The sequence below is a fragment of the Crinia signifera genome, unplaced genomic scaffold (genome assembly GCF_055691185.1).
Source record: "Crinia signifera unplaced genomic scaffold, ASM5569118v1 HAP2_SCAFFOLD_103, whole genome shotgun sequence".
NCBI classification, from domain to species: Eukaryota; Metazoa; Chordata; class Amphibia; order Anura; family Myobatrachidae; genus Crinia; species Crinia signifera.
Window position 1 is genome coordinate 12,784 of NW_028141997.1, and position 288,358 is coordinate 301,141.

The window sequence follows — 288,358 nt, forward strand, 5'->3', positions numbered from 1 at the left end:
TCACCTACAGTATGCTGTATCTGTGCCCTGTTACCTGGTGTTACCTCTGTCCTCTGCTACCTACAGTATGCTGTATCTGTACCCTGTTACCTGGTGTTACCTCTGTCCTCTGCTGTCACCTACAGTATGCTGTATCTGTACCCTGTTACCTGGTGTTACCTCTGTCCTCTGCTGTCACCTACAGTATGCTGTATCTGTACCCTGTTACCTGGTGTTACCTCTGTCCTCTGCTGTCACCTACAGTATGCTGTATCTGTACCCTGTTACCTGGTGTTACCTCTGTCCTCTGCTGTCACCTACAGTATGCTGTACCTGTACCCTGTTACCTGGTGTTACCTCTGTCCTCTGCTGTCACCTACAGTATGCTGTATCTGTACCCTGTTACCTGGTGTTACCTCTGTCCTCTGCTACCTACAGTATGCTGTATCTGTACCCTGTTACCTGGTGTTACCTCTGTCCTCTGCTGTCACCTACAGTATGCTGTATCTGTACCCTGTTACCTGGTGTTACCTCTGTCCTCTGCTGTCACCTACAGTATGCTGTATCTGTACCCTGTTACCTGGTGTTACCTCTGTCCTCTGCTGTCACCTACAGTATGCTGTATCTGTACCCTGTTACCTGGTGTTACCTCTGTCCTCTGCTGTCACCTACAGTATGCTGTATCTGTACCCTGTTACCTCTGTCCTCTGCTGTCACCTACAGTATGCTGTATCTGTACCTGTACCATTACCTGGTGTTACCTCTGTCCTCTGCTGTCACCTACAGTATGCTGTATCTGTACCCTGTTACCTGGTGTTACCTCTGTCCTCTGCTGTCACCTACAGTATGCTGTATCTGTACCCTGTTACCTGGCGTTACCTCTGTCCTCTGCTGTCACCTACAGTATGCTGTATCTGTGCCCTGTTACCTGGTGTTACCTCTGTCCTCTGCTACCTACAGTATGCTGTATCTGTACCCTGTTACCTGGTGTTACCTCTGTCCTCTGCTGTCACCTACAGTATGCTGTATCTGTACCCTGTTACCTGGTGTTACCTGGTGTTACCTCTGTCCTCTGCTGTCACCTACAGTATGCTGTATCTGTGCCCTGTTACCTGGTGTTACCTCTGTCCTCTGCTACCTACAGTATGCTGTATCTGTACCCTGTGACCTGGTGTTACCTCTGTCCTCTGCTGTCACCTACAGTATGCTGTATCTGTACCCTGTTACCTGGTGTTACCTCTGTCCTCTGCTGTCACCTACAGTATGCTGTATCTGTACCTGTACCATTACCTGGTGTTACCTCTGTCCTCTGCTGTCACCTACAGTATGCTGTATCTGTACCCTGTTACCTGGTGTTACCTCTGTCCTCTGCTGTCACCTACAGTATGCTGTATCTGTACCCTGTTACCTGGTGTTACCTCTGTCCTCTGCTGTCACCTACAGTATGCTGTATCTGTACCCTGTTACCTGGTGTTACCTCTGTCCTCTGCTGTCACCTACAGTATGCTGTATCTGTACCTGTACCATTACCTGGTGTTACCTCTGTCCTCTGCTGTCACCTACAGTATGCTGTATCTGTACCCTGTTACCTGGTGTTACCTCTGTCCTCTGCTGTCACCTACAGTATACTGTATCTGTACCCTGTTACCTGGTGTTACCTCTGTCCTCTGCTGTCACCTACATTATGCTGTATCTGTACCCTGTTACCTGGTGTTACCTCTGTCCTCTGCTGTCACCTACAGTATACTGTATCTGTACCCTGTTACCTGGTGTTACCTCTGTCCTCTGCTGTCACCTACAGTATGCTGTATCTGTACCCTGTTACCTGGTGTTACCTCTGTCCTCTGCTGTCACCTACAGTATGCTGTATCTGTACCTGTACCATTACCTGGTGTTACCTCTGTCCTCTGCTGTCACCTACAGTATGCTGTATCTGTACCCTGTTTCCTGGTGTTACCTCTGTCCTCTGCTGTCACCTACAGTATGCTGTATCTGTGCCCTGTTACCTCTGTCCTCTGCTGTCACCTACAGTATGCTGTATCTGTACCCTGTTACCTGGTGTTACCTCTGTCCTCTGCTACCTACAGTATGCTGTATCTGTGCCCTGTTACCTGGTGTTACCTCTGTCCTCTGCTACCTACAGTATGCTGTATCTGTACCCTGTTACCTGGTGTTACCTCTGTCCTCTGCTGTCACCTACAGTATGCTGTATCTGTACCCTGTTACCTGGTGTTACCTCTGTCCTCTGCTGTCACCTACAGTATGCTGTATCTGTACCCTGTTACCTGGTGTTACCTCTGTCCCCTGCTGTCACCTACAGTATGCTGTATCTGTACCCTGTTACCTGGTGTTACCTCTGTCCTCTGCTGTCACCTACAGTATGCTGTATCTGTACCCTGTTACCTGGTGTTACCTCTGTCCTCTGCTGTCACCTACAGTATGCTGTATCTGTGCCCTGTTACCTGGTGTTACCTCTGTCCTCTGCTACCTACAGTATGCTGTATCTGTACCCTGTTACCTGGTGTTACCTCTGTCCTCTGCTGTCACCTACAGTATGCTGTATCTGTACCCTGTTACCTGGTGTTACCTCTGTCCTCTGCTGTCACCTACAGTATGCTGTATCTGTACCCTGTTACCTGGTGTTACCTCTGTCCTCTGCTGTCACCTACAGTATGCTGTATCTGTACCCTGTTACCTGGTGTTACCTCTGTCCTCTGCTGTCACCTACAGTATGCTGTACCTGTACCCTGTTACCTGGTGTTACCTCTGTCCTCTGCTGTCACCTACAGTATGCTGTATCTGTACCCTGTTACCTGGTGTTACCTCTGTCCTCTGCTACCTACAGTATGCTGTATCTGTACCCTGTTACCTGGTGTTACCTCTGTCCTCTGCTGTCACCTACAGTATGCTGTATCTGTACCCTGTTACCTGGTGTTACCTCTGTCCTCTGCTGTCACCTACAGTATGCTGTATCTGTACCCTGTTACCTGGTGTTACCTCTGTCCTCTGCTGTCACCTACAGTATGCTGTATCTGTACCCTGTTACCTGGTGTTACCTCTGTCCTCTGCTACCTACAGTATGCTGTATCTGTACCCTGTTACCTGGTGTTACCTCTGTCCTCTGCTGTCACCTACAGTATGCTGTATCTGTACCCTGTTACCTGGTGTTACCTCTGTCCTCTGCTGTCACCTACAGTATGCTGTATCTGTACCTGTACCATTACCTGGTGTTACCTCTGTCCTCTGCTGTCACCTACAGTATGCTGTATCTGTACCCTGTTACCTGGTGTTACCTCTGTCCTCTGCTGTCACCTACAGTATACTGTATCTGTACCCTGTTACCTGGTGTTACCTCTGTCCTCTGCTGTCACCTACATTATGCTGTATCTGTACCCTGTTACCTGGTGTTACCTCTGTCCTCTGCTGTCACCTACAGTATACTGTATCTGTACCCTGTTACCTGGTGTTACCTCTGTCCTCTGCTGTCACCTACAGTATGCTGTATCTGTACCCTGTTACCTGGTGTTACCTCTGTCCTCTGCTGTCACCTACAGTATGCTGTATCTGTACCTGTACCATTACCTGGTGTTACCTCTGTCCTCTGCTGTCACCTACAGTATGCTGTATCTGTACCCTGTTACCTGGTGTTACCTCTGTCCTCTGCTGTCACCTACAGTATGCTGTATCTGTGCCCTGTTACCTCTGTCCTCTGCTGTCACCTACAGTATGCTGTATCTGTACCCTGTTACCTGGTGTTACCTCTGTCCTCTGCTACCTACAGTATGCTGTATCTGTGCCCTGTTACCTGGTGTTACCTCTGTCCTCTGCTACCTACAGTATGCTGTATCTGTACCCTGTTACCTGGTGTTACCTCTGTCCTCTGCTGTCACCTACAGTATGCTGTATCTGTACCCTGTTACCTGGTGTTACCTCTGTCCTCTGCTGTCACCTACAGTATGCTGTATCTGTACCCTGTTACCTGGTGTTACCTCTGTCCCCTGCTGTCACCTACAGTATGCTGTATCTGTACCCTGTTACCTGGTGTTACCTCTGTCCTCTGCTGTCACCTACAGTATGCTGTATCTGTACCCTGTTACCTGGTGTTACCTCTGTCCTCTGCTGTCACCTACAGTATGCTGTATCTGTGCCCTGTTACCTGGTGTTACCTCTGTCCTCTGCTACCTACAGTATGCTGTATCTGTACCCTGTTACCTGGTGTTACCTCTGTCCTCTGCTGTCACCTACAGTATGCTGTATCTGTACCCTGTTACCTGGTGTTACCTCTGTCCTCTGCTGTCACCTACAGTATGCTGTATCTGTACCCTGTTACCTGGTGTTACCTCTGTCCTCTGCTGTCACCTACAGTATGCTGTATCTGTACCCTGTTACCTGGTGTTACCTCTGTCCTCTGCTGTCACCTACAGTATGCTGTACCTGTACCCTGTTACCTGGTGTTACCTCTGTCCTCTGCTGTCACCTACAGTATGCTGTATCTGTACCCTGTTACCTGGTGTTACCTCTGTCCTCTGCTACCTACAGTATGCTGTATCTGTACCCTGTTACCTGGTGTTACCTCTGTCCTCTGCTGTCACCTACAGTATGCTGTATCTGTACCCTGTTACCTGGTGTTACCTCTGTCCTCTGCTGTCACCTACAGTATGCTGTATCTGTACCCTGTTACCTGGTGTTACCTCTGTCCTCTGCTGTCACCTACAGTATGCTGTATCTGTACCCTGTTACCTGGTGTTACCTCTGTCCTCTGCTGTCACCTACAGTATGCTGTATCTGTGCCCTGTTACCTGGTGTTACCTCTGTCCTCTGCTGTCACCTACAGTATGCTGTATCTGTGCCCTGTTACCTGGTGTTACCTCTGTCCTCTGCTGTCACCTACAGTATGCTGTATCTGTACCCTGTTACCTGGTGTTACCTCTGTCCTCTGCTACCTACAGTATGCTGTATCTGTACCCTGTTACCTGGTGTTACCTCTGTCCTCTGCTGTCACCTACAGTATGCTGTATCTGTACCCTGTTACCTGGTGTTACCTCTGTCCTCTGCTGTCACCTACAGTATGCTGTATCTGTACCTGTACCATTACCTGGTGTTACCTCTGTCCTCTGCTGTCACCTACAGTATGCTGTATCTGTACTCTGTTACCTGGTGTTACCTCTGTCCTCTGCTGTCACCTACAGTATGCTGTATCTGTACCCTGTTACCTGGTGTTACCTCTGTCCTCTGCTGTCACCTACAGTATTCTGTATCTGTACCCTGTTACCTGGTGTTACCTCTGTCCTCTGCTGTCACCTACAGTATGCTGTATCTGTACCCTGTTACCTGGTGTTACCTCTGTCCTCTGCTGTCACCTACAGTATGCTGTATCTGTACCCTGTTACCTGGTGTTACCTCTGTCCTCTGCTGTCACCTACAGTATGCTGTATCTGTACCCTGTTACCTGGTGTTACCTCTGTCCTCTGCTGTCACCTACAGTATGCTGTATCTGTACCCTGTTACCTGGTGTTACCTCTGTCCTCTGCTGTCACCTACAGTATGCTGTATCTGTACCCTGTTACCTGGTGTTACCTCTGTCCTCTGCTGTCACCTACAGTATGCTGTATCTGTGCCCTGTTACCTGGTGTTACCTCTGTCCTCTGCTGTCACCTACAGTATGCTGTATCTGTGCCCTGTTACCTGGTGTTACCTCTGTCCTCTGCTGTCACCTACAGTATGCTGTATCTGTACCCTGTTACCTGGTGTTACCTCTGTCCTCTGCTACCTACAGTATGCTGTATCTGTACCCTGTTACCTGGTGTTACCTCTGTCCTCTGCTGTCACCTACAGTATGCTGTATCTGTACCCTGTTACCTGGTGTTACCTCTGTCCTCTGCTGTCACCTACAGTATGCTGTATCTGTACCTGTACCATTACCTGGTGTTACCTCTGTCCTCTGCTGTCACCTACAGTATGCTGTATCTGTACTCTGTTACCTGGTGTTACCTCTGTCCTCTGCTGTCACCTACAGTATGCTGTATCTGTACCCTGTTACCTGGTGTTACCTCTGTCCTCTGCTGTCACCTACAGTATTCTGTATCTGTACCCTGTTACCTGGTGTTACCTCTGTCCTCTGCTGTCACCTACAGTATGCTGTATCTGTACCCTGTTACCTGGTGTTACCTCTGTCCTCTGCTGTCACCTACAATATGCTGTATCTGTACCCTGTTACCTGGTGTTACCTCTGTCCTCTGCTGTCACCTACAGTATGCTGTATCTGTACCCTGTTACCTGGTGTTACCTCTGTCCTCTGCTGTCACCTACAGTATGCTGTATCTGTACCCTGTTACCTGGTGTTACCTCTGTCCTCTGCTGTCACCTACAGTATGCTGTATCTATACCCTGTTACCTGGTGTTACCTCTGTCCTCTGCTGTCACCTACAGTATGCTGTATCTGTACCCTGTTACCTGGTGTTACCTCTGTCCTCTGCTGTCACCTACAGTATGCTGTATCTGTGCCCTGTTACCTGGTGTTACCTCTGTCCTCTGCTGTCACCTACAGTATGCTGTATCTGTGCCCTGTTACCTGGTGTTACCTCTGTCCTCTGCTGTCACCTACAGTATGCTGTATCTGTACCCTGTTACCTGGTGTTACCTCTGTCCTCTTCTGTCACCTACAGTATGCTGTATCTGTACCCTGTTACCTGGTGTTACCTCTGTCCTCTACTGTCACCTACAGTATGCTGTATCTGTACCCTGTTACCTGGTGTTACCTCTGTCCTCTGCTGTCACCTACAGTATGCTGTACCTGTACCCTGTTACCTGGTGTTACCTCTGTCCTCTGCTGTCACCTACAGTATGCTGTATCTGTACCCTGTTACCTGGTGTTACCTCTGTCCTCTGCTGTCACCTACAGTATGCTGTATCTGTACCCTGTTACCTGGTGTTACCTCTGTCCTCTGCTGTCACCTACAGTATGCTGTATCTGTACCCTGTTACCTGGTGTTACCTCTGTCCTCTGCTTTCACCTACAGTATGCTGTATCTGTACCTGTACCATTACCTGGTGTTACCTCTGTCCTCTGCTGTCACCTACAGTATGCTGTATCTGTACCCTGTTACCTGGTGTTACCTCTGTCCTCTGCTGTCACCTACAGTATGCTGTATCTGTGCCCTGTTACCTGGTGTGACCTCTGTCCTCTGCTGTCACCTACAGTATGCTGTATCTGTACCCTGTTACCTGGTGTTACCTCTGTCCTCTGCTGTCACCTACAGTATGCTGTATCTGTACCCTGTTACCTGGTGTTACCTCTGTCCTCTGCTTTCACCTACAGTATGCTGTACCTGTACCCTGTTACCTGGTGTTACCTCTGTCCTCTGCTGTCACCTACAGTATGCTGTACCTGTACCCTGTTACCTGGTGTTACCTCTGTCCTCTGCTGTCACCTACAGTATGCTGTACCTGTACCATTACCTGGTGTTACCTCTGTCCTCTGCTGTCACCTACAGTATGCTGTATCTGTACCCTGTTACCTGGTGTTACCTCTGTCCTCTGCTGTCACCTACAGTATGCTGTATCTGTACCCTGTTACCTGGTGTTACCTCTGTCCTCTGCTGTCACCTACAGTATGCTGTATCTGTACTCTGTTACCTGGTGTTACCTCTGTCCTCTGCTGTCACCTACAGTATGCTGTATCTGTACCCTGTTACCTGGTGTTACTTCTGTCCTCTGCTGTCACCTACAGTATGCTGTATCTGTACCCTGTTACCTGGTGTTACCTCTGTCCTCTGCTGTCACCTACAGTATGCTGTATCTGTACCCTGTTACCTGGTGTTACCTCTGTCCTCTGCTGCTACCTACAGTATGCTGTATCTGTACCCTGTTACCTGGCGTTTCCTCTGTCCTCTACCTGTGTATTTTTACCTGTACTGTATCTTTCTGGTGTTACCTGTACTGAATCTGTGTGTTGTTACCTGTACTGTATATGTGTGTTGTTACCTGTACTGTACCTCTGTATTGTTACCTGTACTGTATATGTGTGTTGTTACCTGTACTGTACCTGTGTGTTGTCACCTGGAGTTACCTGTACTGTACCTGTGTATTGTTACCTGTAATGTACCTGTATATTGTTACCTGATGTTACCTGTACTGTACCTGTGTGTTGTTACCTGAACTGTATCTCTGTGTTGTCACCTGGTGTTACCTGAACTGTATCTCTGTGTTGTCACCTGGTGTTACATGTACTGTATCTGTGTATTGTTACCTGTGCTGTACCTGTGTGTTTTTACCTGTAGTGTCTCTTTGTATTGTTACCAGGATTTTAACTGTGTATTGTTACCCGGTGTTACCTGTACTGTGCCTGTGTATTGTTACCTGGCGTTACCTGTACTGTACCTGTTTATTTTTTACCTGGCATTACCTGTACAGTCTTTGTGTGTTGTTACCTGGTGTTACCTGTACTGGTATCTGTGTATTGTTACCTGTACTGTATCTGTTTGTTGTTACCTGTACTGTACCTGTGTATTGTTACCTGGTGTTATCTGTACTGTACCTGTGTGTTATTACCTGGTGTGTCCTGTACTGTTCCTGTGTATTGTTACCTGTACTCTACCTGTGTATTGTTACCTGTACTGTATATGTGTGTTGTTACCTGGTGTTACCTGTACTGTACCTGTGTGTTGTTACCTGGTGTTACCTGTATTGTTACCTGTATTATACCTGTGTGTTGTTACCTGTACTGTATATGTGTGTTGTTACCTGTACTGTACCTCTGTATTGTTACCTGGTGTTATCTGTACTGTACCTGTGTGTTGGTACCTGGTGTGTCCTGTACTGTTCCTGTGTATTGTTACCTGTACTCTACCTGTGTATTGTTACCTGTACTGTATATGTGTGTTGTTACCTGGTGTTACCTGTACTGTACCTGTGTGTTGTTACCTGTATTGTTACCTGTATTATACCTGTGTGTTGTTACCTGTACTGTATATGTGTGTTGTTACCTGTACTGTACCTCTGTATTGTTACCTGGTGTTGCCTGTACTGTACCTGTGTGTTGTTACCTGTACTGTACCTGTATATTGTTACCTGTAATGTACCTGTGTATTGTTACCTGGTGTTGCCTGTACTGTACCTGTGTGTTGTTACCTGGTGTTACCTGTACTTTACCTGTGTTGTTCCCTGGTGTTGTCTGTACTGTACCTGTGTGTTGTTACCTGGTGTTACCTGTATTGTTACCTGTTTTATACCTGTGTGTTGTTACCTGTACTGTATATGTATGTTGTTACCTGTACTGTACCTCTGTATTGTTACCTGGTGTTGCCTGTACTGTACCTGTGTGTTGTTACCTGTACTGTACCTGTATATTGTTACCTGTACTGTACCTGTGTATTGTTACCTGGTGTTACCTGTAATGTACCTGTGTGTTGTTACCTGGTGTTACCTGTATTGTTACCTGTATTATACCTGTGTGTTGTTACCTGTACTGTATATATGTGTTGTTACCTGTACTGTACCTCTGTATTGTTACCTGTACTGTACCTGTGTGTTGTTACCTGGTGTTACCTGTACTGTACCTGTATATTGTTACCTGTACTGTACCTGTGTATTGTTACCTGGTGTTACCTGTAATGTACCTGTGTATTGTTACCTGTAATGTACCTTTGTATTGTTACCTGGTGTTGCCTGTACTATACCTGTGTATTGTTACCTGGTGTTACCTGTACTGTACCTGTGTTGTTCCCTGGTGTTGTCTGTACTGTACCTGTGTGTTGTTACCTGTACATCTTTGTCCTAAGTATATGAAAGGATGTGGTTTCTTTGTTGGGGTTCGGTTCCATCGTGTTCATTGTGAATATATAAGAACTTGAGTGACATCTATCAGCCAGACTATGTGAATATGGGTGACGGGAGGTGACAGGGCCGCTGCTCACAGCTGGCATTAGGACACCTGCTGTCCTCTCTGGTCTGTATCGCCGAGGTGTCCTGTCCTAGACTGTGGATCACTCAGACAGCTCTCAGTCACATGAGGACACCACTAAATATATCTGCGCGACAGGAAATGCACCTAATTCTGACTTCCTGCACCAGCTGCCTCCTTCCTTTCTCCCTGCTGATAGTATTATCTACATGTGTGTAAGCAAAGCTAAAAGGCCAGCAACTGGGTAACACCATGCTACATTGCAGGTGGGGCAGATGTAACATGCAACTGGGTAACACCATGCTACATTGCAGTGTGGGGGGGGGGGTCATATGTAACATGCACCTGGGAACACCATGTTGCGCTGCCAGGGGGCAGATGTAACATGCACCTGGGAACACCATGCTGCGATGTAAGGAGGGGGGCAGAAATAACATGCACCTGGGTAACACCATACTGCGCTGTAGGGGGTAGATGTAATATGCACCTGGGTAACACCATACTACATTGCAGGGGGTGGCAGATGTAAATTGCACCTGGGAACAACATGCTGCATTGTAGGGGGTAGATGTAACATGCACCTGGGTAACACATGCTGCACTGTAGGGGTAGATGTAACATGCACCTGGGTAACACATGCTGCACTGTAGGGGGTAGATGTAACATGCACCTGGGTAACAGTATGCTGCACTGTAGGGGGGTTGCATGTATCCCACACATTTTAGAAAGCTTAATTGTTGCACTGCAATTTAGATTTCAGATTCTACCTGCCCCCCTGCATGTTACATCTGCCCCCCTGCAGTGCAGCATGGCACTGACCAGTTGCTGTATTTTTCGTTTTACATACAAACATAAATCAGGCCCATAATGCCGGCATATGTTAGCATTCAGAGCATGTCGACATGTTTCCTACCAACACTTTTTACGACCTCATAGTGGATGAGTTTTTAGTGTTCGATGTTTAACCCTGCAATACTGAGCAGCCAATGTTTCCTCAACATCGCTAGATTTCTCCCCCGACAACTTAAAAAACAGTAACACACACTGTCACTGTGTATGCTGCTGCTGAGGCGGGTGACAGAGTGAAAGACAGTCTGGTCAGCCAATCAGCAGCAGCACACAGGATAGCCCCACCCCTGCCTCACTGCAACTGGTGCTGTTAGTGAGTCACTGGTTGCTATGATGGCTGGCTCTGCAGCTATTGGTCACTAAGCAGTGACTGACAGCTTGTGTCAGGCAATCACTGTATGACAGACCCAGGCCAGCGGTGCCTATAAGTCTGGAGTGACATCATTGGCGAGGAGCTGAGAGAGAGGAAGGATTTGAGAGGTAACATACTACAGAGTGCGGGCCAGATGCACCAGCCAATCAGCTCCTGCCTGACATGTCACATGCTGTGTTTGAGAACTGTCAGGCAGGAGCTGATTGGCTGGTGGTTTATCACTCTCCATTTTATCGCGTGTGTGGTGATGATACAGACTTCAGTTGGAGAGGAGAAGAGAGAGCGAAGGGGGAACTACAGAGGAAGTGAGAACATCAAAGGTACGGGATAGGACGCTCCTACAGTTGTTTCAACGTACATTGGGGCAGATGTACTAAGCCTGGAGAAGAGATAAAGTGGAGACAAAGCACCAGCCAATGAACTGTGTTTGAAAATGACAGTTGGGAGCGGATTGGCTGGTGCGTTATCTCCTTTCACTTTATCTCTTCTCCGGGCCTAAGGGGTGTACACACGGAGCGACTTTTGCTAGTGAGCGATTTTGCCTATGGGCGATATTGACTATACTAGAATGACTGGCTGGTACTCATTGCAGATCGCCTAGTGATTATCTCCAGCAGCTGTGAATAGCAGACAGCCAGCGATCTAGCCAAAATATTCCTGCCTGGCAACTCTTTATTACTAGGCGATATTATAGGAGATTTGTCTAATAACCGTGACAGAGATCTTTACTAACCTTCTAAGCAATTTTGACTATGCAGTCAATCGCTTAGAAGGATCGCTCCGTGTGTACACCCCCTTAGTACATCTGCCAGAGTATGTTCATGACATAGATGTGACGGCAGATAAGAACCCCTTGGCCCATCTAGTCGGCCCCTCTATTAAACATGTTACCTCAAACCATTCTGTGTAAGGATATCACTATGCCTATCCCAAGCATGTTTACATTGTACTACTGTATTTGCCTCTACCACCTCTGATGGGAGGCTATTCCACTTATCTACTACTCTTTCTGTGAAGAATGTCTCCCACCTGTACCTTGTTATAACCCTTGGTGTATGTGACAGTGTCTATCATGTCCCCCCTTTCCCTTCTCTGCTCCAAAGTATACATATTAAGATCTTTCTTGGTACGTTTGTGATGTAGGCCATGCACCATTTTAGTTGCCCTTAAAAAAAAAAAGGGCAACTAATAGCAGATTGTGAGCCGCTGTGAGATGTAGCAGATTGTGAGCCGCTGTGACATGTAGCAGATTGTGAGCCGCTGTGACATGTAGCAGATTGTGAGCCGCTGTGACATGTAGCAGATTGTGAGCCGCTGTGACATGTAGCAGATTGTGAGCCGCTGTGACATGTAGCAGATTGTGAGCCGCTGTGACATGTAGCAGATTGTGAGCTGCTGTGACATGTAGCAGATTGTGAGGCGCTGTGACATGTAGCAGATTGTGAGGCGCTGTGACATGTAGCAGATTGTGAGGCGCTGTGACATGTAGCAGATTGTGAGGCGCTGTGACATGTAGCAGATTGTGAGCCGCTGTGAGATGTAGCAGATTGTGAGGCGCTGTGAGATGTAGCAGAATGTGAGCCGCTGTGACATGTAGCAGATTGTGAGCCGCTGTGACATGTAGCAGATTATGAGGCGCTGTGACATGTAGCAGATTGTGAGGCGCTGTGACATGTAGCAGATTGTGAGGCGCTGTGACATGTAGCAGATTGTGAGCCGCTGTGAGATGTAGCAGATTGTGAGGCGCTGTGAGATGTAGCAGATTGTGAGCCGCTGTGAGATGTAGCAGATTGTGAGCCGCTGTGACATGTAGCAGATTGTGAGCCGCTGTGACATGTAGCAGATTGTGAGCCGCTGTGACATGTAGCAGATTGTGAGCCGCTGTGACATGTAGCAGATTGTGAGCCGCTGTGACATGTAGCAGATTGTGAGCCGCTGTGACATGTAGCAGATTGTGAGGCGCTGTGACATGTAGCAGATTGTGAGGCGCTGTGACATGTAGCAGATTGTGAGGCGCTGTGACATGTAGCAGATTGTGAGGCGCTGTGACATGTAGCAGATTGTGAGGCGCTGTGACATGTAGCAGATTGTGAGCCGCTGTGAGATGTAGCAGATTGTGAGGCGCTGTGAGATGTAGCAGAATGTGAGCCGCTGTGACATGTAGCAGATTGTGAGCCGCTGTGACATGTAGCAGATTGTGAGCCGCTGTGACATGTAGCAGATTGTGAGCCGCTGTGACATATTGCAGAATGTGAGCCGCTGTGAGATGTAGCAGATTGTGAGCCGCTGTGACATATTGCAGAATGTGAGCCGCTGTGAGATGTAGCAGATTGTGAGCCGCTGTGACATGTAGCAGAATGTAAGCCGCTTTGACATGTAGCAGAATGTGAGCCGCTGTGAGATGTAGCAGATTGTGAGCCGCTGTGACATGTAGCAGATTGTGAGCCGCTGTGACATGTAGCAGATTGTGAGCCGCTGTGACATGTACCAAAATGTGAGCCGCTGTGACATGTAGCAGATTGTGAGGCGCTGTGAGATGTAGCAGATTGTGAGCCGCTGTGAGATGTAGCAGATTGTGAGCCGCTGTGAGATGTAGCAGATTGTGAGCCGCTGTGACATGTAGCAGATTGTGACCTCCTGTGAGTTGTTGCAATAAAGTGCAGTTAATGCTTCATGCTTTTTTTCCTTCCGTAACAAATTTTATTTACCACAAAACCTGAATGATATATCCAACTATATAGTCAAAATCGCATCGGTATCGCATGCAGATTGTATGCAGATCGCATGGGTTTTTCACCTTGCGCTCCCGCTGCACGCTCCCCGTGGCAGCACAAATAGCAGGCGTGCCAAGGCTGTATGTAGGGAGCAGGCGTGCCAAGGCTGTATGTAGGGAGCAGGCGTGCCAAGGCTGTATGTAGGGAGCAGGCGTGCCGAGGCTGTATATAGGGAGCGGGCGTGCCGAGGCTGTATGTAGGGAGCGGGCGTGCCGAGGCTGTATGTAGGGAGCAGGCGTGCCGAGGCTGTATATAGGGAGCGGGCGTGCCGAGGCTGTATGTAGGGAGCGGGCGTGCCGAGGCTGTATGTAGGGAGCGGGCGTGCCACGGCTGTATGTAGGGAGCGGGCGTGCCAAGGCTGTATGTAGAGAGCAGGCGTGCCGAGGCTGTACCTAGGGAGCAGGCGTGCCAAGGCTGTATGTAGGGAGCGGGCGTGCCAGTGGCACATGTGTGTGCGGATACCACGTCCGAGCTGTGCCTCCATGTTGTGCGGTAGCGGAGGTGCGAGGTTCCCCGCTCAGCGAGAGTCTTCTGGTTACTAAGTGTGAGGTTAGCAGGCTGACCGTAAGACTGTAATTATGATATTTTATTATTTGTAGTGAAAAATGTACACTTTAGTCAGTCTGTACCCTGTAGTCCTATGTATGTCTGTATTTCCCAGGACTTTATTCATGTAAGCATTATACCATTGAGACCATTTGCCCGTGGTTACGTCACTGCCTCCAGGTAATGTTCTTAGTAAACTGTGATGGTATCATGAATAAGGGATTTGTGACTATGAAGTTAATTATGGCAGTCTTCCCAAATGCGTATTACTTAAATATTGTAACTGTGTATGTGGAGACAAATGGTCCGGCTAGAAGCGACCAAATGCTTAGATTAGAATCTGTTCAGTTTGTGTATAGTTTTTGGTTCAGGGATCAAAGGACCTCTTTATAGGCTGTTTAGTAACAGAGACAACAGGTAGTGGCAGAGACATACACTTCCCCCCCAAATAACAAGAAGCTAAAGGCTGGATAACACCAGGGTCACTCTCCAGAGAAGAGATCTGTTTACATGAAGGTGTGAAATCCCTCACATACACAAGCTTCAAAGCCAGATGAAGGGAGTGAGTTAATCAGCCCCTGGACAGGTAATAGGAGACCCTGTTACATTCATGCAACTGCACCCAGCATAGGAAGGGTTAAGAATTCCTGAGGGAGGGGGAGAGGGGTGCCTTTGGGATGTAAGTTGGGGTTTTGCAGGAAGAGAGAAGAGAGAATTGATGGACTGTCCTGGACTAAGAGGTTATGCTCTGTCTAGGTATCGTGTGGACTTATATGCTATCACTGCTGTGTGGGCTAAGTGATAGTTTGCCCTGTGGAACTGATCTGGGACTGTGACTATACAAGGACTGTCTGTTTGGGCCTGCTACCTGAATATCTTTCTACTCTGCAATTTACCTTTGCCACTGTTTATTGTCTATTTGTGCGTGCTGTGGAAAATAAACCATTCTTCTGGTTTCATCTGCTCGGTGTCTGAGTGATTGAAGAATCCTGTATCTTCACATTTGGCGGCAGCAGTGGGATCATTCAGACACCAACCGTCGAGCACAGAAAGCACAGAGAACAGAGGATCAGACCATATGTAAGGAAACGGAAAATGCAATAAGGTGATGTTCAGCAAGTGAGCAGGTGTCAGTCCTGTGAAAGGGAAAATGTTTCCAAGGAAAGAAAATCGATGCCTCAAGACCCCTGTAGCAGAGGAGCTCAGGGATGGAGGTTCTTCAGTGTATCGGCAGGCTGGGAAGCCGGATCTGTTATTTATTGTCAGGAAAATGCAGTATATCTGGAAGTACTGGGAAGACGCTCAGCAGATGGTCAGCGGGTGGAGAGTATCCAGCATACAGGACAAAGTGTGTTACCTGGGGGATGCATTCCTGCACTGTAAAGGTGAGGCCACTTCTTGGAATCTGCTAGGAGAGCCAGAGTTTGTAGAATTTACAGAGGAAGTGATTGCTACAGTTACCCAGATGCTACAAAGAGGACAATATTCTGAGGCTGAAGGACAAGTCCAGAATAAATTGATGCCCCAGATAGAACCAGAGGAAAGGTCTAGAAGGGGGCTACTGCAATCTGGGCAGACAACCGAGGGGTCTGCCACAGAATTAATTGTTACCGCAAGAGAAGGGTCGTTGTCAGGGGGGCCCCTAACTGCCCTTGAAGAAATGAGTATGGAGGAGCTGATAGCAGAAGGTCAGCTGCGAGGTATACCCATCCGATCCTGCACTCGCGGGGAACTCCTTCAGCAGATCCTGCACGATCAGGGAGATCCTACAAATGCATTTGCTGATTATCGAGCCTGGATCCTCCATTTCGGTGCACAGTTGAGTGTGTGGGAACAATTGCAGTGTCTGGAGGAGTGCTTCGTGGTGGCAGAGGAAGAGGCGATTGATCGGGGGCTCCTGGATACCCCAGCATGGCAAGATCAGTGTCGCAGGGGGCGTGATGAAAGGCACCGTTTGCAATTGCTTCTCCCCCATCTTAGGGAGGAGCTGCACTACTGCTTCCCTTTTGCTGAGGTGGGAGATGCAGAGCTATTATCCTGCTGCCAGGGGATCTATGAGGACTGCGTCCAAGAAGAGATCGCCGTGGTTAGAGGAGTATCCGACAACATCCAGGCCACCAGCCCACCAGTCACAGATGACGTCGTGTTTCGGGCTGCCCAGCATACTCAGCTGGGGAAGGAGGCTATCGCGGAGAAGGAGGTGTGCGCAGAAGTAGCTGCAGGTGAGCATCTGGCTTTTAAGGGGACAGAGCTGACACAGCCTGTCCTGCAGCCACCAGCGGAATTGTTTGTGATGGAGGGTCCCTCCTCAGCCCTGGACATTGAGACCAAATGCTGGACTGAAATTTGCCATGCCCCTAGTTTGGGTTTGGGGGAGGAAGGACATGACGGGGTGGTGGAAGTGCCAGGGCCAGAGCCCCTATATTGGCCTGCTGTTTGGCCCCTGTTCCTTGGGCAAGAGGGGGAGGTGGAACGTGGTCCCTGCCCCATTGTGCCCGAGGCAAAAGTATTAGTAGGTTACAATGTTGCAGAGGGGGGGTACCCAGAATCCGAAGAAGAGGAATCGCTACATCCCTTGTTAGTTCCAATGTATGACTTAGACTGTAATCATGCCCTTGCTGGTTCTGCAAACCAGCCGCCTTTTACAAGATGGGTTTGGTATGATGTCACCCTGTGGGACTCCGGTGGTACATCCAAACCCCAGATTCTCGGCTCTGCATCCCGCTATTCCAGGTTGTTATTGGTTCCTGAGCAACTGGGCACAGTGACTAAAGATGTAGGGGGAGGAGTGTGAGGTTAGCAGGCTGACCGTAAGACTGTAATTATGATATTTTATTATTTGTAGTGAAAAATGTACACTTTAGTCAGTCTGTACCCTGTAGTCCTATGTATGTCTGTATTTCCCAGGACTTTATTCATGTAAGCATTATACCATTGAGACCATTTGCCCGTGGTTACGTCACTGCCTCCAGGTAATGTTCTTAGTAAACTGTGATGGTATCATGAATAAGGGATTTGTGACTATGAAGTTAATTATGGCAGTCTTCCCAAATGCGTATTACTTAAATATTGTAACTGTGTATGTGGAGACAAATGGTCCGGCTAGAAGCGACCAAATGCTTAGATTAGAATCTGTTCAGTTTGTGTATAGTTTTTGGTTCAGGGATCAAAGGACCTCTTTATAGGCTGTTTAGTAACAGAGACAACAGGTAGTGGCAGAGACATACACTTCCCCCCCAAATAACAAGAAGCTAAAGGCTGGATAACACCAGGGTCACTCTCCAGAGAAGAGATCTGTTTACATGAAGGTGTGAAATCCCTCACATACACAAGCTTCAAAGCCAGATGAAGGGAGTGAGTTAATCAGCCCCTGGACAGGTAATAGGAGACCCTGTTACATTCATGCAACTGCACCCAGCATAGGAAGGGTTAAGAATTCCTGAGGGAGGGGGAGAGGGGTGCCTTTGGGATGTAAGTTGGGGTTTTGCAGGAAGAGAGAAGAGAGAATTGATGGACTGTCCTGGACTAAGAGGTTATGCTCTGTCTAGGTATCGTGTGGACTTATATGCTATCACTGCTGTGTGGGCTAAGTGATAGTTTGCCCTGTGGAACTGATCTGGGACTGTGACTATACAAGGACTGTCTGTTTGGGCCTGCTACCTGAATATCTTTCTACTCTGCAATTTACCTTTGCCACTGTTTATTGTCTATTTGTGCGTGCTGTGGAAAATAAACCATTCTTCTGGTTTCATCTGCTCGGTGTCTGAGTGATTGAAGAATCCTGTATCTTCACACTAAGGGATTTCGTTACTCACATGGGATGTTGCTCTGGGCAACCAATTAGAATCTACTTATTATTTATTTAGCACCTTCTACAGGATAAACTAAAGTGAGGTACCGTTGTGGTATATGGTGCCTCATGCACAGCATACCTCGGGGAGCGGTGTGGTATATGGTGCCTCATGCACAGCATACCTCGGGGAGCGGTGTGGTATATGGTGCCTCATGCACAGCATGCCTCGGGGAGCGGTGTGGTATATGGTGCGTCATGCACAGCATGCCTCGGGGAGCAGTGAGGTACCGGTGTGGTATATAGTGCCTCGGGGAGCAGTGAGGTACCGGTGTGGTATATGGTGCCTCGGGGAGCAGTGAGGTACCAGTGTGGTATATGGTGCCTCATGGCAATACTGAGAAATGACCCTAGCGTGCTGGTTTCTGGGAATGACATACATGTTTGAGGTGTGTGGTTTCCGCTGTAGGTGCCTGGGCCCAGCGCGCACCTCAGCTGCGGCTTCCTGATCCCCTACACAGGGGGATGCAGGCACCGTGGCCTCACCACACAAGTCTGCCCGCTACCCCCGCTTCTCCAGTCTCAGGGTGACAGACTTCCTGTCCGGGCCGGGGCACACATGTGATACTGACAGTGATAGAGTGTCAGCTCTTTGTCCCCATTTGGGGGAACAGGTCATGCTTAGTAATAGTGACCCTGAGTGCTGAAGTTTTACATGTGGTAAACACAACAAGATCAGGTGCAAATAAATAATTACTGCTCTCTCCACAGCCACTGACTGTAGTGTATATATACTGTATCTCCTGTGCAATATCCATCGGTGTACCAGGAAATGTATTTATTTATTACCAGTTATTATATAGCGCAGGCATAGTCCGCAGCGCTGTACAGAGACTATTATTACCAGTTATTATATAGCGCACACATATTCCACAGCGCTGTACAGAGACTATTATTACCATTTATTATATAGCATACACATATTCCACAGCGCTGTACAGAGACTATTATTACCAGTTATTATATAACGCACACATATTCCGCAGCGCTGTACAGAGAATATTATTACCAGTTATTATACAGCACACACATATTCCACAGCGCTGTACATAGACTATTATTACCAGTTATTATATAGTGCACACATATATACCGCAGCGCTGTACAGAGAATATTACCAGTTATTATATAGCGCACACATATTCCACAGCGCTGTACAGAGATTATTATTACCAGTTATTTATATAGCGCACACATATTCCGCAGTGCTGTATAGAGACTATTATTACCAATTATTATATAGCGCACACATATTCCACAGCGCTGTACAGAGACTATTATTACCAGTTATTATATAGCATACACATATTCCACAGCGCTGTACAGAGACTAATATTACCAGTTATTATATAGCGCACACATATTCCACAGCGCTGTACAGAGATTATTATTACCAGTTATTATATGGCGTACACATATTCCGCAGCGCTGTACAGAGACTATTATTACCAGTTATTATATAGCGCACACATATTCCACAGCGCTGTACAGAGATTATTATTACCAGTTATTATATAGCACACACATATTCCGCAGCGCTGTACAGAGACTTATTACCAGTTATTATATAGCGCACACATATTCTGCAGCGCTGTACAGAGACTATTATTACCAGTTATTATATAGCGCACACATATTCCGCAGCGCTGTATAGAGATTATTACCAGTTATTTATATAGTGCACACATATTCTGCAGCGCTGTACAGAGAATATTATTACCAGTTATTTATATAGTGCACACATATTCCGCAGCGCTGTACAGAGACTATTATTACCAGTTATTATATAGCGCACACATATTCTGCAGCGCTGTACAGAGAATATTATTACCAGTTATTATATAGCGCACACATATTCTGCAGCGCTGTACAGAGAATATTATTACCAGTTATTATATAGTGCACACATATTCTGCAGCGCTGTACAGAGACTATTATTACCAGTTATTATATAGCGCACACATATTCCGCAGCGCTGTACAGAGACTATTATTACCAGTTATTATACAGCGCACACATATTCCGCAGCACTGTACAGAGACTATTACCAGTTATTATATAGCGCACACATATTCCGCAGCGCTGTACAGAGACTATTATTACCAGTTATTATATAGCGCACACATATTCCACAGTGCTGTACAGAGAATATTATTACCAGTTATTATATAGCGCACACATATTCCGCAGCGCTGTACAAAGAATATTATTATTACCAGTTATTTATATGCTGCACACATGTTCCGCAGCGCTGTACAGAGACTATTATTACCAGTTATTATATAGCGCACACATATTCCGCAGCGCTGTACAGAGACTATTATTACCAGTTATTATATATCGCACACATATTCCGCAGCTCTGTACAGAGATCATTATTACCAGTTATTATATAGCACACACATATTCCACAGCGCTCTACAGAGACTATTATCACCAGTTATTATATAGCGCACACATATTCCGCAGCAATGTACAGAGACTATTACCAGTTATTATATAGCGCACACATATTCCGCAGCGCTGTACAGAGACTATTATTACCAGTTATTATATAGCGCACACATATTCCACAGTGCTGTACAGAGAATATTATTACCAGTTATTATATAGCGCACACATATTCCGCAGCGCTGTACAAAGAATATTATTATTACCAGTTATTTATATGCTGCACACATATTCCGCAGCGCTGTACAGAGAATATTATTACCAGTTATTATACAGCGCACACATATTCCGCAGCGCTGTACAGAGACTATTATTACCAGTTATTATATAGCGCACACATATTCTGCAGCGCTGTACAGAGACTATTATTACCAGTTATTATATATCGCACACATATTCCGCAGCGCTGTACAGAGATCATTATTACCAGTTATTATATAGCACACACATATTCCACAGCGCTGTACAGAGAATATTATTACCAGTTATTTATATAGCGCACACATATTCCGCAGCGCTGTACAGAGACTATTATTACCAGTTATTAATATAGCGCACACATATTCCGCAGCGCTGTACAGAGACTATTATTACCAGTTATTATATAGCGCACACATATTCCGCAGCGCTGTACAGAGAATATTATTACCAGTTATTATATAGCGCACACATATTCCGCAGCGCTGTACAAAGAATATTATTATTACCAGTTATTTATATGCTGCACACATATTCCGCAGCGCTGTACAGAGACTATTATTACCAGTTATTATATAGCGCACACATATTCCGCAGCGCTGTACAGAGACTATTATTACCAGTTATTATATATCGCACACATATTCCGCAGCACTGTACAGAGATCATTATTACCAGTTATTATATAGCACACACATATTCCACAGCGCTGTACAGAGACTATTATCACCAGTTATTATATAGCGCACACATATTCCGCAGCAATGTACAGAGACTATTTTTACCAGTTATTATATAGCGCACACATATTCCGCAGCGCTGTACAGAGACTATTATTACCAGTTATTATATAGCGCACACATATTCCGCAGCGCTGTACAGAGAATATTATTACCAGTTATTTATATAGCGCACACATATTCCGCAGCGCTGTACAGAGACTATTATTACCAGTTATTAATATAGCGCACACATATTCCGCAGCGCTGTACAGAGACTATTATTACCAGTTATTATATAGCGCACACATATCCCGCAGCGCTGTACAGAGAATATTATTACCAGTTATTATATAGCGCACACATATTTCGTAGCACTGTACAGAGAATATTATTATCCTTTATTATATAGCGCACACATATTCCGCAGTGCTGTACAGAGACTATTACCAGTTATTTATATAGCACACACATATTCCGCAGCGCTGTACAGAGAATATTATTACCAGTTACTATATAGCAGCAGAGCTGCGGAGACACAGGGTATAATACACAGAGCAGAGACGCAGGGTATAATACACAGAGCAGAGCTGCAGAGACGCAGGGTATAATACACAGCGCAGAGCTGCAGAGACGCAGGGTATAATACACAGCGCAGAGCTGCAGAGACGCAGGGTATAATACACAGCGCAGAGCTGCAGAGACGCAGGGTATAATACACAGAGCAGAGACGCAGGGTATAATACACAGAGCAGAGACACAGGGTATAATACACAGAGCAGAGACGCAGGGTATAATACACAGCGCAGAGCTGCAGAGACGCAGGGTATAATACACAGAGCAGAGACGCAGGGTATAATACACAGAGCAGAGCTGCAGAGACGCAGGGTATAATACACAGAGCAGAGACGCAGGGTATAATACACAGAGCAGAGACGCAGGGTATAATACACAGAGCAGAGACGCAGGGTATAATACACAGCGCAGAGATGCAGGGTATAATACACACAGCAGAGACGCAGGGTATAATACACAGCGCAGAGACGCAGGGTATAATACACAGAGCAGAGACGCAGGGTATAATACACAGAGCAGAGACGCAGGGTATAATACACAGAGCAGAGACGCAGGGTATAATACACAGAGCAGAGACGCAGGGTATAATACACAGAGCAGAGACGCAGGGTATAATACACAGAGCAGAGACGCAGGGTATAATACACAGCGCAGAGCTGCAGAGACGCAGGGTATAATACACAGCGCAGGGCTGCAGAGACGCAGGGTATAATACACAGCGCAGGGCTGCAGAGACGCAGGGTATAATACACAGCGGAGAGACGCAGGGTATAATACACAGTGGAGAGACGCAGGGTATAATACACAGCGCAGAGACGCAGGGTATAATACACAGCGCAGAGACGCAGGGTATAATACACAGAGCAGAGACGCAGGGTATAATACACAGAGCAGAGACTCAGGGTATAATACACAGCGCAGAGACTCAGGGTATAATACACAGCGCAGAGACGCAGGGTATAATACACAGAGCAGAGACGCAGGGTATAATACACAGAGCAGAGACGCAGGGTATAATACACAGAGCGGAGATGCAGGGTATAATACACAGAGCAGAGACGCAGGATATAATACACAGCGCAGAGCTGCAGAGACCAGGGATAATACACAGAGCAGAGACGCAGGGTATAATACACAGAGCAGAGACGCAGGGTATAATACACAGCGCAGAGCTGCAGAGACGCAGGGTATAATACACAGCGCAGAGCTGCAGAGACACAGCGCAGAGCTGCAGAGACGCAGGGTATAAAACACAGAGCAGAGACACAGGGTATAATACACAGCGCAGAGACGCAGGGTATAAATCACAGCGCAGAGACACAGCGCAGAGCTGCAGAGACCAGGGATAATACACAGAGCTGCAGAGCCTCTTGCTCTGCCAGCGATGAGATAATACATGTGCAGCCTGCTGTGGAAATGACTGATTGTGAGACTGGTGACACACAGAGGAGGCCGCTAGTGAAAGTGTCCCAGACACACAGGAAGCAGGAGAAAGTGAACAGACGCAGAACACTGCACAGCACCGTTACCACGTGCATTGTACACAGAGCCCAGCACAGGCCATGGTGAGACTCATCCGCTTCTGTGAGACTCATCCGCTTCCTCACTGCAGACTGCGCAGGGACACCTACATCCATGTACTCATTAGGGACCTATGTACCAGTACAGTGTCTACCAGTCTGTATCGCAGGCCGATAAACAAATAGCTATTTATCAAGGTGGGAGAGTTCTTGGGGAAAGTGCCTTCCCGGGGTGACACATGTCGCCGTGTGATGGCGCTTATATCGTCAATACTGACTTCTGCCACAGACAGGTTGAAACAGCGATACATATAGTAAATAGGCCCCTTATTGAGATGGGTGACCAGCTTTGGTAAGGATCTAAGTGGCCGATTCAAACCATTTATATGCGGCAGGTAAATGCCTGCTCGGATAGTACAGCTGATGTCACATGACATCAGAGCCCGCCCCCTTTTCTGCGATCACTTTAGACTGACGTTTATTACCAAAGGGGATAAAAATCATTCAATGCTGTGCGCCCATCGGAGGATTTCTCTCCCGTTCGGCCGCATGTGAGGCGGTTTGTCAGGTAACATGCTAGCGAAGGGATTTGGGTGCCGGGGAGGGGCAGACGTTTGGGCAAGTATACGCAGCTTAGCAAACAGGTCTGAATCAGCTCCTAAATGTGGTCCTTTTCCTGTATCCGTGGTACCTGGTGCAGGGGCGCAGGACTCGGCCTCATTTAGTGGATGTGTGTGAGGACAGACCTGAACGTGGAAGTGGGGGAGCAGACAGTATGAGGTGTCAGTAGCACAGGCGGAGAGCAGACAGTAGGAGGTGTCAGTAGCACAGGCGGGGAGCAGACAGTAGGAGGTGTCAGTAGCACAGGCGGGGAGCAGACAGTAGGAGGTGTCAGTAGCACAGGCGGGGAGCAGACAGTAGGAGGTGTCAGTAGCACAGGCGGGGAGCAGACAGTAGGAGGTGTCAGTAACACAGGCGGGGGAGCAGACAGTAGGAGGTGTCAGTAACACAGGTGGGGGAGCAGACAGTAGGAGGTGTCAGTAGTACAGGCGGAGGAGCAGACAGTAGGAGGTGTCAGTAACACAGGCGGGGGAGCAGACAGCAGGAGGTGTCAGTAGCACAGGCGGGGAGCAGACAGCAGGAGGTGTCAGTAGCACAGGCGGGGGAGCAGACAGCAGGAGGTGTCAGTAGCACAGGCGGGGAGCAGACAGTAGGAGGTGTCGGTAACACAGGCGGGGGAGCAGACAGTAGGAGGTGTCAGTAACACAGGCGGGGGAGCAGACAGCAGGAGGTGTCGGTAGCACAGGCGGGGAGCAGACAGTAGGAGGTGTCAGTAGCACAGGCGGGGAGCAGACAGTAGGAGGTGTCAGTAACACAGGCGGGGAGCAGACTGTAGGAGGTGTCAGTAGCACAGGCGGGGAGCAGACAGTAGGAGGTGTCAGTAACACAGGCAGGAGAGCAGACCGTAGGAGGTGTCAGTAGCACAGGCGGGGAGCAGACAGTAGGAGGTGTCAGTAGCACAGGCGGGGAGCAGACAGTAGGAGGTGTCAGTAGCACAGGCGGGGAGCAGACAGTAGGAGGTGTCAGTAACACAGGCAGGAGAGCAGACAGTAGGAGGTGTCAGTAGCACAGACGGAGGAGCAGACAGTAGGAGGTGTCAGTAGCACAGGCGGGGAGCAGACAGTAGGAGGTGTCAGCAGCACAGGCGGGGAGCAGACAGTAGGAGGTGTCAGTAGCACAGGCGGGGAGCAGACAGTAGGAGGTGTCAGTAGCACAGGCAGGAGAGCAGACAGTAGGAGGTGTCAGTAGCACAGGCGGGGGAGCAGACAGTAGGAGGTGTCAGTAGCACAGGCGGGGAGCAGACAGTAGGAGGTGTCGGTAGCACAGGCGGGGAGCAGGCAGTAGGAGATGTCAGTAGCACAGGTGGGGGAGCAGACAGAAGGAGGTGTCAGTAGCACAGGCGGAGGAGCAGACAGTAGGAGGTATCGGTAGCACAGGCGGGGGAGCAGACAGTAGGAGGTGTCAGTAGTACAGGCAGGGAGCAGACAGTAGGAGGTGTCAGTAGCACAGGCGGGGGGGAGCAGACAGTAGGAGGTGTCAGTAGCACAGGCGGGGGGGAGCAGACAGTAGGAGGTGTCAGTAGCACAGGCGGGGGGGAGCAGACAGTAGGAGGTGTCAGTAGCACAGGCGGGGAGCAGACAGTAGGAGGTGTCAGTAGCACAGGCGGGGAGCAGACAGTAGGAGGTGTCAGTAGTACAGGCAGGGAGCAGACAGTAGGAGGTGTCAGTAGCACAGGTGGGGGGGAGCAGACAGTAGGAGGTGTCAGTAGCACAGGCGGGGGAGCAGACAGGAGGTTTCAGTAGCACAGGCGGGGAGCAGACAGTAGGAGGTGTCAGTAGCACAGGCGGGGGGAGCAGACAGTAGGAGGTGTCAGTAGCACAGGCGGGGGAGCAGACAGTAGGAGGTGTCAGTAGCACAGGCGGAGGAGCAGACAGTAGTAGGTGTCGGTAGCACAGGCGGGGGAGCAGACAGTAGGAGGTATCGGTAGCACAGGCGGGGGAGCAGACAGTAGGAGGTATCGGTAGCACAGGCGGGGGAGCAGACAGTAGGAGGTATCGGTAGCACAGGCGGGGGAGCAGACAGTAGGAGGTGTCAGTAGCACAGGCGGGGAGCAGACAGTAGGAGGTATCGGTAGCACAGGCGGGGAGCAGACAGTAAGAGGTATCGGTAACACAGGCGGGGGAGCAGACAGTAAGAGGTATCGGTAACACAGGCGGGGGAGCAGACAGTAGGAGGTGTCAGTAGCACAGGCGGGGGAGCAGACAGTAGGAGGTGTCAGTAACACAGGTGGGGGAGCAGACAGTAGGAGGTATCGGTAGCACAGGCGGGGAGCAGACAGTAGGAGGTGTCAGTAACACAGGCGGGGGAGCAGACAGTAGGAGGTATTGGTAGAGCAGACAGTAGGAGGTGTCAGTAGCACAGGCGGGGGAGCAGACAGTAGGAGGTGTCAGTAGCACAGGCGGGGGAGCAGACAGTAGGAGGTATCGGTAGCACAGGCGGGGAGCAGACAGTAGGAGGTATCGGTAGCACAAGCGGGGGAGCAGACAGTAGGAGGTGTCAGTAGCACAGGCGGGGGAGCAGACAGTAGGAGGTGTCAGTAGCACAGGCGGGGGAGCAGACAGTAGGAGGTATCGGTAGCACAGGCGGGGAGCAGACAGTAGGAGGTATCGGTAGCACAGGCGGGGGAGCAGACAGTAGGAGGTGTCAGTAGCACAGGCGGGGGAGCAGACATTAGGAGGTGTCAGTAGCACAGGCGGGGGAGCAGACAGTAGGAGGTGTCAGTAACACAGGTGGAGGAGCAGACAGTAGGAGGTGTCAGTAACACAGGTGGAGGAGCAGACAGTAGGAGGTATCGGTAGCACAGGCGGGGGAGCAGACAGTAGGAGGTGTCAGTAGCACAGGCGGGGGAGCAGACAGTAGGAGGTATCGGTAGCACAGGCGGGGAGCAGACAGTAGGAGGTGTCGGTAGCACAGGCGGGGAGCAGGCAGTAGGAGGTATCGGTTGCACAGGCGGGGGAGCAGACAGTAGGAGGTATCGGTTGCACAGGCGGGGGAGCAGACAGTAGGAGGTATCGGTAGCACAGGCGGGGGAGCAGACAGTAGGAGGTATCGGTAGCACAGGCGGGGGAGCAGACAGTTGGAGGTATCGGTAGCACAGGCGGGGGAGCAGACAGTAGGAGGTATCGGTAGCACAGGCGGGGGAGCAGACAGTAGGAGGTGTCAGTAACACAGGTGGAGGAGCAGACAGTAGGAGGTGTCAGTAACACAGGTGGAGGAGCAGACAGTAGGAGGTATCGGTAGCACAGGCGGGGGAGCAGACAGTAGGAGGTGTCAGTAGCACAGGCGGGGGAGCAGACAGTAGGAGGTATCGGTAGCACAGGCGGGGGAGCAGACAGTAGGAGGTATCGGTAGCACAGGCGGGGGAGCAGACAGTAGGAGGTATCGGTAGCACAGGCGGGGGAGCAGACAGTAGGAGGTATCGGTACCACAGGCGGGGGAGCAGACAGTAGGAGGTGTCAGTAACACAGGTGGAGGAGCAGACAGTAGGAGGTGTCAGTAACACAGGTGGAGGAGCAGACAGTAGGAGGTATCGGTAGCACAGGCGGGGGAGCAGACAGTAGGAGGTGTCAGTAGCACAGGCGGGGGAGCAGACAGTAGGAGGTATCGGTAGCACAGGCGGGGAGCAGACAGTAGGAGGTGTCGGTAGCACAGGCGGGGAGCAGGCAGTAGGAGGTATCGGTTGCACAGGCGGGGGAGCAGACAGTAGGAGGTATCGGTTGCACAGGCGGGGGAGCAGACAGTAGGAGGTATCGGTAGCACAGGCGGGGGAGCAGACAGTAGGAGGTATCGGTAGCACAGGCGGGGGAGCAGACAGTAGGAGGTATCGGTAGCACAGGCGGGGGAGCAGACAGTAGGAGGTATCGGTAGCACAGGCGGGGGAGCAGACAGTAGGAGGTATCGGTAGCACAGGCGGGGGAGCAGACAGTAGGAGGTGTCAGTAGCACAGGCGGGGGAGCAGACAGTAGGAGGTGTCAGTAGCACAGGCGGGGGAGCAGACAGTAGGAGGTATCGGTAGCACAGGCGGGGAGCAGACAGTAGGAGGTGTCGGTAGCACAGGCGGGGAGCAGGCAGTAGGAGGTATCGGTAGCACAGGCGGGGGAGCAGACAGTAGGAGGTGTCGGTAGCACAGGCGGGGAGCAGGCAGTAGGAGGTATCGGTTGCACAGGCGGGGGAGCAGACAGTAGGAGGTATCGGTAGCACAGGCGGGGGAGCAGACAGTAGGAGGTATCGGTAGCACAGGCGGGGGAGCAGACAGTAGGAGGTATCGGTAGCACAGGCGGGGGAGCAGACAGTAGGAGGTATCGGTAGCACAGGCGGGGGAGCAGACAGTAGGAGGTGTCAGTAGCACAGGCGGGGGAGCAGACAGTAGGAGGTGTCAGTAGCACAGGCGGGGGAGCAGACAGTAGGAGGTGTCAGTAACACAGGCAGGGTAGCAGACAGAAGGAGGTGTCAGTAGCACAGGCGGGGAGCAGACAGTAGGAGGTATCGGTAGCACAGGTGGGGGAGCAGACAGGAGGTGTCAGTAGCATAGGCGGGGAGCAGACAGTAGGAGGTATCGGTTGCACAGGCGGGGGTGCAGACAGTAGGAGGTATCGGTAGCACAGGCGGGGGAGCAGACAGTAGGAGGTGTCAGTAGCACAGGCGGGGTGCAGACAGTAGGAGGTATCGGTAGCACAGGCGGGGGTGCAGACAGTAGGAGGTATCGGTAGCACAGGCGGGGGAGCAGACAGGAGGTGTCAGTAGCATAGGCGGGGAGCAGACAGTAGGAGGTATCGGTTGCACAGGCGGGGGTGCAGACAGTAGGAGGTATCGGTAGCACAGGCGGGGGAGCAGACAGTAGGAGGTGTCAGTAGCACAGGCGGGGTGCAGACAGTAGGAGGTATCGGTAGCACAGGCGGGGGTGCAGACAGTAGGAGGTATCGGTAGCACAGGCGGGGGAGCAGACAGTATATATATATATGGGATTATATATGTCTGCCAGGTGTGTGCGCTCAGGTGACCTGCAGGAGGAAGGAAGACAAGGTGCGCTTATACGAGACAAGAATATCGCTTGTTGTTACACTTTATCTCTCTCCCCTGTAATGTGTAGGAGAGGGGCCATCTCCGGATCAGCGGATGGTGTAATAGATGTAGCCACCCTGGGGTGGGCAATAAGTGTCTCTCCAACTGCTGTGGGATTGCACGACCCAGCATGCCCTGCTATCAAGGTATGCTAAAACTGTAGCAGGGCATGCTGGGATGTGTGGTTCACCGGCATCTAGAGGACCACTTATTGGCCACCCATGATGGCTTCCATGGAGTCAGTCAGTGCCGGCTGTGAGACGTGGTCACCAGTGACCCCGCAGCGCTATCCTGTGCCCAGCCACACCCACCGTGCCAGGAGTTCAAGCCTCTGCTGCTGGTGTCAGCATGTCGATATTTTGCTTGTGTCAATCTCTTGTCAATGTCTACCATGTGCATGTCAACATATTGGTGTCAACCCATTGATTATGTAGATCAGGGATGGGACACATTTGGCCCTACAGTAAACTACGCAGGTGTGGTATAGGGGTCCGACAGTCGGGATCCCGACAGTCATTATCCCGACTGGCCGGACCCAGACAGCATGGTGAGCGCAACTAAGCCCCTTGCGAGATCGCTACGCTCGCCACGCTGCGGGCACGGTGGCTCGCTACGCACGCCACCTATTCTATTCTCCCTCTATGGGGGTCGTGGACCCCACGAGGGAAAATAGCAGGTGGCCGTCGGGAACCCGGCTGTCGGTGTTTTGACAGTCGGGATCCCGACGTCGGGTGAATGGCTGTCGGGATCCCGACTGTCGGGACCCCGTCCGGCACCCAACTACGCATCCCAGCATGCCCTGCTACAGTTTTAGCATGGACAAATAGCAAAACTGTAGCAGGGCATGCTGAGATGTGTAGTTCAACAACAGTGGGATGAAAGTTCCCCAGCAGCCGGATAGAGACGTCAGGGACCCACTGTTCCCCTGCAGCCTGTGTTACCTGTCCCGGTATCACCCCTCGCTGCACCTGTCCCGTCCCCTGCCAGGGATTGATGGAATTCTCCCTCTGGCCCAGGCGGAGGAGGTGACGGATACGTGAGGGACACGTGGATGAGCGCAGTGCTCAGGCATCTGGGATATACACAGATCTGGTTTCCTAGCACCTTCTGATTCTGGCCTTGATGTTGTTATATGTCAGTGAGGGGCTTATCTGCAAGCAGCAACGTCTTCACGGGCGGGGGAATCAGGCAACGAAAACCACATTGATACAAGGAAGTTTACATAAAATGTGTGTCCACCTTTTGGTGTCGACGTAGACCTTTCGAATCGCCCCCTCTTTGTCAATGTTGCGTCCTCTCTGTGGTCATTGTGCCTGCCTGCAGTGTTTTGGGAGGGGGGGATTGGGCCCTTATTGTGCAGGACTCTGGGGTACCCTCCTATGGCACAGTCTCCTCTACACACAATGTGCCCCCTTAGTGGCGTGTGAAGGTGGATTAATGCCGACACAAGGATATACGTTTGGTTTTAGGTCGTCGTTTCCTGGAGGCCCCGGGTCGGTACAGCAGAGACGGGGTTAACAGCTCTGTAAATCCATCAGTGCGGATTAGCTGTAAGGTGACATCACCGGTTACCAGTGTAACGTGTCATTATAGCCTAATCCCCCCTTAGCATGTTACATAAATCACTCTGCAACATTACTATCATTACAGGTGTCAGACGCCGGTAATCCTCCGCACCAGCCGGGGCCGCAGGCCTACAGCAGGGTCATAGACATGCCTGGAATATGGCTGCTACTTTATCTCTCGCCAGTGCATAATACAGAGGCCCCTATATCTTGGAGCCAGGACAGTTGTTAATGTGGTGCCAGTTACTGGTACGGTGTCCTTCCTGTGGCCCTTGGTGTCCTTCCTGTGGCCCTCGGGGCATCACAGTGCTATTAACACTTAACCTGCCCGGCACCAGTCTCCTGGGTAACTGAGGAAATGTTTGACCAGCTGGATTTATGCCCGTGGGTGTCTGTGGGGGAGGGGATCCCAGCTCCTGACAGTCGCCATTCCTCCATGGTTGTCAGAGAGACCAGATTTGGGTGGGCAGAAGAGGTAGCTCATGTTTGTAAGCATGTTACCTGTGGTACCTAGGATTACCACCTTGTCCCTTTCCGGACACATATTAATTACACAGGTTCTGTGGATGGTTGACTTCAAGACTCCATTTCACCTGGTTTTAATCAGCCACAGAACCTGTGTAATTAATATGTGTCCAGAATTAAAGGGATGAGGTGGTCACCCTAGTGGTACCGCCAGGCAGGTGTATGTAAGCATGTTACCTGTGGTACCGCTAGGCAGGTGTATTCAAGGATGTTACCTGTGGTACCGTTAGGCAGGTGTATGTAAGCATGTTACCTGTGGTACCGCTAGGCAGGTGTATGTAAGCATGTTACCTGTGGTACCGCTAGGCAGGTGTATGTAAGAATGTTACCTGTGGTACCGCTAGGCAGGTGTATGTAAGCATGTTACCTGTGGTACCGCTAGGCAGGTGTATGTAAGGATGTTACCTGTGGTACCGCCAGGCAGGTGTATGTAAGCATGTTACCTGTGGTACCGGTAGGCAGGTGTATGTAAGCATGTTACCTGTGGTACCGTTAGGCAGGTGTATGTAAGCATGTTACCTGTGGTACCGCTAGGCAGGTGTATGTAAGCATGTTACCTGTGGTACTGCCAGGCAGGTGTATGTAAGAATGTTACCTGTGGTACCGCTAGGCAGGTGTATGTAAGCATGTTACCTGTGGTACCGCTAGGCAGGTGTATGTAAGGATGTTACCTGTGGTACCGCCAGGCAGGTGTATGTAAGCATGTTACCTGTGGTACCGCTAGGCAGGTGTATGTAAGCATGTTACCTGTGGTACCGTTAGGCAGGTGTATGTAAGCATGTTACCTGTGGTACCGCTAGGCAGGTGTATGTAAGCATGTTACCTGTGGTACCGCTAGGCAGGTGTATGTAAGCATGTTACCTGTGGTACTGCCAGGCAGGTGTATGTAAGCATGTTACCTGTGGTACCGCTAGGCAGGTGTATGTAAGCATGTTACCTGTGGTACCGCTAGGCAGGTGTATGTAAGCATGTTACCTGTGGTACCGCTAGGCAGGTGTATGTAAGCATGTTACCTGTGGTACCGTTAGGCAGGTGTATGTAAGCATGTTACCTGTGGTACCGCCAGCAAGGTGTATGTAAGCATGTTGGCATGAATTGTGGATAGGATATCAGCAGTACAGGTAGATCTGACACCTGTCAATATAGATCTGACAGCTGCACAGGTAACTCTGACACATGTCTATATAGATCTGACAACTGTACAGGTAACTGACACCTGTGCATACAGATCTGACAACTGTACAGGTAGAGCTGACACCTGTCTATATAGATTTGACACCTGTACATGTAACGCTGACACCTGTCTATATAGATCTGACACCTGTATAGGTAACTCTGACACCTGTGCGTACAGGTAGAGCTGACACCTGTCTATATAGATCTGACACCTGTACAGGTAACTCTGACACCTGTCTTTATAGATCTGACACCTGTACTGGTAACTCTGACACCTGTGCATACAGATCTGACACCTGTACTGGTAACTCTGACACCTGTGCATACAGATCTGACACCTGTACAGGTAGAGCTGACACCTGTCTATATAGATCTGACACCTGTACAGGTAGAGCTGACACCTGTCTATATAGATCTGACACCTGTACAGGTAACTCTGACACCTGTCTATATAGATCTGACACCTGTACTGGTAACTCTGACACCTGTGCATACAGATCAGACACCTGTACAGGTAACTCTGACACCTGTCTATATAGATCTGACACCTGTACAGGTAACTCTGACACCTGTACAGGTAACTCTGACACCTGTGCATACAGATCAGACACCTGTACAGGTAACTATGACACCTGTCTATATAGATCTGACACCTGTACAGGTAACGGACACCTGTGCATACAGATCAGACACCTGTACAGGTGGAGCTGACACCTGTCTATATAGATCTGACACCTGTACAGGTAACTCTGACACCTGTCTATATAGATCTGACACCTGTACAGGTAACTCTGACACCTGTCTATATAGATCTGACACCTGTACAGGTAACTCTGACACCGGTGCATACAGATCAGACACCTGTACAGGTAACTCTAACACCGGTGCATACAGATCAGACACCTGTACAGGTAGATCATACAGGTAGGTATATGCCCATCACATGCAGAGCTGATAGTACCCCCCTCCCCGCGTGCCTTCCTATGGTCTGTGACCGCTGTGGTGACTCTGTTCTGTCTCCGTGCAGGTGGAAAGCGTCAGCGCATCCAAAGACATCGCCTCAGTCCCTAAGTGCCACTCGTCCTCGCACACCAGCCGCCCGGATCCCCTGCACAACGGAGAGGTTAAGGCAGCTCAGCTAAAGCCCGAGACGCCCACCCTGGAGAGGGTGAGCCCCGAACGTGCCCCCAGGGACCGGAAGAAGTGTGAGTACGCAGGAGATGGCCCCACGGGTGGGGAGGCCGTGCTGGAGAACGGCCGCTGTGTGCCGAGTGACGGGCCAGATTCTGAGGACACCGATGAGGCTGACGCCATGATGATCTCCACTCCCAAGAAGAGAGGCCGGAGAAGCCTGTCGGACAGTGCAGAGAAAAGTAAGTGTTACCAGTGGGGGGGGGGGGCGCATCAGATTCCCCCCCACACACACACACACACACACAGGCGTTCACCTGCAGTTCCACAGAATCTGGTGTGAATTTATTCTATATCGTCTTGTTACACTCTGTAGCTGGCCGGCACTGTACCCCCCCTCCCCCCCCCCCATTGCTGCGGGGCATAGATCATTGCGTTGACAAGCAGATGTTACCCGTAGATTAGGCAGCATTTCCTGTTGGCCTTCCTCAGGGCCCCGAGACGGCTTTCTAAGAACCAAGGCCTCATTTAGGCGTCCTGAGGAGGAAACTGCCAGCGCCCCCAATATAGACGGCTTCCTTATCACCGCACCTAGACGCTAGACCTCGGCGGTGGCACCGTTCTCAGTAGCTGATAATATCTGCAGACGTCCTGAGGAGGAAACCGCCAGCGCCCCCAATATAGACGGCTTCCTCATCACTGCACCTAGATGCTAGACCTCGGCGGTGGCACTGTTCTCAGTAGCTGATAATATCTGCAGACGTCCTGAGGAGGAAACCGCCAGAACCCCCAATATAGACGGCTTCCTCATCACTGCACCTAGATGCTAGACCTCGGCGGTGGCACCGTTCTCAGTAGCTGATAATATCTGCAGACGTTTTGTTATTGGAAAAGCACGACAAACAGAAAGTAGCAGCGTAGGGTACGGAATGCGGGAAGGAATAGGGGGCGGCAGCAGAGCGGGACAGCTGGGCGATACATAAAGCCAAGGTCGTCCCAACACAATAAGATTAGCGCCGGGTGGGGCGCGCACCGGCGCTGTAATTAGTGGAGCATCACATAGGTGGAGATTGCGCGGTTAGGTCTGAATGCTCCTCCTACATCAGTTCCGTGAATTCCTTTGAGCACTCATCCTAGTGACACTCGTGTCCTAGTAGCGGGCACACACGCTTAGCGTGAAGAAAACACTCAGATCCACATGGCTCATCTGTAAGTAACATCATTATCCTCCTGGTGACCTCTAAATTCTATTTGTCTCTTTAGATAAAGAAGAAGAAAAGGAAGACGAGGACTCGGGATCCCCAAAATCTGAGGTGAGGATCAACCCCCCATCATTCTGTTATAATACTATAGGCTACACTGCTGCTTATGCTCATATCTATGTCTTGTGGTCAGTCAGCGGCACCCCAAGTCTTCTGTTCCTTTCACTTATCCCCCGTAGTGCTAATGATACGGAGGGAGGTAGATCTGTGGCTGGTGTCTCCCCGGCTATCACCGGACGGTACCATCCTGCAGCTACAATGCTGAGAGATGGTGGTCCAATTATCTGCTCGTTTGGCACCAGCTTAGACCCAGCCACATGTGACCCTGTCCTTATGTCACCACGAGGGTAGTGTCCCAAAATTTGCACCACGTTTTTGTGAGATTATCTGACCGACCGTGGTCAGCACCCAAATGATTTTCCCTGTCCTGTTCCAGATCTGTGGCCTGAACATCCTCACATGTGGTTATATTTCAGTAGCGCCTATAAGGGCACTGGCCAATATATAAATGTGAGTGACCAGCAAGCCTGAGAGATTGGGACATTTCCAAATCAGGATTAAGGTTTAATAAATGATCCACGTGAGATATATAATCCATGCCAGATCCCAGTGATCGATAATCCATTCTAGATCCCAGTGATCTATAATCCATTCCAGATCCCAGTGATTTATTAGCCATTCCAAATCCACGTGAGATATAATCCATGCCAGATCCCAGTGATATATATTTCATGCCAGATCCCAGTGATATATATTTCATGCCAGATCCCAGTGATCTATAATCCATGCCAGATCCCAATGATATATAATCCATGCCAGATCCCAGTGATCTATAATCCATGCCAGATTCCAGTGATTTATAATCCATGCCAGATCCCAGTGATCTATAATCCATGCCAGATGCCAGTGATCTATAATCCATGCCAGATCCCAGTGATCTATAATCCATGCCAGATCCCAGTGATCTATAATCCATGCCAGATGCCAGTGATCTATAATCCATGCCAGATCCCAGTGATATATATTTCATGCCAGATCCCAGTGATATATATTTCATGCCAGATCCCAGTGATCTATAATCCATGCCAGATCCCAATGATATATAATCCATGCCAGATCCCAGTGATCTATAATCCATGCCAGATCCCAGTGATCTATAATCCATGCCAGATCCCAGTGATCTATAATCCATGCCAGATCCCAGTGATCTATAATCCATGCCAGATCCCAGTGATCTATAATCCATGCCAGATCCCAGTGATCTATAATCCATGCCAGATCCCAGTGATCTATAATCCATGCCAGATCCCAGTGATCTATAATCCATGCCAGATCCCAGTGATCTATAATCCATGCCAGATCCCAGTGATCTATAATCCATGCCAGATCCCAGTGATCTATAATCCATGCCAGATCCCAGTGATCTATAATCCATGCCAGATCCCAGTGATCTATAATCCATGCCAGATCCCAGTGATCTATAATCCATGCCAGATTCCAGTGATCTATAATCCATGCCAGATCCCAGTGATCTATAATCCATGCCAGATCCCAGTGATCTATAATCCATGCCAGATCCCAGTGATCTATAATCCATGCCAGATCCCAGTGATCTATAATCCATGCCAGATCCCAGTGATCTATAATCCATGCCAGATCCCAGTGATCTATAATCCATGCCAGATCCCAGTGATCTATAATCCATGCCAGATCCCAGTGATCTATAATCCATGCCAGATCCCAATGATCTATAATCCATGCCAGATTCCAGTGATCTATAATCCATGCCATATCCCAGTGATCTATAATCCATGCCAGATTCCAGTGATCTATAATCCATGCCAGATCCCGGGGATATATAATCTATGCCAGATCCCGGGGATATATAATCTGGTGTATCTGGTGGTATATAACCCAATCCAAATCCATGTGATATGTGATGTATGTTGTAACCTGGTGATATATAATCCATCCCGGATCAAATTTATATATAAATAACTGCATTATTTATTTTTAAGTTTCTTATGTAGTGCAGCATATATTTACATATTGTGTAAACTCTGTTTGACTCTGTATCACCAGGTGTCTTTTCTTTGTAACTTTTTCTGTTGAAATGTGTCTTATTTGCAAAGCAGAGCACATAGGATGCACAAGCAGCTTCCTTTAATTAAAATGATATGCATCATGCCTATATTCAGTGTGTGACTGCTGCTGTATCTGCATAAGAATTGAATCATTGCACTATTTTCTAGTAAAACACTGTAACATTCCAATTCTTATGCAGATACAGCAGCAGTTACACCCTGAATATAGGCATGCTGCATATAATTTTTATCAGAAGAAGCTGTTTGTGCATCAATCCCTCTGTTTTGCAACTAAGACACATTTTAAATTAAAAGATGCCTGGCACTATCAGTCGCACCAATGCATGGCGTGCCTAGAAGGGCTGTTAAATGCAAATGGGAGGTTAGATGTAAGTGGGGTAGTGCTTCAGATGGGGTAGCTGGCATCAGATGAGGTAGTGTGTCAGATGGTGAACTGGCATCAGACGGGGCGGGGAGTATGTCAGATGGGGGCTGGCATCAGACGGGGCGGTGAGTATGTCAGATGGGGCTGGCATCAGACAGGGGAGTGTGTCTATTGGGGAGCTTGCAACAGATGGGGGTCCTGGCATCAAATGGGGAGTGTGTCATATAGGGGCTGGCATCAGACGGATGAGCTTGTCAGATGGGTGGTTTGTTATCAGACAGGGGTGTGTGTCAGATGGGGGGCTTAGATCCGATGGGGAGGGGGGGCTGAATCAGGCGAGAGGAGTATGGCAGGTGAGGGGCTTGCATCAGATTGGGGGAATTTTTCAGATGGGGGGCTGGCATCTGACAGAGGTGTGTGTCAGATGAAGGGGCTGGCATCAGATGGGGGTTAGCATCACGTGGGGGGGGGGGAGTGTACCCAGTGGGTGAATGGTATCAGGTCGGGGGTACCTGGGGGAGTGTGGACCCCCCAATAAAGGGGTCTCCCCCTCCAGGGTACGCTTGGCCTGGACTGTGGGCACCGGGCTGATAGCAAATAAAGGGTTAAATAAGTGTAAAAAATAGATATTGGATTTTGTAGTAGAACTACAGGGGCCAGCAAGCCTCCCCCACATACTGGGACTTGGAGAACCACAAGTTCCAGCATGTGGGGCATTAATAAACCCACTGGGACTTTTAGTCTCTTTTCAGAACCAATAGCCGAATAACTGACCCACACACGGATTTAAATAAAGTTATAATACACCCTTCACAGATCCAGACTCGCCTATCTTGGTCAGGTAGGTCCGGCCCACTTCTCCATGTAGAATCCAAACCGGTTTCTGTGAGAAAAAAAATCCATCTGGTGCACATTGCGTCCTCTTCTTTCCATGTAGGCAGCCTCGGTTCATATGGACTGAAGGAAGCCCATTTATACACAATGCTGGGTCCCCAAATGACTCCTGTTACTTTAGAACCCGGCAGTCAATAAGGAAGCGCTACAGCAGCCTTGCTCCCTTGATTGGCTGAGGTCTAACCTGTCAGTCAAACAGAGCTCTGTTTCTATTTCGGACAGGGAGGGAATCCCAGCGCTGATTCACCGTTGGAGCTTTGTGGTTTCCAAAACCACAAAGGTTAATTAGGTCAGACCATTCACTTGACATTCACTTGACTAGCCTCAATGCTCATGCTACCTCATGTAGAAAGAGTCCCCCCGCTGTCTGTTTGTGCCTGGTGCTGGTTTCCAAAATATGGGGAACCCCCTACTCCTTTTGTCCCCCATATTTTGGGAACCATGACCGGACCAAGAGCCTAGTGCTTGTTATAAGAATACAGGGGAACCTAGTGTTCATTCTAGCACCTGCCATCTTTGAAAACCCATGCAGTTCCTCTTCCCTGCCTGGGGTTTCGCTGTCTGTTGTAGTGCTTCTAGCACAGTGTGGTCTGTATATCAGCACTGATATGCAAACCAGACCTGTACTAGAAACACCACAGCAGACAGTGACACCCCAGGCAGGGAAGAGGAACTGCATTAGTTTTCAAAGATGGCTGGTGCTAGAATGAACCCTATTTGATCCCTCCCCCCCCAGTATTTCAGCAACCAGGACTGGCTCAATGAACTGGTTATGCTCCTGGGGGGACCCGCACCGTTTTTTTTTTTTTATTATTTAATATTTTTTTTATACAGAGCAGTATCACATGGATTTGACTGATCTGACATGCGTCAGCCTTTCCTGATACAGTGTGCCCTCTACCTGCTGACGGCCACAGAGATATATAGTTACTAGTTAAAAGCCTGTCAAAATGATGTCTTAGTCCCTATCTGCTCCTACCTCCAACCTCTGTCCTCACCGCTCCCTCTCTCCATATCCAGCAAGTTTGAAACAATTCATTTTGCTTTCACTTTCTGATATGTAGTAATTTCGTCCGTCGAGTGGCCTCTAGTGGCCACTGGTGGGACTTCACCTCAAAGAGGGAGTCTGCACACAGGTCTCCTCCTCTCTAGAAGCGCCTCTGCATTAGACCCACCCCTAACTGAGCCTTCTGAAAATGTTGATATTTTGACAATAAACCAAGAATACTGACTGCTCACCATTAAAGAGAGTATTGCTTTTATACACTGGCGGATGGATGTTTTTATTAGGAGGGTTATTTTGATATATATAAACCTAGAGGAGGATTTTATATATTTTAGATACATATCATATGAAAATACTGGTGTGGTGGTTGGTGTCCGACGGCCGTTTCACCTACAACCAGACATCTGTCTCCTGTGGAGAACTGCCTGTGTTTAGGTGAAACGCTCGTCGGGCATCAGCAACCACACCAGTTCATATGATATGTATCTTATACCTCTTTGAGATCACAAAATGCAGGGTCGCACCGGGACTTTGAATCGGTTCAGTACTATATCGACCCTGTATTTTGCTCTCTCTGGACCCTTCAGTGACCCGGCAATATTGCCGGTTCGCTGACGTCATGTGCGGCAGAGTAGCAGACCTTCAACGGGGGCGGGGGAGAAGGCAGCGCTTGGATCTGGCGCTGCTCCAAGCACTGCCTCTTTCATCAGTGTGAACAGGAACTGGGTCGTTTGACCCGATGAACCCGTTCACACTGCAAAGCAACCCGGCAATGAACCGGTAAGGACCCCGCATTTTTACCGGTTCGTAATGAGGGGTTGCTGAACCCGGTAAGCCCTTTCAGATTGCACCTATTACTGGGTTGAAACGGCAACCAAGCGGCATGAACCTGGAAATTAGGTGTGATCTAAAAGGGGTATTAGGAAATTGAATGTAAGTGCCGGACATCCGCTTTCCATGTGGAGGAGGTGACTGTGTTTATTCATGATATTGCTCAATTGGCAGATATTCATATAATACACGGGTTTATGTGTCTGGCATCACCAGAAAATACCTATATTGTAGGATATTTGGATTAATACAGTGGAGCAATGACACAGCTGGAGATGCAGGGGTGTGATTCTGGTTATCCGCACTGTATTCCCCTGCGCAGACCTTTCTAAGGTTCCATCCTACCTTGGGAATCCTCAACTACATCCCGGCCCTTACTTCTCATTCCTGAGGTCATCATACAACATAGTGATATGTTCTGGGGACCATATATTGCAGAGCCTCATTGTGGTATACCATGCATAGACGTATTCTAGGGACTATTGTATATTGCAGAGCCTCATCGTGGTATACCATGCACAGCCGTATTCTGGGGACCACTGCATATTGCAGAGCCTAATTGTGGTGTAGGTTGCAGAGCCGTACTCTGGGCACTATTGTATATTGCAGAGCCTATTCATGGTATACCATGCAGAGCCATACTCTGGGGACCATTGTATATTTCAGAGCCTATTTGTAGTTTACCATGCAGAGCCGTATTCCTGGAACCATTGTATATTGCAGAGCCTCACTGTGGTATACCATGCAGAGCTGTACTGTGGGGACAATTGTATACTGCAGAGCCTCATTGTGGTATACCATGCAGAGCCGTATACTGGAACCATTATAGTTCTTAGCCCAATTATGGTATATCAGGCATAGGTTTATTTTAGGGACCACTGTATATTGAACCTAATCAGGGTATACCATGCAGAGCCGTATTCTGGGGACCACTTTGTATTGCAGAGCCCCACGGGTTTCTGTGCAGGAATGGACACTTTCTGTTACGTTAGCGGTGCTGCTTTAATAGAAAAAATGGTCTTTTGCTTCGCACAGCCCCTCTCACTGAGACACTGTCACATCGCACAGCCTCTCTCACGGAGACTCTGCCACACCACACAGCCTCTCTCACTGAGACTCCGCCACGTCGCACAGCTCCTCTCACTGAGACTCTTCCACACCACACAGTCTTTCTCACTGAGACTCTGCCACGTCGCACAGCTCCTCTCACTGAGACTCTGCCACGTCGTACAGCCCTCTCACCAAGACTCTGCTACATCACACAGCCTCTCTCACTGAGACTCCGCCACGTCGCACAGCTCCTCTCACTGAGACTCTTCCACACCACACAGTCTTTCTCACTGAGACTCTGACATGTCGTACAGCTCCTCTCACTGAGCCTCTGCCACACCACTCATCGTCTCTCACTGAGACTCTGCCATGTCGCACAGCTCCTCTCACTGAGACTCCGCCACGTCGCACAGCTCCTCTCACTGAGACTCTTCCACACCACACAGTCTTTCTCACTGAGACTCTGACATGTCGTACAGCTCCTCTCACTGAGCCTCTGCCACACCACTCATCGTCTCTCACTGAGACTCTGCCACGTCGCACAGCTCCTCTCACTGAGACTCTGCCACGTCGTACAGCCCTCTCACCAAGACTCTGCTACATCACACAGCCTCTCTCACTGAGACTCTGCCACGTCGCACAGCTCCTCTCACCAAGATTCTGCCACATCACACAGCCTCTCGCACTGAGACTCTGCCACATTGCACAGCCCTCTCAATGAGACTCTGTCACACCACACAGCCTCTCTCACGGAGACTCCACCGCACAGCTCCTCTCATTGAGACTCTGCCGCACCGCACAGCGGTGGACCATCCATGTGGAATATGATTAGCGATAGTAATCTGTGCCAAGTGCACCGGTAGTAGAGTGTGCCACCTTGCCTGGTGCAAGCCCACAAGGGTACACGTATGTAATAATTGTGCTCACGTATGATGAAACATAGAACATGACACCCACATTCTTCACAAATCTCGTGGGGACCTTTTTGTGTCAAAAAATTTCTTGTCGACCTTTTGAGCTTGCCGTCAATGCATGTCGACCATATTCTGTCGACCTAGTGATTGGATGTAATTCCTGTAGATCTTCTGGCATACGGTCATTAGGTCGACACACCAAAGGCCAACATGCATTGAGTGGACCACTATGGCTTATGTCAACACCTCAGATGTCGACCTAGCCATTGTCGACCATCAGGGGTTGACCTAATGCATGTTGACATTTGGTTGGTTGACCCAGTGACCCATACTTGACATTGTATATCGCACCCCCTATTAGCGTGTCTCACTCTGTGGATGGGACAGCCGGGAAGGGTATTGCTGCGTTCCCCAGGGGACATGACCGGAGCCTGGTGTTCCCGGATCTCTCGCTGAGCTGGGCTGCGCGTCTGGCTAGGGGGCAGGGTACTGCATGAGGAGGGTGATTGGGGTGCACGGATTGTCTCTGTGTTGTGTTATTGTGTGGTGCACGTTACCTCCACCCTGTTGCTTACACAGTCTTAACTACCGTTGAGCAGGGTTACCGAAGCCGATTACGTGGAGGGTTGGGCTGGGAGTCCGGTCTGCGTCAGAGGCCCGTGCCGAGGCTGCCTTTCCAGGCTGGGGACCCATATTACGTCAGCAAGAGGAAGAGAGATGAGTGGCTGGCCAGATGGAAGAAAGAGGTAAGAACATGGCCTAGATTTCCCTATAACTGTATTGTGTTTGTGCTGATGGAAGCCGCGGTGGCCAGGTCCCAGCAGAGCGTTACAGCCCTCATCTAGTAGACACATGCAGCCGCACATACTGGTCCATTCCCTACCTGCGTGTAATCTGGATGGGACACGTGAGTGTCATTATTATTGTGTCCCCAGATCTGGCATCATAGGACAATGAATTTATGGTGACCATAAGGTTGTGTAGATCCACCAGCCTGGCACCAGTCCAGCCCAAATGTCCTGACCCCCTAGTCATGTATTGGGTCATTGTGCTGGGATAACCTCCATATAGGTGTGTATGTGATGCCCCCCCTCTCTCTCTCTATATATATATATATATATATATATATATATTTATATATATATTATACAGCTGAGGTGTGCATGTGATGTCCTCTTTATATATTATACAGATGAGGTGTGTATGTGATGTCATATAGATATATTATACAGATGAGGTGTGTATGTGATGTCCTCTATATATATAATACAGATGAGGTGTGTATGTGATATCCTCTATATATATTATTATATTATACAGGTGAGGTGTGTATGTGATATCCTCTCTATATATTATACAGATGAGGTGTGTGTGTGATGTCTTATATATATATATTATACAGCTGAGGTGTGAATGCGATGCCCTCTCTCTCTCTATATATATATTATACAGGGGAGGTGTGTATGTGATGTCCTCTATATATATTATACAGATGAGGTGTGTGTGTGTGATGTCCTCTATATATATTATACAGGTGAGGTGTGTATGTGATATCCTCTATATATACTATACAGATGAGGTGTGTGTGTGATGTCCTATATATATATATATATATATATATTATACAGGGGAGGTGTGTATGTGATGTCCTCTATATATATTATACAGATGAGGTGTGCATGTGATGTCCTCTATATATATTATACAGGTGAGGCGTGTATGTGATATCCTCTATATATACTATACAGCTGAGGTGTGTATGTGATGTCTTATATATATATTATACAGCTGAGGTGTGTATGTGATGCCCTCTCTCTCTCTCTCTATATATATATATATATATATATATTATACAGGGGAGGTGTGTATGAGATGTCCTCTATATATTATACAGGTGAGGTGTGTATGTGATGTCCTCTATATATTATACAGGTGAGGTGTGTATGTGATGTCCTCTATATATATATATTATACAGCTGCGGTGTGTATGTGATGTCCTCTGTATATATTATACAGATGAGGTGTGTATGTGATGTCATATAGATATATTATACAGATGAGGTGTGTATGTGGTGTCCTCTGTATATATTATATAGATGAGGAGTGTATGTGATGTCCTCTGTATATATTATACAGATGAGGTGTGTATGTGATGTCATATATGTAATACATTATACAGATGAGGTGTATATGGGTTGCTCTATATATCTGTATAAGAACCGTGTGTGTGTGTCTATGCAGTGGGTGGGGTTATCGCTGCCACCACCAGACTCCTCCTACGTGGCGTCTGGAACCACGGTTACCTCAGACCTAAACGCTAGTACCTGAGTAGTACCTGCTGGAGTGTGTTTGCGGCGACACGCTGCTGACACACCCTGACTGGCATCGATTGGTTCCCCACTGGTCACGGACCAGATCTCTGCTGCGGTAGCAGGTAGAGCGGAACTCGGAGACGCTGGATGCTATACCCAGAACAGCTGGAGAATGGAATTATTGCAGTAATTCTGTTGGTCGCTAGATGAAAGCAGTTGTCTTGGGCAATAGATGGTTTATTTGCTCAAAGTAGAAGCTCTACAAGTAATGTTACAGCACTCAAATCAGGTAGATTGTACAATTAACTCAGGGCTGAGCCCTCCTTTTATGCTACTCCAACACACAGTACCACAAGGGGTAACCTCAGCTTGTTGGAAGCGTGCACAGTCTCTCCCTCCCCCCCCCAGCGCCTGGGTTCCTGGGCGCAGCCACTTCCCCATAGCCCCAGCGCGCGCTGGGGGTTAACCATTTATGCCACCCGCCGCAGCCTCTGACCTGGGCTGTGGCGCACCCACACCCTGCTGGTGCCCCCAGCGTGCCAGGGGTTAACGGCGGTGATTCGCCACGGCTGCAGCGTGGATGAGTCCCGGCTCCCCCTGGCGGCCGCCACACGCCAGGAGCCGGGGAATCCAGACTCCCCACGCTGGCCAACTCTCCCGGAGATGGGGTGCACATAGGGTGTCCGCAGCCGCCGGTGGAGGACCGGGGCCGCGGCGCCCACACACATAAATAAAACAGTAGGTCCTGTTTGAATTTTGGCGCCAAGCGCCCTTTGTCCTGCGGCCGGTGCTGAATGGGGTTAACCCTTTCAGTCCCGCGGACGCCATTGTCCGTGTGCCGAGGCCTCCGGCCACAGTATCATGTATATTATTGTATGTATATGGATCAGAGCCGTCCTCGGTGCCCAGTGTGCGCTGTATGTATATTAGCCTGCGCCGCCGTGCGGCCTGTGGATGATGTTACAGCCGCTCCCTCCCCGGGGTTGCTCTGCAGACGCCAGATGCCTTGTTGCCTGTCTCTGCCTCGCGTCTCCCCGTGGTTGGTAATTACATTTTGCTTCGGGTTTCATCATGTTCCACGACTTAACCCCTTCCTCCCCAGCGCTGCCAGCGACTGCGCTCTCTGTCACGGCTGGCTGAGGATGTCGGAGCCCAGTGGGGAATTTCCAGTGCAGAATGATATTGGTGAGGAAGACATTACTGGCGTCTCCATAGCAACCAGTCTTTATATAGAACTGTGCGCGCCGCGGCCTCATCCCTGCTGGATTATCTCAGGGCAAGGCCAGGTGATAGCTCTTTCATTGGCTGGAATTGTGTAATCCGTTGCCATGCATGGCAGCCATATTGGATCAGGGGTTATCACTGCAGAGTATATGTGTATTACGTCTCTGTGACGCAGGAACCCGTGTGGTGTCACATCTGCCTAATAACCATGCTGCCATGGGAACGGGCCTACCTCAGGACACTGCCACACACTCTGTACACTGTGCCTGTATGCCCCTGGATCCCAGCCCGGCCCATTGTCCTTACTCCATCACACATTACAGCTGGTGGTCTGCACTCGGCAGGGAGGGTCTCCTGGGGATACCGTCACTAGGTCTACAAGCATGAGGTCGACACCACTAGGTTGGCATGCAGGAAGGTTGACATGGGTGAGGTTGACGGGGTCATTAGATCGACAGTCAAAAGGTCGACATGGGGTTTTTCACCTTTTTTTTTTGAGCCGACATGTGCCGACAGGCGGTATTTCATGCCCTACCATCCACTAGGGCGTGGTGGCAGAATAAAATAGTGTGCCGAGCGCAGCGAGGAACTGAGCCTGAATCATGGCGAGTGCAGCGGTGGTACTTTTCATTGTTCATGTCGACTGTGTTGACATTCGGGTAAAAAAAGGTGAAAACCCCCACGTCGACCTTTTGACTGTCGACTTTGCCCATGTTGACCTAATGCTTGTGTCGACCTAAGCATCATGTCGACCGAACCCATGTCGGCTTCCGTCATGTCGACCTTCATGCATGTCTATCCAATGATCCATACCTGCTTGTAGCCGCCTACCTCAGATGTGTCTCTCACACTGCAAGATGGCGTCTGTGCGTCCTGCTCGGCCACGGAGGCCCAAGTCACACGTCTCCTCAGGAGCGGCTCTTGTGCTGCGGCTGGTGTAATACGTAGATAATATACAGGGTGTTATACGGAGATTATATACAGGGTGTTATACAGAGATTATATACAGGGTGTAATACGGAGATTATATACAGGGTGTAATACGGAGATTATATACAGGGTGTAATACGGAGATTATATACAGGGTGTAATACGTAGATAATATACAGGGTGTTATACGGAGATTATATACAGGGTGTTATACAGAGATTATATACAGGGTGTAATACGGAGATTATATACAGGGTGTAATACGTAGATTATATACAGGGTGTAATACGTAGATTATATACAGGGTGTAATACGGAGATTATATACAGGGTGTAATACGGAGATTATATACCCGGTGTTATACGGAGATTATATACCGGGTGTTATACGGAGATTATATACAGGGTGTAATACGGAGATTATATACCGGGTGTTATACGGAGGTTATATACAGGGTGTAATACGGAGATTATATACAGGGTGTAATACGGAGATTATATACCGGGTGTTATACGGAGGTTATATACAGGGTGTTATACGGAGATTATATACAGGGTGTTATACGGAGATTATATACAGGGTGTTATACGGAGATTATGTTATACGGAGATTATATACAGGGTGTTATACAAGATTATATACAGGGTGTTATACGGAGATTATGTTATACGGAGATTATATACAGGGTGTTATACGGAGATTATATACAGGGTGTTATACGGAGATTATATACCGGGTGTTATACGGAGATTATATACAGGGTGTTATACGGAGATTATGTTATACGGAGATTATATACAGGGTGTAATACAGATGATATATACTGGGTGTTATACGGAGATTATATACAGGGTGTAATACGGAGATTATATACAGGGTGTAATACGTAGATAATATACAGGGTGTTATACGGAGATTATATACAGGGTGTTATACAGAGATTATATACAGGGTGTAATACGGAGATTATATACCGGGTGTTATACGGAGATTATATACAGGGTGTTATACGGAGATTATATACAGGGTGTTATACGGAGATTATATACAGGGTGTAATACGGAGATTATATACAGGGTGTAATACGTAGATTATATACAGGGTGTAATACGGAGATTATATACAGGGTGTTATACGGAGATTATATACAGGGTGTAATATGGAGATTATATACCGGGTGTTATACGGAGATTATATACAGGGTGTAATACGGAGATTATATACAGGGTGTTATACGGAGATTATATACAGGGTGTAATACGGAGATTATATACAGGGTGTTATACGGAGATTATATACAGGGTGTTATACGGAGATTATATACAGGGTGTTATACAGAGATTATATACAGGGTGTAATACGGAGATTATATACAGGGTGTTATACGGAGATTATATACAGGGTGTTATACGGAGATTATATACAGGGTGTAATACGTAGATTATATACAGGGTGTAATACGTAGATTATATACAGGGTGTAATACGGAGATTATATACAGGGTGTTATACGGAGATTATATACCGGGTGTAATACGGAGATTATATACAGGGTGTTATACGGAGATTATATACAGGGTGTTATACGGAGATTATATACAGGGTGTTATACGGAGATTATATACAGGGTGTAATACGGAGATTATATACAGGGTGTTATACGGAGATTATATACAGGGTGTTATACGGAGATTATAAACAGGGTGTAATACGGAGATTATATACAGGGTGTAATACGGAGATTATATACAGGGTGTTATACGGAGATTATATACAGGGTGTAATACGGAGATTATATACAGGGTGTAATATGGAGATTATATACAGGGTGTTATACAGAGATTATATACAGGGTGTTATACGGAGATTATATACAGGGTGTAATACGGAGATTATATACAGGGTGTAATACGGAGATTATATACCGGGTGTTATACGGAGATTATATACAGGGTGTTATACAGAGATTATATACAGGGTGTTATACAGATGATATATACCTGGTGTTATACGGATGATATATACTGGGTGTTATACGGAGATTATATACAGGGTGTTATACGGAGATTATATACAGGGTGTTATACGGAGATTATATACCGGGTGTTATACGGAGATTATATACAGGGTGTTATACGGAGATTATATACAGGGTGTTATACGGAGATTATATACCGGGTGTTATACGGAGATTATATACTGGGTGTTATACGGAGATTATATACAGGGTGTTATACGGAGATTATATACAGGGTGTAATACGGAGATTATATACAGGGTGTTATAAAGAGATTATATACAGGGTGTAATACGGAGATTATATACAGGGTGTTATACGGAGATTATAAACAGGGTGTAATACGGATATTATATACAGGGTGTTATACGGAGATTATATACAGGGTGTAATACGGAGATTATATACAGGGTGTTATACGGAGATTATATACAGGGTGTAATACGGAGATTATATACAGGGTGTAATACGGAGATTATATACCGGGTGTTATACGGAGATTATATACTGGGTGTTATACGGAGATTATATACAGGGTGTTATACGGAGATTATATACAGGGTGTAATACGGAGATTATATACAGGGTGTTATAAAGAGATTATATACAGGGTGTAATACGGAGATTATATACAGGGTGTTATACGGAGATTATAAACAGGGTGTAATACGGATATTATATACAGGGTGTTATACGGAGATTATATACAGGGTGTAATACGGAGATTATATACAGGGTGTTATACGGAGATTATATACAGGGTGTTATACGGAGATTATATACAGGGTGTAATACGGAGGTTATATACAGGGTGTAATACGGAGATTATATACAGGGTTTAATACGGAGATTATATACAGGGTGTTATACGGAGATTATATACAGGGTGTAATACGGAGATTATATACAGGGTGTTATACGGATATTATATACAGGGTGTTATACGGAGATTATATACAGGGTGTTATACGGAGATTATATACAGGGTGTAATACGGAGATTATATACAGGGTGTAATACGGAGATTATATACAGGGTGTAATACGGAGATTATATACAGGGTGTAATACGGAGATTATATACAGGGTGTAATACAGAGATTATATACTGGGTGTTATACGGAGATTATATACAGGGTGTTATACGGAGATTATATACAGGGTGTAATACGGAGATTATATACAGGGTGTAATACGGAGATTATATACCGGGTGTTATACGGAGATTATATACAGGGTGTTATACGGAGATTATATACAGGGTGTTATACGGAGATTATATACAGGGTGTTATACGGAGATTATATACAGGGTGTAATACGGAGATTATATACAGGGTGTAATACGGAGATTATATACCGGGTGTTATACGGAGATTATATACAGGGTGTTATACGGAGATTATATACAGGGTGTAATACGGAGATTATATACAGGGTGTAATACGGAGATTATATACTGGGTGTTATACGGAGATTATATACAGGGTGTTATACGGAGATTATATACAGGGTGTAATACGGAGATTATATACAGGGTGTAATACGGAGATTATATACAGGGTGTAATACGGAGATTATATACAGGGTGTAATACGGAGATTATATACCCAGTGTTATACGGAGATTATATACCGGGTGTTATACGGAGATTATATACAGGGTGTAATACGGAGATTATATACCGGGTGTAATACGGAGATTATATACAGGGTGTTATACGGAGATTATATACAGGGTGTTATACGGAGATTATATACAGGGTGTTATACGGAGATTATGTTATACGTAGATTATATACAGGGTGTAATACGGAGATTATGTACAGGGTGTTATACGGAGATTATATACAGGGTGTAATACGGAGATTATATACAGGGTGTTATACGGAGATTATATACAGGGTGTTATACGGAGATTATATACAGGGTGTAATACGGAGATTATATACAGGGTGTAATACGGAGATTATATACAGGATGTTATACAGATGATATATACCGGGTGTTATACAGATGATATATACCTGGTGTTATACGGATGATATATACTGGGTGTTATACAGATGATATATACTGGGTGTTATACAGATGATATATACTGGGTGTTATACGGAGATTATATACAGGGTGTTATACGGAGATTATATACAGGGTGTTATACGGAGATTATATACAGGGTGTTATACGGAGATTATATACAGGGTGTTATACGGAGATTATATACAGGGTGTTATACGGAGATTATATACAGGGTGTTATACAGAGATTATATACAGGGTGTTATACGGAGATTATATACAGGGTGTAATACGGAGATTATATACAGGGTGTTATACGGATGATATATACTGGGTGTTATACGGAGATTATATACAGGGTGTTATACGGATGATATATACCGGGTGTTATACGGAGATTATATACAGGGTGTTATACGGAGATTATATACAGGGTGTAATACGGAGATTATATACCGGGTGTAATACGGAGATTATATACAGGGTGTTATACAGAGATTATATACAGGGTGTTATACGGAGATTATATACAGGGTGTTATACGGAGATTATGTTATACGGAGATTATATACAGGGTGTTATACAAGATTATATACAGGGTGTTATACGGAGATTATGTTATACGGAGATTATATACAGGGTGTTATACGGAGATTATATACAGGATGTTATACAGATGATATATACCGGGTGTTATACAGATGATATATACTGGGTGTTATACGGATGATATATACTGGGTGTTATACGGAGATTATATACAGGGTGTTATAAAGAGATTATATACAGGGTGTTATACGGAGATTATATACAGGGTGTTATACGGAGATTATATACAGGGTGTAATACGGAGATTATATACAGGGTGTTATACGGAGATTATATACAGGGTGTTATACGGAGATTATATACAGGGTGTAATACGGAGATTATGTACAGGGTGTTATACGGAGATTATATACAGGGTGTTATACGGAGATTATATACAGGGTGTTATACGGAGATTATATACAGGGTGTTATACGGAGATTATATACAGGGTGTTATACGGAGTTTATATACAGGGTGTAATACGGAGATTATATACAGGGTGTTATACGGAGATTATATACAGGGTGTTATACGGAGATTATATACAGGGTGTTATACGGAGATTATATACAGGGTGTTATACGGAGATTATATACTGGGTGTTATACGGAGATTATATACAGGGTGTAATACGGAGATTATATACAGGGTGTAATACGGAGATTATATACAGGGTGTTATACGGAGATTATATACAGGGTGTTATACGGAGATTATATACAGGGTGTTATACGGAGATTATATACAGGGTGTTATACGGAGATTATATACAGGGTGTTATACGGAGATTATATACAGGGTGTTATACGGAGATTATATACAGGGTGTTATACGGAGATTATATACAGGGTGTTATACGGAGATTATATACAGGGTGTAATACGGAGATTATATACAGGGTGTTATACGGAGATTATATACAGGGTGTTATACGGAGATTATATACAGGGTGTTATACGGAGATTATATACAGGGTGTTATACGGAGATTATATACAGGCTGTTATACGGAGATTATATACAGGGTGTTATACGGAGATTATATACAGGGTGTAATACGGAGATTATATACAGGGTGTTATACGGATGATATATACTGGGTGTTATACGGAGATTATATACAGGGTGTTATACGGATGATATATACCGGGTGTTATACGGAGATTATATACAGGGTGTTATACGGAGATTATATACAGGGTGTAATACGGAGATTATATACCGGGTGTAATACGGAGATTATATACAGGGTGTTATACGGAGATTATATACAGGGTGTAATACGGAGATTATATACTGGGTGTTATACAGATGATATATACTGGGTGTTATACAGATGATATATACTGGGTGTTATACAGATGATATATACCGGGTGTTATACGGATGATATATACTGGGTGTTATACAGATGATATATACCGGGTGTTATACAGATGATATATACTGGGTGTTATACAGATGATATATACTGGGTGTTATACAGATGATATATACCGGGTGTTATACAGATGATATATACCGGGTGTTATACAGATGATATATACCGGGTGTTATACAGATGATATATACTGGGTGTTATACAGATGATATATACTGGGTGTTATACAGATGATATATACCGGGTGTTATACAGATGATATATACTGGGTGTTATACAGATGATATATACCGGGTGTTATACAGATGATATATACTGGGTGTTATACAGATGATATATACTGGGTGTTATACAGATGATATATACTGGGTGTTATACAGATGATATATACCGGGTGTTATACAGATGATATATACCTGGTGTTATACAGATGATATATACCGGGTGTTATACAGATGATATATACCGGGTGTTATACAGATGATATATACTGGGTGTTATACAGATGATATATACCGGGTGTTATACAGATGATATATACCGGGTGTTATACAGATGATATATACCGGGTGTTATACAGATGATATATACTGGGTGTTATACAGATGATATATACTGTGTGTTATACGGATGATATATACTGGGTGTTATACAGATGATATATACTGGGTGTTATACAGATGATATATACCGGGTGTTATACAGATGATATATACCGGGTGTTATACAGATGATATATACCGGGTGTTATACAGATGATATATACTGGGTGTTATACAGATGATATATACTGGGTGTTATACAGATGATATATACCGGGCGTTATACAGATGATATATACCGGGTGTTATACAGATGATATATACTGGGTGTTATACGGATGATATATACCGGGTGTTATACGGATGATATATACTGGGTGTTATACAGATGATATATACAGGGTGTTATACAGATGATATATACTGGGTGTTATACAGATGATATATACTGTGTGTTATACAGATGATATATACTGGGTGTTATACGGATGATATATACCGGGTGTTATACGGATGATATATACTGTGTGTTATACGGATGATATATACTGTGTGTTATACGGATGATATATACTGGGTGTTATACAGATGATATATACTGGGTGTTATACAGATGATATATACTGTGTGTTATACGGATGATATATACTGGGTGTTATACAGATGATATATACTGGGTGTTATACAGATGATATATACCGGGTGTTATACAGATGATATATACCGGGTGTTATACAGATGATATATACCGGGTGTTATACAGATGATATATACTGGGTGTTATACAGATGATATATACTGGGCGTTATACAGATGATATATACCGGGCGTTATACAGATGATATATACCGGGTGTTATACAGATGATATATACTGGGTGTTATACGGATGATATATACCGGGTGTTATACGGATGATATATACTGGGTGTTATACAGATGATATATACAGGGTGTTATACAGATGATATATACTGGGTGTTATACAGATGATATATACTGTGTGTTATACAGATGATATATACCGGGTGTTATACGGATGATATATACCGGGTGTTATACGGATGATATATACTGTGTGTTATACGGATGATATATACTGTGTGTTATACGGATGATATATACTGGGTGTTATACAGATGATATATACTGGGTGTTATACAGATGATATATACTGGGTGTTATACGGATGATATATACTGGGTGTTATACGGATGATATATACCGGGTGTTATACAGATGATATATACCGGGTGTTATACAGATGATATATACCGGGTGTTATACAGATGATATATACCGGGTGTTATACAGATGATATATACCGGGTGTTATACAGATGATATATACCGGGTGTTATACAGATGATATATACCGGGTGTTATACAGATGATATATACCGGGTGTTATACAGATGATATATACCGGGTGTTATACAGATGATATATACCGGGTGTTATACAGATGATATATACCGGGTGTTATACAGATGATATATACTGGGTGTTATACAGATGATATATACCGGGTGTTATACGGATGATATATACCGGGTGTTATACGGATGATATATACCGGGTGTTATACGGATGATATATACCGGGTGTTATACAGATGATATATACCGGGTGTTATACAGATGATATATACCGGGTGTTATACGGATGATATATACCGGGTGTTATACGGATGATATATACCGGGTGTTATACGGATGATATATACTGGGTGTTATACAGATGATATATACCGGGTGTTATACAGATGATATATACTGGGTGTTATACGGATGATATATACCGGGTGTTATACGGATGATATATACCGGGTGTTATACGGATGATATATACTGGGTGTTATACAGATGATATATACTGGGTGTTATACAGATGATATATACCGGGTGTTATACAGATGATATATACCGGGTGTTATACAGATGATATATACCGGGTGTTATACAGATGATATATACTGGGTGTTATACAGATGATATATACTGGGTGTTATACAGATGATATATACCGGGTGTTATACAGATGATATATACCGGGTGTTATACAGATGATATATACTGGGTGTTATACAGATGATATATACTGGGTGTTATACAGATGATATATACAGGGTGTTATACAGATGATATATACTGGGTGTTATACAGATGATATATACTGGGTGTTATACGGATGATATATACTGGGTGTTATACAGATGATATATACTGGGTGTTATACAGATGATATATACAGGGTGTTATACAGATGATATATACTGGGTGTTATACAGATGATATATACTGGGTGTTATACAGATGATATATACTGGGTGTTATACAGATGATATATACCGGGTGTTATACGGATGATATATACCGGGTGTTATACGGATGATATATACCGGGTGTTATACAGATGATATATACCGGGTGTTATACGGATGATATATACCGGGTGTTATACAGATGATATATACCGGGTGTTATACAGATGATATATACCGGGTGTTATACAGATGATATATACTGGGTGTTATACAGATGATATATACTGGGTGTTATACAGATGATATATACCGGGTGTTATACAGATGATATATACTGGGTGTTATACAGATGATATATACTGGGTGTTATACAGATGATATATACAGGGTGTTATACAGATGATATATACTGGGTGTTATACAGATGATATATACTGGGTGTTATACAGATGATATATACCGGGTGTTATACAGATGATATATACCGGGTGTTATACAGATGATATATACCGGGTGTTATACAGATGATATATACCGGGTGTTATACGGATGATATATACCGGGTGTTATACGGATGATATATACCGGGTGTTATACGGATGATATATACTGGGTGTTATACGGATGATATATACAGGGTGTTATACGGATGATATATACTGGGTGTTATACAGATGATATATACTGTGTGTTATACAGATGATATATACTGGGTGTTATACGGATGATATATACCGGGTGTTATACGGATGATATATACTGTGTGTTATACGGATGATATATACTGTGTGTTATACGGATGATATATACTGGGTGTTATACAGATGATATATACTGGGTGTTATACAGATGATATATACTGGGTGTTATACAGATGATATATACTGGGTGTTATACGGATGATATATACTGGGTGTTATACAGATGATATATACCGGGTGTTATACAGATGATATATACCGGGTGTTATACAGATGATATATACTGGGTGTTATACAGATGATATATACCGGGTGTTATACAGATGATATATACCGGGTGTTATACAGATGATATATACTGGGTGTTATACAGATGATATATACCGGGTGTTATACAGATGATATATACCGGGTGTTATACAGATGATATATACTGGGTGTTATACAGATGATATATACCGGGTGTTATACGGATGATATATACCGGGTGTTATACGGATGATATATACTGGGTGTTATACAGATGATATATACTGGGTGTTATACAGATGATATATACTGGGTGTTATACAGATGATATATACCGGGTGTTATACAGATGATATATACCGGGTGTTATACAGATGATATATACTGGGTGTTATACAGATGATATATACCGGGTGTTATACAGATGATATATACCGGGTGTTATACGGATGATATATACTGGGTGTTATACAGATGATATATACCGGGTGTTATACAGATGATATATACTGGGTGTTATACAGATGATATATACTAGGTGTTATACAGATGATATATACTGGGTGTTATACAGATGATATATACTGGGTATACAGATGATATATACTGGGTGTTATACAGATGATATATACTGGGTGTTATACAGATGATATATACTGGGTATACAGATGATATATACTGGGTGTTATACAGATGATATATACCGGGTGTTATACAGATGATATATACTGGGTGTTATACAGATGATATATACCGGATGTTATACAGATGATATATACAGGGTGTTATACGGATGATATATACTGGGTGTTATACAGATGATATATACTGGGTGTTATACGGATGATATATACTGGGTATACAGATGATATATACTGGGTGTTATACAGATGATATATACTGGGTGTTATACAGATGATATATACTGGGTGTTATACGGATGATATATACTGGGTGTTATACGGATGATATATACTGGGTGTTATACGGATGATATATACTGGGTGTTATACGGATGATATATACTGGGTGTTATACAGATGATATATACTGGGTGTTATACAGATGATATATACTGGGTGTTATACAGATGATATATACTGGGTGTTATACAGATGATATATACCGGGTGTTATACAGATGATATATACCGGGTGTTATACAGATGATATATACCGGGTGTTATACAGATGATATATACCGGGTGTTATACAGATGATATATACCGGGTGTTATACAGATGATATATACCGGGTGTTATACAGATGATATATACTGGGTGTTATACAGATGATATATACCGGGTGTTATACAGATGATATATACTGGGTGTTATACAGATGATATATACCGGGTGTTATACAGATGATATATACCGGGTGTTATACAGATGATATATACCGGGTGTTATACAGATGATATATACCGGGTGTTATACAGATGATATATACCGGGTGTTATACAGATGATATATACTGGGTGTTATACAGATGATATATACTGGGTATACAGATGATAGGTTACAGACTATCGCTGGACGCCGTGTGAGTGCCGACACGTGCCGGCCTGCTGGCTGTTCTGTCCCTCTGCCTGTGGCGCTCATCATTGTGCCTTGGCGTGTGCGCAGTGCTACTGCGTAAATCCCGGGACTGTGCCCATCGGTGTAACCCACATACTAGGGCTCATAAATAGGTCTGCAGCCAACTAGTGTCCTGCGAAAGAGGGTACAGCGCATCCATAAATTATCCACGTGGTCACGCTGGAGAACATACAAACTCCACACAGACAGGCCTTGCTTTGCCGCCATTACAGTATTACATACTGTACCCACTTGTATCAATATAGGTATTCCCTAAAATGGTGCCCACCGCCCCGCTGGCTGTCCCCCAAGTGTCACTCACGAGTAGAACGTCTGTGTCCCCCCCAATGAAGAGGCAGAGGAATATACCATCTGCAGCCACATATCTGCCTGGGAATGGGAACTAAGTCATACTGCGCTGTTGTGCAATGGTAAACATTGGCCATTGACCGTAGGTTCACAACCTTCCAGCGCCCAGATAGGCAGAGAGTCAGCGCCGTCACCGCGGGTAGGAATTGATCATGTCGTTCCTTTTACTCATTTTGAAGTTCGACTTTTAATGTAAACGCTTCCAGCATCCCGGGATGAGCGACAGCATTCACACCTGTGCTAGTGAACATGTGGTCTGGTCCTCATGTGACTCTCCCAGGTGTCAGCTGCCGATTTGGGGCCTCAGTCCTGCTCCCACTAAGTGTATTCCTAATTGTAGTGCACCCCTGGATAGGATCCTTAGGGTCCTGGTGTCAGGTGTCATCAGGGGTCTCCCCTCCGCTTGTCACACCCCCCCCCCCCCCCCCCCCCCCCCCTGCCTGTACTGAGTGTGAGAGCCGGTCATCAGTCCTAATATAAGGCAGGGGAGCACAGTGATCACCTGCAGCAGAGTCCCCGCAGTGCACATTAAAGCCCAATGTCATGGTCACGTGACATTATTTGCATATAATTTGCATATTGAACGGGGCCTGCGTCTCACTATAATACAGAGCACCAGCCTCCATCTGTAGGACAGGTCACATGACATGAATATATGGGGCAGTACTCTGTAGCGCTCACTATGACTGTGCACATAACATGGATAGAGAAGCTGCGTGTATTGTATGTAACTAGAATTATTGGGGATCCTCACTATATCTGCCATAAGGGGATCAGTAATAATCTGGGGCACAGCAGCGTCCCCTATCCTCCACCACAGCGTTATCTGACAGGCAAGGATTCTCCCCTCTGCCCGGCAACAGCCTCTGATTGGTGGGTGGCAGGGGATGTGGAGGTGAGACAGGAATGGAGATGAGGCATCTCTGCATTTGCCACCCGTGCCAACGTTATAGATTCTGTATCCAGATGCCAACCCTGCATTATAGGTTCTACGTTATATAGTAGCTGGGCACAGATGCGTTACTTCTGCTGGTGTGTTTCTCACACGCTCCCTCTCCTACCTGCAGTATGTGTGTAATGTGCTTATATAGATCTATACAATCTCTGGAGGTCCGGCAGTACTCTCATATATATATAGTGCAGAGCCCTGGTCTGCTACCTGCAGTATGTGTATAATGTGCTTATATAGATCTATACAATCTCTGGAGGTCCGGCAGTACTCTCATATATATAGTGCAGAGCCCTGGTCTCCTACCTGCAGTATGTGTATAATGTGCTTATATAGATCTATACAATCTCTGGAGGTCCGGCAGTACTCTCATATATATAGTGCAGAGCCCTGGTCTCCTACCTGCAGTATGTGTGTAATGTGCTTATATAGATCTATACAATCTCTGGAGGTCCGGCAGTACTCTCATATATATATAGTGCAGAGCCCTGGTCTGCTACCTGCAGTATGTGTGTAATGTGCTTATATAGATCTATACAATCTCTGGAGGTCCGGCAGTACTCTCATATATATATATATAGTGCAGAGCCCTGGTCTCCTACCTGCAGTATGTGTATAATGTGCTTATATAGATCTATACAATCTCTGGAGGTCCGGCAGTACTCTCATATATATAGTGCAGAGCCCTGGTCTCCTACCTGCAGTATGTGTGTAATGTGCTTATATAGATCTATACAATCTCTGGAGGTCCGGCAGTACTCTCATATATATATAGTGCAGAGCCCTGGTCTGCTACCTGCAGTATGTGTGTAATGTGCTTATATAGATCTATACAATCTCTGGAGGTCCGGCAGTACTCTCATATATATATATATAGTGCAGAGCCCTGGTCTCCTACCTGCAGTATGTGTATAATGTGCTTATATAGATCTATACAATCTCTGGAGGTCCGGCAGTACTCTCATATATATATAGTGCAGAGCCCTGGTCTCCTACCTGCAGTATGTGTGTAATGTGCTTATATAGATCTATACAATCTCTGGAGGTCCGGCAGTACTCTCATATATATAGTGCAGAGCCCTGGTCTCCTACCTGCAGTATGTGTGTAATGTGCTTATATAGATCTATACAATCTCTGGAGGTCCGGCAGTACTCTCATATATATAGTGCAGAGCCCTGGTCTCCTACCTGCAGTATGTGTGTAATGTGCTTATATAGATCTATACAATCTCTGGAGGTCCGGCAGTACTCTCATATATATAGTGCAGAGCCCTGGTCTCCTACCTGCAGTATGTGTGTAATGTGCTTATATAGATCTATACAATCTCTGGAGGTCCGGCAGTACTCACATATATATAGTGCAGATCCCTGGTCTCCTACCTGCAGTATGTGTGTAATGTGCTTATATAGATCTATACAATCTCTGGAGGTCCGGCAGTACTCTCATATATATAGTGCAGAGCCCTGGTCTCCTACCTGCAGTATGTGTGTAATGTGCTTATATAGATCTATACAATCTCTGGAGGTCCGGCAGTACTCTCATATATATAGTGCAGAGCCCTGGTCTCCTACCTGCAGTATGTGTGTAATGTGCTTATATAGATCTATACAATCTCTGGAGGTCCGGCAGTACTCTCATATATATAGTGCAGAGCCCTGGTCTCCTACCTGCAGTATGTGTGTAATGTGCTTATATAGATCTATACAATCTCTGGAGGTCCGGCAGTACTCTCATATATATAGTGCAGAGCCCTGGTCTGCTACCTGCAGTATGTGTGTAATGTGCTTATATAGATCTATACAATCTCTGGAGGTCCGGCAGTACTCTCATATATATAGTGCAGAGCCCTGGTCTCCTACCTGCAGTATGTGTGTAATGTGCTTATATAGATCTATACAATCTCTGGAGGTCCGGCAGTACTCTCATATATATATATAGTGCAGAGCCCTGGTCTCCTACCTGCAGTATGTGTGTAATGTGCTTATATAGATCTATACAATCTCTGGAGGTCCGGCAGTACTCTCATATATATAGTGCAGAGCCCTGGTCTCCTACCTGCAGTATGTGTGTAATGTGCTTATATAGATCTATACAATCTCTGGAGGTCCGGCAGTACTCTCATATATATAGTGCAGAGCCCTGGTCTCCTACCTGCAGTATGTGTGTAATGTGCTTATATAGATCTATACAATCTCTGGAGGTCCGGCAGTACTGTCATATATATAGTGCAGAGCCCTGGTCTCCTACCTGCAGTATGTGTGTAATGTGCTTATATAGATCTATACAATCTCTGGAGGTCCGGCAGTACTCTCATATATATAGTGCAGAGCCCTGGTCTCCTACCTGCAGTTTGTGTGTAATGTGCTTATATAGATCTATAATATCTCTGGAGGTCCGGCAGTACTCTCATATATATAGTGCAGAGCCCTGGTCTGCTACCTGCAGTATGTGTATAATGTGCTTATATAGATCTATACAATCTCTGGAGGTCCGGCAGTACTCTCATATATATAGTGCAGAGCCCTGGTCTCCTACCTGCAGTATGTGTGTAATGTGCTTATATAGATCTATACAATCTCTGGAGGTCCGGCAGTACTCTCATATATATAGTGCAGAGCCCTGGTCTCCTACCTGCAGTATGTGTGTAATGTGCTTATATAGATCTATACAATCTCTGGAGGTCCGGCAGTACTCTCATATATATATAGTGCAGAGCCCTGGTCTCCTACCTGCAGTATGTGTGTAATGTGCTTATATAGATCTATACAATCTCTGGAGGTCCGGCAGTACTCTCATATATATAGTGCAGAGCCCTGGTCTCCTACCTGCAGTATGTGTGTAATGTGCTTATATAGATCTATACAATCTCTGGAGGTCCGGCAGTACTCTCATATATATATAGTGCAGAGCCCTGGTCTCCTACCTGCAGTATGTGTGTAATGTGCTTATATAGATCTATACAATCTCTGGAGGTCCGGCAGTACTCACATATATATATATATATATATAGTGCAGAACCCTGGTCTCCTACCTGCAGTATGTGTGTAATGTGCTTATATAGATCTATACAATCTCTGGAGGTCCGGCAGTACTCTCATATATATAGTGCAGAGCCCTGGTCTCCTACCTGCAGTATGTGTGTAATGTTCTTATATAGATCTAAACAATCTCTGGAGGTCCGGCAGTACTCTCATATATATATATAGTGCCAGAGCCCTGGTCTCCTACCTGCAGTATGTGTGTAATGTGCTTATATAGATCTATACAATCTCTGGAGGTCCGGCAGTACTCTCATATATATAGTGCAGAGCCCTGGTCTCCTACCTGCAGTATGTGTGTAATGTGCTTATATAGATCTATACAATCTCTGGAGGTCCGGCAGTACTCTCATATATATAGTGCAGAGCCCTGGTCTGCTACCTGCAGTATGTGTGTAATGTGCTTATATAGATCTATAATATCTCTGGAGGTGTGGCAGTACTCTCATATATATAGTGCAGAGCCCTGGTCTCCTACCTGCAGTATGTGTGTAATGTGCTTATATAGATCTATACAATCTCTGGAGGTCCGGCAGTACTCTCATATATATAGTGCAGAGCCCTGGTCTCCTACCTGCAGTATGTGTATAATGTGCTTATATAGATCTATACAATCTCTGGAGGTCCGGCAGTACTCTCATATATATATAGTGCAGAGCCCTGGTCTGCTACCTGCAGTATGTGTGTAATGTGCTTATATAGATCTATACAATCTCTGGAGGTCCGGCAGTACTCTCATATATATATATAGTGTAGAGCCCTGGTCTCCTACCTGCAGTATGTGTGTAATGTGCTTATATAGATCTATACAATCTCTGGAGGTCCGGCAGTACTCTCATATATATAGTGCAGAGCCCTGGTCTCCTACCTGCAGTATGTGTGTAATGTGCTTATATAGATCTATACAATCTCTGGAGGTCCGGCAGTACTCTCATATATATAGTGCAGAGCCCTGGTCTCCTACCTGCAGTATGTGTGTAATGTGCTTATATAGATCTATACAATCTCTGGAGGTCCGGCAGTACTCTGATATATATATAGTGCAGAGCCCTGGTCTGCTACCTGCAGTATGTGTGTAATGTGCTTATATAGATCTATACATCTCTGGAGGTCCGGCAGTACTCTCATATATATAGTGCAGAGCCCTGGTCTCCTACCTGCAGTATGTGTATAATGTGCTTATATAGATCTATACAATCTCTGGAGGTCCGGCAGTACTCTCATATATATATGTGCAGAGCCCTGGTCTCCTACCTGCAGTATGTGTGTAATGTGCTTATATAGATCTATACAATCTCTGGAGGTCCGGCAGTACTCTCATATATATATATAGTGCAGAGCCCTGGTCTCCTACCTGCAGTATGTGTATAATGTGCTTATATAGATCTATACAATCTCTGGAGGTCCGGCAGTACTCTCATATATATATAGTGCAGAGCCCTGGTCTCCTACCTGCAGTATGTGTGTAATGTGCTTATATAGATCTATACAATCTCTGGAGGTCCGGCAGTACTCTCATATATATATATAGTGCAGAGCCCTGGTCTCCTACCTGCAGTATGTGTGTAATGTGCTTATATAGATCTATACAATCTCTGGAGGTCCAGCAGTACTCTCATATATATAGTGCAGAGCCCTGGTCTCCTACCTGCAGTATGTGTGTAATGTGCTTATATCGATCTATACAATCTCTGGAGGTCCGGCAGTACTCTCATATATATAGTGCAGAGCCCTGGTCTCCTACCTGCAGTATGTGTATAATGTGCTTATATAGATCTATACAATCTCTGGAGGTCCGGCAGTACTCTCATATATATAGTGCAGAGCCTGGTCTCCTACCTGCAGTATGTGTGTAATGTGCTTATATAGATCTATACAATCTCTGGAGGGTCCGGCAGTACTGTCATATATATAGTGCAGAGCCCTGGTCTCCTACCTGCAGTATGTGTTAATGTGCTTATATAGATCTATACAATCTCTGGAGGTCCAGCAGTACTCTCATATATATATAGTGCAGAGCCCTGGTCTCCTACCTGCAGTATGTGTGTAATGTGCTTATATAGATCTATACAATCTCTGGAGGTCCGGCAGTACTCTCATATATATATAGTGCAGAGCCCTGGTCTGCTACCTGCAGTATGTGTGTAATGTGCTTATATAGATCTATACAATCTCTGGAGGTCCGGCAGTACTCTCATATATATAGTGCAGAGCCCTGGTCTCCTACCTGCAGTATGTGTATAATGTGCTTATATAGATCTATACAATCTCTGGAGGTCCGGCAGTACTCTCATATATATAGTGCAGAGCCCTGGTCTCCTACCTGCAGTATGTGTGTAATGTGCTTATATAGATCTATACAATCTTTGGAGGTCCGGCAGTACTCTCATATATATAGTGCAGAGCCCTGGTCTCCTACCTGCAGTATGTGTGTAATGTGCTTATATAGATCTATACAATCTCTGGCGGTCCGGCAGTACTCTCATATATATATAGTGCAGAGCCCTGGTCTGCACCTGCAGTATGTGTGTAATGTGCTTATATAGATCTATACAATCTCTGGAGGTCCGGCAGTACTCTCATATATATATATAGTGCAGAGCCCTGGTCTCCTACCTGCAGTATGTGTGTAATGTGCTTATATAGATCTATACAATCTCTGGAGGTCCAGCAGTACTCTCATATATATAGTGCAGAGCCCTGGTCTCCTACCTGCAGTATGTGTGTAATGTGCTTATATCGATCTATACAATCTCTGGAGGTCCGGCAGTACTCTCATATATATAGTGCAGAGCCCTGGTCTCCTACCTGCAGTATGTGTATAATGTGCTTATATAGATCTATACAATCTCTGGAGGTCCGGCAGTACTCTCATATATATAGTGCAGAGCCCTGGTCTCCTACCTGCAGTATGTGTGTAATGTGCTTATATAGATCTATACAATCTCTGGAGGTCCGGCAGTACTGTCATATATATAGTGCAGAGCCCTGGTCTCCTACCTGCAGTATGTGTGTAATGTGCTTATATAGATCTATACAATCTCTGGAGGTCCAGCAGTACTCTCATATATATAGTGCAGAGCCTGGTCTCCTACCTGCAGTATGTGTGTAATGTGCTTATATAGATCTATACAATCTCTGGAGGTCCGGCAAGTACTCTCATATATATATAGTGCAGAGCCCTGGTCTCCTACCTGCAGTATGTGTGTAATGTGCTTATATAGATCTATACAATCTCTGGAGGTCCGGCAGTACTCTCATATACATACCTCCCTACAGTCCCGATTTCAGCGGGACAGTCCCGATTATCAGGGCCTGTCCGCTGTCCCTCCCGCGGTCGGCAGTGTCCCACGGTGAGGGGGGGCTGTTGGGAGTCCCCCCTGTCGGCTGCTAAACAGCGGGGAATAAACGCTGTGCGCATGCGCACAGCGTCTATTCCCGCAGCCAGGGTGCTGGGGGCATGGCTAGAGGCTCACAGAGCCTCTGGGTCATGCCCCCATAGCGGCAAAATGGGGGCCATGCCCCCGAAATTAGGCCACACCCCCGAAATTTCCGGCGCGAAGGAGCTGCGTCCCGCATCCACTTTGACAAATTTGGGAGGTATGCATATATATATAGTGCAGTGCCCTGGTCTGCTACCTGCAGTATGTGTATAATGTGCTTATATAGATCTATACAATCTCTGGAGGTCCGGCAGTACTCTCATATATATAGTGCAGAGCCCTGGTCTCCTACCTGCAGTATGTGTATAATGTGCTTATATAGATCTATAATATCTCTGGAGGTCCGGCAGTACTCTCATATATATATAGTGCAGAGCCCTGGTCTGCTACCTGCAGTATGTGTATAATGTGCTTATATAGATCTATAATATCTCTGGAGGTCCGGCAGACTCACATATATATAGTGCAGAGCCCTGGTCTGCTACCTCCCCTGCGCTGTCTGTATAATGTGTTCCCTGTATACTGTATACATACAGTCAGGTCCATAAATATTGGGACAGCGACACAATTCTCATATGGCCTCTGTACACCACCACAGTGGACTTGAAATGAACCAAACAAGATGAGCTGTGACTGCAGACTTTCAGCATTAATTTGATGGTATTTATGCCCGGATCAGGTGACTGGTGCAGGAATTACAACGGTTTCTATATGCGCCTCCAACTTTTTAAGGACCAAAAGTAATAGGACAAACTAAATCCTAAATTAATCTTTCACTTTGTAATACTTTGTAATACTCTGCAGTCAGTTACAGCCTGAAGTCTGGAACACATAGACATCACCAGACGCTGGGTGTCATCCCTGGTGATGCTCTGCCAGGCCTCTACTGAAAGGTCTCCAGGTCCTGCTTGTTCTTGCGGCATTTTCCCTTCAGATTTTGTCTTTATCAAGTGAAATGCTCAATGGGATTCAGGTCAGGTGACTGACTCGGCCACTGCAGACCATTCCACCTATTTGCCTTAATAAACTCTTTGGTTGCTTTTGCTGTATGCGTTGGGTCATTGTCCATCTGCGCTGTAAAGCGTGATCCATCTGCGCTGTGAAGCGTTGTCCATCTGCGCTGTGAAGCCACCGTTCAATGAGCTCTGAAGCATATCGCTGAATATGAGCAGATACTATTGCCCGAAACACTTCAGCATTCATCCAGTTCCATTGGTAGCCATACATACCTACGCCATGACACTACCACCACCACGCATCACTGATGAGGTGGTAAATGTTGGATCATGAGCAGTTCCTTTCCTTCTCCATACTCCTCTCTTCCCATCATAATGGGTTACATCTTGTGGTGAGCCCTCTATATTCACTCTTGTGAAGGCCTCTCTTGATTGTGGACTTTGACACATACAGTATACACCTACCTCCTGGAGAGTGCTCTTGACCTGGCCAACTGTTGCGAAGAGTTTTTCTTTACCAGAGAAGTCATTCTTCTGTCATCACACAGTCGTTTCCCAAACTCTCCGGTGCGTTCTTTCTTTTTAAGAATGTTCCAAACACTTCTCTTGGCCACACCTAATGTATTTTCCATCTCTCTGATGGGTTTCTTTTGATCTTTCAGCCAATGACGGCTTCTCTGATAGTGGCAGCTCTTTGGATCTCATACTGTATTGAGAGTCGACAGCAAAAGATTCCAAATGCAAATCAACTCCAGACCTTGTACCTGCTTAATTAATGATGAAATAATGAGGGAATAGCCCGCACCTGTCCATGAAACGGCTTCTGAGTCCACCGTCCCATTACTTTTGGTCCCTTAAAAAGTGGGAGGCAAATATAGAAACCATTGTAATTCCTACACCGGTCACCTGATCTGGATGAAAATACCCTCATATTAAAGCTGAACGTCTGCAGTTACAGAACATCTTGTTTGGTTCATTTCAAACCCATTGTGTATAGGGCCCAAAAAATGAGAATTGTGTCAATGTCCCAATGTTTATGGACCTGACTGTGTGTGTGTGTGTGTGTGTGTATATATATATATATAGTACTCCAAGTAGGCGGCACTCACACAGGCTTTAGTAAAATAAGCCCTTTATTTGTCCGACAGTTTCGGGGTTCCCCCCTTCGTCAGGGACAGCAGCACACCAGTGCTCATACATACAAACATTTAAATACCCACCACAAGTACCCCCGCCCCCATAGCACAATAATTACGCACAAAGTACTCACCTGTCAAGGCGCCATGTCACACCACGTCGTTGCCGGAAGTCTCCTGAGCAACGGGTCAGGCTGTGTACACAGCGTCAGACAGATTCGTTGCAGCTTCCGCCAACCGAGTACTCGCACCCCGCCAACCAAAGGCGGAAGTGGTCACACATTGGCCGGGGAGCTGCACGCTGAGTCCTTAGTTGCGCTGCATAGCAACCATAGATAAACATTACAAGAAATAAAAACAGCGATTGCTATCAAAAAGGGGTTATAGCATGTGCCAATAGATAGTTGCTTACTTACTAAGTATAGTGCTAAATAGCACTGAGGGAATTAACCTCCTTTTGCCTTAGTGATAGCTATTTAGCTAAACGCTAAATTGCCCAATTTGATACAATATAGTAAAACTTGCAATACCATAATGCCAAAATGTCAAAATAATACATGCAAAACATTACAGCCTATAAGGGAATCTTTGAATAAAAAAAAAAACATTTTTTTGTACAAAAAAACATGAAAAACAAACATGACATACAAAACATATGGATTCATTCTGAAAAGAGACAACAAGTACAGATACATTGTCTATTAATGCATGACATTGATGGAAGACCACCAGACATACAAATGCTTCATACCGAACAAAATAGATCTGAATCTAGAAAAATATATCAACATTCAGAAAATAGGTGGAGCCAAAAAATCTGTCTCTGTCTACCAAGGAGACTAAGGATACTCATTTTATTGTAAATATACTTTATAGGTAACAATGGAGGCCAAGTGTTTCGTTAAGGCCGCCAGGGGACAGCGTGTTTAGGTGATAAATCCAGCGAGACTCTCGCTGCATAAGAATTTTATTCCTATTTTCCCCGCGTAAGGAGGGGGGTATGTGGTCAATAATCATGGACCTAATTTGGGCCACACTATGATTGTTTTGTAGGCAGTGTCTGGCCATAGGCTGGTCATTGTGCCCCTTGGTGAATGCTTGTGTGATGGCTGTCCTATGCAGGGGCATGCGTTCCTTGAATTGACGCTGGGTCTTCCCCACATAGGACAGCCCACAGGGACACGTGAGGAGGTATATAACGTAGGTGGAAGAACAGGTTAATGGAAAATTAATTGAGAAAAACTTTTCCAGTGGATACTATTGGCCACCACTGTTTGACCTTCTTGGTCGTGTATTTACTCTCAGGGCTAAATTTGTTTACCCATGGAATTAAAGGTTTAACACCTAGGGATTTAGGCTTGGTTTTCAGGGTTTGATCCCTTGACATATTCAAGACCTTGAGTTTAGAATCATTGACAAGTGCACGTGGGTACCCCCGTTCTATAAATTTGTCTGCCATTTTATTTAAGGCAGGCCATTTTACCTGTAAGGGATCAGATGTAATACGTCTAGCTCGCAGGAGCTGGGAATAAGGCAAACCTTTACGTAGGGGTAATGGATTGTGCACTGTCATGTCTTAAAATGGTGTTTCTATCTGTCTTTTTGGTATGTACGGCAGTGGTAATTCGCCCATTAGCGAGAGTAATGTCCACATCAAGAAATTGAACATTCTTGGAATCTATGGAAAAGGTCAGTTTAACGACATGGTCGGCTCTGTTATGTTTAGACAACAATTCAATCAATAATCTTTCTGTACCTGACCAGAAAATTAATAAGTCGTCTATATAACGATAATATAAACAGACCTGTTCCTTAAGGTGGCCCTGATGGAAAAAGAGATTCTGCTCTACTTCATACATAAAAGTATTGGCATACGCCGGGGCTACAGCGGACCCCATAGCCACGCCTGATTGCTGCAAAAAGAAAACACCGTCATGTAGAAAATAATTTCGAGTAAGGACCAACATAAGTAACTTAATGAAAAAATCCACTGGTGGACCACAATATTTAGGATTATTCGTAAGCAGACGTCTTACAGTCTCCACACCTGAATCATGTGGGCTACAGGTGTAGAGGCTGGAGACGTCCACCGTACACAAACAAGTAACTTTCAATATATCACTTGTCATTTCAAAATCCCTAAAGAGATTTAATAGGGATGTTGTGTCCTTCAAGTAAGATGGTAATGCTTGGACACATGGGTTCAAAAGGCTGTCCAGAAAGATGGAGACAGGTTGGTATAAGGAGCCCCTGGCCGAAATGATGACGCCTGTGTACACAGCCTGACCCGTTGCTCAGGAGACTTCCGGCAACGGCGTGGTGTGACATGGCGCCTTGACAGGTGAGTCCTCTGTGCGTAATTAATGTGCTATGGGGGCGGGGGTACTTGTGGTGGGTATTTAAATGTTTGTATGTATGAGCACTGGTGTGCTGCTGTCCCTGACGAAGGGGGGAACCCCGAAACTGTCGGACCAATAAAGGACTTATTTTACTAAAGCCTGTGTGAGTGCTGCCTACCTGTAGTACTGTGAAGTCGGATCTGGGATCTAACAAGGAAGGCACCTCCAGCAAGTATACATTACATCTATTATTGCTTCATTGCAGTGATCAGGAGTGCCGGGTCATCCCACTTGCTATATATATATATATATATATATATATATATATACAATCCTGTGGCGGCACTCCAAAGTGTAGTAAAAGGTAAGATAAGTTCCAATAAGCTGGTGCCCTCCGTGGAGACAGTAGTGCACTGTCTAATGTAGAATCCTGGGGGTGCGGCGGCACTCAGAATAGAAATAAGACGCGTAGGCAGAAGTTTACCAACGGTTTCGGAGCCTTGGCTCCTTTATCAAGGTCATAGAGAACAATTAACAGATAAAACAAACTCACCTATATAGCTCTGGGTTCCCGCCGTCTCTCCCGTCGGCGCCGCGCGCTGGAGTCGCCCACAAATGACGTCATCCCCGCTCTGACGCCGGGGGATCGACGGAGTAAGCCAGATCACCTGTGCAAAAAGCAAACGTGTATATGTTACCATAGTAACAGCAAGCCTGACGGCAAACAAATGTAATGACATAACGGCATATGCACACATTGTAGCGTATTTAAAAATGCAATGTGATGACTGTAACTGTCATCACCATAGATTCTCCCCACAGGGGCAGCGTAATGAACATTCATGTCAAAGTTACAAGATAACTGTGAAATCCATAGTGAACAAATAAAGATAATAAAAATAAAAAATAATAAATAAAAATAGTGTATATATGTATATGAAAAAACATATATACAAAAAATTATACAAAACAGTGAATGAATAAGGCATCTCAACATCATCAAATCAATCAAATCAGCAGTACTAGTAAAATGAATATTTATGTATGACAGACACTGTCATATCCTCATAAAAGGTACTTCGTGGGGTGGACACAGCACTCCAGACTCGTAGAATTTCAAAAGTACAAAGATTTATTGAAGATGGCAACGTTTCAATGCGGGTGCATTTTCGTCAGGCTCAATATACATACAAACATACACTGAATAAATACCTGCCCCCTCACGTGACACACCTTGATAAGGTATTTATTCAGTGTATGTTTGTATGTATATTGAGCCTGACGAAAATGCACCCGCATTGAAACGTTGCCATCTTCAATAAATCTTTGTACTTTTGAAATTCTACGAGTCTGGAGTGCTGTGTCCACCCCAAGAAGTACCTTTTATGAGGATATGACAGTGTCTGTCATACCTGTTAGACACCGGCACCCGACCAGCAACGCACAAGGGAAGCAGTGCCCGGCACATCAGAAGTCTATATATATATATATATATATATATATATATATATATGCATGTACTCAGAGAGGTAGGTGCACCTATATGTATGTACTCAGAGAGGTAGGTGCACCTATATGTATGTACTCAGAGAGGGGTAGGTGCACCTACATGTATGTACTCAGAGAGGGGTAGGTGCACCTATATGTATGTACTCAGAGAGGGGTAGGTGCACCTATGTAGAGTGTTTGTATGTATGTATGTATTCAGAGAGAGGTAGCTGCACCTATATGTATGTACTCAGAGAGAGGTAGGTGCACCTATGTAGTGTGTGTGTGAGTATGTATGTATGTATGTATGTATGTATGCATGCACCTATATGTATGTACTCAGGGATGGGTAGGTGCACCTATATGATGTGTGTGTATGTATGTGTGCAACTACCTATATGTATGTACTCAGGGAGGGGTAGGTACACCTATATGCTGTGTGTGTATGTATGTGTGCACCCACCTATATGTATGTACTCAGGGAGGGGTAGGTGCACCTATATTATGTGTGCACCTACCTATATGTATGTACTCAGAGAGGTAGGTGCACCTATATGCATGCACTCAGGGGTAGGTGCACCTGTATGTATGCACTCAGGGGTAGGTGCACCTATATGTATGTACTCAGGGGTAGGTGTACCTATATGTATACACTCAGGGGTAGGTGCACCTATATGTATGCACTCAGGGGTAGGTGTACCTATATGTATGCACTCAGGGGTAGGTGTACCTATATGTATACACTCAGGGGTAGGTGCACCTATATGTATGCACTCAGGGGTAGGTGTACCTATATGTATACACTCAGAGGTAGGTGCACCTACATGACGAGCCTGTCTCTCCCCAGCAGACACTGTATATGCAGACCGTGCTGGCTCCATTCCAGCGTGTGCGGCCCCCTCCTCTCTCTCCCCCCCCCCCCCCTCCCCTCCTCAGCCAACCACATAACACCACCAGGAACACGTGAGGTGCTGTTTTAGACAAAGAAAATCCTCAGTTCTTTCCCCCTTTGGCCCCCGAACCTATACACCCTCTCCCCCCTCCTTCCAATCCAGCTGCAATATCAGACAGAGGGTGAGGGGGGAGAGGAGGAGTGGGGGACGCTGGGGGGCGTGAGGACAGAACACCTGACTGCATCCTCATTGCCGAGCGGCACCAGGGTTTATGGGTATGTCCCTTAACCTTTTTCCATCAGGGGATGTAGATGTGGTGGTGTGGGGGGTTGTCTTCCTGCTGAGTGAGTGTGGTGGTGGTGGTGGTTTAGGGGTCTTCCTGCTGAGTGAGTGTGAGAGGAGACGGGGATACCAGAGCGAATGAGGACGCAGAGTGCTGAGTAAGATCTCTATTGGGGGTGGGGAGGATGGAGGCAGAAGGATGGAGCTGGCACCCTCCTCCAGGATGAGCCGCAGATGAGTGCCAGCGAAGGGGGATTCCGCGTGACGGCAGAACCGCACCGGGCCCCTCGGCACTGCCGGCAAGGTCGGGATATAGTGGATGTTATTGGTGTAGTTTGTTACGTGATTCAGCCAGCCGGGATCCCCGTGTATTGTCCTATATATTATTAGTGCTGGGATGCCCTTCTGTAACGTCACACGTATTACCTTTCTGCCGGAGACGTTCCGCGCTGTTCCTGTGTGTTACCTGCTGGAGGTGAGCATCTGTGCAGTCACAGTGACACCTGGCTACACCTGTACGTGTCATAATACAGAGATGTGGCGTCCCCGCAGCCTCAGCGTAACCCCAGCGTAACATGGAGTGTACCGGTGTATAGTCCTGGGGTAATACGGTAACAGCCGGAGCGCCTAGTCCTGGGGTAATACGGTAACAGCCGGAGCGCCTAGTCCTGGGGTAATACGGTAACAGGCTGAGCGCCTAGTCCTGGGGTAATACCATAACAGCCGGAGCGCCTAGTCCTGGTGTAATACGGTAACAGCCTGAGCGTAGTCCTGGGGTAATACGGTAACAGCCTGAGCGTATAGTCCTGGGGTAATACCGTAACAGCCTGAGCGTATAGTCCTGGGGTAATACCGTAACAGCCTGAGCGTATTGTCCTGGGGTAATACTGTAACAGCCTGAGCGTATAGTCCTGGGGTAATACCGTAACAGCCTGAGCGTATAGTCCTGGGGTAATACCGTAACAGCCTGAGCGTATAGTCCTGGGGTAATACCGTAACAGCCGGAGCGCCTAGTCCTGGGGTAATACAGTAACAGTCTGAGCGTATAGTCCTGGGGTAATACTGTAACAGCCTGAGCGTATAGTCCTGGGGTAATACTGTAACAGCCTGACCGTATAGTCCTGGGGTAATACCGTAACAGCCTGAGCGTATAGTCCTGGGGTAATACCGTAACAGCCTGAGCGTATAGTCCTGGGGTAATACCGTAACAGCCTGCGCGTATAGTCCTGGGGTAATACCGTAACAGGCTGAGCGCATAGTCCTGGGGTAATACTGTAACAGCCTGAGCGTATAGTCCTGGGGTAATACTGTAACAGCCAGAGCGCATATTCCTGGGGTAATACTGTAACAGCCTGAGCGTATAGTCCTGGGGTAATACTGTAACAGCCAGAGCGCATAGTCCTGGGGTAATATTGTAACAGCCTGAGCGTATAGTCCTGGGGTAATACTGTAACAGCCTGAGCGTATAGTCCTGGGGTAATACCGTAACAGCCTGAGCGTATAGTCCTGGGGTAATACCGTAACAGCCTGAGCGTATAGTCCTGGGGTAATACTGTAACAGCCTGAGCGCATAGTCCTGGGATAATACTGTAACAGCCTGAGCGCATAGTCCTGGGGTAATACTGTAACAGCCTGAGCGTATAGTCCTGGGGTAATACTGTAACAGCCTGAGCGTATAGTCCTGGGGTAATACCGTAACAGCCTGCGCGTATAGTCCTGGGGTAATACCGTAACAGGCTGAGCGTATAGTCCTGGGGTAATACTGTAACAGCCTGAGCGCATAGTCCTGGGGTAATACTGTAACAGCCTGAGCGTATAGTCCTGGGGTAATACTGTAACAGGCTGAGCGTATAGTCCTGGGGTAATACTGTAACAGCCTGAGCGTATAGTCCTGGGGTAATACCGTAACAGCCTGCGCGTATAGTCCTGGGGTAATACCGTAACAGGCTGAGCGTATAGTCCTGGGGTAATACCGTAACAGCCTGAGCGTATAGTCCTGGGGTAATACCGTAACAGCCTGAGCGTATAGTCCTGGGGTAATACCGTAACAGCCAGAGCGTATAGTCCTGGGGTAATACCGTAACAGCCTGCGCGTATAGTCCTGGGGTAATACCGTAACAGCCTGCGCGTATAGTCCTGGGGTAATACTGTAACAGCCTGAGCGTATAGTCCTGGGGTAATACCGTAACAGCCTGAGCGCATAGTCCTGGGGTAATACCGTAACACCCGTCCTTCTCCAACAAGCGTCCCACTTGTCCCTCCAACATCTAACCAGTCTTTTTGCAGCCAGCGTCCCACCCGTCCTTCTGCAGCCAGCGTCCCACCCGTCCTCCTGCAGCCAGCGTCCCACCCGTCCTCCTGCAGCCAGCGTCCCACCCGTCCTTCTGCAGCCAGCGTCCCAACCGTCCTTCTGCAGCCAGCGTCCTACCTGACCTGTTCCAGCCAGGGAGCCTCCCAACCATCACAAGCCAGAGTTCCACCCGTCCTTCTCCAGCCAGCATCCCAACCAACCTGCTCCAGCCAGCATCCTAACAATCCTGCTTCTGCCAGCATCCCATCTGATCAATTCCCACTCAACCTGCTCCAGCCAGCATCCCACTCAATCTCCTCTAACCAGCATCAATCCCAAACTGCTCCAGCCAGTGTCCCACCCATCCCCCAACCAGCCTCTCACCCATTCTCTACCCAGCATCCCGCCTGACCTGCTCCAGCCAGCATCCTGTTCGACCTGCTCCAGCCAGCATCCCGCCCGACCTGCTCCAGCCAGCATCCTGCCCACCCTGCTCTAATCAGCATCTAACCCAAACTGTTCCAGCCAGCGTCCCATTCGTCCTTCTCCAACTAGCCTCTCCACCTGCTTGAGTCAGCGTTCCAGCCCCTCTTTTCCAGCCAGCATCCTGCCCAAACTGCTTCTGCCAGCGTCCAGACTGTCCTGCTCCAGCCAGCATCCCACCACCCATTCGACTTGCTCCAGCTAGTTTCCTGTCCGTTCTTCTCCAGCCAACAGCCCAACTGTCCTCTATACAGCTTAGCCTGTTACACTTGACGCCACATACTGCTTAGCGTGTTACACTTGGCACCACATACAGCTCAGCCTGTTACACTTGGCACCACATACAGCTCAGCCTGTTACACTTTTCACCACATATGGCTTAGCCTGTTACATTCGGCACCAGATATGGCTTAGCCTGTTACACTTGGCACCACATATGGCTTAGCCTGTTACACTCTGCGTCGACTGTCCTGCTCCAGCAAGCATCCCACCACCTGCCCGACTTGCTCCAACTAGTATGCTGTCCGTTCATCTCCAGCCAACATTCCAACTGTCCTTCTCCCACCCTGTTACACTTTGCACCACATATGGCTCAGCCTGTTACACTTGGTACCAGTTACGGTTCAGCCTGTTCCACTTGGCACTACATACTGCTTAGCCTGTTCCACTTGGCACTACATACGGCTCAGCCTGTTACACTTTGCACCACATTCAGCTCAGCCTGTTACACTCGGCACCACATACGGCTCAGCATGTTACTTTTTGCACCACATTTGGCTCAGCTTGTTACACTTGGCTTCACATATGGCTCAGCCTGTTACTCTTAGCACCACATATGGCTTAACCTGTTACACTCGGCACCACATATGGCTTATTCTGTTACATTCGGCACCACATATGGCTTAACCTGTTGCACTCAGCACCATATATGGCTTAGCCTGTTACATTCAGCACCACATATGGCTTAACCTGTTACACTCAGCACCACATATGGCTTAACCTGTTACACTTGGCACCATATTCGGCTTAGCCTGTTACACTCAGCACCACATATGTGGCTTAGCCTGTTACATTCAGCACCACATATGGCTTAACCTGTTACACTCAGCACCACATATGGCTTAACCTGTTACACTTGGCACCATATTCGGCTTAGCCTGTTACACTCAGCACCACATATGTGGCTTAGCCTGTTATACTCGGCACTACATATGACTTAGCCTGTTACACTTGGCACCAAATATGGCTTAGCCTGTTACACTCGGCACCATATATGACTTAGCCTGTTACACTCGGCACCATATATGGCTTAGCCTGTTACACTCGGCACCACATATGACTTACCCTGTTACACTTGGCACCATATATGGCTTATTCTGTTACACTTGGCACCACATATGGCTTAGCCTGTTACACTTGGCACCATATACAGCTCAGCATGTTACCCTTGGCACCATATATACGGCTCAGTATACTTGTTTAGCTTTGAGTAAATTTCCCAAACAAACGTAATTTGCAGCTGGCTTGTTACACTTAGCATTCATAGAAATGTCTGAATTTTGTACTGTGTAAACAATCACAGAGGGTCTCTCCTGGTTCTATGTGTGTGTGTGTGTGTGTGTGTGTACTGTATATATAATCACAGAGGCTCTCTCCTGGTTCTATGTGTTTGTTACACTTGGCTTCACATATGGCTCAGCCTGTTACACTCAGCACCACATATGGCTTAACCTGTTACACTCAGCACCACATATGTGGCTTAGCCTGTTACACTCAGCACCACATATGGCTTAGCCTGTTACACTTGGCACCACATATGACTTAGCCTGTTACACTTGGCACCATATATGGCTTAGCCTGTTACACTTGGCACCACATATGACTTACCCTGTTACACTCGGCATCACATATGACTTAGCCTGTTACACTTGGCACCACATATGACTTAGCCTGTTACACTTGGCACCACATATGGCTTAGCCTGTTGCACTTGGCACCATATACAGCTCAGCATGTTACACTTGGCACCATATATACGGCTCAGTATACTTGTTTAGCTTTGAGTAAATTTCCCAAACAAACATAATTAGCATTCGTAGAAATGTCTGAATTGTGTACTGTGTATACAATCACAGAGGGTCTCTCCTGGTTCTATGTGTGTGTGTATGTATACTGTATATATAATCACAGAGGCTCTCTCCTGGTTCTATGTGTGTGTGTGTGTGTGTGTGTATGTATACTGTATATATAATCACAGAGGCTCTCTCCTGGGGCCTTATTCTGATCGGTGCGGCCCGATCAGAATATGCGGCCGCAACCGTGCAGGCGAATCCCCGCCTTCCATACGGATCGCCACCTGCCGTCCGTACGCGGATATGTGGCGATCCGCATGAAATTGGACGGGGATACACCTCCTCCGTCTTGGGAGCAGCCCCTGCATTCGATGGTCGCCGAACATCGAATGCAGGGCCGCACGCTCCACCAGGTCCCGCAACACAAGACCACACGGACACTTGTCCGTGTGAAATCATGTATGGGGGCGGGCAGCTGACATCCGGCGATGTCAGATGGCCGCTCCCTACACACGCGTCACGGCCTCATTACCATGCATACGCCCCGCGTTTGCATGGGAACGCCCATGAAACGCGGGGCGTATGCATAGGGTAATGAGGCTAAGTAGCCCCTCACGCCCCTCTACGCCCCCTGTGCGGCGTGTAAAGAATCCGTGCGGCGAAATCGCCTGCACATGCGCAGAGTGACCTCTGCACATGCGCAGACGATCAACATCGGCGGTCCGTCCGCATGCGGGAATATCCGCACCGATCAGAATAAGGCCCCTGGTTCTATGTGTGTGTGAGTGTACTGTATATATAATCACAGAGGGTCTCTCCTGGTTCTGTGTGTGTGTGTGTGTGTGTGTGTGTGTGTACTGTATATATAATCACAGAGGGTCTCTCCTGGTTCTATATGTGTGTGTGTGTGTGTGTACTGTATATATAATCACAGAGGGTCTCTCCTGGTTCTGTGTGTGTGTGTGTGTGTGTGTGTGTGTGTGTGTGTACTGTATATATAATCACAGAGGGTCTCTCCTGGTTCTATATGTGTGTGTGTGTGTGTGTACTGTATATATAATCACAGAGGGTCTCTCCTGGTTCTATATGTGTGTGTGTGTGTGTGTGTGCTGTATATATAATCACAGAGGGTCTCTCCTGGTTCTATGTGTGTGTGTGTGTGTGTGTGTGTGTGTGTGTACTGTATATATAATCACAGAGGGTCTCTCCTGGTTCTATGTGTGTGTGTGTGTGTGCTGTATATATAATCACAGAGGGTCTCTCCTGGTTCTATGTGTGTGTGTGTGTGTGTGTGTGTGTGTGTACTGTATATATAATCACAGAGGGTCTCTCCTGGTTCTATGTGTGTGTGTACTGTATATATAATTACAGAGGCTCTCTCCTGGTTCTATGTGTGTGTGTGTGTGTACTGTATATATAATTACAGAGGCTCTCTCCTGGTTCTATGTGTGTGTGTGTACTGTATATATAATCACAGAGGGTCTCTCCTGGTTCTATGTGTGTGTGTACTGTATATATAATTACAGAGGCTCTCTCCTGGTTCTATGTGTGTGTGTGTGTGTGTGTGTGTATACTGTATATATAATCACAGAGGGTCTCTCCTGGTTCTATGTGTGTGTGTACTGTGTATACAATCACAGAGGGTCTTTCCTGGTTCTATGTGTGTGTGTGTGTGTCTGTGTGTATACTGTATATATAATCACAGAGGCTCTCTCCTGGTTCTGTGTGTGTGTGTGTGTGCTGTATATATAATTACAGAGGGTCTCTACTGGTTCTATGTGTGTGTGTGTACTGTATATATAATCACAGAGGGTCTCTCCTGGTTCTATGTGTGTGTGTGTGTACAGTATATATAATCACAGAGGGTCTCTCCTGGTTCTATGTGTGTGTGTGTGTGTGTGTGTGCTGTATATATAATCACAGAGGGTCTCTCCTGGTTCTATGTGTGTGTGTGTGTGTGTGTGTGTGTGTGTGTGTGTGTGTGTACTATATATATAATCACAGAGGCTCTCTCCTGGTTCTATGTGTGTGTGTGTGTGTGTGTGTGTGTGTATACTGTATATATAATTACAGAGGCTCTCTCCTGGTTCTATGTGTGTGTGTGTGTGTGTGTGTGTGTGTACTGTATATATAATCACAGAGGCTCTCTCCTGGTTCTGTGTGTGTGTGTGTGTGTATACTGTATATATAATCACAGAGGGTCTCTCCTGGTTCTATGTGTGTGTGTACTGTGTATACAATCACAGAGGGTCTTTCCTGGTTCTATGTGTGTGTGTGTGTGTGTCTGTGTGTATACTGTATATATATTCACAGAGGCTCTCTCCTGGTTCTGTGTGTGTGTGCTGTATATATAATTACAGAGGGTCTCTACTGGTTCTATGTGTGTGTGTGTGTACTGTATATATAATCACAGAGGCTCTCTCTTGGTTCTGTGTGTGTGTGTGTGTGTGCTCTATATATAATTACAGAGGGTCTCTACTGGTTCTATGTGTGTGTGTGTGTGTACTGTATATATAATCACAGAGGATACTCTCCTGGTTGTATGTATGTGTGTGTGTGTGTGTGTGTGTGTGCTGTATATATAATCACAGAGGATTTCTCCTGGTTCTGTGTGTGTGTGTGTACTGTATATATAATCACAGAGGATTTCTCCTGGTTCTGTGTGTGTGCTGTATATATAATCACTCTCCTGGTTCTCTGTGTGTGTGTGTGTACTGTGTATATATATATATAATCACAGAGGGTCTCACCTGGTTCTATGGGCGTGTGCGTGTGTGTGTGTACTGTATATGTAATCACAGAGGGTCTCTCCTGGTTCTATATGTGTGTGTGTGTGTGTGTGCTGTATATATAATCACTCTCCTGGTTCTATGTGTGTGTGTACTGTATATATAATCACAGAGGCTCTCTCCTGGTTCTATGTGTGTGTGTGTGTGTGTACTTCAGCCTTTTATGACGTAACTATTCAATAATACAGAACATTATTTTGCAACATTTCAGTGTACAGAGTATATTACAGTGCAGTGCTGCAGTGTACGGAGCATGTTACAGCATGGTGTTGCAGTGTACGGAGTATATTACAGTGCGGTGCTCTATTGTACGGAGTATGTTACAGTGCGGTGTTGCAGTGTACGGAGTATATTACAGTGCGGTGTTGCAGTGTACGGAGTATATTACAGTGCAGTGCTCCATTGTACGGAGCATGTTACAGCATGGTGTTGCAGTGTACGGAGTATATTACAGTGCGGTGTTGCAGTGTACGGAGTATATTACAGTGCGGTGTTGCAGTGTACGGAGTATATTACAGTGCGGTGTTGCAGTGTACGGAGTATATTACAGTGCGGTGCTGCAGTGTACGGAGTATATTACAGTGCGGTGTTGCAGTGTACGGAGTATATTACAGTGCGGTGTTGCAGTGTACAGAGTATATTACAGTTCAGTGCTCCATTGTACGGAGTATGTTACAGTGCGGTGTTGCAGTGTACGGAGTATATTACAGTGCGGTGTTGCAGTGTACGGAGTATATTACAGTGCGGTGTTGCAGTGTACGGAGTATATTACAGTGCAGTGCTCCATTGTACGGAGCATGTTACAGCATGGTGTTGCAGTGTACGGAGTATATTACAGTGCGGTGTTGCAGTGTACGGAGTATATTACAGTGCGGTGTTGCAGTGTACGGAGTATATTACAGTGTGGTGTTGCAGTGTACGGAGTATATTACAGTGCAGTGCTGCAGTGTACAGAGTATATTACAGTGCGGTGCTGCAGTGTACGGAGTATATTACAGTGCAGTGCTCCATTGTACGGAGCATGTAACAGAATGGCGTTGCAGTGTACGGAGTATATTACAGTGCAGTGCTGCAGTGTACAGAGAATATTACAGTGCGGTGCTGCATTGTGCGGAGTATATTACAGTGCAGTGCTCCATTGTATGGAGCATGTTACAGCATGGCGTTGCAGTGTACGGAGTATATTACAGTGCGGTGTTGCAGTGTACGGAGTATATTACAGTGCTGCAGTGTACAGAGTATATTACAGTGCGGTGCTGCAGTGTACGGAGAATATTACAGTGCGGTGTTGCAGTGTACGGAGTATATTACAGTGCGGTGTTGCAGTGTACGGAGTATATTACAGTGCGGTGTTGCAGTGTACGGAGTATATTACAGTGCGGTGTTGCAGTGTACGGAGTATATTACAGTGCAGTGCTGCAGTGTACAGAGTATATTACAGTGCGGTGCTGCAGTGTACGGAGTATATTACAGTGCAGTGCTCCATTGTACGGAGGTTGTTACAGCATGGTGTTGCAGTGTACGGAGTATATTACAGTGCAGTGCTGCAGTGTACAGAGAATATTACAGTGCGGTGCTGCAGTGTGCGGAGTATATTACAGTGCAGTGCTCCATTGTACGGAGCATGTTACAGCATGGCGTTGCAGTGTACGGAGTATATTACAGTGCGGTGTTGCAGTGTACGGAGTATATTACAGTGCGGTGTTGCAGTGTACGGAGTATATTACAGTGCGGTGTTGCAGTGTATGGAGTATATTACAGTGCAGTGCTCCATTGTACGGAGCATGTTACAGCATGTCGTTGCAGTGTACGGAGTATATTACAGTACAGTGCTGCAGTGTACAGAGTATATTACAGTGCGGTGCTGCAGTGTACAGAGTATATTACAGTGCAGTGCTCCACTGTACGGAGCATGTTACAGCATGGTGTTGCAGTGTATAGAGTATGGGGGAGGGGGGTTCTTAGAATGCACACCTTATCTATATGAGGTGCTATCATACTGGGACTTGTAGTTCTGCAAAGAAAAAAACACATAGTGCAGATGCACACTCCACATTATTCATTAAAATTCAAGGTTATTTGTATATTAATTGGCCAATAAGTATTCGCCCACCAACCAGCTTCATGGTGACCTTGTTTGGATCAGGGGCGCAAAACCCCAAAAAAGCAAGCTAAAGCCAGGCACCCCAGGTTTCACAAATTAAAATCTAAAGTGTTAATAAGAAGGAAGTATATGGAGTATATTACAGTGTGGTATTGCAGTGTATGGAGTACATTACAGTGTGGCGTTGCAGTGTATCGAGTGTATTGCAGTGCCGCAGTGTACAGAGTATATTACATTGCAGTGTATGGAGTATATTACAGTCCGGTGCTGCAGTGTACGGTGTATATTATGGTGCAGTGCTGCAGTGTACAGAGTATATTACAGTGCGGTGCTGCAGTGTACTGTGCATATTACAGTGCTGCATTCCAGTGTATGGTGTATATTACAGTATGCGGTATACAGAGTATATTATGGTGCAGTCCAGTACTGCAGTGTACTATATTACATTGCAGTGTACGGAGTATAATATGGTGCAGTGCTGCAGTGTACGGAGTATATTACAGTGCTGCAGTGTACAGAGTATATTACATTGCAGTGTAAGGAGTATATAACAGTCCGGTGCCGCAGTGTACGGAGTATATTATGGTGCAGTGCTGCAGTGTACGGAGTATATTACAGTGCTGCATTCCAGTGTATGGAGTATATTACTGTATGGTGTCCAGTACTGCCGTTTACAGAGTATATTACATTGCAGTGTACTGAGTATATTACAGTCCGGTGCTGCAGTGTACGGAGTATAATATGGTGCAGTGCTGCAATGTACGGCGTATATTACAGTGCTGCATTCCAGTGCATGGTGTATATTACAGTATGGCGTTGCGGTCTGCAGAGTATATTATGGTGCAATATATTACAGTCCAGTACTGCAGTGTACGGAGTATATTACAGTGCTATGCTGCAGCTTAAGGAGTATATTATGGTGCAGTGCTGCAGTGTGTGGCATATATTACAGTGCGGTGATGCAGTGTACGGAGTATATTACAGTGCGGTGCTGTAGTGTATGGAATATATTATGGTGCAGTGCTGCAGTGTTCTATGTATATTATGGTGCGGTGTTGCAGTATACGGCGTATACAGCTTGTCCTTGCAGTGTACGGCGTATATTACAGTACTGTGTTGCAGTATACAGTGTATACAGCTTGGCTTTGCAGTGTATGGAGTATATTACAGCGCAGTGTTCCAGTGTACAGAGTATATTACAGAGCGTCGTTGTGGTGTATGGAGTATATTACAGTGTGGCGTTCCAGTGTACGGAGTATATTACAATGCTGCATTGTAGTGTACGGAGTATATTCCAGCGTGGCATGGCACTGTACAGAGTATATTACAGCACACTGCTGCAGTGTACAGAGTATATTACAGTTTGATGTTACAGTGTACGAAGTATATTATGGTGTTGTACTGCAGTGTACAGAGTATATTATGGTGCAGTGTATGGAGTAAATTACAGCACAGTGCAGCAGTGTATAGAGTATATTACAGTGTGGTGCTGCAGTGTACGGAGTATATTACAGTGCTGCATTCCAGTGTATGGAGTATATTACAGTATGGTGTTGCGGTCTACAGAGTATATTATGGTGCAGTATATTACAGTCCAGTACTGCAGTGTACAGAGTATATTACAGTGCGATGCTGCAGTGTACTGAGTATATTATGGTGCAGTGTATGGAGTATATTACAGTGCGGTAATGCAGTGTACGGAGTATATTACAGTGTGGTGCTGCAGTGTACGGAGTATATTATGGTGCAGTGTTGCAGTAAACGGCGTATACAGCTCGACCTTGCAGTATACGGAGTATATTACAGTACTGTGTTGCAGTATACGGCGTATACAGCTCGTCCTTGCAGTGTATGGAGTATATTACAGCGTAGTGTTCCAGTGTACAGAGTATATTACAAAGCGGCATTGTAGTGTACGGAGTATATTACAGCGCAGTGCTGCAGTGTACAGAGTAAATTACAGTGTGGTGTTGCAGTGTACGAAGTATATTATGGTGCTGTGCTGCAGTGTACGAGTATATTATGGTGCAGTGTATGGAGTAAATTACAGCACAGTGCAGCAGTGTATGGAGTATATTACAGTGCGGTGTTGCAGTGTACGAAGTATATCATGGTGCTATGCTGCAGTGTACATTACAGTGCAGTGTTCCAGTGTATGGACTGTATTGCGGTGCTGCAGAGTATGGAGTATATTATGGTGCAGTGTATGGAGTAAATTACAGCACAGTGCTGCAGTGTATGGAGTATATTACAGTGCGGTGCTGCAGTGTGTACTAAGTATAATATGGTGTGGTGCTGCAGTGTATGGAGTATATTATGGTGCAGTGATGCAGTGTACAGAGTATATTACAGTGTGGTGTTGCAGTGTACGAAGTATATTGTGGTGCTGTGCTGCAGTGTACATTACAGTGCAGTGTTCCAGTGTATGTAGTGTATTGCGGTGCTGCAGAGTATGGAGTATATTATGGTGTAAGGCGTAAATTACAGCACAGTGCTGCAGTGTACGGAGTATATTACAATGTGGTGTTGCAGTGTACGAAGTATATTATGGTGCAACAGTGTAGAGTATATTACAGTGCAGTGTTCCAGTGTATGGACTGTTTTGCGGTGCTGCAGTGTATGGAGTATATTATGGTGCAGTGTATGGAGTAAATTACAGTGTGGTGTTGCAGTGTACGAAATGTATTATGGTGCTGCAGTGTACTGAGTATATTATGGTGTGGTATTAGAGAGTATGGAGTATATTATGGTGTGGGGCTGCAGTGTATTTATTTATTACCAGTTTCTTATATAGAGCACACATATTCCACAGCGCTGTACAGAGACTATTATTACCTATATAGCGCACACATATTCCGCAGCACTGTACAGAGACTATTATTACCAGTTATTATATAGCGCACACATATTCCACAGCGCTGTACAGAGACTATTATTACCTATATAGCGCACACATATTCCGCAGCGCTGTACAGAGACTATTATTACCAGTTATTATATAGCACACACATATTCCGCAGCGCTGTACAGAGAATATTATTACCAGTTATTATATAGCGCACACATATTCCGCAGCGCTGTACAGAGACTATTATTACTAGTTATTATATAGCGCACACATATTCCGCAGCGCTGTACAGAGATTATTATTACCAGTTATTATATAGCGCACACATATTCCGCAGCGCTGTACAGAGACTATTATTACCAGTTATTATATAGCGCACACATATTCCACAGCGCTGTACAGAGACTATTATTACCAGTTATTATATAGCACACACATATTCCACAGCGCTGTACAGAGACTATTATTACCAGTTATTTATATAGCGCACACATATTCCACAGCGCTGTACAGAGACTATTATTACCAGTTATTATATAGCACACACATATTCCACAGCGCTGTACAGAGAATATTATTACCAGTTATTATATAGTGCACACATATTCCGCAGCGCTGTACAGAGAATATTATTACCAGTTATTATATAGCGCACACATATTCCACAGCGCTGTATAGAGAATATTATTACCAGTTATTATATAGCACACACATATTCCCGCAGCGATGTACAGAGACTATTATTACCAGTTATTATATAGCGCACACATATTCCACAGCGCTGTACAGAGATTATTATTACCAGTTATTATATATCGCACACATATTCCGCAGCGCTGTACAGAGAATATTATTACCAGTTATTATATAGCGCACACATATTCCGCAGCACTGTACAGAGACTATTATTACCAGTTATTATATAGCGCACACATATTCCACAGCACTGTACAGAGACTATTATTACCAGTTATTATATAGCACACACATATTCCACAGCGCTGTACAGAGACTATTATTACCAGTTATTATATAGCACACACATATTCCGCAGCGCTGTACAGAGACTATTATTACCAGTTATTATATAGTGCACACATATTCCGCAGCGCTGTACAGAGATTATTATTACCAGTTATTATATAGCGCACACATATTCTGCAGCGCTGTACAGAGACTATTATTACCAGTTATTATATAGCACACACATATTCCACAGCGCTGTACAGAGACTATTATTACCAGTTATTATATAACGCACACATATTCCACAGCGCTGTACAGAGACTATTATTACCAGTTATTATATAGTGCACACATATTCCACAGCGCTGTACAGAGAATATTATTACCAGTTATTTATATAGCGCACACATATTCCACAGCGCTGTACAGAGACTATTATTACCAGTTATTATATAGCACACACATATTCCACAGCGCTGTACAGAGACTATTATTACCAGTTATTATATAGAGCACACATATTCCGCAGCGCTGTACAGAGAATATTATTACCAGTTATTATATAGCGCACACATATTCCGCAGCGCTGTAGAGAGTATATTATTACCAGTTATTATATAGCGCATACATATTCCGCAGCGCTGTACAGAGACTATTATTACCAGTTATTATATAGCGCACACATATTCCACAGCGCTGTACAGAGACTATTATTACCAGTTATTTATATAGCGCACACATATTCCACAGCACTGTACAGAAACTATTATTACCAGTTATTTATATAGCGCACACATATTCCACAGCACTGTACAGAGACTATTATTACCAGTTATTTATATAGCGCACACATATTCCACAGCGCTGTACAGAGACTATTATTACCAGTTATTATATAGCACACACATATTCCACAGCGCTGTACAGAGACTATTATTACCAGTTATTTATATAGCGCACACATATTCCATAGCACTGTACAGAGACTATTATTACCAGTTATTATATAGCACACACATATTCCGCAGCGCTGTACAGAGACTATTATTACCAGGTATTATATAGCGCACACATATTCCACAGTGCTGTACAGAGAATATTATTACCAGTTATTATATAGTGCACACATATTCCGCAGCGCTGTACAGAGACTATTATTACCAATTATTATACAGCGCACACATATTCCGCAGCGCAGCACAGGGACTATTATTACCAGTTATTATATAGCGCATACATATTCCTCAGCGCTGTACAGAGAGTATTATAACCAGTTATTATATAGCGCACACATATTCTGCAGCGCTGTACAGAGACTATAATTACCAGTTATTATATAGTGCACACATATTCCACAGCGCTGTACAGAGACTATCATTACCAGTTATTATATAGTGCACACATATTCCACAGCGCTGTACAGAGAATATTATTACCAGTTATTTATATAGCGCACACATATTCCACAGCGCTGTACAGAGATTATTATTACCAGTTATTTATATAGCGCACACATATTCCGCAGCGCTGTACAGGGAATATTATTACCAGCTATTATATAGCGCACACATATTCCGCAGCGCTGTACAGAGATTATTATTACCAATTATTTATATAGCGCACACATATTCCACAGCGCTGTACAGAGACTATTATTACCAGTTATTATATAGCGCACACATATTCCGCAGCGCTGTACAGAGACTATTATTACCAGTTATTATACAGCGCACACATATTCCACAGCGCTGTACAGAGACTTTTATTACCATTTATTATATAGCGCACACATATTCCTCAGCGCTGTACAGAGAGTATTATTACCAGTTATTATATAGCGCACACATATTCCTCAGCGCTGCACAGAGAATATTATTACCAGTTATTATATAGCGCACACATATTCCGCAGCGCTGTAGAGACTATTATTACCAGTTATTATATAGCGCACACATATTCCGCAGCGCTGTACAGAGACTATTATTACCAATTATTTATATAGCGCACACATATTCCACAGCGCTGTACAGAGACTATTATTACCAGTTATTATATAGCGCACACATATTCCGCAGCGCTGTACAGAGACTATTATTACCAGTTATTATACAGCGCACACATATTCCACAGCGCTGTACAGAGACTATTATTACCAGTTATTATATAGCGCACACATATTCCTCAGCGCTGTACAGAGAGTATTATTACCAGTTATTATATAGCGCACACATATTCTGCAGCGCTGTACAGAGACTATAATTACCAGTTATTATATAGTGCACACATATTCCGCAGCGCTGTACAGAGACTATTATTACCAATTATTTATATAGCGCACACATATTCCACAGCGCTGTACAGAGACTATTATTACCAGTTATTATATAGAGCACACATATTCCGCAGCGCTGTACAGAGACTATTATTACCAGTTATTATACAGCGCACACATATTCCACAGCGCTGTACAGAGACTATTATTACCAGTTATTATATAGCGCACCCATATTCCTCAGCGCTGTACAGAGAGTATTATTACCAGTTATTATATAGCGCACACATATTCTGCAGCGCTGTACAGAGACTATAATTACCAGTTATTATATAGTGCACACATATTCCACAGCGCTGTACAGAGACTATTATTACCAGTTATTTATATAGCGCACACATATTCCTCAGCGCTGTACAGAGACTATAATTACCAGTTATTATATAGTGCACACATATTCCACAGCGCTGTACAGAGACTATTATTACCAGTTATTTATATAGCGCACACATATTCCTCAGCGCTGTACAGAGACTATTATTACCAGTTATTATATAGCGTACACATGTTCCGCAGCGCTGTACAGAGAATATTTGAACACTCACATCAGTCCCTGCCCCAGTGAAGCTTACAATCTATATTCCCTATAAAAATAGTGGTGAAAGCTGCTTAATCAAACTAGTAATTTTCCCCAGGTGCTGCAAGCGAGGGGATTTAACCAAAGGGCATTAGTAATAAGATTTGAAAAGCCAACATAATAGAGGGTCATTCAGAGATCTTAGTTACATATATTTTGCAGAAGATATGATAAGCTCCCGGGCCTCAAGGCTTCTCTGATACCGGAAGTCCTACACTGCATGATAACAGCACCCATTCTGGGCCATATAATTGTCTACTGTAAAGGCCCCCATACATTAGGCCGACTTGTCCTAGGCAGCTCCCCGGGAGGCTCACATACAATTTGGCACTTGATGTGCCATTTTTTACATGGGATAAATCGTATGCGATTTATCCCATGTAAAAAAAAACCCGGGGAGCTGCAGGGCGGTGAGGAGTAGTGGGGGCGGGCGGCGGCGGCGGTGGTGGTGGGGGCGGGCGGTGGTGGTGGGGGCGGGCAGCGGTGGTGGGGGCGGGCGGCGGGTGCGGTGAGCGCTGCTGACCTGGCCGGGCAGTATACTTACACATAGCAGCAGCGGGGACGGGCAGCGCAGTGGCGGCTATTATATTTTTAAAATACTTGTCAAATGACTGGCCACTCTCTGATTGGCTGAGAGCTCTCCAGCCAATCAGAGAGCGGCCGGTCATTTGACAAGTATTTTAAAAATATAATAGCCGCCACTGCGCTGCCCGTCCCCGCTGCTGCTATGTGTAAGTACACTGCCCGGCCAGGTCAGCAGCGCTCACCGCACCCGCCGCCCGCCCCCACCACCGCCCGGCCAGGTCAGTCAGCAGCACTCGCCGGTGCTCAGGGACCCACTGCTCCCCCGGTGTCTGCATGCATATGCCTGTCAGGTGGCAGGCATATGCATACAGGGAGGTCGGACGTGATCGTATGTACAGACCGTCCGACCTCCCTGATCCGGTCCGATGCGCACGGGACCGCGCATCGGATCGGATCAGATATCACACACCTACGAATTTGGGCCGATTTCACCCGATTATCGGCACAAAGTGCCGAAATCGGATGAAATCGTCCCAAAATCGCATAGTGTATGGGGGCCTTAAGGCTACATGATAACAGCACTTACCAATATATCTTAAGGCCCCCATACACTAGGGCGACTTGTCCTTAGGACAAGTCGCCCCCGACTTCCCCCTGAGCTTCCCCGGCTGCTCCCCGGGGGAGCTTGATTAGATTGGCACTTGATGTGCCATTTTTTACATGTGATAAATCGTCTCGATTTATCACATGTAAAAAACCCGGGGAGCAGGGGGGGGGGGGGGGGGCTGCTGGTGGGAGCAGGGGGGCTGGGGAAGCTGCGGGGGACACAGACGCTGCGGGGGACACAGGCGGCATAGAGCCGGGCAGAGGGAGCCGGGAGCTGTCAGTGCTAGAAAAAAAAGCCTACTGTATACAATGAATGGGCAGCCTGTGATTGGCTGAGCGCTCTCTCAGCCAATTGCTGACTGGCTGAGAGAGCGCTCAGCCAATCACAGGCCGCCCATTCATTGTATGGGCTTTTTTTTTTTATTCAGTGCTGACAGCTCGCGGCTCCCCCCGCCCGGCTCTATGCCGCCTGTGTCCCTCGCAGCGTCCCCAGCCCCCCCTGCTCCCTCCACCGCCGCACCACCCCACTAGGTCCCAAGTCGGGTGGTCGGACGTGCAGCAGGTCCGACCACCCGACGCAGATCCGATGCGCACGGGACCGCGCATCGGATCTGAGGGGACATCAAAACTAGCCGATTTTGGTCCGATTTAGGCCAGATCCGACTGATCTGGCCTAAATCTGACCAAAATCGGCTAGTGTATGGGGGCCTTAAGTTGAGAGCCAGCCTATCAGGAGTTACCCCTAAATCCTCTTTGTGGCACTACAGGAACCAGCATGCCCTCCAAATGCAGGTCCCAACACATGCCTCTTGCATATAAAAACAGTGGTGAAAGCTGCTCAATCACACTAGTAATGCTCCCCAGGTGCTGCAAGGGAGGGGAATTTAACCCCCAGCACACCAAAGGGCATTAGTTATAAGATTTGCAAAAACCAACATAATAGTGGGTCATTCAATAGAGGGTACACACACACAGACATTCTAGGGTTAATTTGTTGGGAGCCAATTAACCTACCAGTAGGGTTACCACCTTTTCCCTTTAATTCCGGACACATATTAATTACACAGGTTCTGTGGCTTGCTGACTTCAAGACTCCATTTCACCTGATTTTAAACTTCCACAGAACCTGTGTAATTAATATGTGTCCGGAATTTTTTAGATTGTGGGAGGAAACCGGAGTATCCAGAGGAAACCCACGCAAGCACGGGGAGAATATACAAACTCTGCACAGTTAGAGCCATGGTGGGGATAGAACCCATGACCTCAGTGCTGTGAGGCAGTAATGCTAACCATTACACCGTCCGTACTGCTCCGTATATATATATATATATAACACATGGTGGGGATAGAACCCATGACCTCAGTGCTGCAGTGTTTGGAGCATGTTACGGTGCAGTGCTGGAGTGTACAGAGTATATTACAGTGCTGCAGTGTATGAAGTATATTACTGTGCAGTGCTGCAGTGTTTGGAGCATGTTACGGTGCAGTGCTGGAGTGTACAGAGTATATTACAGTGCTGCAGCGTATGGAGTATATTACTGCGCAGTGCTGCAGTGTTTGGAGCATGTTACGGTGCAGTGCTGGATTGTATAGAGTATATTACAGTGCTGCAGTGTATGGAGTATATTACTGCGCAGTGCTGCAGTGTGCGGAGAATTTGTGGTACATCATTTACATGAATGTAGGTGTGTAGTGTGGTGACTAAACACTAAATTCCCCAATAATAAGACACAACATCCAACACATCTGTGCACTGCTCTAGTGTGTCACAGTTGTGTGTCGTCATACTGTGGTTGTGTGTGTACTTTGTATTATTATTATTATTATTATTGTGTGCTGGTATGTGTTGCTGTGTGCTGCCAGTATGTGTACACACTACACAGTGCATAAAGCCTGTGGTTACTGAGCTGCCTGGGACAGGACTCTCAACCTCCCCAGCCAGCTGGGAGCAGTAGTCCTACATACACAGTGTGGTAATGGTTACATGTGTGAGTGAGCTGACATGTAATTGCAAGCTCTTCTGTCTAGCAGCTATGCCATGACCTCCCCGGGCCTGGGCCAGTTACCTCTCTGTCACCCTGCCAGGGAACCGGTGTGAATCAAAAGGACAGAACAATGGTCGCCCCTCTCTGAGGGGTCTGATCCAGAGGCCAAGAACCTGATGGCGAAAACAATTACTCAGCTTTGGAAAACAGCTTAGATCCCCAGTCCCCCCCCCCCTCCCCGTATCCCAGGCGCAGTGATGGAGAATCCCAGTGTCGGCCCCCAGTGCCTCCCAGTATCCCAGGCGCAGTGATGTAGAATCCCAGTGTTGGCCCCAGTGCCTCCCTGTATCCCAGGCGCAGTGATGTAGAATCCCAGTGTTGGCCCCCAGTGCCTCCCAGTATCCCAGATGCAGTGATGTAGAATCCCAGTGTTGGCCCCCGGTGCCTCCCCCTCCCAGTATCCCAGGCGCAGTGATGTAGAATCCCAGTGTTGGCCCCCGTTGCCCCACTCCCAGTATCCCAGGCGCAGTGATTTAGAATCCCAGTGTCAGCCCCTCCCAGTATCCCAGGCGCAGTGATGTAGAATCCCAGTGTCGGCCCCCGTTGTTCCCCCTCCCAGTATCCCAGGCGCAGTGATGTAGAATCCCAGTGTCGGCCCCCGTTGTTCCCCCTCCCAGTATCCCAGGCGCAGTGATGTAGAATCCCAGTGTTGGCCCCCAGTGCCTCCCAGTATGACAGGCGCAGGGATGTAGAATCCCAGTGTCAGCCCCTGATATGCCCTCCCAGTATCCCAGGCGCAGTGATGTAGAATCCCAGTGTTGGCCCCCAGTGCCTCCCAGTATGACAGGCGCAGTGATGTAGAATCCCAGTGTCAGCCCCTTATATGCCCCTCCCAGTATCCCAGATGCAGTGATGTAGAATCCCAGTGTCAGCACCTGGTGCACCCATCCCAGGCGCAGTGATGTAGAATCCCAGTGTTGGCCCCCGTTGCCCCACTCCCAGTATCCCAGGCGCAGTGATTTAGAATCCCAGTGTTGGCCCCTCCCAGTATCCCAGGCGCAGTGATGTAGAATCCCAGTGTTGGCCCCCAGTGCCTCCCAGTATGACAGGCGCAGTGATGTAGAATCCCAGTGTTGGCCCCCGTTGCCCCACTCCCAGTATCCCAGGCGCAGTGATTTAGAATCCCAGTGTCAGCCCCTCCCAGTATCCCAGGCGCAGTGATGTAGAATCCCAGTGTCAGCCCCCGTTGTTCCCCCTCCCAGTATCCCAGGCGCAGTGATGTAGAATCCCAGTGTCGGCCCCCGTTGTTCCCCCTCCCAGTATCCCAGGCGCAGTGATGTAGAATCCCAGTGTTGGCCCCCAGTGCCTCCCAGTATGACAGGCGCAGGGATGTAGAATCCCAGTGTCAGCCCCTGATATGCCCTCCCAGTATCCCAGGCGCAGTGATGTAGAATCCCGGTGTTGGCCCCCAGTGCCTCCCAGTATGACAGGCGCAGTGATGTAGAATCCCAGTGTCAGCCCCTGATATGCCCCTCCCAGTATCCCAGATGCAGTGATGTAGAATCCCAGTGTCAGCACCTGGTGCACCCATCCCAGTATCCCAGGCGCAGTGATGTAGAATCCCAGTGTTGGCCCCCGTTGCCCCACTCCCAGTATCCCAGGCGCAGTGATTTAGAATCCCAGTGTTGGCCCCTCCCAGTATCCCAGGCGCAGTGATGTAGAATCCCAGTGTTGGCCCCCAGTGCCTCCCAGTATGACAGGCGCAGTGATGTAGAATCCCAGTGTTGGCCCCCGTTGCCCCACTCCCAGTATCCCAGGCGCAGTGATTTAGAATCCCAGTGTCAGCCCCTCCCAGTATCCCAGGCGCAGTGATGTAGAATCCCAGTGTCAGCCCCCGTTGTTCCCCCTCCCAGTATCCCAGGCGCAGTGATGTAGAATCCCAGTGTTGGCCCCCAGTGCCTCCCAGTATGACAGGCGCAGTGATGTAGAATCCCAGTGTCAGCCCCTGATATGCCCCTCCCAGTATCCCAGATGCAGTGATGTAGAATCCCAGTGTCAGCACCTGGTGCACCCATCCCAGTATCCCAGGCGCAGTGATGTAGAATCTCAGTGTCGGCCCTATTGTCCCCCCTCCCAGTATCCCAGGCGCAGTGCTGTAGAATCCCAGTGTTGGCACCCGGTGCCCCCCTCCCAGTATCCCAGACGCAGTGATGTAGAATCTCAGTGTTGGCCCCCAGTGCCTCCCAGTATCCCAGGCGTAGTGATGTAGAATCTGTGTCAGGCCCGTTGTCCCCCCTCCCAGTATCCCAGACGCAGTGATGTAGAATCTCAGTGTAGGCCCTGTTGTTCCCCCTCCCCGTATCCCAGGCGCAGTGATGTAGAATCCCAGTGTTGGCCCCCGTTGCTTCCCCCTCCCAGTATCCCAGGCGCAGTGATGTAGAATCCCAGGGTCAGCCCCTGATGTGCCCCTCCCAGTATCCCAGGCGCAATGATGTAGAATCCCAGGGTCAGCCCCTGATGTGCCCTCCCAGTATCCCAGGCGCAATGATGTAGAATCCCAGTGTCAGCCCCTGATGTGCCCCTCCCAGTATCCCAGACGCAGTGCTGTAGAATCCAAGTATTGGCCCCTGGTGCCCCTCCTCCCCGTATCCCAGATGCAGTGATGTAGAATCCCAGTGTCAGCCCCTGATGCTCCCCCCTCCCGGTATCTCAGACACAGTGGTAACACAGTGACGGGTTTCACCACAGGCTGGTAAGACAGTGACGGGTCTCACCACAGGCTGGTAAGACAGTGATGGTCTCACCGCAGGCTGGTAAGACAGTGACGGGTCTCACCGCAGGCTGGTAAGACAGTGACGGGTCTCACTGCAGGCTGGTAACACAGTGACGGGTCTCACCACAGGCACCAGGGTCATCACAGGCTAGTAACAAAGTGATGGGTCTCACCTCCAGGCACCAGGGTCACCACAGGCTAGTAACACAGTGACAGGTCTCACCAAAGGCTGGTAACACAGTGACGGGTCTCACCGCAGGCTGGTAACAGAGTGACGGATCTCACCGCAGGCTGGTAACACAGTAATGGTCTCACCTCAGGCTGGTAACACAGTGACGGGTCTCACCTCAGGCTGGTAACACAGTGACGGGTCTCACCGCAGGCTGGTAACACAGTGACGGGTCTCACCGCAGGCTGGTAACACAGTAACGGGTCTCACCGCAGGCTACTAACACAGTGACGAGTCTCACCGCAGGCTGGTAACACAGTAACGGGTCTCACCGCAGGCACCAGGGTCATCACAGGCTAGTAACAAAGTGATGGGTCTCACCTCCAGGCACCAGGGTCACCACAGGCTAGTAACACAGTGACAGGTCTCACCAAAGGCTGGTAACACAGTGACGGGTCTCACCGCAGGCTGGTAACAGAGTGACGGATCTCACCGCAGGCTGGTAACACAGTAATGGTCTCACCTCAGGCTGGTAACACAGTGACGGGTCTCACCTCAGGCTGGTAACACAGTGACGGGTCTCACCGCAGGCTGGTAACACAGTGACGGGTCTCACCGCAGGCTGGTAACACAGTAACGGGTCTCACCGCAGGCTACTAACACAGTGACGAGTCTCACCGCAGGCTGGTAACACAGTAACGGGTCTCACCGCAGGGTGGTAACACAGTGACGGGTCTCACCGCAGGCTGGTAACACAGTAACGGGTCTCACCGCAGGCTGGTAACACAGTAACGGGTCTCACCGCAGGCTGGTAACACAGTGACGGGTCTCACCGCAGGCTGGTAACAGAGTAAAGGGTCTCACTGAAGGCTGGTAACACAGTGACGGGTCTCACCGCAGGCTGGTAACACAGTAACGGGTCTCACCGCAGGCTGGTAACACAGTGACGGGTCTCACCGCAGGCTGGTAACACAGTAACGGGTCTCACCGCAGGCTGGTATCACAGTAACGGGTCTCACCGCAGGCTGGTAGCACAGTGACGGGTCTCACCGCAGGCTGGTAACACAGTGACGGGTCTCACCGCAGGCTGGTAACACAGTGACGGGTCTCACCGCAGGCTGGTAACACAGTGACGGGTCTCATCGCAGGCTGGTAACACAGTGACGGGTCTCATCCCCATCTGACGGCAGTGGGCGCTGATACAGACTGAGGGATCCCTGGAGATGGGTTGGTGTTATGCACACAGTGGGTCAGTATGTGTCCTGTAGTGACTGGGATTATGGGTACGGCAGAGTGACTAGCATACGTGCGAAGATATTAATAGTGTAGGGTGTCATTGTTAATGTGTATATTAACAGGGGAGGAGTCACTTTCCCCGTTCTTCCTATGTAAAGTAACAGGGGAATGGTTCGGCTGCTGCAGGGCACACACTGTGAGTTCTGTCACCCTGTATTGGCTGTGATATCTGTGCTCCGCCCACAGGGGAGGAGTCACTTCCCCGGTTCTTCCTATGTAAAGTAACAGGGGAAAGGTTCGGTGGTCGGCTGCTGCAGGGCACACACTGTGAATTCTGTCATCATTTATTGGCTGTGATATCTGTGCTCCGCCCAGGGGGAGGAGTCACTTTCCCGGTTCTTCCTATGTAAAGTAAAAAGGGAAATGTTCGGCGGTCGGCTGCTGCAGGGCACACACTGTGAGTTCTGTCACTGTGTATTGGCTGTGATATCTGTGCTCCGCCCAGGGGGAGGAGTCACTTTCCCGGTTCTTCCTATGTAAAGTAACAGGCGAAAGGTTCGGCGGTCGGCTGCTGCAGGGCACACACTGTGAGTTCTGTCACCATTTATTGGCTGTGATATCTGTGCTCCGCCCAGGGGGAGTAGTCACTTTCCCAATTCTTCCTATGTAAAGTAAAAAGGGAAATGTTCGGCGGTCGGCTGCTGCAGGGCACACACTGTGAGTTCTGTCACTGTGTATTGGCTGTGATATCTGTGCTCCGCCCACAGAGGGAGGAGTCACTTTCCCGGTTCTTCCTATGTAAAGTAACAGGGGAAAGGTTCGGCGGTCGGCTGCTGCAGGGCACACACTGTGAGTTCTGTCACTGTGTATTGGCTGTGATATCCGTGCTCCGCCCAGGGGGAGGAGTCACTTTCCCGGTTCTTCCTATGTAAAGTAACAGGGGAAAGGTTCGGTGGTCGGCTGCTGCAGGGCACACACTGAGTTCTGTCACCATTTATTGGCTGTCATATCTGTGCTCCGCCCACAGGGGGAGGAGTCACTTTCCCGGTTCTTCCTATGTAAAGTAACAGGGAAAGGTTCGGTGGTCGGCTGCTGCAGGGCACACACTGTGAGTTCTGTCACCATTTATTGGCTGTGATATCTGTACTCCGCCCAGGGAGAGGAGTCACTTTCCCAGTTCTTCCTATGTAAAGTAAAAAGGGAAATGTTCGGCGGTCGGCTGCTGCAGGGCACACACTGTGAGTTCTGTCACTGTGTATTGGCTGTGATATCTGTGCTCCGCCCACAGAGGGAGGAGTCACTTTCCCGGTTCTTCCTATGTAAAGTAACAGGGGAAAGGTTCGGCGGTCGACTGCTGCAGGGCACACACTGTGAGTTCTGTCACTGTGTATTGGCTGTGATATCTGTGCTCCGCCCACAGAGGGAGGAGTCACTTTCCCGGTTCTTCCTATGTAAAGTAACAGGGGAAAGGTTCGGCGGTCGGCTGCTGCAGGGCACACACTGTGAGTTCTGTCACCGTGTATTGGCTGTGATATCTGTGCTCCGCCCAGGGGGAGGAGTCACTTTCCCGCTTCTTCCTATGTAAAGTAACAGGGGAAAGGTTCGGTGGTCGGCTGCTGCAGGGCACACACTGTGAGTTCTGTCACTGTATGCAATACTATATGTATTGTATAGCTTCCCTTCTGGACTTGTAACTTGGTGGGACTGCTTTGCTATTACTGGTGCCTTTCCTTGTGTTTCCCTCCTATATCCCTATAGATTGTAAGCTTGCAGCAGGGCCCTCCTACCTCAAGTCTGTCTGTTGTTACCCAGTTTTATCACTACTATTGTAAAGCGCAACGGAATCTGCTGCGTTATATAAGACACTGTAACAGAATCTGCTGCGCTATATAAGACACTGTAACGGAATCTGCTGCGCTATATAAGACACTGTAACGGAATCTGCTGCACTATATAAGACGCTGTAACGGAATCTGCTGCACTATATAAGACGCTGTAACGGAATATGCTGCGCTATATAAGACGCTGTAACGGAATCTGCTGCGCTATATAAGACACTGTAATGCAATCTGCTGCGCTATATAATACACTGTAACGGAATCTGCTGCGCTAGATAAGACGCTGTAACGGAATCTGCTGCGCTATGTAAGACGCTGTAACGGAATCTGCTGCGCTATGTAAGACACTAACGGAATCTGCTGCGCTATATAAGACACTGTAACGGAATCTGCTGCGCTATATAAGACACTGTAACGGAATCTGCTGCTCTATATAAGACACTGTAACGGAATATGCTGCGCTATATAAGACACTAACGGAATCTGCTGCGCTATATAAGACACTGTAACGGAATCTGCTGCTCTATATAAGACACTGTAACGGAATCTGCTGCGCTATATAAGACACTGTAACGGAATCTGCTGCGCTATATAAGACACTGTAACGGAATCTGCTGCGCTATATAAGACACTAACGGAATCTGCTGCGCTATATAAGACGCTGTAACGCAATCTGCTGCGCTATATAAGACACTGTAACGGAATCTGCTGCGCTATATAAGACACTGTAACGGAATCTGCTGCGCTATATAAGACACTGTAACGGAATCTGCTGCGCTATATAAGTAACTGTAACGGAATCTGCTGCGCTATATAAGACACTAACGGAATCTGCTGCGCTATATAAGACACTGTAACGGAATCTGCTGCGCTATATAAGACGCTGTAACGGGATCTGCTGCGCTATATAGGACGCTGTAACGGAATCTGCTGCGCTACATAGGTCACTGTAACGGAATCTGCTGCGCTATATAAGACACTGTAACGGAATCTGCTGCGCTTTATAAGACGCTGTAACGGGATCTGCTGCGCTATATAAGACTCTGTACCGGGATCTGCTGCGCTACATAAGACGCTGTAACAGAATCTGCTGCGCTACATAAGACACTGTAACGGAATCCACTGCGCTATATAAGACACTGTAATGGAATCTGCTGCGCTATATAAGACACTGTAACGGAATCTGCTGCGCTATATAAGACACTGTAACGGAATATGCTGCGCTATATAAGACGCTGTAACGGAATCTGGTGCGCTATATAAGACACTGGAACGGAACCTGCTGCGCTATATAAGACGCTGAAACGGAATATGCTGCGCTATATAAGACGCTGTAACAGAATCTGCTGCGCTATGTAAGACGCTGTAACGGAATCTGTTGCGCTATGTAAGACACTAACGGAATCTGCTGCGCTATATAAGACACTGTAACGGAATCTGCTGCGCTATATAAGACACTAACGGAATCTGCTGTGCTTTATAAGACACTGTAACGGAATCTGCTGCGCTATATAAGACGCTGTAACGGAATCTGCTGAACTATATAAGACACTGTAACGGAATCTGCTCCTCTATATAAGACACTGTAACGGAATCTGCTGCGCTATATAAGACACTGTAACGGAATCTGCTGCGCTATATAAGACACTGTAACGGAATCTGCTGCGCTATATAAGACGCTGTAACGGAATCTGCTGCGCTATATACGACACTGTAAATAACAGAGGGGGTTTGCAGGTGCACTGTGCACTCATTACTGGTAACATATAATCTTTTTATATTTCATTTCTGAGGTTGTTGGCATTCATGTGCCCACAGATATGGTACCTGCCCACCACGTTAAGGTCACCTCTTTAGAGCAGGTCCCTGGCAGTATGGGGTTCATATCTGGTGTCACCGTGAGTTCTGTCACTGTGTATTGGCTGTGATATCTGTGCTCCGCCCAGCGGGAGGAGTCACTTCCCCAGTCCTTTCTATGTGAAGCAACAGGGGGGACTTCTGTGTTGGCTGCTGCGTACATGGCCCATTGCCAAGATATCAAATCAGATGGAGGCGCTGGACGATCCGGCATGTCCACTCACCTCAGTCCTTGTACATCTGGCTGCACGGATATTAGTCACGGAAGGAGGTTGTTATGGCAAACGCCGATACACTGCTGCGTGCGACTCTGAGTAAGCCCCTGACCAGCGCACATTACACCAGAGAATTGTGGAATAACCAGGCTCCAGGCTCTAAGAGACGGTCTTGGTTTAAAAATTGAGGGGTTAAATGCATTGGGGTTCTTCTTTATTTCTAAAACCAGCACCACGCTCAAGGGCCAGTCCTGGTTCCCAATATACGGGGGACAAAATTAGCAGGTGTCCCCCGTATTTTGAGAACCAGCACCGGGGCTAAACAGCCAACATGGTAATGCCACAGCTGGGGGAAACTATCTTCGTTCCCCCGGCCAAAGCATTATCCCCCTGACTGTTCAGCCCAGGCAGGGACCCCCTAATAAAGGGTCACCCCCTCTCTAGAATATCCCCTGCCTGGGCTGAAGCCCTGGGCTGTCCCCGGTGCCCCAGGGTGATGGGCACCGGGCTGATTGTATTGTTTAAAAAGTAGATCTAAAACTATTGTGTTTCGTTGTCGAACTACAAGCCTGCCCAAATGCAGGGACTTGGAGAACCACAAGTTCAAGCATGCAGGGCATTAAAGGGCCCGCTGGTAATTGTAGCTCAACATCAAAACACACACATAGAGAAATAAAACTTTCATCCATACTACAGTCATTCCTACTCACCTATGTATTCCATTGTTCACCAGTTCCCTTCTCCAGTACAAACCCAATCGGTACCTGTGGAAGGAAATAATACTTCCCTCGGCCTCCGGCGAAGATCACGTCCTCTACGATCCGTAGCAGCAGCCATGTGGTATATAAAAAAAACAACAAACACTGTTCCCCTGGGTGATTGGCGCGGCCCTAGCCAATCAGGAGCAGCCTCCGGGGAAACTCAGCTCCTGATTGGCTGGGGGCGCACCAATGTGTACAAAGAAAGCACTAGCTAGGCAACTTACGTATCCAGCTGCTGTGAAACTATAAGTACCAGACTGGCCTAGCAGGAGGAAGCCTCCCACCCCAGGCTGTGTATTGGGGTATCAGTGACCTGGGGATAGCAGGAGGAAGCCCCCCACCCCAGGCTGTGTATTGAGGTAGCAGGAGGAAGCCTCCCACCCCAGGCTGTGTATTGGGGTATCAGTGACCTGGGGATAGCAGGAGGAAGCCCCCCACCCCAGGCTGTGTATTGGGGTAGCAGGAGGAAGCCTCCCACCCCAGGCTGTGTATTGGGGTAGCAGGAGGAAGCCCCCCACCCCAGGCTGTGTATTGGAGTAGCAGGAGGAAGCCCCCACCCCAGGCTGTGTATTGGGGTAGCAGGAGGAAGCCTCCCACCCCAGGCTGTGTATTGGGGTAGCAGGAGGAAGCCCCCACCCCAGGCTGTGTATTGGGGTAGCAGGAGGAAGCCCCCACCTCAGGCTGTGTGTATTGGGGTAGCAGGAGGAAGCCCCCACCTCAGGCTGTGTATTGGGATAGCAGGAGGAAGCCCCCACCCCAATCTGTGTATTGGGGTAGCAGGAGGAAGCCCCCCACCCCAGGCTGTGTATTGGGGTATCAGTGAGCTGGGGGTAGCAGGAGGAAGCCCCCACCCCAGGCTGTGTATTGGGGTATCAGTGGGGTGTGGGTAGCAGGAGGAAGCCCCCTTCCCAGGCTGTGTATTGGGGAAGCAGGAGGAAGCCCCCCACCCCAGGCTGTGTATTGGGGTATCAGTGAGCTGTGGGTAGCAGGAGGAAGCCCCCCACCCCAAGCTGTGTATTGGGGTAGCAGGAGGAAGCCCCCCACCCCAGGCTGTGTATTGGGGTAGCAGGAGGAAGCCCCCACCCCAATCTGTGTATTGGGGTAGCAGGAGGAAGCCCCCACCCCAATCTGTGTATTGGGGTAGCAGGAGGAAGCCCCCACCCCAATCTGTGTATTGGGTAGCAGGAGGAAGCGCCCACCTCAGGCTGTGTATTGGGGTATCAGTGAGCTGGGGGTAGCAGGAGGAAGCCCCCCACCTCAGGCTGTGTATTGGGGTAGCAGGAGGAAGCCCCACCCCAGGCTGTGTATTGAGGTAGCAGGAGGAAGCCCCACCCCAGGCTGTGTATTGGGGTATCAGTGGGGTGTGGGTAGCAGGAGGAAGCCCCCACCTCAGGCTGTGTATTGGGGTAGCAGGAGGATGCCCCCACCCCAGGCTGTGTAGTGTGGTAGCTGGAGGAACACCCCACCTCAGGCTGTGTATTGGGGTATCAGTGGGGTGTGGGTAGCAGGAGGATGCCCCCACCCCAGGCTGTGTATTGGGGTATCAGTGGGGTGTGGGTAGCAGGAGGATGCCCCCACCTCAGGCTGTGTAGTGTGGTAGCTGGAGGATGCCCCCACCCCAGGCTGTGTATTGGGGTATCAGTGGGGTGTGGGTAGCAGGAGGATGCCCCCACCTCAGGCTGTGTAGTGTGGTAGCTGGAGGAACACCCCACCTCAGGCTGTGTATTGGGGTAGCTGGAGGAAGCCCCACCCCAGGCTGTGTATTGGGGTAGCTGGAGGAAGCCCCACCCCAGGCTGTGTAGTGTGGTAGCTGGAGGAACACCCCACCTCAGGCTAGGGATGGCCATCAACGATTATAAATCATCAATGGTTTATGGCCGATGTCGAATAGTTTTGCCATCAATGTGGGAGAACCATTTTTACTTTTTCCCCAAGGTGTCGGGACACAGAGCATAGCTCCGCCCCTGGCACCCACAAAGCCTCACCCTCGATTTTAATTGGTCTACATCGATGGTCATCCATTGAATATTTATAGACTATCGATGGTCAGTTGCACTTTTGCCATCGATGGCAAAGGCAACGATGGCCATCCCTACCTCAATGAGCTGGGGGAAGCAGGAGGAAGCCCCCCACCTCAGGCTGTGTGTATTGGGTAGCAGGAGTAAGCTCCCCACCTCAGGCTGTGTGTATTGGGGTAGCAGGAGGAAGCCCCCCACCTCAGGCTGTGTATTGGGGTATCAGTGAGCTGGGGTAGCAGGAGGAAGCCCCCCACCTCAGGCTGTGTGTATTGGGGTAGCAGGAGGAAGCCCCCCACCTCAGGCTGTGTATTGGGGTATCAGTGAGCTGGGGTAGCAGGAGGAAGCCCCCCACCCCAGGCTGTGTATTGGGGTAGCAGGAGGAAGCCCCCCCACCTCAGGCTGTGTGTATTGGGGTAGCAGGAGGAAGCCCCCACCTCAGGCTGTGTGTATTGGGGTAGCAGGAGGAAGCCCCCACCTCAGGCTGTGTGTATTGGGGTAGCAGGAGGAAGCCCCCCACCCCAGGTTGTGTATTGGGGTAGCAGGAGGAAGCCCCCCCACCTCAGGCTGTGTGTATTGGGGTAGCAGGAGGAAGCCCCCACCTCAGGCTGTGTGTATTGGGGTAGCAGGAGGAAGCCCCCCACCCCAGGTTGTGTATTGGGGTAGCAGGAGGAAGCCCCCCCCACCTCAGGCTGTGTGTATTGGGGTAGCAGGAGGAAGCCCCCACCTCAGGCTGTGTGTATTGGGGTAGCAGGAGGAAGCCCCCACCTCAGGCTGTGTATTGGGGTATCAGTGAGCTGGGGATAGCAGGAGGAAGTCCCACCTCAGGCTGTGTGTATTGGGGTAGCAGGAGGATGGCCCCACCCCAGGCTATGTATTGGGGTAGCTGGAGTAAGCCCCCCACCCCAGGCTGTGTATTTGGGTATCAGTGGGGTGTGGGTAGCAGGAGGAAGCCCCCCACATCAGGCTGTGTGTATTTGGGTAGCAGGAGGAAGCCCCCCACCCCAGGCTGTGTATTGGGGTATCAGTGAGCTGGGGGTAGCAGGAGGATGGCCCCACCCCAGGCTGTGTATTGGGGTATCAGTGGGGTGTGGGTAGCAGGAGGAAGCCCCCCACCTCAAGCTGTGTGTATTGGGGTATCAGGAGGAAGCCCCCCACCCACCTCAGGCTGTGTATTGGGGTAGCAGGAGGAAGCCCCCCACCTCAGGCTGTGTGTATTGGGGTAGCAGGAGGAAGCCCCCCACCTCAGGCTGTGTGTATTGGGGTAGCAGGAGGAAGCCCCCCACCCTAGGCTGTGTATTGGGGTAGCAGGAGGAAGCCCCCCACCTCAGGCTGTGTATTGGGGTAGCAGGAGGAAGCCCCCCACCTCAGGCTGTGTATTGGGGTAGCAGGAGTAAGCCCCCCACCCCAGGCTGTGTATTGGGGTAGCAGGAGGAAGCCCCCCACCTCAGGCTGTGTGTATTGGGGTATCAGTGAGCTGGGGGTAGCAGGAGGATGGCCCCACCCCAGGCTGTGTATTGGGGTATCAGTGGGGTGTGGGTAGCAGGAGGAAGCCCCCCACCTCAGGCTGTGTGTATTGGGGTATCAGGAGGAAGCCCCCCACCTCAGGCTGTGTGTATTGGGGTAGCAGGAGGAAGCCCCCCACCCCAGGCTGTGTATTGGGGTATCAGTGAGCTGGGGGTAGCAGGAGGATGGCCCCACCCCAGGCTGTGTATTGGGGTATCAGTGGGGTGTGGGTAGCAGGAGGAAGCCCCCCACCTCAGGCTGTGTGTATTGGGGTATCAGGAGGAAGCCCCCCATCCACCTCAGGCTGTGTGTATTGGGGTAGCAGGAGGAAGCCCCCCACCTCAGGCTGTGTGTATTGGGGTATCAGGAGGAAGCCCCCCATCCACCTCAGGCTGTGTGTATTGGGGTAGCAGGAGGAAGCCCCCCACCTCAGGCTGTGTGTATTGGGGTATCAGGAGGAAGCCCCCCACCTCAGGCTGTGTGTATTGGGGTAGCAGGAGGAAGCCCCCCACCCCAGGCTGTGTATTGGGGTATCAGTGAGCTGGGGGTAGCAGGAGGATGGCCCCACCCCAGGCTGTGTATTGGGGTATCAGTGGGGTGTGGGTAGCAGGAGGAAGCCCCCCACCTCAGGCTGTGTGTATTGGGGTAGCAGGAGGAAGCCCCCGACCCCAGGCTGTGTGTATTGGGGTAGCAGGAGGAAGCCCCCCACCCCAGGCCGCCGCTGCATAGTCAGTCACGGGGGAAGTGGTGCTGCTGGATACAATGTATCAGGGGGCCCGGGCGCCGCTGATTGGCTGGAAGTTGCAGGGCCGGGAGGAGGAGAGGGAGGACCCGGGAGTGGGGGCCCCCGAGCACACACCAGCACAACACGGCCGGGGCACCATGAGGAAGCATCGGTGCAGGGGCAGAGCGGACCAGGTGCAGTATCCCGGACCCCAGCCATCATGTCACCTGGGCAGGGTGGGGCTGCATGTGGGGGCGGCCACCTGGGGCAACTGTCTATGGACACTCAGGGGCCCTGGCTGTATGCTGGGGCCCGTTCTGCCCCTGAGAGCGGGAGACTCGTGTCGTGTGTTCTGCACTGACACTTCCATCTTGCAGCCACCAGGGGGCGCCCACCGGGGTCTGACCGCTGCATGTTCTCTATTCCCGGCTGGTGTCAGCCTGGTGACCCGGCAGCCCCCCACCCAGTGTATACGGAACTAATGCAGGGGCACAGGACTGTATATAGGACTAATGCAGGGACACAGGACTAATGCAGGGACACAGGACTGTATATAGGACTAATGCAGGGACACAGGACTAATGCAGGGACACCGGACTGTATATAGGACTCATGCAGGGACACAGGACTGTATACGGGACTAATGCAGGGACACAGGACTGTATATAGGACTAATGCAGGGACACAGGACTAATGCAGGGACACCGGACTGTATATAGGACTAATGCAGGGACACCGGACTGTATATAGGACTAATGCAGGGACACAGGACTGTATATAGGACTAATGCAGGGACACATGACTGTATACGGGACTAATGCAGGGACACAGAACTGTATATAGGACTAATACAGGGATACAGGACTGTATACGGGACTAATGCAGGGACACAGGACTGTATACGGGACTAATGCAGGGACACAGGACTAATGTAGGGACACAGGACTGTATATAGGACTAATGCAGGGACACCGGACTGTATATAGGACTAATGCAGGGACACAGGACTAATGCAGGGACACAGGACTGTATATAGGACTAATGCAGGGACACAGGACTGTATATAGGACTAATGCAGGGACACAGGACTGTATATGGGACTAATGCAGGGACACAGGACTGTATATAGGACTAATGCAGGGACACAGGACTGTATATAGGACTAATGCAGGGACACAGGACTAATGCAGGGACACCGGACTGTATATAGGACTCATGCAGGGACACAGGACTGTATACGGGACTAATGCAGGGACACAGGACTGTATATAGGACTAATGCAGGGACACAGGACTAATGCAGGGACACCGGACTGTATATAGGACTAATGCAGGGACACCGGACTGTATATAGGACTAATGCAGGGACACAGGACTGTATATAGGACTAATGCAGGGACACATGACTGTATACGGGACTAATGCAGGGACACAGAACTGTATATAGGACTAATACAGGGATACAGGACTGTATACGGGACTAATGCAGGGACACAGGACTGTATACGGGACTAATGCAGGGACACAGGACTAATGTAGGGACACAGGACTGTATATAGGACTAATGCAGGGACACCGGACTGTATATAGGACTAATGCAGGGACACAGGACTGTATATAGGACTAATGCAGGGACACAGGACTGTATATAGGACTAATGCAGGGACACAGGACTGTATACGGGACTAATGCAGGGACACAGGACTGTATATAGGACTAATGCAGGGACACAGGACTGTATATAGGACTAACGCAGGGACACAGGACTGTATATAGGACTAATGCAGGGACACATGACTGTATACGGGACTAATGCAGGGACACAGAACTGTATATAGGACTAATACAGGGATACAGGACTGTATACGGGACTAATGCAGGGACACAGGACTGTATACGGGACTAATGCAGGGACACAGGACTGTATATAGGACTAATGCAGAAACACAGGACTGTATATGGGACTAATGCAGGGACACAGGACTGTATATAGGACTAATGCAGGAATACAGGACTGTATATAGGACTAATGCAGGGACACAGTACTGTATATAGGACTAATGCAGGGACACAGTACTGTATATAGGACTAATGCAGGGACACAGGACTGTATATAGGACTAATGCAGGAATACAGGACTGTATATAGGACTAATGCAGGGACACAGGACTGTATATAGGACTAATGCAGGGACACAGGACTGTATATAGGACTAATGCAGGAATACAGGACTGTATATAGGACTAATGCAGGGACACAGGACTGTATATAGGACTAATGCTGGGACACCAGGGCTGTGTATAGGACTTATGCCGGGACACCAGTGCTTTATAAATAGCACTGCTACAGGGACACCAGGACTTTATATTGGTCTGGTGGGAGGCACTCACAGTGCACTATTAGGACTGGATGAGACGTGTGCACTATTAGGACTGGATGAGACGCGTGCACTATTAGGACTGGATGAGACACGTGCACAATTAGGACTGGATGAGAGGTGCACTATTAGGACTGGATGAGACGTGTGCACAGTGCACTATTAGGACTGGATGAGACGTGTGCACTATTAGGACTGGATGAGAGGTGCACAGTGCACTATTAGGACTGGATGAGAGGTGTGCACAGTGCACTATTAGGACTGGATGAGACGTGTGCACTATTAGGGCTGGATGAGAGGTGCACAGTGCACTATTAGGACTGGATGAGACGTGTGCACTATTAGGACTGGATGAGACGTGTGCACTATTAGGACTGGATGAGACGCGTGCACTATTAGGACTGGATGAGACACGTGCACAATTAGGACTGGATGAGACCAGTGCACAGTGCACTATTAGGACTGTATGAGAGGTGCACTATTAGGACTGGATGAGAGGTGCACAGTGCACTATTAGGACTGGATGAGAGGTGCACAGTGCACTATTAGGACTGGATGAGAGGTGTGCACAGTGCACTATTAGGACTGGATGAGAGGTGCACAATTAGGACTGTATGAGAGGTGCACAATTAGGACTGGATGAGAGGTGCACAGTGCACTATTAAGGGCCGTACACACGTTTGGATTTTTGGCCATTTTCGATTCGATTTTGCTTATAGGAGCAAAATCAGATCGAATCCTGTAAGAAATCGTTTCGGTTTGTTGTTCCTTTCGATCTAAATTCGATTCGATGCGCGCTCCCGTTTTCGCCAAATCGAACAAAAAAATCCTCTATGCAGCCAAGGAAATCTCGAAAGGGATCTAGTAAATCGACTGTGTACAATGTACCATGAATGTATATCAAATTCTATATCGAATTCGATGTCTAATGCAAAAGTAGAGATCTAATGCCAAATCGAATGGAAAGATCTAATGCCAGATCTAATAGAAAATCGAATCTAACATCAAATCAAAAGCAAATCGATGTGTGTGTACTGGGCTTAAGGACTGGATGAGAGGTGCACAGTGCACTATTAGGACTGGATGAGATGTGCACAGTGCACTATTAGGACTGGATGAGAGGTGCACAATTAGGACTGGATGAGAGGTGCACAGTGCACTATTAGGACTGGATGAGAGGTGTGCACAGTGCACTATTAGGACTGGATGAGATGTGCACAGTGCACTATTAGGACTGGATGAGATGTGCACAGTGCACTATTAGGACTGGATGAGAGGTGCACAATTAGGACTGGATGAGAGGTGCACAGTGCACTATTAGGACTGGATGAGAGGTGTGCACAGTGCACTATTAGGACTGGATGAGAGGTGCACAATTAGGACTGGATGAGAGGTGCACAGTGCACTATTAGGACTGGATGAGAGGTGTGCACAGTGCACTATTAGGACTGGATGAGACGTGTGCACAGTGCACTATTAGGACTGGATGAGAGGTGCACAATTAGGACTGGATGAGAGGTGCACAATTAGGACTGGATGAGTGGTGCACAGTGCACTATTAGTGCACACGTCTCATCCAGTCCTAATAGTGCACTGTGCACCTCTCATCCAGTCCTAATTGTGCACCTCTCATCCAGTCCTAATAGTGCACTGTGCACACCTCTCATCCAGTCCTAATAGTGCATTGTGCACCTCTCATCCAGTCCTAATAGTGCACTGTGCACCTCTCATCCAGTCCTAATAGTGCACCTCTCATACAGTCCTAATAGTGCACCTCTCATACAGTCCTAATAGTGCACTGTGCACCTCTCATCCAGTCCTAATTGTGCACCTCTCATACAGTCCTAATAGTGCACTGTGCACGCGTCTCATCCAGTCCTAATTGTGCACACGTCTCATCCAGTCCTATTAGGACTGGATGAGATGTGCACAGTCACTATTAGGACTGGATGAGAGGTGCACAGTGCACTATTAGGACTGGATGAGATGTGCACAGTGCACTATTAGGGCTGGATGAGATGTGCACTATTAGGACTGGATGAGAGGTGCACAGTGCACTATTAGGACTGGATGAGATGTGCACTATTAGGACTGTATGAGAGGTGCACTATTAGGACTGGATGAGAGGTGCACAGTGCACTATTAGGGCTGGATGAGATGTGCACTATTAGGACGGGATGAGATGTGCACAGTGCACTATTAGGACGGGATGAGATGTGCACAGTGCACTATTAGGACTGGATGAGATGTGCACAGTGCACTGTTAGGACTAGATGACAGGTGCACAGTGCACTATTAGGACTGGATGAGTGGTGCACAGTCACTATTAGGACTGGATGAGACGTGTGCACAGTGCACTATTAGGACTGGATGAGATATGCACAGTGCACTATTAGGACTGGATGAGATGTGCACAGTGCACTGTTAGGACTAGATGACAGGTGCACAGTGCACTATTAGGACTGGATGAGTGGTGCACAGTCACTATTAGGAGTGGATGAGACGTGTGCACAGTGCACTGTTAGGATTGGATGAGAGGTGCACAGTGCACTATTAGGACTAGATCAGAGGTGTGCACTGTTAGGACTGGGTCAACACTGCCAAATGGTTGACACAAGTTTATGGTTGCCATAGGCAATGTCAACATGAGTTTTTGATGATATTTGGTGTCCATTTAATCGTAAGTCAACATGGACAACGTATAAGTGTATCTAGAGGTGTTATACACAGGCACTGTTGATGTCACTGTGTACTGGTACCAGTGATGTCACTGAGGTGTTATACACAGGCACTGGTGATGTCACTGTATACTGGCTCCGGTGCTGTTACTAGCGGTGTTATACACAGGCACTGTTGATGTCACTGTATACTGGCTCCGGTGATGTCACTAGCGGTGTTGTACATAGGCACTGGTGATGTCACTGTGTACTGGCTCCGGTGATGTCACTAGCAGGGTTGTACATAGGCACTGAGGATGTCATTGTGTACTGGCTCTGGTGCTGTTACTAGAGGTGTTGTACACAGGCACTGGTGATGTCACTGTATACTGGCTCCGGTGATGTCACTAGCGGTGTTGTACATAGGCACTGGTGATGTCACTGTGTACTGGCTCCGGTGATGTCACTAGCGGGGTTGTACATAGGCACTGAGGATGTCATTGTGTACTGGCTCCGGTGATGTTACTAGAGGTGTTATACACAGGCACTGGTGATGTCACTGTGTACTGGCTCCGGTGATGTCACTAGCGGGGTTGTGCATAGGCACTGAGGATGTCATGGTGTACTGGCTCCGGTGATGTTACTAGAGGTGTTATACACAGGCACTGGTGATGTCACTGTATACTGGCTCCGGTGCTGTTACTAGCGGTGTTATACACAGGCACTGTTGATGTCACTGTATACTGGCTCCGGTGATGTCACTAGCGGTGTTGTACATAGGCACTGGTGATGTCACTGTGTACTGGCTCCGGTGATGTCACTAGCAGGGTTGTACATAGGCACTCAGGATGTCATTGTGTACTGGCTCTGGTGCTGTTACTAGAGGTGTTGTACACAGGCACTGGTGATGTCACTGTGTACTGGTACCAGTGATGTCACTGAAGTGTTATACACAGGCACTGGTGATGTCACTGTGTACTGGCTCCAGTGATGTCACTAGCGGGGTTGTACATAGGCACTGAGGATGTCATTGTGTACTGGCTCCGGTGATGTTACTAGAGGTGTTATACACAGGCACTGGTTATGTCACTGTATACTGGCTCCGGTGCTGTTACTAGCGGTGTTATACACAGGCACTTTGTACTGTTACTGGCAATGTTGTGACCACACTCCCCTCCTGATTTGACGTAAATGTTTTGTCTCCTGATAGGCTGAAAAAAAGCAGCAGCTGGTTGCGGTGATAAACGCCATGGAAGAGACGGTGTCACAGGAACCCCAGAAAGAAGAGGAGACCACTCCGCCTGCATCTCAGCAACCCACTGACCCTGCCTCACCTACTGTGGCCACCACTCCTGAGCCTGTGGTGGCAGATACCGTGGACAAGAGCGCCTCGAAGCCAGCGGAGGATGAAGCAGAGTATGAGGTGCGGAGAGCCGGGGCACAGTAATTGCTTTCGCTCTCTCACCCTGTGACACAAGTGTCTGACCCTTCTGTATTACACCTAGGACGGCCGTGGCTTTGGCATTGGGGAGCTGGTTTGGGGCAAGCTACGTGGGTTCTCCTGGTGGCCTGGTCGCATCGTCTCATGGTGGATGACCGGAAGGAGCCGGGCAGCAGAAGGGACGCGATGGGTGATGTGGTTTGGAGACGGCAAGTTTTCTGTGGTAAGTTGACACTAGAGTGTTGAAGGCCATGTCTGGAGCGGTTTCTGGTCATGTTACTCTATAATACCGTACGTGGTCTCTCTTCCTTGTCAGGTCTGCGTGGAGAAGCTGATGTCACTGAGTTCCTTTTCCAACACTTTCCACCAGGCAACGTACAGTAAACAGCCCATGTACAGGAAAGCCATCTACGAGGTCCTACAGGTGAGAAGACGCCTCCCACCGTGGTATGGCCGGAGCCACGAGCTTGGGTCTCCTGAGATGCCCCGTAGAACCTAGTAGATGATTTCTCAGGCTTATGCCTAGGTCTTTAATGACCATAATGGGAGCCAAGCCTTCGAAGATGATAGAGAAGGTGCATGCCACGCGGGATTACAGGCGGACCTGGTCCTCTACTACCACCCGTGTCTTGTGTTTTCTATAGGTGGCCAGCACCCGAGCCAGAAAAGTTTTCCCATCATGCCCTGAGAACGATGAAACGGATACTTCCAAATCTATAGACCTCCAGAACAAGCAGATGATCGAGTGGGCCTTGGGCGGATTCCAGCCATCGGGTCCCAAGGCCCTGGACCCCCCTGAAGGTGAGAGAAAGTTCCAAGTGGTGAGGGTGGGTGGGCAGGTGACACACGGTAACCATTGTGTCTTGGGAACCTTGGAACTTCATTTTGTTAGAGGAGATTGCTGTTTTTGCAGCCTTGTTGGTGGAGACCGGCCACTTCAGTAGACCCATCTTCTTATGGTGGTTCTAGAGGTACATGCACCCCCATTTGGCCTCTGCATGATCTGAGGTACTTTGAGAAATTTTTTTAAATTAACATGGAGCTCCCCAGAACACACCGGGTTGTAGAGGCCGCACCGTGCCACTGCTTCACCCAATTGCCAGCAGTACTCACTTAGTAAATAATAAAATCCACAGTGCACTATCATTTATAAATCTGTGGTTACCGGCGGTGTCACATCAACTCCAGAGTTCAGACCAGACCACACTATGGGAACGTGCAGCTGCAGAGCCCCCTAGTGTTTGATGTTCAGTGCTGCAGGACTCTCAGACGTGAATTATTCCATTACCTTCCATGACAGTCCCGGTGTATTGTGAGAGCTCTAATCCACACGGCCTAGTTGCAGTAAAATGCTGGGCCCTGTGCTTGCGTAATGATGAACGTGTTGCTCTTTGCTTATGTATCTCTATAGAGGAACGCAACCCGTACAAAGAGGTTTACACAGAAATTTGGGTAGAACCGGAAGCTGCTGCTTACGCCCCGCCCCCTCCTGCCAAGAAACCCAGAAAAAGCACAGAAAAGCCCAAGGTGAAGGAGATCATTGACGAGCGCACGCGAGGTACGTCCCACTGGCACTCACTACGGAGACCCTCGTATTGCATGCATACAAGAGAAACCCGGCAAACCTTGCTGTTACAGGCAGGATCGGCCCACGGGGCCACCCAACACCACCGCCAAGGGCCACATCATTGTGGACATAACTGTGTATAGTGTTACTGAGCTAAATATAGTGGAAGAGGGAGTCACAAGTGTGAGATCCACGTTTGTGGGCTGTGCGGGCAAGTGAGATTCTTTGATGGCACTTTTTGTGTCTGTATTTTAACCTTGGTGTTTGGGGCTTCTCCCTCTTCTATCACTCCGGACCGGTGGAGACTGGGACTTCTTCGATTGGTTTGGCCATCTGCCTAATAGTAGACGTGCTCAGTGCCATTGGTGGATTCATTCTGGTGGGTGGTACATCTGTGATAAAGTGGGTTATCCCGCCCTTGTCTGTTGCGTTAATTAATAGCTTGGGTTGAACGCACCCACCTGAGATGACCGCGTGCCCGTCTAGCAAGTCCCATTTACTAAGGTCACGCAATGCATTCTAGATGCAGCAGGTGCAGAAAAGGGCAGATGTGCAATCTCATGACAACTTGTTGGTAAGAAGATCCATCAGCTGCTTCTCCTGTGTTTGAAGCGGACATCCTTGAGATGCCGCTGAGCATCCCCCACCTTGCTCCCTCGCTGTACTGTGATTGGCAGTCGGAGTGCTTGTGTTAAGACCACCAATACTGGTGTCCTCTGCGCAGCACTGTGAGCGAGGGATGGCTAGGCTGCAGAGCAGGTGCCGGCTGGTGTCCTCTGCGCAGCACTGTGAGCGAGGGATGGCTAGGCTGCAGAGCAGGTGCCGGCTGGTGTCCTCTGCGCAGCACTGTGAGCGAGGGATGGCTAGGCTGCAGAGCAGGTGCCGGCTGGTGTCCTCTGCGCAGCACTGTGAGCGAGGGATGGCTAGGCTGCAGAGCAGGTGCCGGCTGGTGTCCTCTGCGCAGCACTGTGAGCGAGGGATGGCTAGGCTGCAGAGCAGGTGCCGGCTGGTGTCCTCTGCACAGCACTGTGAGCGAGGGATGGCTAGGCTGCAGAGCAGGCGCCGGCTGGTGTCCTCTGCGCAGCACTGTGAGCGAGGGATGGCTAGGCTGCAGAGCAGGCTGGTGTCCTCTGCGCAGCACTGTGAGCGAGGGATGGCTAGGCTGCAGAGCAGGTGCCGGCTGGTGTCCTCTGTGCAGCACTGTGAGCGGGGGTTGGTTAGGCTGCAGAGCAGGCGCCGGCTGGTGTCCTCTGCGCAGCACTGTGAGCGAGGGATGGCTAGGCTGCAGAGCAGGCGCCTGCTGGTGTCCTCTGCGCAGCACTGTGAGCGAGGGATGGCTAGGCTGCAGAGCAGGTGCCGGCTGGTGTCCTCTGCGCAGCACTGTGAGCGAGGGATGGCTAGGCTGCGGAGCAGGTGCCGGCTGGTGTCCTCTGCGCAGCACTGTGAGCGAGGGATGGCTAGGCTGCAGAGCAGGCTGGTGTCCTCTGCGCAGCACTGTGAGCGAGGGATGGCTAGGCTGCAGAGCAGGTGCCGGCTGGTGTCCTCTGCGCAGCACTGTGAGCGGGGGATGGCTAGGCTGCAGAGCAGGTGCCGGCTGGTGTCCTCTGCGCAGCACTGTGAGCGGGGGATGGCTAGGCTGCAGAGCAGGCGCCGGCTGGTGTCCTCTGCGCAGCACTGTGAGCGAGGGATGGCTAGGCTGCAGAGCAGGCGCCGGCTGGTGTCCTCTGCGCAGCATGTGAGCGAGGGATGGCTAGGCTGCAGAGCAGGCGCCGGCTGGTGTCCTCTGCGCAGCACTGTGAGCGGGGGATGGCTAGGCTGCAGAGCAGGCGCCGGCTGGTGTCCTCTGCGCAGCACTGTGAGCGAGGGATGGCTAGGCTGCAGAGCAGGCGCCGGCTGGTGTCCTCTGCGCAGCACTGTGAGCGAGGGATGGCTAGGCTGCAGAGCAGGCGCCGGCTGGTGTCCTCTGCGCAGCACTGTGAGCGAGGGATGGCTAGGCTGCAGAGCAGGTGCCGGCTGGTGTCCTCTGCGCAGCACTGTGAGCGAGGGATGGCTAGGCTGCAGAGCAGGCGCCGGCTGGTGTCCTCTGCGCAGCACTGTGAGCGAGGGATGGCTAGGCTGCAGAGCAGGCGCCGGCTGGTGTCCTCTGCGCAGCACTGTGAGCGAGGGATGGCTAGGCTGCAGAGCAGGCGCCGGCTGGTGTCCTCTGCGCAGCACTGTGAGCGAGGGATGGCTAGGCTGCAGAGCAGGCGCCGGCTGGTGTCCTCTGCGCAGCACTGTGAGCGGGGGATGGCTAGGCTGCAGAGCAGGCGCCGGCTGGTGTCCTCTGCGCAGCACTGTGAGCGGGGGATGGCTAGGCTGCAGAGCAGGCGCCGGCTGGTGTCCTCTGCGCAGCACTGTGAGCGGGGGATGGCTAGGCTGCAGAGCAGGCGCCGGCTGGTGTCCTCTGCGCAGCACTGTGAGCGAGGGATGGCTAGGCTGCAGAGCAGGCGCCGGCTGGTGTCCTCTGCGCAGCACTGTGAGCGAGGGATGGCTAGGCTGCAGAGCAGGCGCCGGCTGGTGTCCGCTGCGCAGCACTGTGAGCGAGGGATGGCTAGGCTGCAGAGCAGGCGCCGGCTGGTGTCCTCTGCGCAGCACTGTGAGCGGGGGATGGCTAGGCTGCAGAGCAGGTGCCGGCTGGTGTCCTCTGCGCAGCACTGTGAGCGAGGGATGGCTAGGCTGCAGAGCAGGTGCCGGCTGGTGTCCTCTGCGCAGCACTGTGAGCGAGGGATGGCTAGGCTGCGGAGCAGGTGCCGGCTGGTGTCCTCTGCGCAGCACTGTGAGCGAGGGATGGCTAGGCTGCGGAGCAGGCGCCGGCTGGTGTCCTCTGCGCAGCACTGTGAGCGAGGGATGGCTAGGCTGCAGAGTAGGGGCCGGCTGGTGTCCTTTGCGCAGCACTGTGAGCGAGGGATGGCTAGGCTGCAGAGCAGGCGCTGGCTGGTGTCCTCTGCGCAGCACTGTGAGCGGGGGATGGCTAGGCTGCAGAGCAGGCGCCGGCTGGTGTCCTCTGCGCAGCACTGTGAGCGAGGGATGGCTAGGCTGCAGAGCAGGTGCCGGCTGGTGTCCTCTGCGCAGCACTGTGAGCGGGGGATGGCTAGGCTGCGGAGCAGGCGCCGGCTGGTGGATCTAACAGAACGATTGCGGCACAGCAGGGTAAGTGTCTTATTCTCATTCCTTGTGTCTTGGCAGAGAGGCTGGTGTATGAAGTAAGACAGAAGTGTCGGAGCATTGAAGGTGAGTGTCCCCCATGACGTCGGATGACTGTGGTTTGCATGATCTGCTGTCACAGGTTACACAATAGACAGTGACACAATTGTGCGGGTGTGTCATGACGCCGTGCTCCGTGGGGAAATGTGATCACATCCCTGCACCCCGATAGTGAACCCCAATAGTATGAGACCTACCTGACAAGGATACTTGGATGTTTGGTGGGTAGTCCTATAATATTGGCCTTTAATCTGATGTATTATTATTGTAGTGGCTGTAGGCTGCCCCTGATCTCTCGGTTCCATGTCGTCTCACACCCCTACTTTGTATACTGCTGTGAAATATCATCAGTTATTGAATATGTTTCCCCATATTATTCAGTTTTATTATATGAAATAAGAGAAACCTTTCCAGCATCATCACCAAACATAGAATACGGTCAGGGAGCTGACTGTTATTAACCCCTCTATACCCAGCGAAAACACGCAGAACATACAAACATCCCATTCTGGTAATAGTATGTGATTACGCACTTGCTGAATGCTGAGACCAGGGTTACATGTGTTTCTCTGCTCATTTCCAGATATTTGCATCTCATGCGGCAGTCTAAATGTTTCCCTGGAACACCCCCTGTTTAATGGGGGAATGTGCCAAAACTGCAAGGTAATGTCATGATAATTTCACTTAATGATAGAGCTTGTTATACAGGGGTAGGAGAGGCTCTGATGTGTGGTGTAAGATGTTAGTAAGGATAGAGCTTGTTATACAGGGGTAGGAGAGGCTCTGCTGTGTGGTGGAAGATGTTAGTAAGGAATAGAACTTGTTATACAGGGGTAGGAGAAGCTCTGATGTGTGGTGGAAGATGTTAGTAAGGATAGAGCTTGTTATACAGGGGGAGGAGAAGCTCTGCTGTGTGGTGGAAGATGTTAGTAAGGAATAGAACTTGTTATACAGGGGGAGGAGAAGCTCTGATGTGTGGTGGAAGATGTTAGCAAGGATAGAGCTTGTCATACAGGGGCAGGAGAAGCTCTGATGTGTGGTGGAAGATGTTAGTAAGGATAGAGCTTGTTATACAGGGGTAGGAGAGGCTCTGCTGTGTGGTGGAAGATGTTAGTAAAGATAGAGCTTGTTATACAGGGGGAGGAGAAGCTCTGCTGTGTGGTGGAAGATGTTAGTAAAGATAGAGCTTGTTATACAGGGGGAGGAGAAGCTCTGATGTGTGGTGGAAGATGTTAGTAAGGATAGAGCTTGTTATACAGGGGGAGGAGAAGCTCTGATGTGTGGTGTAAGATGTTAGTAAGGATAGAGCTTGTTATACAGGGGGAGGAGAAGCTCTGCTGTGTGGTGTAAGATGTTAGTAAAGATAGAGCTTGTCATACAGGGGGAGGAGAATCTCTGATGTGTGGTGGAAGATGTTAGTAAGGATAGAGCTTGTTATACAGGTGGAGGAGAGGCTCTGCTGTGTGGTGGAAGATGTTAGTAAGGATAGAGCTTGTCATACAGGGGTAGGAGATGCTCTGATGTGTGGTGGTAGATGTTTGTAAGGATAGAGCTTGTCATACAGGGGGAGGAGAAGCTCTGATGTGAGGTGGAAGTTGTTAGTAAGGATAGAGCTTGTTATACAGGGGTAGGAGAGGCTCTGATGTGTGGTGGAAGATGTTAGTAAGGATAGAGTTTGTCATACAGGGGGAGGAGAAGCTCTGATGTGTGGTGGAAGATGTTAGTAAAGATAGAGCTTGTTATACAGGGGTAGGAGAGGCTCTGATGTGTGGTGTAAGATGTTAGTAAGGATAGAGCTTGTTATACAGGGGTAGGAGAGGCTCTGCTGTGTGGTGGAAGATGTTAGTAAAGATAGAGCTTGTTATACAGGGGTAGGAGAAGCTCTGATGTGTGGTGGAAGATGTTAGTAAGGATAGAGCTTGTTATACAGGGGTAGGAGAGGCTCTGCTGTGTGGTGGAAGATGTTAGTAAAGATAGAGCTTGTTATACAGGGGGAGGAGAAGCTCTGCTGTGTGGTGGAAGATGTTAGTAAAGATAGAGCTTGTTATACAGGGGTAGGAGAGGCTCTGCTGTGTGGTGGAAGATGTTAGTAAAGATAGAGCTTGTTATACAGGGGGAGGAGAAGCTCTGCTGTGTGGTGTAAGATGTTAGTAAAGATAGAGCTTGTTATACAGGGGGAGGAGAAGCTCTGCTGTGTGGTGGAAGATGTTAGTAAAGATAGAGCTTGTTATACAGGGGTAGGAGAGGCTCTGATGTGTGGTGTAAGATGTTAGTAAGGATAGAGCTTGTTATACAGGGGTAGGAGAGGCTCTGCTGTGTGGTGGAAGATGTTAGTAAAGATAGAGCTTGTTATACAGGGGTAGGAGAAGCTCTGATGTGTGGTGGAAGATGTTAGTAAGGATAGAGCTTGTTATACAGGGGTAGGAGAGGCTCTGCTGTGTGGTGGAAGATGTTAGTAAAGATAGAGCTTGTTATACAGGGGGAGGAGAAGCTCTGCTGTGTGGTGGAAGATGTTAGTAAAGATAGAGCTTGTTATACAGGGGTAGGAGAGGCTCTGATGTGTGGTGTAAGATGTTAGTAAGGATAGAGCTTGTTATACAGGGGTAGGAGAGGCTCTGCTGTGTGGTGGAAGATGTTAGTAAAGATAGAGCTTGTTATACAGGGGTAGGAGAAGCTCTGATGTGTGGTGGAAGATGTTAGTAAGGATAGAGCTTGTTATACAGGGGTAGGAGATGCTCTGATGTGTGGTGGTAGATGTTAGTAAGGATAGAGCTTGTCATACAGGGGGAGGAGAAGCTCTGATGTGAGGTGGAAGTTGTTAATACGGACAGAGCTTCTTATACAGGGGGAGGAGAAGCTCTGATGTGTGGTGGAAGATGTTAGTAAGGATAGAGCTTGTTATACAGGGGTAGGAGAAGCTCTGATGTGTGGTGGAAGATGTTAGTAAGGATAGAGCTTGTTATACAGGGGGAGGAAGCTCTGGTGTGTGTAGGAAGTTGTTAGTAAGGATAGTGCTTGTTATACGGTGGGAGGAGAAGCTGTGATGTGAGGAGGGAGCTTTTAGTAAAGATAGAATTTTCCGTACATTGTAGACATATATAAATCAGTGTGCGGACTAATACTGATCTTTACACTGTGATCTCTTGGTTGGTGGGAAATAGTAATTCCTCTGGTGTGCAAATGTCCAGCATCTGGTGCTGTTATTGGGATTTCTGCTGACTCTTCTTCCACAGAACTGCTTCCTAGAGTGTGCATACCAGTACGATGATGACGGATACCAGTCCTACTGCACCATCTGCTGTGGAGGACGGGAGGTGCTAATGTGTGGCAACAATAACTGCTGCAGGTGAGGCTAGGGTTCTGTGTGCCTTCTTCAGCTCTGTTCTCTGTGCTGACCCTAGAGAGCAGGGACTAGTTCCGTCTGGCGATATAGAGCAGGGACTGGTTCCGTCTGACCATAGAGAACAGGGACTGGTTCCGTCTGACCCTAGAGAGCAGGGACTGGTTCCGTCTGACCCTAGAGAGCAGGGACTGGTTCCGTCCGACCATAGAGATCTGGGTCTGGTTTCGTCCAACCATAGAGAACAGGGACTGGTTCCGTCTGACCATAGAGAGCAGGGACTGGTTCCGTCTGACCATAGAGATCTGGGTGTGGTTCAGTTCCACCATAGAGAGGAGGGACTGGTTATTTCTGCCCCTAGAAAGCAGGGACCGGTTCCGACTGCCCTTAGAGAGCAGGGACTAGTTCCGTCTGTCGATAAAGAGCAGGGGCTGGTTACATCTGGCCATAGAGTGCAGGGACTGGTTCCGTCTAACCATAGAGAGCAGGGTTTGGTTTTTTCCGACTATAGAGAGCAGGGACTGGTTCCGTCTGACCCTAGAGAGCAGGGACTGGTTTTGTCTAACCCTAGAGAGCAGGCACTGGTTCCATCCGACCATAGAGAACAGGGACTGGTTCCGTCTAACCATAGAGAGCAGGGACTGGTTCCGTCTGACCATATAGATCAGGGTCTGGTTCCGTTCGACCATAGAGAGCAGAGACTGGTTCTTTCTGCCCCTAGAGAGCAGGGACCGGTTCCGACTGCCCTTAGAGAGCAGGGACTGGTTCCGTCTGCCCCTAGAGAGCAGGGACTGGTTCCGACTGCCTTTAGAGAGCAGGGACTGGTTCCGTCTGCCCCTAGAGAGCAGGGACTGGTCCAACTTCTCCTAGAAAACAGGGACTGGTTCTGACCGACCCTAAAGAGCAGAGACCGGTTCCGTCTTCCCTAGAGAGTAGGGACTGTCTCTGTCTGCCCCTAGAGAGCAGGGACTGTTTCTGCCCCTAGAAAGCAGTGACTGGTTCCTTCTGCCCCTAGAGAGCAGGAACCGGTTCCATCTGCCCCTAGAGAGCAGGAACCGGTTCCATCTGCCCCTAGAGAGCAGGAACCGTTTTCGTCCGACCCTACAGAGCAGTGGCTGGTTCCCTCTGACCCTGGAGAGCAGGGACTGATTCCATCCGACCCTAGAGAGCAGGGACTGGTTCCGTCCAAACCTGGAGAGCAGGGACTGGTTCCCTCTGACCATAGAAAGCCGGACTGGTTCCTTCTGCCCTAGAGAGCAGGGACTGGTTCCATCTAACCATAGAGAGCAGGTTCTGTTTCCGTCCGACCATAGAGAACAGCTACTGGTTCCGTCTGACTCTAGAGAGCGGGGACTAGTTCAGTCCGACCCCAGAGAGCGGGGACTGGTTCTGTTTGACCATAGAGAGCGGGGACTGGTTCTGCCCGACCCCAGAGAGCGGGGACTGGTTCTGTTCGACCATAGAGAGCGGGGACTGGTTCTGTCCGACCATAGAGAGCAGGGACTGGTTCTGTCCGAACATAGAGAGCAGGGACTGGTTCCGTGGGACCATAGAGAGCAGGGACTGGTTCTGTCGGACCATAGAGAGCAGGTGCTGGTACCGCCTCTCCATAGAGAGCAGGGACTGGTTCCGTCTGACCATAGAGAGCAGGGACTGGTTCCGTCTGACCATAGAGAGCAGGGACTGGTTCCGTCTGATCATAGAGAGCAGGGACTGGTTCCGTCTGACCATAGAGAGCAGGGACTGGTTCCGTCTGACCATAGAGAGCAGGGACTGGTTCCCTCTGACCATAGAGAGCAGGGACTGGTTCCCTCTGACCATAGAGAGCAGGGACTGGTTCAGGGACTGGTTCCATCTGACCATAGAGAGCTGGACTGGTTCTGTCTGCCCCTAGAGAGAAGGAATTAGTTCCTGTTATCACCATCAGCACTGACCACAGGGGATATCACCATCAGGACTGACCACAGGGGATATCACCATCAGGACTGACCACAGGGGATATCACCATCAGGACTGACCACAGGGGATATCACCATCAGGACTGACCACAGGGGATATCACCATCAGGACTGACCACAGGGGATATCACCATCAGGACTGACCCCAGGGGATATCACTATTTGGACACAGTGGGTCTCGTGCCTAGAGTAATCCCTGTGTCTCCGGCATGTTTCCAGGTGTTTCTGTGTGGAATGTGTGGACTTGTTGGTGGGACCAGGTGCGGCTCAGGCAGCTATTAAAGAAGACCCCTGGAACTGCTACATGTGTGGGCACAAGGGCATCTACGGGTTACTGCGGAGGCGAGATGACTGGCCCTCCCGCCTGCAGCTCTTCTTCGCCAATAACCATGACCAAGAATTTGTGAGTACCCTTCATGTGATATATGCCTATATGCTGGACATTACATTGTATCATATGATGGCGCTCTGCTGCACAGTCATATGTGCTGCCTCTATGCTGGACATTACATTGTATCCTGTGGTGGCGCTCTGCTGCAAAGTCATATCCGCTGCCTATATGCTGGACATTACATTGTATCACATGATGGCGCTCTGCTGCGCAGTCATATCCGCTGGCTATATGCTGGACATTACATTGTATCCTATGGTGGTGCTGTGCTGCGCAGTCATATCCGCTGCCTATATGCTGGACATTACATTGTATCATATGATGGCGCTCTGCTGCGCAGTCATATCCGCTGCCTATATGCTGGACATTACATTGTATCCTGTGGTGGCGCTGTGCTGCGCAGTCATATCCGCTGCCTATATGCTGGACATTACATTGTATCATATGATGGCGCTCTGCTGCGCAGTCATATCTGCTGCCTATATGCTGGACATTACATTGTATCCTGTGGTGGCGCTGTGCTGCGAAGTCATATCCGCTGCCTATATGCTGGACATTACATTGTATCCTGTGGTGGCGCTGTGCTGCGCAGTCATATCCGCTGCCTATATGCTGGACATTACATTGTATCATATGATGGCGCTCTGCTGCGAAGTCATATCCGCTGCCTATATGCTGGACATTACATTGTATCTTGTGATGGCGCTGTGCTGCGCAGTCATATCCGCTGCCTATATGCTGGACATTACATTGTATCATGTGATGGCGCTGTGCTGCGCAGTCATATCCGCTGCCTATATGCTGGACATTACATTGTATCATGTGATGGCACTGTGCTGCGCAGTCATATCTGCTGCCTATATGCTGGACATTACATTTTATCCTGTGGTGGAGCTCTTCTGGGCAGTCATATCCGCTGCCTATATGCTGGACATTACATTGTATCCTGTGGTGGCGCTGTGCTGCGCAGTCATATCCGCTGGCTATATGCTGGACATTACATTGTATCACATGATGGCGCTCTGCTGCGAAGTCATATCCTCTGTCTATATGCTGGATATTACAGTGTATCCTATGATGGCGCTGTGCTGCGCAGTCTGACCCGATGCCTGTATGCTGAACATTACATTGTATCCTGTGGTGGCGCTGTGCTGCATAGTCATATCCGCTGCCTGTATGCTGGACATTACATTGTATCCTGTGGTGGCGCTGTGCTGCACAGTCAGATCCGCTGCCTGTATGCTGGACATTACATTGTATCCTATGTTCTGGGTTTGGCGTCCCTTATTTTTTCATTTTCTTTCTTTATAGGAGCCACCAAAGTTTTATCCGCCTACTATAGCTGAAAAGCGGAAGCCTATCCGAGTACTGTCTTTGTTTGATGGCATTGCAACAGGTGAGCTGGCATTGCTGGGCCAGGTGAGCTGGCATTGGGGCAGGTGAGCTGGCATTGGGGCAGGTGAGCTGGCATTGGGGCAGGTGAGCTGGCATTGCTGCGGCAGGTGAGCTGCCATTGGGAAAGCAGGTGAGCTGGCATTGGGAAAGCAGGTGAGCCGGCATTGCTGGGGCAGGTGAGCCGGCATTGGGAAAGCAGGTGAGCCGGCATTGCTGGGGCAGGCGAGCCGGCATTGCTGGGGCAGGCGAGCCGGCATTGCTGGGGCAGGCGAGCCGGCATTGCTGGGGCAGGCGAGCCGGCATTGCTGGGGCACGCGAGCCGGCATTGCTGGGGCACGCGAGCCGGCATTGCTGGGGCACGCGAGCCGGCATTGCTGGGGCAGTCGAGCCGGCATTGCTGGGGCAGTCGAGCCGGCATTGCTGGGGCAGGCGAGCCGGCATTGCTGGTGCAGGCGAGCCGGCATTGCTGGGGCAGTCGAGCCGGCATTGCTGGGGCAGGCGAGCCGGCATTGCTGGGGCAGGCGAGCCGGCATTGCTGGGCCAGGTGAGCCGGCATTGCTGGGCCAGGTGAGCCGGCATTGCTGGGCCAGGTGAGCCGGCATTGCTGGGGCAGGCGAGCCGGCATTGCTGGGGCAGGTGAGCTGGCATTGCTGGGGCAGGTGAGCCGGCATTGCTGGGCCAGGTTAGCCGGCATTGCTGGGGCAGGCGAGCTGGCATTGCTGGGGCAGGCGAGCCGGCATTGCTGGGGCAGGTGAGCTGGCATTGCTGGGGCAGGTGAGCCGGCATTGCTGGGCCAGGTTAGCCGGCATTGCTGGGGCAGGCGAGCCGGCATTGCTGGGGCAGGTGAGCTGGCATTGCTGGGCCAGGTGAGCTGGCATTGAGAAAGCAGGTGTGCCAGGCTTGCATCCTGTTGTCGTCTGCACTTGTATTCAGGATCTCCCTTCAGCCTACTGTGCGTGGATTATCTGTAAGGCAGCTTTGTCTTCTCCATCCAGGTCTATTGGTGCTAAAGGATCTTGGGATCCAGGTAGACCGGTACATTGCCTCTGAGGTGTGTGAAGACTCCATCACTGTGGGAATGGTGCGACATCAGGGCAAGATAATGTATGTTGGAGATGTGCGCAACATCACCCGCAAACATGTAAGTTATAACAGTGGCTGGCTGTGATGTACTGGGGGAGGCGGGGGGGGCTATATATGATGTAGAAGGGAGGACAGGATGTAATATTCATGGGGAGGGGGCTGGTTATGATATTCTGGGGGAGGGGGGCTGACTGTGATGTACTGGGGTGGGGTGTCTGGCTGTTATGTACTGTGGGGGGTGTCTGGCTGTGATGTAGAGGGGGGGCTGGCTATGATGTACTGGGGGAGCAGGGCTGACTGTGAAGTACAGGGGTGGGGGGGTCTGACTGATGTACTGGGGGAGGGTGGGCTGTATGTGATATTTAAGGGGAGGAGGCTGGTTATGATATTCTGGTGGAGGGGGACTGGCTGTGATGTACTGGGGGGGGGTGTCTGGCTGAGATGTAGGGGGGGGGCTGGCTATGATGTACTGGGGGAGCAGGGCTGATTGATGTACTGGGGGGGGGTATGGCTGTGATGTAGTACATCATAGCTGGCTATGATGTACTGGGGAGCAGGGCTGACTGTGATGTACTGGGGGGGGGGGGTGTCTGGCTGTGATGTAGAGGGGGGGGCTGGCTATTATGTACTGGGGGAGCAGGGCTGCCTGTGATGTACTGGGGGGGTTTCTGGCTTTGATGTAGAGGGGGGGTCTGGCTATTATGTACTGGGGGAGCAGGGCTGCCTGTGATGTACTGGGGGGGGGGGGGGTGTCTGGCTGTGATGTAGAGGGGGGGCTGGCTATGATGTACTGGGGGAGCAGGGCTGACTGATGTACTGGGGGGGTGTCTGGCTGTGATGTAGAGGGTGGGAGCTGGCTATGATGTACTGGGGGAGCAGAGCTGACTGATGTACTGGGGGGGGTGCTGGCTATGATGTACTGGGGGAGCAGGGCTGACTGATGTACTGGGGGGTGTCTGGCTGTGATGTAGAGGGGGGGGGCTCGCTATGATGTACTGGGGGAGCAGGGCTGTCTGTGATGTACTGGGGGGGTGTCTGGCTGTGATGTAGAGGGGGGGCTGGCTATTATGTACTGGGGGAGCAGAGCTGCCTGTGATGTAATGGGGGGGTGTCTGGCTGTGATGTAGAGGGGGGGGGGGCTGGTTATGATGTACTGGGGGAGCAGGGCTGACTGTGATGTACTGGGGGGGGAGGTGTCTGGCTGTGATGTAGAGGGGGGGGGGGCTGGCTATTATGTACTGGGGGAGCAGGGCTGCCTGTGATGTACTGGGGGGGGGGTGTCTGGCTGTGATGTAGAGGGGGGGTGCTGGCTATGATGTACTGGGGGAGCAGGGCTGTCTGTGATGTACTGGGGGGTGTCTGACTTTGTTGTAGAGGGGGATGGCTGGCTATGATGTACTGGGGGAGCAGGGCTGACTGTGATGTACTGGGGGGGGGGTCTGACTGTGATATACCCGGGGCTGTGATGTGCAGGAGGAGGCTTGTCCTGTGGCCCTAGTTAGTGTTGCAGTTGCTCATGTACTGCCGGACAGGGGTATTAATGTCTTCTCTATTTCATCTTCCCACAGATTCACGAGTGGGGCCCCTTTGACCTAGTGATTGGGGGAAGTCCGTGCAATGATCTTTCCATCGTGAACCCAGCCCGGAAAGGTCTCTTTGGTACGTGGTTCCGTCAGCGTCTGGTTTCCCAGGCTCTTACACAGACGCCATAGAACCATAATCATTTATTTTTTACTTTGAAATTCCATAGTAAAACTGTTTGTATTAATTTACACAGACTGTTGTTGAGAACCTTAAATGTCTGCGATAGATTATACTCCTCCTGCCGCTATAATGTACTTACCCCTGGGCACTGGGCACCAGCAGCTTCTGTATCTCCTCCCCTGGAGAACGCAGTGTCCTGGATTGAGGAACGTATGAGATAACTCCAGGACACAGTCCATCCACGTCCAGGAGGCAACAGTCTGCCTGTCCACTGTCAGCTGCTGGCCTTCCATTGTATGTACTGTGTGCTCTCTCCAGGACTAACATCCTCCTTACCTGACATCTGGAAGCTGCTGCGTAAGAGACCGATGCCCTTGGAGAGGACCCAGTGTATGCTGGCACCCCGATGAACCAGGGCACATATTCTGCTGGAAACTGACCTTAGTACAACAAAGGTCCTCTGCATATAGAGCTTTACCTTCTAATGGACTTTTCCATGATTAGAGGACAACCTCATGATGGACCTCTCAATTTAGAGGTTTACATCATAATGGACATGTCCATATATATAGAGGACTACCTCGTGATGGACCTCTCCATATCTAGAGGGCTACATTGTGATGGACCTATCCATATCTAGAGGGCTATCTCAAGATGTCTCTTTCAATTTAGAGGACTACCTCGGGATGGACCTCTCCATATTTAGAGGGGTATTTCATGATGGGCTTCATCACCATATTTGGAAGGCTACCTCGTGATGAACCCCCTCATCTTTAAAGGGTTACCTTGTCTTAGGCTGCTACCTCAAGATGGCGCTCTCCATGTTTAGAGGGCTACCTCATGGTTGACATCTCCATATTGAGTGGGCTAGTTCTTGATTGGCCTCTCCATTTATTTCTTCTAGAGGGCACAGGCCGGCTCTTTTTCGAGTTCTACCGTTTGCTCCATGAAGCTCGACCAAAGCAAGGTGATGACCGGCCGTTTTTCTGGCTGTTTGAGAATGTGGTGGCCATGGGCGTTAGTGATAAAAGGGACATATCTCGTTTCCTAGAGGTAAGGAAACTACCGCTGAGGAGCAATTAAGGTTTGGAGCTTAAAGACAGACCGAAATTCACTTGGAAGAGTTTGGCCAACCGTATTTGTTCTATAATAAGGGCAAGAAAAGGAGATACACATGACAATGCCCAGATGATAAGCGCCTAGGGGGTTCTGTAGATGTATTTTGCACTTGGGGGCCTATTTATCTTTGGTTGCAGCGGAATACCTAACATATAAAATTCCTCTGTGTCATGTATGTATTGATTTAATAGTTATTAATGTAGTAGTCACACCTGCGCACCCGTTAAGGATATTCCGCCTGTCCACTGGTGACCACAGTGGTGGACGCTCACAGAGAGGCCTCCCCGTGCTCCAATCTTTCCATTGGATTTAGGGTGAAGATGGTGACAGTTGTTGGGGGTCAAGCAAGCGAAATAAGTTGTAACAATTTTTGTGGATTTTCCAGATGTTTCACCAGTATTTAATCCAATTTAGAATTTCCATAAAAAAAAAAAAAAAAATGTGCAGAAACACACCGATTCAGCGAAACCTGTGTGTTCTTGCCGTCCCAGCACCGAAATTGTATACCACCCATTATATCTTGTTTTCCAGTCAAACCCGGTGATGATCGACGCCAGGGAGGTGTCTGCAGCGCACAGAGCCCGCTACTTCTGGGGTAACCTTCCCGGTATGAACAGGTTGGTGACAGCATGGTGAGGAGGACTGGCGTTAGGGTCCACATACATGAGAGGACTGTGCTGTCATGTCATTTGCTATAGGTTGCTTGTCAATCATCTAGCTGTTATCACTTCGGAGATGGGCTATCAGGCGGTAGAGGTAATGAAGGGGTTACGTTGCCATGGGTTACTAGAGAAATAGTGGTTAGACCAGATTAGTGTCCCTGGTTACACCATACATGAGGCTTATTGCACAACCCTCATGCTGGGACTGTACGGGTGACGCAGGGACAAGTTCCCCCACCATGTGATGAATCTCCTGCTCACAAAGGACTTGGTATGGCCTGGTGCAGTAGTGTCCTGGCACAAACATAACAGGCTGCGGTGCCTTTGACTGCCAACATCTCTGTGACAGATGAGCAGAATATCCGCTAAAAACACCAGCGTTGCTCACATTTGTTATATAAATTCAAATAAAAAATGTTATGTAATAAAGGATTCTATTTCCTATGTAAGGTGACATTACAGATCATTATGGTGAATAAAAATGTTTGCTGGGCAATTTTCACACCTATTTGACAAATTCACTTGGCGCTCAAATGGTTAATACAAAATCGACCCGCATGGCGCTGTAAGTCTGTATGACTGCGACTGCTCCGGGCGGTTACATGTGCGCCGCCCAGTCGCTTCTCTTACATGCACTGTGGAACGCGCTCGCTTCCAGCATCTGCGTTCCACTCCCTATGGGGGAGACGGCAGCCGTTGGTTTGATAACTGGGTTTGGAGGCCAGAAGGCTGTCGGGATGTATACATGGGCTATGGCGCATTCTGGTTGACTCGCTCGGATGCAAATTCGCGCCATTGCGTGTCCACCAGAACCCGCCCTGCAAATGGCAGGCAGTCCCCCCCCCCCATTTGCGCACCGCCCACATCTGCACGGCCTGTGGATGGATGTTTTACATAAACATCCATTCACAGGCCGGTGGGAAACTCCCTCATCTTTTGATGGTCGCCAACCATCGATAGATGTGGTGTGTGCATATATAAAGTGTCTCTCAGGAAATGGGCAGGTAGCCTTTCCGCGGCGCCCGCGTCACCGGGCGATTTCCATGGGAACGCCCGCATTTTCATGGGAAACGCTGGGCGTTTCCATGGGCGGGTACCCCAGCCCGCTGCCCCCGCCCACAATGTTGGGTGCATGCACCCCGGCGAACACTCTGTCTGGACCCGTGCAAATGCACACCCATGGCCGAACAGACCTGAATAAGGACCTATGTACGATGTGTGCACCACTGTTATCTACCATATGGATTTGTCAGCTTTGTCACTCATTGCCGTCGGCAGCTAAACCTTCTGTGACGCCTGAGGGGGAGATGTATGAAGCAGTGATAAGGGAGGAGAAGTGATAAAGTTCCTGGTACTTTATCACCGGCCAATCAGATCCTGATGGCTAAGTGACAGGCTGGGTTAATAAAGGGACAGTCAGGAGCTGATTGGCCGGTGATATAGCACCAATCAGCTCCTGACTGTCCCTTTATTAACCCAGCCTGTCACTTAGCCGTCAGGATCTGATTGGCCGGTAATAAAGTACCAGGAACTTTATCACTTTTCCTCCCTTATCACTGCTTCATACGTCTCCCCCTGAGATCTCCCGGTGTAGGAGTACTGACTGTGTCCACGCTTCGCTGCTTCTAATTGGTCCTTTGTTTCTGTGTCTCAGGCCTCTGGCGTCCACAGTTAATGACAGGCTGGACTTACAGGACTGCCTGGAACACGGCCGGATAGCCAAGGTGAGGAGGGTTCTTATTAGGTTATTGTAAGGGGGCTTCATGTACCTGTACAGTGTATCCCGCCATAGCTCTCATAATCAGTGCTATAAGATCGTGTTATTATGAAGTTATAGCAATGGATGCAGCCATTGGTCATGCTGATTTCAGATGCTTCTGCTGTCAAGCCCCTCCCTATTTTTTAAGCTCCGCCCTTTCCTGTCAAGTGCCAGTAACCCCGGCAAAAGCTCGCACTACGCTTACTGTGTCTGACAACGTTGTATGTAGTAGTCTCACCGGTTACATATATGAAGTGCCGCTTGCAGTCAGAAAACTAATTGGTCGCTGTTGTTGTGCTGTATCGCAGCTCCTTTGCAGTGCGCCAATCACCTGCTTCCGTTGAGGCAGCCATTTTGTGGTATTAAGCAGCCATTTTGTATTACTTCGGACTTGCGATGTAGTAGGAGTTAGATGAATTTTTTTTATGACCGCTGCCAATAACCAAAGCTAAGAGGCGCGAGGTACGAGGCTAGCCTGTATTGTTGGTAAAGCCACAACATGGCTGCCTCTGTGTGTGGAGACGCGCACTGCAAAGGACGGGTCTATGTGGAATATGTCTCTGCTAAATGAATGTAATAAACCTGAATATTCTGTCCTCATTATAAGTCCTGGCAGAGAGACAGGGCCGCTCCGTATGTGACACTGGCACAGGAGAGATGCCAGTCATTAGCAGAGTGTACCCAACCAATGCAGAATGCTACAGGCCCCTCACCCCCCGCTGTCCATGCCGTCACCTCGTATCATGTGCACAGTGCCCGCCATCATCTATTACACCCTGATACTGGGTGCTGGCGGCAGAATGCTACAGGCCCCTCACCCCCCTGCTGTCCATGCCGACACCACCTCGTATCATGTGCACAGTGCCCGCCATCATCTTGTCCACCCTGATACTGGGTGCTGGCGGCAGAATGCTACAGGCCCCTCACCCCCGCTGTCCATGCCGTCACCAACCCGTATCATGTGCACAGTGCCGCCATCATCTAGTCCACCCTGATACTGGGTGCTGGCGGCAGAATGCTACAGTCCCCTCACCCCCCGCTGTCCATGCCGTCACCCCGTATCATGTGCACAGTGCCCACCATCATCTTGTCCACCCTGATACTGGGTGCTGGCGGCAGAATGCTACAGTCCCCTCACCCCCCGCTGTCCATGCCGTCACCCCGTATCATGTGCACAGTGCCCGCCATCATCTAGTCCACCCTGATACTGGGTGCTGGCGGCAGAATGCTACAGGCCCCTCACCCCCCGCTGTCCATGCCGTCACCCCGTATCATGTGCACAGTGCCCACCATCATCTTGTCCACCCTGATACTGGGTGCTGGCGGCAGAATGCTACAGTCCCCTCACCCCCCGCTGTCCATGCCGTCACCCCGTATCATGTGCACAGTGCCCGCCATCATCTTGTCCACCCTGATACTGGGTGCTGGCGGCAGAATGCTACAGTCCCCTCACCCCCCCGCTGTCCATGCCGTCACCCCGTATCATGTGCACAGTGCCCGCCATCATCTTGTCCACCCTGATACTGGGTGCTGGCGGCAGAATGCTACAGGCCCCTCACCCCCGCTGTCCATGCCGTCACCACCCCGTATCATGTGCACAGTGCCGCCATCATCTAGTCCACCCTGATACTGGGTGCTGGCGGCAGAATGCTACAGGCCCCTCACCCCCCGCTGTCCATGCCGTCACCCCGTATCATGTGCACAGTGCCACCATCATCTTGTCCACCCTGATACTGGGTGCTGGCGGCAGAATGCTACAGGCCCCTCACCCCCGCTGTCCATGCCGTCACCACCCCGTATCATGTGCACAGTGCCGCCATCATCTAGTCCACCCTGATACTGGGTGCTGGTGGCAGAATGCTACAGGCCCCTCACCCCCGCTGTCCATGCCGTCACCACCCCGTATCATGTGCACAGTGCCGCCATCATCTAGTCCACCCTGATACTGGGTGCTGGTGGCAGAATGCTACAGGCCCCTCACCCCCCGCTGTCCATGCCGTCACCCCGTATCATGTGCACAGAGCCCGCCATCATCTTGTCCACCCTGATACTGGGTGCTGGCGGCAGAATGCTACAGGCCCCTCACCCCCGCTGTCCATGCCGTCACCCCGTATCATGTGCACAGTGCCGCCATCATCTAGTCCACCCTGATACTGGGTGCTGGCGGCAGAATGCTACAGGCCCCTCACCCCCCGCTGTCCATGCCGTCACCCCGTATCATGTGCACAGTGCCGCCATCATCTTGTCCACCCTGATACTGGGTGCTGGCGGCAGAATGCTACAGGCCCCTCACCCCCCGCTGTCCATGCCGTCACCACCCCGTATCATGTGCACAGTGCCGCCATCATCTTGTCCACCCTGATACTGGGTGCTGGCGGCAGAATGCTACAGGCCCCTCACCCCCCGCTGTCCATGCCGTCACCACCCCGTATCATGTGCACAGTGCCGCCATCATCTTGTCCACCCTGATACTGGGTGCTGGCGGCAGAATCCTACAGGCCCCTCACCCCCCGCTGTCCATGCCGTCACCCCGTATCATGTGCACAGTGCCGCCATCATCTAGTCCACCCTGATACTGGGTGCTGGCGGCAGAATGCTACAGGCCCCTCACCCCCCGCTGTCCATGCCGTCACCCCGTATCATGTGCACAGTGCCGCCATCATCTAGTCCACCCTGATACTGGGTGCTGGCGGCAGAATGCTACAGGCCCCTCACCCCCCGCTGTCCATGCCGTCACCCCGTATCATGTGCACAGTGCCGCCATCATCTTGTCCACCCTGATACTGGGTGCTGGCGGCAGAATGCTACAGGCCCCTCACCCCCCGCTGTCCATGCCGTCACCACCCCGTATCATGTGCACAGTGCCGCCATCATCTTGTCCACCCTGATACTGGGTGCTGGCGGCAGAATCCTACAGGCCCCTCACCCCCCGCTGTCCATGCCGTCACCCCGTATCATGTGCACAGTGCCGCCATCATCTTGTCCACCCTGATACTGGGTGCTGGCGGCAGAATGCTACAGGCCCCTCACCCCCCCGCTGTCCATGCCGTCACCAACCCGTATCATGTGCACAGTGCCGCCATCATCTAGTCCACCCTGATACTGGGTGCTGGCGGCAGAATGCTACAGGCCCCTCACCCCCGCTGTCCATGCCGTCACCAACCCGTATCATGTGCACAGTGCCACCATCATCTTGTCCACCCTGATACTGGGTGCTGGCGGCAGAATGCTACAGGCTCCTCACCCCTGCTGTCCATGCTGTCACCCCGTATCATGTGCACAGTGCCCGCCATCATCTTGTCCACCCTGATACTGGGTGCTGGCGGCAGAATGCTACAGGCCCCTCACCCCCCGCTGTCCATGCCGTCACCACCCCGTATCATGTGCACAGTGCCCGCCATCATCTTGTCCACCCTGATACTGGGTGCTGGCGGCAGAATGCTACAGGCCCCTCACCCCCCGCTGTCCATGCCGTCACCACCCCGTATCATGTGCTCCCCCTATAATCTGGTCGCCCCTTCTATTGGGCACTGGTAGCAGAATGCCCGCGCCCTGCACTGTCACACTCTGCCAGCTGATGTACCAGGGGATATTGGGTCTATTACATTCCTTTGGATAGAAATCACATGGACGCGGCATCAATGTGATGGACGACTGGTCCCTGAATTGTCATCACAGTTATAAAACTGTCTTCTCCAGTTTAGCAAAGTCCGAACCATCACCACTAGGTCTAACTCCATCAAACAGGGCAAGGACCAGCATTTCCCCGTCTTCATGAATGAGAAGGAGGACATCCTGTGGTGCACGGAGATGGAGCGGTGAGTAAACTGGGGTGGGGGATTTGGGGGGCCACTTACTGTCCCCAGACTGTGCTGTGACAAATGCACCATGACCCCATTACATATACATGATATAACGTTCTGCTATGTCCGGTACACAAGAGGGAATAGTGTAATAGTGTATTGTTACTGCATATACAGCAGCCGTACAATCCGGATACAGGACCGTAATAATATACAGCGTCCGTACAATCCGGATACAGGACCGTAATAATATACAGCATCCATACAATCCGGATACAGGACCGTAATAATATACAGCATCCGCACAATCCAGATACAGGACCGTAATAATATACATCGTCCGTACAATCCAGATACAGGACCGTAATAATATACAGCATCCGTACAATCCGGATACAGGACCGTAATAATATACAGCGTCCGTACAATCTGGATACAGGACCGTAATAATATACAGCATCCATACAATCCAGATACAGGACCATAATAATATACAGCGTCTGTACAATCCGGATACACAACCGTATTAATATACAGTGTCCGGATAAAAAAACGTAATAATATACAGCATCCATACAATCCAGATACAGGACCGTAATAATATACAGCATCCATACAATCCAGATACAGGACCGTAATAATATACAGCGTCCGTACAATCTGGATACAGGTCCGTAATAATATACAGCATCCATACAATCCAGATACAGGACCATAATAATATACAGCATCTGTACAATCCGGATACACAACCGTAATAATATACAGCGTCCGAATACAAAACCGTAATAATATACAGCATCCATACAATCCAGATACAGGACCGTAATAATATACTGCGTCCGTACAATCTGGATACAGGACCGTAATAATATACAGCATCCATACAATCCAGATACAGGACCGTAATAATATACTGCGTCCGTACAATCCAGATACAGGACCGTATTAATATACAGCCTCCGTACAATCCAGATACAGGACCGTAATAATATACTGCGTCCGTACAATCTGGATACAGGACCGTAATAATATACAGCGTCCATACAATCCAGATACAGGACCGTAATAATATACAGCGTCCGAATACAAAACCGTAATAATATACAGCATCCATACAATCCAGATACAGGACCGTAATAATATACTGCGTCCGTACAATCTGGATACAGGACCGTAATAATATACAGCCTCCGTACAATCCAGATACAGGACCGTAATAATATACAGTGTCCATAGAATCCGGATTCAGGACCGTAATAATATACAGCGTCCGTACAATCCGGATACAGGACCGTAATAATATACAGCGTCCGTACAATCCGGATACAGGACTGTAACGTAACATACTATCGCTGCAATGCTGATGACATTAAGGGTTTATTATAAAATAGTCATAAGAGTCCCGATAGTGATTCTAATATTATTATTCTTTAAGTCTCTTATAGAGCGCAGACAATTCCGTTGCGCATTAAGCTGGGTACACATTACACGATGATCTGAACGATGTGGCCGCTCCCGTCAGATTGGGATTTTAGAACTGCTCCCATGAGTGCTTCATCGTGTCTTCCATTTGATTGTGCGTGGAGCTAGTGGCGCCATGCTGACTATTCTGGCATGGCCGGGTCACGTCGTTCAGGCGATCCATGCACGCTAAGTGTGTACATATAGGATCCTCATTGCCCGCGATATTGTCAGCTAATGTTTATACAGTTTTACAATTGGAGACAACAGTAATGAAACAAATGTGGGTAGTTACAGATGGACATAGAGGAAGGAGGGCCCTGCTCGCAGGCTTACACTCTATAGGGGAATAGGCACTGATACACAAGGGCAGGTGGTATCTATGGTATACTGGTCACCAGAGGCTCTTGGTGGGCTGTATGATATAGTGACTTAGCTATGTTGTTCTGGGGTCAGGAGGATGGGAACATTACAGACAGTGATGGATAGAATAATACAATAAGGGGGCATTCAATCCCGCCCGCTATTTCCACCAGGGGAAATAGCGCCCGCCGCCTCTTCAATGATACCGCTTCCGATGGGTGGAGAAGGTGCATTAACGGCGACTTTCAGTGTTTTTGAGGGTCTCCGCTAATGAAGGTGGACGTCGGCCATGTTCCTGTAAGTCATTTATTCTTTGCCATTGCAGAATGAGTTCCTGTTTATGTAACCAGTCAGATACGGGGGACACGAGGCCGTAGTGAATGATTTAAAGCGTTTCCTAATCTGAATTCTGGCTGTGTCTTCTTTGCAGGGTGTTCGGATTCCCAGTCCACTACACAGACGTCTCCAACATGAGCCGCTTGGCCCGGCAGAGGCTTCTGGGAAGATCCTGGAGCGTGCCGGTCATCCGCCACCTCTTCGCCCCCCTAAAGGAGTATTTTGCCTGTGTTTAAGTCATGAGGCAAAAGGGACCTGAGGCCGATCGCCCCAACTTTCCAGCTCCCCAGAGCCTGCGGCGCCTCACTGCTCCTCTCACTTCCACAAGTAGAAGAATATTCAGTAGGAAAATACAAAAACCTGGTGGAAGTGAACCCGCTGCGCCTAGGAGCCTGGTGGGACATGAGAGGACCGAGCAGACCCTTCTTCGTAATTCTCCTTCCATGTTACACTCTCCTTTGCATATGTCTATGTCTCGTTTTATGTTTTTTAAGTTTTTACCTTGACGTTTTATAGAGGGAGGTGTTGGGACCTTTTAGTCCCCTCCCGGCCCGGGTTTTAGTAAACTATAAGTCAATGAGTCTTTAGAGAGGTTCATCCTGGGGGTGGGGGGCGACGTCTTCGCAGGATGTTCTCTCAGGTTTTACATTGTTAGTCCAGTTTTGAGACGGCGTTCCCCTGTTGCTGAAAGGCTCAGTCCCTGGATAGTTTTATGGGTCTTTTAATCTGCTCCCCTGCTGGGGGGCGGGTGAGAATTTGGGGTTTAGGTTAAGCAACAAGAGAGTGTGAGGTGGCCTACGGGCGGACGTAGCCACACAAGGGAGGAGATGCAGTCCGTACGTCTCCTGTTGCAGCACATGAGGCCCAGGACTGCTAAGTCGTGCGATTTCAGGGGTGGCTGCCCCAGAGTGCCGCTTAGTGGTCCGTTATACCGGTATGGGGGGGTCCGTATGTCTCTTGTATTGTTCAGTTTAAGTCACCATTAGGTTATTTGACAAACAGCATTTCTGGTGTGATCATGCAGCAGGATTCATGTTCCTTGTTAAGAAAAAAGGTGGCAAAAATATACAATTTTAGATATTTTTTTTTTATATATAAATAATGTGTTTTTTTTTTTTTTTACAGTGTTTCTGGTGCCTCGTGCAAGAGGCTGGTATATAGCAGCTCAGACAAACAGCTCTGACCTCTACCACTGTTTACAGATATATACTGTATGTGTAATACCTCTGCAGGTGTGAGCACAGCCTGTCTGTGGCATGGCCCCTCACAGAGCCCAGTCCGGTGGCGCCGGTAGGCCCGCAGAGACGTGTGCCGATTTTGGGGTCCTTATTACGGTGCTTAATCTTTTCACTTCTTTATCATGTGATCTTCCTCAATATACGTCTCTGCAGCTGGGGTGTGCCACTGCGACTGGTGGGGGGGCAAGCCGACCATGCTCCGTTGTGTGGGTGTGTGTATATATGTGCGTATACATACAGTACGTAGATATACACCCACACGCCTACGGATAGAGCCATCCTCATCTAGCCCTTTAATAGGATTATGCTGTATTGTTCTATGTATTGTATTGCAGCTGAGAACAATCGGCCTTGGCTCCCCATGGCTCTCCCGAGGAGGCCGGCTGGGGAGGGCTCCATCTGTATATCATACTGGTTTTGTCCATAAGTCCATATTGGACCTCGTTGCCATTATCATGATTTAGGCATTTTCCCTCACAACCCCTACGAGGGGGTCGCTGGGGGGGGTCTGCCAGTCACTGTATGAGCATGGGGCTTCCATCGTAGACACGTGGTATGTGCACACACTTGTAGCGGTAATATAAACAACTCTACTGGTACTACTTACTACTACTGTACAATTTCCTCACGTGGTGCTTTCCAACAGAGGGATGACTAAAAACATCAGCTCCCACGGTGCCTTACTGAAATGCTGTGCCACCCTCCAGCAACAGGGAAAACGTGGCACTTCCTGGACATGTGATCATGGTGCTCGCCACATGGCCCGGTGCTTCTTTCTTAGATTTGTGCCTAAGTTACAGATATCACAGGGGCATCATGGCACGACCACGTGCCAGACCAGAACGGTGATCTGTCCCAAACCGACCAGCGGTACAGGGGCTGAGTGCTAGAACCGATTTTCCCTATCAAGGTGCATAATCCCATCCACGCTCTAGAACCTTATAGTGCCTTACTGCACTGTGGGTGGTTGTTTTCTCCTTACTGCACTGTGTGTGGGCAGTTTTCTTCTCCTTACTGCACTGTGTGTGGGTGGTTGTCTTCTCCTTACTGCACTGTGTGTGGGTGGTTGTTTTCTCCTTACTGCACTGTGTGTGGGCGGTTGTCTTCTCCTTACTGCACTGTGTGTGGGCGGTTGTCTTCTCCTTACTGCACTGTGTGTGGGCGGTTGTCTTCTCCTTACTGCACTGTGTGTGGGCGGTTGTCTTCTCCTTACTGCACTGTGGGTGGGCGGTTGTCTTCTCCTTACTTCACTGTGGGTGGGTGGTTGTCTTCTCCTTACTGCACTGTGTGTGGGCGGTTGTCTTCTCCTTACTGCACTGTGTGTGGGCGGTTGTCTTCTCCTTACTGCACTGTGTGTGAGTGGTTGTCTTCTCCTTACTGCACTGTGTGTGTGGGTGGTTGTCTTCTTCTCTGGCCTCGTGAACCCACCTCCCCATTAGAATAAACGGAATATGGAAAGGCATACATATGTAAGAACTGGACATGGAGGGACAGAGCTATAAGGATGATGGCGATCCTTAGACATCTACTTCCACCAGATGAAACCACTCTTAGTAGTGGTGGGTGCCTAACGCAGAAATGTAGTCCTCCATGAGCCACTTCTATAGGTCCTAGTTAATGACTGGTGCTATCCCCCAGTGCGGTATGCTAGCACCTACACCCAGTGGAGGCTGCCATGTTTAGGAACCAGTCTCAGGCTCGTGAGCCAATGAGAAGCTTTGATACATGAATGTTGCTTCCACTTTGTGTAGGTGACCGGGACGCCATAGCCATTGTCTCTGAACAGATCCATGCTCTCTATACGGTGCCTTATTGCCAACATGCTTACGTATAACTGGCACCACCATTCCTAATGGTAATTTTCTATCTGAAGCAGGGGGTTCCAGACATGGCCTAGTCAGCCGCCAATTTGACGCAGTGGTTCCACCGATGCCAATAACCCAGGCCTGCATCCTGCCCCATCTCACAGCTATGCAATAGAAGAGTCCAAGGTTCCAGATCACTGTTGGTGCAACCTCCGTCAGCCCTGCCGTTCCCCAGGCCCGATCCATCTCTCCTGACAGGAGAATGATGTGCAATATGCAGAATTACACACTCAAGGGCCAACCATGGTGCTTGCTGTCTAGATTTCTACACAGTTACTGTATTAATGGGGAAATGTGCCCCCATTGAGTGCTAAATTATACTGGAGCTTCCAACGGAGCCGCTCAGGCAAGGCAACCCTCGCTCCCCTTTAGTGGGAGGACAAGCGATGTTTTTACTCATCCCTAAAAGCAAACAATAGCAGCTTCGTTTTATATGTCTATTTATAAACAAGGTCTTTAACCAAACACGATCCTTCTCAGCCCAACATCAGCGGGTTGCGTTATTTCACAACTGTTTGACATCTGTAATACTGGGATTAATTTGAGTTACGAAGAACAGGAGGGGGTGGGCTGCCCTCTCCCGATGAAAGAGGTGGGGGTGCACTTCAAAGCCTCCTCTGATATTTTCTAGTCTATAACCTCTGGGTCTGCTTACAATAATCTAGACTATCACAAGTGTTTTTGTGTTGTAGGGGGCTAACGCCCCTCTGCTCTCTTCTTCTTTGTATCAGATGTGAACATATTTTTGATTTTGTGTCCAAAGTACTTGATGAAGACGGGGCTGTGCTGTATCACTCAGACCGAGCGTAAACACAACTGTGTACCGGTGCCCATCTTCTCGTTATACTGTACATCACACGGCCTCAATTGGCCATCGTCATGACCCAAGCCTGTGCTCGCTGGCCGGCCAGTGTGTACATCACTACCGCCGGCCAGGCGCATCATAGTGGGACTGCCAGTCACGGACCTAAAGGCACCGTGTTTCTCATGCCAGAACATCTTGGCGCGTCATCTTATACTAGAGCAGCTTTTGAATAATGGGCAACTAATAAGCTACACCCAAAAAAAGTGAATATATTATAATGCAAATGACGGAGAAAATTCTGCTTTGCATTTTTGATATTTTGGGAAAATGTAATTCTTACAAATTTACACTTTCATCTCTGTAGAAAATTGTCCCCAAACTTCTGCAATAATCACAGTAATTCCTCTTACTTAGGCATCTTCTTCTGGTTAGCACTGAGCTCTGCAACTGAGCTCTAGTGTCTCATCCTTGCCCGGCATGGGCAGTGTAGCAGGTAGGTTGGCCTGGAATCTGTAGATCTAGACTGAAGCAGTGTGCTAAGTAAATTTCCCTGGGTTAGTTGAAACAGTTATTACAAAGTCGACATATTCTGTAATGCTTTGTGGTTGGTTGGCCGAGACTGGTGGCTCTTCCCGATGGTGAGTACCTGTCGGGTTGATGTCATTCTGTTCTCCCTATTCATCTCTGACCGCCCCAACCCAAAAAATCTAATTGTTTAGGAATTTTGAATGACTTTAGGGTATTTTGGCGGCCAATGAATTAAAAAATTAAACTAGTTTCCCAAATTGGATCTAGTGCTTGAGATAATAGATGCCCTCAATTAATAGGCAACTTAGCCACAATGTGTGCATATGGGAAACTACCGGAAACTTCTAGAAGGTGAGATGTTAATATTCTAGGTGTTCAGTCTGTGATCATTCTACAATATTCAACCTCCATATAGAAGTGACTGGTAGTTGGGCTCTTCGCCTTGTCTGGTCCATGTATCTCAAAAATGAGAGCTAATATACTGTAGCAAGACCAGAATGAGCACCACAAAGTTGCCCTACTATAAACGGCCAAACAATGACTGTTGACCATTGTATTGATGAGTGAGGTAGACTACAGTCCATCCTGGACTACAAAGAAGCCCAATATCTGACCTCCGTAAGTGGAGATGGTTCACCCATCCTTCAGGAGGTCCGACTGGAGTAGTGGAGTGAGTGGAAATAGCTTCTAGACCATATCAGTGATAGTAATGCCACCGCTGGTATCTGAATGGATGGCCCTCATGTAGCCACATCCATCCATGTGGCCATATCTGGTGTTGGAGCCCATTTTATAGATGGTAGAATTAGGTTCTTAATGAACTGGAATATAATTAATGAAGTATAATACCTTGACACTGGCCACCAAAGAGGAGATCCTGTTAGACTTTAGGTTGTGCTCTGGCCAGGTTTCGGTTACCGAATGCCGGAACACTTGGTGCTCTCTCCTCAAACACGTATGTAAGTTGTAGGAGTTACATGGTGCACAACGAGGTTCTCTGCTTAGGAACTCTTATAATGAGCAGAAGCTTTCGCCAGTCACCTGGGGAACCATCCTCTGGTATGTATCCTAAAGCTGCAGACCTTTGGCTTGGTTTCTAACCCACAGGTTCTCAAATTCATTCCTCAGGGTCCAAAACTGTTCACCTTTTCCAGATCTCTCAGAATCACAGGTGAAATAATTAGACTCATCTATGGGTCAGTGCGTAATGAGTACACCTATGCACCTGCCTGGTGACCTGGGAAACGTGAACTGTGCTGGGTCCCGAGGACCGAGTTTGAAAACCACTGGTCGGACCTGTGTGACTTTATTACAAAATGCTCTTTACCTCCTCTGCAAATGATCTTTACTATAATGAATACACACCTTTGGAATCTTAAAGAGAGGCGTACAGAGAGGCACATGTGCCTCTCCGTGTCTCGGCCCGGCAGCCGACACGTTTACCGGTGTAATATATTGATAACGGATCCAGAGATTATAAGTAACATATATCGATGTACGCGCTATTGATCGTTCTCTATGACACCGGCAACTGAAACAACTTTCAAAAGTTCTTCCCCGACAGGCCGTGTCAGTGTCATCCCGCATCACCACCGATGTGTTACCCCTGGTCAAGGTCTATGAGAGATGGTAGGGACGGCTCTGGCTGGGCACCCATGGGCCCGCAGAGTGCCAGAGAGAAGATATGTATTATGTAATATTACTTGTAAATCACGATGATATACGCTAGCACCATATGAAGAAATGGTCATAATATTGAAAATGATTAAACTGTATTCCATATTGGATAAGCACTGTGCAGGTACCCTCTAATAACGCTTCCCGCACACAGATGGTCTGTAGTCAGGGGAGGGGGGTTGTTGGATGAAACATGTTTACTGACAGTCTGGAGGTTTCACCTTCATGATTTGGGAGAGCTCACCGGTAGTAGAGCAGACCGTCATAGGGTGGACAATGAATGCATTAATATGGGGACTGGCTGCTGTCTCTAGTATGGTATGCCCAGAACCCTGTATTATATAGCTCCAGCGTCTGTTCTTTTCTGGGTGACAGCTTCCCTGGAAATGTTTAACAAGTCCGTAGCTTACACATTTGCGACTAGAAAAGTGCATACAAACATGAGAGGCGAAATGTACACTATGGGACGTACTGTTATATATCGCAGCCCATTGTGTATGTATATATATATATATATATTGCAGTCGATCCTGTCCTAGAGAACGGCAACAGAGCAAAGAGCATTTTGTAATATTCTTAACTTAAAAATGTGACTCCTTCCAGGGCGGATTTCCATAAGCCTAATGTATGAGTGACCTCATACAGGTGGGGGCGGCAGGATTAGTCTGGCACGCTGCAGTGATTGAGCGCCCAGCTCCACTCTTGCAGCAGACTTGGTAGTATAACCCCCTGGTCACTAGGATAGTGCCTCAGCATCACCCCTTATACAGCATGCTGTGGCATAACATCTAGTAAAATTATATACAATATAGCTCTTGTGGTCATGATTTGAACCACTGGGCTGGAGGAAAATTTCTGGGCAACTGGAAACCCCCCCCCCCTCCTGATCATACTTACGGCATCTGACACAATACCCGACTCAGTCATTGCTGTACAGAGTTGTCCCACATGGATCTTTAACAAGCTGATTGGTTGCTGCAGCTCAGTGCAAAATGTACCATGATCGGGTTCAGCTATGAACGGAACATGATCGTCTGGATTCATAGATCATTGCTTCCAATTTCACTAGATTAAAACTCAAGACCAAAAAGTTGCCCCTTATTCACTTTCGAGACACACACACAAACGAATGACCTCTATACCCAAGAACTTGCGTTCAGCAAACATGCGTTCTAAAGGTGCTGGGATAATTCTCTCTGTATAGAATGTCACATACTTAAATTTTTTTTTTTTTTCATTTTTCATTTTTTTTGGCACAGCCCTAAGAAATCGAAAACCTAAAAAATAGAAACAAAAAAATCTATTAAAAAATGCCTGAATTCCTTAAAATAAGCAGAAGGTGGGCGGTGATTTTAAAGGTGCTAAACATTTTATGAAAAATATATATTGTTAAATTAAATCTATCTGATGACTGACTGTTTTTTTTTCCTTTTGAACCTTATTTTTTTATTTTTCGTTCTCTTATTATATGGGGGTGGGGGGTGTTGAGGGATTCTCGGAGTGCTCCGTGAAAGCACCGTTATTTTACTCTTCTATATTATTATTACGGAAACAAACAAAAAAAAAATGTAAAAAAAAAACATTAAAAAGGCATTTTAACTTTGTACTTGAAATAAATACATAAGAAAAAAACCTAAAAAATAAAATAAAAATGCAAGCAGAAGATTTTATGTGTTTTAGCCTAGACATTGAAATAGTTGGTGCTTTAACTCTTTGTGACAATGATGTATACTGAATTGAAGATTAAACTATGTAGAGGATTTGATAACTTTTACTGTTACATATGACAATTGTATCATGTTTCGCCCATGTTGGAAGCTGGTTTCTGTTGATCATGTCCCCACATTCCGTGCCCAGCTAGCTTACGTACTTATCGTCTTTCCTTTGGCATAAGATGTCCTATCCATCCCTGTGACCTCCTGTTCTCAGTCACGACTGTGAGTTCTATGTGCGATTCCGCGCTCATCCGGCAATTTGCTCGACAAGTGGCGTCACCAAGAAAAAGAAAAGTAGTGATGGTGTGGTAGTGTGGCAGGAGATAAGGAGTTACCAGGCAGATGGGTATCCTACACGTGAATCTAGACTAGTCATAGTCCCTTATCTCCTGTCTGCTATTGACTAAAGCTACTGGTTTACAGCGCCATTTGTATTAGCATTTGCCAGCTGACCCTGGGTGTGATGCAAGTGGAGGTCCACTGTCCCCATTGTGTAATACTTTGGTTAATGTGTCTCTGGAACTCGTGCTTTGTAATGATGGCTTTAATTACATCAGTATATTAATGATCGAAGTACACATCTAGGTGCCGCGCCTACAGATTTCCTGCCGGTGCCCAGCCTTTGGAGGTTCAGTGCATTTCAGGGGGTCAGATGACTCCCAAGGTTTGAAAGGACCCTTGAATTTGTCCTTTTTTGGTAGACTTACCAATGGACCACACAACGGGCTCCAGACCACACCTCGTAAGCCACATTGGCAATTCCAGATAGTCTGCCACGGATGTTGTTGCATCTCACGTGGAGCTCTGGTTGGGGTCCTTCAGAAGTTGAACCAACGGGAGTGTCAGTGGCCTAGTTGACCGTGTCATACCCCTCCGATAACTGCTTTTCATTCCTTTATTAAGGAGACGCTCTGTCATTGAGTGGTGTTAGCTCTTGTTTTGTTCTAGAACTGCTATTTATTGACAGTAATAATGTACATTTCACCAAATGATTGCTGGAAGGAGAAGCGCAGGTGGAGAGAGGAGAACCTGAAAGACGTTAGTGGGGATGATTGGGGTTTTTGTTACTTAGGGGTATGTTTTAGAGAAACGAGCCCTCTTCTGTTGACATTCTGTTGTATCTCTATGTAATTGATGCTTGTGGCATAGCTGTATATGAACGATGAGGGAGTTCTGCCTGACGCAGATGGTCCCATCTGTATCTTCACCTCATTATTATTTTTGTGCCCAGAAAAATAAAGAGAAATAAAACATTTGAATTTATATAGTCCTTTATTTGTGCGAAAATGTCTTTAAAAAAAATTATAATGTTGATTTATTTCCATGTGACTCCATATCCTTCTACACCTATCGTCACGGCTGCAACTAGAACCATTTTTGTTTTTTTGTCTTTTCCCATCATGCATTGGGTTCACGTATACATGGAGGGGGGACCATAAATCTGTGGCTAGCCCATGAGGGTAAAATGTTGCTGAAATAAAAGACAATTACCTACACCTACATAAATTGCAGATAAAACAAAAAACACGTTGAGGGTATCTAACAACTTCCGCCCTCACCTAATGTCACATCCTGGTCAAAAAACAAGCTGGACACCTGGTCGAACCGAGCTACTCCGAGCAGTATCATGTATCTTCTTTTTGGTTAAACTGCTTAAAACTAAGGTTGGCTGGTTAAAACCAAATGGGTTCAATAAAAATAAAACACTATTTTTTTTTATTATCACACAGGTATGGGGAGGATAAACCAGATCAGAGTGCTATTTAGTCTGCCTAGCATCAGCTAAGTCTCCACAAACTACTCGTACATTCGATTATTCAGAAAAATGAGGGAGAAACAAGTACATTTACAGAGGAGAAAGACCTACCAGAACTCTCAAAACTGAACGTGGATAAATCAATGGGGCCAGATGGGATACATCCAAGGATACCAAAAGAGCTTAAAGGAGAGCTGGTAAAATCATTAACAGAATTATTCAACCAGTCACTGGATTAATCCCAGAGAACTGGAAAATAGCAAATGTAGTCCCACTGCACAAAAGTGGAAGCAAGGAAAAGGTAAGCAACTATCGACCAGTGAACCTTACATCAGTAGTAGGGAAACTGATGGAAACACTCTTAAAACAAAGAGTTGTAGATTATCTCAAAACCAGCAATTTACAGGGTCCGAAACAGCATGGGTTTACTGGGGGAAGATCATGTCAAACAAATCTTATTGACTTTTTTGACTGGGTGACTAAAGTAATAGATCAAAGTGGGGCTGTAGATGTAGCTTATCTAAACTTTAGTAAGGCTTTTGACACTGTCCCACGTTGCAGACTGTTAAATAAACTTGAAAGCTTGGGATTGGATTCTAAAGGCCGCCATACACTATGCGATTTGGGCCCGATTGGACCCTATTCTGAGGAATCGGGCCAAATCGCATGTGCAGACATCCCATCCGACCCGATGCGCGGTCCCGTGCGCATCGGGTCGGATTCGGGAGGTCGGACGGGCTGCACATAAGATTTGTTAAATCTTATGTGCAGCCCAAGGTGGGCAGGGGACGCAGCGTATAGTACGTGCGGTGGAGGGCGGGGGGGGGGGGGGAATGCCGCAAATAGATACTTCCAGTTCCAGGCGGTGAACGCCGCAAGGGGATCAGAGACCGGGTAGCGTAGGGGAAGCCGGGCACATAGAAATGAATGGACAGCCAGTAATTGGCTGAGAGCTCTCTGACTGAGAGAGCTCTCAGCCAATCACTGACTGTTAATTAATTTCTATGTCCGCCCGCTGCTGCCCGGCTTCCCCTACACTTCCCGGTCTCTGGTCCCCTCGAGGAGTTCACCGCCTGGACCAGTGCGCCCACTGCCTCCCCTGCCTGGCTCCCTGCTTGCAGTCCCCCGCTCGGCATCTGGCTCCCTCCACCGCATGTACTACAGGCTGCGTCCGCTGCCTGCTTGCAGCCCCCAGGCCCTGCTCAGCTCCCGGCTCCTGCTGACAGCAGCTCCCCGGGAGGACTGCATGTGATAAATCGCATGCGATTTATCACATGCAAAACCTGGCACATCAAGTGCCAAATCGTATGTGACCCCCCCAGGGGAGTTGTCAGTAATGTATGGGGGCCTTAAGATGGTTGAATGGATAATATCTTGGTTGCAAGACAGAAAACAGTTGTAGTAAATGGAGTACAGTCAAAGGATGGAAAGGTTACAAGTGGGGTACCCCAGGGATCTGTACTTGGACCAGTGCTTTTTAATATCATTATTGGTGCAAATTTTTTGCCTTTTTGCAGATGACACAAAGGTATGTAACAGGGTAGACACACCAGGAGGGGTAAAACAAATGATTGATGATCTAGGTAGATTAGAGGAATGGAAAAGAGCATGGCAACTACAGTTTAATGCCAAAAAATGCAAAATCATGCACTTGGGTCTCAGAAATCCAAAGACTAAATATAGTATAAATGGCACTATAATGGAAACTACTGAGGAAGAGAGGGATTTAGGTGTCACTATTTCAGGGGACTTAAAAGCAGGTAGGCAATGTAACAGCAATGAAGAAGGCAAGTCAGATGCTTGGTTGCATAGGGAGAGGTATCAGCAGTAGAAAGAAAGAAGTAATAATGCCACTGTATAGGTCATTGGTACGACCTCACCTAGAGTATTGTGTTCAGTTCTGGAGGCCATATCTCCAGAAGGATATAAATACATTAGAGACTGTACAAAGAAGGGCAACTAAAATGGTGCATGGCCTACATCACAAAACTTACCAGGAAATACTAAAATATTTTAATATGTATACTTTAGAGCAGAGAAGGGAAAGGGGGGACATGATAGAAACTTTCACATATATCAAGGGCTATAACAAGGTACAGGTGGGAGACATTCTTCACAGGAAGAGGAGCCGCAGAACACGAGGACATGCACTGACACTAGAGGGAGGAAGGTACAGGTGGGAGACATTCTTCACAGGAAGAGGAGCAACAGAACACGAGGACATGCACTGACACTAGAGGGAGGAAGGTACAGGTGGGAGACATTCTTCACAGGAAGAGGAGCAACAGAACACAAGGACATGCACTGACACCAGAGGAAGGTACAGGTGGGAGACATTCTTCACAGGAAGAGGAGCAGCAGAACACGAGGACATGCACTGACACTAGGGGGAGGAAGGTACAGGTGGGAGACATTAGTAACAGGAAGAGGAGCAACAGAACACGAGGACATGCACTGACAATGGGGGGAGGAAGGTACAGGTGGGAGACATTAGTCACAGGAAGAGGAGCAACAGAACACGAGGACATGCACTGACACTAGGGGGAGGAAGGTACAGGTGGGAGACATTATTCACAGGAAGAGGAGCAACAGAACACGAGGACATGCACTGACACTAGGGGGAGTAGGGTACAGGTGGGAGACATTAGTCACAGGAAGAGGATCAGCAGAACACGAGGACATGCACTGACACTAGGGGGAGGAAGGTACAGGTGGGAGACATTAGTCACAGGAAGAGGAGCAGCAGAACACGAGGACATGCACTGACACTAGAGGGAGGAAGGTACAGGTGGGAGACATTAGTCACAGGAAGAGGAGCAGCAGAACACGAGGACATGCACTGACACTAGGGGGAGGAAGATTCAGGGGAAATGTGAGGAAGAATTACTTCACAGAAAGAGTTGTAGATACGTGGTATATCCTCCCATCAGAGGTGGTAGACGCAAATACAGTAGTACAATGTAAACATTCTTGGGATAGGGATATTGATATCCTTACAAAGAAATAAGGATCAAATATGGTTTGAGGTAACATTGTTTAAAAAAGGGGCAGACTAGATGGGCCAAGTGGTTCTTATCTGCCGTCACATTCTATGTTTCTAATCCTCAGAAAAGATTGTGAACAGCGCTGAGCTTCACTGAAAAACTTCAATAACACAATACGTTGACTGTCTAAAAACAATTTAATGAAATTATTTACCTCCTTAAATCGATTCCTACACATACATTCTCAATAAAACAATTATAACGCATATACACCTCCCATTGGATGTCTATAGTGCTATGTAGAGTCCATCAAACAGCATTTGTGAATTACTAAGATGTCTTCGCAAAGATTGCTTGCATTCCTGGACGGTAGATCCTGACCTCCTTCGCTGTTGACGCTGGTCTGGAACTGGTTGGTGGAAACAAAGAAAGTGTTGACCGAACGCATTTCATAGAAATCCGGCCTGGTGTGGAGAGTTCACAGAGTGGTGTCACAAGCAAGGACTGCGAGAACCCAAGTCCCAACATTGTGGGAGAGCAGGTGGTTTTCTGGGCTGGTTCAGTTTGGCAAGCAAAGTATAGTAGTCCTCCAATGCTCCTGGAAATGGATTCCTGAGTATTCCATTGTATACCAACTACTTTTTCAAAGGTTATTAAACTGCCTGCAGGGATAACAGGGGAGCCGCCTGGCAGCATTTCTGTGCGTCTGCGGCCTCGCTTGCTGCTGGTTTCTCAGCATGGGACAGAAGTATCCTTTGTAATGCAAATGCAGGAGGAGGTGCCTACCACCCCTGCCTGCCTACCACCCCCTGCCTGCACACCACCTGCCTGCCTACAATCTTCTGTCTACACACCACCCCCTGTCTGCCTACCACCTGCCTGCACACCACCCCCTGCCTCCAATCTTCTGTCCACCACCACCCCCTGTTTGCATTCCACCCAATGCCTGCACACCACCCCCTGCCTTCTTACCACCTGTCTGCACACCACCCCCTACCTGCACACCACCTGCCTGCATACCACCCCCTGCCTACAATCTTCTGTCTACACGCCACCTCCTTCCTACACACCACCCCCTGCCTTCACACCACCCCCTGCCTTCACACCACCCCCTGTCTGCATACAATCTTCTGTCTGCATATCACCTCCTGCCTTCACGCCACCTCCTACCTGCATACCATCCCCTGACTGCATACCACCTCCTGCCTGCAAACACACCCCCTACCTGCATACCATCCCCTGACTGCACACCGCTGCCTAGCTGCACACCCCTTCTGCCTGCACACCGCCCCCTAGCAGCACCCCCCCTGTCTGCATACCACCTCCTGCCTGCACACACACCCCCTACCTGCACACCACCTACTGCCTGCACACCGCCTCCTTCCTGCACACCACCCCATGCCTGCACACACCCTCCTGCCTGCATACCACCTCCTACCGGCACACCGCCCCCTACCTGCACACTACCTCCTGCCTGCACACCACCTTTTGCCTGTACACTACCCCCCGCCAGCATACAACCTCCTGCCTGCACACACCCCCCTACCTGCACACCACCCCATGCCTGCACACACCATCCTGCCTGCATACCGCCTCCTACTGGCACACCGCCCCCCCTGCCTGCACACCACCTTTTGCCTGTACACCACCCCCGCCTGCATACCACCTCCTGCCTGCACACACTCCCCTACCTGCACACCACCCCATGCCTGCACACACCCTCCTGCCTGCATACCACCTCCTACCGGCCTGCACACACCCTTCTGCCTGCATACCACCTCCTACCGGCACACCGCCCCCTACCTGCCTGCATACCACCCCTGCCTGCACACCACCTCCTGCCTGCACACACATCCTCCTGCCTGCACACCACCTTCTGCCTGTACACCACCTCCTGCCTGCATACTGCCCCCTGCCTGCATACCACCTTCTGCCTGTACACCACCCCCATACCTGCACACCAACTCCTGCCTGCATATTGCACACCACCCCCTGCCTGCACACCACCTCCTGCCTGTACACCACCCCCTGTCTGCACACCACCCACGCAAGTACGGAGAGAATATACAAACTGTGCACAGTTAGGGCCATAGTGGGAATATAACCCATGACCTCAGCGCTGTAAGGCATTAATGCTTACCATTACACCGTCCGTACTGCCCCGTATATATAACACATGGTGGGGATAGAACCCATGACCTCAGTGCTGTGAGGCAGTAATGCTAACCATTACACCATCCGTACTGCCCCGTATATATAACACATGATGGGGATAGAACCCATGACCTCAGCGCTGTGAGGCAGTAATGCTTACCATTACACCGTCCGTGCTGCACCGTATATATAACACATGGTGGGAATAGAACCCATGATTTCAGCACTGTGAGGCAGTAATGCTAACCATTACACCGTCCGTACTGCCCCGTATATATAACACATGGTGGGGATAGAACCCATGACCTCAGTACTGTGAGGCAGTAATGTAACCACTACACCGTCCGTACTGCCCTGTATATATAAGACATGGTGGGAATAGAACCCATGACCTCAGCTCTGTGAGGCAGTAATGCTAACCATTACACCATCCGTACTGCCCCGTATATATAACACATGGTGGGGATAGAACCCATGACCTCAGCGCTGTGAGGCAGTAATGCAACAATTACACCATCCGTACTGCCCCGTATATATAACACATGGTGGGGATAGAACCCATGACCTCAGCGCTGTGAGGCAGTAATGTAACCATTACACCATCCATACTGCCCCATATATATAACACATGGTGGGGATAGAACCCATGACCTCAGTGCTGTGAGGCAGTAATGTAACCATTACACCGTCCGTACTGCCCCGTATATAACACATGGTGGTGATAGAACCCATGACCTCAGTGCTGTGAGGCAGTAATCTAACCATTACACAATCCGTACTGCCCCGTATATATAACACATGGTGGGGATAGAACCCATGACCTCAGTGCTGTGAGGCAGTAATCTAACCATTACACCATCCGTACTGCCCCGTATATATATAACACATGGTGGGGATAGAACCCATGACCTCAGCGCTGTGAGGCAGTAATGCTAACCATTACACCATCCGTACTGCCCCATATATATAACACATGGTGGGGATAGAACCCATGACCTCAGTGCTCTGAGGCAGTAATCTAACCATTACACCATCTGTACTGCCCTGTATATATAACACATGGTGGGGATAGAACCCATGACCTCAGCGCTGTGAGGCAGTAATGTTAACCGTCCATGATGCCACACATAAAACACACTTCTGCAGTTCTCCAGAATCCTGCAGTGATTTGAGCACAGACCACTTTGCCATGTGACCCTTTAGTACTCTGCCTGCCGCTATCTTGGCTCAGTGTGCTCAGGTGGTACATGGTGTATTTCACGGGTGTCAAACACAAGGCCCGCGGGCCAAATCCGGCCCGCCAGACCTCGTCATGTGGCCCGTGCGAGGAGATAGCATGCAGGGCAGTGTGTCCCAGCTCCTGCCTAGGCCACCTCCTCTCACCCACCCCACCGCGGCCGCCTTACCTATTCCTCCACTGTCGGCGGCCATGTTCCTGTAGGCACATATGTATGCGGCTACAGAAACATGGCCGCCAGCCTCCACGGCTACGTGGAGGAGGGCCCGGCCGCCTGTTCCCTCTGATGCCAGGCAGTGACAGACACTGGGTGGGAACGTCATGACGATGATGCCGCCCGCCCATGCGTCTGTAGAGAAGTAGGAGCAGGCAGGGAAGCTGGACCGGGAGTCGGGGACAGTGTGGCCGCAGCAAGCAGTGAAGAAAAGCTGGAAGCCGCAGCAGCTGCAGGACAGATGGAGAAACAGTAAGTGAGGATGAGGATCACACTCACAATAAAAAAAATATATATATCTGCTGTTTCCTGAGGTGTCCCCGTGTATAATAATAATAATGCCATGACACCACAGGCTGCTCCTCCTGTATAATCATTTATGTGTCATGGCATTACTTTTATTATATTATACAGGGGGAGCAGTCTGTGGTGTCATGGCATTATTATTATTATTATACAGGGGGAGCAGCCTGTGGTGTCATGGCATTCCTTTTTATATTATACAGGGGGAGCAGCCTGTGGTGTCACGGCATTATAATTATACAGGGGGACCTACAGATACAACCGTCCCTTTCAGGGTGACCAAACTGCTGATGCGGCCCCCGATGAATTTGAGTTTGACACCCCTGGTGTATTTGTTGCAATAAAACATTAATTCCATTTTTAAAATACTAAACCGTTTTTTTAAATGAATCTCAGGCTTTAATTAGTTTTTTTATTTTGTTAGTATATTTTGTCTACTTTCAATCATTTGATCAGTATTTTGTGCACATGGATGTATGCACAGAGAGACCCAGGGACAGGTATGTTACCCTGCGCGGCAGGCCAGGATTGCTGCGGAACCTTTGCCAGCACTTTCTCCTTGCAAAATAAAGGAGATGGGGGCAAAGTATGCTCTGATGTTAAATAAAATGAATACATTGTGGGTCACTGAATGGTTGATAACTAGCACTCGGGTATCAGAATCACCCTTATTCCACTTCCATCTCCAATAATACAGTGCATACTGTATATCGCTGGACCTGCAGGGTGATCCATGTTCAGCCACTAGATGGCGACGCTGAACTGTTTCTCATAGATGCAGTGTTTCCTGCTGCATAATATCCTTAATCTCAGTTATTAGTTTAATCAGAGACCACAATCTCTATTCGGATATTACTGCGCTGGTTCTGCAAATGCAACAATAGATAAATCTCAGACTTTCGCTGAGAACCGGGGGGAGGCTGGACCCTCTCTCCTCTCAGTCATTTCATACACAGTCTCCTCTTATTGTTCTACCAATGTAAATAAGTACAAACGTATGTGAAGTCTTTTCTGCCATCTGAGAGCCAATGACCTGAGCAACGCCTGGGGCCTGAGAGCCAGTGACCTGTGCTGACGTCGGCCACGCCTGGGGCCTGAGAGCCAGTGACCTGTGCTGACGTCGGCCACGCCTGGGGCCTGAGAGCCAGTGACCTGAGCTGATGTTGGCCACGCCTGGGGCATGAGAACCAGTGACCTGAGCTGATGTCGGCCACGCCTGGGGCCTGAGAGCCAGTGACCTGAGCTGATGTCGGCCACGCCTGGGGCCTGAGAGCCAGTGACCTGTGCTGATGTCGGCCACGCCTGGGGCCTGAGAGCCAGTGACCTGTGCTGACGTCGGCCACTCCTGGGGCCTGAGAGCCAGTGACTTGAGCTGATATTGGCCACACCTGGGGCCTGAGAGCCAGTGAGCTGATGTCGGCCACGCCTGGGGCCTGAGAGCCAGTGACCTGAGCTGATGTCGGCCACGCCTGGGGCCTGAGAGCCAGTGACCTGAGCTGATGTCGGCCACGCCTGGGGCCTGAGAGCCAGTGACCTGAGCTGATGTCGGCCACGCCTGGGGCCTGAGAGCCAGTGACCTGAGCTGATGTCGGCCACGCCTGGGGCCTGAGAGCCAGTGACCTGTGCTGATGTCGGCCACGCCTGGGGCCTGAGAGCCAGTGACCTGTGCTGACGTCGGCCACACCTGGGGCCTGAGAGCCAGTGACTTGAGCTGATGTTGGCCACACCTGGGGCCTAAGAGCCAGTGACCTGAGCTGATGTCGGCCACGCCTGGGGCCTGAGAGCCAGTGACCTTAGCTGATGTCGGCCACGCCTGGGGCCTGAGAGCCAGTGACCTGAGCTGATGTCGGCCACGCCTGGGGCCTGAGAGCCAGTGACCTGAGCTGATGTCGGCCACGCCTGGGGGCCAGTGACCTGAGCTGATGTCGGCCACGCCTGGGGCCTGAGAGCCAGTGACCTGAGCTGATGTCGGCCACGCCTGGGGCCTGAGAGCCAGTGACTTGAGCTGATGTTGGCCACGCCTGGGGCCTGAGAGCCAGTGACCTGAGCTGATGTCGGCCACACCTGGGGCCTGAGAGCCAGTGACCTGAGCTGATGTCGGCCACGCCTGGGGCCTGAGAGCCAGTGACCTGAGCTGATGTCGCCCACGCCTGGGGCCTGAGAGCCAGTGACCTGTGCTGATGTCAGTGACCTGAGCTGATGTCGGCCACGCCTGGGGACTGAGAGCCAGTGACCTGAGCTAATGTCGGCCACGCCTGGGGCCTGAGAGCCAGTGACCTGAGCTGATGTCGGCCACGCCTGGGGCCTGAGAGCCAGTGACCTGAGCTGATGTCTGCCACGCCTGGGGCCTGAGAGCCAGTGACTTGAGCTGATGTTGGCCACACCTGGGGCCTGAGAGCCAGTGACCTGAGCTGATGTCGGCCACGCCTGGGGCCTGAGAGCCAGTGACCTGAGCTGATGTCGGCCACGCCTGGGGCCTGAGAGCCAGTGACCTGTGCTGATGTCAGCCACGCCTGGGGCCTGAGAGCCAGTGATCTGAGCTGATGTCGGCCACGCATGGGGCCTGAGAGGCAGTGACCTGAGCTGATGTCGGCTACGCCTGGGGCCTGAGAGCCAGTGACCTGAGCTGATGTCAGCCACGCCTGGGGCCTGAGAGCCAGTGATCTGAGCTGATGTCGGCCACGCCTGGGGCCTGAGAGGCAGTGACCTGAGCTGATGTCGGCCACGCCTGGGGCCTGAGAGCCAGTGACCTAAGCTGATGTCAGCCACGCCTGGGGCCTGAGAGCCAGTGATCTGAGCTGATGTCGGCCACGTCTGGGGCCTGAGAGCCAGTGACCTGAGCTGATGTCGGCCATGCCTGGGGCTGGGCCCGGTAGTTCATTGTACACAAAGAACAGTACAGATAACAGCGTAATGTATTCCCATCTCACTGGAAGACCAATGGCATCACCAGGGATGGGATGGCCTCGTGGGAAGGCGGCATGGCCTATACTCGCCTACTTGTGAATAAGCATGTCAGGCAGAATGTGCAGGTGGCACCTAGAGGTGTGGATGTCAGAAATTGCATCACTCATCTGCGTCCGTGTCTCTTCCCCGCGTGCTGGTGCATCCTGTGACGCAAATCCCTGTTTAGCGCTGTCCCTAGTATCTGTGGAAAGATGTCCACGATGATTTCCTGGGGCCTAGTCGGAGTTCCACGTTGATCCCAAGCAGGTCCCACGCTGCATGGGTGCCGCCATGACACTTGCAGTCACATGTCGGATTCCTCCAATGATTTCCCTGTGACCTTGTTACTCTGACCTGTGCACTGGATCATGTGACCAAGGTGTGCACAGGTACTTCCTGTGGTTAATTGATACTGTGACTTGCAGCCAATCAGAGACAGGTAGGGCGGATATAGGTCAGGCCTCTGGCACTTCCTGCTTGGCTTGAACAACTTGTCTGATCCCTGAGTACTCCCCAGTAGTCAGCGTTCTAGGCTCCAGGTTCCTTGTCCCAGAGTTACCTGTGATCTGCTGCTGATGATGATTATACAAGAGCTCCCTGGTGAACCATTCATCTGCCAGGTTACTTCCCAGCTAATAACATCCATAGCTTCCAGGAGAAGAGGTCTGAGCTTATCCAGCTTCCACCAGCAGAGACCACCATTGGCTCCCAAGCCATATACCATCATCGACTCCCTAGTTGACACATGTCGACTCTCGAAGTCTACACAGTTTGTCCTCGGCTCCCAGGCCGTCAATGTCCATCTCGGCTCCTAGATCATCGACACCCATCTTGGCTCCCAGGCCTTCAACGTCTACCTTGTCTCCCAGGCTGTCGCCATCCCTCTGGCACCCAGGCCATTAACATCCCTCCTGCTCCCAGGCAGTGTTCCCTCTAAGCTGTGTGCGTGTGCGCGCGCACACAACTCGCCGAGCCCGCGCACAGACATTACAACTGAGCGCACAAAGGTTAAAATCTTGTTAAGTGTGCCACAAGTTTAATAAGGTTGAAAATCACTGCTATAGCCTATATGTGTGGTGTGTGAAGTCTGTAAACATTCAAATTGCTTTATTAACTCAACAGAACTCGAAACCTAGGCCTGTATACGTTATGTGACGCACAAAAATGTACATTTCCTTCCAAAGTTGCACAGCCAATATCTTTTGCCGCACACAGCCTTCGTAAAATTACAGGGAACATTGCTCCCAGGCCGTCGCCATCCCTTCCGGCTCCCAGGCCGTCGCCATCCCTCCGGCTCCCAGGCCGACGCAGTCCACAACTCCAGAGCCAACATCGTCAACAGTTCCCCAAGACCACTCAGTCCACAGCTCCCAGGCCGACACAGTCTCAAGTTCACCAGCACTACCCATCAGTAAGTGATTGGCCAGTTAGGTGTGGGAACTCTGTCAGAGGGCTGCGACCTGTCCACTGAATGCAGCGAAGTTCAAACCTCCTTGCGGGGGTCCCTGGTAAAAAACGTTGGTAGGGGTTAGACTCCACTCCTCTGTCTCGAATCATCAACTCCCCCACCTAGCTGTGTCCTCAGTGCCCAGTGTTCTATGAACTGTCCATACCACAAGCCTCCCGTGTTCCAGTTCCCTGACCCTTCCACTAGCTCACTGCTGCCACAGCCGAGGACACCAGATACCCAAGCCTTGACAGTTTGTTCAAGGCCCATGGACCTGGCACATGAACATAATGTGGGGCCAGCGGCTTTACAAGATGTCACATCCCAGATGGAGACACAGGAAGCAACACAGCAATGGGTAATAACTTACTATACCTACAAGAAGTTTCTTCCTGCCTGGGCAGCCTTCAGCAGTCTCTCGCCAGACAGGCTCCTGGGGTGGCATCCTCCCCTGCCCCATCACATACCACTGCCTAGTCCCGCCTCCAGTTGTCAACTCCACAGAAGTATGATGGGAATCCCAAACATTGCCATGGTCTTATCAATGAGTGTGAGGTACTGTTCGAGTTGCTTCCACTGAATTTCCTAACACCCGAGTAAAGGTGGCCTATATTATTTCTCTGCTTACTGGCTCTGCACTAGCGTGGGTTTCTCTCTTATGGGAGAGAGCTGATTCTCTTCTGAAAAAATTTCACAGCTGCCTTTCAAAGATAATCCAGGGCAACCTGCCTCTGCAGCCACTGAAATTATTCTGGTGAAGCAAGGGTCACGATCTATGGGTCAATATCTCATCCAATTTCAGACTCTGGCTGGACGTTTTTGATCCTGTCAAAGATGCCTTAGCAACTCAAGACTTACCCAGCAAACCGGAGGACCTGATCTCTCTATGTATTAAGATGGATCTGCGTCTTCGAGAACAAAATCAAGAAAAAATAAAGAATGGACCTCCCATGCCCCAGTCTCTACCACGTCCGGTGTCAACAATCCAGGAAGAACCTATGCAGCTAGGTAGATCCCATTTGACACTTGAGGAACATGATAGGAGACAACAAAACCATTTGTGTCTTTATTGTGCCGCTTCCTGTCCTGAGAGGCCGGGAAACACCAAGGCCTGACCTATCGAGGAGGAGTCAGGTTAGGTCAGTTCATCAAAACTTCTCCAGCTCATGATTTGGTCTTGCCCCTGACCATAGAGTCCCAGTCTGGTCCCCAAGTGTTCTCTGCTCTGATCAATTCAGGAGCAGCTGGGAACTTCATCATCCTAGATGTGGTAAAGAAGTTCAACTTACCTGTAGTCCCTATGGACTCGCACTTCTTCCTAACTGATGGATGGGAGCAAGATCATCCGCAGGGATGTCACTCACTTGACCAGTCCCATAGCCCTCCAAGTCGGGGTCCTACACAAAGAAATGATGGAATACCTTTTCATTCCTAAAACATCCTATAGTATTGTACACAGCGCTAAAATTAAATACAAAAAATATCGTGAAAGTGAACAAAATCAATGTGCACAAGTGTAAGGTCAAAAAGTACTTCCCTTTCATGTGTCTCAATGGGAGGGAAGTAAGAGTATCGGTCCCTTGACGGAATTCTTTTAAGGTGCGAGATCCGTGCGTTTTCGTATATCTCTCACAAGAGGCATGAAATGAAGAAAATGTACAATGTATAAACAAAATGGAATTCAATACAAGTGAATCCTAAATAGTAAAGTTCAAAGTGTTGACGGAGGAATAGTTTTTCTCCCGACTTCTATACTTTGTCACGAAGTCTACTTCAGGGGCGTACCTCTACTCACTTAGATAATATATGTTATAGTCCCATAAAGGTATCTTTTTTACAATTTGCTGGCAGAAAGGATAGATAAGCGTACCCCCACTCACTGGTTACTCGGTGGGTTAAATCTCATCAGGGTATCTTTTGTGAAGGTTATCCCAAAGGGTATATATTAAATGGATGAATATATGTTGGCGTACCCCCACTCACATCCAAGATGGTGGATGAAAGCACATCAAGGTATCTTTTATATGTTTATTCAAGGTAGAGGTCTTAAAGATGATATCGTACCACACTCACGGTGTTTTAGACTGGAGCCAGACGCATCAAGGTTTCTTTGTAATTCCAAAAAGAAGGTTTTTTTATATATATATCCACAGAAATTTTCTCAATGTGGTAACCCCAGGAAAAAACAAGGAAAAAATGGATATTATGGATTATGGATAGACTGGAAAATTTTAATTTACAAAAAGTCCATAGTTGGACTAAAAACACGTACAATTCAAATACATGTATACAGAAAAAGGTAAAAACTTTTGAATAAAAAATATTGTATGAAAAAAATAAAAAAGCAAAGGCAAAAAAGGACCAGGTGACCCAAGAGGCAACGTGGGAACATCAACACAGTCACAAAAAAAGATGTTAAGGGTCCGGACAAAGTGAAGGGTATAGGTGTCCAACGTTACCTCTGTCGGTCAAACAGGTCCAAAGATGCACAGGATCCCCTAGTGTCAACGCGTTTCGGCTCCTTTAGAGCCTTTTTCAAGACATGGGGGTTAGAAGCAAACTGCTGGGTATTTATGTAAGACTAGACCAATCACGTAATAGCAGGAAATGGTCACAGGAAGTGATCACCAACAATAAATTCATACATATATCTTTTTACATACAATCCTTCTTTAAAAAACATATATTCAATAATATGTAGGGTGGAAAATACACGCCTTTAATTTTATAAGGAATAGTAATAAAAACTAAGATTTTCAATTGACCTCCGGATCCAAAATGAATTAAAATGGCCGCCGAATGGAACGCAATGCGTTCCAAATCGGCGTGGATGTCAATAAAGGATAATCGAGATGTTTTGTCACATCAAATACCAAGTGGCGGTAGATGTGGAATAAAGTACACCGCCAGTTAGGGCTGGATGCATGTAGCCAGCAATTTAAGTGCGAGTATAGCACGCTGGCTGCGGTGTTCCGTGATGATGGGAATGGCGCATGATTATAGCGTCATAGCTTTCTGTGAGTGAAACGCATATGCGGTTCACTCACTGGCGCTGCCCTACTGCGTCATGAATAGGAGTATGTGAGCTCCATTCATGAATTGGAATGTGTGAGCTCCATTCACAAACGCCGTGGTGGCTAATGCATGGAATATGGAACAATCCCCTGGTTATGAGAACATAACGGGGCATATACAAGCAAATTAAAAATGCAAACTCTCAGCGTGTAATATCCATCCTACCCAATACATATATATCAACATCAAAATAATCAATAAAGTACAAAAAGGTTACATAATTAAAAAATTCTCATATTAAAAAAATGTATTTATATATTCAGTCACATTCTTCTATGTAACACAAAAACAGTACATAATTACATATTACATACATTATCAGCTTTGTAGACAGTATATATTCACAGATTTTTTACGTATAACACAATGATGTTGTCACATTTAAATATGTATTTCATTGGTGTATTTTTCTAGTCGGGCCATGCCCGCCTTGGACCAGGTGTAAGCAAAACCCGCCAGAAGCACCAAAAATGTGAATTCACTGTGTATTCTCTCCCATTTTGTTTTTATCTAAAATGGAAGGAAAAAGATGTTTTAGCAATATAGACGCTACAGAAAAAGACATATGAATTCCAAAAAATAGTAAAAACATTTGTAGCGGACAGGTTAAAAGATTTCACAGAAACCATTTTAATTCGAAATCTTTATTGAGTCCTAAAGGTATAAGGGTTTTTAAATTATATATACATTTCATTTCCTCTTTTGCTAACATTCTTGAGGAATTGTTTTGTCTAATGTTATCCTGTATTGCTTTTATCCCAATGAAATTTTTTATATATTCACAGGATTTGTTGTGCACTTGATTAAAATGGGAGGATAAAGCATGGGTCTCTAGTCCATTTTTTATGTTTCTTAAATGTTCGCGTATGCGAATTTTCAAGGGACGAGAGGTCCTACCTACATAATATTTGTCACAGGAACATTGAATGATATATATAACATTTTTTGTATGGCAGGTAATAAAGTCTTTTATAATTACCTCTTTGCCATTAATGTTGAGTTTTTCATATTTCTTGGTGCCGTTAGATTTTATGTTCCGGCAGCCAAGGCAACAACCGCACCGATGAAACCCTTGCGTACGGATATGTGTGGATTTTGAAACTGTGGCGTATGCACTGGATACTAACTTTGATTTTAAATTAGGTGCCTTTCTATAGATATGTACTGGTTTACTTGGGAGTACTGGCCCCAATACAGGATCCATTTTTAGGACGTTCCAGTGCTTCTTCATTATAGATTCAATTTTATGATATTTGGTGGAATATTCTGTAATAAACGCCCAGTCAAATTTAGAATTTTTTGGTTTCTCTGGTTTTGGTTCAAACATTTCTTCTCTATTTATTTCACTAATGGTTGTAATGGTTTCTTCTATTTTATTCTCATTGTATCCTGCCGCTACAAATTTTTCTTTCATCATTTTTGCCTGTGTTTTAAAAATGGATTTCTCAGTGCAGTTTCTGCGAATCCTTTTAAACTGCCCTTTAGGTATGGCATTGATCCAGGACTGATGGTGGCAACTGTTTGTGGGGATATAGGTACCTGAATCTGTAGGTTTAGTGTAATTTTTGGTAAAAATGTGATTATCTTTGACATATATAGTCACATCCAGAAAGTTTATATTCTCTGTTTGAATATCGAATGTTAGTTTGATATTCAGATTATTGTTGTTAAGAAAGTCGCAGAACTCATCGAGTAATGATATCTCACCATCAAATATAAAAATTATATCATCTATATATCTCCTATAGGACACCAGGCTCGCTCCGAATGGGTTATTATGCCAGATGTTGTCAAGCTCCCATTTGCCCATAAATAAATTGGCATAACTCGGAGCGAACCTGGTGCCCATAGCGGTGCCATTTTTTTGAAGGAAAAGGGTATCCTTAAACAAGAAGATATTATTCTTAAGGATGAACTCTATGCCTTCAAGTATCAGCTCCTGCAGATCTGCATTAAGTTTAGATTTTTGTAGAAAAATTTTTACAGCCTGGAGACCTTGATCGTGATCGATAATCGTGTAGAGAGAACTTACATCTGCACATACCAGAAAAAAACCCTCTTTCCATTCAATTTCTTTTAGGGTGGTGATAAGTTGACTAGTGTCCTTTAGGTGGGATTTGTTGTCATTTACCAGGGGTTGGAGGAAGTAATCGATGAACTCGGAAAGATTTGATGAAATAGAATTCATACCCGAGATAATCGGTCTTCCAGGGGGATCAACCAAAGATTTATGCACCTTTGGAAGAAGGTATATTACAGGAACCACTGGATCTTCTATTAATAGAAATTGGGCCTCTTTTTTTGTTAGAACATTGTTGTTCATATATTTATTTATGAGGGCCTCAAAATCTTTCTTCATTTTGTCAAGTGGACTCCCTCTTATTTGTTTATAAGTGGTGGGGTCGTTTAGCTGTCGATACATTTCCTTCTCATACTTGTCACAGTCCAGCAAAACGATCCCACAAAAAGCTATGACGCTATAATCATGCGCCATTCCCATCATCACGGAACACCGCAGCCAGCGTGCTATACTCGCACTTAAATTGCTGGCTACATGCATCCAGCCCTAACTGGCGGTGTACTTTATTCCACATCTACCGCCACTTGGTATTTGATGTGACAAAACATCTCGATTATCCTTTATTGACATCCACGCCGATTTGGAACGCATTGCGTTCCATTCGGCGGCCATTTTAATTCATTTTGGATCCGGAGGTCAATTGAAAATCTTAGTTTTTATTACTATTCCTTATAAAATTAAAGGCGTGTATTTTCCACCCTACATATTATTGAATATATGTTTTTTAAAGAAGGATTGTATGTAAAAAGATATATGTATGAATTTATTGTTGGTGATCACTTCCTGTGACCATTTCCTGCTATTACGTGATTGGTCTAGTCTTACATAAATACCCAGCAGTTTGCTTCTAACCCCCATGTCTTGAAACAGGCTCTAAAGGAGCCGAAACGCGTTGACACTAGGGGATCCTGTGCATCTTTGGACCTGTTTGACTGACAGAGGTAACGTTGGACACCTATACCCTTCACTTTGTCCGGACCCTTAACATCTTTTTTTGTGACTGTGTTGATGTTCCCACGTTGCCTCTTGGGTCACCTGGTCCTTTTTTGCCTTTGCTTTTTTATTTTTTTCATACAATATTTTTTATTCAAAAGTTTTTACCTTTTTCTGTATACATGTATTTGAATTGTACGTGTTTTTAGTCCAACTATGGACTTTTTGTAAATTAAAATTTTCCAGTCTATCCATCATTTTTTCCTTGTTTTTTCCTGGGGTTACCACATTGAGAAAATTTCTGTGGATATATATATAAAAAAACCTTCTTTTTGGTATTACAAAGAAACCTTGATGCGTCTGGCTCCAGTCTAAAACACCGTGAGTGTGGTACGATATCATCTTTAAGACCTCTACCTTGAATAAACATATAAAAGATACCTTGATGTGCTTTCATCCACCATCTTGGATGTGAGTGGGGGTACGCCAACATATATTCATCCATTTAATATATACCCTTTGGGATAACCTTCACAAAAGATACCCTGATGAGATTTAACCCACCGAGTAACCAGTGAGTGGGGGTACGCTTATCTATCCTTTCTGCCAGCAAATTGTAAAAAAGATACCTTTATGGGACTATAACATATATTATCTAAGTGAGTAGAGGTACGCCCCTGAAGTAGACTTCGTGACAAAGTATAGAAGTCGGGAGAAAAACTATTCCTCCGTCAACACTTTGAACTTTACTATTTAGGATTCACTTGTATTGAATTCCATTTTGTTTATACATTGTACATTTTCTTCATTTCATGCCTCTTGTGAGAGATATACGAAAACGCACGGATCTCGCACCTTAAAAGAATTCCGTCAAGGGACCGATACTCTTACTTCCCTCCCATTGAGACACATGAAAGGGAAGTACTTTTTGACCTTACACTTGTGCACATTGATTTTGTTCACTTTCACGATATTTTTTGTATTTAATTTTAGCGCTGTGTACTGTTTCTGGATCTTAAAAACCAATTTTTTTCCATTTGTTCAACTCCAAGGACCTTTTTGGTGTAGGTCCTATTAAGTTCCGGGAACCACTCATAGCTGCTTTTAGCGCAAAATTTCAGTTACACACAAAATTTGTTTTGTATCCTATAGTATTGTGTTGGCTATGGCCTGGCTTTGGGTACATGACCCCCGGATCAACTGGGTAACATTACAGATCGAAGAATGGAGAAACCAATGTCATAAACACTTTCTGTATACTAAAAAAGCAACAGATTTGCCATATAGTATCCAGCAGAAAATTATATACTTAATGAAATTAACAAAATATAATAGTAATAAAGAATATGAACCAAATAATAATACTCTCTAAAGTTCAAGCAAATGGAAACTAACGTCCCACAGAAATATAAATAAAGGACAAAAAGTATGTTATCATTACTTAAATGAAGGTTACCCGACTTGTTAAGGTTGGGACCTGATAAACGTTACTGGCCACAACAGAGCCGTTAGGTACAGTCGAGAACAAAGAAGCAAACAAGAAAAAATGACAAGAATATAATTTTTTGTACCAGCAGTCCATCCTATAGAACCACATTAAGGTGTCCATCGTTTAGTCCAGCTGGTGATAAAGAATTAATTTTGTATATATATATTCACTTTCTCTCTGTAATAAAATTAAATGCCGGGCACCACCTCTTTTGAGAGGCTTAATACCATGGGTCTTCAAACTGTGGCCCTCCAGATGTTGTGAAACTACAAATCCCAGCATACCTTGCCAGTTTTAACACTCCCTTATAGCAAAACTGTGGCAAGGCATGCTGGGATTTGTAGTTTCACAACATCTGGAGGGCCGCAGTTTGAAGAACCATGCTTAATACAGTCCACAGGTATAAATTTAAAGTCCCGTATTGTATGTCCGGCTTCAGAAAAGCGTTTGGCAACTGGTGGTGTGCTGGAGTCTCGAACGGTTGTTGCTCGCTTAATAGGGGAACGGTGCGTGGCAATCCGTTCCGTCACCATTCTGATCGTTTTTCCCACATATATCTTCCGGCAGAGACAAACAATTACATACATGACAAATTTGCTGTCACATGTCAGTCGATGTCTAATCAGGAATATGTCCCCAGTGATTGGGTGAATAAACGACTCTTCCGGAATTAAAAATTGGCAATTAACACTTCCGCTGCAGCAGAATGCTCCATTCTTTATGGTCAGCCAATTAGCGTTTTTACTTGTTGGGCTGTTTTCTGAAACGGTGACACAGTCCTTCAAGTTGTTACTTCTTTTATAAGCAAACAGAGATTTTTCCTGACAAAATTTGGCTATTACAGGATCAGACTCCAGAATATAATTCGTTTTTTCAGGATCACTTCTCTCCCTAGTGGAATAGGGGGTAAAGCTGTAATGCGCAGCTCCCCCATGTCACAATAATAAGTAACCTTGTTATCTGGCTTACAACTTTGATGGTTTACATTGCCATATTTGCAATACAATTGACTTTCCTTAAAAAAAAGGTGGTGTGCTGGTCTCTATTCCTCTGTATGTATTTGGATGGGAAAATCTACTATATATATATATATATATATATATATATATATATATATATAGAAAGAAACAGGCTGGCACTCGTGGGTCTTTGCAAAAAAAATCAGTGTAGACCCACGAGTGCCAGCCTGTTTCTTTCTACATTATCTTCATCTGATGGGCACCGGGGCAGTTGCTATAGAGGAGTGAGTGCCGGACCGCATTGCTGTATATATATATATATATATATATATATATAAATAAACAAACAAACAAACAGGAGAGCAGCACTCCAGATAGCTTCAAGAAAGTTTTAATCCTCCACAGAATCTCTCTCTCTCTCTCTATATATATATATATATATATATTAGTGGTGGGTAACGATTAAAATTTTTAATCGCGATTAATCGCATGAAATTTTTGAGATTAATCGCACTGATAGGCACATAGGCGCTGATTACCTAAAATCTTGTTGCCAGAGGTTCCGTTCTCGTTTCCAGGTGGGATTACATGCGTGTTGCTAAGGGGGATTTCATGCATGTTGCCATAATGGGTTCCCTGCTTGTTGCCAGGGGAGGGTTACTTGCTTGTTGCCAGGGAGGTTTACTTGCTCGTTGCCAGGGGGGTTTCTTGCTTGTTGCCAGGGGGTGTTTTCTTGCTCCATGCCAGGGGGTGTTTTCTTGCTCCATGCCAGTGGGGTTAACTTGCTCCATGCCAGGGGTTGCAGGTCCACAGCGATCCCGGAATCTGCACTTCCGGGTAGCGCTGTGTGTGCACTCTGAACTTCCCTGACAGACGCTAGAGGTAAAGGAGCACCTCTAGCGTCTCTCTCCACACAGCGGTTGCCATATTTGGAGGGGCGCTCTGCACCACCGCGGTGCAGCACCATCGACCATTCGTTTCCCGTGCCCGCCAGCCCCGTTTTTCCTGATCCCTGCTGCCACATCACCCCCCTTGCACCCCCTCCCCGCGTTAAATATTTTAATCGCAGTTAATGTGCCGGCGCGTTAATGCGTTAACGTGCCCAGCACTAATATATATATATATATATACAGTCCAAAGTCCCACCAGGTAGGACAATAACGGCACTCAAAGGGATTTTTCAGCGTGACATATGCAAGACAATGGGTGACGTTTCGGGGGACAAACCCCGTCCTCAGACCCTCCTACAGCAAATAAATCCCCCAAAGTGACCTCATTTATACCTTACCTGAAGCCGCCACGCTCCCCGGACATCTCAGTCGCGTCTGCCGCTGCCGGAAGTGGTCAGCGCGCACTTCCGCCCGGATGCAAACAGGGTGTTGCCTAGCAACCCTCTGCTTGCGTTCCACGGGCGGGACGCGTCATTTGACACAAACCCAGACAGCAGCACGCAGCCGCTGGAGTCTCATCGGGAGCCCGGGCGGCCAGATAATAAACAAAACAATTATACACTCCCATGGACCTGACTCCATAGGCACTCCAGGCTGTGTGGATTGGAGGAGGCAGCGCCAGCCAGCATTGATGCTGTGTACTCACCCTGCTGGGGTACCCTGAATCAGCACTATCGCACCGCACCATCCACCATCACAGTCCTTGGTTGCCATGGGTAACTCGGTCTGTGGAGATGTAAATGAAAGAAACAGGTGTTAATCAATATACAGCAATAATCACAGTAAACATTCAAACATGGACATATACATACACACATGTAGATGTAGGTGGTTCTGAGGACGAGAGTTCGCTCTCGAAAGTACTAAACCCTCAATACAGAATGTTTGTTTGACTACACAGTCTCCGAGTGCCTCCTTATTTGGAATACTATATATATATATATATATATATATATATATATATATATATAGACTTTGTGGGGGGATGGACGAAGCACTCCAGACTGTATTCAGTGTCCAAAAAACGAATTTATTTGAATCAGCAACGTTTCAATGCTATTGCATTATCATCAGGCATAATGCAATAGCATTGAAACGTTGCTGATTCAAATAAATTCGTTTTTTGGACACTGAATACAGTCTGGAGTGCTTCGTCCATCCCCCCACAAAGTCTACATAACTATTAGGACCAAGGCACCCGACAAGTACCAGCACTAGGAGGAAGTGCCCGGCACCACCACAAAGTATATATATATATATATATATATATATATATATATATAACAGGACAAACGACAACACTCAAAGGCTTGTGAAAATCAAAAGCGTGTATTCAAAAGATCTACGTTTCGGGGATAGGTTTCCCCTTCATCAGGATAACAAAACAGTGTACAAACAGTGAAATAAATAGGCTTACCCTCCACGATATTTATTTCACTGTTTGTACACTGTTTTGTTATCCTGATGAAGGGGAAACCTATCCCCGAAACGTAGATCTTTTGAATACACGCTTTTGATTTTCACAAGCCTTTGAGGAAGGGGGAGGAAATCAATTAAATCATATTTGCAAAGAGGATTCAAGGGGTATGATTATATCTATTAATATAGATCACATCTAGATATTAGATGGTTACGGACATCTTTTACTATATTCAGTATGTTCATATATCGGAATTAGTATTAGGTACATTTTCAAATACAGACGAAATATGGTTTCTATATGGTGTCTATAAATAGGGACCATTTTTTGTAGAATTTGATTGCTCCAGATTCGATATCCAACCTTGTATATTTTCTTTCAAAGTATAATATCTGAAGCATTTTTTGTTGAACTTGTCTCAGTTGAGGAGCAGTCCATTTTGTCCAGCGGATTAAGATGCATTTCCTGGCTACGGTGATCACTGTTATCAATAGAGAGAGTGACTTTTTGCTAAGTCTGTCCAGCTGCCATTCCGAAAAGTTTAGTCCCATAATTGCTGCAATGTTGTTTGAAACTTGACTTTGAACACACCATTACTGTATGCAATAACTTTGTCCCAAAACCGTTTTAGTTTATAACAGTCCCACATGCAATGAGAAAAGGTAGCTGAATTTATACCGCATTTACGGCCATGGTCGGGGTCATCTGGTACCATATATTTTCTCCTATGAGGAATGATGTACGCTCTGTGCAATGTTCTCAAATAAACTTCTTGCAAATACATTGCTTTCAGTGACGTAAGTGTTGATTTCATTTGTCCATCAATAATGTCCATTGTGAATCGGCTGTCACTGTAGATCTTATCAATAGAGCATACAGATATTTTAATTTATATGGTTTTGTAAGTAGGTAGTTTAAAAGATCATCTATGGTCAAAATTTTAGACGAAATGACTGTTTGGTGTGGATTTGATTTGGGTAACCCAGACACTGTCAGGAAATGTCTTATCTGTAGGTACAAATACCAATGTGAATTCTGCAATGTGTATTTCTGAGCTAAGTCTGTGAAGGACATGATAATTCCTCCTGGGTCAAAGACCTTGGTTGAGGAGTCCAAGCCCCTTTCCCTCCAGATGAGGAAAGTGGGGTTGGTTATGGAGGGGGGAAATTCAGGGTCGCCCCATAAGGGTTGAAATAATGATGTATAGGGGTTTCTGCGTACGGCTTTATTCATTTTCACCCAGCTGTCATACGTATCTTTAAATAATATATGATCTTGGATGTGTAGTGGAATGTTTGATTTTTTTGTTTGTATCAGAGCTCCTGGAGCATAGGGGTAAAAATTGCTCTATCTAGTGTGGAGGTCAACTTAGTTCCATTCAATTTAAACACAAAGTTTCTGCTCTTTAAGCATCAGAGCAGACAGTCATAGACCACAGCACTCACCATGTCTCTGTATTGGCAGGTCCAGACAAACCCTAGCAACACCAGCCCTCTAGCATCCTTTCTTCAATCCACATACTCCCTTATCCTCTCAAAGGCCCTTATTCTGATTGACGCGGACTTTACCGCATTCTTACGGATCGCGTCTTTTCGCCGTCTGCGCATGCGTGGAGAACGCAACGCGCATGTGCCACGCCTAGACTCCGTACCAGTTCGGCAAAATCCCGTCCAAAACTGTTGGCCGCAATCAGTCGGGAAATATGGGCGTATTATGGGCGTCATGCGGAATGGCACATGGGCGTAGTTTCAAAGTGGGCAAAACGGGGCGGAAACATGGGCGGACACGGGGGAGTACACTTATGTTGGGGGGCGTACATTCGGAAACCACTCCGAATGCACGCGATCAAAAAGGGCAGAAATGTGCGGTGTCCACAAGTGTACTATTGCTTTGCGTACACCACTCGTTCATGCGGTAGGCGAACGTACGCCTAATGACTACAACCATTAACACCTGAACCCAATAGAATCTACTCCTTTACTCATTACTCACTAATAGGACGCTTGTCAGTGCTTTAATTGAAACCATTGCTGCTTCAAGGAACCCGTACTAAACACCCACATATGCTGTACTTGTCAGACACTTTCAAACTGCTAACAATGGACATGACAGAATATTAATACTAGCAATACCCATGTGTATTTGACATGTACTCATGAAACCACACATTTTGGGTAAAGTAAACACATTTATTTATATTCATGTCACAGTCAATGGCAGTGTGATGCAATGACCATAAAATAATACATACAAACAATAAACAACATGGCAGGAATGCCGCAAAATAAATAATAATACAAAACAAATATAATTGCACACAGATGGACTCCAGCACCTCCTATGTGCCACTGCACATGCAGCCAGTGGGAAATGATGAGGCTGCTGGCCCTTCTACAGCAGGGCAAGCTGCACCTGACCATTCAACAGCAGGGCACCCTACACCTGGCCCTTCTGCAGCAGGCCAACCTGCAGCTGGCTCATATGCACCATCAGCAGAATCATTTGGAACACAACCGGGGACTTCACAAGATAGTACCATGGCCATCACTTCAAGTACAGCTGACAGTAATGCCAGGCAAAAGAGGGCAACAGGGGAACCACAAAGGACATATGAAGCAAGGCCTCAGCTGGTTCCCCTCAGCACGTGATTGGACACAAGAAGCTGACACACACAGCACAATGGAAGATTTGGGAACACATAACGGCAGAGATTAATGCAGCCACAAGTTCATTTCCGACCACGTTTGGCCTTGGTAGGCTCCTTGGCCTGTGCAGCAGCTCTTCGGGGACGGCCAGATGCTGGGGCAGGTGGAGCAGATGATGTGGAGGGGTTGGCTGGTCTACCCCTCCTGCCAGCAGGGAGTGTTGCCGCTGGTAATGCACCAGAAACGGATGCCATTAGGACCCTGTTGCTGGTAACCAGCTCCACCATAAGCTCATTATGGTGGAGGAGGAGATCATTTTGGCGGGTGGCTTGCTCGGCCAGCACCTGAGCACTTGCAGCCATGGCCTGCATGCTCGCAGCCATGGACTGCTGGGTGCTGACCAAGCTCGCCAGGATCTCCTCGGTCCTACGCACCCGTTCTGATGCCAAGTCTCCCTGCTGGTTGATGTCCCCAAGCACCTCGGCCAAGGCGGCCAAATCGGCTTGGCCCGATGCCTGCTGCTGCACAGGCCTACCTCTGGGGCCAGGTGGCACGGACTCCTCCACCTCCTGAACAGAGTCGTCACCAAGCGGTGGGGTGTCTGTGGGCAAAGATAAACACAATTAGGAGACATTCTACGATAATTACTTGCCCAAGTTTATGGCATGACCAATATTTACCTTCCAGAAAAGACGCAAACACTTCAGCTGGGGCCTCGCTATCCATAGTGCTCACCCCCCGGATCTCCTCAACTGATATGCAGCTCTCGGCCATCACCTCCAGGGGGGTGAGCTCTAGCCCTGATGGCATGGGGCCGGCCCCAGATGTCTGGCTGTGGTCCCACCGCTTGGTCAGCTTCCTCTTCAGGTTGGTTTTGAAGTCCTGCCACCTGCAATGTAAGTTGACATATTAATACATGTCACTCCCAATGTTAGCTGTTGCAGCCATTGCTCTGTGCTACATATTACAACATGTGATTATTGTCCCATATATAATATTACATGCAACTATGATATCAACCGTTACAATACACATTCACAATCACCCTACTCTAACTCACAATGAAATTACATGGCAATAATGTATGTGTATCGTAACAACCTCACGGGCCATTTGCTAAATGCATCTAAGCATCAATTCAATCATTACTTGGCTATTACTGGCCACATGTATCACAAAACAACTTGCCTCTTCTTCACATGGTCCGTCTCACGAACTTGTGGCGCTACTTCATTAATCTCTGCCGTTATCTGTTCCCAAATCTTCCATCTGCGTGTGTGTGTCAGCCTCTCGGATGGACACTCTATCCAATCACGTGCTCGGGGAACCAGGATGGCCAGCTCCTGTGCTTCATATGCCTTATTTTTTTTGGGTGGTTCCGCTGTTGCACTGGCTCGCCCCTTGCCACGTCCCTGGCCACGCCCCCTGGCACCAGTCGCTGCACTTGAAGTGCTGGCCATGGTACTACCTTGTGAAGTCCCCTGTTGTGTTCCAAACAATTCTGCTGATGGTGGATATGAGCCAGCTGCAGGTTGGCCTGCTGCAGAAGGGCCAGGTGTAGGTTGCCCTGCTGTAGAATGGTCAGGTGCAGGTTCCCCTGCTGGAGAAGGGCCAGCAGCCTCCTCATTACCCACTGCCCGCATGTGCAGTGGCACATAGGTGGTGCTGGAGTCCATCTGGTCAAATAGTTGCTGCAGCACTGGGTCCACCTCTGGTTGGGATCCAGACATGTTAGCAACAACATTGTCACCTTCTAATACACCTTTATATACTGTTTGTGTAATCTGTTTGGCGGACATCAGCGGCAGCTGCGTTCCGTGCGTGAGCGTACGTCGCTGGTTTTTCGCGCCGCATACGGTGGCGGAAATTCCATTGTGTAAAACCTGGCGAAAGTTCGACATGAAATACTGGTCACCAATGCTAACATTGCATAGAATCTTCTGATACACCTGTGACTATTGCTCAATACACATGCTATTTGCTAGCATGACATGACATTTCATTCATGACTACTGTGGTATTGTGGCGTTTTAGTGCAAGCTAAAAGTAGCCCATTCCCTTAGAGAATCCAGGCCACAAGTCATGCAATACTCATCTCTACTGTTATAGACCACACATGTGAGAGCCCTATAAATAATGTCTTCCTGCTAGAATCATTTGTCTTCAGATCTGGACTTGTCAGGGTCTAAGGTAAGCTCTTCCATGCTCCTTGTAGATATGATATCCATTAACAATGTAAGTGTATGAATGTATGCACTATTGCCTCACTGACTACAGATTGTTGGGCCAGCAAAGTGGTGTATTATTATTGCAACATGTCACATGTTCACTATTTCACTCACAGGGCTTAAACCTGTGTGGGTTCATCTATTGCAGGACAACATGTCCCAGCAATAGATGAAATGTGTCATAGTACATGATGTCGGCAAAAAATGCTGACACCTTTATCTGTGTGTTTTGGACGGTGTGTATTGAGTTCATATTATTGTGTCATCATTAGAGAGTCAAATGGATCTGCGGGATTTCATGGGGCGCCCATCTATTGTACGTATTGAAGGCTACAAATCTATTTGTAGTGGGATATGGCCATTATGTGCATAGGTGCATCAGTATTTATGTTCATTTCTTTATAGGTTGCAGAAGCTATTATGCGCTACATGGAGAGGAGGCTAAGGGCACTTGCGGCTCTCCCCACTCGTCGGCCAAGGAGGCCAGGACGTGCTAGAATCTATCGCACACGGGTGACTCTGTTTGCTATGCCCGATGATGAGGTACTTACTAGGTACCGGTTACCGCCACATGTCATTCTGGATCTGCTCACCTTAATTCAGAGCGATCTGGAACCTCTACACGGGATCACGACAGCAATTCCGCCTCACACACAGCTGCTGGCGGTGTTGCATTTCTGCGCCTCAGGATCATTCCAACAAGTAGTGGCAGTACTTGCTGGAATATCTCAGCCGGCCTTCTGCCGAATCCTGAGGCGTGTGACGTCGGCCATGTTCAGGCGCAAGGGGCACTTCATGGCCATGACATTTGCCACCGAGACCCTGCGCAGAAGCCAGCAGGCCTTCCATCAAATTGCTGGCTTCCCTAATGTGATAGGGGCTGTGGATGGCACCCATGTACCATTTGTGCCTCCATCTCGAAGTGAGAAGATATATAGGAACCGCAAATTGTTCCACTCACTGAACGTGATGGTGGTATGTGGCCCATCCATGGAGATTCTCGCCTTCAACTCGAAGTTTCCCGGAAGTGCCCATGACTCTCATGTCATCCGACAAACCGGGATATGGCATAGACTCCAAGAGCTGGAAGGCCGTGATGCGTGGGTTCTGGGTGACTCCGGTTACCCATGTACGCCCTGGCTACTTACGCCGTACAGCTACCCAGCACCGGGCCCACAGGAGGCATTCAATCGGGCGCATGTTGCCACCAGGCAAGTGGTGGAGCGCTCAATTGGCCTTTTAAAAGGTCGATTTAGAGTGCTCCACCGCACTGGTGGTGACTTACAATATGCGCCTGAAATGGTGTCGAGGATCGTGGGCCTGTGTATATTTTTCCACAACATTGCTGTGCGGCGTGAGATACCCTTTGATGAGTGGGAGGTACCATCTGAGCCGCAAGATCCGCCCATGCGCCCATCCCGCGCCCCTGAATGCCGGAGGGGATACCAGCTGCGGGACTCTGTGGCGCAAAGATACTTCAGGTACATGTTATTGAGTTGACATAACACACCCATTTTAGTCACAATCACCCCTTCAAATAAGTCCAGTGTGTTAGTTGTCAGTGTTACAAAACGAACATTAGCCAGCCTGCCCTCCTAATGGCAAAGAAATAGGAGATATTTAGCATATGTGTTTAGTTTTGGGGGAAGTTCAATATAGGTGCTAATTATTATACCTTGGACAAGGGATCTTATGTGTTTGTTATATCTTCATTATTGTAGTTGATACTATCCCTGATGACTGGTGAGTACATTGATTTATTCTATCATGTGTTGGGGATTATTTCCTGTGTTGATGTATGATTTGTTTGCATATATAGATATATATCTATATATGATGTTGGAATTTATTCACATGTTTCAACATTTCAAGGAGCATGCAGGCAGGCAGGCAGGCAGGCAGGCAGGGCTGGTGTATAATGCTGGTTTCAGGATACCTGCAAGTGTGTGTATGTGTCTTTTACACATAAATGTACGCATACACATATATGCATAGAGTAAGTAATGCTAACTACAGCTATGCCTTGCTAAGCTATAGCACGCGTTGCTTGGCGGAGCGCGGCCTTATTGGATTTGCTAAGGGCATACACACTGTGTTTTATATATATCAGATTTGTTCATTGGCATACATCAACACTACGGTTTTGAAGGCATGCGAATTTTTCACCATTTGTGTTGGCGCAGAGACGCTGTTAATGTAAAAATGAACAATAAAGTTATTATCACAAATAACTGTGATCAACCAATGCCACCACCTGATTGGTTGATAGATGCCATTGTCAACATGGCGGAGACACGAAGGGCAGAACCCTTCACGCATGAGGAGCTCAGGGTTCTTGTCTCCGTCATGGAGACAAGGCTGGGCCGTGCGGGGCCCTTCATAACAAACCGCCATAAGCGGAGGGCGTACACAGCGGCAGGGCGCCGAATTTACGCCCGCACTCGGGTGCGGAGGTCCCTCGGGCAGCTGGAGAGGCGGTGGTCGGACCTCCGCAGGCGCCAGCCCCAGCTGCTCACACAAATAAGGGGCGAAATTGCTGAATGTGAGTATTTTAGCTATGAAATTTCGCACTTACAACATAGCATATATAAGCAATAAAATGTGTCTCATGATAAGTGGGTGTCCATGGGTTTAAAAGTCCATAGACTCTTATGTGTGCTTCTTCCTGGTTAACATGCAGTCATGTGCCTTTTATATGTCATGCCATAGCATTGAGGATTCTGATGCATACAATGTGCCCAATCTAATATGTGTTACACATTGATAAATGCCTGGGTTGTAATGTGTGAACAAATGACTAACAATCACATAATAATTTAAATGTCACAATTTGGAGTCCATTAACAGTAAGGAGCTACTTTCCTGCATCGTTTGCCATCATTATCACCCTTCCATGTATGTCTTGTTATGGATGAATAAATGTGCCCCAATGAGCCGACATTGACCATGATGTTTTTTTCTACCACACAGCACGAGCCCGAGCCCGACAGGCCCGTGAACAGGCGGAGGCAGGCCTGGCCCAGGACGAGGCCCAAGACCCCCAGGAGGAGGTGGCGGCAAGGGTGGAAGAGGAGGAAGTGGAGGAGGAGCAAATGGTGGAGGAGGAGGTGGTGCGTGAGGAGGTGGAGGAGGAGGAGGTGGAAGAGGAGTTTGTGGCGGAGGAGGAGGTGTTGGTGGCGGAGGAGGAGGTGGAGGAGGAGGTGCTGGTGGTGGTGGAGGAGGAGGTGGAGGAGGAGTTGGAGGAGGAGGTGGAGGAGGAGTTGGAGGAGGAGGTGGGAGAGTTGGAGGAGGAGGTGGAGGAGGAGTTGGAGGAGGAGGTGGAGGAGTTGGAGGAGGAGGTGGAGGAGGAGTTGGAGGAGGAGGTTGTTGTGGTCGAGGAGATGGCGGAGGAGGGGGCTGAGGAGGCCACGGTTGCCCCGGACACATCAAGTTCCGAGGGGGAGGAGAAGTGCCAGGCACCGGACTCGCCGCAGATCGGTATGTTTACATAATGCATCATTCATGAAGTAGTTGTACTGGTATATGTTATGTAGCACTGGTGATTAAAAATTTTGGGCACATACTAATCATATAGACCCCAAAGTGGGTAGCTACAGATACAGGTACGGGTTAGATGGGGAGTCCAAGGCATCCCTTTCATCCAGGACACCTCTCAATTACACAGGTTTGTGGGATGGGTTGGAGGTCCATTTGGACTGCCACATAACCGTTGTAGTTAAACAGGATCCAGGAGTAAAGGGATGAGTGGATCATTTGTGGATTAAAATCACCTGCTGCAAGCGTAGATTATGACCCATCAAATAGTGGCATCGATATTGTTGGTGAATGTTATTTATAAACTGTAGGATGTATGCTCGAAATGGAGTATGGGCCGGCCTACCTTGGAATGGCGTCACAAGTTGGCAGTGTCCCCGGAGCCTCCTCTACCTAAACCCCCCCTGTAGTTCTGATTTATTTTTGTCACTCACAGAATTGTAGGTTGGTTTAGACAGAATTATGATTTAGAGGATGTGTATTGTGCATTCCTGACATTTGCATAACTCCCATGCCACCAACCATCACTGAACTTAGACTGAGCAGATTGTGACAAGTTGTTATTGACGTAGGCCATGACCTGCTTGACATTGGTTAGTCATGGGTGGGTTGTGACTGAGAAGAAACAATATGACTGTTATGTCTTCTGCAGAGTTAAGGGTCGAGGGCAAAATAGACAGTATGTAGTAAATAAGTTTGCATGTATGTATATATGTATGTGTCATATATATTTATCTATGTGTGTCTCTATCTCTCTACATAGATAGATATATATCTCTATATATATATATATACACACATGTCACCTAGCATTTGTGCAATTTATGTCGTAGTATGTGAAATGTATGCATGAATAACATGACTAATTTTTGCCCCTTTGACATGCCCACAGATGACACCACACCGGCAGATGAGGGGGTGCGTGGGGCCCTCCTGCGAGCAGAGCACCATCTCCGGCTCCTTCAAGCCGACTTGCAGGACCTAAAAGACCTGCTCATTTAATGTTTCCTTTTTTTTTTTTTTCATTATGTTAAATAGATATTTTAATAAATTCTTTATGCAAGTTCACAGTTGTTGGTTTTATTAGCACTTTAAATAGTATATGTGTAGAATGTTTATAATGTTTGACACAGGGTGTAATAGAAACCATTGCACTTACATTGCTGTAAGGGTTAATGTGTGCTATGCATGTGTTAGGCATGCTTGTAAGGATATATTGGAATCTAATTGATTCCAATTACAAATAAGCTGTTTTTTATGAGGGTAGGTAATTGAATAAGTGGGTCATGTGATGTATTGCAGAAGATACTTCATAGTGGGTTGTTTGGCGGAAATCCTCCGCTTACGTGCGGTAGCACCGCTTGGCTCCCGTTCGGATGCGGTATTCCCGAGCATACTCTGTAATACTCTGTAATACCGTGCCGAATCGGAGTGTTTCTCCCGCACACGCATGGTTTGTATGTCGTCCGTAAACACGCCCTGTTCTTAAAGAGTGAGTCCGTCCGAATGCGGAGGACACGTGGGCGTTTCTACGGACGATGGCCGCACGCGGCAAAACACCGTGGCGTGCGGACCGCACCGTAAGAATGCGGGAATATCCGCACCGATCAGAATAAGGGCCAAAGGCAGCTTCCCCTTTTCTAATCATCTTCAGACCAGCACCTGAACTCCCAGAAAAAAATATAATTTTTTATAACTCGCTCTTGAGTTTTATCTCCACCCAAATGACATGAGTGTGAGCCATGTCAACAACCATATGTCTATAGGGCTCTGGCACCAACAATTGTTCCACTAATTCATCACCTACTTTTGTGACATGATACAGCAAATCATTATTGACAGCAAAATAAGGAAACCGTTGGTCAGCATTTGGCTCTTGAGGAACCTCATTCAGAACACTTACATTCTCAAATGCACCTTTCAGGGTGAGGTCTCGCAACTGAGCAGTTCCAAAATGATCCTGTGATACTTCCAAGTCAGGGACATTCTGCTCAGGGGTAGACAGCTCATCCTCATCTCCTGCCAAAACCGCTAAGGCATTGGCATAAACCTTGGTGTCTCCATGTATACATATCACCCTCACCAGCTTTTCTGGTGTTATCAGGACATGGGGAATGGAAGCTCGTAAGAGGGTGACTCCAACAGTGCTACAACTGTGACACCTTTTACACTGAGTTGTCGCTCCTGCGGACCCTGTCCCTGTAGAGGAACAGCAGTGTAGGCAGGATGGGCAAACATTGAGAGTCGCCGGGTAGCACCACACTTCATTGGTTCCTCTCTCTGGGGATAGTGAGCTGCAATGTGCCCCAGCTGCTGACACCTCCAGCAAAGTACCTCAGCCCTTCCTCCGGTCAGTGGTCTAGATGGGGAAGGTACCTTTGTTGGGTGGTTGAACTTCTCCCTTTGGGGTGGATCACCCAAACTTGGTCTGCTGGCTGTGCTCTCCCTGTTAGCTGGGGAGCGAGCTTTGGTACTCTGTCCTTGTGGCTTATTTCCTGGAGGACCTCAAGAACTGTGGAGTTTGTGTTTCAGGGCCCAGATAGGCTTTGGAAGTAGTTTAGCGCTCCGCAATAGACATCAACTGGTTTAGAGTTTTGGGTTCTCCCTGGGTCACCCAGCGATGTATGTCCAGTACTATCCTGTCCACAATGTCTGAAGTACTTAAAGCTCTGGTTGGAGCCACTTGCGCACTAGATGCAGGAGATCAAACATCTGGGAGAAGGGCAGCTTATTTTTTACAAACCGCCAATCATGGACTCTGCGAGCCCAGACTGCTAAGTTGACTACCAGTTGGGCTAGTATCTCTAAACAACCCATAGTCTCTAGCTTGTTCTGTGGTCAGGTCAAAGTATGCTTTATGTGGCTCTCCCGTTGAATAGGGTACAATGACCTCTGCCCACTCACCAGCTGGAAGTTTTCTTTCTCAGCAATCCTTCTTCTAAAGACTGTTAGATAGGCCTCTATGTCATCATCAGGCGTCCTTTTCTGCAAAGCAGGTTGCACCCCCTTTCTTTACATTTAAAGTCACAGGAGCCAATTTCTCCATTCTCTTTGTCTGAGCCATAACAGCCTCTCTTAATACAGCCATCTCTGCTATCAGCAACTGGTTGGTTTCCTGCTGGGTAGCGATTGCCTGCTGGTGCTGCACGTTCGCCTGTACCAGTTGCTGGTTAGTTTCCTGCTGGGCAGCGTTCGCCTGCTGGTGCTGCACGTTCGCCTGTACCAGTCGCGGTTAGTTTCCTGCTGGGCAGCATTCGCCTGCTGCTGCTGGACATTCACCTGTACCAGTTGCTTAACCAGCTCCTCCATGGCGTCTGACTGGCTTTCTAGGGATGCAGCAGCTTTATCTACGACATCAACCGATTTCCAACTTCAAGCAGACAAATTAACCTGTCATTGCCCTTAGCAACCAGTTGCTCACATTCTCCACCATATGTGTGATCTTGGCTCCAAGACAGGTAGGCACAAAACAAGTAGGTTGCAGCAGGAGGCTTGGTCACAGCTCATGAAGTGCAACCAAAACAGGATTTTCTTCAGCAGTAATAGGTAAACTTAGTTCCTATTAGGACTCTGGGAGGCACCGCCAAACCTGACCCCCAAAATCTATTGCCTCTACCCATGGTCGACAGACATGTGTGGTGCTAGGCTCACCTATAACGAAGGAGCTGGTTATGCCGGCTCCAACCACGATGCCGCCAGGCCTTACGCGAGACAACGTGTCCGTCGAGGAAGGGAGAGCGCAAGAGGATTGCTAATTAAGGATCCGCACAGGATGGGGTACCCCCAGAGTCTCCGGGGAAGCAACAATGCTTAAAGGATGACGCACTAAATAACAATAGCTCAGGTACAACAATGCACAAGGTGATACCGAAGAGATAACAACTGCACACAATCCCTGACTTATCTGGATGATGGAGATTCATAGGGAGTCCAGGGGTAGGCAGACTGACAGGCTGTGGTTGGAACCAGGAACAAGCTGGACAACTGGGAATCACTGACAGGCACAATGAACGCTGAACAGACGAGTTTGGGAACCGGGAACAGTCTGCAGACCACCAAAGGCTGGGACAGGACTGCTGGAAGCAATGAGCTGACCGATGACCAGCAGAAAGCAAAGGACTGCAGCTCCCTGGAACAGGAAACTAGAAGCCATCACCGGCAGGGCAGTGCTGGGGAGAATGCCTTAAGGAGGGCTCAGGTGATCAAAACACCTGTGACAGATCCAGCCCAACTCCCAAGCTGGGATAACGAGGTCATTAACTCTCAGGCTTGTGCATAAATCAGCTCACAGGAGATTGAGCTGCAATGGCACAGACCCACCACCGGAGGCCACCAGAGAGTCAAATACCAAAAACAGACAAACAGAACACAGACTGACCTGACAGAACTGAGCCATAATTAATGGCTCCTAACAGTTCCATTCAATTTAAACACATGGGGGGAGATTCTCTAAGCTAAAAATGCAGTAAAAACCCCAGCTTCTAACGGGACACCCCGCTGCCCCGCACCGCCCCTCCGCCGCCCCACAAGCACAGAGCTGTGCTGCCCGGACCTGTGACCTCCTCCCTGCACTGATACTCTTCCGGGTGCAGGGAGGAGGAGAGCCAGCCCCCCCACAGCAGCAGCCAGGTAAGGAAGGGAGGGGGGAGCTGCCGGGTCCCAATGGGACCCGCTGACTCACCGCAAAGGACAGCTCTTAACGCAAGAGCTGTGCTTTGCCATAATTATCGCATATGTTAGTGCATATGCGATAATTATGAATGCAATGGGCGGCGATAGAGGGCGGAGCTGGGGTGCGGATGTTAGAACATCCCCCCATGGTCTCTGCTCTTTTAGCTTCAGAACAGGCAGGCATGGCCCAAGGCACTCACCCTGTCTCTTTGTTGGCAGGTCCCAGATAGAATATATCTTTGGGTCCCAGATAGACCCTAGTAGCACCAGCTCTTCCCCTATTAATCAACTCCAGAACTGCACCTGAACTCCCAGCTCAGGAGATGATTAACCTGGCATGTAGTATGGGAATGGCCCAGCACCAAATCCCTACAAGCATACCAAAACCCGGACTGTACCATCCATTTCAACCTTGTCTGGGATTTATACCACTGGTATCAGCAGTCTCAGTGGCACATACCTGGCATCTAGCAATTTCGCTGCTGGCTTCTTACAATATATATTAATCCCTGCAGTTACCCATTGAGCAAGTTTGTATACTGCCTTTACTCTGTGTTTTGATAGTGTAATATTTTCCTGTGCATTTTGCGGCCAGTAATGACAAGTGGGAGGGGGCCTCTCTGTCTAAAGTGACCCCCCGAAGGCTTAATCCGCCCCTGCTCCAATCACCACTGCCCAGAATGTGTCATGTGACTCAGGCACATCCAGACCGACACCAGAACCATCAGTTCTCAGACCCTTACCAGTACCAGATCCTCAGAGCAGTACCAGGTTACAGCTAGGTTCAGAGGTCCGCGATCTGCCCATCGGTTGCAGCACATCCCATATCCCCTTGTGGGGTTCCTTGGAGAAGACCATCGGTGAGTTTAGACCCCGCGCCTCTGTTTAGAGTCTCCCTAGCTGTGCCCCAGTATTCCAGTACATACACCACCACATCCCACCTACCAGCTTCAAGTTCCCAGCATCCTCCACTGGCCCACTGCTGCCACAGCTGGGAACACCAGATACTCCTGACAAGGTTCTAAAAATTAAAAGAGGTGATGTTACCCATAGCAACCAATCCGATTCTGGCTATTTTCTAGGAGGCAATAGAGAAATGATTTACAGAATCTGTGCAAAACATAATTTTGTGCGTGACTGAAGATTTGCGCTAAAAGCAGCTATGAATAGTCTCTGGAACTCGATAGGACCTACACCAAAGGTCCTTAAAGTTGAACAAATGGAAAAAGGGTTTTGAGATCCAGAAACGGTACACAGCGCTAAGACTAAATACAAAAAATAGTGTGAATAAAAAGTGAACAAATCAATGTGCACAAAGACAAAATCAGGAGTACTTCCCTTCCGTATATTTCAATGGATGAAAGGTAAGTGTATCGATCCCTTTTTCAATGAATAAAATAATTCTTTAGGATGTGAAGTGCGTGTTTTTCATACGTCTCTCAAAGAGGTCATAAAAAATGAAAAAAATACATTTTGTGAACAGATGAAATACAATAATAAAGTGATAAAGTTCAAAAAATGCTTTGGAATTGAGGTGTTCTTATTTTGCGCGGGTATCTATGGGGAATTTGTTTCTCCCAGGTTATGTGTCTAGCAAGAAGTCTGCTCCTGGGGCATACCTCCACTCACATAGACATTATGGGTGACATTCTATGCTTTGCGCTAAATGCGCATGTTTTATTTGCGCACCACATTGCTGCAAATCGCCTTTTTTAAATTCGCATTTTTTCAGTCAAAATGCGCATATTTAATGTGATGCGCATTGGAGGCTGAAAAGTGCGAAGAGGGGCGATTTGCAGCGAAGTGGTGCGCTGTATTTAGTCCTGAAAATACTTCGATTTTCATGTCTGAAAATCGCACATTTGCAGGACAGCGCAAAGTAAAAAAAAAAAACGAGCGCGGGGTCCCCCGCCCGAGTATAACCATCCCCGGGCTCACTGAGCCGGTGCTGGTGACATAAAATCAGGGTCCCCGACAAATAGGAGTCCCCTTGATTTTATGAAACCAGCACCAGGCTCAAGGTCCGGCGCTGGTTCCCAAAATACGGGGGACAAAGTGACTAGGGGTCCCCCGTATTTTAAGAACCAGCCCCGGACACAACCAGCCAGCAGGGTAATGCCACAGCCGGGGGAAACTTATTATATAAGCTCCCGCGGCCAAAGCATTAACCCCCTGGCTGGTCAGCATGGGCAGGGGTCCTGGGGAAGTGGGGACCCCCCCAATGAAGGGGTCCCCCCCCTCCAGGACTTACCAGCCCATGCTGATAGTTCGGGGCTGTCCCCGATGCCCCTGGCCGGTGGGCATTGGGCTGATGACTTGTGTAAAAAAAAGAATTTAAACTATTGTTTTATACTGGCGAACTATGAGTCCCAGCAAGCCTACCCCGCATGCTGGGACTTGGGGAACCCCAAGTCCCAGCATGCGGGGCATTAAAGGGCCCGCTGGCACTTGTAGTTCTGCAGTGCAAAAAATAGTTAACAAAATCACACTGACACACTGTAAAATAAAACTTTAATACACACAAAACACACACACACTGATACTTACCTACCTTGAGCCCGTAGGTCGGTCCCTGGATCCTGGGTCCGTCCTCCGGGGCTCCAGGGCAGAAGAGTCCGGTTCCGGGGCCGTGGTCCTGCCCTGGAGCCCCGGAGGACGGACCCAGGATCCAGGGACCGACCTACGGGCTCAAGGTAGGTAAGTATCAGTGTGTGTGTGTTTTGTGTGTATTAAAGTTTTATTTTACAGTGTATCAGTGTGATTTTGTTAACTATTTTTTGCAGAACTACAAGTGCCAGCGGGCCCTTTAATGCCCCGCATGCTGGGACTTGTGGTTCCCCAAGTCCCAGCATGCGGGGTAGGCTTGCTGGGACTCATAGTTCGCCAGTATAAAACAATAGTTTTAATTCTTTTTTTTACACAAGTCATCAGCCCGATGCCCACCGGCCAGGGGCATCGGGGACAGCCCCGGACTATCAGCATGGGCTGGTAAGTCCTGGAGGGGGGGGACCCCTTCATTGGGGTGGTCCCCACTTCCCCAGGACCCCTGCCCATGCTGACCAGCCAGGGGGTTAATGCTTTGGCCGCGGGAGCTTATATAATAAGTTTCCCCCGGCTGTGGCATTACCCTGCTGGCTGGTTGTGTCCGGTGCTGGTTCTTAAAATACGGGGGACCCCTAGTCACTTTGTCCCCCGTATTTTGGGAACCAGCGCTGGACCTTGAGCCTGGTGCTGGTTTCATAAAATCAAGGGGACCCCTATTTGTCGGGGACCCTGATTTTATGTCACCAGCACCGGCTCAGTGAGCCCGGGGCTGGTTATACTCGGGCGGGGGACCCCGCGCTTGTTTTTTTTTTTAACCCATTATTTTATTTTTTACAGCAGAACCCTGCACAGAACATTGCGATCTGTGCAGGGTTCTGGCTAATTCGCCTAACAGACCCTGGTCTGAAATAAGTGCGATAATTAGGCACCTAAAAAGTGCGATGTGCAAATGCACATTGCATTAAATAAGCGACTTGTATACTTTTCTATACGAAAACATCTGGATGCGATAAAAATGCGAATTAATCTCGCATTTTTATTCAGCATACCTTAACGCACATAATATGCGATTTCAGTCCCTTAGCGCATCCCATTAAATTAACGATTTAATGGGAAAATGCGATATCGCCATTTTGTGGTCTAATTACCGCAAAAAAACGATAATCGCAGAGCATAGAATGTCACCCTATATGTTGTAATCCCATAAAGGTATCTTTTTCAAGCCTCTTCTATTTCTGTCAGGAAGGATAGATAAGCGTACCCCCACTCACTGGTTACTAGGTGGGGTAGCTCTCATCAAGGTATCTTTCGTAGAGGTTTTCTCAAAGTTATATTTCAGACAATAAATTTGTGTTGGCGTACCCCCACTCACATCCAAGATGGTAAATGGAAACACATAAAGGTATCTTTCTGTTATAAATTCAAGATGGCGATTCAAAAGGAATGGCGTACCACACTCACAGTGTTTTGGAATGGAGCCAGACGCATCAAGGTTTCTTTGTAATATCAGAAAAAGACCTTTGTGTTTTTCAAAAAAAGGGTCTCTCAACGTAGATTATTTTGGGAACCCAAAAAACAAGGAGAATAGTAGGTAGACTAGAAAGCTTTAATTTAACAAAATGTCCATAGTTGGACTATGAATACGTACAATGTAAATTCATATATACAAAATTGGTAAAAAAACATTCAAGGTAAAAAATGACTTTAAAAAGAAAAAAATGCAAAAAGGACCTGGTGACCCAGGAGGCAACGTGAAAGCTACAACACAGTCACAAAAAAACAGTAGATGTTTCGGCTCTCTAAGAGCCTTTGTCTTGAAAAAGGCTCTTAGAGAGCCGAAACGCGTTGACACTAGGGGACTTTGTGCATCTTGGACCTGCCTGACCTACAGAGGTAACGTTGGACGCCTTGACCTTTCACTCTGTCCGGACGTATAACATCTACTGTTTTTTTGTGACTGTGTTGTAGCTTTCACATTGCCTCCTGGGTCACCAGGTCCTTTTTGCATTTTTTTATTTTTCTTTTTAAAGTCATTTTTTACCTTGAATGTTTTTTTTTACCAATTTTGTATATATGAATTTACATTGTACGTATTCATAGTCCAACTATGGACATTTTGTTAAATTAAAGCTTTCTAGTCTACCTACTATTCTCCTTGTTTTTTAGGTTCCCAAAATAATCTATGTTGAGAGACCCTTTTTTTGAAAAACACAAAGGTCTTTTTCTGATATTACAAAGAAACCTTGATGCGTCTGGCTCCATTCCAAAACACTGTGAGTGTGGTACGCCATTCCTTTTGAATCGCCATCTTGAATTTATAACAGAAAGATACCTTTATGTGTTTCCATTTACCATCTTGGATGTGAGTGGGGGTACGCCAACACAAATTTATTGTCTGAAATATAACTTTGAGAAAACCTCTACGAAAGATACCTTGATGAGAGCTACCCCACCTAGTAACCAGTGAGTGGGGGTACGCTTATCTATCCTTCCTGACAGAAATAGAAGAGGCTTGAAAAATATACCTTTATGGGATTACAACATATAAGGTCTATGTGAGTGGAGGTATGCCCCAGGAGCAGACTTCTTGCTAGACACATAACCTGGGAGAAAAAAATTCCCCATAGATACCCGTGCAAAATAAGAACACCTCAATTCCAAAGCATTTTTTGAACTTTATCACTTTATTATTGTATTTCATCTGTTCACACAATGTATTTTTTTCATTTTTTATGACCTCTTTGAGAGACGTATGAAAAACACGGACTTCACATCCTAAAGAATTATTTTATTCATTGAAAAAGGGATCGATACACTTACCTTTCATCCATTGAAATATACGGAAGGGAAGTACTCCTGATTTTGTCTTTGTGCACATTGATCTGTTCACTTTTTAATCACACTATTTTTTGTATTTAGTCTTAGCGCTGTGTACCGTTTCTGGATCTCAAAACCCTTTTTCCATTTGATTTACAGAATCTGGTTGGTTACTACTGGCAACCTTTAGTAAACTTACCCCGGTGCCTCTGTTCTGGGTATTGCCAATCGTACCGGGAAAAATAGAATCTATATTATTATTACCAAAGACTATGACAGCAATTTAGGTTTTGGGACTAGATGCTGAATAAGCCTGTGCCGACATTCCACAGTCGCGTTACACTCCAACCCAGTCTCTTCCCTCCGCTGATGCACACTGCCACTCCTGCCAACTGGTACCTCCTCCCACTCCTGCATCCAAAACTTGTCACCGCTGCTCCCTATCTCTGGAACTCTCTTCTTCAGACTCTCCACCTCTCTACAAAACTTCCAATGGGCTCTCTTCCCCAAGCCCAGCCAACTCTCATCCTAACCATCTGGTCTACTCTATCTGTGCCACCCCTGTCTGTCTGCCCTCTTCTTTAGACTGTAAGCTCTCCATGTTCCTTTCCTTCTCTTACTTAAACAACCTCCATACTTCCTTGTCTTCTCTCCGCGTTGAACCCAAATCTGTCAGGTCTGTGATACTTCTGGAGTTAGAGCTGGGAAGTCATAGATTGCTCTGTATGCAGACAATGTCCTCTTGATGGCTTCTGATCTTGTCCAATCCATCCCACCTTCACTACAGGAGACTGAACACCAAAGTCCTTCCTCTTAATGCCCCTAAAGCTGAAGAACCTCATTGCGACCTCTCTGAGGAAACATCACGTCTGGTTTAAAGTATTCCTTGACATACTGTAAAACAATATCATGAACTTTTTCGATTCCAGTTTATGACTTGTCTGCAATTTGGATCTTGTTGGGTCATGGCTGCTAAAATGAATATCCCCCTTCTTTACGTACTCCAGACTCCCCCTTCTTTTGATCCACGACAACGTATTTATATATTTCCGTCATTACACTTTACCTAGCAGAAGAAGCCTCACACAATCCGTACAACATTGATCTGCTCAGGGTGCTGTAATGGGCGTCCTCAGAGGTAACCATTACTTAGGGGTTGGTGTCTCAGTTGGTGCTCGCTACACAGGTTACATGTGACATACCCAGCATTCCACCTACACTCATCAGCGGACATTGTACACTCCATAAGGGCTCCACCATCTACAAAGAGAACTTCCAGACGCAGGGTGAGCATAGCACCAAACATGTTCTCCCCTGAAACGGACAATCAATATTGGGTAACGTCCTCTCACCATTACACAATCGTTAAAAGGACTTGAGGCACTTACAGTATTACCCCCCAAAAAAGGATTTAACCCTTTGCTAAAATGTTTCATGTGTCTACGTCTAATACTGGTATGAGCCTTTATTTAAATTATACACTTACCTTCATTTAATAGAGTCATTTTTGTTTAAAAACAGAACTGCCTATACACCTCTCCTCTCCACAGGAAAGCAGAAGGTGGTGAGGGTGGATGATGGTGAAGGGGGTAGTGAGTGGGTGACGGGTAGGCGGTGGGTGGTGAGTAGGGGGGAGGCGGTGGGTAGATGGTGAGTAAGGAGGGAGACGGTGAGTAGGTGGTGAGTGGGGGTGTGGGTAGTGAGTGGGGGGGGGGAGAGGCGGTGGGTGGTGAATGGGTTGGGGAGGTGGTGGGTAGGGGTGAGTGGGAAGAAGGTGGTGAGTAGAGGGAGGTGATGGGTAGGGGTGAGTGGGGGATGTGGTGAGTAGAGGGGAGGTGGTAGGTAGGGGTGAGTGGGGGGGGGGTGGTGAGTAGAGGGGAGGTGGTGGGAAGGGTAGTGAGTGGGGGGAGGTGGTGAGTAGGGCTGAGTGGGGGGGAGGTGGTGAGTAGAGGGAGGTGGTGAGTAGAGGGGCGGTGGTGGGTGCGGAGAGTGGGGGGGAGGTGGTGAGTAGAGAGGAGGTGGTGGGTAGAGGTGAGTGGGGTGAGGTGGTGGGTAGGGGTGGGTGGGGGGAGGTAGTGGGTAGGGGTGGGTGGGGGGAGGTGGTGAGTGGAGGGGAGGTGGTGGGTAGAGGGAGGTGGTGAGTAGAGGGGCGGTGGTGGGTGCGGAGAGTGGGGGGGAGGTGGTGAGTACAGAGGAGGAGGTGGGTAGAGGTGAGTGGGGGGAGGTGGTGGGTAGGGGTGAGTGGGGGGGAGGTGGTGGGTAGGGGTGGGGGGGAGGTGGTGAGTGGAGGGGAGGTGGTGGGTAGGGGTGAGTGGGGGGGAGGTGGTGGGTAGGGGTGAGTGGGGGGGAGGTGGTGGGTAGGGGTGGGTGGGGGGAGGTAGTGGGTAAGGGGTGGCGGTGGGTTAGCGGCTAGACAGACACCAGTGAGGGCCCCCCGGTACTCGGCGCCTCGGGGCCTGGTCTCCATGGTAACCCTCAGGCAGGAGGACACGGTGCGGCCGATCGCTAGGGGAGGGTCTGTATCACATTGCGGCCAATCACGTTCCGTCTCTCTGGAGCAGCCTAGCCTGCTAGACAGTGTCCCTGCTTCCCTATTGGTGTTCTCAGCTGTCTGTCAGCGTTGAGACCCGCCTCCCTGTGTCTCCTGTCTGCCAGGCTGCTGTGAGAGGCGCACGGGGAGCAGCAGAGCCCAGCCCAGCAGCACAGCATCCTCTGCCAGCAGCGCTGCACCCGGAGCAGGTGAGTGCTGCACCCATATATCTAACAGTGCGCTGCATCCATAGTCCTCCTCTGTGTGCTGCACCTCCAACCCCCTGTGTGCTGCATCCCTAACCCACTGTGTGCTCCATCCCAACCCCCTGTGTGCTGCATCCCTAACCCCCTGTGTGCTGCATCCCTAACCCACTGTGTGCTGCATCCCTAACCCACTGTGTGTGCTCCATCCCAACCCTCTGTGTGCTGCATCCCTAACCCCCTGTGTGCTGCATCCCTAACCCCCTGTGTGCTGCATCCCTAACCCACTGTGTGCTGCATCCCTAACCCACTGTGTGCTCCATCCCAACCCCCTGTGTGCTGCATCCCTAACCCCCTGTGTGCTGCATCCCTAACCCACTGTGTGCTCCATCCCAACCCCCTGTGTGCTGCATCCCTAACCCCCTGTGTGCTGCATCCCTAACCCACTGTGTGCTCCATCCCAACCCCCTGTGTGCTGCATCCCTAACCCCCTGTGTGCTCCATCCCAACCCCCTGTGTTCTCCATCCCAACCCCCCTGTGTGCTGCACCTCCAACCTTCTGTGTGCTCCATCCCTAACCCACTGTGTGCTGCATCCCAACCCTCTGTGTGCTGCACCTCCAACCCTCTGTGTGCTCCATCCCTAACCCACTGTGTGCTCCATCCCTAACCCACTGTGTGCTCCATCCCTAACCCACTGTGTGCTCCATCCCTAACCCACTGTGTGCTGGATGCTATTCCCCCAAAACCTATATGTGCTGTCATTATAATCATCTATGTGCTGCACCTCAACCCTATATCTGCTGCCATACTAACCTTCAATGCACTGCACCCCTAACCTACTGTGCTGTCCCCTATACCTCTGTGCTGCCCCCACTATCCCACTGTGCTGTCCCCTAACCTACTGTGCTGCCCCCACTATCCCACTGTGCTGCCCCCTATACCTCTGTGCTGCTGCCTATCCCTCTGTGCTGTCCCCTAACCCACTGTTCTGCCCCTTTCCCACTGGGCTGCCCTCTAATCCACTATGCTGCCCTCTAACCCTCTGTGCTGCCCCCTATCCCTCAGGGACGGGGCAGCCCTTACAGTCTGTGCTGCCCCTTACCCACTGTGCGGCCCTCTAACCCTCTGTGCTGCCCCCTATCCCTCTGTGCTGCCCCCTATCCCTCTGTGTGCTGATCTTATACAGTGTATTATATTATCCTCTATGGCAGTGATTTTCAACCTTTTTACCTTGCACCATGAGATCCCCGCAGGGCAAAACACATTGGCCCCCACAGGAAAAAAGAAAACAAACCTATTGCCCCCATATAAAAAACAATCACACTGGTCCCCACAGGTAACAAAAATAAAATACTTTGGTCCTTTACATGAAATGTAGAGACCAGTAGATAACAGTTGGACTGGTGGTGGCTGTAATCTGGTTTGGGCATCTGTAGATCTGGGGGCACACCTGAGAACAGATCAAGGCACACGAGTGTACCACGGCCAGTGGTTGAAGATCAGTGCTCTATGGTCTGCGGCTGAGGTGATACTGGTCCATTGGCTGCTGGTGTGGAAGCTGACCATAGGCCAGTGATCGCTGCTGCCTGGTATCACATTAACCCATTGGCTGCTGGTGTGGAAGCTGACCATAGGCCAGTGATCGCTGCTGCCTGATATCACATTAACCCATTGGCTGCTGGTGTGGAAGCTGACCATAGGCCAGTGATCGCTGCTGCCTGGTATCACATTAACCCATTGGCTGCTGGTGTGGAAGCTGACCATAGGCCAGTGATCGCTGCTGCCTGGTATCACATTAACCCATTGGCTGCCGGTGTGGAAGCTGACCATAGGCCAGTGATCGCTGCTGCCTGGTATCACATTAACCCATTGGCTGCTGGTGTGGAAGCTGACCTAAGACCATTGATTGCTGCTGCCTGGTATCACATTAACCCATTGGCTGCTGGTGTGGAAGCTGACCATATGCCAGTGATCGCTGCTGCCTGGTATCACATTAACCCATTGGCTGCTGGTGTGTTGCCTGGTTCTGTCAGACACGCAGAGCGAGCACCATGCCCCAGCCTTCTCCTAGTACACAGCATGGGCAGTATATGAGTATGAGAGGGCGGTTTATAAGGTCTTATTAATGTTTATCACTTAGACAAACCTTAGATGTTGTAGAACTACCAGTCACAGCATGCCCACCAGCATACCGGCACTGTACGCGAGCTGAATAGCCCCCACCTGATGGCGTGTGGCAGTATGTGGTTGGGAGGTGGCAGAGAGGCCTATGTATTATTATTACTATACATGGCCCCAGCACGCCCTCTGCACTATACTCCTGTGCTCCCGTCATTGGTCATTGTGTGATGTGACAGCAGGATGACAATAAGACACACCTAATGCGATGTCCCTGTCTGCCGCTGCATGGCATGTATGTTACCCACAGCCCAGGCATGGTGGGCATTACTGATGGCTCAGGGCGGCTGGGAGGCTCCTGGTAGTGAATGGAGAGAGAAGGGGGGCTCTGCCGTGGTAGAGGGATGGGAGTCGGCTGGGATTCTTTGTTGAGGAATAGGTGGTGGTCTGTGTGAGCAGCTGTGCACCCAGACGTCATGGTGCTGGAAGGCACCCAGGATCTGTGATCGGCTACCTGACCCTGGGAGATACGGAGTGTGACTGTGTGTGTCAGGATTTATCTGCCATCATTGTTACTGGCAGTGGCACTGGTACTGGCAGCAGATCCCACACAGGCCCTGTAAATGGTGCAAATCCAGGCTTCAGTGCCAGGGCATCGCTTAGATGCAGGGCTGCTGTGCCCGGCACACATGCTGGGCATAACGTACTGTGCCAGGTACATCAGATGTGTAGGGATTATTCCTCCTCTGCTTCCACTCGTCCCCTATTTACTTTTTAGAATATGCCCCCCCTCCCCCCCTCCCCACTCACTTGAACACAGGAATGATGTCTATTGTGTGTAGTCACTGTATATGCCCATTGTGTAATGCTGGTACTTATACAACCCATGGCTGGGCTTCTCCCATCTCTGGCTGTGCTGCTCTGCGCAGTGTAACGGGGTCAGAGGTCACACTGCGCTGCCCGCTGGCTGCACTGCCGCTCCCAGGAGTACCGCTGCCCTGCTCCCTGCCACATTATCACTCCTGGTCGCCCTGCCAGCGTTAGTAAATGTGCGGGGGCACTTTTTTTTGTTTGGAGGGGGGGAGGCAAATCCTGGTATCCCAGGAATCGCGGGATTGAGCATTTGAATCAGAATTGAAAAAATCAATTGCAAAACAGCAGGTGTGAGGGTCTCCCAACTAACCCCCCCCCCCCACACCTTGGAACACTGTGGCCCATGGGTGGGACAGCAGGACAGTCACTGGAAAACAGGGCAATCTCTCCAAAGTCAGGCCAGTGTTGGGAGGTACGCAGTCGGGATGTTAAATATTACTGTATGGTCTGTTTAATATTTGTCTGCTCCACCTCCCAGTGGCCAAGCGCCCCTTATGTACTATGCCCCATATGTATCACAGGGGGCCAAGCTGGTGACACGGTACCCATTGTGATGGGAATGGTGTATACCCAGCTGTGTGTCATACTGTGATGCCGCTGTCCGCTGTGCTGAACTGCTTCATCCTCCTGCAGCAGCTGCCACACGGAGAAGTAGGGATCGCTGTGTCATGCTCAGATGGGCCTCATTCACAGTCCGGTCTGCAAACACCCTGTGTTTTTGCATTCCGCACCCTAAGTCTGACTATTCTCATGTACCGAGCCACCTCTGAGGCCCAGTTATTGTATAGTGTAATAATATACAGAAGTCACTCACACCGCCCGCTCAGCCTGACCTAGATAGATAGCAGGTGCTGGCAGTATATAGTATATTTGTGTGGCTGTATTACTGTCAGCATGGATGTGGTAAGCGGTACAGGCTCCGCTATAGGAACGCTGTGCAAATATTAAGGAGGCAACTAATAGCAAGTATCTTGTTTCCTGTTAATACTCCCAAAAACTGATTTCCGGCACCGTGGTATTTGTCATCATGCCTAGTTCTCCCTATATAGGTCTATAAATTCCCGCACAGAGCGTGGAGGCTACTGTAGAAATCACCAGCTCCGTTTTCTGAGTATCGGCTTTGTTGTATGTGATGGCTGTGTACTCTATGGTCTGGCTATAGTGGCTGTGTACTCTATGGTCTGGCTATATAGTGGCTGTGCACTCTATGGTCTGGCTATATAGTGGCTGTGTACTCTATGGTCTGGCTATATAGTGGCTGTGTACTCTATGGTCTGGCTATAGTGGCTGTGTACTCTATGGTCTGGCTATATAGTGGCTGTGCACTCTATGGTCTGGCTATATAGTGGCTGTGTACTCTATGGTCTGGCTATATAGTGGCTGTGTACTCTATGGTCTGGCTATATAGTGGCTGTGTACTCTATGGTCTGGCTATATAGTGGCTGTGCACTCTATGGTCTGGCTATAGTGGCTGTGTACTCTATGGTCTGGCTATATAGTGGCTGTGCACTCTATGGTCTGGCTATATAGTGCCTGTGCACTCTATGGTCTGGCTATATAGTGGCTGTGCACTCTATGGTCTGGCTATATAGTGGCTGTGTACTCTATGGTCTGGCTATATAGTGGCTGTGTACTCTATGGTCTGGCTATATAGTGGCTGTGTACTCTATGGTCTGGCTATAGTGGCTGTGTACTCTATGGTCTGGCTATAGTTGCTGTGTACTCTATGGTCTGGCTATAGTGGCTGTGTACTCTATGGTCTGGCTATAGTGGCTGTGTACTCTATGGTCTGGCTATATAGTGGCTGTGCACTCTATGGTCTGGCTATATAGTGGCTGTGTACTCTATGGTCTGGCTATATAGTGGCTGTGTACTCTATGGTCTGGCTATAGTGGCTGTGTACTCTATGCTCTGGCTATATAGTGGCTGTGCACTCTATGGTCTGGCTATATAGTGGCTGTGTACTCTATGGTCTGGCTATATAGTGGCTGTGTACTCTATGGTCTGGCTATATAGTGGCTGTGTACTCTATGGTCTGGCTATATAGTGGCTGTGCACTCTATGGTCTGGCTATAGTGGCTGTGTACTCTATGGTCTGGCTATATAGTGGCTGTGCACTCTATGGTCTGGCTATATAGTGCCTGTGCACTCTATGGTCTGGCTATATAGTGGCTGTGCACTCTATGGTCTGGCTATATAGTGGCTGTGTACTCTATGGTCTGGCTATATAGTGGCTGTGTACTCTATGGTCTGGCTATATAGTGGCTGTGTACTCTATGGTCTGGCTATAGTGGCTGTGTACTCTATGGTCTGGCTATAGTGGCTGTGTACTCTATGGTCTGGCTATAGTGGCTGTGTACTCTATGGTCTGGCTATATAGTGGCTGTGCACTCTATGGTCTGGCTATATAGTGGCTGTGTACTCTATGATCTGGCTATATAGTGGCTGTGTACTCTATGGTCTGGCTATATAGTGGCTGTGTACTCTATGATTTGGCTATATAGTGGCTGTGTACTCTATGGTCTGGCTATATAGTGGCTGTGCACTCTATGGTCTGGCTATATAGTGGCTGTGTACTCTATGATCTGGCTATATAGTGGCTGTGTACTCTATGGTCTGGCTATATAGTGGCTGTGTACTCTATGATTTGGCTATATAGTGGCTGTGTACTCTATGGTCTGGCTATATAGTGGCTGTGTACTCTATGGTCTGGCTATATAGTGGCTGTGTACACTATGGTCTGGCTATATAGTTGCTGTGTACTCTATGGTCTGGCTATATAGTGGCTGTGTACTCTATGGTCTGGCTATATAGTGGCTGTGTACTCTATGGTCTGGCTATATAGTGGCTGTGTACTCTATGGTCTGGATATAGTGGCTGTGTACTCTGTGGTTCAGCTGCGGTGGCTGTGTACTCTGTGGTCTGGCTATAGTGGCTGTGTACGCTATGGTCTGGCTATAGTGGCTGTGTACTCTATGGTCTGGCTATAGTGGCTGTGTACTCTATGGTCTGGCTATAGTGGCTGTGTACTCTGTGGTTCAGCTGCGGTGGCTGTGTACTCTGTGGTCTGGCTATAGTGGCTGTGTACTCTGTGGTCTGGCTATAGTGGCTGTATACGCTATGGTCTGGCTATAGTGGCTGGGTACTCTATGGTCTGGCTATAGTGGCTGTGTACACTATGGTCTGGCTATAGTGGCTGGGTACTCTATGGTCTGGCTATAGTCGCTGTGTAATCTATGATCTGGCTATAGTGGCTTTGTACTCTGTGATTCAGCTGCGGTGGCTGTGTACTCTGTGGTCTGGCTGTGGTGGCTGTGTACTCTGTGGTTTGGTTGCAGTGGCTGTGCACTTTATGGTCTAGCTGTGATGGCTATGGTTTGTCAGTCTACTCTATGGTCTCACTGTGAGGACTGTGAACTCTATAGGTGGTGGTGGCTGGTCTGGCTGTGTACTCTATGGTCTGTCTGTGATGGTTGTGTACTCTATGGTCTGTCTGTGATGGTTGTGTACTCTATGGTCTGTCTGTGATAGCTCTGTACTCTATGGTCTGACAGTGTACTCTATGGCCTAGGTGTGATGGCTGTGTACTCTGTGGTTTGGTTGCAGTAGCTGTGTACTCTATGGCCTGTCTATGATGGCTGTTTACTCTGTTCTTTGGTTGCAGTGGCTGTGTACGCTATGGTCTGTCTGTGATGGCTGTGTACTCTATGGTCTAGCTGTGATGGCTGTGTACTCTATGGTCTGTCTGTGATGGCTGTTTACTCTATGGTCTGTCTGTGATGGCTGTGTACTCTATGGTCTGTCTGGGATGGCTGTGTACTCTATGGTCTGTCTGTGATGGTTGTGTACTCTATGGTCTGTCTGTGATGGTTGTGTACTCTATGGTCTGTCTGTGATGGCTGTGTACTCTATGGTCTGTCTGTGATGGCTGTGTACTCTATGGTCTGTCTGTGATGGCTGTGTACTCTATGGTCTGTCTGTGATGGCTGTGTACTCTATGGTCTGTCTGTGATGGTTGTGTACTCTATGGTCTGTCTGTGATGGCTGTGTACTCTATGGTCTGTCTGTGATGGCTGTTTACTCTATGGTCTGTCTGTGATGGCTGTGTACTCTATGGTCTGTCTGTGATGGCTGTGTACTCTATGGTCTGTCTGTGATGGCTGTGTACTCTATGGTCTGTCTGTGATGGCTGTTTACTCTATGATCTTGCTGTGATGGCTGTGTACTCTATGGTCTGTCTGTAATGGCTGTGTACTCTATGGTCTGTCTGTGATGGCTGTGTACTCTATGGTCTTGCTGTGATGGCTGTGTACTCTATGGTCTGTCTGTGATGGCTGTGTACTCTATGGTCTGTCTGTAATGGCTGTGTACTCTATGGTCTTGCTGTGATGGCTGTGTACTCTATGGTCTGTCTGTGATGGCTGTGTACTCTATGGTATAGCTGTGATGGCTGTGTACTCTATGGTATAGCTGTGATGGCTGTGTACTCTGTGGTTTCCCCACCCCTTACGTGAGCACCCCTGTATTGTGATATATGAGGTGGGATAGATGCCTTTGCTACATATTGAGGTCACCTCGCCCACAATGATATGTGCTTGTACACTGGTACCCCTGATTTTGGCATAGACCCCAGTACACCATAAGTAGGGGCACTGTCATGCTAGGGCACAATGCGGTTCAGAGCTGAAGTATTTATCCTACCAGCCAAGGTACCAAGTGATAACCAGCCTAATCCGCGGCTGGGAGAAGGAATGTAACCATGTGGTGCCCTGGTAATTGACAGAGGAGTACAATGGCCACACCCCCCTGGTGCACAGACTCCTCTGCAGGAGGACCACAGATGGCCGGTCTCTCCAGGAGTCTGCAGAAATGATCAGGCACCAGTTACAGCATCATTATGCACTGTTGGCAGAGGGAAGGGTGCTGTGATTTACCAGGGAAGATCCTTAATTGGTGACAGGGGGGAGACAGGTGCCAGGGATGAGTAATTCGATTGTAGCTGGGAGCGCTCTGCGGGGAGCCGAGAGAGAACGTGGATGAGCCCCCAGTGTATGCAGCCAGCATCCCAGGGACTAAGGCCAGAATGTCACATGTTAGTCCCATTATGTATTCTGGTATTTGGGCAGGGACGTCATGATAACACTGTGCTAACATACATGATCACATGTGATGTCTGCATGGAACAGCTAATCAGCACACAACTGTCATTTTTCAAGCTCAGCCTGTAATGTGGCCACTAGGAGCCGGTTGGCTGCTACTTTATCTCTCGCCAAGTCTTAGTACGTCTCCTCCTAGATCCCTTAGAATTAGAAGGTGATGACCCCTTTATGCAGAGAGACCAGTTACCAGTCTATAATTATATCAAAACAACCAGGTGATTGGGGGCTGTGATCAGTACCCAGCGCTGCATGTGTGGGTGTAATATATTGGTTACTCTGGTGTTGGTGCTGTCTTGCTCGCAGTGTTGTGTTGCGCTGTCCGTCTGTCTGTGAGTATAATGTGATGGATACATCATCGCGTCTTACACTGACATGTGTGTCATCCTCCCGGAGAGGAGACAGGCTCCATGCAGTGCCTGCATGGTTACAGGGTGAGCAGAATGCAGTGTAGTTTCTGTGTCAGTTACAGGATGAGCAGGATGCAGTGTGACCGTCTTTGCACAGTTACAAGATGAGCAGAATGTAGTGTGACCGTCTTTGCACAGTTACAGGATGAGTAGAACGTGGTGTGACCGTCTGTGCATGGGTACAGGAGGAGCAGAATGCAGTGTGACAGCCCATGCACAGTTACAGGATGAGCAGACTGCAGTTTAACAGTCCATACATGATTACAGGATGAGCAGAATGCAGTGTAACAGTCCATACAGGGTTACATGGTGAGCAGAATGCAGTGTGACAGTCTGTGCACGGTTACAGGAGGAGTAGAATGCAGTGTGACAATCCGTGCACGTTTACAGGATGATCAGAATGCAGTGTGACAGTCCATACACGTTACATGGTGAGCAGAATGCAGTGTAACAGTCCATACATGTTACATGGTGAGCAGAATGCAGTGTGACAGTCCATACACGGTTACAGGGTGAGCAGAATGCATTGTGACAGTCCATACACGGTTACATGGTGAGCAGAATGCAGTGTGACAGTCCATACAGAGTTACAGGATGAGCAGAATGCAGTGTGACAGTCCATACAGAGTTACATGGTGAGCAGAATGCAGTGTGACAGTCCATACACGGTTACATGGTGAGCAGAATGCAGTGTGACAGTCCATACACGGCTACATGGTGAGCAGAATGCAGTGTGACAGTCCGTGCACGATTACAGGAGGAGTAGAATGCAGTGTGACAGTCCATACACGGTTACATGGTGAGCGGAATGCAGTGTGACAGTCCATACACGTTTACAGGATGATCAGAATGCATTGTGACAGTCCATACACAGTTACATGGTAAGCAGAATGCAGTGTGACAGTCCATACACTGTTACATGGTGAGCAGAATGCAGTGTGACAGTCCATACACGGTTACATGGTGAGCAGAATGCAGTGTGACAGTCCGTACACAGTTTCATGATGAGCAGAATGCAGTGTGACAGTCCATACATGGTTACATGGTGAGCAGAATGCAGTGTGACAGTCCATACACGGTTACATGGTGAGCAGAATGCAGTGTGACAGTCCGTACACAGTTTCATGATGAGCAGAATGCAGTGTGACAGTCCATACACGGTTACATGGTGAGCAGAATGCAGTGTGACAGTCCATACATGGTTACATGGTGAGCAGAATGCAGTGTGACAGTCCATACACGGTTACATGGTGAGCAGAATGCAGTGTGACAGTCCGTACACAGTTTCATGATGAGCAGAATGCAGTGTGACAGTCCATACATGGTTACATAGTGAGCAGAATGCAGTGTGACAGTCCGCACACGGTTACATGGTGAGCAGAATGCAGTGTGACAGTCCATACATGGTTACATGGTGAGCAGAATGCAGTGTGACAGTCCATACACGGCTACATGGTGAGCAGAATGCAGTGTGACAGTCTGTGTACGGTTACAGGATGAGCAGAATGCAGTGTGACAGTCCATACACGGTTACATGGTGAGCAGAATGCAGTGTGACAGTCCATACATGGTTACATGGTGAGCAGAATGCAGTGTGACAGTCCATACACGGTTACATGGTGAGCAGAATGCAGTGTGACAGTCCATACACTGTTACATGGTAAGCAGAATGCAGTGTGACAGTCCATAAACAGTTACTTGGTGAGCAGAATGCAGTGTAACAGTCCAGACATGATTACAGGATGAGCAGAATGCAGTGTAGCAGTCAATACATGTTACATGGTGAGCATAATGCAGTGTGACAGTCCATGCACAGTTACATGATGAGCAGAACGCAGTGTAACAGTCCATACACGGTTACATAGTGAGCAAAATGCAGTGTGACAGTCCGTACACAGTTACATGATGAGCAGAATGCAGTGTGACAGTCCATACAGAGTTACAGGATGAGCAGAATGCAGTGTGACAGTCCATACAGAGTTACAGGATGAGCAGAATGCAGTGTGACAGTCCGTACACCGTTACATGGTGAGCAGAATGCAGTGTGATATTCCATACATGGTTACATGGTAAGCAGAATGCAGTGTGACATTCCATACTTGGTTACATGGTGAGCAGAATGCAGTGTGACATTCCATACAGAGTTACATGGTGAGCAGAATGCAGTGTGACAGTTCATACAGAGTTACAGGATGAGCAGAATGCAGTGTGACAGTTCATACAGAGTTACATGGTGAGCAGAATGCAGTGTGACAATCCATACACAGTTACATGGTGAGCAGAATGCAGTGTGACAGTCCATACAGAGTTACAGGATGAGCAGAATGCAGTGTGACATTCCATACACAGTTACATGGTGAGCAGAATGCAGTGTGACAGTCCATACACGGTTACATGGTGAGCAGAATGCAGTGTAACATTCCATACACAGTTACATGGTGAGCAGAATGCAGTGTGACAGTCCATACACGGTTACATGGTGAGCAGAATGCAGTGTGACAGTCCATACACGGTTACATGGTGAGCAGAATACAGTGTGACAGTGCATACACGGTTACATGGTGAGCAGAATGCAGTGTGACAGTGCATACACGGTTACATGGTGAGCAGAATGCAGTGTGACAGTCCATACACGGTTACATGGTGAGCAGAATGCAGTGTGGCAGTGCATACATGGTTACAGGATGAGCAGAATACAGTGTGACAGTCTATACACAGTTACATGGTGAGCAGAATGCAGTGTGACAGTCCATACATGGTTACATGGTGAGCAGAATGCAGTGTGACAGCGCATACATGGTTACAGGATGAGCAGAATGCAGTGTGACAGTCCATACACGGTTACAGGATGAGCATAATGCAGTGTGACAGGCTATACACGGTTACATGGTGAGCAGAATGCAGTGTGACAGTCCATACATGGTTACATGGTGAGCAGAATGCAGTGTGACATTCCATACATGGTTACATGGTGAGCAGAATACAGTGTGACATTCCATACACAGTTACATGGTGAGCAGAATGCAGTGTGACAGTCCATACAGAGTTCCAGGATGAGCAGAATGCAGTGTGACAGTTCATACAGAGTTACATGGTGAGCAGAATGCAGTGTGACATTCCATACACAGTTACATGGTGAGCAGAATGCAGTGTGACAGTCCATACAGAGTTACAGTATGAGCAGAATGCAGTGTGACATTCCATACACAGTTACATGGTGAGCAGAATGCAGTGTGACAGTCCATACACGGTTACATGGTGAGCAGAATGCAGTGTGACATTCCATACACAGTTACATGGTGAGCAGAATGCAGTGTGACAGTCCATACACGGTTACACGGTGAGCAGAATGCAGTGTGACAGTCCATACACGGTTACATGGTGAGCAGAATGCAGTGTGACATTCCATACACAGTTACATGGTGAGCAGAATGCAGTGTGACAGTCCATACACGGTTACACGGTGAGCAGAATGCAGTGTGACAGTCCATACACGGTTACATGATGAGCAGAACGCAGTGTAACAGTCCATACACGGTTACATAGGGCCTTATTTTGGTTCATTCTTTCTGACAAAATCCTTCTTAGATGGACAAAACCATGTGCACTGCAGGTGGGGCAGGTGTTACTTGTGCAGAGAGAATTAGATTTGGGTGGGGTTTTACTTCAAAGTGAGATCTATATTGCAGTGTAAAAATAAAGCAGTCAGTATTTTCGCTGCACAGAAACAAAATTACTCACCCAAATCTAATTCTCTCTGCACATGTTACATCTGCCCCCCCTGCAGTGCACATGGTTTTGTCCATCTAAGAAGGATTTTGTCAGAAAGAATGAACCAAAATAAGGCCCATAGTGAGCAGAATGCAGTGTGACAGTCCGTACACAGTTACATGATGAGCAGAATGCAGTGTGACAGTCCATACAGAGTTACAGGATGAGCAGAATGCAGTGTGACAGTCCATACATGGTTACAGGATGAGCAGAATGCAGTGTGACAGTCCATACACGGTTACAGGATGAGCAGAATGCAGTGTGACAGGCTATACACGGTTACATGGTGAGCAGAATGCAGTGTGACAGTCCATACATGGTTACATGGTGAGCAGAATGCAGTGTGACATTCCATACATGGTTACATGGTGAGCAGAATGCAGTGTGACATTCCATACACAGTTACATGGTGAGCAGAATGCAGTGTGACAGTCCATACAGAGTTCCAGGATGAGCAGAATGCAGTGTGACAGTCCATACAGAGTTACAGGATGAGCAGAATGCAGTGTGACAGTCCATACACGGTTACATGGTGAGCAGAATGCAGTGTGACAGTCCATACACGGTTACATGGTGAGCAGAATGCAGTGTGATATTCCATACACGGTTACATGGTGAGCAGAATGCAGTGTGACATTCCATACTTGGTTACATGGTGAGCAGAATGCAGTGTGACATTCCATACACAGTTACATGGTGAGCAGAATGCAGTGTGACAGTCCATACAGAGTTACAGGATGAGCAGAATGCAGTGTGACAGTTCATACAGAGTTACATGGTGAGCAGAATGCAGTGTGACATTCCATACACAGTTACATGGTGAGCAGAATGCAGTGTGACAGTCCATACAGAGATACAGGATGAGCAGAATGCAGTGTGACATTCCATACACAGTTACATGGTGAGCAGAATGCAGTGTGACAGTCCATACACGGTTACATGGTGAGCAGAATGCAGTGTGACATTCCATACACAGTTACATGGTGAGCAGAATGCAGTGTGACAGTCCATACACGGTTACATGGTGAGCAGAATGCAGTGTGACAGTCCATACACGGTTACATGGTGAGCAGAATACAGTGTGACAGTGCATACACGGTTACATGTTGAGCAGAATGCAGTGCGACAGTCCATACAGAGTTACAGGATTAGCAGAATGCAGTGTGACAATGCATACATGGTTACATGGTGAGCAGAATGCAGTGTGACAGCGCATACACGGTTACAGGATGAGCAGAATGCAGTGTGACAGTCCATTCACGGTTACATGGTGAGCAGAATGCAGTGTGACAGTCCATACAGAGTTACAGGATGAGCAGAATGCAGTGTGACAGCGCATACACGGTTACGGGATGAGCAGAATGCAGTGTGACAGCGCATACACGGTTACAGGATGAGCAGAATGCAGTGTAACAGTCCATACACGGTTACATGGTGAGCAGAATGCAGTGTGACAGTCCGTACACAGTTACAGGATGAGCAGAATGCAGTGTGACAGTCCATACACAGTTACAGGATGAGCAGAATGCAGTGTGACAGCGCATACACGGTTACATGGTGAGCAGAATGCAGTGTGACAGTGCATACACGGTTACAGGATGAGCAGAATGCAGTGTGACAAAGCATACATGGTTACAGGATGAGCAGAATGCAGTGTGACAGTCCATACACGGTTACATGGTGAGCAGAATGCAGTGTACAGGATGAGCAGAATGCAGTGTGACAAAGCATACATGGTTACAGGATGAGCAGAATGCAGTGTGACAGTCCATACACGGTTACATGGTGAGCAGAATGCAGTGTGACAGTCCATACACGGTTACATGGTGAGCAGAATACAGTGTGACAGTGCATACACGGTTACATGGTGAGCAGAATGCTGTGTGACAGTCCATACAGAGTTACAGGATGAGCAGAATGCAGTGTGACAGCGCATACACGGTTACAGGATGAGCAGAATGCAGTGTGACAGTCCATACACGGTTACATGGTGAGCAGAATGCAGTGTGACAGTCCATACAGAGTTACAGGATGAGCAGAATGCAGTGTGACAGTTCATACAGAGTTACATGGTGAGCAGAATGCAGTGTGACATTCCATACACAGTTACATGGTGAGCAGAATGCAGTGTGACAGTCCATACAGAGTTACAGGATGAGCAGAATGCAGTGTGACATTCCATACACAGTTACATGGTGAGCAGAATACAGTGTGACAGTCCATACACGGTTACATGGTGAGCAGAATGCAGTGTGACATTCCATACACAGTTACATGGTGAGCAGAATGCAGTGTGACAGTCCATACACGGTTACATGGTGAGCAGAATGCAGTGTGACAGTCCGTACACAGTTACATAGTGAGCAGAATGCAGTGTGACAGTCCGTACACAGTTACATGATGAGCAGAATGCAGTGTGACAGTCCATACAGAGTTACAGGATGAGCAGAATGCAGTGTGACAGTCCATACAGAGTTACAGGATGAGCAGAATGCAGTGTGACAGTCAGTACACCGTTACATGGTGAGCAGAATGCAGTGTGATATTCCATACATGGTTACATGGTGAGCAGAATGCAGTGTGACATTCCATACTTGGTTACATGGTGAGCAGAATGCAGTGTGACATTCCATACAGAGTTACATGGTGAGCAGAATGCAGTGTGACAGTTCATACAGAGTTACAGGATGAGCAGAATGCAGTGTGACAGTTCATACAGAGTTACATGGTGAGCAGAATGCAGTGTGACAGTCCATACACAGTTACATGGTGAGCAGAATGCAGTGTGACATTCCATACACAGTTACATGGTGAGCAGAATGCAGTGTGACAGTCCATACACGGTTACATGGTGAGCAGAATGCAGTGTGACAGTCCATACACCGTTACATGGTGAGCAGAATACAGTGTGACAGTGCATACACGGTTACATGGTGAGCAGAATGCAGTGTAACAGTCCATACACGGTTACATGGTGAGCAGAATGCAGTGTGACAGTGCATACACGGTTACATGGTGAGCAGAATGCAGTGTGACAGTCCATACACGGTTACATGGTGAGCAGAATGCAGTGTGACAGTCCATACACGGTTACATGGTGAGCAGAATGCAGTGTGGCAGTGCATACATGGTTACAGGATGAGCAGAATGCAGTGTGACGGTCTATACACGGTTACATGGTGAGCAGAATGCAGTGTGACAGTCCATACATGGTTACATGGTGAGCAGAATGCAGTGTGACAGCGCATACATGGTTACAGGATGAGCAGAATGCAGTGTGACAGTCCAGACACGGTTACAGGATGAGCAGAATGCAGTGTGACAGGCTATACACGGTTACATGGTGAGCAGAATGCAGTGTGACAGTCCATACACGGTTACATGGTGAGCAGAATGCAGTGTGACATTCCATACATGGTTACATGGTGAGCAGAATGCAGTGTGACATTCCATACACGGTTACATGGTGAGCAGAATGCAGTGTGACAGTCCATACAGAGTTCCAGGATGAGCAGAATGCAGTGTGACAATCCATACAGAGTTACAGGATGAGCAGAATGCAGTGTGACAGTCCATACACGGTTACATGGTGAGCAGAATGCAGTGTGATATTCCATACACGGTTACATGGTGAGCAGAATGCAGTGTGACATTCCATACTTGGTTACATGGTGAGCAGAATGCAGTGTGACATTCCATACACAGTTACATGGTGAGCAGAATGCAGTGTGACATTCCATACACAGTTACATGGTGAGCAGAATGCAGTGTGACAATCCATACAAAGTTACATGGTGAGCAGAATGCAGTGTGACATTCCATACACAGTTACATGGTGAGCAGAATGCAGTGTGACAGTCCATACAGAGTTACAGGATGAGCAGAATGCAGTGTGACATTCCATACACAGTTACATGGTGAGCAGAATGCAGTGTGATAGTCCATACACGGTTACATGGTGAGCAGAATACAGTGTGACATTCCATACACGGTTACATGGTGAGCAGAATGCAGTGTGACAGTCCATACACGGTTACATGGTGAGCAGAATGCAGTGTGACAGTCCATACACGGTTACATGGTGAGCAGAATGCAGTGTGACAGTGCATACACGGTTACATGGTGAGCAGAATGCAGTGTGACAGTCCATACAGAGTTACAGGATGAGCAGAATGCAATGTGACAATGCATACATGGTTACATGGTGAGCAGAATGCAGTGTGACAGCGCATACACGGTTACAGGATGAGCAGAATGCAGTGTGACAGTCCATACACGGTTACATGGTGAGCAGAATGCAGTGTGACAGTCCATACAGAGTTACAGGATGAGCAGAATGCAGTGTGACAGCGCATACACGGTTACAGGATGAGCAGAATGCAGTTTGACAGTGCATACACGGTTACAGGATGAGCAGAATGCAGTGTGACAGTCCATACACGGTTACATGGTGAGCAGAATGCAGTGTGACAGTCCGTACACAGTTACAGGATGAGCAGAATGCAGTGTGACAGTCCATACACAGTTACAGGATGAGCAGAATGCAGTGTGACAGCGCATACACGGTTACATGGTGAGCAGAATGCAGTGTGACAGTGCATACACGGTTACATAATGAGCAGAATGCAGTGTGACAATGCATACATGGTTACAGGATGAGCAGAATGCAGTGTGACAGTCCATACACGGTTACATGGTGAGCAGAATGCAGTGTGACAGTCCATACACGGTTACATGGTGAGCAGAATACAGTGTGACAGTGCATACACGGTTACATGGTGAGCAGAATGCAGTGTGACAGTCCATACAGAGTTACAGGATGAGTAGAATGCAGTGTGACAATGCATACATGGTTACATGGTGAGCAGAATTCAGTGTGACAGCGCATACACGGTTACAGGATGAGCAGAATGCAGTGTGACAGTCCATACACGGTTACATGGTGAGCAGAATGCAGTGTGACAGTCAATACAGAGTTACAGGATGAGCAGAATGCAGTGTGACAGCGCATACACGGTTACAGGATGAGCAGAATGCAGTGTGACAGCACATACACGGTTACAGGATGAGCAGAATGCAGTGTGACAGTCCATACACGGTTACATGGTGAGCAGAATGCAGTGTGACAGTCCATACACAGTTACAGGATGAGCAGAATGCAGTGTGACAGTCCATACACAGTTACAGGATGAGCAGAATGCAGTGTGACAGCGCATACACGGTTACATGGTGAGCAGAATGCAGTGTGACAGTGCATACACGGTTACAGGATGAGCAGAATGCAGTGTGACAATGCATACATGGTTACAGGATGAGCAGAATGCAGTGTGACAGTCCATACACGGTTACATGGTGAGCAGAATGCAGTGTGACAGTCCGTACACGGTTACATGGTGAGCAGAATGCAGTGTGACAGTGCATACACAGTTACAGGATGAGCAGAATGCAGTGTCACAATACATACATGGTTACAGGATGAGCAGAATGCAGTGTGACAGTCCATTCCGCGGTTACAGGATGAGCAGAATGCAGTGTGACAGTCCATACACGGTTACAGGATGAGCAGAATGCAGTGTGACAGTCCATACACGGTTACAGGATGAGCAGAATGCAGTGTGACAGGCCATACACGGTTACATGGTGAGCAGAATGCAGTGTGACAATGCATACATGGTTACAGGATGAGCAGAATGCAGTGTGACAGTCCATACACGGTTACAGGATGAGCAGAATGCAGTGTGACAGTCCATACACGGTTACAGGATGAGCAGAATGCAGTGTGACAGTCCATACACAGTTACATGGTGAGCAGAATGCAGTGTGACAGTCCATACACGGTTACAGGATGAGCAGAATGCAGTGTGACAGTCCATACACAGTTACATGGTGAGCAGAATGCAGTGTGACAGGCCATACACGGTTACACATACCTCCCAACTTCTGTCAATATGAAATAGGGACACGAAAAGGGGGCGGGCGTATTCAAATGAGGGCGCGGCTTATGCTAATTAGCCGCGACCTCATTTTCATACGAGAATAGACGCTGTGCGCATGCGCACAGCGTCTATTCTACTAGATTGGGGGGGTCTCCCAACTGTCACCCCCCCGCAGCGGGACAATGCCTGCCGCGGGTGGGACAGCGGGACAGGACCCGAAAATCGGGACTGTCCCTCTAAAATCGTGACAGTTGGGAGGTATGGTTACATGGTGAGCAGAATGCAGTGTGACAGTCCATACACGGTTACAGGATGAGCAGAATGCAGTGTGACAGTCCATACACAGTTACAGGATGAGCAGAATGCAGTGTGACAGGCCATACACGGTTACAGGGTGAGCAGAATGCAGTGTGACAATCCATACACGGTTACATGGTGAGCAGAATGCAGTGTGACAATCCATACACGGTTACAGGATGAGCAGAATGCAGTGTGACAGTCCATACACGGTTACATGGTGAGCAGAATGCAGTGTGACAGGCCATACACGGTTACAGGGTGAGCAGAATGCAGTGTGACAGTCCATACACAGTTACAGGATGAGCAGAATGCAGTGTGACAGGCCATACACGGTTACATGGTGAGCAGAATGCAGTGTGACAGGCCATACACGGTTACAGGATGAGCAGAATGCAGTGTGACAGTCCATACACGGTTACATGGTGAGCAGAATGCAGTGTGACAGGCCATACACGGTTACATGGTGAGCAGAATGCAGTGTGACAGGCCATACACAGTTACAGGATGAGCAGAATGCAGTGTGACAGTCCATACACGGTTACAGAATGAGCAGAATGCAGTGTGACAGGCCATACACGGTTACATGGTGGGCAGAATGCAGTGTGACAGGCCATACACAGTTACATGATGAGCAGAATGCAGTGTGACAGGCCATACACGGTTACATGGTGGGCAGAATGCAGTGTGACAGTCCATGCACGGTTACAGACTGAGCAGAATGCAGTGAGACAGTGCATACACAGTTACAGGATGAGCAGAATGCAGTGTGACAATGCATACATGGTTACAGGATGAGCAGAATGCAGTGTGACAGGCCATACACGGTTACATGGTGAGCAGAATGCAGTGTGACAGGCCATACACGGTTACATGGTGAGCAGAATGCAGTGTGACAGGCCATACACGGTTACATGGTGAGCAGAATGCAGTGTTACAGGCCATACACGGTTACATGGTGAGCAGAATGCAGTGTGACAGTCCGTACACGGTTACATGGTGAGCAGAATGCAGTGTGACAGTGCATACACGGTTACAGGATGAGCAGAATGCAGTGTGACAGGCCATACACGGTTACATGGTGAGCAGAATGCAGTGTGACAGGCCATACACGGTTACATGGTGAGCAGAATGCAGTGTGACAGGCCATACACGGTTACATGGTGAGCAGAATGCAGTGCCTCTGTCCCTGCATGGCTCCGTAGCACAGTGTCATATGTTGCCGGCTCTGTCACTGAGATGAGCTGATGTTCTGCAGTGAGCTGGAATCTCTGTCAGATCATCTGAGCTCTGTAACAGGGAAATGAGTCTTCTGATGGGATTACTCAGCCGTACAGCCTGCCATGAGCACATGGCTGGCGTCAGTGCTGAGCATGTCATCCACATTGGTGCACTCACCAGAATGTCTGCAGGGAGGAGGCTGCTCTGTACAGCGATACACCACGCAGGAAGCCTCTGTACACTGTGTGATACACATTCCCCACACCTTGTATACACACAGTGACACAGCGGCCCACAGTGTACACACAGTGACAGCCACACAGCCGCCTACAGTGTACACACAGTGACAGCCACACAGCTGCCTACAGTGTACACACAGTGACAGTCACACAGCCGTCTACAGTGTACACGGTGTCTGTCATACAGCCGCCTACAGTGTACACCATGACAGTCACACAGCCACCTACAGTGTACACACAGTGACAGTGACACAGCCACCTACAGTGTACACAGTGACAGTCACACAGCCGCCTACAGTGTACACACAGTGACAGTCACACAGCCGTCTACAGTGTACACAGTGACAGTCACACAGCCGCCTACAGTGTACACGGTGACAGTCATACAGCCGCCTACAGTGTACACCGTGACAGTGACACAGCCACCTACAGTGTACACACAGTGACACAGCGGCCCACAGTGTACACACAGTGACAGCCACACAGCCGCCTACAGTGTACACACAGTGACAGTCACACAGCCGCCTACAGTGTACACACAGTGACAGTCACACAGCCGTCTACAGTGTACACGGTGACAGTCATACAGCCGCCTACAGTGTACACCGTGACAGTCACACAGCCACCTACAGTGTACACACAGTGACCTACAGTGTACACACAGTGATAGTGACACAGCCACCTACAGTGTACACAGTGACAGTCACACAGCCCCCTACAGTGTACACACAGTGACAGTGACACAGCTGCCTACAGTGTACACAGTGACACAGCCGCCTACAGTGTACACAGTGACAGCCACACGGCCATCTACAGTGTACACACAGTGACATAGTCGCCTACAGTGTACACACAGTGACAGTCACACAGCCACCTACAGTGTACACAGAGACAGTCACACAGCCATCTACAGTGTACACAGTGACAGTCACACAGCCCCCTACAGTGTACACACAGTGACAGTCACACAGCCGCCTACAGTGTACACACAGTGACAGTCACACAGCCACCTACAGTGTACACAGTGACAGTCACACAGCCCCCTACAGTGTACACAGAGACAGTCACACAGCCATCTACAGTGTACACAGTGACAGTCACACAGCCACCTACAGTGTACACAGTGACAGTCACACAGCCATCTACAGTGTACACACTTATCGGAAGAGCTGTCCTTTGTGTTAATAATCGCATATGTTAAAGCAGCGATTATTAAGAATAAGGTACGATGTAGGTAGGGTGGCGGATGTTAGAACAGTCCGTACATAATGGTCAGTGTTCCGGCAGTGTATATAGGTGTCCTGTACTGTATTCCTCTCGGTGTCCCTACATAACGGTCAGTGTTCCGGCAGTGTGTATAGGTGTCCTGTACTGAATTCCTCTCAGAGTCCCTACATAACGGTCAGTGTTCCGGCAGTGTATATAGGTGTCCAGCACTGTATTCCTCCCAGAGTCCCTACATAACGGTCAGCGTTCCGGCAGTGTATATAGGTGTCCTGTACTGTATTACTACCAGAGTCCCTACATAACGGTCAGTGTTCCGGCAGTGTATATAAGTGTCCAGCACTGTATTCCTCCCAGAGTCCCTACATAACGGTCAGCGTTCCGGCAGTGTATATAGGTGTCCTGTACTGTATTACTCCCAGAGTCCCTACATAACGGTCAGCGTTCTGGCAGTGTATATAGGTGTCCTGTACTGTATTACTCCCAGAGTCCCTACATAACGGTCAGCGTTCCGGCAGTGTATATAGGTGTCCTGTACTGAATTCCTCTCGGTGTCCCTACATAACGGTCAGTGTTCCGGCAGTGTATATAGGTGTCCTGTACTGAATTCCTCTCGGTGTCCCTACATAACGGTCAGCGTTCCGGCAGTGTATATAGGTGTCCTGCACTGTATTCCTCCCAGAGTCCCTACATAACGGTCAGCGTTCCGGCAGTGTATATAGGTGTCCTGTACTGTATTCCTCTCAGAGTCCCTACATAACGGTCAGCGTTCCGGCAGTGTGTATAGGTATCCTGTACTGTATTACTCCCAGAGTCCCTACATAACGGTCAGTGTTCCGGCAGTGTATATAGGTGTCCTGTACTGAATTCCTCTCGGTGTACCTACATAACGGTCAGTGTTCCGGCAGTGTATATAGGTGTCCTGTACTGAATTCCTCTCGGTGTACCTACATAACGGTCAGTGTTCCGGCAGTGTATATAGGTGTCCTGCACTGTATTCCTCTCGGAGTCCCTACATAACGGTCAGCGTTCTGGCAGTGTATATAGGTGTCCTGTACTGTATTACTTCCAGAGTCCCTACATAACGGTCAGTGTTCCGGCAGTGTATATACTGTAGGTGTCCTGCACTGTATTCCTCCCAGAGTCCCTACATAATGGTCAGCATTCTGGCAGTGTATATAGGTGTCCTGTACTGAATTCCTCTCGGTGTCTCTACATAACGGTCAGCGTTCCGGCAGTGTATATAGGTGTCCTGTACTGAATTCCTCTCGGTGTCCCTACATAACGGTCAGTGTTCCGGCAGTGTATATAGGTGTCCTGTTCTGAATTCCTCTCGGTGTCCCTACATAACGGTCAGCGTTCCGGCAGTGTATATAGGTGTCCTGCACTGTATTCCTCTCGGTGTCCCTACATAACGGTCAGCGTTCTGGCAGTGTATATAGGTGTCCTGTACTGTATTACTCCCAGAGTCCCTACATAACGGTCAGTGTTCCGGCAGTGTATATAGGTGTCCAGCACTGTATTCCTCCCAGAGTCCCTACATAACGGTCAGCGTTCCGGCAGAGTATATAGGTGTCCTGTACTGTATTACTCCCAGAGTCCCTACATAACGGTCAGTGTTCCGGCAGTGTATATAGATGTCCATCACTGTATTCCTCCCAGAGTCCCTACATAACGGTCAGCGTTCCGGCAGAGTATATAGGTGTCCTGTACTGTATTACTCCCAGAGTCCCTACATAACGGTCAGTGTTCCGGCAGTGTATATAGGTGTCCAGCACTGTATTCCTCCCAGAGTCCCTAGATAACGGTCAGCGTTCCGGCAGTGTATATATGTGTCCTGTACTGTATTACTCCCAGAGTCCCTACATAACGGTCAGTGTTCCGGCAGTGTATATAGGTGTCCTGTACTGTATTCCCCTCAGAGTCCCTACATAACGGTCAGCGTTCTGGCAGTGTGTATAGGTGTCCTGTACTGTATTACTCCCAGAGTCCCTACATAACGGTCAGTGTTCCGGCAGTGTATATAGGTGTCCAGCACTGTATTCCTCCCAGAGTCCCTACATAACGGTCAGCGTTCCGGCAGTGTATATAGGTGTCCTGTACTGTATTCCTCTCAGAGTCCCTACATAACGGTCAGCGTTCCGGCAGTGTGTATAGGTGTCCTGTACTGTATTACTCCCAGAGTCCCTACATAACGGTCAGTGTTCCGGCAGTGTATATAGGTGTCCAGCACTGTATTCCTCCCAGAGTCCCTACATAACGGTCAGCGTTCCGGCAGTGTATATAGGTGTCCTGTACTGAATTCCTCTCGGTGTCCCTACATAACGGTCAGCGTTCTGGCAGTGTGTATAGGTGTCCTGTACTGTATTACTCCCAGAGTCTCTACATAACGGTCAGTGTTCCGGCAGTGTATATAGGTGTCCTGTACTGAATTCCTCTCGGTGTCCCTACATAACGGTCAGCGTTCCGGGACGTGTATATAGGTGTCCAGCACTGTATTCCTCCCAGAGTCCCTACATAACGGTCAGCGTTCCGGCAGTGTATATAGGTGTCCTGTACTGTATTACTCCCAGAGTCCCTACATAACGGTCAGTGTTCCGGCAGTGTGTATAGGTGTCCTGTACTGTATTCCTCTCAGAGTCCCTACATAACGGTCAGCGTTCCGGCAGTGTATATAGGTGTCCTGTCATGAATTCCTCTCGGTGTCCCTACATAACGGTCAGTGTTCCGGCAGTGTATATAGGTGTCCTGCACTGTATTCCTCCCAGAGTCCCTACATACAGGTCAGCATTCCGGCAGTGTATATTGGTGTCCTGCACTGTATTCCTCTCGGAGTCCCTACAAACGGTCAGTGTTCCGGCAGTGTATATAGGTGTCCTGTACTGAATTCCTCTCGGTGTACCTACATAACGGTCAGCGTTCTGGGAAGTGTATATAGGTGTCCTGCACTGTATTCCTCCCAGAGTTCCTACATAACGGTCAGCGTTCCGGCAGTGTATATAGGTGTCCTGTACTGTATTCCTCTCAGAGTCCCTACATAACGGTCAGCGTTCCGGCAGTGTATATAGGTGTCCTGTCATGAATTCCTCTCGGTGTCCCTACATAACGGTCAGTGTTCCGGCAGTGTATATAGGTGTTCTGCACTGTATTCCTCCCAGAGTCCCTACATAACGGTCAGCATTCCGGCAGTGTATATAGGTGTCCTGCACTGTATTCCTCTCGGAGTCCCTACATAACGGTCAGTGTTCCGGCAGTGTATATAGGTGTCCTGCACTGTATTCCTTCCAGAGTCCCTACATAACGGTCAGTGTTCCGGCAGTGTATATAGGTGTCCTGTACTGAATTCCTCTCGGTGTCCCTACATAACGGTCAGTGTTCCGGCAGTGTATATACTGTAGGTGTCCTGCACTGTATTCCTCCCAGAGTCCCTACATAATGGTCAGCATTCTGGCAGTGTATATAGGTTTCCTGTACTGAATTCCTCTTGGTGTCCCTACATAACGGTCAGTGTTCCGGCAGTGTATATACTGTAGGTGTCCTGCACTGTATTCCTCCCAGAGTCCCTACATAACGGTCAGCATTTTGGCAGTGTATATAGGTGTCCTGTACTGAATTCCTCTTGGAGTCCCCACGTAACGGTCAGCGTTCCGGCAGTGTCTGATTGGCTGTAATCCAGCCTCGTTATCTGCTGTTATAACTCATAGACACTGAGGCACCAGGAACTAACATGCATTATAGGGTATTCCTTGTGATCTGATTGGCTGTAATTCAGGCACGTTATCTGCTGTTATCACTCATAGACGCTGAGGCACCAGGGACTAACACTGCATTATAGCATATTCCTTGTGATCTGATTGGCTGTAATCCAGGCGCGTTATCTGCTGTTATCGCTCATAGACGCTGAGACAACAGGGACTAACACTGCATTATTGCATATCCCTAATGATATGATTGGCTATAATCCAGGCGCATTATCTGCTGTTATCGCTCATAGACGCTGAGACACCAGGGACTAACACTGCATCATAGCGTATTCCTTGTTATCTGATTGTCTGTAATTCAGGCGCGTTATCTGCTGTTATCACACATAGATGCTGAGACACCAGGGACTAACACTGCATTACAGCGTATTCCTTGTGATCTGATTGGCTGTAATCCAGGCGCGTTATCTGCTGTTGTCACTCATAGACGCTGAGACACCAGGGACTAACACTGCATTATAGGGTATTCCTTGTGATCTGATTGGCTGTAATCCAGGCGCGTTATCTGCTGTTATCACTCATAGACGCTGAGGCACCAGGGACTAACACTGCATTACAGCGTATTCCTTGTGATCTGATTGGCTGTAATCCAGGCGCGTTATCTGCTGTTATCGCTCATAGACGCTGAGACAACAGGGACTAACACTGCATTATTGCATATCCCTAATGATCTGATTGGCTGTAATCCAGGAGCATTATCTGCTGTTATCGCTCATAGACGCTGAGGCACCAGGGACTAACACTGCATCATAGCGTATTCCTTGTGATCTGATTGGCTGTAATCCAGGCGCGTTATCTGCTGTTAACGCTCATAGACGCTGAGACACCAGGGACTAACACTGCATTATAGCGTATTCCTTGTGATCTGATTGGCTGTAATACGGGCGTGTTAATTGCTGTTATCACTCATAGACGCTGAGACACCAGGGACTAACACTGCATCATAGCATATTCCTTGTGATCTGATTGGCTGTAATCCAGGCGCGTTATCTGCTGTTATCACTCAGACGCTGAGACACCAGGGACTAACACTGCACTATAGGGTATTCCTTGTGATCTGATTGGCTGTAATCCAGGTGCGTTATCTGCTGTTATCGCTCATAGACGCTGAGACACCAGGGACTAACACTGCATCATAGCATATTCCTTGTGATCTGATTGGCTGTAATCCAGGAGCTTTATCTGCTGTTATCACTCATAGACGCTGAGACACCAGGGACTAACACTGCATTACAGCATATTCCTTGTGATTGGCTGTAATCCAGGCGCGTTATCTGCTGTTAACGCTTATAGACGCTGAGGCACCAGGGACTAACACTGCATTACAGCGTATTCCTTGTGATCTGATTGGCTGTAATCCAGGCACGTTATCTGCTGTTATCACTCATAGACGCTGAGACACCAGGGACTAACACTGCGTTATAGCATATTCCTTGTGATATGATTGGTTCTCATCCAGGCGCGTTATCTGCTGTTATCGCTCATAGACGCTGAGACACCAGGGACTAACACTGCACTATAGGGTGATCCTTGTGATCTGATTGGCTGTAATCCAGGCGCGTTATCTGCTGTTATCGCTCATAGACGCTGAGACACCAGGGACTAACACTGCATCATAGCATATTCCTTGTGATCTGATTGGCTGTAATCCAGGAGCTTTATCTGCTGTTATCGCTCATAGACACTGAGACACCAGGGACTAACACTGCATTACAGCGTATTCCTTGTGATATGATTGGCTGTAATCCAGGCGCGTTATCTCCTGTTATCACTCATAGATGCTGAGACACCAGGGACTAACACTGCATTATAGCGTATTGCTTGTCTGTATCCTGATAATGGAACCCTGCAGATGTATTCATATGAGAGGACTTGTCTCCCGTCCTGTTCTAAAGTCTTCTTCTTCTCCGATCTTCTAGAGCCATGCTTGCCAACTCTGCCAGCGTTCGGATCCTCATCAAAGGGGGCAAGGTGGTGAACGATGACTGCACCCAGGAAGCAGATGTCTACATTGAGAACGGCATCATCCAGCAGGTGGGGAGGGAGCTGATGATCCCTGGAGGGGCAAAGGTCATCGATGCCACGGGCAAGCTGGTCATCCCCGGGGGCATAGACACCAGCACCCACTTCCATCAGACCTTCATGAATGCCACGTGCATGGACGACTTCTACAATGGCACCAAGGTAAGAGCGACACTGTGTACATATGGCGCACATGAGGGCGGGTCTCCCAGAATCACTGGAAGCAAGGATAGGTGCCGTTGTGGTTATACTCGGCTGCGTTTCCTTGAGCCTCTGAAGAGAAAGTGTTAGAACTCCATTTTTTTTGTGTCGACGTATGAACAGGTTGATATGAGGTTTATTTCTTTCACATCTTTCGTTTTTTAACTTTTTTATCATCCACGTGTCAACTGGCTTGCTTGTGTCGACCGTTTCTATGTTGGCCTATTGACTGTTGTGTAGACACTGCGGACCCTTTATACTATTTAATGACTGGAATCACCAATACAGCTTTAGGTTCTGTGACACTGCCCCCTGCAGGCCTGATCTTATCATTACAGCAGCAGTACAAACTCTCCCACCGCATCCATCCGAGGATTGTTTAACATGCGATTGCATGTTGTAGCCTGATCTATGGCCTAAACTAATCCCATTCGAGAAGGGTCTCAGGGAAAGTATATTTTGCATGTTTTGTATGTTAGAAGATGCAGATGGCTCCCACTGCAAGGACCATAATGGGGGAAATTTACTAAGGTAAAATCGTACAAAAAATTCGTATTCGTACAGCAAAATACGATTTTTTTATGCGTATTCCTATTTTCAGGATTTACTATTTACTGAAAATACGGTGATGTGTATTCATATTCATGGTGTATACATGGCATATTCGTATTCTTGAATACGAATACGAATGAATACGACATCGATAGAATACGCCTATTTTTAACATGAAAACAACGTACTTTAATCATTTACTAACAATTCGTATTTGTAAAAAATACGAATACGAATCGAAAATGCATACGAATCATTAAAAAATACACCTTGATTTGGAAGTGTATTTCACATCTTACACATTACACATGAGGAAAAAATCAGAAAATGACCCCTAGATGATCAAAATCACAAATGTGTGACTTATAAAAGGCCACTTAGCACACATACACCCCTTTAAAATTACTTATTTATTTGTATATTTTTTTTACACTGCAGCCTGCACGGATCTGACTGATCCATGCAGGCTAAAACCTATATGAATTTGTATTTTAAAATACAAATTTGTATTTCAACATCCAAATTTGTATTTTAACATCCAAATTTGTATTTAAAAATACGAATTTGTATTTAAAATACGAATTCATATCAGAAATAATACGAATCAATACGCCATCGGATAATACGAATCAGTCAAATACGACTGATTAGTAAATTATCCTCCGGAATACGAATGAAAATACGACTACACCAGTCGTATTCATTCGTATTAAGAATACGAATACGATTTTTTGTATTTGCGTTTCATAGTCTCTGACTTCCTTCCTCAGAAACGCGTTGTGCAATTCATCTCTCTGTATCACTGAGTGCACTGTGCACCCCACTACAAGGACCATAATGTGTACTACGCGTTTCATAGTATCTGATCTCCTTCCTCAGAAACACGTTGTGCATTTCATCTCTCTGTATAACTGAGTGCACGGCGTACCCCACTACAAGGACCATAATGTGTACTACGCGTTTCATAGTATCTGATCTCCTTCCTCAGAAACGTGTTGTGAATTTCATCTCTCTGTATCACTGAGTGCACGGTGCACCCCACTACAAGGACCATAATGTGTACTACGCATTTCATAGTCTCTGACCTCCTTCCTCAGAAACGTGTTGTGAATTTCATCTCTCTGTATCCCTGAGTGCACGGTGCACCCCACTACAAGGACCATAATGTTCACTACGCGTTTCATAGTATCTGACCTCCTTCCTCAGAAACGCGTTGTGAATTTCATCTCTCTGTATCACTGAGTGCACTGTGCACCCCACTACAAGGACCATAATGTGTACTACGCGTTTCATAGTATCTGACCTCCTTCCTCAGAAACACGTTGTGCATTTCATCTCTGTATAGCGGAGGGCACAGTTGACCCCACTACAAGGACCATAATGTGTACTACGCGTTTCATAGTATCTGACCTCCTTCCTCAGAAACATGTTGTGCATTTTATCTGTCTTTATAACTGAGTGCACGGCGTACCCCACTACAAGGACCATAATGTGTACTACGCATTTCATAGTATTTGACTTTCCTCAGAAACGCGTTGTGCATTTCATCTCTCTCTATAACTGAGTGCACGGCGTACCCCACTACAAGGACCATAATGTGTACTACGCGTTTCATAGTATCTGACCTCCTTCCTCAGAAACGTGTTGTGAATTTCATCTCTCTGTATCACTGAGTGCACGGTGCACCCCACTACAAGGACCATAATGTGTACTACGCATTTCATAGTCTCTGACCTCCTTCCTCAGAAACGTGTTGTGAATTTCATCTCTCTGTATCACTGAGTGCACGGTGCACCCCACTACAAGGACCATAATGTTCACTACGCGTTTCATAGTATCTGACCTCCTTCCACAGAATCGCGTTGTGAATTTCATCTCTCTGTATCATTGAGTGCACCCCACTACAAGGACCATAATGTGTACTACGCGTTTCATAGTTTCTAACCTCCTTCCTCAGAAACACGTTGTGCATTTCATCTCTGTATAGCGGAGGGCACGGTTGACCCCACTACAAGGACCATAATGTGTACTACGCGTTTCATAGTATCTGACTTTCCTCAGAAACGCGTTGTGCATTTCATCTCTCTGTATAACTGAGTGCACGGCGTACCCCACTACAAGGACCATAATGTGTACTACGCGTTTCATAGTATCTGACCTCCTTCCTCAGAAACATGTTGTGAATTTCATCTCTCTGTATCACTGAGTGCACGGTGCACCCCACTACAAGGACCATAATGTGTACTACGCATTTCATAGTCTCTGACCTCCTTCCTCAGAAACATGTTGTGAATTTCATCTCTCTGTATCACTGAGTGCACGGTGCACCCCACTACAAGGACCATAATGTCCTCTATGCATTTTATAGTATCTGACCTCCTTCCTCAGAAACGCGTTGTGCATTTCATCTCTCTGTATAACTGAGTGCACGGCGTACCCCACTACAAGGACCATAATGTGTACTACGCGTTTCATAGTATCTGACCTCCTTCCTCAGAAACGTGTTGTGAATTTCATCTCTCTGTATCACTGAGTGCACGGTGCACCCCACTACAAGGACCATAATGTGGACTACGCGTTTCATAGTATCTGACCTCCTTCCTCAGAAACACGTTGTGCATTCCATCTCTCTGTATCACTGAGTGCACAGTTAAATAGTATTGTATAGGATGTCACATCGCCTGATCAGTATGGGATGTGCTGTGTCTGTAGCTCTTCTCTCCCCTCTGACTGGGTGTATTGGGTATATTGTGTGAGTCAGCTAGTGACTACCCCCCATAGAGGTAAGGAGCAGTGGCAGCCTTGTATTGTATACGATCTCACATTGCTGTGTCTGTTCTCCTCTCTGGCTGGGTATATTGTGTGAGTCAGCTAGTGACTACCCCCCATAGAGGTGAGGAGCAGTGGCAGCCTTGTATTGTATACGATCGCACATTGCTGTGTCTGTTCTCCTCTCTGGCTGGGTATATTGTGTGAGTCAGCTAGTGACTACCCCCCATAGAGGTAAGGAGCAGCGCCAGCCTTGTATTGTATACGATCGCACATTGCTGTGTCTGCTCTCCTCTCTGGCTGGGTATATTGTGTGACTTCTGTGTTATGTACAGTGCTGTTATAGCTACCTGAGCAGTGTGTGGGATCCAGCGCAGCTTTCTGCGGGGTGCAGGACCACCCACCCCCCGCTAAAGCTGTCAGGCTGCTTCCCAGAGACACCTCATTGTTATTCAGATGATTAAGGAGTGCAGCCACTCACAGCTAGACGTCTCCTACACCCCCGCTGTTCATAGCCTGTAATATAGAGATGAAGGCGAGCTGTATATGATATAATATTAGTACTAATGGGCTCATAGTAATCCCAACCCCAGTACATCATACGTGACATCTGTGTGGTGCCGAGAGCCCCACTCCCTCTCTCTCTTACTGACTCTTCCTCCCTCCACCCTTCCCTCCCTTACTGACACTTCCTCTCTCCCTCCCTCCCTCTCTTACTGTCTCTTCCTCCCTCCCATCCTCTCTTACTGACTCTTTCTCCCTCCCTCCCTCTCTTACTGACGCTTCCTCCCTCCCTTCCTCTCTTACTGACACTTCCTCTCTCCCTCCCTCTCTTACTGATGCTTCCTCCCTCCCGCTCATACTGACGCGGGGACAGGAGTAACCCCAATCTGGGTGCGGGGACAGAAGTAACCCCAGTCTGGTTGCGGGGACAGGAGTAGCCCCAATCTGGGTGCGGGGCCAGGAGTAGTCCCAATCCGGGTGCGGGGCCAGGAGTAGCCCCAATCTGGGTTCGAGGACAGGAGTAGCCCCAATCTGGGTGCGGGGCCAGGAGTAGTCCCAATCCGGGTGCGGGGCCAGGAGTAGCCCCAATCTGGGTTCGGGGACAGGAGTTGACCCAATCTGGGCGCGGGGCCAGGAGTAACCCCAATCTGGGCGTGGGGACAGGGGTAGCCCCAATCTGGGCGCGGGGCCAGGAGTAACCCCAATCTGGGTGCGGGGACAGGAGTAACCCCAATCTGGGCACGGGGCCAGGAGTAACCCCAATCTGGGTGCGGGGACAGGAGTAACCCCAATCTGGGCACGGGGCCAGGAGTAACCCCAATCTGGGTGCGGGGACAGGAGTAACCCCAATCTGGGCACGGGGACAGGAGTAACCACAATCTGGGCGCTGGGACAGGAGTAACCCCAATCTGGGTGCGGGGACAGGAGTAGCCCCAATCTGGGTGCAGGTACAGGAGTAACCACAATCTGGGCGCGGGGACAGGAGTAACCACAATCTGGGCGGGGGACAGGAGTAGCCCCAATCTGGGTGCAGGTACTGGAGTAGCCCCAATCTGGGTGCGGGGACAGGATTAGCCCCAATCTGGGTGCGGGGACAGGATTAGCCCCAATCTGGGTGCGGGGACAGGATTAGCCCCAATCTGGGTGCGGGGACAGGATTAGCCCCAATCTGGGTGCGGGGACAGGAGTAACCACAATCTGGGCACGGGGCCAGGAGTAACCCCAATCTGGGCGCGGGGACAGGAGTAGCCCCAATCTGGGCGCGGGGACAGGAGTAACCACAATCTGGGCGCGGGGACAGGAGTAGCCCCAATCTGGGTGCGGGGACAGGATTAGCCCCAATCTGGGTGCGGGGACAGGATTAGCCCCAATCTGGGTGCGGGGACAGGAGTTGACCCAATCTGGGCGCGGGGACAGGAGTAACCCCAATCTGGGCACGGGGACAGGAGTAGCCCCAATCTGGGTGCGGGGACAGGAGTAACCCCAATCTGGGTGCGGGGAGAGGAGTAACCACAATCTGGGCGGGGGACAGGAGTAACCCCAATCTGGGTGCAGGGAGAGGAGTAACCACAATCTGGGCGTGGGGACAGGAGTAGCCCCAATCTGGGCTCGGGGAGAGGAGTAGCTCCAATCTGGGTTCGGGGAGAGGAGTAGCTCCAATCTGGGCTCGGGGAGAGGAGTAGCTCCAATCTGGGTGCGGGGAGAGGAGTAACCACAATCTGGGCGGGGGACAGGAGTAACCCCAATCTGGGCGCGGGGAGAGGAGTAACCACAATCTGGGCGTGGGGACAGGAGTAGCCCCAATCTGTGCGCGGGTAGAGGAGTAGCCTCAATCTGGGCGCGGGGAGAGGAGTAACCCCAATCTGGGTGCGGGGACAGAAGTAACCCCAGTCTGTGTGCGGGGCCAGGAGTAACCCCAATCCGGGTGCGGGGCCAGGAGTAGCCCCAATCTGGGTGCGGGGCCAGGAGTAGCCCCAATCTGGGTGCGGGGACAGGAGTAACCCCAATCTGGGCGCGGGGACAGGAGTAACCCTAATCTGGGCGCGGGGACAGGAGTAACCCTAATCTGGGCGCGGGGACAGGAGTAAACACAATCTGGGCGCGGGGACAGGAGTAGCCCCAATCTGGGTTCGGGGACAGGAGTAACCACAATCTGGACGCGGGGACAGGAGTTGACCCAATCTGGGCGCGGGGCCAGGAGTAACCCCAATCTGGGCGTGGGGACAGGAGTAACCCCAATCTGGGCGCGGGGCCAGGAGTAACCCCAATCTGGGCACGGGGACAGGAGTAACCACAATCTGGGCGTGGGGACAGGAGCAACCCCAATCTGTGCGCGGGTAGAGGAGTAACCCCAATCTGTGCGTGGGTAGAGGAGTAGCCTCAATCTGGGCGCGGGGAGAGGAGTAACCCCAATCTGGGTGCGGGGCCAGGAGCAGCCCCAATCTGGGTGCGGGGACAGGAGTAGCCCCAATCTGGGTGCGGGGCCAGGAGCAGCCCCAATCTGGGTGCGGGGCCAGGAGTAGCCCCAATTTGACGCACCCCTCCCTCCCGTCTCCTCTGCAGCACAGGAGGGGTTAAATGCTTTGTGTCTGCAGCCGGCTTAATGGTGAGACACATGGAGGAACCGGGCTGGGATAAGAGGAGATCAGAGGGAGCTGTGCTAGGTTCCAGCATAACACAGACATCATACACTGCCGAGCCAGACACCGTCATATGAATTATTGATGCACAGATTCCCTGACACACGCACAGCAGAGACCTCACTGACACGCACAGCAGAGACATGACTGACACACACACAGCAGAGACATGACTGACACGCACAGCAGAGACATGACTGACACGCACACAGCAGAGACATGACTGACACGCACAGCAGAGACCTCATTGACACGCACAGCAGGGACATGACTGACACACGCACAGCAGAGAGACATGACTGACACACGCACAGCAGAGAAACATGACTGACACGCACAGCAGAGAGAGATGACTGACACACGCACAGCAGAGACATGACTGACACGCACAGCAGAGACATGACCAACACATGCGCAGCAGAGACATGACTAACACACGCACAGTAGTGACCTCACTGACACACAGCAGAGATATGACTGACACACGCACAGCAGAGACATGATTGACACACGCACAGCAGAGACATGATTGACACACGCACAGCAGAGACATGACTGACACACGCACAGCAGAGACATGACTGACACACGCACAGCAGAGACCTCACTGACACATGCACAGCAGAGACCTCACTGACACACGCACAGCAGAGACCTCACTGACACGCACAGCAGAGATATGACTGACACACGCACAGCAGAGACATGATTGACACACGCACAGCAGAGACATGATTGACACACGCACAGCAGAGACATGATTGACACACGCACAGCAGAGACATGACTGACACACGCACAGCAGAGACCTCACTGACACACGCACAGCAGAGACCTCACTGACACACGCACAGCAGAGACCTCACTGACACGCACAGCAGAGATATGACTGACACACGCACAGCAGTGACCTCACTGACACGCACAGCAGAGATATGACTGACACACGCACAGCAAAGACATGATTGACACACGCACAGCAGAGACATGACTGACACACGCACAGCAGAGACCTCACTGACACACGCACAGCAGAGACCACACTGACACACGCACAGCAGAGATCTCAGACAAACGCACAGCAGAGAACTCACTGACACACACACACAGCAGAGACATGACTGACACACGCACAGCAGAGACATGACTGACACACGCACAGCAGAGACATGACTGACACACGCACAGCAGTGACATGACTGACACACACACAGCAGAGACATGATTGACACACGCACAGCAGAGACATGATTGACACACGCACAGCAGAGACATGATTGACACACGCACAGCAGAGACCTCACTGACAGAAACATGACTGACACACGCACAGCAGAGACCTAACAGACACACACACAGCAGAGACCTCACTGACACGCACAGCAGAGATATGACTGACACACGCACAGCAGAGACCTCACTGACACACACACAGCAGAAACCTCACTGACACGCACAGCAGAGATATGACTGACACAAGCACAGCAGAGACATGACTGACACACACACGCACAGCAGACATGATTGACACACGCACAGCAGAGACATGATTGACACACGCACAGCAGAGACATGATTGACACACGCACAGCAGAGACCTCACTGACACACACACAGCAGAGACCTCACTGACACGAACAGCGGAGATATGACTGACACACGCACAGCAGAGATATGACTGACACACGCACAGCAGAGACCTCACTGACACACGCACAGCAGAGTCATGACTGACACACACACACAGCAGAGACCTAACAGACACACACACAGCAGAGACCTCACTGACACGAACAGCAGAGATATGACTGACACACGCACAGCAGAGATATGACTGACACACGCACAGTAGAGACATACCTGACGAGCCGCTCAGTGTGTGTCTCCTGTGTGCTCTGCTAATTAGCTAACGAGTGCAGTGTTACACTCAGAGGAGGCTGTGCGGCTGTGCATCACCTCATGGGCCCGGCTAAGGAGATTCCGCTGTCTGTGCCCTACATATGACTTTCCCCTGGGCTGCGCCCACGTATCTCAGTACCCAGATGTTGTGTGTAAGCTGGGTGCAGGATCGGTGTGAGTGCAGGCTGCCCTGAGGGGTTATCACTACCGCTGGCTGCTGACCAGTATAAATGGTGCCAGTCACATCCCCGGGTGCCACATCATCCCTCCCAACTGCCCTTCCAGTGGGTACAAAGGGGGACATTTATGAAAGATTCGACAGAGATAATGTACTGACCAAGTGCCAGTGAGACCTGGAACCGGTGCAGCACTACAACCAGAGATCCTGCTCCCACACCCATGCCCGATATATGCCTGTGACGGACAGCACAGAGCTGACACTCTAATCCTTCCCGCAGCCGTTCTGTGCTCTATGCTCTGCAGCTCTGCTCCCTGGTAGACAGTAACCAGCAGAGAGGTGCTGCAGCAGCTGCACTGGAGTAACAGCAGCACAGCTGGCACTTAACATGTGTCTGGTGGCCGTACCACACCGGCAGGAGTAACCGCGCCCTTCGGCAGCAGCACATCTGGCACTTATATTCCACATGTGTCTGGTGGCCATACCACACCGGCAGGAGTAACTGCGCCCTGCGGCAGCAGCACAGCTGGCACTTATATTCCACATGTGTCTGGTGGCCGTACCACACCGGCTGGAGTAACTGCGCCCCGCGGCAGCAGCACATCTGGCACTTATATTCCACATGAGTCTGGTGGCCATACCACACCGGCTGGAGCAACCGCGCCCCGCGTCAGCAGCACATCTGGCACTTATATTCCACATGTGTCTGGTGGCCGTACCACACCAGCTGGAGTAACCCACCCTGCGGCAGCAGCACAGCAGGCACTTATATTCCACATGTGTCTGGTGGCCGTACCACACCGGCTGGAGTAACCGCGCCCTGCGGCAGCAGCACAGCTGGCACTTATATTCCACATGTGTCTGGTGGCCGTACCACACCAGCTGGAGTAACCGCGCCCTGCGGCAGCAGCACAGCTGGCACTTATATTCCACATGTGTCTGGTGACCGTACCACACCTGCTGGAGTAACTACATCCTGCGGCAGCAGCACAGCAGGCACTTATATTCCACATGTGTCTGGTGGCCATACCACACCGGCTGGAGTAACTACACCCTGCGGCAGCAGCACAGCTGGCACTTATATTCCACATGTGTCTGGTGGCCGTACCACACCGGCTGGAGTAACTACACCCTGCGGCAGCAGCACAGCTGGCACTTATATTCCACATGTGTCTGGTGGCCGTACCGCACCGGCTGGAGTAACCCACCCTGCGGCAGCAGCACAGCTGGCACTTATATTCCACATGTGTCTGGTGGCCATACCACACCGGCTGGAGTAACCGCACCCTGCGGCAGCAGCACAGCTGGCACTTATATTCCACATGTGTCTGGTGGCCGTACCACACCGGCTGGAGTAACCGCGCCCTGCGGCAGCAGCACAGCTGGCACTTATATTCCACATGTGTCTGGTGGCCGTACCACACCGGCTGGAGTAACTACATCCTGCGGCAGCAGCACAGCAGGCACTTATATTCCACATGTGTCTGGTGGCCATACCACACCGGCTGGAGTAACTACACCCTGCGGCAGCAGCACAACTGGCACCTATATTCCACATGTGTCTGGGGACCATACCACACCGGCTGGAGTAACCGTGCCCTGCGGCAGCAGCACAGCTGGCACTTATATTCCACATGTGTCTGGTGACCGTACCACACCTGCTGGAGTAACCGCGCCCTGCGGCAGCAGCACAGCTGGCACTTATATTCCACATGTGTCTGGTGACCGTACCACACCTGCTGGAGTAACCGCGCCCTGCGGCAGCAGCACAGCTGGCACTTATATTCCACATGTGTCTGGTGGCCGTACCACACCGGCTGGAGTAACCGCGCCCTGCGGCAGCAGCACAGCTGGCACTTATATTCCACATGTGTCTGGTGACCGTACCACACCGGCTGGAGTAACCGCGCCCTGCGGCAGCAGCACAGCTGGCACTTATATTCCACATGTGTCTGGTGGCCGTACCACACTGGCTGGAGTAACCGCGCCCTGCGGCAGCAGCACAGCTGGCACTTATATTCCACATGTGTCTAATGACCGTACCACACCTGCTGGAGTAACCGCGCCCTGCGGCAGCAGCACAGCTGGCACTTATATTCCACATGTGTCTGGTGGCCGTACCACACCGGCTGGAGTAACTACATCCTGCGGCAGCAGCACAGCAGGCACTTATATTCCACATGTGTCTGGTGGCCATACCACACCGGCTGGAGTAACTACACCCTGCGGCAGCAGTACAACTGGCACTTATATTCCACATGTGTCTGGGGACCATACCACACCGGCTGGAGTAACCGTGCCCTGCGGCAGCAGCACAGCTGGCACTTATATTCCACATGTGTCTGGTGACCGTACCACACCGGCTGGAGTACCCGCGCCCTGCGGCAGCAGCACATCTGGCACTTATATTCCACATGTGTCTGGTGGCCATACCACACCGGCTGGAGTAACCACGCCCCGTGGCAGCAGCACATCTGGCACTTATTTTCCACATGTGTCTGGTGGCCGTACCACACCGGCTGGAGTAACCGTGCCCTGCGGCAGCAGCACAGCTGGCACTTATTTTCCACATGTGTCTGGTGGCCGTACCACACCGGCTGGAGTAACTACACCCTGCGGCAGCAGCACAGCTGGCACTTATTTTCCACATGTGTCTGGTGGCCGTACCACACCCGCTGGAGTACCGCACCCTGCAGCAGCAGCACAGCTGGCTCTTATATTCCACATGTGTCTGGTGGCCGTACCACACTGGCTGGAGCAACCGCACCCTGCGGCAGCAGCACAGCTGGCACTTATATTCCACATGTGTCTGGTGACCATACCACACCGGCTGGAGTAACCACACCCTGCGGCAGCAACACAGCTGGAACTTATATTCCACATGTGTCTGGTGGCCATACCACACCGGCTGGAGTAACCGCGCCCTGGGGCAGCAGCACATCTGGCACTTATATTCCACATGTGTCTGGTGACCGTACAACACCGGCTGGAGTAACCACGCCCTGCGGCAGCAGCACAGCTGGCACTTATATTCCACATGTGTCTGGTGACCGTACCACACTGGCTGGAATAACCACGCCCTGCGGCAGCAGCACAGCTAGCACTTATATTCCACATGTGTCTGGTGGCCATACCACACCGGCTGGAGTAACTACACCCTGCGGCAGCAGCACAGCTGGCACTTATTTTCCACATGTGTCTGGTGGCCATACCACACCGGCTGGAGTAACCGCGCCCTGCGGCAGCAGCACAGCTGGCACTTATTTTCCACATGTGTCTGGTGGCCGTACCACACCGGCTGGAGTAACAGCGCCCTGCGGCAGCAGCACAGCTGGCACTTATATTCCACATGTGTCTGGTGGCCGTACCACACCGGCTGGAGTAACCACGCCCTGCGGCAGCAGCACAGCTGGCACTTATATTCCACATGTGTCTGGTGACCGTACCACACCTGCTGGAGTAACCGCGCCCTGCGGCAGCAGCACAGCTGGCACTTATATTCCACATGTGTCTGGTGGCCGTACCACACCGGCTGGAGTAACCGCGCCCTGCGGCAGCAGCACAACTGGCACTTATATTCCACATGTGTCTGGTGGCCGTACCACACCGGCTGGAGTAACCGCTCCCTGCGGCAGCAGCACAGCTGGCACTTATATTCCACATGTGTCTGGTGGCCGTACCACACCGGCTGGAGTAATAGGTGTATGGCAAAGTATAGGCCACAGTGAGTGAGAATGGGGCCACTTACAGAGCTGCGTGTGTGGCCCTAACACCATAATATGTAGTATTGCAGAATACCTCTGCCCTTCGGACACCATGGCACTAGTACCCGTTATCTGCATGTGCTGTGACATACTGGGCACCAGGATAATACCTCTGCCCCCTGGACACCATGGCGCTAGTACCTGCTAGCTGCCTGTGCTGTGATATACTGGGCACCAGTACAATACCTCTACTCCCCGGAAATGATTGCACTAGTACCCGCCAGCTGCCTGTGCTGTGACATACTGGGCACCATGGCACTAGTACCCGCTAGCTGCCTGTGCTGTGACATACTGGGCACCATGGCTCTAGTACCCGCTAGCTGCCTGTGCTGTGACATACTGGGCACCATTGCACTAGTATCCGCTAGCTGCCTGTGCTGTGACATACTGGGCACCATGGCACTAGTACCCGCTAGCTGCCTGTGCTGTGACATACTGGGAACCATGGCACTAGTACCCGCTAGCTGCCTGTGCTGTGACATACTGGGCACCATGGCACTAGTACCCGCTAGCTGCCTGTGCTGTGACATACTGGGAACCATGGCACTAGTACCCGCTAGCTGCCTGTGCTGTGACATACTGGGCACCATGGCACTAGTACCCGCTCGCTGCGTGTGCTGTGACATACTGGGCACCATGGCACTAGTACCCGCTAGCTGCCTGTGCTGTGACATACTGGGCACCATGGCACTAGTACCCGCTAGCTGCCTGTGCTGTGACATACTGGGCACCATGGCACTAGTACCCGCTAGCGGCCTGTGCGGTGACATACTGGGCACCATGGCACTAGTACCCGCTAGCTGCCTGTGCTGTGACATACTGGGCACCATGGCACTAGTACCCGCTAGCTGCGTGTGCTGTGACATACTGGGCACCGTGGCACTAGTACCCACTAGCTGCCTATGCTGTGACATACTGGGCACCATGGCACTAGTACCCGCTAGCTGCGTGCGCTGTGACATACTGGGCACCATGGCACTAGTACCCGCTAGCTGCGTGCGCTGTGACATACTGGGCAACGTGGCACTAGTACCCGCTAGCTGCCTGTGCTGTGACATACTGGGCACCATGGCACTAGTACCCGCTAGCTGCGTGTGCTGTGACATACTGGGCACCATGGCACTAGTACCCGCTAGCTTCCTGTGCTGTGACATACTGGGCACCGTGGCACTAGTACCCGCTAGCTGCCTGTGCTGTGACATACTGGGCACCATGGCACTAGTACCCGCTAGCTGCGTGTGCTGTGACATACTGGGCACCATGGCACTAGTACCCGCTAGCTGCCTGTGCTGCGACATACTGGGCACCATGGCACTAGTACCCGCTAGCTGCCTGTGCTGCGACATACTGGGCACCATGGCACTAGTACCCGCTAGCTGCGTGTGCTGTGACATACTGGGCACCGTGGCACTAGTACCCGCTAGCTGCCTGTGCTGTGACATACTGGGCACCATGGCACTAGTACCCGCTAGCTGCGTGTGCTGTGACATACTGGGCACCATGGCACTAGTACCCGCTAGCTGCCTGTGCTGTGACATACTGGGCCCCATGATACTAGTACCCGCTAGCTGCCTGTGCTGTGACATACTGGGCACCATGGCACTAGTACCCGCTAGCTGCGTGCGCTGTGACATACTGGGCACCATGGCACTAGTACCCGCTAGCTGCGTGCGCTGTGACATACTGGGCACCATGGCACTAGTACCCGCTAGCTGCCTGTGCTGTGACATACTGGGCACCATGGCTCTAGTACCCGCTAGCTGCCTGTGCTGTGACATACTGGGCACCATGATACTAGTACCCGCTAGCTGCGTGTGCTGTGACATACTGGGAACCATGGCACTAGTACCCGCTAGCTGCGTGCGCTGTGACATACTGGGCACCATGGCACTAGTACCCGCTGGCTGCATGTGCTGCGACATACTGGGCACCATGGCACTAGTACCCGCTAGCTGCCTGTGCTGTGACATACTGGGCACCATGGCACTAGTACCCGCTAGCTGCCTGTGCTGTGACATACTGGGCACCCTGGTACTAGTACCCGCTAGCTGCGTGTGCTGTGACATACTGGGCACCATGGCACTAGTACCCGCTAGCTGCCTGTGCTGTGACATACTGGGCACCATGGCACTAGTACCCGCTAGCTGCCTGTGCTGTGACATACTGGGCACCATGGCACTAGTACCCGCTAGCTGCCTGTGCTGTGACATACTGGGCACCATGGTACTAGTACCCGCTAGCTGCGTGTGCTGTGACATACTGGGCACCATGGCACTAGTACCCGCTAGCTGCCTGCGCTGTGACATACTGGGCACCATGGCACTAGTACTCGCTTGCTACCTGCGCTGTGACATACTGGGCACCGTGGCACTAGTACCCGCTAGCTGCCTGTGCTGTGACATACTGGGCACCATGGCACTAGTACCCGCTAGCTGCCTGTGCTGTGACATACTGGGCACCATGGTACTAGTACCCGCTAGCTGCGTGTGCTGTGACATACTGGGCACCATGGCACTAGTACCCGCTAGCTGCGTGCGCTGTGACATACTGGGCACCATGGCACTAGTACCCGCTAGCTGCCTGCGCTGTGACATACTGGGCACCATGGCACTAGTACCCGCTAGCTGCGTGCGCTGTGACATACTGGGCACCATGGCACTAGTACCCGCTAGCTGCCTGTGCTTTGACATACTGGGCACCATGGCACTAGTACTCGCTTGCTACCTGCGCTGTGACATACTGGGCACCGTGGCACTAGTACCCGCTAGCTGCCTGTGCTGTGACATACTGGGCACCATGGCACTAGTACCCGCTAGCTGCCTGTGCTGTGACATACTGGGCACCCTGGTACTAGTACCCGCTAGCTGCCTGTGCTGTGACATACTGGGCACCATGGCACTAGTACCCGCTAGCTGCCTGTGCCGTGACATACTGGGCACCATGGCACTAGTACCCGCTAGCTGCCTGTGCTGTGACATACTGGGCACCGTGGCACTAGTACCCGCTAGCTGCCTGTGCTGTGACATACTGGGCACCATGGCACTAGTACCCGCTAGCTGCGTGTGCTGTGACATACTGGGCACCATGGCATTAGTACCCGCTAGCTGCCTGTGCTGTGACATACTGGGCGCCATGGCACTAGTACCCGCTAGCTGCCTGTGCTGTGACATACTGGGCCCCATGATACTAGTACCCGCTAGCTGCCTGTGCTGTGACATACTGGGCACCATGGCACTAGTACCCGCTAGCTGCCTGTGCTGTGACATACTGGGCACCCTGGCACTAGTAGCTGCCTGTGCTGTGACATACTGGGCACCATGGCACTAGTACCCGCTAGCTGCCTGTGCTGTGACATACTGGGCACCATGGTACTAGTACCCGCTAGCTGCCTGTGCTGTGACATACTGGGCACCATGGCACTAGTACCCGCTAGCTGCCTGTGCTGTGACATACTGGGCACCATGGCACTAGTACCCGCTAGCTGTGTGTGCTGTGACATACTGGGCACCATGGCACTAGTACCCGCTAGCTGCCTGTGCTGTGACATACTGGGCACCGTGGCACTAGTACCCGCTAGCTATGTGTGCTGTGACATACCGGGCACCATGGCACTAGTACCCGCTAGCTGCGTGCGCTGTGACATACTGGGCACCATGGCACTAGTACCCGCTAGCTGCCTGCGCTGTGACATACTGGGCACCATGGCACTAGTACCCGCTAGCTGCCTGTGCTGTGACATACTGGGCACCATGGCACTAGTACCCGCTAGCTGCCTGTGCTGTGACATACTGGGCACCATGGTACTAGTACCCGCTGGCTGCATGTGCTGTGACATACTGGGCACCATGGCACTAGTACCCGCTAGCTGCGTGTGCTGTGACATACTGGGCACCATGATACTAGTACCCGCTAGCTGCCTGTGCTGTGACATACTGGGCACCATGGTACTAGTACCCGCTAGCTGCCTGTGCTGTGACATACTGGGCACCATGGCACTAGTACCCGCTAGCTGCGTGTGCTGTGACATACTGGGCACCATGGCACTAGTACCCACTAGCTGCCTGCGCTGTGACATACTGGGCACCATGGCACTAGTAGCTGCGTGTGCTGATCTGATTATCCAGCCATTAGCTAATAATGCAGGGTGGGGGATTAGTGCGGGGGATGGAGGGCTGCCAGGGACAATGTGCTGCGAGCGCCGCTGCTCCGCTTCCAATGTCTACCTAGTGGCCCAGTCACGGAGGCCTGATTCAGTCCTGTTGGTCACGCTGCATATGTAAATGCTGCCCGCCGCCCCTGTTCTGTTGGACAGCACATCCCACATTATGGTTTGTGTATGTCTCTGGTGGTGACTGGTTTTGCGACTGGTTTTGACTGTGAGACAACTTTTTTGTTTTGGTCGATAAATCTCCTATTGGCAAAATTATGCAAAAATTGCTGAAAATACACAGAAGCGGATTATTCCGACCATACGTCTGGGATATATGGGAAAGGTCGACACGCAAAAGATCGACATGAGGTTTTTTTTTTGACCGATGTGAGCCGACAGGCGGGATCCATGCTTGTTGCCAGGGGGGAATACATGCTTCCTGCCATAGGGGGTTCTATGGTTGTTGCCAGGGAGGAATACATGCTTGCTGACATAGGGGGTTCCATGCTCGTTGCCAGGGGGAATACATGCTTCCTGCCATAGGGGGTATGCTCGTTGCCAGGGAGGAATACATGCTTGCTGCCATAGTTGGTTCCATGCTAGTTGCCAGGAAGGAATACATGTTTGTTGCCAGGAGGAATACATGCTTGCTGCCATAGGGGGTTCTATGCTTGTTGCCAGGGGGGAATACATGCTTATTGCCATAGGGGGTTCTATGCTCCTTGCCAGGGAGGAATACATGCTTGCTGCCATAGGGGTTCTATGCTCATTGTCAGGGAGGAATACATGCTTGCTGCCATAGGGGGTTCTATGCTCGTTGCCAGGGAGGAATACATGCTTGCTGCCATAGGGGGTTCCATGCTTGTTGCCAGGGGGGAATACATGCTTCCTGCCATAAGGGGTTCTATGCTCGTTGCCAGGAGGGACTACATGCTTGCTGCCATAGGGGGTTCTATGCTCGTTGCCATGGAGGAATACATGCTTGCTGCCATAGGGGACTCCATGCTTGTTGCCAGGGAGGAAAACATGCTTGCTGCCATAGGGCTTCTATACTCGTTGCCAGGGGGGAATACATGCTTGCTGCCATAGGGGGTTCTATGCTCGTTGCCAGGGGGAATACATGCTTGCTGCCATAGGGGGTTCCATGCTTGTTGCCAGGGAGGAATACATGCTTGCTGCCATAGGGGGTTCCATGCTTGTTGCCAGGGAGGAATACATGCTTGCTGCCATAGGGTTAGGAGTACTTCTAGCGTGTCTTGCCATTTTTGGAGGGGTGCAGAGTCTCTGTAATGCTGTCAGAGACTCTGGGCGAGATGTACTGTTTTGAAAAGTGATAAAATGGAGAGTAATAAATCACCGACCAATCGGCTCCGGGTGCCGGACGGGTTCCCGACAGTCGGGATCCCGACAATTATTTACCCGATGTCGGGATCCCGACTGTCAAAACGCCGACAGCCGGGTGCCCGACGGCCAGCCGCTATTTTCCCTCGTGGCGAGCGCAGCGAGCCCGCAAGGGGCTTTTTTGCACTCGCCATGCTGTCTGACTCTGGCCAGTCGGGATCCCGACGTCGGGATAATGACTGTCGGGATCCCGACTGACGGGGTCCCATACCACACCCATCGGCTCCTACCTGTCATATTTCAAACACAGTCTGTGACATGGCAGTTAGGAGCTGATTGCCTCCCTGTTTATCACTCGCCATTTTATCACTTTTCAAAGCTTAGTACATCTGGCGCTCTGTGTCTCCGCAAATACCACTCCCCCCGTTAGAAATTTTAATCGCCGTTAAAGCGCTGCCACGTTAATGCGCCCAGCACTAATTATATATATATATATATTATACACACACACAGCTGATGATTTGTCCTCAGAAATCCTCTCCGCCGCTGCTGACAGATTCCCCCTCCATTCCTCTCCGGCTCAGTAACCTCTCAGTGACCCCCCCCTCCCTCACAGCAGACATGTGACAGGGGTCTCATGTGGATGGGCCTAGCCTGTCTCCTTGACAACTGCAGCCCTCCGGAGAGCCCCCGGCTTTGTCCTGAGACATTGCTATTGAGGCCCATTCTGTGGAGATAATGGCAGGGTGAGACGCGAGGTGGAGCGGCTGGGAGATGATATCTTCCAACCGCGCTGCCTCACGTCACGTGTGTCAGATATGACCCTTACATATATGTACACACACATGTGGGAGCACAACCTGGTTATTATCCTGTGCGGCGATTTGAAGGACCGCAGGGATGTGTGTAACACACTGGGGCGCCTGATGTACGCTGGGAATAGGAGCGCGTGTGCCGGGAAACTGTACGTGCAGCCATGCGTGGAGACGCCATACACCGTCACGTTGTCCATGTCAAGATTCGGGACAAGAAAATAAAAAAAACTCATGTCGACCTTTTCATTTTTCACTTTCAACCTGGAATGTGACGGCCCATCTCCTCGCTGGTGTCTGCGTACACATTATACCAGGGCAGATACCACGTAGGTGTGGTGTCCTCACAGCGCTGGTACATGAGGGCCCCATCTCCTCGCTGGTGTCTGCGTACACATTATACCAGGACAGATACCACGTAGGTGTGGTGTCCTCACAGCGCTGGTACATGACGGCCCCATCTCCTCGCTGGTGTCTGCGTACACATTACACCAGGGCAGATACCACGTAGGTGTGGTGTCCTCACAGCGCTGGTACATGACGGCCCATCTCCTCGCTGGTGTCTGCGTACACATTATACCAGGGCATATACCACGTAGGTGTGGTGTCCTCACAGCGCTGGTACATGAGGGCCCCATCTACTCGCTGGTGTCTGCATACACATTATACCAGGACAGATACCACGTAGGTGTGGTGTCCTCACAGCGCTGGTACATGAGGGCCCCATCTACTCGCTGGTGTCTGCATACACATTATACCAGGACAGATACCACGTAGGTGTGGTGTCCTCACAGCGCTGGTGCATGAGGGCCCCATCTACTCGCTGGTGTCTGCGTACACATTATACCAGGACAGATACCACGTAGGTGTGGTGTCCTCACAGCGCTAGTACATGAGGGCCCCATCTACTCGCTGTTGGCTGCGTACACATTATACCAGGGCAGATGCCACGTAGGTGTGGTGTCCTCACAGCGCTGGTACATGAGGGCCCCATCTCCTCGCTGGTGTCTGCGTACACATTATACCAGGACAGATACCACGTAGGTGTGGTGTCCTCACAGCGCTGGTACATGAGGGCCCCATCTACTCGCTGGTGTCTGCGTACACATTACATCAGGGCAGATGCCACGTAGGTGTGGTGTCCTCACAGCGCTGGTACATGGCGGCCCATCTCCTCGCTGGTGTCTGCGTACACATTATACCAGGGCAGATGCCACGTAGGTGTGGTGTCCTCACAGCGCTGGTACATGACGGCCCCATCTCCTCGCTGGTGTCTGCGTACACATTATACCAGGGCAGATACCACGTAGGTGTGGTGTCCTCACAGCGCTGGTACGTGACGGCCCATCTCCTTGCTGGTGTCTGCGTACACATTATACCAGGACAGATACCACGTAGGTGTGGTGTCCTCACAGCGCTGGAACGTGATGGCCCCATCTCCTCGCTGGTGGCTGCGTACACATTATACCAGGGCAGATACCACGTAGGTGTGGTGTCCTCACAGCGCTGGTACATGAGGGCCCCATCTCCTCACTGGTGTCTGCGTACACATTATACCAGGACAGATACCACGTAGGTGTGGTGTCCTCACAGCGCTGGTACATGAGGGCCCCATCTACTCGCTGGTGTCTGCGTACACATTACATCAGGGCAGATGCCACGTAGGTGTGGTGTCCTCACAGCGCTGGTACATGGCGGCCCATCTCCTCGCTGGTGTCTGCGTACACATTATACCAGGGCAGATGCCACGTAGGTGTGGTGTCCTCACAGCGCTGGTACATGACGGCCCCATCTCCTCGCTGGTGTCTGCGTACACATTATACCAGGGCAGATACCACGTAGGTGTGGTGTCCTCACAGCGCTGGTACATGACGGCCCATCTCCTTGCTGGTGTCTGCGTACACATTATACCAGGACAGATACCACGTAGGTGTGGTGTCCTCACAGCGCTGGAACGTGATGGCCCCATCTCCTCGCTGGTGGCTGCGTACACATTATACCAGGGCAGATACCACGTAGGTGTGGTGTCCTCACAGCGTTGGTACATGACGGCCCCATCTCCTCGCTGGCGTCTGCGTACACATTACACCAGGGCAGATACCACGTAGGTGTGGTGTCCTCACAGCGCTGGTACATGAGGGCCCCATCTACTCGCTGTTGGCTGCGTACACATTACATCAGGGCAGATGCCACGTAGGTGTGGTGTCCTCACAGCACTGGTACATGGCGGCCCATCTCCTCGCTGGTGTCTGCGTACACATTATACCAGGGCAGATGCCACGTAGGTGTGGTGTCCTCACAGCGCTGGTACATGACGGCCCCATCTCCTCGCTGGTGTCTGCGTACACATTATACCAGGGCAGATACCACGTAGGTGTGGTGTCCTCACAGCGCTGGTACATGACGGCCCCATCTCCTTGCTGGTGTCTGCGTACACATTATACCAGGACAGATACCACGTAGGTGTGGTGTCCTCACAGCGCTGGAACGTGATGGCCCCATCTCCTCGCTGGTGGCTGCGTACACATTATACCAGGGCAGATACCACGTAGGTGTGGTGTCCTCACAGCGCTGGTACATGACGGCCCCATCTCCTCGCTGGCGTCTGCGTACACATTACACCAGGGCAGATACCACGTAGGTGTGGTGTCCTCACAGCGCTGGTACATGACGGCCCATCTCCTCACTGGTGTCTGCGTACACATTATACCAGGACAGATACCACGTAGGTGTGGTGTCCTCACAGCGCTGGTACATGACGGCCCCATCTCCTCGCTGGTGTCTGCGTACACATTACACCAGGGCAGATACCACGTAGGTGTGGTGTCCTCACAGCGCTGGTACATGACGGCCCATCTCCTCGCTGGTGTCTGCGTACACATTATACCAGGGCAGATGCCACGTAGGTGTGGTGTCCTCACAGCGCTGGTACATGACGGCCCCATCTCCTCGCTGGTGTCTGCGTACACATTATACCAGGACAGATACCACGTAGGTGTGGTGTCCTCACAGCGCTGGTACATGACGGCCCCATCTACTCGCTGGTGTCTGCGTACACATTATACCAGGGCAGATGCCACGTAGGTGTGGTGTCCTCACAGCGCTGGTACATGAGGGCCCCATCTACTCGCTGGTGGCTGCGTACACATTACACCAGGGCAGATGCCACGTAGGTGTGGTGTCCTCACAGCGCTGGAACGTGACGGTCCATCTCCTCGTTGGTGGCTGCGTACACATTATACCAGGGCAGAGGCTTCACGCCCCTGACACGGCAGATGCCACGTAGGTATGGTGTCCTCACAGCGCTGGAACGTGATGGCCCCATCTCCTCGCTGGTGGCTGCGTACACATTATACCAGGGCAGATACCACGTAGGTGTGGTGTCCTCACAGCGCTGGAACGTGACGGCCCCATCTCCTCACTCGTGTCTGCGTACACATTATACCAGGGCAGATACCACGTAGGTGTGGTGACATCACAGTGCTGGAACGTGGCGGCCCCATCTCCTAGCTCGTGGCTGCGTACACATTGTACCAGGGCAGATGCCACGTATGTGTGGTGTCCTCACAGCGCTGGTACATGACGGCCCCATCTACTCGCTGGTGGCTGCGTACACATTATACCAGGACAGATACCACGTAGGTGTGGTGTCCTGACAGCGCTGGAACGTGACGGCCCCATCTCCTCGAGGTGGCTGCGTACACATTATACCAGGGCAGATACCACGTAGGTGTGGTCTACTCACAGTGCTGGAACGTGACGGTCCATCTCCTCGTTGGTGGCTGTGTACACATTATACCAGGGCAGAGGCTTCACGCCCCTGACACGGCAGATGCCACGTAGGTGTGGTGTCCTCACAGCGCTGGAACGTGATGGCCCCATCTCCTCGCTGGTGTCTGCGTACACATTATACCAGGGCAGATGCCACGTAGGTGTGGTGTCCTCACAGCGTTGGTACGTGACGGCCCCATCTCCTCGCTGGTGGCTGCGTACACATTATACCAGGACAGATACCACGTAGGTGTGGTGTCCTCACAGCGCTGGAACGTGACGGCCCCATCTCCTCGCTGGTGGCTGCGTACACATTATACCAGGACAGATACCACGTAGGTGTGGTGTCCTCACAGCGCTGGAACGTGACGGTCCATCTCCTCGTTGGTGGCTGCGTACACATTATACCAGGACAGATGCCACGTAGGTGTGGTGTCCTCACAGCGCTGGTACGTGACGGCCCCATCTCCTCGCTGGTGGCTGCGTACACATTATACCAGGACAGATACCACGTAGGTGTGGTGTCCTCACAGCGCTGGAACGTGACAGCCCCATCTCCTCGCTGATGGCTGCGTACACATTACACCAGGGCAGATGCCACGTAGGTGTGGTGTCCTCACAGCGCTGGAACGTGACGGCCCCATCTCCTCGCTGGTGGCTGCGTACACATTATACCAGGACAGATACCACGTAGGTGTGGTGTCCTCACAGCGCTGGTACGTGACGGCCCATCTCCTCGCTGATGGCTGCGTACACATTATAGCAGGGCAGATGCCACGTAGGTGTGTTGTCCTCACAGTGCTGGAATGTGACGGCCCCATCTCCTCGCTGGTGTCTGCGTACACATTATACCAGGACAGATACCACGTAGGTGTGGTGTCCTCACAGCGCTGGTACATGACGGCCCCATCTCCTCGCTGGTGGCTGCGTACACATTATACCAGGGCAGATACCACGTAGGTGTGGTATCCTCACAGCGCTGGTACGTGGCGGCCCATCTCCTCGCTGGTGTCTGCGTACACATTATACCAGGGCAGATGCCACGTAGGTGTGGTGTCCTCACAGCGCTGGTACATGGCGGCTCCATCTCCTCGCTGGTGACTGCGTACACATTGTACCAGGGCAGATGCCACGTAGGTGTGGTGTCCTCACAGCGCTGGAACGTGACGGTCCATCTCCTCGCTGATGTCTGCGTACACATTGTACCAGGGCAGATGCCACTCAGGTGTGGTGTCCTCACAGCGCTGGTACGTGACGGCCCCATCTCCTCGCTGGTGGCTGCATACACATTATACCAGGGCAGATGCCACGTAGGTGTGGTGTCCTCACAGCGCTGGTACGTGACTGCCCCATCGCTGGTGTCTGCGTACACATTATACCAGGGCAGAGGCCTCCCGCCCGTGACGCGGCAGATACCACGTAGGTGTGGTGTCCTCACAGCGATGGTACGTGACGGCCCCATCTCCTCGCTGGTGGCTGCGTACACATTATACCAGGGCAGGTGCCACGTAGGTGTGGTGTCCTCACAGCGCTGGAACATGACGGCCCCATCTCCTCGCTGGTGGCTGCGTACACGTTATACCAGGGCAGATGCCTCGTAGGTGTGGTGTCCTCACAGCGCTGGAACGTGACGGCCCCATCTCCTCGCTGGTGGCTGCGTACACATTATACCAGGGCAGATACACGTAGGTGTGGTGTCCTCACAGCGCTGGTACGTGACGGCCCTATCTCCTCGCTCGTGTCTGCGTACACATTATACCAGGGCAGATGCCACGTAGGTGTGGTGTCCTCACAGCGCTGGTACGTGACAGCCCCATCGCTGGTGTCTGCGTACACATTATACCAGGGCAGATGCCACGTAGGTGTGGTGTCCTCACTGCGCTGGTACGTGACGGCCCCATCTCCTCGCTGGTGGCTGCGTACACATTATACCAGGGCAGATGCCACGTAGGTGTGGTGTCCTCACAGCGCTGGTACGTGACAGCCCCATTGCTGGTGTCTGCGTACACATTATACCAGGGCAGATGCCACGTAGGTGTGGTGTCCTCACAGCGCTGGTACGTGACGGCCCCATCTCCTCGCTGGTGGCTGCGTACACATTATACCAGGGCAGATGCCACGTATGTGTGGTGTCCTCACAGCGCTGGAACGTGACGGCCCCATCTCCTCGCTGGTGTCTGCGTACACGTTATACCAGGGCAGATGCCACGTAGGTGTGGTGTCCTCACAGCGCTGGAACGTGGCGGCCCATCTCCTCTCTGGTGGCTGCGTACACGTTATACCAGGGCAGATGCCACGTAGGTGTGGTGTCCTCACAGCGCTGGAACGTGACGGCCCATCTCCTCGCTGGTGGCTGCGTACACGTTATACCAGGGCAGATGCCACGTAGGTGTGGTGTCCTCACAGCGCTGGAACGTGACGGCCCCATCTCCTCGCTGGTGGCTGCGTACACGTTATACCGGGGCAGATGCCACGTAGGTGTGGTGTCCTCACAGCGCTGGAACGTGGCGGCCCATCTCCTCGCTGGTGGCTGCGTACACATTATACCAGGGCAGATGCCATGTAGGTTTGGTGTCCTCACAGCGCTGGTACGTGACGGCCCATCTCTTTGCTGGTGGCTGGAATCAGCGGGACAGGCAATCACTACCAGTGAGTGGCTATTACTGGGTGGGTTACAGCTGCCGCCCCCGGGAATAGCACATACTGTGTGTGACAGGGCTGATGACAGGCGCCTGATCCTTTGGGACGTCGGGATGTGAGGCCGCAGGAGGATCAATGTGTCTTTTGTCTGATACTGGGAGCAGCAGCCCCTTTGTCAGACATCACAATGGTGATAGAGAGGGACAGCACCGGCTCCAGCCGTCACAGGACCTTCTGAGTCACTGCTTTCCCTGGCATTGAGGGCCTAATTCAGATTCACACTTGTTTGTTAGTCTACTTATGTCGGCAGAGTAGCAAACGTCGCCCATTGCCCTCCCGAAACAAACCCCCAGCGCCCAAATATGTTCCCTAGTATGCCAGTGGATGCATTTCAATACGGGATACAGTCATTTGGCACTCCAGCAAGGGTACTCTTTACCTAGAACGGCGCCCGTCGCGGGCATCGCGGGTACATTTATGGCTACCCGCGACGCGACCGACGCGATGCCCGCGATTTTCCCATTGAAAACCATGTTAAACCTGAAAAATCGCGTCGGTCGCGTCGCGGCCGGCCATAAATGTACCCGCGATGCCCGCGACGCGATGCCCGCGATTTCCCATAGGGAACAATGTTAAAAGGCAGATTGACCGCGATTTTACCGTTAAATGCCTCAATGACCGCGATTTTGACATAGGAAACAATGTTAAATGGGCCACAGAGCCCAAATAGTCCCCCTGAAGTCTTAAATGGCCCCCAAAATTTTTAACGCCACCCCACGATCAACGTGAACCCGAAGCGTGGCGAGCGCAGCGAGCCCCGCGAGGGGCGGCGGTACGCGTCCTACGACCTTTTCATGCCCTACTATCCACGTCGGCGTGGAGTTGAGAATAGAATAGTGTGGCGAGCGCAGCGAGCCACCGAGCCCGAAGCGTGGCGAGCGCAGCGAGCCCCGCGAGGGGACGCGGATACCTTCACAGGTAAACGCGTCCCCTCGCGGGCTTCACAGGTGTCCGTGGCGACGCGGACACCTGTGAAGCCCGCGAAGGGACGCGTTTACCTGTGAAGGTATCCGCGTCCCCTCGCGGGGCTCGCTGCGCTCGCCACGCTTCGGGCTCGGTGGCTCGCTGCGCTCGCCACACTATTCTATTCTCAACTCCACGCCGACGTGGATAGTAGGGCATGAAAAGGTCGTAGGACGCGTACCGCCGCCCCTCGCGGGCTCGCTGCGCTCGCCACGCTTCGGGTTCACGTTGATCGTGGGGTGGCGTTAAAAATTGTGGGGGCCATTTAACAATTCAGGGGGACTATTAGGGCTCTGTGGCCCATTTAACATTGTTTCCTATGTAAAAATCGCGGGCATTGAGGCATTTAACGCTAAAATCGCGGTCAATCTGCCTTTTTAACATTGTTCCCTATGGGAAAATCGCGGTAATCGCGGGTACCCGATTTTGATGTACCCGCGATTTACCCGCGATTACCGCGATTGCCGCGATTTTACCCGCGATCCCGCGATTTCAATCGTGGGCGCCGTTCTAGGTAAAGAGTACCCCAGCAAGTAAGTCAACAAACGTTAGGTTGACACCATTAGGTCGACATGGGTCAATGTCGACAGTCAATAGGTCGACATGGGGCTTTTGACTGCTATATGACACGACATGTGCCGACAGGCGGTATTTCATGCCCTGACATCCACTAGGGCGCGGTGGGAGATTAAAATAGTGTGCGGAGCGCAGCAAGGCATGCAAGGGGGCGCTATGCACTGTAACCAGTGTCCATGTCGACTGTGTTGACATTCGGGTCAAAAAACAGTGAAAAAACCCATGTCAACCTTTTGACTCTCGACCTAATGCTTGTGTCGACCTAATGACCTGTCGACCTAAAGCCATGTCGACCTAGAACTATGTCGACCTTGACCCATGTCGACCGAATGGTGTTGACTGTCGACCAACTTGCTGTAGACCAAATGATCCCATTCCTAGCATAGACATTCGGCTGTCCGTGGGCGTTGGGCACTGGGCTGATGGCATAAAAGTGTGTGCTACTCTGTATACCCGAGCCTAGAACGTATCTGGTCAATGGATCTACGATGTCTAGACTGACCAGTTATGGTCCACTATGCTTAGTCGCACCCGTATAGTTAGATGACTAACGATACTGCGTCTAGATCAACAATAACAGAAGTTAGACGCCAGCGTTAGATCACCGGGAACAGGTCAGATTGGTTCATACTTTACTATCCAAGTGGACATAGATTATAATATTGTGCCTAGCATAGCGAGGCACCACCCCCAAAACATGGCGAGCACAGCGAGGGGATACCGTGCACGTATGCAGTGTCCACCACAAAAACGCAAAGAACTCATGTGGAACACGCTCCTGTCCAACTTTCGTTACTGCAGATCTAGACGCGGTGGACTATCTTTAGACATCTAACTAGATGGCTTCCACTAAGCGTTGATCCACTTTACCATAACCAGTCTAGAACGGGCTGATGTTTGTCGCAGTGACCGGTCCGTATTCTGTAGTAACCTACTGTTCATGTTTCTTCCTTACAGGCGGCTCTCATGGGTGGCACCACCATGGTCATTGGTCAGGTCCTGCCAGACAAGGAGATCTCGCTGCTGGACGCCTATGAGAAGTGCAGGAGCCTGGCGGACCCCAAGGTTTGCTGTGACTACGCTCTCCACATGGGTGTCACCTGGTGGGGTCCTAAGGTACTGTCCTGCTTTATACCTCATTGCCATCCCCAGCACATTTCTGCACCTGGAAGTCATCTCCTCATGGCGCTTTCTCAGTGCTGTCCACTAGGGTGGACTTACAGTATGTCCTCACTAACGGACCTGTAACAGTCCTAGATTACCATTCGCTTACCCACAGTCATCTATTATAGACGTGTTGTCAGTGATATCACTATTATGTTATGTATTCACCATCACTCTTGTTACGCGACGTCACAATGGACGCACTATTGATGTTCTCCCACTGTGTCTCTCTTTGGCAGGTGAAGGCAGAGATGGAGACCTTGGTGCGAGAGAAGGGAGTAAACTCCTTCCAGATGTTCATGACGTATAAGGACCTGTACATGCTGCGGGACAGTGAGCTCTACCAGGTCTTCCGGCACTGCAAGGACCTGGGGGCTGTGACTCGAGTGCATGCCGAGAACGGGGACCTGGTGGCTGAGGTGAGGAGCTGGCACCAGGGAAGGGCTGTGTGTGCCCGCTGCTTATATCCCGCCCTGCACGTACAAAATATCCCCTTACTCTGTAGGCATCTGCCACATATTCTCTGTGGGGCTTATCTTGTACTTGCCAAGTTCTTGGGACCACCAGGGTCCCCTAACTAGAACAAGCCTGCATCATGCCATCTTCTTTGATCTGGGTTGTACAGGTGTCTTCAGCCACCAGGGTAAGTTCCTTGTGATGGGGCCCATCGTTGCTGTAGACTATGCCCAGTTGTAGTTCTCTTTCTGGTCCTCCCTCTAAGCTGTCTTAGGTCCAGACTCCTTGGCGTCTTTCCGCTCAACCCTCGGTTGTGTCTAGCTTATGACACTGGTGAGAGAAAGAGGACAGCTATCTCTATGTAGGACTATATGGGGAATGGATACATGCAGAACTCTTTACACAGCTACGTCCCTAGTCTAGGTGTGTCCGCAATGGTTTCCTACCAAAGAGCCCATCAGGGAAGCCTCCTACTAGTCATAAGGGAATAAATCTACAGTATTTCAATTAATGGCAGCCATAAACTTTCCCCCAACAGGCCGCTAAGGAGACGCTGGAGCTGGGGATCACCGGCCCTGAAGGGATTGAGATCAGTCGGCCTGAGGAGGTAAGTGTCACTCCACCACAGTTACAGCCTGGCCACCTCCATATGTACAGCTGGGAAGCGGTCATCTATTAGAATGAACTTAGGTCTACAGTCATTAGGTCGACCCCACTAGGTCGACTGGCAGGAAGGTCGACCTGACTTAAGGTCGACATGGGCCAAGGTCGACATGACTTAAGGTCGAATTTGCATAAAGGTCGACATGAGGAAGGTCGACTGGTCATAAGGTCGACATGGGTTTTTCACTGTTTTTTGAGCCGACATGTGCCGACAGGCGGTATTTCATGCCCTACCATCCACTAGGGCGTGGTGGGAGAATAAAATAGTGTGCCGAGCGCAGCGAGGCACCGTGCCCGAAGCATAGCGAGCGAAGCGATTCTGCCAACTGTGTCCATGTCGACTGTGTCGACATTCGGATAAAAAAACAGTGAAAAACCCATGTCGACCTTATGACCAGTCGACCTTCCTCATGTCGACCTTTATGCAAATTCGACCTTAAGTCATGTCGACCTTGGCCCATGTAGACCTTAAGTCAGGTCGACCTTCCTGCCAGTCGACCTAGTGGGGTCGACCTAATGACTGTAGACCTAAGTTCATTCTGACAGATGTACAGCTTCCGTACAGCTGACACTGTACACTCTTATGTCTTGTGATCCTCTGCTGGCTCCCTCTGGTGGTGACTATAGAGTATAGCACTGCAGAGTGCACACCGCACATTGATTATAACCAGAGGGTACCCGGACTCATGACAGATTGACTCTAGGTCGACAGGTATGAGGTCAACTACTATTGGTCGACAGGGTCAAAATGACGACATGAAAAAGGTTGACATTCCTTTTTTAACCAAATTTTGAGCCGACATGTGTCGACAGGCGGTTATTTCATACCCTACACTACACTACGGCGTGGAGGGAAAATATAATAGTGTGCCGAGCGCAGCAAGCCGTGCTATATTGTGTGTTCTAGTGAGCAGCGCAGTCACCCATTGTCAGTAATACCTGTATATTGTGTTATAGTGAGCAGCGCAGTCACCCATTGTCAGTAACACCTGTATATTGTGTGTTATAGTGAGCAGCGCAGTCACCCATTGTCAGTAATACCTGTATATTGTGTTATAGTGAGCAGCGCAGTCACCCATTGTCAGTAACACCTGTATATTGTGTGTTATAGTGAGCAGCGCAGTCACCCATGGTCAGTAACACCTGTATGTTGTGTGTTATAGTGAGCAGCGCAGTCGCCCATTGTCAGTAACACCTGTATATTGTGTGTTATAGTGAGCAGCGCAGTCCCCCATTGTCAGTAATACCTGTATATTGTGTGTTATAGTGAGCAGCGCAGTCACCCATTGTCAGTAACACCTGTATGTTGTGGGTTATAGTGAGCAGCGCAGTCACCCATTGTCAGTAACACCTGTATATTGTGTTACAGTGAGCAGCGCAGTCCCCCATTGTCAGTAACACCCTGTATATTGTGTGTTGTAGTGAGCAGCGCAGTCCCCCATTGTCAGTATCACCTGTATATTGTGTGTTACAGTGAGCAGCACAGTCACCCATTGTCAGTAACACCTGTATATTGTGTGTTACAGTGAGCAGCGCAGTCCCCCATTGTCAGTAACACCTGTATATTGTGTTATAGTGAGCAGCGCAGTCACCCATTGTCAGTAACACCCTGTATATTGTGTTATAGTAAGCAGCGCAGTCCCCCATTGTCAGTAACACCTGTATATTGTGTGTTATAGTGAGCAGCGCAGTCACCCATTGTCAGTATCACCTGTATATTGTGTGTTATAGTGAGCAGCGCAGTCACCCATTGTCAGTAACACCCTGTATATTGTGTGTTACAGTGAGCAGCGCAGTCCCCCATTGTCAGTAACACCTGTATATTGTGTGTTAAAGTGAGCAACGCAGTCACCCATTGTCAGTAACACTCTGTATATTGTGTGTTATAGTGAGCAGCGCAGTTCCCCATTGTCAGTAACACCCTGTATATTGTGTTATAGTGAGCAGCGCAGTTCCCCATTGTCAGTAACACCTGTATATTGTGTGTTATAGTGAGCAGCGCAGTCACCCATTGTCAGTAACACCCTGTATATTGTGTGTTATAGTGAGCAACGCAGTCACCCATTGTCAGTAACACTCTGTATATTGTGTGTTATAGTGAGCAGCGCAGTCACCCATTGTCAGTATCACCTGTATATTGTGTGTTATAGTGAGCAGCGCAGTCACCCAATGTCAGTAACACCCTGTATATTGTGTGTTATAGTGAGCAACGCAGTCACCCATTGTCAGTAACACTCTGTATATTGTGTGTTATAGTGAGCAGCGCAGTCACCCATTGTCAGTAACACCCTGTATATTGTGTGTTATAGTGAGCAGCGCAGTCCCCCATTGTCAGTAACACCTGTATATTGTGTTATAGTGAGCAGCGCAGTCACCCATTGTCAGTAACACCCTGTATATTGTGTGTTACAGTGAGCAGCGCAGTCCCCCATTGTCAGTAACACCTGTATATTGTGTGTTATAGTGAGCAAAGCAGTCACCCATTGTCAGTAACACTCTGTATATTGTGTTATAGTGAGCAGCGCAGTTCCCCATTGTCAGTAACAACTGTATATTGTGTGTTATAGTGAGCAGCGCAGTCCCCCATTGTCAGTAACACCCTGTATATTGTGTGTTATAGTGAGCAGCGCAGTCACCCATTGTCAGTAACACCCTGTATATTGTGTGTTACAGTGAGCAGCGCAGCCCCCCATTGTCAGTAACACCCTGTATATTGTGTGTTACAGTGAGCAGCGCAGTCCCCCATTGTCAGTAACACCCTGTATATTGTGTGTTACAGTGAGCAGCGCAGTCCCCCATTGTCAGTAATACCTGTATATTGTGTGTTACAGTGAGCAGCGCAGTCCCCCATTGTCAGTAACACCCTGTATATTGTGTGTTACAGTGAGCAGCGCAGTCACCCATTGTCAGTAACACCTGTGTATTGTGTGTTATAGTGAGCAGAGCAGTCACCCATTGTCAGTAATACCTGTATATTGTGTGTTATAGTGAGCAGCGCAGTCCCCCATTGTCAGTAACACCTGTGTATTGTGTGTTATAGTGAGCAACGCAGTCCCCCATTGTCAGTAACACCTTTATATTGTGTGTTACAGTGAGCAGCGCAGTCACCCATTGTCAGTAACACCTGTGTATTGTGTGTTATAGTGAGCAGCGCAGTCACCCATTGTCAGTAATACCTGTATAGTGTGTGTTACAGTGAGCAGCGCAGTCACCCATTGTCAGTAACACCTGTGTATTGTGTGTTATAGTTAGCAGCGCAGTCACCCATTGTCAGTAATACCTGTATATTGTGTGTTACAGTGAGCAGCGCAGTCACCCATTGTCAGTAATACCTGTATATTGTGTGTTACAGTGAGCAACGCAGTCCCCCATTGTCAGTAATACCTGTATATTGTGTGTTACAGTGAGCAGCGCAGTCCCCCATTGTCAGTAATACCTGTATATTGTGTGTTATAGTGAGCAACGCAGTCCCCCATTGTCAGTAACACCTGTATATTGTGTGTTATAGTGAGCAGCGCAGTCCGCCATTGTCAGTAACACCTGTATATTGTGTGTTGTACTGAGCAACGCAGTCCCCCATTGTCAGTAACACCTGTATATTGTGTGTTACAGTGAGCAGCGCAGTCACCCATTGTCAGTAACACCTGTATATTGTGTGTTATAGTGAGCAGCGCAGTCACCCATTGTCAGTAATACCTGTATATTGTGTTACAGTGAGCAGTGCGGTCCCCCATTGTCAGTAACACCTGTGTATTGTGTGTTATAGTGAGCAGCGCAGTACCCCATTGTCAGTAACACCCTGTATATTGTGTGTTATAGTGAGCAGCGCAGTCCCCCATTGTCAGTAACACCCTGTATATTGTGTGTTATAGTGAGCAGCACAATCACCCACTGTCAGTAACACCTGTATATTGTGTGTTATAGTGAGCAGCCCAGTCACCCATTGTCAGTAACACCTGTATATTGTGTGTTCTAGTGAGCAGCGCAGTCACCCATTGTTAGTAACACCCTGTATATTGTGTGTTCTTATGAGCAGCGCAGTCACCCATTGTCAGTAACACCTGTATATTGTGTCTTATAGGGAACAGCGTAGTCCCCCATTGTCAGTAACACCCTGTATATTGTGTGTTACAGTGAGCAGCGCAGTCCCCCATTGTCAGTAATACCTGTATATTGTGTGTTACAGTGAGCAGCGCAGTCCCCCATTGTCAGTAACACCCTGTATATTGTGTGTTACAGTGAGCAGCACAGTCACCCATTGTCAGTAACACCTGTGTATTGTGTGTTATAGTGAGCAGCGCAGTCCCCCATTGTCAGTAATACCTGTATATTGTGTGTTACAGTGAGCAGCGCAGTCCCCCATTGTCAGTAACACCCTGTATATTGTGTGTTACAGTGAGCAGCGCAGTCACCCATTGTCAGTAACACCCTGTATATTGTGTGTTATAGTGAGCAGCGCAGTCACCCATTGTCAGTAATACCTGTATATTGTGTGTTACAGTGAGCAGCGCAGTCACCCATTGTCAGTAATTCCTGTATATTGTGTTATAGTGAGCAGCGCAGTCACCCATTGTCAGTAACACCTGTATATTGTGTGTTACAGTGAGCAGCACAGTCACCCATTGTCAGTAATTCCTGTATATTGTGTTAAAGTGAGCAGCGCAGTCACCCATTGTCAGTAATTCCTGTATATTGTGTTATAGTGAGCAGCGCAGTCACCCATTGTCAGTAACACCCTGTACATTGTGTGTTATAGTGAGCAGCGCAGTCACCCATTGTCAGTAATACCTGTATATTGTGTGTTACAGTGAGTAGCGCAGTCACCCATTGTCAGTAATTCCTATATATTGTGTTATAGTGAGCAGCGCAGTCACCCATTGTCAGTAACACCTGTATATTGTGTTATAGTGAGCAGCGCAGTCACCCATTGTCAGTAACACCTGTATATTGTGTGTTATAGTGAGCAGCGCAGTCACCCATTGTCAGTAACACCTGTACATTGTGTGTTATAGTGAGCAGCGCAGTCACCCATTGTCAGTAATACCTGTACATTGTGTGTTACAGTGAGCAGCGCAGTCCCCCATTGTCAGTAACACCCTGTATATTGTGTGTTACAGTGAGCAGCGCAGTCACCCATTGTCAGTAACACCCTGTATATTGTGTTACAGTGAGCAGCACAGTCCCCCATTGTCAGTAACACCTGTATATTGTGTGTTATAGTGAGCAGCGCAGTCACCCATTGTCAGTAACACCCTGTACATTGTGTGTTACAGTGAGCAGCGCAGTCCCCCATTGTCAGTAACACCTGTATATTGTGTGTTCTAGTGAGCAGCGCAGTCACCCATTGTCAGTAACACCCTGTACATTGTGTGTTACAGTGAGCAGCGCAGTCACCCATTGTCAGTAACACCCTGTACATTGTGTGTTATAGTGAGCAGCGCAGTCACCCATTGTCAGTAACACCTGTATATTGTGTGGTACAGTGAGCAGCGCAGTCACCCATTGTCAGTAATACCTGTATATAATGTGGACTATATGACTAATGGCTTTGTCATTCCTCCCTCTTACAGCTGGAAGCTGAGGCCGTGCACAGAGCCATTACTATTGCTAACCGGGTGAGTGCTACATCCACATCTGAGGCTTATCTGTGTCCTGTGGCTCGTTGACTGTGTGCCTCATTGTGTGATTCCTGTCATGTGCCTTACTGCCTATGTGCTGTATTGTGATTCCTGTCCTGTGCCTCACTGCCTATGTGCTGTATTGTGTGATTCCTGTCCTGTGCCTCACTGCTTATGTGCTGTATTGTGTGATTCATGTCCTGTGCATCGCTGTATTGTGTGACTCCTGTCCTGTGCATCGCTGTATTGTGTGATTCCTGTCCTGTGCCTCACTGCCTATGTGCTGTATAGTGTGATTCCTGTCCTGTGCATCGCTGCCTGTGTGATTCCTGTCCGGTGCATTGCTGCCTGTGTGTGTGCTGTATAGAGTGATTCCTGTCCTGTGTATCGCTTTCTGTGTGTGTATGCTGTATAGTGTGATTCCTGTCCTGTGCATCACTGCCTGTATGTGCTGTATAGTGGGATTCCTGTCCTGTGCATCGCTGCCTGTGTGCTGTATAGTGTGATTCCTGTCCTGTGCATTGCTGCCTGTGTGTGCTGTATAGTGTGATTCCTTTCCTGTGCCTGTGTGTGCTGTATAGTGTGATTCCTGTCCTGTGTATCGCTGCCTGCATGTGCTGTATAGTGTGATTCCTGTCCTGTGCTTCGCTGCCTGTGTGTGCTGTATAGTGTGATTCCTGTCCTGTGTATCGCTGCCTGTGTGTGCTGTATAGTGTGATTCCTGTCCTGTGTATTGCTGCCTGTGTGTGCTGTATAGTGTGATTCCTGTCCTGTGCATTGCTGCCTGTGTGTGCTGTATAGTGTGATTCCTTTCCTGTGCCTGTGTGTGCTGTATAGTGTGATTCCTGTCCTGTGTATCGCTGCCTGCATGTGCTGTATAGTGTGATTCCTGTCCTGTGTATCGCTGCCTGTGTGTGCTGTATAGTGTGATTCCTGTCCTGTGTATCGCTGCCTGTGTGTGCTGTATAGTGTGACTCCTGTCCTGTGTATCGCTGCCTGTGTGTGCTGTATAGTATGATTCCTGTCCTGTGCATCACTGCCTGTGTGCTGTATAGTGTGATTCATGTCCTGTGCATCGCTGCCTGTGTGTGCTGTATAGTGTAATTCCTGTCCTGTGTATCACTGCCTATGTGCTGTATAGTGTGATTCCTGTCCTGTGTATCACTGCCTGTGTGTGCTATATAGTGCAATTCCTGTCCTGTGCATCGCTGCCTGTGTGTGCTGTATAGTGTAATTCCTGTCCTGTGCATCACTGCCTGTGTGTGCTGTATAGTGTGATTCCTGTCCTGTGTATCGCTGCCTGTGTGCCCTGTATAGTGTGATTCCTGTCCTGTGCATCGCTGCCTGTGTGTGATGTATACTGTGATTCCTGTCCTGTGTATCGATGCCTGTGTGTGCTGTATAGTGTGATTCCTGTCCTGTGTATCGCTGCCTGTGTGCCCTGTATAGTGTGATTCCTGTCCTGTGCATCGCTACCTGTGTCCTGTATAGTGTGACTCCTGTCCTGTGCATCGCTACCTGTGTCCTGTATAGTGTGATTCCTGTCCTGTGCATCGCTGCCTGTGTGCTGTATAGTGTGATTCCTGTCCTGTGCATCACTGCCTGTGTGCTGTATAGTGTGATTCATGTCCTGTGCATCGCTGCCTGTGTGTGCTGTATAGTGTAATTCCTGTCCTGTGTATCACTGCCTATGTGCTGTATAGTGTGATTCCTGTCCTGTGTATCACTGCCTGTGTGTGCTATATAGTGCAATTCCTGTCCTGTGCATCGCTGCCTGTGTGTGCTGTATAGTGTAATTCCTGTCCTGTGCATCACTGCCTGTGTGTGCTGTATAGTGTGATTCCTGTCCTGTGTATCGCTGCCTGTGTGCCCTGTATAGTGTGATTCCTGTCCTGTGCATCGCTGCCTGTGTGTGATGTATACTGTGATTCCTGTCCTGTGTATCGATGCCTGTGTGTGCTGTATAGTGTGATTCCTGTCCTGTGTATCGCTGCCTGTGTGCCCTGTATAGTGTGATTCCTGTCCTGTGCATCGCTACCTGTGTCCTGTATAGTGTGACTCCTGTCCTGTGCATCGCTACCTGTGTCCTGTATAGTGTGATTCCTGTCCTGTGCATCGCTGCCTGTGTGTGCTGTATAGTGTGATTCCTGTCCTGTGCATTGCTGCCTGTGTGTGCTGTATAGTGTGATTCCTGTCCTGTGTATCGCTGCCTGTGTGCCCTGTATAGTGTGATTCCTGTCCTGTGCATCGCTACCTGTGTCCTGTATAGTGTGATTCCTGTCCTGTGTATCAATGCCTGTGTGTGCTGTATAGTGTGATTCCTGTCCTGTATATTGCTGCCTGTGTGTGCTGTATAGTGTGATCCCTGTCCTGTACATCGCTGCCTGTGTGCTGTATAGTGTGACTTCTGTCCTGTGCATCGCTACCTGTGTCCTGTATAGTGTGATTCCTGTCCTGTGTATCGATGCCTGTGTGTGCTGTATAGTGTGATTCCTGTCCTGTATATTGCTGCCTGTGTGTGCTGTATAGTGTGATCCCTGTCCTGTACATCGCTGCCTGTGTGCTGTATAGTGTGACTCCTGTCCTGCGTATCACTGCCTGTGTGTGCTGTATAGTGTGATTCCTGTCCTGTATATTGCTGCCTGTGTGTGCTGTATAGTGTGATCCCTGTCCTGTACATCGCTGCCTGTGTGCTGTATAGTGTGATTCCTGTCCTGTGCATCGCTACCTGTGTCCTGTATAGTGTGATTCCTTTCCTGTGCATCGCTGCCTGTGTGCTGTATAGTGTGACTCCTGTCCTGTGTATCGCTGCCTGTGTGTGCTGTATAGTGTGACTCCTGTCCTGTGTATCGCTGCCTGTGTGTGCTGTATAGTGTGACTCCTGTCCTGTGTATCGCTGCCTGTGTGTGCTGTATAGTGTGACTCCTGTCCTGTGTATCGCTAACATATTGGGATAAATGTACTAAATTACAAATTGCTGTGTATAGCTGTATCTGTAGCCTTTCATATCCGTATATGGCCGTTAAGATGTACTTTCAAATTTACAAAGGCCGGTATACGGGTATTCGCATTGTTTTGCTAGGCGTATTCATATTTGGTATACGATTGCATACGCCATGAAAAAATATAAATGGAATTCACCATTCATCCGAATGGTGATTCCAAATTTACTACCAGGCTGTATGTAAAATACGGCCAATATTCAACCGGAAATACGAAAATAATCCTAATTTTCCAGGTGTATTTGGCTGAAGTCTGCACGGATCAGTCAGATCAATCACATCAGTCAGATCAATCACATCCGTCAGATCTTTCTCTGTGTAAAAAAAAAAAAAATGAACCAGATCCGGTTCAAGGAGCCCAGGGCTGGTTATAGCCATCCGATGGGCCCACACTGTTCTGTTTTTTTTTTTTTACATTTCATTTTTTTTTACACTTGTAAGCCTGCACGAATCTGACTGATATGATGGATCTGACTGATCTGCCTATGATGGATCTGACTGATATGCTGAATCTGACTGATATGACATACTTGACTGATATGACGGATCTGACTGATATGATGAATCTGACTGATATGACATACTTGTCTGATATGATTGATCTGACTGATATGACATACTTGACTGATATGATGGATCTGACTGATATGATAGATCTGACTGATATGATGGATCTGACTAATATGACGAATCTGACTGATATGACGGATCTGACTGCACTGATCTGACTGATATGATGGATATGATGGATCTGACTGATATGACGGATCTGACTGATATGACAGATCTGACTGATATGATGGATCTGACTGATATGACGGATCTGACTGATATACTGCATCTGACTGATATGACGGATCTGACTGCACCGATCTGACTGATATGACGGATCTGACTGATATGATGGATCTATGACGGATATGAAGGATCTGACTGATATGACGGATCTGACTGATATGACGGATCTGACTGATATGATGAATCTGACTGATATGACATATTTGACTGAAATGATGGATCTGACTGATATCACGGATCTGACTGATATACTGCATCTGACTGATATGATGGATCTGACTGCACCGATCTGACTGATATGACGGATCTGACTGATATGACATACTTGACTGATATGACGGATCTGACTGATATGATGAATCTGACTGATATAACATACTTGACTGATATGACGGATCTGACTGATATGACATACTTGACTGATATGATGGATCTGACTGATATGATGGATCTGACTGATATGACGGATCTGACTGATATGACGGATCTGACTGATATGACGGATCTGACTGATATGACGGATCTGACGGATATGAAGGATCTGACTGATATGATGAATCTGACTGATATGACATACTTGACTGATATGATGGATCTGACTGATATGACGGATCTGACTGATATGATGGATCTGACGGATATGAAGGATCTGACTATGATAGATCTGATGGATATGAAGGATCTGACTGATATGGCGGATCTGACTGATATGGCGGATCTGACTGATATGGCGGATCTGACTGATATGATGAATCTGACTGATATGACATACTTGACTGATATGACGGATCTGACTGATATGACATACTTGACTGATATGATGGATCTGACTTATATGATGGATCTGACTGATATGACGGATCTGACTGATATGACAGCTCTGACTGATATGATGGATCTGACTGATATGAAGGATTTGACTGATATGACGGATCTGGCTGATATGATGGATCTGACGGATCTGACGGATCTGACTGATATACTGCATCTGACTGATATGACGGATCTGACTGATATGAAGAATCTGATATGACGGATCTGACTGGTATGATGGATCTGACAGATATGAAGGATCTGTCTGATATGACGGATCTGACTGATATACTGCATCTGACTGATATGACGGATCTGACTGATATGAAGGATCTGACTGATATGACGGATCTGACTGATATGAAGGATCTGACTGATATGACGCATCTGACTGATATGACGTATGTAACTGATATGATACATCTGACTGATATGATACATCTGACTGATATGACGGATCTGACTGGTATGACGGATCTGACTGATATGATGTATGTAACTGATATGATGGATCTGATGGATATGACGTATGTAACTGATATGATAGATCTGACGGATCTGACTGATATGATGGATCTGACTGATGTGACGGATCTGACTATGATGGATCTGACTGATATGATGAATCTGACTGATATGATGGATCTGACTGATATGATGGATCTGATTGATGTGATGGATCTAACTGATATGACGGATCTAACTGATATGATGGATCTGACTGATGTGACGGATTTGACTGATATGATGCATCTGACTGATATGACATACTTGACTGATATGATGGATCTGACTGATATGATGGATCTGACTGATATGACAGATCTGACTGATATGAAGGATCTGACTGATATGACGGATCTTACTGATATGACGGATCTGACTGATATGACGGATCTGACTGATATGATGGATCTGACAGATATGAAGGATCTGACTGATATGATGGATCTGACGGATATGAAGGATCTGACTGATATGACGGATCTGACTGATATACTGCATCTGACTGATATGACGGAACTGACTGATATGAAGGATCTGATATGACGGATCTGACTGATATGATAGATCTGACAGATATGAAGGATCTGTCTGATATGACGGATCTGACTGATATACTGCATCTGACTGCTATGACGGATCTGACTGATATGATACATCTGACTGATATGATGGATATGACGTATGTAACTGATATGATAGATCTGACGGATCTGACTGATATGATGGATCTGACTGATATGACGGATCTGACTATGATGGATCTGACTGATATGACGGATCTAACTGATATGATGGATCTGACTGATATGATGGATCTGACTGATATGATGGATCTGATTGATATATCTAACTGATATGACGGATCTAACTGATATGATGGATCTGACTGATGTGACGGATCTGACTGATATGATGCATCTGACTGATATGATGCATCTGACTGATATGACGGATCTGACCGATATGACGGATCTGACTGATCCATGCAGGCTTATACAAAACTCGCTGCAAATATATGTTCTACTTGTCATTTGTATTTACTGGTGAATTCATATTCAAATTATATGAAACCTGCCGATCAGATAGAACACTATGGCCGAATATGGCTGACCAGGCCATATTACAGATCGAATGGCTAAGAATGACTGCATTTGTACCCATTCGATCTTAATAAATCTCCCCCTCGGGGAGTGAACAGCAAACCTCCCAATTTCCATGGGTTACTGTGTGTTCTGTGTATTTTGATGTTTGAGGTACTGGGGGCTCTGTGTATTTTGATGTTTGGGTTACTGTGTGCTCTGTGTATTGTTATGTGTGGGTTACTGTGTGCTCTGTGTATTGTTATGTGTGGGTTACTGTGTGCGCTGTGCAAAGGCGTAACTACTATAGGTGCAAGGGGTGCAGCTGCTATGGGGCCTAGAGCTGAAGGGGGCCCATCTTTCCTGTCTAAGTAATATGTTTTACATACATTTATCACCATCAGTTGCTAAATAGGGGGCCCTTACAAACTTTTGCTATGGGGCCCACGAATATCTAGTTACGCCCCTGGCGCTGTGTATTGTGATGTTTAGGTTGTTGTGTACTCTGTGTATTGTGATGTTTCGGTTACTATGTGTTGTGTGTATTGTGGTGTGTGGAATACTGTGTGGTTTTTGCATTGTGGTGTTTGAGTTATTGTGTGCTCTGTGTATTGTGGTGTGTGGGTTACTGTGTTCTTTGTGCATCGTGGTGTGAGGGTTATTGTGTTCTCTATCTATTGTAATGTTTGGGTTTCTGTGTGCTCTGTGTATTGTGATGTTTAGTATACAGTATTATGTGTTGTGTGTATTGTGGTGTGTGGAATACTGTGTGCTCTGTGTATACCGATGTTTGTGTTACTGTGTGTTGTGTGTATTGTAGTGTTTGGGTTACTGTGTGCTCTGTGTATTGTTATGTGTGGGTTACTGTGTGCGCTGTGTATTGTGATGTTTAGGTTGCTGTGTGCTCTGTATATTGTGATGTTTAGGTTGCTGTGTGCTCTGTGTATTGTGATGTTTAGGTTATTATGTGTTGTGCGTATTGTGATGTGTGGAATACTGTGATTTCTGTGTGTTCCGATGTTTGGGTCACTATGTTTATTTCATTTTGTTATTACTATGTTCTCACCATCTCATCCTAACTGGTGTGTATCTGGCTCTACTAATCTTGTAGCCTCCTCTCTGTCTCTGCTTCTCAGACCTTTTGCCCTGTGTACTTGGTGAACGTCTCCAGTATGTCAGCAGGTGATGTCATTGCCTCTGCCAAAATGCAAGGTGAGATCCAGGAGGATGTCCTGACCTGTGTCATGTAGGACAGTACCTGAGTGATGTGTGGTGAGATCCAGGAGGATATCCTGACCTGTGTCATGTAGGACAGTACCTGAGTGATGTGTGGTGAGATCCAGGAGGATGTCCTGACCTGGGTCATATAGGACAGTACCTGAGTGATGGGTGGTGAGATCCAGGAGGATGTCCTGACCTGTGTCATGTAGGACAGTACCTGAGTGATGTGTGGTGAGATCCAGGAGGATGTCCTGACCTGGGTCACTTAGGACAGTACCTGAGTGATGTGTGACGAGATCCAGGAGGATGTCCTGACCTGTGTCATGTAGGACAGTACCTGAGTGATGTGTGGTGAGATCCAGGAGGATGTCCTGATCTGGGTCATGTAGGACAGTACCTGAGTGATGTGTGGTGAGATCCAGGAGGATGTCCTGACCTGTGTCATGTAGGACAGTACCTGAGTGATGTGTGGTGAGATCCAGGAGGATGTCCTGACCTGTGTCATGTAGGACAGTACCTGAGTGATGTGTGGTGAGATCCAGGAGGATGTCCTGACCTGTGTCATGTAGGACAGTACCTGAGTGATGTGTGGTGAGATCCATGAGGATGTCCTGACCTGTGTCATATAGGACAATACCTGAGTGATGTGTGGTCAGATCTAGGAGGGTGTCCTGACCTGTGTCATGTAGGACAGTACCTGAGTGATGTGTGGTGAGATCCAGGAGGATGTCCTGACCTGTGTCATGTATGACAGTACCTGAATGATGTGTGGTGAGATATAGGAGGGTGCTAGGACCTGAGTCATATAGGACAGTACCTGAGTGATGTGTGGTCAGATCTAGGAGGATGTCCTGACCTGTGTCATGTAGGACAGTACCTGAGTGATGTGGGGTCAGATATAGGAGGGTGCTAGGACCTGAGTCATGTAGGACAGTACCTGAGTGATGTGTGATCAGATATAGGAGGGTGCTAGGACCTGTGTCATGTAGGACAGTACCTGAGTGATGTGTGGTCAGATCTCGGAGGATGTCCTAACCTGGGTCATGTAGGACAGTACCTGAGTGATGTGTGGTCAGATCTAGGAGGGTGTCCTGACCTGTGTCATGTAGGACAGTACCTGAGTGATGTGTGGCGAGATCCAGGAGGGTGTCCTGACCTGTGTCATGTAGGACAGTACCTGAGTGATGTGTGGTCAGATATAGGAGGGTGCTAGGACCTGAGTCATGTAAGACAGTACCTGAGTGATTTGTGGTCAGATCTAGAAGGGTGTCCAGTTACGCCACTTCACTTACACCTCCACCTACCGGTCTCACTTTAATTACACATCCCCTTACTTGTCCCACTTCACTTACACCTTACACTACCTGTCCTACATCATTTGCACCTCCACGTACCTGTCCCACATCATTTACATCTCCATGTACGTGTCCCACATCATTTACACCTCCATGTACCTGTCCCACATCATTTACATCTCCATGTATGTGTCCCACATCATTTACACCTCCACGTACCTATCCCACATCATTTACACCTCCACGTACCGGTCCCTCATAATTTCCACCTTCACGTACCTGTACCACTTCACTTACACCTCTTTCTACCTGTACCACTTCAATTACACCTCCCCCTACTGGTCTCACTTTAGTTACACTTACACCTACCTGTCCCACTTCCCTTAGACCTCTACCTACCTGTCCCACATCATTTATACCTCCACGTACCTGTCTCACATAATTTACACCTCTACATACCTGTCCCACATCATTTATATCTCAACATATTTGTCCCACATAATTTTTACATCCCCATACTGTACATATATACATCATTTACACCTCATTACACCTCCTCATACCTGTCCCATATCATTTATACCTCCACATACCTGTCCCAAATCATTTACACCTCTCCATACCTGTTCCACATCATTTACACCTCTCCATACCTGTCCCACATCATTTACACCTCTGCATACCTGTCCCACTTCACTTACACCTCCCCGTATCTGTCTCACATTATTTACACCTCCCCGTACCTGTCCCACATCATTTACACCTCCATGTACTGTACCTGTCCCACATCATTTATACCCCCCTGTCTTAAACCCCTGTAAGCATCCCCACTTGAGACCACGATCTTTACCTTCCCGATGGTCTGCGCTGCGGTTAAGGTCCTTGGTCGGTACTAGTGCTTGGCGTGATGTCCCCAGTGGGCCACGGGTGACCGGCGATGTCTCTTGTCGCTGACACGCTGACATGCCGGCTCCGGACGGCATGGACGCCGCCATGACACCTCTGCTCACCTGACTAAGTTGACCAATCCCGCTGACCAGCAGCCTGACCCGCGCACACCTGAGCAGTAATCAGGTGTGTCTGTCCTTCCCTAGCATTGATTGGTGCTGCCCCTGGCAGCCAATCACAATCCGGCAAGGGGATATAACTCAGGCCCTGTGCCTTCATTCCTCGCCTTGAACAATTGCTTTATCTGCTCCAGAGTTCTCCTGTGTTCAGTGGAAGTTCCCAAGGCTCTGGGATATCCAGGCTCACCTGTGTCCTTGTCTCCAGCGTTTCTCCAGCTGCTATTACTTACCTGGTTCTTTCCATCTCCAGAAGACTCCTGCGATACCATCCCTGCAGTCGAGTATCAGGTGCCCCGCTGAGCACCTCTCTGGCTCCTAAGCCAGCTATCATCATCGGAGACTTATACCATCCTGTCCTGATCCTGTCGACAAGTCCCCATCAACACCTGGGTTGACTACCGGCTATTGCGCTCCATAGTGACTAGTCCACCATTGTCCTATCCAGCCAATACACCTGTCTACCTTCCCGTCGACATCCCTAGTCGTCACTCCTGCAGTTCCCAGACTGCCCCCCAGTCACCCTGGTCTCCCAAGGCCGTTCCAGGGTCCAGCCTCCCGAGTCCCAGCCTGCGTCCTGAGGACCAGGGCAGGGGGCCGCGACCTGCCTGTCAGACGCAGCTAAGTCCAAAGTCCCTTGCGGGACTCCCTGGTGAACACCGCTGGCAGGTTAGACTCTGCGCCCCTGTTCCTGGTCTCCGCCAACACTCTGGTTCGCTGTGCTCCTGTCCCCTCGTGTATGTCAGTCATCAGACCCCCAGTATTCCGCTTCACAGCGCCCTCCACTGGCCCACCACGGTCACAGCCGGGAACACAACAAACCCCTGAGCTGACACCCCCATACTGTACCTGTCCCGCATCATCTACACCTCCATGTACTGTACCTGTCCAACATCATCTACACCTCCCCATACTGTACCTGTCCCGCATCATCTACATCTCCCCGTACTGTACCTGTCCCACATCATCTACACCTCCATATACTGTACCTGTCCCACATCATCTACACCTCCATGTACTGTACCTGTCCAACATCATCTACACCTTCCCATACTGTACCTGTCCCACATCATCTACACCTCCATGTACTGTACCTGTCCCACATCATCTACACCTCCATGTACTGTACCTGTCCAACATCATCTACACCTTCCCATACTGTACCTGTCCCACATCATCTACACCTCCATGTACTGTACCTGTCCCGCATCATCTACACCTCCATGTACTGTACCTGTCCCGCATCATCTACACCTCCATGTTGTGTACCTGTCCTGCATCATTTATACCTCCCCATACTGTACCTGTACCCCATCATCTACACCTACATGTACTGTACCTATCCCGCATCATCTACACCTCTATGTACTGTACCTATCCCGCATCATCTACACCTCCCCATACTGTACCTATCCCGCATCATCTACACCTCCCCATACTGTACCTGTCCCGCATCATCTACACCTCCCCATACTGTACCTGTCCCACATCATTTACACCTCCATGTACTGTACCTGTCCAACATCATCTACACCTCCATGTACTGTACCTATCCCGCATCATCTACACCTCCATGTACTGTACCTATCCCGCATCATCTACACCTCCATGTACTGTACCTGTCCCGCATCATCTACACCTCCATGTTGTGTACCTGTCCTGCATCATTTATACCTCCCCATACTGTACCTGTCCAACATCATTTACACCTCCCCATACTGTACCTGTCCAACATCATCTACGCCTCCATGTACTGTACCTGTCCCACATCATTTATACCTCCATGTACTGTACCTGTCCCTCATCATCTACACCTCCATGTACTGTACCTGCCCTGCATCATCTACACCTCCATGTAATGTACCTGTCCCACATCATTTATAGCTCCCTGTACTGTACCTGTCCCGCATCATCTACACCTCCATGTAATGTACCTGTCCCGCATCATTTATAGCTCCCTGTACTGTACCTGTCCCGCATCATCTACACCTCCATGTAATGTACCTGTCCCACATCATTTATAGCTCCCTGTACTGTACCTGTCCCGCATCATCTACACCTCCATGTAATGTACCTGTCCCGCATCATTTATACCTCCATGTACTGTACCTGTCCCGCATCATTTATACCTCCATGTACTGTACCTGCCCCTAATCATCTACACCTCCATGTACTTTACCTGTCCCGCATCATTTATACCTCCATGTACTGTACCTGTCCCGCATCATCTACACCTCCTCGTACTGTACCTATCCCACATCATCTACATCTCCCCGTACTGTACCTGTCCCGCATATTCTACACCTCAGTGTACTGTACCTGTCCTGCATCATCTACACCTCCCCGTACTGTACCTGTCCTGCATCATCTACACCTCTATATACTGTACCTGTCCCGCATCATCAACACCTCCCCATACTGTACCTGTCCCACATCATCTACATCTCCCCGTACTGTACTTTTCCCGCATCTTCTACACCTCCATGTACTGTACCTGTGCTGCATCATCTACACCTCCATGTACTGTACCTGTCCCACATCATCTACATCTCCATATACTGTACCTGTCCCGCATCATCTACACCTCCCCATACTGTACCTGTCCCGCATCATCTACACCTCCATGTTCTGTACCCGTCCCACATCATCTACACCTCCATGTACTGTACCTATACCGCATCATCTACACCTCCATGTACTGTACCTGTCCCACATCATCTACACCTCCATGTACTGTACCTGTCCCGGATCATCTACACCTCCTCTTACTGTACCTGTCCAGCATCATCTACATCTCCCCGTACTGTACCTGTCCCGCATCTTCTACACCTCCGTGTACTGTACCTGTCCTGCATCATCTACTCCTCCCCGTACTGTACCTGTCCTGCATAATCTACACCTCTATATACTGTACCTGTCCTGCATCATCTACACCTCCCCATACTGTACCTGTCCCGCCTCATCTACACCTCCATGTACTGTACCTATCCCGCATCATCTACACCTCCATGTACTGTAGTACTCCATGTACTGTACCTGTCCTGCATCATCTACACCTCCCCGTACTGTACCTGTCATGCATCATCTACACCTCTATATACTGTACCTGTCCCGCATCATCTACACCTCCCCATACTGTACCTGTCCCGCATCATCTACACCTCCATGTACTGTACCTATCCCGCATCATCTACACCTCCCCGTACTGTACCTGTCCCGCATCTTCTACACCTCCATGTACTGTACCTGTCCCGCATCATCTACACCTCCCCGTACTGTACCTGTCCCGCATCTTCTACACCTCCATGTACTGTACCTGTCCTGCATCATCTACACCTCCATGTACTGTACCTGTCCCGCATCATCTACACCTCCATGTACTGTACCTGTCCCGCATCATCTACACCTCCCCGTACTGTACCTGTCCCGCATCATCTACACCTCCATGTACTGTACCTGTCCCGCATCTTCTACACCTCCATGTACTGTACCTGTCCCGCATCATCTACACCTCCATGTACTGTACCTGTCCCACATCATCTACACCTCCATGTACTGTACCTGTCCCACATCATCTACACCTCCCCATACTGTACCCGTCCCACATCATCTACACCTCCATGTACTGTACCTGTCCCGCATCATCTACACCTCCATGTACTGTACCTGTCCCACATCATCTACACCTCCCCATACTGTACCTGTCCCACATCATCTACACCTCCATGTACTGTACCTATCCCGCATCATCTACACCTCCATGTACTGTACCTGTACCCCATCATCTACACCTCCATGTACTGTACCTGTCCCGCATCATCTACACCTCCGCATACTGTACCTGTCCCGCATCATCTACACCTCCATGTACTGTACCTATACCGCATCATCTACACCTCCATGTACTGTACCTGTCCCGCATCATCTACACCTCCATGTTGTGTACCTGTCCTGCATCATTTATACCTCCCCATACTGTACCTGTCCCGCATCATTTATACCTCCCTATACTGTACCTGTCCTGCATCACTGCACCTCCATGTACTGTACCTGTCCCACATCATTTATACCTCCATGTACTGTACCTGTCCCTCATCATCTACACCTCCATGTACTGTACCTGCCCTGCATCATCTACACCTCCATGTAATGTACCTGTCCCACATCATTTATAGCTCCCTGTACTGTACCTGTCCCGCATCATCTACACCTCCATGTAATGTACCTGTCCCGCATCATTTATACCTCCATGTACTGTACCTGTCCCGCATCATTTATACCTCCATGTACTGTACCTGCCCCTAATCATCTACACCTCTATGTACTGTACCTATCCCGCATCATCTACACCTCCCCATACTGTACCTATCCCGCATCATCTACACCTCCCCATACTGTACCTGTCCCGCATCATCTACACCTCCCCATACTGTACCTGTCCCACATCATTTACACCTCCATGTACTGTACCTGTCCAACATCATCTACACCTCCATGTACTGTACCTATCCCGCATCATCTACACCTCCATGTACTGTACCTATCCCGCATCATCTACACCTCCATGTACTGTACCTGTCCCGCATCATCTACACCTCCATGTTGTGTACCTGTCCTGCATCATTTATACCTCCCCATACTGTACCTGTCCAACATCATTTACACCTCCCCATACTGTACCTGTCCAACATCATCTACGCCTCCATGTACTGTACCTGTCCCACATCATTTATACCTCCATGTACTGTACCTGTCCCTCATCATCTACACCTCCATGTACTGTACCTGCCCTGCATCATCTACACCTCCATGTAATGTACCTGTCCCACATCATTTATAGCTCCCTGTACTGTACCTGTCCCGCATCATCTACACCTCCATGTAATGTACCTGTCCCGCATCATTTATAGCTCCCTGTACTGTACCTGTCCCGCATCATCTACACCTCCATGTAATGTACCTGTCCCACATCATTTATAGCTCCCTGTACTGTACCTGTCCCGCATCATCTACACCTCCATGTAATGTACCTGTCCCGCATCATTTATACCTCCATGTACTGTACCTGTCCCGCATCATTTATACCTCCATGTACTGTACCTGCCCCTAATCATCTACACCTCCATGTACTTTACCTGTCCCGCATCATTTATACCTCCATGTACTGTACCTGTCCCGCATCATCTACACCTCCTCGTACTGTACCTGTCCCACATCATCTACATCTCCCCGTACTGTACCTGTCCCGCATATTCTACACCTCAGTGTACTGTACCTGTCCTGCATCATCTACACCTCCCCGTACTGTACCTGTCCTGCATCATCTACACCTCTATATACTGTACCTGTCCCGCATCATCAACACCTCCCCATACTGTACCTGTCCCACATCATCTACATCTCCCCGTACTGTACTTTTCCCGCATCTTCTACACCTCCATGTACTGTACCTGTGCTGCATCATCTACACCTCCATGTACTGTACCTGTCCCACATCATCTACATCTCCATATACTGTACCTGTCCCGCATCATCTACACCTCCCCATACTGTACCTGTCCCGCATCATCTACACCTCCATGTTCTGTACCCGTCCCACATCATCTACACCTCCATGTACTGTACCTATACCGCATCATCTACACCTCCATGTACTGTACCTGTCCCACATCATCTACACCTCCATGTACTGTACCTGTCCCGGATCATCTACACCTCCTCTTACTGTACCTGTCCAGCATCATCTACATCTCCCCGTACTGTACCTGTCCCGCATCTTCTACACCTCCGTGTACTGTACCTGTCCTGCATCATCTACTCCTCCCCGTACTGTACCTGTCCTGCATAATCTACACCTCTATATACTGTACCTGTCCTGCATCATCTACACCTCCCCATACTGTACCTGTCCCGCCTCATCTACACCTCCATGTACTGTACCTATCCCGCATCATCTACACCTCCATGTACTGTAGTACTCCATGTACTGTACCTGTCCTGCATCATCTACACCTCCCCGTACTGTACCTGTCATGCATCATCTACACCTCTATATACTGTACCTGTCCCGCATCATCTACACCTCCCCATACTGTACCTGTCCCGCATCATCTACACCTCCATGTACTGTACCTATCCCGCATCATCTACACCTCCCCGTACTGTACCTGTCCCGCATCTTCTACACCTCCATGTACTGTACCTGTCCCGCATCATCTACACCTCCCCGTACTGTACCTGTCCCGCATCTTCTACACCTCCATGTACTGTACCTGTCCTGCATCATCTACACCTCCATGTACTGTACCTGTCCCGCATCATCTACACCTCCATGTACTGTACCTGTCCCGCATCATCTACACCTCCCCGTACTGTACCTGTCCCGCATCATCTACACCTCCATGTACTGTACCTGTCCCGCATCTTCTACACCTCCATGTACTGTACCTGTCCCGCATCATCTACACCTCCATGTACTGTACCTGTCCCACATCATCTACACCTCCATGTACTGTACCTGTCCCACATCATCTACACCTCCCCATACTGTACCTGTCCCACATCATCTACACCTCCATGTACTGTACCTGTCCCGCATCATCTACACCTCCATGTACTGTACCTGTCCCACATCATCTACACCTCCCCATACTGTACCTGTCCCACATCATCTACACCTCCATGTACTGTACCTATCCCGCATCATCTACACCTCCATGTACTGTACCTGTACCCCATCATCTACACCTCCATGTACTGTACCTGTCCCGCATCATCTACACCTCCGCATACTGTACCTGTCCGGCATCATCTACACCTCCATGTACTGTACCTATACCGCATCATCTACACCTCCATGTACTGTACCTGTCCCGCATCATCTACACCTCCATGTTGTGTACCTGTCCTGCATCATTTATACCTCCCCATACTGTACCTATCCCGCATCATTTATACCTCCCCATACTGTACCTGTCCTGCATCACTGCACCTCCATGTACTGTACCTGTCCCACATCATTTATACCTCCATGTACTGTACCTGTCCCTCATCATCTACACCTCCATGTACTGTACCTGCCCTGCATCATCTACACCTCCATGTAATGTACCTGTCCCACATCATTTATAGCTCCCTGTACTGTACCTGTCCCGCATCATCTACACCTCCATGTAATGTACCTGTCCCGCATCATTTATACCTCCATGTACTGTACCTGTCCCGCATCATTTATACCTCCATGTACTGTACCTGCCCCTAATCATCTACACCTCCATGTACTTTACCTGTCCCGCATCATCTACACCTACATGTACTGTACCTGTCCCGCATCATCTACATCTCCCCGTACTGTACCTGTCCCGCATATTCTACACCTCAGTGTACTGTACCTGTCCTGCATCATCTACACCTCCCCGTACTGTTCCTGTCCTGCATCATCTACACCTCTATATACTGTACCTGTCCCGCATCATCAACACCTCCCCATACTGTACCTGTCCCACATCATCTACACCTCCATGTACTGTACCTGTGCTGCATCATCTACACCTCACGTACTGTACCTCTCCTGCATCATCTACACCTCCATGTACTGTACCTGTCCCACATCATCTACACCTCCATGTACTGTACCTATCCCGCATCATCTACACCTCCATGTACTGTACCTGTACCCCATCATCTACACCTCCATGTACTGTACCTGTCCCGCATCATCTACACCTCCGCATACTGTACCTGTCCCGCATCATCTACACCTCCATGTACTGTACCTATACCGCATCATCTACACCTCCATGTACTGTACCTGTCCCGCATCATCTACACCTCCATGTTGTGTACCTGTCCTGCATCATTTATACCTCCCCATACTGTACCTATCCCGCATCATTTATACCTCCCCATACTGTACCTGTCCTGCATCACTGCACCTCCATGTACTGTACCTGTCCCACATCATTTATACCTCCATGTACTGTACCTGTCCCTCATCATCTACACCTCCATGTACTGTACCTGCCCTGCATCATCTACACCTCCATGTAATGTACCTGTCCCACATCATTTATAGCTCCCTGTACTGTACCTGTCCCGCATCATCTACACCTCCATGTAATGTACCTGTCCCGCATCATTTATACCTCCATGTACTGTACCTGTCCCGCATCATTTATACCTCCATGTACTGTACCTGCCCCTAATCATCTACACCTCCATGTACTTTACCTGTCCCGCATCATCTACACCTACATGTACTGTACCTGTCCCGCATCATCTACATCTCCCCGTACTGTACCTGTCCCGCATATTCTACACCTCAGTGTACTGTACCTGTCCTGCATCATCTACACCTCCCCGTACTGTTCCTGTCCTGCATCATCTACACCTCTATATACTGTACCTGTCCCGCATCATCAACACCTCCCCATACTGTACCTGTCCCACATCATCTACACCTCCATGTACTGTACCTGTGCTGCATCATCTACACCTCACGTACTGTACCTCTCCTGCATCATCTACACCTCCATGTACTGTACCTGTCCCCCATCATCTACACCTCCATGTACTGTACCTGTCCCGGATCATCTACACCTCCTCGTACTGTACCTGTCCAGCATCATCTACATCTCCCCGTACTGTACCTGTCCCGCATCTTCTACACCTCCGTGTACTGTACCTGTCCTGCTACTCCTCCCCGTACTGTACCTGTCCCGCATCATCTACACCTCCATGTACTGTACCTGTCCCGCATCATCTACACCTCCATGTACTGTACCTGTCCCGCATCATCTACACCTCCATATACTGTACCTGTCCTGCATAATCTACACCTCTATATACTGTACCTGTCCTGCATCATCTACACCTCCCCATACTGTACCTGTCCCGCCTCATCTACACCTCCATGTACTGTACCTATCCCGCATCATCTACACCTCCATGTACTGTAGTACTCCATGTACTGTACCTGTCCTGCATCATCTACACCTCCCCGTACTGTACCTGTCATGCATCATCTACAACTCTATATACTGTACCTGTCCCGCATCATCTACACCTCCCCATACTGTACCTGTCCCGCATCATCTACACCTCCATGTACTGTACCTATCCCGCATCATCTACACCTCCCCGTACTGTACCTGTCCCGCATCTTCTACACCTCCATGTACTGTACCTGTCCCGCATCATCTACACCTCCATGTACTGTAGTACTCCATGTACTGTACCTGTCCTGCATCATCTACACCTCCCCGTACTGTACCTGTCATGCATCATCTACACCTCTATATACTGTACCTGTCCCGCATCATCTACACCTCCCCATACTGTACCTGTCCCGCATCATCTACACCTCCATGTACTGTACCTATCCCGCATCATCTACACCTCCCCGTACTGTACCTGTCCCGCATCTTCTACACCTCCATGTACTGTACCTGTCCCGCATCATCTACACCTCCATGTACTGTACCTGTCCCGCATCATCTACACCTCCATGTACTGTACCTGTCCCGCATCATCTACACCTCCATGTACTGTACCTGTCCCGCATCATCTACACCTCCATGTACTGTACCTGTCCCGCATCATCTACACCTCCCCGTACTGTACCTGTCCCACATCATCTACACCTCCATGTACTGTACCTGTGCTGCATCATCTACACCTCAGGTACTGTACCTCTCCTGCATCATCTACACCTCCATGTACTGTACCTGTCCCCCATCATCTACACCTCCATGTACTGTACCTGTCCCGGATCATCTACACCTCCTCGTACTGTACCTGTCCAGCATCATCTACATCTCCCCGTACTGTACCTGTCCCGCATCTTCTACACCTCCGTGTACTGTACCTGTCCTGCATCATCTACTCCTCCCCGTACTGTACCTGTCCTGCATAATCTACACCTCTATATACTGTACCTGTCCTGCATCATCTACACCTCCCCATACTGTACCTGTCCCGCCTCATCTACACCTCCATGTACTGTACCTATCCCGCATCATCTACACCTCCATGTACTGTAGTACTCCATGTACTGTACCTGTCCTGCATCATCTACACCTCCCCGTACTGTACCTGTCATGCATCATCTACACCTCTATATACTGTACCTGTCCCGCATCATCTACACCTCCCCATACTGTACCTATCCCGCATCATCTACACCTCCCCGTACTGTACCTGTCCCGCATCTTCTACACCTCCATGTACTGTACCTGTCCCGCATCATCTACACCTCCATGTACTGTACCTGTCCCGCATCATCTACACCTCCATGTACTGTACCTGTCCCGCATCATCTACACCTCCCCGTACTGTACCTGTCCCGCATCTTCTACACCTCCATGTACTGTACCTGTCCTGCATCATCTACACCTCCATGTACTGTACCTGTCCCGCATCATCTACACCTCCATGTACTGTACCTGTCCCGCATCATCTACACCTCCCCGTACTGTACCTATCCCGCATCATCTACACCTCCATGTACTGTACCTGTCCCGCATTATCTACACCTCCCTATACTGTACCTGTCCCACATCATCTACACCTACATGTACTGTACCTATCCCGCATCATCTACACCTCCATGTACTGTACCTGTCCCGCATCATCTACACCTCCATGTACTGTACCTGTCCCACATCATCTACACCTCCCCATACTGTACCTGTCCCACATCATCTACACCTCCATGTACTGTACCTATCCCGCATCATCTACACCTCCATGTACTGTACCTGTCCCTCATCATCTACACCTCCATGTACTGTACTCGTCCCACATCATCTACACCTCCATGTACTGTACCTGTCCCACATCATCTACACCTCCATTGACTGTACCTGTCCTGCATCATCTACACCTCCATGTACTGTAACTGTCCCGCATCATCTACACCTCCATATACTGTACCTGTCCCGCATCATCTACACCTCCCCATACTGTGCCTGTCACACATCATCTACAACTCCATGTACTGTACCCGTCCCACATAATCTACACCTCCATATACTGTACCTGTCCCACATCATCTACATCTCCCCGTACTGTACCTGTCCTGCATCATCTACACCTCCATGTACTGTACCTGTCCCACATCATCTACACCTCCATATACTGTACCTGTCCCACATCATCTACATCTCCCCGTACTGTACCTGTCCCACATCATCTACACCTCCATGTACTGTACCTATCCCGCATCATCTACACCTCCATGTACTGTACCTGTCCCCCATCATCTACACCTCCATGTACTGTACCTGTCCCGCATCATCTACCCCTCCCCATACTGTACCTGTCCCGCATCATCTACACCTCCTTATACTGTACCTGTCCCGCATCATCTACACCTCCCCATACTGTACCTGTCCCACATCATCTACACCTCCATGTACTGTACCTGTCCCGCATCATCTACACCTCCATGTACTGTACCTGTCCCGCATCATCTACACCTCCATGTACTGTACCTGTCCCGCATCATCTACACCTCCATGTACTGTACCTGTCCCGCATCATCTACACCTCCATGTACTGTACCTGTCCCGCATCATCTACACCTCCCCGTACTGTACCTGTCCCGCATCTTCTACACCTCCATGTACTGTACCTGTCCTGCATCATCTACACCTCCATGTACTGTACCTGTCCCGCATCATCTACACCTCCATGTACTGTACCTGTCCCGCATCATCTACACCTCCCCGTACTGTACCTATCCCGCATCATCTACACCTCCATGTACTGTACCTGTCCCGCATCTTCTACACCTCCATGTACTGTACCTGTCCCGCATCATCTACACCTCCCCATACTGTGCTTGTCCCGCATCATCTACACCTCCATGTACTGTACCTGTCCCACATCATCTACACCTCCCTATACTGTACCTGTCCCACATCATCTACACCTACATGTACTGTACCTATCCCGCATCATCTACACCTCCATGTACTGTACCTGTCCCGCATCATCTACACCTCCATGTACTGTACCTGTCCCACATCATCTACACCTCCCCATACTGTACCTGTCCCACATCATCTACACCTCCATGTACTGTACCTATCCCGCATCATCTACACCTCCATGTACTGTACCTGTCCCTCATCATCTACACCTCCATGTACTGTACTCGTCCCACATCATCTACACCTCCATGTACTGTACCTGTCCCACATCATCTACACCTCCATATACTGTACCTGTCCTGCATCATCTACACCTCCATGTACTGTAACTGTCCCGCATCATCTACACCTCCATATACTGTACCTGTCCCGCATCATCTACACCTCCCCATACTGTGCCTGTCACACATCATCTACAACTCCATGTACTGTACCCGTCCCACATAATCTACACCTCCATATACTGTACCTGTCCCACATCATCTACATCTCCCCGTACTGTACCTGTCCTGCATCATCTACACCTCCATGTACTGTACCTGTCCCACATCATCTACACCTCCATATACTGTACCTGTCCCACATCATCTACATCTCCCCGTACTGTACCTGTCCCACATCATCTACACCTCCATGTACTGTACCTATCCCGCATCATCTACACCTCCATGTACTGTACCTGTCCCCCATCATCTACACCTCCATGTACTGTACCTGTCCCGCATCATCTACCCCTCCCCATACTGTACCTGTCCCGCATTATCTACACCTCCTTATACTGTACCTGTCCCGCATCATCTACACCTCACCATACTGTACCTGTCCCACATCATCTACACCTCCATGTACTGTACCTGTCCCGCATCATCTACACCTCCATGTACTGTACCTGTCCCGCATCATCTACACCTCCATGTACTGTACCTGTCCCGCATCATCTACACCTCCCCATACTGTACCTGTCCCACATTATCTACACCTCCATGTACTGTACCTGTCCCCCATCATCTACACCTCCATGTACTGTACCTGTCCCGCATCATCTACCCCTCCCCATACTGTACCTGTTCCGCATCATCTACACCTCCTTATACTGTACCTGTCCCGCATAATCTACACCTCCATGTACTGTACCTGTCCTGCATCATCTACACCTCCCCATCTGTGCTTGTCCCGCATCATCTACACCTCCCCATACTGTACCTGTCCCCCATCATCTACACCTCCATGTACTGTACCTATCCCGCATCATCTACACCTCCATGTACTGTACCTGTCCCTCATCATCTACACCTCCATGTACTGTACCCGTCCCACATCATCTACACCTCCATGTACTGTACCTGTCCCACATCATCTACACCTCCATATACTGTACCTGTCCTGCATCATCTACACCTCCATATACTGTACCTATCCCGCATCATCTACACCTTCCCATACTGTGCCTGTCCCACATCATCTACACCTCCATGTACTGTACCTATCCCGCATCATCTACACCTCCATGTACTGTACCCGTCCCACTTAATCTACACCTCCATATACTGTACCTGTCCCACATCATCTACATCTCCCCGTACTGTACCTGTCCCGCATCATCTACACCTCCATGTACTGTACCTGTCCCGCATCATCTACACCTCCATGTACTGTACCCGTCCCAAATAATCTACACCTCCATATACTGTACCTGTCCTGCATCATCTACACCTCCATATACTTTACCTATCCCGCATCATCTACACCTCCATGTACTGTACCCGTCCCACATCATCTACACCTCCATATACTGTACCTGTCCCGCATCATCTACACCTCCATATACTGTACCTGTCCCGCATCATCTACACCTCCATATACTGTACCTGTCCCGCATCATCTACACCTCCATGTACTGTACCCGTCCCAAATCATCTACACCTCCATATACTGTACCTGTCCCGCATCATCTACACCTCCATGTACTGTACCTGTCCCGCATCATCTAAACCTCCCCATAATGTGTCTGTCCCGCATCATCTACACCTCCATGTACTGTACCTGTCCCACATCATCTACACCTCCCCATACTGTACCTGTCCCCCATCATCTACACCTCCATGTACTGTACCTGTCCCGCATCATCTACACCTCCATATACTGTACCTGTCCCGCATCATCTACACCTCCATATACTGTACCTGTCCTGCATCATCTACATCTCCCCATACTGTACCTGTCCCGCATCATCTACACCTCCCCGTACTGTACCTGTCCCGCATCATCTACACCTCCATATACTGTACCTGTCCCGCATCATCTACACCTCCATGTACTGTACCCGTCCCAAATCATCTACACCTCCATATACTGTACCTGTCCCGCATCATCTACACCTCCATGTACTGTACCTGTCCCGCATCATCTAAACCTCCCCATAATGTGTCTGTCCCGCATCATCTACACCTCCATGTACTGTACCTGTCCCACATCATCTACACCTCCCCATACTGTACCTGTCCCCCATCATCTACACCTCCATGTACTGTACCTGTCCCGCATCATCTACACCTCCATATACTGTACCTGTCCCGCATCATCTACACCTCCATATACTGTACCTGTCCTGCATCATCTACATCTCCCCATACTGTACCTGTCCCGCATCATCTACACCTCCCCATACTGTACCTGTCCCGCATCATCTACACCTCCCCGTACTGTACCTGTCCCCCATCATCTACATCTCCCCATACTGTACCTATCCTGCATCATCTACACCTCCATGTACTGTACCTATCCCGCATCTTCTACACCTCCATGTACTGTACCTGTCCCGCACCATCTACACCTCCATGTACTGTACCTATCCCGCATCATCTACACCTCCATGTACTGTACCCGTCCCACATCATCTACACCTCCATATACTGTACCTGTCCCGCATCATCTACACCTCCATATACTGTACCTGTCCCGCATCATCTACACCTCCATATACTGTACCTGTCCCGCATCATCTACACCTCCATGTACTGTACCTATCCCGCATCATCTACACCTCCATGTACTGTACCCGTCCCACATCATCTACACCTCCTTATACTGTACCTGTCCCGCATCATCTACACCTCCATATACTGTACCTGTCCCGCATCATCTACACCTCCATATACTGTACCTGTCCCGCATCATCTACACCTCCATGTACTGTACCCGTCCCAAATCATCTACACCTCCCCATACTGTACCTGTCCCGCATCATCTAAACCTCCATGTACTGTACCTGTCCCCCATCATCTACACCTCTATATACTGTACCCGTCCCACATCATCTACACCTCCATATACTGTACCTGTCCTGCATCATCTACACCTCCCCATACTGTACCTGTCCTGCATCATCTACACCTCCATGTACTGTACCTGTCCCACATCATCTACACCTCCCCATACTGTACCTGTCCCCCATCATCTACACCTCCATGTACTGTACCTGTCCCGCATCATCTACACCTCCATATACTGTACCTGTCCCGCATCATCTACACCTCCATATACTGTACCTGTCCCGCATCATCTACACCTCCATGTACTGTACCTGTCCTACATCATCTACACCTCCATGTACTGTACCTGTCCCGCATCATCTACACCTCCATGTACTGTACCTGTCCCGCATCATGTACACCTCCATGTACTGCACCTGTCCCGCATCATCTACACCTCCCCATACTGTACCTGTCCCGCATCATCTACACCTCCATGTACTGTACCTGTCCTACATCATCTACACCTCCATGTACTGTACCTGTCCCGCATCATCTACACCTCCATGTACTGTACCTGTCCTGCATCATCTACACCTCCATGTACTGCACCTGTCCCGCATCATCTACACCTCCCCATACTGTACCTGTCCCGCATCATCTACACCTCCACGTACTGTACCTGTCCTACATCATCTACACCTCCATGTACTGTACCTGTCCCGCATCATCTACACCTCCATGTACTGTACCTGTCCTGCATCATCTACACCTCCATATACTGTACCTGTCCCACATCATCTACACCTCCATGTACTGTACCTGTCCTGCATCATCTACACCTCCATATACTGTACCTGTCCCGCATCATCTACACCTCCATATACTGTACCTGTCCCGCATCATCTACACCTCCATATACTGTACCTGTCCCGCATCATCTACACCTCCATGTACTGTACCCGTCCCAAATCATCTACACCTCCCCATACTGTACCTGTCCCGCATCATCTAAACCTCCCCATACTGTGTCTGTCCCGCATCATCTACACCTCCATCTACTGTACCTGTCCCCCATCATCTACACCTCCATGTACTGTACCTGTCCCGCATCATCTACACCTCCATGTACTGTACCTGTCCCGCATCATCTACACCTCCATATACTGTACCTGTCCCGCATCATCTACACCTCCATATGCTGTACCTGTCCTGCATCATCTACACCTCTATATACTGTACCTGTCCTGCATCATCTACATCTCCCCATACTGTACCTGTCCCGCATCATCTACACCTCCATGTACTGTACCTATCCCACATCATCTACACCTCCATGTACTGTACCTGTCCCGCATCATCTACACCTCCCTGTACTGTACCTGTCCTGCATCATCTACACCTCCATGTACTGTACCTGTCCCGCATCATCTAAACCTCCCCATACTGTGTCTGTCCCGCATCATCTACACCTCCATGTACTGTACCTGTCCCACATCATCTACACCTCCCCATACTGTACCTGTCCCCCATCATCTACACCTCCATGTACTGTACCTGTCCAGCATCATCTACACCTCCCCATACTGTACCTGTCCCGCATCATCTTCACCTCCATGTACAGTACCTGTCCAGCATCATCTACACCTCCATGTACTGTACCTGTCCCACATCATCTACACCTTCCCATACTGTACCCGTCCCCCATCATCTACACCTCCATGTACTGTACCTGTCCCGCATCATCTACACCTCCCCATACTGTACCTGTCCCACATCATCTACACCTCCATGTACTGTACCCGTCCCACATCATCTACACCTCCATGTACTGTACCTGTCCCCCATCATTTATATGATAGTGTTTTAGTGTAACACACTTTAAGCTTTACAAGGAGAATTGGAATACTGTGGGAAATGGTAACAGACATTTGTGTCTCCGTCCAGGGAAAATCGTGTATGCAGAAACCACCACAGCCCACGCCACCTTGAATGGAATCTACTACTACCACCAGGAGTGGTCGCATGCTGCAGCCTACGTCATGGTACCCCCACTGAGATTAGACGCCAACACCCCTAATTACCTCATGAGTCTACTGGCCAAGTAAGTAATGTACTCCTGTAACGCATGGATGTAATGTCAGCTGTGGGTATGTTGTTGCCACCACCATGTTCCTTCACAGGCTCCTACCACCGGCACTGGAGTACCGCTTACTGCTGCGTATGCGCTGACATGCTGCTGACACACCTCAGAGGCAGATTTTGGAGGTGCTGGGTACAGGGGAGAACAGGACTTGTATTCCTGTTTGAGTGCAAAGGAAAGCCCTTTCCTCCTCGCAAGCATTGCTCAGCGGGACGGCGTCCAATATCACAGCGGTTCCACATGGTCTACAGTCCAGCACACAATGCCATAGGGGTAGTTCCTCCCTGGGTCTTTATAACCAATCAGGTTCGCTCACAAAGTAGAAATAAATATAAATTACATTTCAAAAGAGTTTAATAAGTGGGTAAAACAATTTCCTGCTCGTACGGCTATCGACGAATTCGTCTCTGTGCAAATGAGTCATAATTCCTTTGAAAGCCCCACACCATCGTAGCATTTTTACATAGGGCACCAGTCACTGCAGGCGCTGCGTAGCCAGAGGTATATACGGGCTGGAGCTCGCATCACACTCTCCCCTCAGTCACCTAGGCACGCCTGTGTTCTCCCCGACACTCCCCGAGTTCTTCTTCTCAGAGTGTTACCACCCCCAGACGCCTACTTCCTGTCAATCATTGTGGGAACAGCTCGTGTTTCGAAAAAGTTGCAGGACTTCATCGCTGGCAGGCGTCGCACACACATATAGCGGACCAGACGCAAGCGCAGTCTATCGATAATTGGCAATCAGATGTGAATTACCCCCCTTCCTAGAAGCAACATGAAATTCTGAAACCCAACTATATGGAGCTGTGTGTCGCTGTGTTACATAGAGACAGACAATGTATCACGCTAGGAGGATCATTAGCAGATGACAGTGTCCCATGGACTGTCCAGTGTCCAAAATAACTTTCTGTAAAGTGCTTCGTCCACGCAGTTCTGCAACCAGGCATAAAGCACCACAACAGATTACAACACGTTATTAAACATACATTTATGGTAAATGTCAGGAGTTTGTGGCCACACAGGGCTTAGCTATTACTGGCCACTGCAGGAGATGGCTGCATCTGGGAAGGCGGGTGGCTCAGAGACACATCTCTCTGACTGCGCACCTAGGAAGCCGCATGTGCTAAGAACATGTAGATGATCGTGTGTCCGGCCCTGGGAATAAGGGGCCCTGATCATTTGCACCATCTGTGAAGCCTGTCGGGCGGATTCACAATTACATGGAGAACAGAGGCCAGTTAGATACTCAGTGACGCACCTAACCTCCTTGCTGCCATGTGTTTCCCTTGTGCCAGTAGAGTGGGTGCTCCCCTGGCTTAATGGCTCCCTGTGTAACCACGTTCTCCATTCTCTGCCAGTGACACCCTGAACGTGGTATCCTCAGACCACAGAACATTCACCAGTAAGCAGAAGGCCATGGGCAAGGAGGACTTCACCAAGATCCCACATGGAGTGGGCGGAGTGCAGGACCGCATGAGCGTCATCTGGGAGAGAGGAGTGGTGAGTCTACAGCCAGACGTGATGTCTTGTCTACGGTGTAATTACCACTAGAGATCCACCAGATATTGTATGTTACCTGGGTATTTGCAAGTGGACCGGAGGTGGACCTAGAGCCCCGGGTTTATTTGTTGTAGAGGGTTACAATTACCAGAACCAGGCTCCTCACCCACATTTGGGTAAAGTGGGCAGCTAATGTAGTACTGGCCTGCTAGTTGCTCTGTCTAAATGCTCCTGACTTTGGATCAGAACTTACTTCCAGCACTTTGCCACCAAGGTACTGGAGAATGTGGCTACGGCCCTTTGATCCTGGAAATGGGGGAGTGGGAGTTTAGATGGGCAGCAGCCAAGCGAGTACCACCAGGTCCTCCTGCAGCAATTGTGCCTGCAAAGTAACTGAGTCCTCCAGCAACACTGCCTGCAGGCAGGTTCCAGAGCTCGTCAATCCTACACTGCCTGGCTCCCCATGTCCTGGCTGGTCCTAGAGCTCGTCAATCCTACACTGCCTGGCTCCCCATGTCCTGGCTGGTCCTAGAGCTTGGCAATCCTACACTGCTTTGCTCCCCATGTCCTGGCTGGTCCTAGAGCTCAGCAATCCTACACTCCCTGGCTCCTCATGTCCTGGCTGGTCCCAGAGCTTGTCAATCCTTCACTACCTGGCTCCCCATGTCCTGGCTGGTCCTAGAGCTCGGCAATCCTTCACTGCCTGGCTCTCCATGTCCTGGCTGGTCCTAGAGCTCAGCAATCCTACACTGCCTGGCTCCCCATGTCCTGGCTAGTCCTAGAGCTCGACAATCCTTCACAGCCTGGCTCTCCATGTCCTGGCTGGTCCTAGAGCTCAGCAATCCTACACTACCTGGCTCCCCATGTCCTGGCTGGTCTCTGAGCTCGGCAATCCTACACTGCCTGGCTCCCCATGTCCTGGCTAGTCCTAGAGCTCGACAATCCTTCACAGCCTGGCTCTCCATGTCCTGGCTGGTCCTAGAGCTCAGCAATCCTACACTACCTGGCTCCCCATGTCCTGGCTGGTCTCTGAGCTCGGCAATCCTACACTGCCTGGCTCCCCATGTCCTGGCTGGTCCTAGAGCTTGGAAATCCTACACTGCCTGGCTCGCCATGTCCTGGCTGGTCCTAGAGCTCGGCAATCCTACACTGCTTGGCTCTCCATGTCCTGGCTGGTCCTAGAGCTCAGCAATCCTACACTGCCTTGCTCCCCATGTCCTGGCTGGTCCCAGAGCTCGGCAATCCTACACTGCCTGGCTCCCTATGTCCTGGCTGGTCCTCGAGCTCAGCAATCCTACACTGCCTGGCTCCCCATGTCCTGGCTGGTCCTAGAGCTCGGCAATCCTACACTGCCTGGCTCCCCATGTCCTGGCTGGTCCCAGAGCTCAGCAATCCTACACTGCCTGGCTCCCCATGTCCTGGCTGATCCCAGAGCTCTGCAATCCTACACTGCCTGGCTCCCCATGTCCTGGCTGGTCCCAGAGCCCCTGCAATCCTACACTGCCTGGCTCCCCATGTCCTGGCTGGTCCTAGAGCTCAGCAATACTACACTGCCTGGCTCCCCATGTCCTGGCTTGTTCCAGAGCTCAGCAATCCTACACTGCCTGGCTCCCCATGTCCTGGCTGGTCCCAGAGCTCGGCAATCCTACACTGCCTGGCTCCCCATGTCCTGGCTGGTCCCAGAGCTCGGCAATCCTACACTGCCTGGTTCCCTATGTCCCGTTTGGTCTCAGAGCTCGGCAATCCTACACTGCCTGGCTCCCCATGTCCTGGCTGGTCCTAGAGCTCAGCAATCCTTCACTGCCTGGCTCCCCATGTCCTGGCTGGTCCCAGAGCTCGGCAATCCTACACTGCCTGGCTCCCCATGTCCTGGCTGGTCCCAGAGATTGGCAATCCTACACTGCCTGGCTCCCCATGTCCTGGCTGGTCCCAGAGATCGGCAATCCTACATTGCCTGGCTCCCCATGTCCTGGCTGGTCCCAGAGCCCTGCAATCCTACACTGCCTGGCTCCCCATGTCCTGGCTGGTCCCAGAGATCGGCAATCCTACACTGCCTGGCTCCCCATGTCCTGGCTGGTCCCAGAGCTCGGCAATCCTATACTGCCTGGCTCCCCATGTCCTGGCTAGTCCTAGAGCTCGGCAATCCTACACTGCCTGGCTCCCCATGTCCTGGCTGGTCCCAGAGCTCAGCAATCCTACACTGCCTGGCTCCCCATGTCCTGGCTGGTCCTAGAGCTCGGCAATCCTACACTGCCTGGCTCCCCATGTCCTGGCTGGTCCTAGAGCTCGGCAATCCTTCACTGCCTGGCTCCCCATGTCCTGGCTGGTCCTAGAGCTCAGCAATCCTACACTGCCTGTCTCCCCATGTCCTGGATGGTCCCAGAGCTCAGCAATCCTACACTGCCTGGCTCCCCATATCTTGGCTGGTCCTAGAGCTCGGCAATTAGGGAAGCCAATCCCGGGGCATTTTTTCAATCCCGGGATTCGGGATTGAAAAATGCTCAATCCCGGGATTCCCGGGATCCCAGGATTGGCTTCCCTAAAAAAAAAATGCCCCGCATGTTTACTCACAGTCACAGGGCAGGGCAGATGCGGCCAGGAGTCCGGTGGGTGGCTGGTCATGGTGACGTTGCCAGGAGCTAGGTGGGTGGGCGGGGTCATCGGGAGCCGGGCAGGATGGGTAAGCGAGTTCTCCGGGAGGTGGGTAAGCGAGTTCTCCGGGAGGTGGGTGGGCGGGGTTTCCGAGAGCCGTGCAGGATGCGGCCAGGACAATGTAGGTAAAGCCGGCTTAGGCTGTCTGTGCGCCTGTGTGGCCTGTGCAGCGTGACCTATGACCTCGTCACGCTGCGCAGGGCCGCAGTGCCGCGTACATGGGAAGCCAGGCAGTGTCTGAGCGATGCTTAGACGCTACCCGGCATTAGACTGCGCATGCGCAGTCTAGTCCCGAAATCCCGGGATTGGAAATGCCAATCCCGGGATTGAAATCCCGGTGTTTTGGGGGCCAAATCCCGGGATCCCGCCGATCCCGATCCCGGGATTGGCCACCCTATCGGCAATCCTACACTGCCTGGCTCCCCATATCTTGGCTGGTCCCAGAGCTCCCAATGTGTGAAAGTGTGTGCCAATATGTGATGATATATGACAATGTGTGACAGTGTGTGCCAATATGTGATTGTGTGATATGTGACAGTGTGTGACGATGTGAGATATGTGACAGTGTGTGCCAATGTGTGATATGTGACAGTGGGCCAGATTCTCTAAGCTTCAAAAGTGATAAAATGGAGAGTGATTAACAGCCAGCCAATCAGCTCCTACCTGCCATGTTACAGACTGTGTTTGAAAAATGTCAGGCAGGAGCTGATTGGCTGGCTGTTAATCACTCTCCATTTTATCACTTTTGAAGCTTAGAGAATCTGGCCCAGTGTGTGACGATGTGTGATAAGTGACAGTGTGTGCCAATGTGTTGTGATGTTTACAATGTGCGACAGTGTGTGACGATGCGAGATATATGACCATGTGTGACGATTTGTGATGATATATGACCATGTTCTGTATGACTGTGTGACTATGTGTGATATGACGATATGTGACAGTGTGTGACAGTGTGACGATGTGTGATCTTGTGGGTCTGTGTTGCAGGTGGGAGGGAAGATGGATGAGAACCGCTTTGTGGCTGTGACGAGCTCCAACGCAGCCAAGATCCACAACATGTACCCACGCAAAGGCCGCATTATCCCAGGTGCGGACGCAGACGTGGTGGTCTGGGACCCAGAGGCTGCAAGGTAAGTCGCCATGCCCGTATGTGACTTTGCTGTCAGACAGAAAGCTGCTGCCATTATGGCTTGTGTCACCAGTCATGCATGTGACCTATAACTTCCACTGGATTCATGATGAAGCACTTGGGTTCTGGTGGCTGCTGTGGCTGGTGATGTCTCCAGTGGACAGTATTTATATGGATTATAGAGGATATAGCAGGCGGATTGGACGTAGAGATTGCTGAGGTGGAGAATGAGGACGGAGCTGAGCCTGTATCTATAGTATGACATACTGTTTTGGTGGCCTGATGTCCAGCGTAGACCTCTGTGGAGAAGATGTTGGCATCTGGACCCTCTGTCCTCCTCTGCAGCCCAGTGGCCGTCGTCTCACATTGTCCTATATTCATGTACCCCAGGACCATCTCTGCCAGCACCCAGGTCCAGGGAGGCGATGTCAACATCTATGAGAACATGCGATGCCACGGCGTGCCCCTGGTCACCATCAGCCGTGGCCGAGTGGTCTACGAGAACGGGGTCTTTATGTGCGCTGAGGGGTCGGGGGCTTTCTTCCCCATGAGGACTTATCCAGACTTTTTATACAAGAAGATGATACAGAAAGAAAAGGTAATGGCGAATTACAGGGTGGGAGAAATGCCATCTCGCCCATACATACGGGCCCCTGCATTGGAGAGATGTGTGTGCAGGGGCCCGTATGTGTGGGAGAGATGTGTGTGCAGGGGCCCGTATGTGTGGGAGAGATGTGTGTGCAGGGGCCCGTATGTGTGGGAGAGATGTGTGTGCAGGGGCCCGTATGTGTGGGAGAGATGTGTGTGCAGGGGCCCGTATGTGTGGGAGAGATGTGTGTGCAGGGGCCCGTATGTGTGGGAGAGATGTGTGTGCAGGGGCCCGTATGTGTGGGAGAGATGTGTGTGCAGGGGCCCGTATGTGTGGGAGAGATGTGTGTGCAGGGGCCCGTATGTGTGGGAGAGATGTGTGCAGTTTAAAAGGACGTATAAAACAAATAAAAAACTGAATCGAAACCGATCTAACACAATCACATAACACACACCTTGAAACAGGTGACGGAACAGCTCAAAACTCCACGTTGAATGGATAATCCTTGTGCTTTTTGGCTGAGAATAATGCGGTACGTGTGGGAGAAATGTGAGATTCCCAGGTTATTGTAGTGTGAGCGGATCTGAACGCCTGTTGCCGGCTCTCCTGTGAGATTCCCGGGTTATTGTAGTGTGAGCTGATCTGGACACCTGTTATTGGCTCTCCTGTGAGATTCCCGGGTTATTGTAGTGTGAGCTGATCTGAACACCTGTTATTGGCTCTCCTGTGAGATTCCCAGGTTATTGTAGTGTGAGCTGATCTGAACACCTGTTATCGGCTCTCCTGTGAGATTCCCGGGTTAGTGCAGTGTGAGCTGATCTGAACGCCTGTTATCGGCTCTCCTGTGAGATTCCCGGATTATTGTAGTGTGAGCGGATCTGAACGCCTGTTATCGGCTCTACTGTGAAATTCCCGGAGAGAGCGGATCTGAGCGCCTGTTATCGGCTCTCCTGTGAGATTCCCGGGTTATTGTAGTGTGAGCTGATCTGAACGCCTGTTATCGGCTCTGCTGTGAGATTCCCGGAGAGAGCAGATCTGAGCGCCTTTTATCGGCTCTCCTGTGAGATTCCCGGGTTATTGTAGTGTGAGCTGATCTGAACGCCTGTTATCGGCTCTCCTGTGAGATTCCCAGGTTAGTACAGTGTGAGCTGATCTGAACGCCTGTTATCGGCTCTCCTGTGAGATTCCCGGGTTATTGTAGTGTGAGCGGATCTGAACGCCGGTTATCGGCTCTCCTGTGAGATTCCCGGATTATTGTAGTGTAAGCTGATCTGAACACCTGTTATCGGCTCTCCTGTAAGATTCCCGGGTTATTGTAGTGTGAGCTGATCTGAACGCCTGTTATCGGGTCTCCTGTGAGATTCCCAGGTTATTGTAGTGTGAGCGGATCTGAGCGCCTGTTATCAGCTCTCCTGTGAGATTCCCGGGTTATTGTAGTGTGAGCGGATCTGAGTGCCTGTTATCGGCTCTGCTGTGAGATTCCCGGGTTATTGTAGTGTGAGCTGATCTGAACGCCTGTTATCGGCTCTCCTGTGAGATTCCCGGGTTATTGTAGTGTGAGCTGATCTTAACGCCGGTTATCGGCTCTCCTATAAGATTCCCGGATTATTGTAGTGTGAGCTGATCTGAGCGCCGGTTATCGTCTCTCCTGTGAGATTCCCGAGTTATTGTAGTGTGAGCTGATCTGAATGCCTGTTATTGGCTCTCCTGTGAGATTCCCGGGTTATTGTAGTGTGAGCGGATCTGAACGCCTGTTATCGGCTCTCCTGTGAGATTCCCGGATTATTGTAGTGTGAGCTGATCTGAACACCTGTTATCGGCTCTCCTGTGAGATTCCCGGGTTATTGTAGTGTGGGCTGATCTGAACGCCTGTTATCGGGTCTCCTGTGAGATTCCCAGGTTAGTGTAGTGTGAGCGGATCTGAGCGCCTGTTATCAGCTCTCCTGTGAGATTCCCGCGTTATTGTAGTGTGAGCGGATCTTAGTGCCTGTTATCGGCTCTCCTGTGAGATTCCCGGGTTATTGTAGTGTGCGCTGATCTGAATGCCTGTTATCGGCTCTCCTGTGAGATTCCCGGGTTATTGTAGTGTGAGCTGATCTGAACGCCTGTTATCGGCTCTCCTGTGAGATTCCCGGGTTATTGTAGTGTGAGCTGATCTGAACACCGGTTATCGGCTCTCCTATAAGATTCCCGGATTATTGTAGTGTGAGCGGATCTGAGCGCCTGTTATCGGCTCTCCTGTGAGATTCCCGGGTTATTGTAGTGTGAGCTGATCTGAATGCCTGTTATCGGCTCTCCTGTGAGATTCCCGAGTTATTGTAGTGTGAGCTGATCTGAGCGCCTGTTATCGGCTCTCCTGTGAGATTCCCGGGTTATTGTAGTGTGAGCAGCTCTGAGTGCCTGTTATCGGCTCTCCTGTGAGATTCCCGGGTTATTGCAGTGTGAGCTGATCTGAACGCCGGTTATCGGCTCTCCTGTGAGATTCCCGGATTATTGTAGTGTGAGCTGATCTGAACACCTGTTATCGGCTCTCCTGTGAGATTCCCGGGTTATTGTAGTGTGAGCGGATCTGAGCGCCTGTTATCGGGTCTCCTGTGAGATTCCCAGGTTATTGTAGTGTGAGCGGATCTGAGCGCCTGTTATCGGCTCACCTGTGAGATTCACGGGTTATTGTAGTGTGAGCACATCTGAACGCCGGTTATCAGCTCTGCTGTGAGATTCCCGGGTTATTGTAGTGTGAGCGGACTGAGCACCTGTTATCGGCTCTGCTGTGAGATTCCCGGATTATTGTAGTGTGAGCTGATCTGAACGCCTGTTATCGGCTCTCCTGTGAGATTCCCGAGTTATTGTAGTGTGAGCTGATCTGAGCGCCTGTTATCGGCTCTCCTGTGAGATTCCCGGGTTATTGTAGTGTGAGCAGCTCTGAGTGCCTGTTATCGGCTCTCCTGTGAGATTCCCGGGTTATTGTAGTGTGAGCTGATCTGAACGCCGGTTATCGGCTCTCCTGTGAGATTCCCGGATTATTGTAGTGTGAGCTGATCTGAACACCTGTTATCGGCTCTCCTGTGAGATTCCCGGGTTATTGTAGTGTGAGCGGATCTGAGCGCCTGTTATCGGGTCTCCTGTGAGATTCCCAGGTTATTGTAGTGTGAGCGGATCTGAGCGCCTGTTATCGGCTCTCCTGTGAGATTCACGGGTTATTGTAGTGTGAGCACATCTGAACGCCGGTTATCAGCTCTGCTGTGAGATTCCCGGGTTATTGTAGTGTGAGCGGACTGAGCACCTGTTATCGGCTCTGCTGTGAGATTCCCGGATTATTGTAGTGTGAGCTGATCTGAACGCCTGTTATCGGGTCTCCTGTGAGATTCCCAGGTTATTTTAGTGTGAACGGATCTGAGCGCCTGTTATCGGCTCTGCTGTGAGATTCCCGGATTATTGTAGTTTGAGCGGATCTGAGCGCCTGTTATCGGCTCTCCTGTGAGATTCCCGGGTTATTTTAGTGTGAGCTGATCTGAACGCCTGTTATCGGCTCTCCTGTGAGATTCCCGGGTTATTGTAGTGTGAGCGGATCTGAACGCCGGTTATCGGCTCTCCTGTGAGATTCCCGGATTATTGTAGTGTGAGCTGATCTGAACACCTGTTATCGGCTCTCCTGTGAGATTCCTGGGTTATTGTAGTGTGAGCTGATCTGAACGCCTGTTATCGGGTCTCCTGTGAGATTTCCAGGTTATTGTAGTGTGAGCGGATCTGAGCACCTGTTATCGGCTCTCCTGTGAGATTCCCGGGTTATTGTAGTGTGAGCGGATCTGAGTGCCTGTTATCGGCTCTCCTGTGAGATTCCCGGGTTATTGTAGTGTGAGCTGATCTGAATGCCTGTTATCGGCTCTCCTGTGAGATTCCCGGGTTATTGTAGTGTGAGCTGATCTGAACGCCTGTTATCGGCTCTCCTGTAAGATTGCCGGGTTATTGTAGTGTGAGCTGATCTGAACGCCGGTTATCGGCTCTCCTATAAGATTCCCGGATTATTGTAGTGTGAGCGGATCTGAGCGCCTGTTATTGGCTCACCTGTGAGATTCCCGGGTTATTGTAGTGTGAGCGGATCTGAGCGCCTGTTATCGGGTCTCCTGTGAGATTCCCAGGTTATTGTAGTGTGAGCGGATCTGAGCGCCTGTTATCGGCTCTCCTGTGAGATTCCCGGGTTATTGTAGTGTGAGCACATCTGAACGCCGGTTATCAGCTCTGCTGTGAGATTCCCGGGTTATTGTAGTGTGAGCGGACTGAGCACCTGTTATCGGCTCTGCTGTGAGATTCCTGGATTATTGTAGTGTGAGCTGATCTGAACGCCTGTTATCGGCTCTCCTGTGAGATTCCCGGGTTATTGTAGTGTGAGCGGATCTGAGCGCCTGTTATCG

The 288,358-nt window shown here is 48.9% G+C and overlaps 2 protein-coding genes across 7 annotated transcripts in view; both read left to right on the forward strand.

Moving 5' to 3' along the window:
* The first annotated feature begins 33,859 nt into the window (after nt 1–33,859).
* LOC146051508 (DNA (cytosine-5)-methyltransferase 3A) lies at nt 33,860–145,364 on the forward strand. 3 transcript variants are annotated; one of them, XM_083167893.1, is made up of 20 exons: nt 33,860–34,057; nt 35,079–35,128; nt 42,841–42,987; nt 111,856–112,068; nt 112,151–112,309; nt 112,403–112,510; nt 112,731–112,887; nt 113,498–113,644; nt 116,879–116,923; nt 117,480–117,559; nt 120,130–120,242; nt 122,414–122,597; nt 123,897–123,981; nt 124,976–125,121; nt 126,632–126,722; nt 127,672–127,820; nt 128,418–128,503; nt 130,203–130,272; nt 134,007–134,125; nt 136,368–145,364. In XM_083167893.1, exons 1-20 carry the CDS (start codon nt 33,997–33,999, stop codon nt 136,507–136,509), a joined length of 2,352 nt encoding a protein of 783 aa, XP_083024019.1. In that variant the 5' UTR covers nt 33,860–33,996; the 3' UTR covers nt 136,510–145,364. The 3 variants fall into 3 exon arrangements, with proteins under 3 accessions (XP_083024019.1, XP_083024021.1, XP_083024020.1); XM_083167895.1 differs by lacking the exons at nt 33,860–34,057; nt 35,079–35,128; nt 42,841–42,987 and adding an exon at nt 72,764–72,934 and having other exon boundaries at nt 128,418–128,518; XM_083167894.1 differs by lacking the exons at nt 33,860–34,057; nt 35,079–35,128; nt 42,841–42,987 and adding an exon at nt 105,594–105,806 and having other exon boundaries at nt 128,418–128,518.
* A 43,631-nt stretch (nt 145,365–188,995) lies between these two features.
* LOC146051509 (dihydropyrimidinase-related protein 5-like) overlaps nt 188,996–288,358 on the forward strand; it is a 115,251-nt gene continuing 15,888 nt past the window's right edge. For all 4 annotated transcript variants that reach the window (XR_014466842.1, XR_014466840.1, XR_014466841.1 and 1 more), the window contains exons 1-11: nt 188,996–189,226; nt 216,148–216,412; nt 244,027–244,185; nt 244,473–244,652; nt 245,228–245,296; nt 250,923–250,967; nt 258,306–258,381; nt 277,881–278,037; nt 279,435–279,576; nt 283,216–283,358; nt 283,748–283,955. Coding sequence is in view for 1 of the 4 variants with exons in the window: in XM_083167896.1 (XP_083024022.1) it covers nt 216,152–216,412; nt 244,027–244,185; nt 244,473–244,652; nt 245,228–245,296; nt 250,923–250,967; nt 258,306–258,381; nt 277,881–278,037; nt 279,435–279,576; nt 283,216–283,358; nt 283,748–283,955 (1,440 nt within the window). In the remaining 3 variants the exon portion in view is untranslated. The remainder of the gene's footprint in view (nt 189,227–216,147; nt 216,413–244,026; nt 244,186–244,472; nt 244,653–245,227; nt 245,297–250,922; nt 250,968–258,305; nt 258,382–277,880; nt 278,038–279,434; nt 279,577–283,215; nt 283,359–283,747; nt 283,956–288,358) is intronic.

Coding starts and splice junctions, on each gene's coding strand:
- LOC146051508 (XM_083167893.1), top strand. CDS start 33,997: ATGATGATCTCCACTCCCAAGAAGAGAGGCCGGAGAAGCCTGTCGGAC. Junction 112,511..112,730: donor CCATCTACGAGGTCCTACAG/GTGAGAAGACGC, acceptor TGTTTTCTATAG/GTGGCCAGCACCCGAGCCAG. Junction 128,504..130,202: donor AACCTTCCCGGTATGAACAG/GTTGGTGACAGC, acceptor TCTGTGTCTCAG/GCCTCTGGCGTCCACAGTTA.